Genomic DNA, 263,198 nt, shown 5'->3' with positions numbered 1-263,198 from the left:
TCACCCTCCACATCTTCTTGAGCTCTTCTCTGAGCACTTGGTACTTCTCAGGCTTCTTGTGCTCCTTCTTCCTGATGTCTCTATCACTCAGAATCGCTACATCTATCAATATGGCTGTCTTCTTCTATTTGTCTACCACCACTATGTCCGGTTGGTTATCCACTACCATTTTGTCCGTCTGTATCTGGAAGTCCCACAGGATCTTAGCTCAGCCATTCTCCACCACCCTTGGGGGCGTCTCCCATTTTGACCTCGGGACTTCCAAGCTATATTCGGCACACATGTTTCTGTACACTATGCCGGCCACTTGGTAATGGCGTTCAATGTATGCCCTGCCTGCTTGCATCTTGCACCCTGCTGTTATGTGCTGGATTGTGCATCAGTTCCTGATGAAGCCTCTTAGGGTCCTGTTGATCTTGTATAGGTGTAGGCATTCCAGGTTCCAGGTGTGGGGCATTGAGTCATAGGCCTTCTTGTAATCAATCCAGGCAGTGCACAGGTTGGTCAGCCTAGTCTTGCAGTCTTGGCTGACTGCTAGGTTTCGCGCCTCTGGTTTTCTTGACAATTCCTTTCTGTGCCCTGCTTACGTATTGACTAGGGGTGCAACGATACACAAAATTCATGGTTCGGTTCGGTTCGATACTTTGGTGTCACGGTTCGATATTTTTTCGATACAAAAAAAAATGTTCATGCCTTTTTAATTTGTCATTTATTAAAATTATAAATATATATTTTAACTCAAAAGTACAGTTTTTAAATTTAATGTTGCTGAAACAAAAGTAATTAAAAAAATAATCTGATTGAGGAATCACTCATCTTTGGAAAAGAGAGTTTATTACAGAGAAATGGCTCTTTCCAAAATAAAAGCTATACTATACGCTTCTTCTGGGCTATATTCTCAGCAGCATATTGTAGAGGGTCAGGGCTGTTCGGGGTTCTGTTTGTACAGTTATGTTTTGTTTATGTTGCCATAGTGACGGGTGACGCCCTCTCGCTGCGACGGTGTGTCCTTCCGGGGTCAGAGGGCGCCCTGTGTGTTGTTGTTGCTGTGCGGTTGCCGTGCTGAGCAGTTAGCTAGTGGCAGTGTTCTTCTGCAGATGTCAATAAACGGCTGTGCTCCCTGGCTAGCTCACGGGAAGCAAGACCAAACAACACCTCCGTCTCCTCGTTGTCTGAGCTCGCCACATTGGTGTCAGAAGTGGGATGATGGTGGCACCCCATGTTCTGACCCGAGTGACTTTTCCCCCCGCCGGTCGTGACCGGCCGGTGCGCCAAAAGAAGGCACCTGGACATTTGCAAAGTGAAAGCAAAAAACAAGCGCAAATTCAAATGCGATTTCAATATGTCACATATTGACAGTGGCTCACCGATGCCAATGACATAATTACCCAGCTAGATTTCCGAAAGAATGCAAAAGCATTGACATATATTTTTCCTTCCTATGATAGCCCGACGGGCAGGGCAGAGATAGATAGCCCGACTGGAAAAATCGCTAGCCCAGGACGTCGGGCTAGCGATTTCGCAAGCCCTGTGTTACAGGCATGGCCCTTTAAGGATGAAGCCTGATGGGAAATGTATTCGGGATGTGTGTAGCGGGACTGCCTGGTGTGCGTGTGAAGAGAGAGAGCGGAGAAGGGGAAAAAGTAACGGTTAGCTACAGAAGAGACGAAAAGAAATAAAAGGAATATAATAACTCCCTCGACAGCCAGAGTTGTGTCGGCGATGCTCGCTGTGAGTAAACTGTTTCAGCCCACTGTACGCGGTGTTCGTGCCTTAGAGAAGAAATAAAGTTCGGTGAAGCAGTTTCCTACGCCTCCTTCGATCTTTTTGCTAGCGGAGTTGACCTGTATAGTAAGCTGTTGCCGGCTACGAGTCAGTTACGGAACCTTCAAGTAACTGCCAGAGGTTTCCTTACTACGGTTCGGGGCCGCGGAGCTGGCGCGGTAACACCTGTATCTGATTGAGGAATCACTCATCTTTGGAAAAGAGAGTTTATTACAGAGAAATGGCTCTTTCCAAAATAAAAGCTATACTATACGCTTCTTCTGGGCTATATTCTCAGCAGCATATTGTAGCGGGTCAGGGCTGTTCGGGGTTCTGTTTGTACAGTTATGTTTTGTTTATGTTGCCATAGTGACGGGTGACGCCCTCTCGCTGCGACGGTGTGTCCTTCCGGGGTCAGAGGGCGCCCTGTGTGTTGTTGTTGCTGTGCGGTTGCCGCGCTGAGCAGTTAGCTAGTGGCAGTGTTCTTCTGCAGATGTCAATAAACGGCTGTGCTCCCTGGCTAGCTCACGGGAAGCAAGACCAAACGACACCTCAGTCTCCTCGTTGTCTGAGCTCGCCACATTGGTGTCAGAAGTGGGATGATGGTGGCACCCCATGTTCTGACCCGAGTGACTTTTCCCCCCGCCGGTCGTGACCGGCCGGTGCGCCAAAAGAAGGCACCTGGACATTTGCAGGACTTTGTGTGGGGCAATGGGGTCGTCGGGGACGACTGACCCCTTAGGTGGGGGGCTATGTAGCGGGTCAGGGCTGTTCGGGGTTCTGTTTGTACAGTTATGTTTTGTTTATGTTGCCATAGTGACGGGTGACGCCCTCTCGCTGCGACGGTGTGTCCTTCCGGGGTCAGAGGGCGCCCTGTGTGTTGTTGTTGTTGTTGCTGTGCGGTTGCAGCGCTGAGCAGTTAGCTAGCGGCAGTGTTCTTCTGCAGATGTCAATAAACGGCTGTGCTCCCTGGCTAGCTCACGGGAAGCAAGACCAAACAATACCTCTGTCTCCTCCTTGTCTGATCTCGCCACAATATTAAACATATCAGGTCCCCATAAGGAGAATCATGTGCTAACGGCTGTCTAAATGACTCGGGTAAAGTTTGTAGCATGCATGCTTGTTGTTTTTGTCTGCTTCCACTTGTCTTTGCACTAGGATGATGTCGGCATAAATGTGCAGTCATATTCGTTGTGTTCCCACTAGTGCTGTCAGCGTCAATCTCGTTGAAATGACGTTAATGCCACAACACAGCAAATCTCTGTTAACGAGCTACCCCTGCATGGGGCTAGACGGCCAACACGTTAACGAGCTAACTGCGCTAACACACTAGTTCCCACCCATGTAATTGAGCATTGCGTGGCACATCCAACATACTGTTTTACTTTAGTCCATGACGCGCTTACCTTCAGGGTCATACGTCACATGAAAACCAAAATAATTCCAAACGCCAGATCTGAATGAGGGTGGGGGAGGTTCAATTTGCCATGTTGCAAGGAGAGCTTAACTTCTGTCTCGCTAGCTTGCCCTGCGCTCTTCCTTCTGATGATGCTGTCTGTGTTGAACGCTCAGTGGATCTGCGCTCGACAGTGCAGCCTAGGCGGAGTAGTCGAACGCAGATCCACTGAGCGCTCAACACAGACAGCATCGTCAGAAGGAAAGTTGATAAAATAAATTACAAATTTTGTATTGTTCGATACATATGCGTACCGAACCGAAAGCACTGTATCAAACGGTTCAATATCGATACGAGTATCGTTGCACCCCTAGTATTGACCCATGTGCCTGTTCATTTTAGCCAACAGGAGCTTCCATGTAGTACTGAGGCAGGTTATTGGCCGGTATTTGGATGGGACCGGACCGTACTGGGGTCCTTGAGCATCAGGACTGTCCCGCCTTCAGTTAGCCATTCCGGGGTCTCTCGTCAATTAGCAGCTGGTTCATTTGTGCTACCATACGCTCATGGAGTGCAGTCAGCTTCTTCAGCCAGTAGGCGTGAACCACGTCGGCGCCTGGTGCTGTCCAACTCTTCATACTGGAGACCCTTTCTTGGATGTCTGCCACTGTGATGGCTACTGGACCCTGTTCAGGGTGGTTGCTGTGGTCTGCTCTCAGATCCACCAACCTGAGTATTGGGTTGTGTCCTTCTCCCATATGCTCTTTTAGTATTCTGTGGAGAACAGCTGGTTTATTCTCATGCCTTCAATCTCTCTGGTGTATCTCTTCAAGCGGCTGGCCAAAGCTGTGAGTCTTTCCAAGGCTGTACTTCTTAAGCACCTTCTTTGTCACACTTTTCTGCAGATCCAATAGCTACCATATTCCACTGATATGGAATATGAGAAGCTGCAGCAGCGAGGGAACTGGGTGAACATGAAAAAAGAAGGCAGTTGTGTTGAAGTTGTAGACCTTAGCTCTTTCAGCTCCTTCCCAATACACCTTCAGGCTCTCCAAAATGCAACACCCTTAAATCAGCAGTTGTAACACACGTGTAGTGTGTGTAAGTAAGATATCAGTCAACTGGACTAGCTCCATTTTTCATAGATCAAAAAAGTCCCGATCACTAGTGAAGCTGTTTCTTATCTTTTTCTGCTTAGTTATTCAGTTTGTCCTTATTTATAACCTGGCTGTTTATGCCTGTTTTGATACAACATGTCATAACATTATAAACCTAAAATGTTTTGCTTGATGGAAAACTCCTGACAACTCGAAAACATCAAGATATCTTGATTGATTATCCTGCACTGATTCCAAGGGTCGGGTCTATCTGCACAGCCATCTCAAAGGACACAACTCATAAAGTATTTAGCAATCTAATCATATCTCAAAACATCTCCAAAAGCGAACTTGCTGGTTGTTAGCATAAAATTATATAACCTGGGTGAAACACATGTAACACCAGGAACTCATTATTGGTTAAGAACCGTCTTCCGACAAAGTGAAGCATTAGTCCAACTATAAATTGTGGGGCAGCATATTTAAAATACACAGAAATCATCCCTGAAAGCTAGAAAACTATAAACCTGCAAATAATTTTCTTAGTTGTGTCTTTACACCCACGTGAGTTTTACTGTGAATCACTAATCACTCACAACCACTAGCACTTTATATAGCCTCTGTAGGAATTATATCTCACTTATCTTAACTGCACTACTGCATAGCTCTGTGTAAATAATCATTCTGTACATTCGATAATTTTTAACCCTACAACTGTTTACAACTTGCATAGTTCCCATTTCTGTATAGCTGTATATCTCAGATTTCTGTAAAGTTATTTATTTCATATTCTGTATAGTTTTTCATGTTTATATCCTGTTCATATCCTGTACATAGCTTGTACTCACTACAGCCTGTACATACTTATAGTTATAGAATATTCACAACATACTTCATACCGTGTACATTATAACATACCATAATAGACCCATTTCTGTAATATACTCACATATCTATATTATTGCTAATATATATTGTAATATATCTATATCACTAAAGCACTTCTGGATGGATGCAAACTGCATTTCGTTGCCCTGTACCTGTGCATGTGCAATGACAATAAAGTTGAATTCTATTCTATTCTATTCTGTTCTAATGTGATCCTTACGATGTGTCATTGTGTCCACAAACCCCTTCCATGACATAATGGAACAGAAACTGGTAAAATTTTAACTTCAGAATAGTTATTTGGTTTAAAATAAGCAGATTACACACAAAAAATTACCTAAAATCATGACATATGGATTTTATTCATTCAGTTGATTCACTAATATGCCAATCATTGTTATATAAAGGTATTTAATCTCTAACTTAGAAGTCCAAAAACTGATACTCATTTCATGGTCCTTTGATTTATGTGTCCCAATAGGTGACACAGCACAATTATAGCTGTAGAGATAGAGAAAGGGATGCGATCGATTGTCATTTGGATAAAGTGATAAGAAGGGGTTATAAAAGAGAATAAGAGCAGATGTGTAAAGGACAAACATAGCAGGGAGGACTCTTTTCTTTTCTGTTTGACAGGGTTTCCTCTCTGGCTCCCTTCTTTGCCTTTTAAAACTTTGCTCTCTCTGGAATCCCGGTCTTTTCCACACTCTTTATTGATATGCTGCACTTTTACAGCGAGTGAGAGTTTCGTTCTCTGAGTCTCAAAGGTAAATAAGGAAGAACTGCACAAATTCCCCAGTGTGGAAAACACTCTGACCACATCATGGCTCGAGCTGCGCTCCTGATTGTGGCTATCCTTGTTGGATTATGCATGACATATTCAGGTAAGTACTGAACAGGTTGGACTACTTTAATGTGCTCAGTTATGTAGCGAATTTTAAGGGCAAGAAGGCACAGCATGAGCTGAAATCAGAATGATCTTTTGACTGAGCGGTCACTGCTGGCTCATGCATGATTTACCTAATTTGACCAGTTTGACAGCATTGTTTCCTTTACAGAGTGCCTTGTATTTAAGCTGTGTTTTATACTAGAATTATCTCATGTTTGCTGATGTACACTTTATACACTGAGTATAAAACGTTAGATATAAATGTTCAGGAACTTTGGGTTGAAAATGCAAATGTAGTAAATTACACAGAAGTCTTGTTAAGTTGCAATTTTAAAATCTGAGAAGTATCTATGAGGGCACTCAGAGAGAGTATATTAGCTATCCCAGCAAAGCTAATGCTTTATCTTTCTGTTTTAAATAAAGTAGAACTCAAATAAATATAATGAGTTTTTTTGCCAATCAGTCATCTCTCCACCTGGCTTACATTTGGAGTGCGCAAAGTTGATTATTCACTAAAAATCTCAAAGAGTTTTACAAAATTAAAATAAGAAAAATGCAACTTTTTTTATTGTTACCTGCTAATATTTTTTAACCTAATTAACTCTTTTTAATTAAAGATTTTCAACTTTTATAAACGGCCTAACTTCTACTGATTAATTTCATGGGGTTGGTTTAATTTCAGTATTTTAGAAATTTAAACGTGTTAATTTTGACTTACGTCCCATCTAGATGGCGTTGAAGGTGGCGACCAGACAAAAGTAAAAACAGAAGAGGTACTTTTTGCCAGTTATCACACCTTTTTGTCTGCACATTCATATTTTATACTATCCTCTGTATATTGCTCTTGTAATGTACTAATGTACAGACTTTTTTATGTGATTCAGACGGAAATGTACATGTCCATACTTTGCTCACCATTACCACCGCACTTGTCTCCATCTTCTTCAGGTAATGCTCCCTGCAGGCATAATCAGTGACTGCACTGAGTTAAAATTCAATTTTATTTCTATAGCATCAAATCACAACAACAGTTGCCTGAAGGCGCTTAGTCACTACTTTCATCCTTCTACAATAAGTCTTCTTTAAAATATATTTTCTAGTGTTGCATTATGAGATTGCTGACATTTCCTTTCCTTGCTTTTCCAACACCAGTTCATGCTCTGACACCTACTGATATCGCCACTGTTTATACCTTGGGAATACCAGATTCAAACAGGTATATTGCAAAACAAAAAAAACAAAAAAAAAAGCACAAATCTATGTAAGTAATACTGAAGAATGAACACTGAATGGGTCAGCACGTACTGTGGCTTTAAAAGTAAACCTAACTGAACACAACCACCGTCTTATACAATGTGTATGTCTTCATTTTTAGGGATGAAGCCTCCAGAATTATCAGTAGACTAGCTGGTAAGTCTCATTTCCAGCCAGTTGTACTATTTTCAAATATCAAGAGATGAATGTATGAAATTAAAAATGTACAATGCAATCTAATATAAATAATCACATTGGTTATCAACTGTTAACCTTTGAAATTACTTTTACATGTAGTATTTGTAATCACCAAACTGTTTTCCCAAAATACTTTGTTACTTTATGACTGAACTTCGGTTTCATGGTTTCAAAGTTAATAATTTCCCAACTAATTATTATTATATCATTTAAATCTCCTATTATGTTATCAGGCCTAGAACTTGACCATTAATCTTGTTTTAGTTAACCACTATAAACCTGCTTTATCATTTCACCTTTCACTGCCAACTTCAAGTGGATTAAAGCTTTTTTTTAAAAAAATGCTTATCAAATCATTAAGGCCTTTGTGATTATGTATTATGTACTTTTACAGTTAATAGTTCAGTTCAAGGTCAGGGTTAATAAACATATAGTTTCCTTTATCTGTAAGGATAAGATAAGGGCCATAAACATTGATTAGTGACCCTGATTTCACATGAACATAAAAGAAAGCAAGCTTTCTTTTTATCAGCAGTTATCATCTATGTCATAATGTACATTGTCTGTACATTATTATTGTGTGTTAACGCCTACCAGAGTGTTCACTGTAATGTCTTTGTGGTTTGAATAGAGTTGCTGTCCATGTTTAACCCCACGGCGATTGCTCAACAATCAGCTCAGAGCTCATCGCAGTCCAGGTAAAACACATTATGCCCATTTTACAGATAAATACTGTTTAAGAAGACTGCTGCAGGGTTCTTTACATGAGAGTTTCTGTGTTTGCAGGAGTTTACTGGAAGAAGCCGAGGATCTTTCACTCTCCCTTTCACATCAGGTAGAATTAACCCCTGTCATATTAATTTATGCATTTTAAACATCTGAATGTTTCTGTGACCTTTACAGTGAATGAGCTTATCCACTATTAAAACAATGGCATATACATAAATACAAATGAAACAGATGACAGGATACTTTCACTAAAACCTCAATCTCAGCTTGATATCTCAACAAGGAGACATGGTGTGCTTGGGTACTCCCATAATCACTAACTAATTTAAATCCCCCAGTCACGGTTATTCAGGAATGTCTCTGGTGGTGAAATGCCACAGTTATTAATTAATTTTAAGTTTCATTTTTATAACCAATATCACACACAGAGGTTCAAAGAGCTTCACAGGCATAAAAACGTATTGATAAATGAGGCCACTTTAATTTAAGACATTTTAACGCATGAGTGAAAATCAGTCATACATAAAATCCTATGAAGCACAATGAGAGGAATGAACAAAAGCATCAAACAGAAACAGAAAGTCAACGTGAGATTGATGGAAACTGTTACGTTTTCTCTGGGTAGACGTGAACAATGACAGGTTAAGTTCATAAACTGCAAGCATTCGCCCAACTGAGGCGCACTGTGTTATCCAAGAAAATCAAATCTAACAAAGTGTGCATGAAAAAGAAATAACTTAGACACTCATACATTATACTGCATGTCCTTTCAGGTGGAAGAATGGAAGCTTGTGCTGCTGTTTGTGCCCGCAGATTTCATATGTGCCTGTTCGTCACATGTAAGATCTCTTGTTTAATTTCCGCTGAGGCTCTATTTTTGGTGCCGCATGTGACGAAAAGGAAAAAATACAAAATGTTGCCATTTCTTTGTTCTTCAGGTTGAAGACGATATTGAGGCTGCAGTGCAAGAAGTGGAAGCAGCTCTGCAGATACTGCAGAAACGGGTATGGTCCTTTTTTTTGGATTCAGTTTTTCCATGAACATATGGATTGGCAATCAAAAATAACACTCTGGGTGTATGCTTACAGCTGCATCGTACTTTAGTTCATGTGGTCACCTGGAGTGGATATCATCAGCAAGATAAGTGAGTGTTTCCCATAAAAATCTACCAAAAGCAACGTGTTAAAAACTCATGTAAAACATGTTTCAAGTCTGTTCTGTGTTATGCATGTACAGTTATAGGATTGTTTTTAATTTTGTAGCACGTGTGAGTGTAACGCCAAACGCCTATATAAAGCAACTCTCCTGAAAGCACTGCAGGTAAACTACTTGTAAATAAATTCATTTTCTGTGCATCCTTTGTTTTTTCTCTCTGACATATTTTCCTGCCTAACTCACTATTTTATTTGGGATGTGTTTTCAGGATACTCTGAGCCATGTCTTCAAAAATCCAAAGTGGAATAACAACGGTGCAGACTTCACTGTTATGTTGCATTCAGCCCCCGCTATCCTTGAGCCCCAATCAGACTCTGTAAGTAACATTGTTCCTATCAGCTACGTTGCATAATCTTTCCTTTATTAACAACTCATCAAATATTGCTGACTAATGTGTACCTTGCATATGTAATGTGCTTCCACACAGTCTAGCCTTGACCAGTTGACTATTCAACTCTGGACAAACCTGGTAAGTTCTTAAACCACACTTAGATGCAAAAAGGAAAATGTATAAAATGAAAATAGGCAGTGTGAAAGAGCAGCAGACTTCTAGAAATTCATTTTATTCTGACATTAAAATCATCCCTTCAATTTAAAGGCCAGAAATAACAAGTGTCAGATTAAACACAGATTAAAGTGTTAATATGCCTGACAAAAGATTTAATGATTTACTTCACGGGATTACCTACAGGATGATTCCTCTCAATGTTGTTCACTCTGAATGCACAGATGAGTGGATTGTACTTTGTAGGCTGCTGGATGCAAAATAGCTGCACATATAACCCCAAATCTTAACCACTCATTGACCTTTTCTTCTCCAGCTTCAGCCACTGACAAGTGAGCCCAAGGTTACAGACAGAAATGCCATAACTTTTCCTTGCCCTAACCAGGTGAGTCACTGCAGTCTATTGAAAAATGCCTTTGAAGTGTTAATGTGTTATGCTTTCATCTCAGAGAGTAGACTTTTTAAGTTATAAAATTCAATGTTAAACTGTTAAAACTGTGAATTTTCTGTTCTCATCCCAGGAGCATCCTTTCCTGCGTACACAGATTAATTCCCCTCCTGAAACAGTGGGGGAATTTTACAACAAAGAAGCAGTTCAAGTAAGAGTCAGATATGTAAAAAAAAAAAAAGAAGAAGAAGAAAGAAAAGAAAGAAAGTAAAGAAGATAATTTAAATCTGTAGATAAACTGACCTGAGTATATTTTTTTAGGAGATGGGTACCGAGATACCTTGCACAGACCGTAACCCGTCTAACACAGAACCCACATCAGGTGAGAAATTATTTTTAAATTCCACTACTACACTGAGGGAAATGTTTCTCAGTCCAGTCATGCTCAGTCACATTGTTCTTTCCACTGTACAGTTAATGAGCTCAGACCTGGAGACATCAAGGTGGTGGCAGCGCTTGGTGACTCTCTAACAGTGAGTGTTTCCCTTCTCCTACAGCCCAATTTCATCTAATGGGAGTCCAAACAGTAAAATCAATACTACTACTGCTACTACTACTGGTAATGATAATAATGATAATACTAATAATTTTCAAAAACATTAAAATTTAATAAACAAATAATTTCAAAGGTAGGAAAGGGTGAGCAGTCTGATTCTTAAGAAAAATAATTAACTCTGTCTCTCATATGCACTTAATTTACAGACCCACTAGATCTAAAAAGGCATAAAACCTTCATTAAAAAAATATTTTAGAAGTAAACAATCATAAAAGTATTTTATGATTTTATGTTTTTAACTTTTTTACTGTCATACTTTTACAATTTTTTGTAATCACGTTGGATTTTCTTGAAAAATTGCAGTTATTAATGACTTCTCTGCAATCTTTATACATTTGGGGTAGAATAGGATGCAAAGCAGGCCAGTTGTGGCCCAGGAGCCATATGTTTAACACCTATGGCATAGTACCTTGCAGGACCAACCAATTCATTCCTTTTGGTTTTATTAGCCCGGCTTTTTATTGTCTTGCATCTGATGTTTCCTGCAGGCGGCCAATGGCGTAGGTGCAAAATCAGATAACTTGTTGTTACTGCTTAATCAGTACAGAGGATTGTCATGGAGGTAAGACAAGTTAAAATACAAATTTGTTTACATTTTGGAAGAGTTACTTTATAAAACTAACTAAATTTCTGCAACTTTCAGCGTTGGTGGTGACCAAAACATAACCACTGTGACAACTCTGGCCAGTATGTCTCTATTTTGCACTCATGTTTTTGAAGTTGAAAAAATGGTAGTTGTATTTTACTTATTAAACTAAATTGTGGTTCTCATCACCATCACTAAAGGATATAGGCTTGAACAGGCCTATCTTTTATGCAATCTAATGACCTGAATCAACAAAATGAGTTTGGTTGCTAAAATGAAAGGGCACTTTTGTATACTTAAGAAATCTAAATGCTGTCACAATGACTAAATTACAATATAAGAGTATAACAATTAAATCATTATTTGAGGGTTGTTTTTTTTTAACTTCTAATCATTTTTTCAGACATCCTGAGGGCGTTTTCCCCCTCCCTGACTGGATTCTCTACAGGAATCAGTGGACAGAATGATGCTAAAGCCTTTCTCAATCAGGCTGTTCCAGGAGCAAAGAGCGAGTAAGTCACATTTGTACTTACTTTCAACCTTAGCAGGATTTGCAGCATGCTATACGAAAAAAACATAATCAGCAAGTTTTAAAGATAACATTTGTTGCTATTTCTAGTGACATGGCAGGACAGGCGCGCATCCTAGTGGACAAAATGAAAAGCGATTCGGTAAGTCAGCAATAACTGCAGGAGAAATATGCATACTGGGCACTTTATTAGGTACACCTTCCTAGTACAGGTTGGACCTCTTTTTCCCAACAGAGCTGTCTTATTTCTGTGTGGCATGAATTCAACAAGATGCTGGAAACACTCCTCAGAGATTTTGCTCCATATTGACAGCATCATGAGTTGTCTGGTTTACATCCATGATCCATGATCTCTTGCTCGACCACATCACAAAGATGGTTTATTGGATTGGAGCACAAGCCGACCCAAGAAAATGCCAAGACTGTCGATACCAGGCAGAATGGATCCATGTTTTCATAAAGCATTAGCATTCGTTTCCTGTTCTTAGCTGACAAGAGTGGCACTTTGTGAGATCTTTTGATGCTGCTGTAGCCCTTTTTTCTTCAAGGTTTGATTTGTTGTATATTCAGAGATGCTCTTCTGCAGACCTTGGCTGTAACGAGTGGCTATAGTTCCTTTTTCTATCATCTCAAAGCAGTCCGGCCATTATCCTCTGATCTCTGGCATCAACATGGCATATTTTCTCTTCATTGGACCATTCTCTGTTAACACTAGTAGTGGATGTGTGTAAAAATCTCTGTAGATCAGCAGCTTCTGAAATACTCATACCAGCCCAACTGGCACCAACAACTATACCACATTCAAAGCCACTTAAATCACCTTTCTTTCTCATTCTGACACTCAGTTAGATCACCTTGTCCACATGTTGATTTGTTGCCATGTGATTGGCAGATTACATATTTGTCTTAACAAGCAGTTGAACAGGTGTACCTAATAGAGTGGCCGGTGGGTGTACATTCAAACACAGTGTCATGTGTATTTTGTCACAGCTTTAAGTTAATAATGAACAAATTAAACACAGAACTTTACCTCTTATGTCCTCCAGCGTATCGATTTCAACAATGACTGGAAAGTTATCACCATGTTCATTGGTGGAAATGACATATGCGCCTACTGCAAGGACACTGTAAGCGCTCCACATGTTGTCTTTGTTGTTTTATATATTGTACTTACTTACTTTGCCATCATAATCAGGCGGTTTCATACCATTGAACTGCCATAAACTGCTGAATTAGAAGAAAAAAAGCTGTTAGAAATATAGTTTAAATTTCAAATGTCAATTTTTGGTCGAAATCAAATTTAGAGATATTTTTCATGTTGTTCATCCAAAATATTTTATTATTTTAATGACAACTTAAAATTATCCTCATTATCATAACAATCTTTCAGAGACAAAAGCCTCAAAAGTTGCTTGCTTTACTTGATTAACAGTCCAAAATAATCATTAAAGACAAGTAATCATAGTCAACTCCTGCATTAGTGAAGCTAGAAAAAATTATTCGGCATTCAAATTATAATCAAAATAGTTTAATTGTACGTTTCAGTGGAATAACTAATTCAATAATTTACCAGATATTTGTTTTTCACATTTATGCTTGGGATCTTTTGTAATAAGAGATTTTGTTTCCCCCCTACAGATCTATTACTCACCCAGGAACGTGGTCCGTCGGATCAGTGAAGGTCTAGACATACTCCACCGTGAAGTATGTTCTCATCTTCTTGCACCTTGCTGCCACAGCCATTCAGTATCCCTGAATGTTTTCAATGTTGAAATCTTTCCAGGTGCCTCGTGCCGTTGTCAATCTGGTAGAGCTGTTTAGCGTCAAACAGCTACGTGATCTGCACAGTGATTCGACTTTGGGGTGTCCAACTTGGCTTGCAAAGTAAGCAATATTTTCTTATGTTGGACAAACAGTTTGACCAAAAATCATAAACCACTAATTGACACTCTCTGCATTTATGTTCCAGTATGTTTTGCTCCTGTGTCCTGAGTCCTAAAGACGGATCAGCTGAACTCGAGATGCTTGAGACCTACAACACAGGCTACCAGGTGTGAAAGAGAAAGAAGTTAAAAAGAAGGATTTTCCATAATTTTCACATGTCAAGGTTCAGGGTTCCTTTATTTGTCATTATACAATTTTAAAAAATTGAAGAAAAAAACAAAATTTACTCCTCCACTGCTTACAATAATGGCTCTGGAGTAAAGTGATAAAATAAGAGATGAATACAGAAAGAAAATAAATAAACTAAATAATTACAATTCTCTCATGAACCTGCGCTTTCTTATGTGCATTACACATTTCTCAAGCTTACTAAACCTGACAGCAGCATTTTCAAAGGCATAAATAGACTGACTCTACAGTCAGTCTATTAAGGAATGAAAGTAGATTTCAATTATAATAACAGATTCTTTGTTTCTTTGGTTTAATAGCTGCATTGTATAGTAACTGAATAATTATGACTAAAAATGAAAGACACCTGTGTATTTTAAACAATTTCATGAGGTCATAATGAATTTATCTTGAGGTTTAAAAGCTTGCTACAACAAATAAGTGGACTTTTTAAAGGCTAAAGAGGGCGATATTATGATGTCGTTGTCCACTGAATATAACTGTCACTGCAAAGTCAAAACCTTTATTTGCTTTTTATTCTTGTGAGGTCATCTTATGACTGTCTGTCCTCTCAGGTTGGCATGCAACAGCTCGTTGACTCTGGGCGGTATGACACGCATGGTAACTTCACTGTGATACTGCAGCCCTTCCTTAGAGGGCTTTCTCTTCCAAAGTTACAGGTAATGTCTTACAAATGTGAAACACCACACTTTTACAATATTTTTGTTTTCATTTAGGAATTTGTTTAACTTGAAAAAAAAAAGTCTTCCTTTCTTTGGCTTCTTTATTAAAGGACGGCCGGCCCGATCGCTCTTACTTTGCCCCTGACTGTTTTCATCTCAGCCAGAAAGCTCACACACTCATGGCCCGTGGTCTGTGGAACAATATGGTAGGAGTTTCTACGGCCATTATGACATCAATATTTTGCTCCATGCGGGTTTTTTTGTTTTGTTTTGTTATTTAACTTCTCTGATACTAAGTAACCGACTTTCATGCTCTTTTAGCTTGAGCCACTGGGCAACAAGACTTCTACGCAAAACTTCACAGCTGGTGTTGATTTGATTTGTCCCTCTGAGGTAAAAATGAATCTAAATCTCAACATTCTGCATTATTATGTTATTACTTTTATGCTTTCATTAGCTTTTTTTTTTAAAATTTCCATTTTTCTTTCCAAATACAGACAGCCCCATTCATTAGGACGGCTGTTAATAGCGACTACACCTTTCCAGGCCCACCACCCACTCCTGCTCCAGTCCAGGTAGGTTATAATTTAGGTGTTTCATACCCCCCAAACACTTGTGGCAAACATTTATTATTTACATTATGCACAATGGAAAATGATTGAGTCTTAATTATGAAATATATCTTTATCATATTACAGAACTGGGGGAGTGACTTCTCCTGTTCAAACACGGCACCGTCCAACTCTGTGCCCACTTCAGGTGCTCATCCTGTGTTATAATTCAGTTCTGAAATACAGTGATTACATGTCAAATATACTCATGTTGACTTTTTTAATAGCTCACAAGGTGCGACCAGCAGACATCAAGGTAGTGGCTGCTCTAGGAGACTCTTTAACGGTAAGCTCAAGAGCGTGACTGGTATTTTGTCATAACTGAATAAATCCTCTAAATAACTCCCAAAATTTTCCGCTCACTGTTTTTCATCCAAATCCTTCATTTGCCTCTCACAGCCTTAGTCAACTATTTGGCAGCTATGCAGTTATCTTCCTGTGGTTTATGCGTCTTGTTTTTTCTTCTCTGTTTGTTCTCAGTTCTTGCAAATCTAATTTATATCAAATTTTCTAAATAAATCAAACGTACTTGCTTCTACAATAAAAACTGAATGCCAGAAAAAGCCATTAATACTGTAATATTTCATAAATCACGTCACTAATAGACAAAGTAACAGAGTTACTGTCTAAAGGATGGATTTTCTTTGTTTTCAAGTTCTTAAGAGCTGAAAATTACTCACTGGCACATTTTTTGGTCTCTGGGACCCATAGCGAGTAGATTAATCTGTAATAATTTATAATGGTAATAACAGTGTTACACATCACACCTTTTCTAGGTACCTATAAATCAGTTAATGTATAAACAGATAGAGTAATATAAACTTAATGAGAGAGAGGTTGAAACGGGGGAAGTCTGTTAATGATTCATCTGTAAAATCACCTTTTCCCAAATGTAGGCCGCCTTTGGTGCTAAATCACAAAGTCTGGTGGAGCTAAGTACTGAGTACAGAGGAGTGTCGTGGAGGTGAGAGACCAAAACAAGACTTTGCACATTATAAAGTATAAACGTTGCATTCTAAACACACATTCTTTGTTTGCCTATTTTTTTTATTAGCATTGGAGGTGATGATACTCTTGAGACTGTCACAACATTACCCAGTAAGTCAGAAACCTCCTGTGTTGAACTGTAGTGCACATAAGCACCACTAGATGGCAGAAATAGTCTGACAAAAAACTGTATTTTGTCTTTAACTGAGTAAACTCTGTACCCTAACTTTTTTTTTAATGTATACTTTAGATATCCTTAAGAAGTTTAATCCTGATGTCCAAGGAATGTCAAAGGGGATAGGAAAAAAGGAGGCTGGTTTCAATGTGGCCGTATCAGGCGCTAAAATATCGTGAGTTCTGACGTTGACGTGTTATCAGATATATAAACGGCTTTATTACTATGCTATCTTGGAAGCATTGCATGGGCTAATTATGTGCAATTCCATGCAGACAAATCCCTGCACAGGTCAGAAGCCTTATTGATGCCATGAAAGAGGACCCAGTGAGTTTAACATGCATTACCAAGTGATTTTTAATGTAGCCTTGTCTCAAGCCTTGCCACGTTTTCTGCGGGAAAACACATGTAATTAAATCTGTCTCTCTGAATCTGTCACCACCAATCAAACTAGGCCGTGGATTTTGAGAACGACTGGAAGCTTGTGACCCTCTTCATCGGAGGGAATGACCTGTGTCAATACTGCAACGATCGGGTGAGTTGCTTTAAGAAGTCGTCACAGGAAATGTGGTTTGAAGGGCATTTTTGAAGGGAAAAAATTATTTCCCTCTGCAAGTGTAGTGCTTAAACATCCAGTGGTGTTAAACGCCCTCTCGAGATATCATCACTCCCCAAATGGAACTAAGCACTGGAGCAGAATAATTAAGCCTTGTGAGCACCCCCCCCCACCCCCCGTTTATTGTTTTATTGTGTCAGACAGGGATGAGAGCAGACATGGTTTGTTTTCAATAAGCACATTCTGTCGCTTTAGCCCTGCAACACAGATCACCCCCTCCCTCCTCTACCCCTGCCTATGTCTGCGTTGAACAAGCACACAGAACACAGTGACAGGCCTTGTTCTCTAAGAGGCATAAACAACACAGAAGTCAACCGAGACTCTCTTCTTCCTGTCTCTGTCTTGCTCGCTCCCGCTTTTTCCTTTCTCATTTTAAACCCACCCCACACCCCCTCTCCCATTACACCCCTCAAGCTCCACTGTCAGGGTAGTCTCTCTTTTAATGTTTGTGCTTTGAAGCAGAATATCAAAGTGCAGCATCAATTTAAGATGAGCTCTGAGACTGTAGTGACAGCTTAGGGTTAGTTGTTGCTAGTGCGCTCTTACATGTTGCATGGCTCTCTCTTGGTGGATTCAAACTTGGCCACATTCCCCTCATATCTGCCTTAATTATGCTGCTGGCTACAACAAAAAGAAAAAAAAAACACTAATGGGGTGTGGTGGGGGGGGGCAAAAAGTCGTGGCTGAACTGAACTAAGTTCATGTGTTAATAAATAGCCTTATTGATTGCATCTCTCCAAACTACAGGCCATGCACTCACCTAAGAACTACAGCTATCATATGATGACAAGCTTGGACATACTGTACAATGAGGTGAGACTATTTTTATTGATGTAAAAAGAATAATATTATATAGTAAGCTCATAAGTGAAGATACCTTTAAGAGATTCTGAACCAAAAAAATATTTGGGTTCATCCAGTTTTTTAGCTCCACTCTTCTATGATTTTTTTTTTTTTTAATTGTAGGTTCCCAGGACGATTGTGAACGTGCTGGGGATCCTGGAAATTGAAGGTCTTCGCAAGATCAATAAGGACACCCTAGGGTGCAGTGTGGTGCAACAGTATGTTCATCAATCTAAGCAACTTTTCATGAATAAGACCATTGATTACAAGGCAGTCTAAATCACTTCTCGTCTATATCTAGGGAATCTGTCATAAGACATCAGGTCTAGGTGATAGATTGAGCAAGCGACTATATGCTGTAAGGCTAAATACAACAGCCGAGGTTCTCCGACCTGAGGCCCTTTCCTGTAGATCCCCTCCTCTTCAGTGCACTGTCTATTGAGAAAAACTAGAATATCAGATATAATTTGTATCGTATGACACAACTGCCTCATACCAGAATGAATAACAAATCAGTGATTTTTCCCTGTGTATCCCCAGGTTTGTCTGCCGATGCTTCTTGGACCCGGGAGAGAATTCACCAGAGCTGGCAGAAGCAAAACGAATCAATCGGGAATACCAGGTTAGCAGGCTGGAACCTTGATAGTAAAATGATTGATTCTGAACAAGTGTTGATGAATCAGGATTGTTACATTACCTTAATAACATCAGCCATCTGTTACTGCCAGACTGAAACCGAAAAATTGTTGGATGGAGGTCGCTATGACGACAAAGAGGATTTTGCTGTGGTTCTCCAGCCTTTTTTTAAAAGCACCATCTTACCTTTCAATGCTGTAAGTCTTCCGTGTGCGCATCACCCTCCACTACGCTCTACATGTATTTATATGTAAACATTTAGTTTGCGGACAGTAACACGTCTGTCAGTCCTCAGGATGCATTTTACCCACAAACAGGGATGATTGTGTGTTTTCCCTCGTGCAGGAAGGCCAACCTGATGTCACATACTTCTCCCAGGACTGTTTCCACTTCAGTGAACGGGGACATGCTGACATGGCTGTAGCTGTGTGGAATAACATGGTGAGTCTTTTAATGTGGGTAGTAAAGGGATAACTGTTTGCCTTTATAATTACAACATCTCCCTGCAATTTATGCTGAACAGATATGCATTTGTGGTTTTGTCTCTAGATGGAACCAGTGGGGGAAAAACAGACGTATAACGCCTTTTCAAATGGCAGAGACAGAATCAAGTGTCCCACTGAGGTAAGGAATCAGCTGCAGAAGCACTTCTTATTGCAGCTTTCTTACAGGTTTGTGGAATTGAACTTTGACATCCTATTTATATGTTCCAGGAACATCCTTACATCTTCACAAAGATAAACAGTGTGGCTCCTGCAGTCACAGCCACACCACCCATAACTGACACCACACCACAAGCCTCGGGCAATCCAAAGTGCCCTAACACTGTGCAAGCATGGCTCGCTGCTGTGCTGGCTGTTGTTGGCCTTCTGATTGGTTCAGCTGTCACCTGGCTCTTCTTCTCCTACAAAGCCAGGAAGAACAAGAAGAAGATGATGACTTCGGGGCAGATGAAGGGCACAGAATTTTAACTTTGTTATGTTTTTTCATGGGACTATTTAGGGGGTGGGGGGGGGGGGATAAAGAGCTACTCAAACATTGACAATGAGGCTGTTTTTCAAAACTGTACAATGTTATATATGATCCTGTTTGCTTTGATAAATTAATATTGTAACTTAAATACATATGTCTATGTATATATAAATATATGCAGTAAAATAAACACTGAATTAAGTTTCTGTGGTAATTTTGTGTATACTTGTAATGTGTTTTCATTTTGAGACAAATACTAGTGGGATTGTATGGTGTGGGTGGTGGGAAATGGAGGGTTAATTGGCAATAATTCATGAAACGGTGTACTGTAGTGTGACTGCTCAATCCTGACCCAGCTTAATACACTTGTTTGTGCAGAAAAAGCACTGCAAAACACAAACTACTAATGCTCCAGTTGGTTAGGTTGATTATTACCTCCAAAGGCCGAGCCTGCTGATAAAATATACACAGGAATGGTTTATGATCCCTTTAGAGTGATGAAATATGCCGACAGCTTCTGTTGATTATGTCACAAACTTGTGACAGGGTGAAAAGTACATTTACTCAAGCATTGAGAAACATTTTCTGCGGTTTCCCCCTTCATTCAGCACAAGCTGAAATACTATACTTTACGCCACTTACATACGTATTTATTTTGACACATTGCAGACATAATTACAAACCAGATCAGTTTACTATATGTAACCTGATGTAACCTTTACTTTGTTTGTTTTTTGAATCAGTAATAATGTAGCAGGTCTATACAGGGGTGGCTGCTTACACATCTACATTGGGTAGATGCGTCTCTAACAGCATCACCATCAACACAGGAGCACCTCAGGGATGTGTCCTCTCGCCACTGCTCTACTCCCTCTACACTTCAGACTGTGTGGCCACCCATGGCTCCAACACCATTGGGAAGTTTGCTGACGACACAGTGGTGTTGGGTGCCATCTCCAACAACGATGAGGCGGCCTACATGGATGAAGTGAAGAATCTGGCATCATGGTGCCAGGACAACCACCTCCAGCTGAACGTCTGCAAGACCAAGGAGCTGGTGGTGGACTTCAGAAGGGGTCAGCACAGAGACTACAAGCCCATTATCATCAATGGAGCTCCAGTGGAGAGGGTGCAGTCCTTCAAGCATCTTGAAGGACTGCACGTCTCCTCAGACTTGACATGGGCTGCCCACATTCAGGTCCAGACCAAAAAGGCTAGGCAGCGCCTGTATCACCTACGACAACTGAGGAAGTTCAGGGTCTCTCCAAAGATCCTCAGGATTTTCTATACAGGTGCTGTGGAGAGCATCCTCACACAGAACATGACATCGTGGTTTGGGAACAGCTGTGTGAAGGACCAAAAAGCTCTCCAGAGAGTGATCCGTACAGCAGAACACTGCTGCAGGATTGTTCTCCCCCCGCTTCAGGACACCTACACCAGGAGATGCCGGACTAGAGCAGCGCAGATACTGAAGGACCCGTCCCATCCTGGCAACAAACTGTTCCAACTTCTGCAATTTGGTAGAAGGTTCCGCATCATCCGGGCAAGGACAGAGAGACTCAAGAGGAGCTTCTATCCCCAAGCCATCCGGGCCCTAAATACGCACACCCGCCCTCTCACATCATCTATAATTGACTGAGACAGGACTCTCTTCCAGACACTCTAAACCAAGGCACAATGTACATTTCAAATTCCTTTAATTTTAAATATGTTTATATTGTCTATCCTGTAAAATAGTCAGATGTCTATTCATATTAATGTACAGAATTCACCTGCTTGCTGCTACTACTGCACATTCACCCAATGTATATACTATATATATATATAATGTTCTTCCTCTACCCCCCCCCCCCCCCCATTTTTGCACATGTCGAGGAGCGTGTCAGGCTACATTTCACTGTGTGTTATACTTGTATAACTATGCATGTGACAAATAAAGAACCTTGAACCTTGAACCTTGAACATGCTACTGTACCTTTCATACTTTTCGTACGTTTTTAGATTTCATCCCAATTCCTATTTAAACAATTGTAATTTTATTAATATTTTTGTATAGTCATAGTAGATGGTGGGTGTATATAAAGGAGGTAAAAATAAAAAATAAAGTGGATTATTCACTAATCTGCTCCCTGGTCAAGGTCTTTGGCAACCGGTTTGTGAGCAACAACCCCCCCTGGTGTCGGCTGGGGGAACTGAAGCGGCCAACACTGTACGTAAAACAGCAGTGTGAAGATGGCGGAGGGTGAATTGAACGTGGATAGCCTCATCTCTCGGCTGTTGGAAGGTGAACAATTTGAGTTATATTTACTGTGTGTTTTGTGGGGAACAGGTGAAGGGTTCGGTGTTTAAAAAATGGGGTTTAAATAATATCCGGTAACTGTCGCGGTTGCCTCGCAAAATGCAGGAAAGTGTTAGCTGGTAGGGCTAACGTCGGTCCATTTTAACCCTATGCCCGGCTAGCTTCGGCCAACGTTACCGTTAGCTGGTCGTGTTTATAAACACTGCAAGCGCTGAAAGCCTAGCGTGTGTTTGCGCAGCAATAATCTGCGGTTACGTTTGGCAGATAACGTATCGTGTCGTGGCCTTTACTTTAGCGTGTAATTAAACTTTCGGTCTGCTGTGTTTGCGGCATTTTTCGTTTTACCCCATTTGCCAAATTATGTGGGGCTGATGTCAAGAAGGAGGGGCGGGGACGTTTTCTTTCCTCCTCGTCCTGCGTGCATAGTATAAAGTCATTGTTACTGTTGTAGGTTGAATCGTTGTACTGTTACGCAGTAGTATTGCAGCTCCCTTTGGTTTAAACACGTTTGCCCCACATCCGCGGTGCTGACGGTTGTCATTATTTTATTTGCTGCCCCCACAAATTTTTGTGTATTAGTGACCTGGTTATTAGGTGTGCTCTATAAATAAGTGGAAAAGAATAATAATAATAATAAAACACAAATAGCTTTAATGAGTGTCGTTTATCACTAGATCCTGAATGAATCATAGCTGGTTAACTATTGGGTTGTTTTTTTAAATAAAGTTACCTTTTTTGGAGTGACTTGGTTTGGAGGTGTCTTTTTTAGTGGGTATGTTGGTGTGATTCAGGACACTCATGCTCACATATTACCTTTATATATCTTTTTTCGCACTAAAGGTACATCAGAATTAAGAAACACACATGTGATAAAAGAATATTAGTGAAATATGTGTTTCTTTGGGCTCATCCACAGGGATGTTTAAGTCACGCTGTGTTCACAATGACGTTGTTTGCTTTTATACTTTGGGGAATTTTGGTGATGTCTGAGGATGAGGATATTTGGGCCAAGCAGAAAGAAGGATGATGGCTGACCAGCTGCTTCATAGAAGACCGTGAGTTTTCTGTTCCCCTGAGATATCCTTTGAGTCATAGCAGACCACTACAGCGAATTCAGCTGTCCTTGGCATACTTTCCACTGCTATCTTTGACTCTGGTGGAGGATGCTAGGATAATTCTTGGTGGTAACTGCATCTCCCTGGGTTTCTTACCATTTCAGATTTAAAGAGTTGTTTTGAATACAGAAAGGTGACTTTGAGACAGCTGTGTGTGTGACTTTTGGCCAACCATTTATTCCTGCTCAAAAGTCCTCCACTGACGCACTTTTCCTTGGCACTCAGCTCCAACTGTGACTTGTTGATTACATTGCTCATATTTGTAATGCCAGTTGAACTTGGCATTTGACGTCTTTCGTAAGTGATTAGTTTGGTAATAATCTTTGCGGTCTACAAAAGTTTTTTATTTTATTATTATGTTATTGTCTCATAGATAAGTATTTGGTTACCCTTTCAGTTACTGATGTGAGCATCATAAATTGTTATAACTGAGTATTAATTAAGCAATAAATACATGACACATCTTCTTTAATCAAAGGTTTTGCCTCAGAGCTGATTAGAATACTAGAGTAATACAAAACACAAACTCTGTTTTCTCAGTGTTTACCACAGATTCCCAGTTATATATCAAGAGACTCATAATGGTCTTGTGTCAAGTTTCTGAAGAAAGCCCTTTGAAATGCCTTTATTCTGCATTCCAGCATAACAAAGTAGCTTACTGTTTGTTTTTCTGTGTGAGAAAAAGTGTCATTGAGACTGCTTATTCATTCTTATAAAACATGTGAACGCTCGCACAGTTTAGCAAGACAAACAAACAATGATTCTGTTTATGATTGTTGCAAAATCCTTGTCATTGCTTCAGTTTGGCCTTTGCCCCCTCAGTAGTATTAAGTACATAATCTCTTTTAAAAGTGCCAGCCTGCAGAGTGCAAGTGCGAACAGTAAAAGGTTCACTGTTAAAGCTGAGCAGGCTAAACATCCAAGCTTAACTTGCTCTGCTCTGATGAGGCTGGGCTGTTGAGTAAAGAGCCCTACTTCTGCGATTTCATGCTCCGCACGCTGAGAAGCAGATGGGAAATGTAGCAGTGCTGATTCAGTAGATGGAGGATAAGAAATATTAACGGAGGAGCCGTTGAACAGTTTTTGACACTGTGGATTTGGTTTATATTCCTGTGATTCACTCGCTTAAACTCAGATTTGGTTGGATTTCTTAGCTAATGAAACACTGAGAGTCAGGGAGTTTGACTCTCAGTGTAAGCAGAATGCGTATAAATGTTTATATATGTACAGAAACATCAGGCACTAAGCTTTAGGAATTCCACACAAACACATCAATTTGAACTGCTCCCTTATGGGGTCATTCTGTGGTCATTCTGTAATGGTATCCATTAAATACAACTGAAAAAGCTACATTGAAAAAGGGTATAGAAACTCATTCTCTGACTAACATGCATTCGCTTCACTAGGCTCAGCTACCCTTTATTGGGCTCTTTTGTGGGCGTCTAGCTTAAAGGCAATAACAAAATGGTTAGTTATTGCATAATTCCTCAGTTGTGGATTTGTTCATCACTTTTGTTTCCATGCAGAGAATATTTTCATGCCTTGCTTTGATTTGCTTTTTGTAATGTCAACCTAGGAGTTAAAAGCGAGTATTATGAGATCATTATTGAGTCTGTTATCCATTTATATTCATTTCAGCTTTTGTTCACAGTTACTACCATAACAAGTGGTTTTTCCTGCGTAAAGAAATGTTTGCCTCGCCTACAGGGTTTTTAGCCAGTGCCAAAGGAACATGACTAGCGCCAGAATGATAAGAACTGAGAATAAAAATAGCAGTTCAAACCCTCTTTGCATGAGCTGTATAGCAGTTCAGCAAATTACCATTTAACAAGCAGAACGTACACTTAAATACTTTGTATCTTGACTTTCATCAACTCTCATTTAACCATAGCTGCCTCCCTCAAACTCATTCTTATGCTCTCTTCCACTGTTGCAATTAAATAATTTTAACTACTTTTGTTAAATTAAGTTTCATTTTTATCAGATTGTCAGTAATAATAAGAAAATGCATAGATTTCTGTCAAATAGGACATTACAGTCCCATTGCCTTTACTTTACATAGACTAGTCACGCTTACTGTCGTGCGTAGTCATCTCCCAAAGGCTGATTCTAAGCCAGGGATGACTCTGATTACTGGTATGATTTTGCATAGCTATAATGCTGTGTGACTGATAATGTGCTCTTTATAGACCATCTTTAAGAAATATTCAGAAATATTACAAGTTTTCCAGACCTGAAATTGAAAATGTCAAATATATCAGGCACAGACTATTCCAAACAATATAAAACTTAACTTTTGTCTATTCCAGCCTCCAGATAAGATGGCAAGCAAGTAGTTCTTAAGTTATAATCTCACTTTTCATATCTTTGTCTGTTTCAGCTGCTGACTATAACCAGCGTTTGCATTTCTCACTCCCCTTTTTTATCGTTATAAGATAAATCTTCACCCAGAGCTGTGGCGGAACGCCAGAAAGTAGGCTTAAGCTACTGCAGCTACACAGCCAATAAACCCACACCAGTGCTCAGATGCAAGCTGCTCTCACAGAATAAGCAGCGTGTTTCTAAAGTATGGCTGAGACTAAGCAGCTATAGGCTACAGAATCATTACGCCCTCAGTTTATTGGCTTTTGTGATACTGCCATAAGTATTTTTCCCTTAGGTGAAGCATTATTCTGTCATGGCCTAATTTTGATGAAGTTTGTGTTGCTGGTGTTGTTTTGTTTTTTGGGAGTTTTTTTACACACTGATTGTTGATAACTCACTCACTCGACAATAGCACTGACTGTGTAGTTTGTCTCCTCCTTAGTGCGGGGATGTCGCCCGGGGAAGATAGTCCAGATGACAGAGGCGGAGGTGCGGGGTCTTTGCATCAAATCCAGGGAGATCTTCCTCAGCCAACCCATCCTGCTGGAGCTGGAAGCGCCCCTGAAGATCTGTGGTCAGTGTTTTCTGCCCTGACCTAACTCTCAATTAAATTGTTTACGAACACAGAAAATTAAAGGAACCTAAAAACATGGGCACCATTGATATTTTCTCTGTTTGTTTTCCCTTTGGTCCAATAATTGGTTTAACATGTACTCTATAGGTTTTGATTATTTTTCTGTGGCCTTTTGAAATGTCAAACAACAACATAATCTGAATTTTTAATGCTATAGTCTGGCTGCAAAGGGTTGGGTGCACTGATGGCAAACTCCCACTCTGCAAAGCACAGACCACAAACTCTGCATAGCCCACAGCAGCAATCTATTTCTTTGATGCAGCTCAGACTTATGTAACCAGACCGGGTAACACTGTCTTATCCTGGGTCATATAGTAAGTCACTGTTACTCTCTTGACTCAGCTGCTCCATGTATGTAACAGAGAATACACTCACACATATGCACAGATTACACACATACTATAGATAAATGAAAAACAAGCAGAGAAATACACTTTTACAAGTGAGCTTCTTCTTTCTGCGTTTGAAATAGCCATCACTGTTGCTGTGTCTAACTGGCTCTCTGCACACTCCCACATGCTTTATCTCATTCCTCCAGTGTATTGCAGCAACTTCAAACAACTCTGAACTGTCTATTACATGTGTCTGTCCTTGAAAGTAATACTGTATACCACCTAAACACTCAGCCTCAGATAGCGCTATTTATATTGTAAGTGAAGCAGTAAGGAATTTTAATTGAATGCTGACATTAGTGGTGTCTATATGTCTAACATCTCAGTGATCAGTACAGCTAGCTTTACAAAGGCCATGTCTGCCTTTCTCCATACAGGTCTAACTTTGATGAGTTCTAGATGGTGCTGTTTGTAATTGTAACTTTATATGTTTAGTTCTTGAACCTATAACCTCAGGCTAATTAGCTGCCTTTAACTCACAGCTGTGATGGCAGGCAAGCGCTGACTATAAAGACCAAACAGTGAATGTCTTCAATTATTTACTTAGGTCACATGGATCAGGTTCTGAACTTACTTGCACACGATCTCATCTGCTAATCGTAATTCTACTAGTGAATGTTTCCCAAGCTTGCAGCTTTGCCACTGTGTAAACTTAAACACAGACTTCTAATAACCATCATTATGAGGATGAGGATTTTTTTTTTTTTTTTTTTTTTTTTTGCTACAAAAAAATAATCTATGATTTAAAAAAAAAACAAAAATCCACCATCTTGTAATTAGAGTTGTCTGCAAAATAACCAAAGGGTTAGATTTGTTAATCAGTTGAATTAGTTGAAGAAAGACCACAAACATCAATGCTGTGTGCTCTGTGTATGAGCAGGCCTGAGATAAATCGTAAATGTGAAACAATTCTCCAAATCCTTGGTTTATATTATGAGCCTCAGTTTCAGAATTATTATACCCCTAGCAAATAAGATACCTTTTATTACTTCTTGACTACAAGGAGTGATTGAGAAGCAGCACAAACAGTTCACAAATTGAAGAGAATAATATGAAAGTATAATGATATGAACTATGAAACAGAAATTGCTTACGATAATTATCTCTCTTTTCCATACTTGCCCAAAGACATGCTATCCTTGTGTGTTTTTAATGAGAGTGATAGAGGATACTTGAGCCCCTGTTTAGTTTAGTTATAGAGTAAGTTTATTGTCCTTTTGCTGCAGCTAGAATAAACTCACACACTATCCATGGAAACATAAAGAGGACCTAAAGCTATTGGAACTGCAAAACATCACTAAGATTTTACAAATTCTGCCAAGGTGCAATATAAACTTCACTTTAATTTGGTGCAATTTTGCTCTTAACGAGACTGTGGTGTTTGTCCCCAGTAGGGAGCACATTAGGCGGGTGTGTGTTGATAGTTAGTTAGAACAGACCACAAGATTGCACCACAAATCAGTTTCAATTGTAGACTTTTTCCTTTAATTAAGACGTCTCTAGTTTTCTTGATTAAAGACCCTGGAGTAAGTTGATTGCAAGTCTGTCTGCGACGCTAAAATAGATTCTTTTCTTGCATTTACCATCATTATTGTTAAATCACAGAATTCGGCAAGGTCAGTCTTTAACCAGACAGCTGTTTATTTTGTTTTTGTTGAAGGAAAGTGGTAAAGGACAAACTTAAGGAAGAAGGGAAAAAAAACATGTGACAGGGACTCAGGCCTCAGCCAGTGGAGCAAGAGTGTTTCTAGAAGCAGGAGGAAACATTGCTGTATTAGGCTGCTGTAATATTTTAAAGATCACGAAAACTTGATCTGTGTACTGAACCTGTTTTATTTACATTTGTTGTTTTTCTTTAAATTTGACGTGTGCGTCATGATCCCCAAGGTGATATTCTTACCTGAACACACTATACTATCGTTCGAGACAATAACCCTGTTAGCTTAGTGTTTACAAATATACTCTGAGCGGTATTATTCAGTATTCCTAAAACACCTGTACTCTAATGCTTGTACCACAAATGGACAACATAGCCCATGCTGTTGTGCACTGTTGTTTTTCTAAAAATGTTTTATGAACTTTTATATTGCGTCCTCTTGGAAGATAAATCCTGCTAATTTGTGGTTCTGCATTGTGTTTTGTTTTGTTTTGTTTTTAGCTTTCCATTTTCTGCACTGGTTTTGAACCCATAATCTCTGTGCTTCTGCTGTCTGTTTGTTTTGACGGAACAGAAACAGGCCAAGTAAATAATTCACTCACTGACATCCTACAGTTTCTTGTAAGAGTGCAGGCAGAGGCTGCCCTTTTTAAAAAAAACAAACAAACCAAAAAAAATCCTGCAAATTCACATTCATATCAGTATGTTAGTCATACAGTAGCTCTTAGTGTGGAATTGATCATAACGAGTGTAAAATGAACCTGGCAGACCTTTGTGAGCAAAACAAATACTGGCTGTGACTTGTACTAATAGTAATTTAAAATATATTAAACTTGTACAGGTGAAATCTGGATATTCAGCATCATCAGTGGAGAAGGGAGAAATAAAAAGTTGCCATAGTATCACACCTCAGCTAAAGTTAACATAATAGTAAGCTATAGTTGACCTCCATCAGACATCCATCCATTTTTCTTCTTCTTATCCAGTCCAAGGTCATGAGCCTATCCCTGTCATAGGGCAAGAAAGAGGTAACACCCTAAACAGACACAACAGAGACAAACAGCCGTTCATGCCTATGGCCAATTTAGAATCAGCAGTTAACCTAGGATGCATGTGTTTGGGAACTTCAGAAAACTCAGTTATAAACCATGCAGGCACAGGGAGAACATGCAATTTCCATCCAGAAAGGCAGTGCTAACCACCATGTCACTATGCCACCGTCCACAACTCAAAATGGGAAAATAACAAACAAAAAAAATGCTGATCCCTCTCTTACCCCCCACCCCCACCCACCAACTCCTCATGTCTCTCTGATGAGCAGGTTAAACTCCAGATATCACTTTAAAAACAGCAATTAAAGTGGTAGTTTGGACTTTTAAGAAGCTTTGTTGATTTCATACTGACAGCTTGTGACCTGGATTTTGTGCATTAATGTCTGCATTAATATGTAATTCGCTCATGTTTCAATATTGTAATATTAATGTGAAGGATTATGAAGTTGTTACTACAGTGTAAATGCCTTAGATCTTGACCAGTGGGCTGCATGTCTGGAGCAAAACTTTAAATAAATAGATAAAGTAGGAGGCTGTGAAACACAAGCCAGCCAGCTAAGAACACCAAAAACAGAAAATAACATACAGCCAGACTTAAAGCTATTCCATAAATTATTTATTTGCATGGAAGAATGTGCCTTTGCATGCTGTCCTAAGTGTAGGCCTGTAGCCATATACAATTTTGGTGCCAGCCTTGGTTTGGGTTTTGGTGCATGGATGCCTGATAGGGGAAAAAATCATGCCAGCCAACCTCAATATGACTTCAATATAAAATTTACTTTTTCATTGGTCATTTTATTTTAAGGCCAGACAGCTGGACTGCTTAACAAGGGCTGTCATTTCATTGTAATTTGTGCCATGTTGTAATGAGTGTGGTGCATGAATTGGCTTTCCGTTTTGGTCATAATAAAGCCTGTTATTATTGCAACGCTTTTCTGGTAGGCCTCTCTGTAGTCATCTGTGTCTGGAGCACTTAGCCCAAATTAGAGGATCTCTTTAGCTGGTGCAAGAGGATATAAAAGGAAGCAGGTCTTGGCTAGGTGATGAAGTGAGTCTCCTCTGCAGAGACCCTGTGCTCTGGTGAGAGCGACTACCGCTCATCACCGCCTGTCTAAATGTCAAAGAGGAAGGAGATTGAGCGTTAATCCTCAGAGAGTGGTTAAAATTAAAGCAAGTTTGTGTAGATGTGTGTGTGTGTGGATTTTTGGATGGATGTCCTTTTGTAATTAATGTGGATTGCGAGCGTTCTTTGCCTCAGTAGCTTACTTTGCGTGCTCTGGTGACAGTTTTAATGGTTTTGTGTGTGTGTGTGTGTGTGTTGTTTGGCTCGCTCACGCAGTCCTAATATAGGCTCAGTCTTATGTCCCAACCAAACTACTGTCTTGCAGATCTTATCTTAAAATCCAAACGACTTCAGTGAGTTGTGCATGTAGGAGCCAGGAGGTAGAAAAACACAGCATTAAAAATATTTCTACACTTTTTTTCCCTCTAGGCAGAATTCTCCTCCTGCCTGTCTCTGTTTGACTACAACATCCTGCCTTTAAACTGTCAAATTAACACCCTTACTTGCCTGTCCCCTCATCTCTTTTACCTCTGTTTCAGGTGATATTCATGGGCAGTACACAGACCTATTGAGGCTGTTTGAATATGGTGGCTTCCCTCCAGAGGCAAATTACCTTTTCCTGGGTGATTATGTGGACAGAGGGAAACAATCCCTGGAAACCATTTGCCTTCTGCTTGCCTACAAGATCAAATACCCAGAGAACTTTTTCCTGCTCAGGGGCAACCATGAGTGTGCTTCCATCAACCGCATCTATGGGTTCTACGACGAGTGTAAGTACTAATAAACTGAGGCTTTACACAGGCGCAGTTCAGTTCTGAGAATATCTTTTGATTTCTTTCACCAGGCAAGCGCAGGTTCAACATCAAGTTGTGGAAGACTTTCACTGACTGCTTTAACTGTCTCCCCATTGCTGCTATTATTGATGAGAAAATCTTCTGCTGCCATGGAGGTGAGGGAGCTACCGTCGACACTCGCTGCCCTGAATCTGAACTGCAGCTTTTTATTAACCCGTGTTTGAAATAGCTCTATAGTGTCTTTAATCAAAAGCAATCTTTTTGCCTTTTTGTTCCAGGGCTGTCACCGGACTTGCAGTCAATGGAGCAAATCCGCAGGATCATGAGGCCCACAGACGTGCCCGACACAGGTACTGTGTGTACCTGCATGTTCTTAGATGTATGCTCGTACTTGACACTGAACATGTTCACTTCCTCTGGATTCCTCCGAGGAATTTAAGTTTATTTTTAAATGGAAAAAAACAGCCTCTCCCTTCCTGAGTGTATGACTGTTTCATCAGTAGATCATCTTTGTTACATCAGCCAAGGTTTTAGCAGATTTTTCCATTTGTCTGTTTATTCTCTCCTTTCCACTTTTTTCCCCGCTTTGTGTTCCTCGGGTCCATCTATCTTCTACCTGTGGGTATCCCAGGTCTGCTGTGTGACCTGTTGTGGTCAGATCCAGACAAGGATGTACAAGGTTGGGGAGAGAACGACCGCGGGGTCTCCTTCACCTTCGGAGCAGATGTGGTCAGTAAGTTCCTAAACCGGCATGACCTGGACCTCATCTGCAGAGCCCACCAGGTAATTGGGAGTGGAATTGGGTATGAGTCTGATTGTGAAGTGAAAGTTCCTGTAGGCACAAAGCTAGGATATTGATTAGCCTTTTTTTTTCTTTTTTTTCTGTGATTTAAAATTGTTTATCCATTTGCTTCAGTTATGTCCATCCTCAATTTTAATTAATGTTGTTGATGAGAGGACACAGAAAACAGAGCAGAAAACATCTATTAATAGAAGCTTTCTAATTTCCTGCTCCCATTCGTTCTCTGTATTCCTCCCATGTATTGTACATACAGGCACTCAGTTTATAATATTTTTTTCTTGTTTAAAATATTATTATGCAAACTATGACGAGGCACTTTATTCATTTACGGCCTGGAGATAGAATAGATGTCTCTTGCTTAACTTGATCTCCTACCAGTGGAGTGGAGTGCATGGAGAAAGGTAAACAGGAGCAACGCTTGTAGTATAAAGAGTCATCCACTTATGACACTCTTGTCTGTTGATTGTCACAAATAAGACTTTCTCAAAGTACTGATCATACAACTGAACAATCAGGAGACTGGTTCCTAAGTTACCCACGGTTATTTCAGCTCTGCATTTGGTTTTTCTTATTGATTTCAGATGTAGGTGGTTACATACACTCAACCTTGATAGCAAACTTGGATTGTGAAACTAGCTGAAGACCTGTTTCTTGGTATTGATTTTTTGTAGGCGCTGGAATAATGTCATCTTTCTTTTAACAGGTTGTGGAGGATGGATACGAGTTCTTTGCCAAACGCCAACTGGTCACACTTTTCTCTGCTCCAAACTACTGCGGGGAGTTTGATAATGCAGGCGGTATGATGAGTGTTGATGAATCCCTCATGTGCTCCTTCCAGGTAGTGTGAAAACCATTTGCCTTTTTCGTGTGTTTGTTTGTGTGTGTGTGTGGGTGTGTGTGTGTGTGTGTGTGTGAACTGACAGTGACACATTTCTCTGTGTTTGTGTTTTAAAGATCCTAAAGCCCTCGGAGAAGAAGGCCAAGTATCAGTACGGTGGTGTAAATTCTGGCCGGCCCGTCACCCCACCCCGCACCACCCAAGCCCCCAAGAAGAGGTGAACATACAACCGTGGCTCTCCCTCCTCCTTCTCACCTCATACAACCCCCGTCTGCCATCATGGCACCCCTCTGTAACTCCCCTGTATAGTGAAGATACAGGGCTTATCTAATTGCCCGAATCTTTTTTCTCCTCCTTCCCCACTCAACCAACCCCTCGTCAACTCCACTGACAGCTCTTTTCTTAATGTGTACGTGTACATAAATTTGCTGTGACCAATCTTTTTGTCTTTTTTTGCCTGTTTGTTGGTATTTTTGATATTATTAACAAATAATCTTTTTTGGTGGTTTTATTTCTAATGCTTTTTCTTTTGTTTTCTTTCTTCTCTGGTTTTCTGGGCTTCTGTGTTGTGTAAAGGAATGGCTACTCTGTTTAGAGCGGCAACATGACCAAGTCACCATAAATCTTTTTCAAAACAAAATGAAGGTTCAACGTTATTTTGCCTTGACCTCTGAAAAAGCCGAGAGAATCTTTTCCGTGTGTTTCAGTTCAGACTGCGGTTTCTGTGCAATGATAGTTCCCTAGACACAAATAACATTTCTTTTAATCCAGTTTAACATCTTAAACTCGTTACAGCATGTGCAGTGCACTTTGTGGTTGTTGTGCACAAGCCCATTTTATATATTTAACCAATGAGAAAGCGCAACTCCCAATGAGTAGCAGAGAATGTGAACAGACCGACTTGAATGAAATATAGAGGCTAAATCAGATGCTGCTGGCAGTGACACGCTCTACCCGAAAACAACGCCCTCTGGGCATCGATTTCTCCACTCTGTTATTGCCTCCCTGCGCCACAGCTCCACTCCCACACAAAAACATGCCGCTCTCCACAGAAAGCTGGCATTAACCTTTTCTTTGGTGTATTTAATATTTGTTCTGATTAGGATCATTTGCCTTCATTTTAAAAAAAAAGAAAAAAGATCTTGATCTATAGTGAAAGGTGAGCGAGAGAGACTTTTTGAATGTTTGAATGTCTGTGGTGGGTTAAGTTCTTGCAGAAGCATTTGTGACAGTGGTGGGTTTTAAATGGGAGCAGCTAATATAAGGAGATTGTGCTCTGCAAAGCTGGATCTTTGTATGGAGAGAATAAAGATAAGAAATGTTAAACCACTGGCTGCAATTTCACAGGATTCTAAATAAGCTCTTACATTGTTTAAAAAAAAAAAAAGCTTGACAAAATGCCCCACAGTATTACAAGTGTTTAGTTCAACGTGCATGTAGCACAGTGAAAACAAACACAAAGCTTTTTAGAAGCTTTGTGGGAAAATGCCAGCCGTCCAGGATAAACTGATAGAGTTGGGAGTGGGTGGCGGAGCAGGCAGTTTTAGCATCACTGTACGATTGTGTTGCCACCTGGTGTGTAAATACAGTACTACAGTTAAAAAAATGATATGATTTCAAATTAGACACTTCAGGATGGAGCTTCATCATATTAGCAGTCCACACATGGGGTGTCCTTTGCTACAAGAAGGTACTTAGACACTGGCCAGCAATAAGCTTGGTTGGTGAATCAGCTTTAGTGTGCTGCATATGAGGTGCAGTTGAAATTTTGTGAAAAACAGTTGCCTCTTTTCTTTCATTCTTTCTACTTTGTTTTGCTCTTTGTTGTATTTTTATGTTGTCTGTTCACATTGTTTACTTTCATTTCACTTAATTTATTTCCTAATAATGATAATAAGAATAAAATGAGGTGTTACCAAAATCTGTTTTGCAATTTGTACAAGTTTGTTTGAAAGTCTTTAAATTCAATAAAATGGATGGAACCTAAAGGCTGTTTTTAAATTATTGACTGTAATGTGTGGGCAGCTTTTACACACTGTACACTTATTTGTCACAATATATAGTTAACGTTTTATATTTTCCTGGCTTAAATAAGAGAAGGTCCACATTTGCGTGGTCATTTTGTCTCCTCCTCCATCACCCTATATCTAATATCCTCTGTCACACCAACCCTCTCATGCCCTCCTTTACTACATCCATGAATCTTGTCTGTGCCCTTCCTCTTTTACTCCTCCTGCCTGGCAGGTCAATATTCAACATCCTTTGTGCAGTATCTTTTTTTTTTTGTCAAGGGCACTGTTTCCAAACCATGCATCATAGCAGGCCTCACTACCCTCTTGTAAACCTTTCCTCTTACTCCTGCTGCTATCCTTCTGTCACCAATCACCCCTGGCACTCATCTCTACCCACTCCACCTTAGCTGCACTGTTTTTCACTTCTCTGGTCTAATATCTATTGCTTTGGACATTTGACCCCCAAGTATTTAAACTCGTCCACCTTCACTACCTCTGCTCTTTGTATCTATATTGTTACACCTGCCTCCTTGTCATTCACACACGTAGTCTGTTTTGCATCTACTGACTTTCCTTTCTCTTCTCCAGAGCATACCTCCACCTCTCTAGTCTCTCTTAGACCTACTCTCTCCTCTCACTACAGATCACAATGTTGTCTGCAAACATTAATATTTGTCCACTCCTGCCTGACCTCATCTTTCAGTCTATCCATCACTGCTGCAAACCAGAAAACCTCCAGAGCCAATCCCAGATGTCATCCCAACCCTGCTTTGAACTCAAAGGTCACGCCTTCCACATACCTCACCCCTGTCTCACTGTGCTCATACATCTTCTCCACCACCCTCAGATACTTCACTGCCACTCCCGAATTCCTATTGGCACCCTATCAAATGCTTTCTCTAGATCTACAAAAATACACAGTGCAACTCCTTCTGAGCTTCTCTGTATTTCTCCATCAGCACTGTCATAGTAAACATCACATCTGTGGTGCTCTTTCTCAGCATGAAGCCAGGCTGCTGCTCATTGATCACCACCTCTGCTTAACAAAGCTTCATCAACTCTTTCCCATGGCTTCATGATATAGCTTATCATCCCTCTGTAGTTACTACAGGTCTGAACATTGTGCTTCTTCTTGAAAGTCAGTGCTAACACACTTCTCCATCCCAAACAAAAAACAATCTGGAAAAAAAGTCCACGGCTCTCTCTCCAAGTCTCTCCAAGACATCTTCATACCTCCACAAGTATGTCATCTGAATCAACCATCATTCCTACTCTTCATCTTCTTCATAGCTGGCCTCGCTTCCCTTCACTCATCCTATGCACTAACTAACTTTCCTTAATTTGTCCTCCTCTCACTCTCATTTCCCTCGTTCAACAGCTCTTCAAAGTGCTCTATTCCTTTCATATTTTCAACACACCCTCTTCACTCATTCATACATTTCCATCTCCATCCTTTTGTATGCAGCAGAAGTGAACCAGTGTGGCAGTTTAAGCAGCTAAAAATGCCAAACAACTCTAAGCCCATTTCAGAGCCCTCTGGAAAAAAAAGGCCTGAACACAATGAGGTCAGTGACAGAGAAAACAGTGAGGGTCCAAGTGGAGATGAGATGAGAGCCAAGCAACAATGAGCCATAGTACCACTTTCAGAACAATAAAGAAATAGCAATGGGGTTTTTATTTATTTGTAAACATGTGCACAAAATAATCTTCTTTCATAACCTGTGGAAACACTGCTGGAGGCTATCATCATCACTGGATATATTCACTGTCCACAGACTTCACATAGGAGAAGGTCAGATAAGGAGGAGTCCTCTGTTTCTCCTTTGGTTGTGTCACTGGTTTTTCCATTCAAAATGTCACTACCCAGATAATTCTGGAATAACATTTGATTGAATAATCACTCCAAACTAATTGTTGTACATATTAAATGTTAAGATTATTCACTGAAACAAATCGGATCTTTGAAGTTAAACCACTGTTTCAAATTAGGTTTGTTGGTTTGAATAGTGATGTTGCATTCACAGAAATGCTTACACAACATTACAATATGATATATAATTAACAATGAATATGCAAGGAGTGGAGTCAGTGAAGGTAAATGAGTTTAAACCTGTCAACCATCTAAAGCAATGGACAGTACACATGAGGACTAAGGGAGTGCAGGCAGCGCAGTGTGGATGAAGACAAGACGATAGACCTGCTGTGATGTTTGGTTTGTAGACAGCAGCAATGACAAAAAACAGGAGATGGATTTGGATGAGTTAGAGTTGAAGATGCAAAGATTTTAATCGGGAGTCACCAGAATGGACAAGATTAGAAACAAGTATGTCAGAGGGACAGCTCGGGTTGAGTAGAGAGACAAAAAAAGGTTGAGATGGTTTAGACATGTGAAGAGGAGGGATAGTGGATATTGGAGTGGATAGGACATTAAAACTGGAGCAACCAGGCAGGAGGAAAAGAGAAAGACCTCAAACAAGGTGCACAGAAGGAAGTTATGTAGAGCAGCCCCTAAAGGCAGCAGTTGAAAGAAGAAGATCAAGAAGAAGAAGAACAAAAAAAGAAGAGGACATAATAATATAAAAAAAAAGACAATGCATGCAATTACATTTGCTAATGTTTGATCTATGTGTAGTTTACGTACTTGTGCTGCAGTACTGTTTCCTTTGCAAATAAATGCTGTAGAGTAAATATGAAATCATGAATCATCATTCATTCCTGTGGTATTAATTTTATTCTTTTCTGTAATGAACCCTCCACGGCGATGGGGGCGCTGTCACTCAGTGTCATTCAGTTAAACCGCCTCTATGGCTGTTGTTAGCTACAGAGGAGGCAGCTTCCTATACCGCATGGATGGGTAACAGTGCAGTAGCAGTCGCAGGTCAGTGTGTTTGTAGATCTGTGACGTTTTCCAGGACAGGCAATAAACCAGAAGTGCAGGTTGTGTCTCGTCCTCTGCATCCCAGCAGCGAAAATAATTTATGAGGACTGGGTCGAGCCATTGGACTGGGTGTGTTTCATGTGAGATATGAAAATGTTATAGTTTTAGTGCAAGAAGAAGCTAACTGTTAGGCTGTAGACGAATAAAACGGATGTCGTGTCAGCCCTGTGGTGCCTGTGTGATGTTGACAAGTCTGAAGTTCAGTGCAGGTAGAGTTCATGTGGCTAATGCTGCTAGCTTTTTAACTGTGTGGTGCTAAGCTGCAGTAATGGACGTACTGTAACCAGCTATTGTATTTATAGTGTAAATAAAACTTGGTATTTCCACTTTTTTATTTGCTTTATTAATTGATAGATGGGAAATTACTGTCTATTATTTAATGACTGGGCACTTCTGGGAAGATCAACAGACGTACTCACATCTCTTATATCATTCAATTTCTAGGCTGGGTAAACACTCTCCGGCTGAGCTTTACTGGCTCCCCATCCAACCACAGTCACTCACTGGTGTCTCAACAATGAACTATGGAAAGCCTCAAGCACTAACTGAAGAATGGCAAGATTTAAGCGCAAGCCTTGCATCACATTAATTGCTCTGGTGTTGCTTATACTCGCCATAACTGTGTTCTTAAGTGAGCTAATATCACGGGACTCTCCATTCAGCAGCCCAGCCGATATAAAGGGGTTTCCCAAACCAGAGAGCCGGGAAAACCGCAACAAAAAACCAGAGGAAATCAAAATGAGCAGCGCAGCTCAGTCAGACAAGGATGCAGAACTGGAAGCGACACTGAGGAAGTTCCCTCCTCCAAATTACTACCTCCATGCCTTCTACTACACGTGGTATGGAAACCCAAAGATTGATGGAAAATACATACACTGGGACCATCCACAGCTGCCACACTGGGACGTTAAGGTAGCTCAGGGATATCCACAAGGGAGACACAGCCCACCTGATGACATTGGAGCCAACTTTTACCCTGCTTTAGGGGTTTACAGTTCTAGAGACCCCTCTGTTATAGAGGCTCATATGCAGCAGCTGCGTACAGCAGCCATCGGTAAGACATCAAGTCACTTTTAATTATATACCACATTTAAAACAACGGGAGCTGAGCCAGAGTGCTTTCCAGGCAGGCAATGCAATGATGGCAAAATATGAATAAAAAGAAGTCATAAATAAAGTATAACAATAGAAATAACACTAGAAATAAAAGACCAGTAAGAAAAATTTAAACGCGTACTTGACTAAAAGCTAGTGAAAATATATACAGTGCTGTATAAAAAATATTGCTCCCTTCCTGATGTCTTAATTTTTTCACACTGTACACATTTCTTAGAAAACATCTTGATCCCCAAAACCTTCAGGAAAATATTCTGTGGACTGAACTTTTTGGAAGGTTTGAGTCCAGTTACATCTGGCATGAAACTAACACATTATTTTATTTTAAAAAATCATGCCAACAGTCAAACACGGCGGTGGTAGTGTGGTGGTCTTGGGCGGCTGGATGATTTGCTGTAATTGTCGAAACCATGAACTCTGCTCTCTACTATTAAATCCTAAAGCAAAATGCCCGGCCATCCTTTTTTTTCCCTGAAGCTCAAAGAACCTTGGGTTTTGCAGCTGGAAAATAATCTTAAACACATCAGCAAGTCCACCTCTGAATGAAACAAAAACAAAATGAAGGTTTTGAAGTGGTCTAGTCAAATCCTTAAACAGGCCGTCCATGCGGGAAAACCCTCTAATGTGTCTGAATTTAAAAAAAAAAAATGCAAAGAAGAGTGGGCCAAATTCCTCCACAGGGATGTGAAAGACTCATTCCTAGTTATTGCAAAAGCTTGATTGCAGTTATTGCTGCCAAGGTTGGCACAACCAGTTATTAGAATTAGGAGATAATGACATTTTTCACACAGGGCCAGTTAGGTTTGGATAGCTTTTTTTTTATTATTATTTCACCCTTTTAATAAATGAAATCATTTTTAAAAAAACTGATTTTTGCATTTATCCTGGTGTGGAAATGTATTTGAAGTCTGAAGCATATAAGGGAGCCAATACTTTTTCGCCACACTGTATGTCTTTATCTTTAGAAGTGGTTTATTGTCAGTTAGACATGTGCTTATGTGGGTTCACGGAAAATTCCAGCTGTTGTTGCCCTGGTGGCAGTAACAGCTGGAAAAGCCTGTTCGCCTTTGGCTTTTAGGCGAAAAGGTGGCGCTGAGATAAGCTGATGGAGGATGACCTCAGAGACCAGGAGGCCAAATAAATCAATGCAGTTAAGCTCAAACAGGAATGACATGTTGCCTATTCTTTGGATCATTCTGAATCTATGTAGTGAGCTACAGAAATTTATAGGTTAGTGTTTAGTTTTTCACACAAAATAAACATATTGTTCCCAACTATCAAACAAAAACTCTTCTAATTGAATTGTCGGCAGCTATGATAATAGTGACACACTGATACAAGGAAAGCCTAATAATATTGCTCCAGGCACACATTTAATACAGATTTATTACACATTTACATTAAATGAATCCAGTTATCTTTATGAATGTCCATCTGGGTGTTTTTCTTTTAGATTTCATATTGATACTGTAACTGTTTATTTTAAGGTGTCATTGCTGTTTCCTGGTATCCTCCCAATATGAAGGATGACAACGGGGACTCAACAGACGACATTGTGCCTTTGCTGTTTGAGGTGGCTCATAAATACCACATTAAGGTGTGTGTGTAGAGATTGCAGCAGTTGCTTGAATGAAACGTCATTATATTCCTAATGAAAGGATTTGTGATTGTGATCCCCTGTGTGTGTGTGTTATCTTTGTCATTATTTGTGTGTTATAGGTAGCTTTTCACATTGAGCCATACAAAGGAAGGGATGAAGTCAACATGTTCACTAATGTTAAATACATCATTGAGAAGTGAGTAGTGATTTCGTCCACAGAGTCATTCAGATGTTATCATTAATGTTATCTGCATATTTAGATTCATCTTTCTATTCCTTTGACATCTGGTTGTTTTTCCGATCCCGTCCTCCACAGATACGGAGAGCACCCGGCTTTTTTCAAGTACTTGACAAACACTGGAAAACTTCTTCCGCTCTTCTATGTGTATGACTCATATCTGTTGAACTCGGAGCAGTGGGCCAAGCTGCTAAAGCACACGGAGACCAACAGCATCAGGGATACCCCGTATGATGCCATCTTCATCGCGCTGCTGGTGGAGGAGAAAGACAAGAGAGATATCCTGACAGCAGGGTTCGACGGCGTTTACACCTACTTTGCCACTAATGGTTTTTCCTACGGTTCCACGCAGCGTAACTGGGCCTCTATAAAAGCTTTCTGTGAAGATAACAACCTGATGTTCATTCCAAGTGTAGGCCCGGGATATATCGACACGAGCATTCGACCCTGGAATTTCCAAAACACTCGAAACCGCATCAATGGCAAATACTACGAAACCTCGCTGAGTGCAGCACTGGAAGCCAGGCCTGATTTTATCTCTATAACATCCTTTAACGAGTGGCACGAGGGGACTCAGATTGAAATGGCAATTCCAAAAACAAGCCAGACGGTGTATCTGGACTATCTGCCCAACAAACCATCAATCTACCTGGAAATAACTCGCAAATGGGCGGCGATATTTGGTGGTGAGAGACGAAAGTGGCAGGAATGAAAATGACTAAAAGCCATAGCAGATGTTTATTCATGGGGGTATAAACAAAATGAAAACTAAATGGAGTTCTGCTTGCTGAATGCAGAGCAAAATGCAAATGAAGACCAACTTTATGAGAAAAGCCAAATGATTTGCAAAGCCGTAGGCAAGTGAACCACTTAATTATCCTAATTTTGGCTGCGCTGATGTATGTCGTTTTGTTGCACTTGAACGAATTATTGTGAATTTAACTGATGTCTTATTAACGCTTGTTTGCACACCCTTGTGCATTTTTGCTATTCCTGGATTTTCACCAGCCGAAACAGCATAGGCATGTTTTGCAGTTCTGTGATCTGTGACTATATTAGACCCGAACAGAAATAAAGTGCACTCTGGAACGAGGCAGAGACACGAGTAAACAAAGCAGTCTGGTGGAATAAAGCTGTTGCCTCATTCTGCTTTCAACTCGGCTTCAGCCCAAAATACAGTACAAGAAAATAAAAAAACCCTGCAACATACATTTTGACATTTCAAAGACATGTCAGTTTAAAATCTGAGATGAGTCATAATGATGCAAACAGCGGCGGGATGGAAGGATAGCAGTTCAGTTGTTGAAACAGATTTGTAGCTGAGGGCAAAATCAAGATTGGTTTTTATCTGTGCAGTAGATTGCCTTCTTATTTATGAGCTGTTGCCATGGTACAGTATAAGTCTAACAGATACTTCTCTTACTAGACGTGCTATCAGTGCATACAGCTGCGTGGCCACAGCTGTTTGGCTGCATCTGCACAAATCACACATTATGTTAAAACTGCCCCCGCAGCAAAGCCATCTCTCCACTGAAAACATACAGTGGTCTTTTTATTCTTGCCTCTTAATTTTCAGCCCAGTCCTTCTTCCAGATCACTTGAACTTGTGAGAATTTTTGTTGGTGGTGTTTCGGCTTCCGCAGCCATACAGCATGTTTACCCACAGGTTTATAAGCAAGCATGGCTGTGAAAGCCATTCAGCTTCAGCTTGGATTCCTGGAGCAGTTCACAGCAAGTTTTAAGGACTGCTATAGATCACTGTCTAATTGTACAACCCAGCATCTTCTCAGTTGTACGTCCTTGGCTGGCTGCGGAACATTTGCATCCAGAATTTGCTGACTTTTATTGGAATTTATTTTTGCCTCGATCCAGGCAATTTTCCCGACGCTCCCAAATCAGAATATTACTGCAACAGCTTTCATGCTTAAAAGTTGGCAAGTTATGTGTGTGTGTGTTTGCTTTATTTTTCAATTAAATGCTTTTTACTAGTTTTTCTTAAACGGTACCTTTGGTGATTGTGGCCAAAAAAGCCAAATGAGCTTCACCTGCACACAGCACTTGTTTTCCAATTGGCTCTGGCTCATCCAGGTGTTGCTTTGCCTACTGAAGTCAAACTCAAAGATCTCGTCTTCATGTCCTCTTGCCTTGCTGTTGTGCAAGGCTGCCTTTAATCCGACGCTGTGTAAGAAAAGTTTTTTGGAGTTTGACCCATGCAAAATCGTGTTGATGCACTTCTGAAATTTAGTCGTTAATTTTGAAATGAACCCTGTGATGATGACTCCAACTGTTTTGAATTACAACATTAAACCACTAGAGCAACCCCGTAAATGATTAATTGACTGGCTAAAAGAAATCACGGGGCATGCTCAAGGTTTAATGGGGCAAACTGCATCTGTGAGCCTCTGTATAGATAATTGAACCTACTTTTTTTGTAAGTTGTTTTTGCATGTGATTTAAGAATGCGAAAAATATTAAATAAACTCGCTGAAAATTAACAGAATTGTGTTTTTGGGCCTCTGAAGGTGGCTGTGGTGCATTATCCTCGCTAACTGGCAATCAGACTTCAGCTTTTACATCACTGAAAGATTAATTTGTACAGACCAATTGAGGTGAATCCTTTTGATCCCGTGCTTCCTCTCAGCAGAGATGACTGACCTGTTTATTCAAATGAGAACCTTAAACAGACGATTAAAGTGTAATATGGTACTAAAGCGGAATCGCAGCATCCCACTCAAACTAGCGCTCCGCCACAGCCTGCAGCTGCATCCACGGTAAACAGAGCAAGGTAGCGCATGGGCAGCCAGCAGGGAATTATTCCACATCGCATCACATCCCTGAGCATACATGGCGCCCTCGCACACCGAGATATGAATTTAGTGTGCAAGCGAACGAGGTAGTCGCGATTTCCCCCTCTTTCTTTCTTTCTTTCTTCCCCCCTTTTTTTCACTTGCAGCCATCATTCTCTGCGTCGGTGTGCAGCAGCGGAGAAGATTCAGCGCACATTGCTACAGTAGGTATCATCATTTTTTCGGGATCAAGACGATGGATGCGGGCTCTATTGCTGCAAACACGGCGTGCGGGCTCGATTTTTTATTCCAAACGCATCCACATCTTCCGTATGTTCCTATGTGTCTTTGAAAGTGAGGAGGAGGAAATGAGAAGAAAGCTTTATTTTGACTCACGCCTGTCGCGATGGTGAGTAAAATGCTTGGCTGAGTCTTTCTCCCCCCCATTCTTGCATCCTATGTATGATCTTCTACCTGATTTTAAAGGCAAATCATCTGTAGCTAATTGCAAACGCCAAAAAGAAAATGCGCAAAACAAATGTCACAAATATAGACCGCTTCTCGTTTTCCCCGGGGTGTTTGATTGTACACTGCATTCTTAAATGTTTAATGCACTAGACAGTTCACACACTGCAGGGGACATGGATGTTTTTCTCCCGTGAATGTGACTTGTATTTCAAACCTTGCCCTCATAGCTGCAAATATTATACCCACCGCGCGCTATTATCTAGGTTCTGTTAGTCAGCACTGGAAAATATTCCAGTGTATCTTTATTATTCCCATCAACTTCAATGCAGTGTCACGCCAAAAGACAACCATTTTAAAGAGTGGCTCCACTACAGCGTCACGTTTTGAAATGACCTTCAGTGCTCGGTGGCTGGAAATTAATTCTCACCTGAGATGGAGTGTCCGTTTTCAGCTAGTGCGGGGCTCCTTCCAGAAATTATGAGTTGCAATCTAAAGACAACAATTTTGGTGTACATGTGCAGCTTTAGCCTTTGCATACCCGTTACAAAACGCTGTTTGGGATTTGAGATTTCTGTGACTGATATTGCCACAGAAAATGTGTGACTGCGATTTTTCCCTCCCCTTACTGTTCTCCAGCCACTTCAAACGTGGCCTCGCTGCAGACTACTCACCCATGCGGTGCTCTTTCTGTGTCCCAAATACATCACAATGCATTTAACAAAATCACAGCTATGCTTTTTTTAAAATGTGAATGAGCTGCAGGAGTCTCCCCTTAGTCTCATTTTGGTGGTTTAGAGATAGAAAGACATATCTAAATAAATAAATAAAACATTGTGCACCTTCTTTAAATAATCACATTGGAGACACTGGAACTTCAAAGGCCTGACCCGATCACTGCAATACAGGTCAACCTCCATCCTATGGGGTGTTTTATATAATTGACACCAGCACATCATGGCATGCATGGGATGCATCCTCTGTTAACCACAGAGCTTATCACTGCAGCTCACAGGAGGCATGGTTGAGTGCTGTAAGAGGATTGTCCCTACATGAAAATGTATTGATACCATAAGCCTTTAAAACGAGTGGCACTCATTTGGCTCTTATCTCAATCCATCTCTGACTTGTGTGTCCGCTGGGTGCATATCTGTGTAACAAAGTCAAAGATTTGGATGAAGCATGGATGCATGTTACCCTTTCCTTTGATTTTACTGATTCAGATATGCTTCAGGGATGCATGGAAGAAAAATTGTCTCTCAAGCTTTGATTCTGCACTTGGCATGTCAGGCTTGTGTGGCCTCTGTGCCAAATGCAGGTGTGCTGAGCCCCAGAGAGCTCTTCTATTCTTCTCAGCCTTAAGATGGCAGCATTCTCTTACAACACACAGTGGATACCCAAAATAACAACCTACATCCATGCCTAACTGGAAACTTTTAGAAGATATCTAGGACTATCTAGGACTACCTGACTATTTGTGTGAGAACTTTTGTTTTGCCTTATACACTTGTTTGTAGAGATTAAGCTAATCTCTGCATGCAGGCTGGAAATACAAGCTTTCTCTGTGGCGCTATGAAGTAGCTCAGTGGGCACAGAACATAGGGAAACCCACAAAGTAATGGAGTTTGAAAGAACCACAATTGAATTAAGAAATGTACAATGCCTAGCTCAGTCATGGTGAGTGTGTGGATGCAGGTATTTGACAGTTAGCCAAGTGATGACAGATATGCTTCTTTTTTACAAAAAGCCATTGCTCTGGCACTTGTCATGTTAAAGATTATAGACTGACAAATACTATAGGCCTATTAAAAAGTTTTATATCAACTCTGCTAGTACTGTCAGCTACTCTTTCTACAGTCTTGATACTTCTAGGAGCATTTTTAAGAGAACAGAACAGACCAAGACAGAAAAGCAAACAGTGACATGCTAGGTAGCTTAACTGGACAGTCATATCCCAAACCTCCATATGGTTCCACATGTGAAAAAAGCTATTTTCAAACCGGAAGTGCAACATGGCGAAAAGTCAAGGACATTCAGTGACTATGGGTGAAATTATCACTGCATGAAGTTAGTGGAGCCTGGGGTAAACATTTTTCAAATCCCAGGCAACTGACTGAAGTGACTACTAATGAGAATGCAGGATATCACTAATTAACATATGATCTGGTGGTAAATATGGCAACCAGAATTTGAAACATCCGCAAGCCACCAGCTGCCAGCTTTAAAGCGACACGCAACAGGAGAATCAGTTCCAGTGTGTACACAGCTTAAGGATTACAAAGTTTCTATACTGGACACAGACGATAGTAAGATATCCAGTACAAAAGAGCATAACAGCCAAAACCCAAGTTACAACCAAAAGCAGCAACAAATAATCCTAACCAAACGTGATATGTTGTCGCAATATTAAGGTCCTACACCATAACAAGTTACTAACAAAGTGTTCTACAGTTTATAAGACAAAAGCCTTTGGGCACTGATTCAGTGACTCTAATGAAGGAGCCGATTACAAGTCAGGGACAAGCCAAGGAAGCTGGAGAACAGTCCTCCTACTCTCGCAACCAAAACCATCTAACTTAACCCTAGCCTTTAGGCAGTTAAAAGTAGGGGTTAAGTGAGTGGCAACTGGTTAAACCAGTGATCCCATCAAAACCACTGAGGTGTTCCCAAGCATATATCTCTACCCACATTAATGTAACAGGTGACTCAGTGGATTCCCTACACATAACCTAGTGTCTTAAACCTAGTAAGTGAGTTCAAGAACCACCACTGCACTAATGAACTCAAAGTTCATGAGCTAACAAGAATTGGCTAACGAAGCTCTCTCTGTCCAAGCTTAAAACCTGTGTGTATCCCCGAGAAAGATTTTTTTACACTACTGATAAAAAATAAACTTTCATAGGAGCCAACTAACAGGAAAGTCCAAAATAAATTCATATCACTACTAACTAGGAAAAAAGCCACTAAACTAATTTGTTATGCCAAGACTGATTATAGCATACCTGTGGTCAAGTATGGAGAGAGTAGGCAAAATGGGAGGGGTCATCAAAGTGCTTGCTTTTTGTCTCTTTTTCTGGCTTAATAGATTCTCTCTCATTTTCTCTTTTTGCTTGTATAAAGGAGGCATCATTAAGAAGACCAGTAAATTCAAGATCAAACACACTTCATTCAGTCATTAAGGATCGTTATTATTCAGCCTAAGAGCAAAGAAGCATCTTCTAGCTCCAACCTGCAATTTGTTTTCCTATGAGCACCGAATCACAGAGGAGGTTAATCCAAGCTTCGATCCGATGTAGGAGCTGTTCCCTCAAATTCCCACAACCTCTACTCTTGCTTGGATTTCAGCATTCAGTAAAATCCGCCAGGTTTGTATTGCAATATGTTGTAGGAGGCATCACAGTTTTATTTAGCAGTTTTATTTGAGCACCGATGCAAACTATTGCCTTACACACCACACAGTATATATTCATACCACTAAGTATTTAAAGGCACAGATTCTGTTCAGAGTCAATGATCCAGTAGACATTATTACATGTTGGTAGTATGTAAAGCCCGATAAGATGATCAGTCCTGATGTTGTGTCCTGCTGACTGTGTGGTATTTTTCTCTTTGGTTTGCCCTTTTTAGGACAGAGTATGCCATCTGCACCTTTTCACAGAATTCTGCGACCCCTTCTGCTTGGTACTTTTATACTGGGATGCTTTGTGACTCTGTTTTTGATGTATTTTAAACCATCTACAAGCTGGTTATCAGGTCCTGTAGAGTCAACAGTATCCACAGACCGGGTCAAGAACCTCTTCTCCACCAAGAGCGATAAAAACGTGACCACTCTGCTGATCTGGCTCTGGCCCTTCGGACAAACGTACGACCTGAGCGTCTGCAGCTCTCTCTTTAACATTGATGGCTGCTTCATCACAGCAGACAGGAACTTCTACAATAAGTCTGATGGAGTCGTCATCCATCACCGGGACATCAGCACTGACCTGTCCAATCTGCCGCCGCTGCAGCGACCGTCGTTCCAGAAGTGGATATGGATGAACTTTGAGTCGCCATCACATTCGTCCCAGCTGCCTGGGATAGAGAACCTGTTCAACCTGACTCTCAATTACCGTCAGGATGCTGACATTGAAGTGCCTTATGGGTCCATCGTAGCAGCAGAAGGGGAAGAGGATTTTGTACCACCCAGCAAAAACAAGCTGATTTGCTGGATTGTAAGCAACTGGAACCAGGATCACGTGCGGGTGAAATATTATAATGAACTCTACAAACACATTGAGGTTCATGCATATGGACAGGCCTTTGGGGAGTACATCTCTGACCAAGACTACTTCCCCACCATCGCCAGCTGCAAGTTCTATCTGGCGTTTGAGAACTCCATCCACAAAGATTACATTACAGAGAAACTGTACAACCCACTCTCAGTGGGGACAGTGCCAGTGGTTCTCGGCCCACCCAGGCAGAATTACGAGAACTTTATCCAGGGAGACTCCTTCATTCATGTTGACGACTTTAGCTCGCCCAAGGAATTGGCTGATTACCTGCTGCTCCTGGACAAAAATGAGGAAATGTACCTCAGGTACTTTGAGTGGCGGCGACACTTTAAAGTAAAGAAGGCCTATTTTTGGGCAGAGCACACATGCCTGGCTTGTGATTACTTGCGAAGGCACAAGGAATACAAGGCATTCAATAGCCTTGATAAGTGGTACTGGGGCGGTTAGAGATTTGAAGGGCTGTGTGTGAGGGGCTAAGCAGCCAAGTACACAGGTAAAAAATTTCTTCAAAAAGGGTTGTCTTTATTTTAACCCTCAAAAAGTTCAAAAAAGACTAAATTCAAAAACATAAGTAGCAAGCCCATAAAAGAGGTCAACTAAATGTAACTCTACAAAAAGTAATTTTCAGAAGCTTAAACAAACAAAGTGGACATAACTTAACTCACAAACCACCCTAATTACAAAGACACAAGAGAGTAGCTTTTATAGTGGTTTGGCCGTTTACACACAATAGGGGGAAAACAAAAACACACTCTAATATTAACTAAGCACAGAATAACCTAAGTAAACCTAAAACATCCCTGTTCCTGATGAGCACATGGTTGGTCCTTCTGAGCAGGCCTATTGGTCTCAGAGTCCTCAGCCATGCCTTTTGCCCCCCACACTCCATACCAGTTGGTGACGGTAATGCACCTTTCAGTTGTTTGCCAACCACCAATAAAAATTTAGAAGAAGAAGATCCCTTTTTCCCAGACAGGAAACAGCCACCGCCCAAACCCAGGTAACTCAAAAAGACAAAAACATAATTAATATAACAGAAAACATTTTTAGAAAAACCACACAACGCTATTATGTGCGCGCCTCATAAGATCAGTGTTAGGTTATATTAATGAAGAAAACTGCAAAACAAACTAATAAAGTGAACAAATGGACTGATTTACCCATGTGTGGCTGATGCCATCACACTGTGTGATTTTTGTTATGTTGTTGAAGGCAGTACTGCAAGATTTTTGTCCTTCAGTTAACACAAAGGTTCGTTGCTGTTCTGTCGTGAGCAGCTGAATGGTGTCTTTCTATTGGTTCAGAGGCCCAGTGACACATCTAGCTTGTTCTTTTTTTGTCCTTTGAATTTTAGTTAAGCCTTACTTTGCCTTTTGAGTTATTAATTTATAATTTTTTATTTATTTTTTATGATTTACAAGTGCACAGGTTTTTTTGTAATTATTTCTGACCATGTTTTACTTAACATAACCTCATCTGCTGCTATTTTTTTTAAATGATTTTGTCCTATTTTTTAGTGTGATTGCATGATTGTATAAACGTTTTGATAACATTCATGATGCAAGTTTTGTTTTTGTTTTTTATTATCCCCTGCTTATGAAGTGGCACAAGCTGACATTGGGGAAAGTGTTAGCTGGAGAAGAGGGGCTGACATAAAAGTGAAAATATTTATGTAATATTTATTCAAATGAGGCATTATATGATAAAAAACAATCTCATCTGTGCTAGTGATGAATTCACCTATGCATTGTTTACTAAACTCCAATGTGAAAATGGTTCAATAGGGTCATGTACATATTGTGTATTTTTGGAATTATGTAGCTGTAATTTTTTTCCCATATTTTTCTAAGTTTGCATTTGCACTGCTAATCAAACTGTTATTTTCACATACCTACACTAAGGCAGATGGTCAATGTATTTGTAGATTGGATTTGGCGATCTTTACCTTGGTATCCGACAGAAGATGTCACTGTTATGTGAGAGGGAGGTTGCTAATTAATATTGCTGTGAATTGTTCATTGTCTTTTGTAATTTTGTCACGGTGTTTTGGATTCCATGTGGATGATGATGATAGAACAGCACAGAGCCATTGTACTGCAATATGAAACTCCCACACACACCTCCTCACATTGCATCTTAATTTGGAAAGTCTGTCATTTTTGACTGACTGCGTTAAGCAGAAAGAGCACAAAATGAGCACGTAGTACAAGCATTTGCTTAAGCTCTTCACTTAGGTGCTGTACTCTCATCACACATTATAACTTAAGATGTGAAAGATGTGATCTTCATGGCTGCTGCAAGGTTACCCATATTTTTGTATGAATCATCATACCTCAGTGTTGTCTGGGAGCGAGTGTTTCCATGTGATTCTGATTCTTTTAGCACTGCACCACACCCTTGAGACCACACTACAAAAAGACAGCTCGGTATCTGCATATATCGCAGATATTGCATCTCATTCAGATGTTGTCGGAACGGCTAATTCACTGAACAATGCATTGCAACAGCACTCAGCAGCTATTAACAGAGATTTATGTTTTTTACAGAAAGTACTGTACAAATTCTTGTCAACATTTTATGCAAGATGAGCTTCTGTGTCAAAGTATAAAAACAGTGAGGTTAACATTTCTTCAATTTCAAAGGGACCATTGATGTAAAATAGGATGAAACCAATTATTTTTCTTATGGAGTATGGTTCCAAATGCCATAGTGGACTCTGTATATAAACACTGTAGTGAACTGAAGCAGGAATTGGATCAAACCAGCCCAAAACACAGATCATTCCTTTATGTCTAGCAGACAGTGGGAACTCCAGCAGCATTGTATATATTTTTCATGGTAAATCTCTTTATATCATGCAGTTGTTGTCTGGAAGTGACTGTGACTGCGCTGTACATTTGTAAGTAATGCCCGGTGCTTTGAGTGGCTGTGAATTAAGTTAAAGGGAGAGACACTTGAAAAAGAATTAAGAGCATCTGAAATGATGCTTTTAACGGTTTTGAGGTGGACATTTTCATCAAGGGAGGCACTTTTACATTTGAGGAGTGATTTTTTTTTTCTTCTTTGTTTGTATTTGGTGGCAATCCTGTTGGCATGACCTAATTGAAAAAGTTGTGCCAAAATGCAGCAGAAATACAGCACTTTTATTCATTTCGAGTAGTGTGACTCACTGTGCCAGTTGTCGTCTTAGATGAAGCTATTGTGAGTTTATAAACTGTCCTCCAAGACCTTGGCACGTCCCACAGGATAACTATGAAGCTGCCAGTCATGGTTTCATATTGTACAGTCCAATCTCATGTATGAAAACAAAGCTTTCTTGTCCAATGTGGTTGGTGACTTTAAGAAAAAAAAGTTTTCTTCATTTTATCTTTTTGGGCAGCATAAGTCTTCTTTATCTTCTCTGTTTTTTTTTTTGCACAAAAACAAAGAAAAGGAGCTGCGGCTTCTCTGTTGTCCAGTTTGAATCTGTGAGAGGTTCACTGATGCACCCAGAAGTGATTCTCTGGATGCTATATGACCGGGTATCCCAAAAAAAATTTGATTTTGATGCCAGTTCACTGAAATAATCTGTTAGTCAATCAATACTTTTTTTTGCCAAATCATTGTATTTTGCCAAATGTTGTGTTTTACTGTATATGTCTGATAGTGTCAAAATGAAAATAAAGATATGGACAAATGAGCAAACATTTGTAAAGTGTACTGTAGTATTTCTTTATTTTTGTTTTTTAAAGAGATGCCTGATGTGTATTACATGACATAGGCTGGATTATGCTGAAACTGTCTGGAAAAAACATGTATGATGCTTGCTTTTAAACATTTTAAACAAGTTTATATATAAGTGGATTTATATATAAACTTGGCTAGCCAACATAGCTTAGCATAATGGCTGAAAACAGGACAATTCTGAGCTGAGCTGTACAAAAAGCAGAACAGCCATTTTAACATGGGGTTAAACAAATGGCTGTTTAATAACCATACATTGGTTTCCCCTGTAACTATGCTATGCTAAGCTGAGCTAAACTAAACTAAGCTAAGCTAAGCTAAGCTAAACTAAGCTAAGCTAATGTAAGCTAAACAGCTGCTGACCGCAGGTTCAATTTCTTTGGACAGAAATCACATTGGTATCAGTTGCATAATTCTTTAATTGCAGGATAGCAAAAATATTTTATTTCCTATTACAGTAAAGGGGCAATAAAGGGGTTCCTTTAGATCAACTTCAATGCAGTGTCAAAGGCAACCATTTTAATGAGTGGCTCTACTATAGCATCACATTTTGAAATGACCTTCAGTAGCTGGAAAGTAATTCTTACCAGAGATGGAGTGAAATGGAAGACTATTCATGCATCGCTCTTTCTGTGTCCAAAATACATCACAATGCATTCAATATTTTAATTCTAAAATGTTAATGAGCTACATGTAGTCACAGTTTGGTGGTTTAGAGATAAAAAGGCAGATCAAAATAAAATGCAAAAAAAGTGCTCCCTCTTATGATAATCACAGTGGAGACACACATTATAACTTAACAGGCTTGATCTGATCACTGCAGCTAAACCTCCCACATATACATATATTATTTTGTAATCTACTAAAAGTTCCAGTTTTAGCCAAATAATGAAACAGCCAAAATATCAAAAAGGGTCACATTAAACCTTGTAGATTGAAAGACACAGTAGACTTATTAAAAAGTTTTTATCTTACCTCTACTAGTACTGTCAGTTATCCTTTCTGCACACTTGATATTTCTAGGAGCGTATGTCCACACTGGAAGCAATTTACTGCAATGTGGCAACCAGAACCCACAGAAAGTCAAGGATATTCAGTGACTATGAGTGAAATGATCACTGTGTGGGATCCGAGATAAAATTTTTTGACTACCAGTGAGAACACAGGATATCTCTGATTGACATACAAATACAGTTACTTAAAATGGTGAGCTGATCTTGACAACACCATGGTGGATCCTTGGCGGATCCTCGGCTGGTTCTTGACCAATGAGATCCCCTGCCTGTGATATGTATAAAGCCACCACAAGTGTTAATGCCCCTAAACAGCACTGAGGAAAACCAGTGCTAATATCTTATGTATACACCAGTAGAGGTAGTGACAATGGAAGCTCATTCATTTACATCTTTCTACACTGCTTATTAATCCATTCTATGTTAAAGGGTTCTATAATTCAAAACACTGATATAGGCTAATTGGCAGCATACAATTTAGAGGTTGTACACACTGAACAAGCGACATACAGCAGAAGACAAAAAGTGATGTCTAAAGAGTTTTTGGAAAGAAAAGCATCTGGACTTCTTTAAGTTGCTTGAAGACGTTTCACCTCTCATCCAAAAAGCTTCTTCAGTTCTAAGGTCAAATGGCGGACAGTCCCAGATTTAAGTCCTAGGGGAGTGTCCCCCAAGTCAGTCAAGAACCCCCTGTTGATCCTCTACCTAATCAGACGAGCCCAGGTGTGAAAACAGGTGTAGGCCACAATCAGCCTATGGCTGTATCCCAATTCAGGGTCTGCAGCCTTAAAGTACGCATTTCAAGGCCGATTATGTCACAGCGGCGCGCCGAAGGCTGTCCCAATTCAAAGCCTGCTCGAAATGCGGCCCTGAAATGTGTCCTACATTTCCCTGAATTTTAAGGCTGTGGCAGTGTAGACTTCGTGGCCCAACATATCCCAGAATGCATAGCACGGCGGTGGGTGTGGATAATTTTGCTGAAAAAAAACGGCGGATGAGGGGCGGCCAAAGAGTAAACTTTAAGTAAGTACTGAATATTATGTCACTTATTTATGTGCAAATGTTTAATAACGAAGAACATTAAACATTACTGTTGGCCACATGTCGGCAAAGTTATGTGACATTAGTGACATTTGTACTAACTTGATTTTAAAGCCTTTACTTTAAAATATACGCCGTTCAGTAGCTGACCTTAATCTTACAGAGAATGATCAAAGCTCATGTAGAAACAAACAAACAAATGAACAAAAGATTTTCTCCTTCATTTCTGTCAAACAAAGCTGTATGACACGTTTCCAGCTGTTAGTATCATGGTTGCTAGGCAACCTGGGCAGCGCAACGGAGGCTGGACCGTCCCATTTCACAAGCCTCGCACTTCCGGCCTTAGCGGTCTTTGAGTACGCGGCCCTTGAGGATCGTTGAGGCTGCGTACTTTAAGGCTGCAGACCCTGAATTGGGATACAGCCAAGGTTTCGGGTGAACCCGCAGTGAAACCTAGCCCCACCCTATCATGTGATTTCCTGAGGTCAAATGGCCCAGGATGTGAGTGGGCGTTAAGGGGCCTGGGAAAGGATCTCAAAACTGGCCTTAATGCCCACTATTTAACTTCACTGTCACATGTTTCTATACAAAAAGTGTAGTCAAAATTTAAACTTGAATTGTCAGTGACAGGTGTATTTTAGATGTGACACAAGGGCAAGTGAGAAAAAGAGCACTCAAACTGTGCACCAATAATGTATGTGTTTGTATCCTGTTCTAAATAAATATAAAAGAAATATGTGGGGGGTCTGTTCTAAAATTTTAATAAGATTTCAATTCATACAGCGTCAAAACACAACCACAAGGAGGTGCCTCAAGGGGCTTTTTATTGTGATGTAAAGATCCTCCAATATTACAGAGAAAACAAATAAACCGTTCCTCTGAAAATGTTTTAGAGAAAAGGGAAGTTTAAGGAGCAGTCCATGCAGGTGGGTTAAGTACGGAGCCCCGCAGGGGACATGGGGGAAAAAAAAATTAAGACGGACTTTTGCGAGATCTCGCAAAAGTTTTGTGAGATCTCGCAAAACTAGGGATCTCGCAAAAGTTTTAGCCGCATTCTTCGGACGCCGGCTCGAAGCCGATCGGGAGGTCGAGGCACGATGTGCCGGGAAAGCGGTGTTCCTCCCGGCTGTAGTAGGTCTCGAGCTAACGGGAAGAATGCAGCTAAAACTTTTGCAAGATCTCACAAAACTTTTGCGAGAGCCCGAGTTTGTTTTGCGAGATCTCACAAAACTTTTGCGAGATCCCGAGTTTGTTTTGCGAGATCCCGAGTTAGTTTTGCAAGATCTCGCAAAAGTCCGTCTTAATTTTTTTTCCTCCCATGTCCCCTGCAGGGCTCCGTAGTTAAGTGATGGCTTTTTAAGTAATGGTTTAATTACTGGCACCTTAATGGATGTAGCCTATTATTAGAGATAGGTGACATTTGGGATTAAAGCATTTGTAGTTATTGAAATTAACTCAGAAGAATTAATCAGAGTGCAAGAGTCCAAAAAATATTAATAGTGTTTAAAGCAGCTGTACGTAATGATGAGTCTGTGAGATGGTTACTAGTAATTTTTCTCTAATGGTTGAATTTTTATTTGTGAATAAATTCATAGAGCTCTGAATTTTTGTCAGTGCTGAAAAGAAAACTAGAGTTGTTTTTTTTTCTTTTTTTTAAAAAAAAAGGAGCAAAAAGCTCTTTTCCAGGCTGGAGGTCTTCTAAACTACTGAGATGCCAATTTGACTCCAGCTTATCTACTTTAAGGTGAACCTTTGAGAGTTAAACCAGGGAGTACAGTGACTTTCAAGAGTTTAGGTAGCTGCTCTGCACTGTGTTGGCACATGGCACTGAAGAAGATAAAAGTGGAGGAATTATATCCTTCAACTTAGTCACAGCACTTTCAGAACGACATCTACTGTAATGAAATTTATTTCTCACCTTAGTGTAATCTATTATTGTAAAATTTAGATGTTAATAAAAATGATCGGATAAAGACAAGCCAATTCATCTAATAACAGATTAAATGCAGAGTTGAGGCTGTCATTTTCAGCATCTAAATGGATATTAAAATCACACACTATAATTATTTTATCAGAACTAAGCACCAAATCAAATAAAACCTCTAAAGTCTAAAAATAAATCCGGGGTGAGGTGAGGCATTATAGTAGAGAGAACCAGAGCTTTGCACTTGCAACTAAAGGCAATCCTCTCATGCCAATTACACACTGGCTTTCCAAATATATTAAAAGTCCTAGCAGCATCAGTCACAGTCAACATGCTTGCTTTAGAGATTTGATGCAGTTGTCTGCCACTAATATTAGTATATCACCTCAGTGTGATACATTTTAATACTTATATGCTTTAAAAGGTATACTCCAAACACAACAACATATATTTGCTGCACAAAAAGTGCCCAATCTTTCAGTCACTAAATTAACACATTCTGACAGTTTAGACAGTTAACACATTGCATTTTAAAATGCAACAACTGGCTGAGGCCCTTCCCTGCTTTCCTAAGATTGACGATAAATAAATTAATAAATAAACACATTACTCATACAATTCATAAAAAGTATCACAAACAGTAGTTGTCTTGACACTAATTCTGACAGTTCAGAAATCATAAAAAGATCAGAAAAATCATGTATAATTAATCCAGTGGGGAAAAGTTAAAGTGTGATTGCAATTATTTTGAGTTTGAATCAACCATCAGCTATATTATTGAGGAATTACCTTTGAATGAAATGAATGAATGAAAAGTAGTGATGTGCGATACCACTGATTTCCTTTCCGATTCGATACCAAGTAAAATTCAGGGTGGTATCGACGATACTGATCCGATACCGATACTCTGTACAAAAACTTTTATTTATTGTATCTCAAATTATAGCATCATAATGATTACAGGACATCAGATTACTTGTTCTTATCACTTAATAATGCAGAGTTCATCATATAGAAATAAAAAACCTGAAGTTGTGCGCTATCTGAACACGTTGCCTGCTTGCAGCACTAAAGAACTCCGTGAGAGACGTCTGTCTCGCCCTAGCATCACCTGTCCTTCTCCTCCTCTTCAGTTCGCCTCAACATACGCTCGTCATATTCTGTGATATGATTTACTCTGAGGTGTTTGACAAGGTCAGTGGTGTTGCGGCAACACCTCACTTTTTTGCCACATGTATCGCAAACCACGTCTCAGCTGTTTGTGGAGGTAAAATACGTCTGCACATTACTCCAATTATGCTCAGCCATTGTTATGAGTGTCCACCAGGTTTGTATTGTGATAGTGCGTAAAAGGCTTCACATTTTTATTTATGATATTCATACCTCGAAGTGTTTAAAGCCATCGATTCTGTTCAGAGTCAGAGGTCCAGCAGATGTTATTACATGTTGGTAATATGTAAAACCTTAATATGATATGATGGTTAATCTTGATGTTGTGTCCTACTGTCCATGAGATTATGTTCTTTCTCTTTGGTTTGCTCTTTTTAGGACATAATATGGCATCTACAACTTTTTACAGAATCCTGCGACCCCTTCTGCTTGGTACTTTTATACTGGGATGCTTTGTGCCTTATGGGTCCATCGTAGCAGCAGAAGGGGAATAGGATTTTGTACCACCCAGCAAAAACAAGCTGATGTGCTGGATTGTAAGCAACTGGAACCAGCACCACATACGGGTGAAATATTATAATGAACTCTACAAACACATTGAGGTTCATGCATATGGACAGGCCTTTGGGGAGTACATCTCTGACCAAGACTACTTCCCCACCATCACCAGCTGCAAATTCTATCTGGCATTTGAGAACTCCATCCACAAAGATTATATTACAGAGAAACTTTACAACCCACTCAATTTGGGGACAGTGCCAGTGGTTTTTGGCCCACCCAGGAAGAACTATGAGAACTTTATCCAGGGAGACTCCTTCATTCATGTTAATGACTTCAGCTCGCCCAAGGAATTGGCTGATTACCTGCTGCTCCTGGACAAAAATGAGGAAATGTACCTCAGGTACTTTGAGCGGCGGCGACACTTTAAAGTAAAGAAGGCCTATTTTTAGGCAGAGCACACATGCCTGGCTTGTGATTACTTGCGAAGGCACAAAGAATACAAGGCATTTGATAACCTTGATAAGTGGTACTGGGGTAACTAGAGATTTGAAGGTCTACGTGGACCTTGTTATATTGTTGAAGGCAGAGCTAGTGTGTACTAGTGATGAATTCACCTATGCATTGTTTACAAAAGTCCAATCTGAAAGGGGTTTAACAGGGTCATGTACTTATTGAGTCTTTTTGAAATTATGTAGTTTTCATTTGCAATGCTAATCAAACTGTTATTTATCTTTACATACTTACACTAATGCGAAATCAGGAGTGACTTCACTCCCAAGTTAGTGTGTACGAAAAACAGCATTTGTTTTTGTCCATAGCAAGGTAGAGTCATTCAGGTATCACAGGCAATATAACATAATAAGTGCTTTTTGTGCTTAAAAAAGACATTCATGGCTTATTTAGTAAGTCGCAAATATACAATAGTGGCAGTACAGATTAAAAGTTTAAAATTTTACTACTGTGTACATTTAATGCAGCCATCATGGACCCTTAGTTTCGGTCTACATGGGCTGCTCTAACTATCTGAGAGGGAAATTCCACTTGAGGAGGTGTTCCAGATTCAAATTCCGACTGGGAACTCTAAAATTCGGATTTCCAACGTCTCCAGGCACGCACCATCAGACAGATGGTCATTATGCATTTGTAGATTTGAATTGGAGATCTTTACCCTGGTGGTATCCGACAGAAGGTGTCACTGTTATGTGAGAGGGAGGTTGCTAATTAATATTGCTGTGAATTGTTTATTGTCTCTTGTATTTTTGTCACAGTGTTTTGGATACCATGTGGATGATGATTGATAGCACAGCACAGAGCCATTGTACTGCAATATGAAACTCCCACACAAATTTGTCATTTCTGACTGACTGCATTAAGCAGAAAGAGCATTTAATGAGCACATAGTATATCGACTTGATTAGGCTATTTATTTGAGTGATGCACTCTCATCCCACTTTATGTCTTCAGATATATAGACTGATATTGTTTCATGGTTTCGGGCAGACTTTGACATATGGGTAAAGTAAGTATTAACTAAGATCTAATGAAATTGGCTCCCATGTGAAGAAAACAGTGAAAGATGTGATCTGTTTTCATGCTTGCTGCAAGGTTATCTATGTTGTTGTATAATCATCATACCACAGTGTTGTTTGGGAGTAAGTGTCTGCATATGGAAAATGTGATTCTCGATTATTTTATTTATTTATTTATTTTAAATATAGCGTTACACCTCATCCTTGATGTGTCCACTGATACAAAATAGAATAAAAAGAGTTATTTTCTTATGGAGTATGGTTCCAAATGTCATAGTGGACCCTGCATTCAAACAATGTAGTGAACTGAAACAGGAATTGGGTTTTTTTAATCTGTTTTTTGGGTGTCTTCTGTCTCCTTCATGTTCTCTCTCTTTGCTTTTTTTTTTTTTTTTTTTTTGCACAAAAACAAAGAAAAGGAGCTTTAGCTTGTCTATCCTCCTGTTTAAATTTGTTCGTGGATCGCTGCTGCACCGGAGAGTAATTCTCTAGATGATATATGACCTGGTTTCCCTAAAAAAAAAACGCTGTAGTTTTAGGGGTTAGGTGGGATGTTGTTTCTCCAGAAGGTACCATTTGAGGCCAGTTCACTGAAATAATCCGTTAGAAGTCAGTTAATTTTTTTTCGCCATCGTTGTATCTTGCCAGCTGCTGTGTTTTACTGTATATGTCTGACAGTGTCAAAAAGAAAATAAAGATTTGGACAAACTAATGATTTTTTCTTCTTTTTTCCAATGATGCCCGTTCATAATGTATTACATGACAAAGGATGGCTGGATTATGCTAAAACTATCTGGAAAAAACATAATGCTTGCTTTTACACATTTGGAAATTCACTTCTATATGAGCAAGGTACCTACACACTGCTCCCTGGGCGCTGGATTGGTGGCTGCCCACTGCTTCACTGAGTGAATGGGTTAAATGCAGAGGAATAATTTCCCTAAGGGATTAATAAAGTATACATTATTATTATTATCATTATTATTATTATTATTGTTATAAACCCGGCTAGCCAGCATAACTTAGCATAAAAATTGAAAACAAACAAACTCTTGTAGTGAAGCTGAGCTCTATAAAAGCAGCACAACCATTTTAAATGGGGTTAAACAAATACCTGTTTAATCCCCATACAGCTGTTTCCCCTGTAACTATGTTAAGCTAAGCTAGGCTAAACAGCTGCTGCCGTAGTGTCATAGCGTTTACACAGACATGACATTTGTATCAGTTGCATCTTGGCAGGAAAGCAAATAAGCTTATTTCCTAACTATTCCTTTAAATTTGTCTTATAAATATTATGTCAACATTCTCATTTTTCAAGTTAAAAATGAGAATTGGCTTGAAATATTTTGCAGGATGATACCTAATGTGCATTCTTGCATCTATATCAAATGTCATTTCCACACTCAATGCCCACACTGTTCTACATTGCCATGTAATGCAGGCGGCAGTATAAATAGCCATCCAAAAGCCTTGATAACTGATTGATGAGAGGGACGAGAGAGTGTTGTGGTGGTTACAAATCAATCTTCCGGCTGTTGTTAGTTACCCCATATCCTCACTGGTACTTTGGTATTTCCAGTCATCCAATACACCACGCAGAGATGACACAGTTTTGTCAAGTACCTCCACTCAACGCCACAGGTCAACATGGGTGTTGCTGAGATCAGTGGCAGAAATAATCCATCCATGTCAATTGGGGATTAATGTGAAAGTTCAGACGGTGGTGGGGAGATTGTCCATGCCACAGACAAGGGTCACTGTCCCTAACTGTAGATTTCACATTTGCTCTGTTGCACACAATACAGAACATTTCACAATGGTCATATCAGAGATGACTTGTACCGATGAACCTGGAGGTAATTATCACTCACTTTGCACTTTGCATTTCCTTTCATCTTCCTTCTAGCCTCTATCCTAGTTTTTTTTTTTTTAACAACCCCATTTCCAAAAAAGGAAGCTGCGTAAACTATAAATAAAAACAGAATATAGTGATTAGGAAATCTCACAAATCCACATTTTTCACTGTATAAAACACAGAAAACTGAAAATGTTTAATCTGAGAATTTCTCCATAAGATTCTCCCAGAATATTTTGATGATATTATGCAGTCTAGACGATAACTGTTATGTTAGATGCAGTTTTTTGTAGACTGGTGAACCTCTGCCCACTTTTGAAAAACTATGCCTCTCTAAGATACCCAATACCAACACCCAAAACCAACACTGATGTGTTGCCAATTAACCTAATTAGTTCCAAAATTTCCCACCAGCTATTTTTTTAAACATTTAAATTCCTACCACACTAATGAGTGTGTGGGTTGTTTTTTTTTTATAATTGTCTAAAAATCTGAAGCATGTTTACATTACACTTGTTTATTTATGCTTCACTGCTTGTCTTTCAGTAAGCATGAAGCTACCATTACAGGATGGTGTTGCCGAACACAGAAGAAAGAAGAGAAGCTTTCTAGAAGGCATGTTAGAATTTAAATACTTCCAAATGCCTACAAAAATTCTAACATTCAGCGCTACACTGTCATTCGAAGTGAAACGCTAACTTTACCTACAGCTGATCCAAATACCACAAAATAAGGCAAGTCACCAGAGAACATTTCAGTGGGTTGTAGCAAAGTCCTTCTTCTACAAAGTCTCCGGCTCTACATGCCTAAGAGGTGACAATTCTGTCTCCTCTTTAGTAATGTGATCAGATTTCTGGCTCTGTAGCACATCTTGTCACTTGCTCATACCATGACTCACTTTGGTGAGAACTAGAGTGGGGATTGAGGAGCAGAGTTGGTGAAGGCATAACCCTGGCATTCACGGAGGCCTCCCTGAAGGGGTGTAATGTTTTGTGAGATTGTAGACTTAGTAGATTGTATTTTCCTCCCCCCGGCGACCCCCCCAGTGTGGCTATCCTGTTCAGTTAGAAATATTGTGTTGAAAGCAGACTCTCCACATGGCAGAAAAGCACAGAGGCCTGCTCAAAGGGCAGCTTTCTGTGAGTCCACTTATTAACTACTGGGGCAGCTCCTCATCTCAATCTAATGGATCCCACTTATGCTGTCATCACCATGCCAACCAGCTGTCAGCTTTGGTGCAGTGAGGCTTTTGTGCTTCAGAGAGATGCAACTGTGTCGTGTTGATCTGTCTCAGTCTACAACAAGTCACCACCTCAAAGGAGCCACCAAAGTAAATGCTTCTCTTCTTCTCTGCGATCATTTGATTATTGTAAAGCCTGAATACATTAAGATAAGAGGACACCTGAGTCCAGGTCAAATAAAGGCCTATTTATTGGGGCTTGACAGGCCACATAAGAAATCTGTTGGCAGTTGCCCACTTGCTGACTTCAGAGGATTATGCGGGCAAAAAGGAATATGCAAGATCAGCAAGCTCTTTGCTTGGCAGAGTTGGCGCTGTCTGCTCTAGAAGTTAATAATCCAAGAGACAACAACCAGCACCTGCTTCCCATCAGATACAAATCAAAGCCGCGATAATAAAATCACAACCATGCCTGCACAGATTATCAGATAGAGCTGCAATAAACAATAATCTCCGCTTTAATATCCAATGAATAACACTGGCGGTTGACATGCAATTTATTTCTCATGGTTTTCGTATTATGGCAACACACTCAGGGAGAGGAGTAAGAGTTTTTGTTTGGTGGAGAATATAGGTCACCTCCTCCCTGCCTGCGTGTCACATGACGACAGACATACAGAGAAGCAATGCAACAAAGATTAGAAGCTTTCGCAAGGCAGTGGCCGCACTGGTCCTACAGTTGGGTTGCTTGGTTTGTTTACATTTTGTGTGGCTTTTTGATTTGCAGCCACTGCTATGAAGAGCAGCGGGAGACAAGGATTCAATACAGTGATAACTTAATCCAGAGCACCAGACAATTTGGTGTAATCCAGTGGATCTGCTTAGAATTAAGAAGAACCTGAAGGATGCTATGACTTGAAATCAGAAATATATATACATATTTAAATGTATTACAAATAACCTGCCTGAATTACTGACATGAAATTGTTATTTTGTGCTTAAAGCCTAAGATAACACATATAGCGTAGGTAAAAAAAAAATAGCATGGTGTTACATTATCCCTCAGAGGTTTGTAGATACCGCCTACATACACTGCAAAACCATGTACCAGCATCATCTGCTGATCCCAAAATGGATTTAGTACCAGAGTGTAATTCTAGATGAATTTCTTCACAAGGAGTGCTACTGGAGTTAATGTAGGGAGAAGACAAAGGGGAATAGAGTTCATCTACACAAAACTGCATTCCTGTCAGCCTCATCACTATCACTGACCTTCCTGTGTGTGTGTGTGTGTGTGTGTGTGTGTGTGTGTGAGGGATTAAACCAGTGGGTCGGGCTGGTGGTCTTCCCAGGCTATTTTTATGAAGATGTCTGCTCCCCTGATCCTTTGGAAAACTGATCGGAGCATATGTTCAATGATTCAAATGCAATTAGTCAACCGTCAATCAAAGACGTAGGTGAATTTAAATGTTTAAACGGGTAGGAAAGAACGAGAGGAGTAACAAGAGTATCGCTATTAGCAGGATGGTCACCATTTAAACTGTCATTACTGCTCCTCCTCTCTTATTTTGCTGGGGATGGATTGAAGGCCCACAAGCACGCAGCTTCACCCTTCTGAAGTGCTGCCAAGGTGCTCTCAATAGCCACTGAGAGGTCCTGGCAATATAGTTCAGTACCTGGCAGTCACAAAGCTGCTGGCACCTACTTCTCATAAGCCATCTGCAACTGCTTGTGTGTGTAGGAGGCACTGACAAAGGCCACAAGTGTGTCCAGACATGTTACAGTATCCAAATGACTAACCATCTCTGCTGTGGTACCACTGTCCAAGCTGATAATAGTGTGTTGAAAAGATTTAGCATTTTCAAGCTCAAATCTTCTCTTTTAATGTACTGTCTGTATACATATGGAACTGATTTGGAAGCCTTACATTATTTATATGGTGGTCAGTCATGTTTCCCAACAGTAATCTTCTTGTGCTAAAGTTGCAAATCTCTCTGCTTTTTTGCATTCGGGGGATGAGACAACAAAGAATAAATCAGTCCAAAGGCTTAGAGATCAGCACACCATCAACTCCCTTAAAAGGTGCAGAACGATGCAGTGAAGTATGTCCATTCTCCCCGGAGATCACTGCTAATAAGAGGGCCTGTATTTATAGAAGAGCCCCCCTAGTGGATACCCCATAATCCTGCCTGACCCCTTTTCATCCCTGCCCCATCCCTGTGCCTCTGCAGTCTCTGGCTTCAGTCTCATCCTCACCCTGAATCAACTGAGGTAGAGAACTCTTTAATACAACACTGTTGTTTTTTTTTCCCTTTAAATTATTTTTGAAAGAAGGGGAAATTGCTTGTCCTCTTTACTTGCTTGATGAGAAAGAGGATAAATTGCCTGGACTATTATTACTTTTCCCTATCTCTCCTGTTCTTCCTTATTGTTCATTTTTTTCTCCTTCTGCTCTCTTTGACCTGCAGCTAAGAAAAGCAAATAAGATGCCCACCAGCGAGCGTTTAGACTGCCATTACTGCAAAGACTCCCTGCTGGGGAAGAAGTACATAATGAAAGATGACACGCAGTACTGCACTAAGTGCTACGAGAACTTGTTCGCTAACAACTGCGAGGCATGCTCCTTACCAATCGGCTGTAACTGCAAGGTAAGGAAGCAACAGTGTAGACAGTGAGAATAGTGTAGTGCGAGATGAGAATGTGAGGTTAGTGGTTTGAGTCTGTAGATGAGAAATGTGGAAGGATTTCAGTTTTAGAGCTGTTAAATGAACCATTAGCCTTACAGAACATCAATAATAATCACATGCAAAATATTTGCAGGATCTCTCCTATAAGGATCGTCACTGGCACGAGCAGTGCTTCAAGTGTGGCAAGTGCAGCCGCTCTCTAGTGGAAAAGGCCTTTGCCGCCAAGGATGATTTGTTGCTCTGCATTGAGTGCCATGCACAGGATTACTCCTCCAAGTGTACCACCTGCAAGAAAACCATCATGCCAGGTACATGCAGTGATGATGGTACTGGATAATGTCACCTGAAAGCTAGATCATAATATAGTGTTAAATATATATTCAGAGGTTATGGCTAAAATTTAAGGATAAGGCAGCAATGAATTGGTGAAACCTCTTAAAGTATCGACTTTGAAGCTACAATGAACAAAAAGATATGCCTGGGAAAATCTAAATTCAACAAGTTTTTATTACACACATTTATTACACACATTTATTTCTTTTTATTACACACATTTATTTCTTATTGGGGAAAAAAAAAAGAGTTCAAAAGACTAGAATTTCTTCCTTTGCCTAAAATTCTTTCCAAGATTATTTCAGTTGCATCATCCCCTCCCTGCAGACAAAGCAGGCCAGCTTTGGGCCGCGGTGTGTTTCTGTCATAGAGGGACCATATGCTGACTAAGCTGCTCTCGTCCCGTGTGCCAGGTTCCCGCAAAATGGAATACAAGGGGAACAGCTGGCATGAGACCTGCTTCCTGTGTCACCGCTGCCAGCAGCCAATAGGAACCAAGTCCTTCATCCCTAAAGACACCGGTTACTTCTGTGTGGCCTGCTTCGAGAAGCAGTTTGCATACCAGTGCTCCGCTTGTAAGAAGGTAGGGTTACAGCTGAGTGGATTACGTGTATTGAGTGCTACAGTAAATCCCCCTGACTCTGGCATTTTTGTGTTAGTCACACTGCAGGGAGGAGAATAAAGAGAAGAAATGGGAATAGCACTGTATGTCTCTATTTGCTAAGAGCTCTATTTCTCTTGCTTGTGCTTCTTCTAGGCCATCACAACAGGTGGGGTGACCTACCAAGAGAAGCCCTGGCACCGCGAGTGTTTTCTGTGCATTGGATGCAGAAAGCAGCTGTCAGGCCAGCGCTTCACCACCAGAGAAAATTACCCCTACTGCCTGGAGTGCTTCAGCAACCTATACGCAAAGAAGTGTGTGGGCTGCACCAAGCCCATTACTAGTGAGTTTTCATTCTACTCACATTTAAGCTTTTAAGTTTGTGTTGTCGAGGGAGTGTTGGCAACACAAGGTGATGATTTTACATTGACATGAATGCATGGCTCTCTGATGCGTGCAGGTCTGGCAGGAGCCAAGTACATCTCCTTTGAGGAACGCCAGTGGCACAGTGAGTGTTTCACCTGTATGCAGTGCTCTGTGTCACTGGTGGGGCGTGGCTTCCTCACCCAGCGTGACAACATTTTGTGCACTGACTGCGGGAGGGACAAATGACCTTTACATGCCAGGATCACAGCTCTACCCAAATGACAACAACGCCTGCTGTCTGATAGAAATACTGTGGATCTACGAAAGTCTCGCACAAGAATGCCTTGCACATAAAAAGCCTTCAAGTGTCATTATTTTGGTGTGTTTGTTTTTTTTTTTAAAAAGAAGACATTATCTCTTGTATGTCACTCACACACACCCACACACAGATTTTAAAGTCAATCTGGCATGTATGTTTTTCTTGATGACAAAGCAATCATTAGCTGTCTGATGCAGTTTATTGTACATCTGTTGTGCCTAGATATAAACGTATCCACACTAAAGAAACAATAAATGATGCATGATTTTTGGATTTGCCTCAGGTGAAATATGTCTTGCCATATAAATCTTTTTTAGTACTGCTTTTGTTCATCTCATCATAACTTAATCTGCTCCGGGCCTTTTGTATATTTAACTCAAATTCCATAGTGAGGACAGAGGGCACAAAGTTCACTGTAACAGATATAGCTGCGGTGGTAGGTTTTTTCTGTTTTTATGACCACAGTGTCTTCTCTCAGTCATCCTTGGGGCAATCATCGCTATAAAACAATCCCCCTTGCTGTGTTTCTGTTGCCTCTTGACCTCATCACACCCATCTCACGGACATTGTAAACAAACTCAAACAAACCACGATCAGCAGATCGCTTCTGCCTGTCCATTATCCACTGACCAAAGTGACCGCTTCAGCCCTACGCGCATACCAAGAACACAAGAAGCCGTAAATGTGGCCACCTCAAAAATATCCATCTTCTTCACCATGAACTTGTAAAAGTTGGTTTTCTTGGTGAGGCTGTTGGATGAGTTGTGTAAGTGTCCTCACATGGCAGGATGAGCGGTAAAAAATGCTGACATAGATTTCCTGTCAGGATATAGTCACATGGGGGGAGTTGTAACTTTTTTACACTTCATAAACTTGTAGAGGAATTAGAGGAAGGTTGGACAACAGAAAGGTAGGAACATCTTACTGTGTTTAGCTTTGATTTAAGCATATATCAGTGAGTTTTGAAAGAACTCCTTTTTCTTCTGCTTGAACTGCATCCCATTATTCAACATTAATACTTTTTTGCAATGGCTTTTAGTGCCTTCAGACAAGCTCACATATATGAAAAACGAGCAGTCTCGAAAGAGGACAAATCCTGCATCCAGTGCCTTGAGTGCTATGACCAAAATGTTTACATAGGGACTAAAGATGCAACAGTCCAACACCTCATTCTGACAAGCAGCACAAATGGAGACAAGAGCCCTGGCCTGACCAAAATCAGAGAAGGTAGGGCAAGAAAACTAGGCTCAAGCAACTCTGTAAATCAACTGAGGGCAGTCCCACTTTTCAACCATCTGCTGGTCCTGTGGGACCGGAGCGTTACTGCCCTCAACATGTTTTCCTTAGAGCCTGTTCCTGCTCTGAAGAAGATCCAGCATGTGTCTTTGTTCGAGGTGTGCGACTCATTGCTCGCATCGGAGGGGACGTGTGTGCAGATGGTGACGTCTTCCAGCCGCAGGAAAGTGCTCCGGATCCATGTGGTGGGAGTGGACAGGTGGGAGGTTGTAAAGGAAGTCTCTGTGCTCCAAGACCCTGTGGCCTTGGCGGTGGATGGTGCAACTCTGTGTCTTGCCACCAGTGACAGGTACCTCCTCTGTGATATTCAGACTGGGAGCTGTGAGGAGCTCTTTCCTCATAATCACAGCAGGCAGCATGTTATCGTTACCTCACTGGGAGAAGGAGAATTCCTCTTGAATGGGCCAGAATTTTTAGGTAAGAGCTGCCAAAATATCCAACAGGCTTTACATTCATGTGCCATTATTCTTAGCTTCTAAAACAGCTCATTTCATATCACTCATAAGTCATTAATCCATCTAGCCAGAGGATATTTATTTTGCCAAGATATCATTTCTCCATTCTCATCCCTCAGGCATGTTTGTGATGAAGACAGGGATATGCCAGCGCCCTCCCCTGCAGTGGCCTCAGGAGGTGCTGGCAGCCGGGGCATGTTTCCCTTACGTCCTAAGCCTGCAGCCCGAACTGTTGTCTGTTTACAGCATGTTGGATCAGCAACGCAAACAGACTGTGAGTCTCACTGGAGCAAGGGGTCTACTTTCCACTTCAGGTAAATCCAGCGACATCAGTTTCTCATCTGATCCAGGTCAGATTAATCGCAAAGAGCCTGCTTTTGTTTTTAAAAGACGTAGTCATGTTTGTCTCAGTTTGCTCAAATATAGTCAGTCGTTCTTGCGCCTTCTGAGAGTTTCTAAAAACCAAAAGCAAATGTCCCCTCAGATGGTGTGTTAGTGTTCACAGAGAGAGACATTTTCAGCCTGAGCCTGGTGGCATTCGAAGAGCAGATCCAGGCACTTGTAAGGCACCAAAGGGTTGAGGAGGCCTTATTGCTGCTGGAAGGGGCTCAAAGCCGTCATCCACTTGACTCATACAAGGTGAAACAGAATTTATAGGCACACTGAAGGATGCAAACTCACATCACACTGATTTTAAAATATAGCTTTGGCGTTATCAGGTAGCCTCCAAATCTTTTACTTTTGCTGCCTGCTTGTGTGCTGCTGTAGCTCCGGCTGCTTTGTACAATCATATTGACTTTCAGATTCATGCATTACAAACCCAACTAGCAATGCATAATATGGTTTGAATTTACCATTGATCAGACTGTCAAAGCATAGACTTGTTACCTTACAGAGAGTATACGCAGGTATATTCGATATCGATGAATGCAACTGAAGGCAGCAGATGGCGTTTGACTTTTAGCGTAATCTGTGCCACGTCTCAGCTTACAGGTTAAAGATGAAGAGGCTAATTAACACAATCATGAATCATAGACATTTCCCATTTTTCTGCTACTTGTTTTTCTTGAAGTGTAACATTTTAGCCTCAAGAGAGTCACAGTGTCTTCTGCCTCAGTTATTTCAGTTCACATATTGGTGCGTTAAATATGCTCATACAATATGTGCCTGGTTTAAAAATAAGACTATTTTCCCCTCGCAGGAGCTACAGAAGGCCATCACTTGCCTGGCTGGATTTGCTCATTTTTACCAGGAGGGTTTTTCCCAAGCCAAAGATCTATTCATGTGAGACCAAACTCCCTCTCCCATAACAAAACACTCCAAAATACATGCTAAATAAATCTCAGAACACTGCTTTAAAGATGTGTACTTTCTGCTTCTTCCATATGTAAAAATGTATACTTATTACCCACTTGAACAGTAAAGGTGAGCTGGACCCGAGAGAAATCATCCGCCTGTACCCGGATATGTGTCTCAGCGAGGACTTTCAATCTCATCTTGATCAAATAAACAAGGGCAGAGATCTCCAGGTGCTCAAGAAGGAGGACAGAAACAAATTTCATCATTACCTGGCCTTCCTGGGAGATTTTCTCAGAGCAGTAAGGGGGACAGAGAGAGGCCTGAAGTGCAGTAAGGAAGTGGACAGCACCCTCCTGAGGCTGTATGTAGAAATGAACGATGATGAAAAACTCCAACAGCTTGTTGCTTTTCCCAGTAAGTGCAGTCTGGACCTCTGTGTCCCTGTTCTGGAGCAACACCACAGGTGAAAATGAATCATTATTAGTTATACAAATGATCTGAAATCACACCTATAAATATGAATATTTTGCTTAGGACACAACCATGCTTTTGATTTTAGATTATTTATTTCAGATAATTTACTTTTTGAGAATCATTTTGACTTCTTTTCTTTTTTTCTTTTACAGATTTTTTGCTTTAGGTTCCCTCTACGAAAGCCACGGGCTGCACACTGATGCAGTAAAGGTACACCCCCCCCATCCAAAAAAACATCACATATGTTCACACAAACTTGATGTATGAAAGCAGTGTATTTTAACTGGTTGTATTCTTCCAGACTTGGGTGAAGATTACAGATGGCTTGTGTAAAGATTCTTCCTGCTCAGATGTATATGGACACATCGTGGCGACTCTCAGTCAGCTCAGAGACAAAGACACCGTGTGGGCATTTGCAGATTGGACTTTACAAAGAAACCAAGAGGTGCCTTTTTCATTTTTCACGCTCACTACCAAACTGCAGAGGGCAGAGTTGTACAATACAACTATGTATTGCAGACATAGAAAAGTGACAAATTAAAGGAAAATCTGAATTGCTTTGTCTGATTGGTGGAATGGCTTCTTCCAGGGCGTTGATACCCTCATCTGCAGTAGAGTCACTCAATGGTTAAATACATATGAAACTGTCTGAATCACCTGCAGTGACCTTTAAGGTTTGGTAGTGCATTGAACCACTATCATCAAAACACCAAATGAGGGGTTATCTTTAGAAAGAATCATATTCCATCCCTCCATCAGAGTCTGAGAAATGCTAAATAAATAAATGGTAAAGTGCATTAAAGCTGCTAAAGTGATTCATGGTCCCACTCCCATGCTTTACTAAGAAACAGTGAGGTGTTTTTTTTCCTTTAATCTGTCTCTGGTCTACATAAACCATATACTGTATATGTGGACATCAACCAGTGATTTATGTACTCCTGTTTTGAAGCCTTGAGCTGATCATTTTGGCTGTCATCGTCTTGTTTTAATGAAACTGAAGTTGATGAGGGTGTGGCAGATATGATTGAAAAACCAAGGGCCACTTTGTGCTCATATGGCAGCAATTTGTCAAACATAAAGTCAGTGGCAGAGCCAGAGGTTTTTTTATGTTTAAATTCTTGTTTTAAATGCCGATAAATCCCATAAGATTATTGGAATATAAATGTATCTGCGACTGTATACGTCAACAGCTCTAAATGGCACCACCTTTTTTGTAGAAATTGCCTTATAAACCAATTTGTAGTGATTAAATACATTTTACTTTATTTGATAAAGACAGGTGTGCAGATTTTCATCAAGCGCCCACCAGATGGTCAATTTGAAACACAAGATGTCCTCACATTCTTGGAGACGTTTCCACTGGCATTGATTTTCTATCTTGAGTACTTAATCCATGATTTAAATAGCGAGGTGGGTACACCAACAGCTCCTTAATCTAATAACCTAAATTAAATGCGCAGACATGATTGATGTAATCTGCCCCCCAGGAAGAGAGCCATCACAACCGTCTGGCCCTGGCATATGTTACTCAGATGCTGCAAAAGGAAGATGAAAGAGTGAGGGTGACCAGAGGGAAGCTGCAGCAGCTGCTATGGGAGTCCAAATTTTATAACATCTCCACAGTGCATGGTGTGTGAATTAGTGTGCGTATTAAAATAAATCATTGTGGAATTAGCAGCAAGTTAAAGTAAACGTCATGATTTTTAACTCATTGCAGACAGAGTAAAGTCAACAACCCTACACCCAGAAAAGGCCATTCTCCTTGGTAGGTCTGGTGAACACTACCAAGCACTGCAGATGCTTGTACATGAGGAGAAAGACCTCCAGGCTGCAGAGGCCTACTGCTGCAGGGCAGCCCAGGACCAGGACTCACAATTCAGGGAGGTCCTCCTGCTCACTCTTCTCCAAATCTACCTGAGCTCCAAGGATCTCACAGGCGCAGCTGTGGATCTTCTTAACAGCCAACCTCAGGTTTTTGCACTGGAGAAGGTACTCCAGCTCCTTCCTGAGTCCTGGTCTGTTCAACTGGTCTCTCAGTTTTTAGTCGTATCCCTCAGGGAAACCTTCCACCAGAGGCAGATGGTGAGATTGCAACAGGCTTTGGCCCAGGCGGAGCTCCTGAGGCACAAGGTCACTTGGGTGAGTTTAATGATACAGTTCACATTTTTACTGCAGTGAACACTGAATTTCTCCTTTTTCTTTATGAGCCCTGTTGCACTTTTACTCTCTCGTCTGCAGATGCAGGTCTCAAAAACAAAGTTCAGAGTGGACAAGCAGCAGAAATGTAGAGTTTGCCAGGGAGAACTTACAGAACCACACTTTGTCCGTAACCTGCGAGGTGAGGTGGTGCACATAAGCTGCATGGGCTACTCTGCATTATAACAACAGACTTTTTTTTTTCTCACTGGACTTTTAAGAATCTCCTTCATTTTTTACATTTCTGCTTCCAACCTGATGATTGGTCTGATCATAGAGCCAGACTCTACCAGAATCAAAGTCAAGGACAACTTTGCTACTAAGATTTCAAAAAAAAAATGTTTAAACAAAGGGATTCAAACTGGAAAAGAACAAGCAATGCAGTTTTTGCAGGCAACCATTTTTAGACAGATTGTAGACAGCAAGAGCAATAAAGTCAGTTGAGAAAAACCCTCAGGGGTGTATATTCACTGATCAGACAGTGGTATTTTACATGGAAACCACCTGTGGTCACCCTGATGACCAGAAGGAATATGGCCGTCCTCCACTGCTGTATATATACATCCCTGCCATCATGGTTTCCACTGTGTATATTTGTGTACACAGAGCTGGAAATAGACAGTCAACAACCGAGAGGCTGCACGTGAGAGACTTTTTTTTATTCAGCACAAGCATTAATAAACGTTTATTACACCCTGAAATAGAAATCACAATTGCAGGTTTAAAACTGGAACGTAAACACTGTGGTCAAAGTTTTGAGTCACTTTAATTTAATAAACTAATTTTACGAGCAAGCAAATGACATGTCTGCACCATCTATAGAATATTTTTTTCCCCAGCATCATTCCTGTATCATTAGAGAGCTTCCAAAAACTATCACACAAACTCCAGTGCGTCCACATGTACAGCATGGAAATCATCTGAACACTTAAACATATATCATTAAAGTCATAAAGTATTTGTCTGTTTGTGCTGTAATTTTGTCATTAAGGCTAACCATAGCAATTTCTTTATTCTGATGCATTTTGAGATAAGCGCTCAGGAGACGCCTAAAGCAGCAGCACTAACTCGGGCATGTGGTTGGACTGCTTAAGGTTTCAGCTGGAGCTGAGTGACTAATTGTAGTACAGATAAATGGGGAGGGGGGGGGGGGATTTCGTTGTTCTCACTGCAGGTCTTAAAGTTCATTTGATGTTCCACAATGTTGGTCTTAAGAAGCGTTTTGGGAGCGTAGCTAGGATTAAAGGCTACACGAATAATACACTTGACTTAAACTTTAACTTGAAAAGTGTCACCCTGGATGGATATATTTAACTTCAGGCTCTTATAAAAATGACGTGACTCACAAGACCCCAAAAAACTGTATTTTTAACTTCTTGCTTTCATGTGGATGCAGGAAAATTGCCACATCTCCTCCTTCATATCGGCTCCTTATAATTTTAACAATCTACGCATTTAGTTTTATATCATAAGCAATCTTGGATGGACAGCTGAAAGATATGAGTGTCCCCCCTCCCTTGATTCTTACTTGTTCCTCTCAGCTTATATAGACAGACAGGGAGGGCTGCTTCCATGTCATTGGCTGATCTTTGGGTTGTGCTGATGACCAGTAACCACTGGGTGGACCTGGGCCCGTGATTACATCCACTTCTTTCCTTCTCACGGATATCCTCAGGGACCGTTAATGCTGTTTTGAGCACTTGTGGTGATGCTATACCTCAAAAAATGTTTTTCCCACTTTGATTGTGTTGACCAATAGCCATAAGTAACCACAAGGTAAAAATACACAGGTACAAGTATGAATACGTCTTCTTCCACATAAACTAAGGCTGCAGAAAGAACATTTTGTGCATTAAAATGAGTTAAATTATTGTAATATTTCCAATTTGGTGCAAGCCTGGATCATCCAGGATGGCACTGATGATTATTTTACATAAAAGAGGAATGGATTGGATGCAAACATCAGCAGTTATGGAGGAAAGAGTGGTAGGCATCCAGACGTTGGTCTCCCATTATAAATATCTATGTCACCACAAAGTCAGCACGAGAGAGGAAAACAGGAACATTTTCTGCTTTTGCTTTTCTAAATTTAAGGAGGAAAAGAACTGTCTGATGTCTGGATTTTTGCATGTAGCTGTGTACATTGTTTTGGACTTTTTCTCTCCAACACTGTTTTTAGCAAATTAAAAATATACTTGACATTGTTTTGTCCCCTTGCTATATGAGAATCCTATGTTAAGGTGACAAAAAACCCCTTTAAAAAATGTCTGTCCTCACACACAAAGTTTGAGGTCATGCAAAAAATGTAGCATATGACATAAACATTCATCAGAAATGTTGAAACTGACAGTAATTAAAGAGATCGTTCTTCATAAACCATTTAAGAATTTGCGCAGACATACACAGGCCCATTTTCAGAAGTCGTCACGCCGAAAACTGCTGATTAAAGACGCAATAAATTCTGCTAGCGGAGCGTCTGGTGCACCATTCTGTTTGAGTTTAATCATAGTCTCAATGTACCTCAAAAGAAGGGGAAACTGCCAAAGGTTTTCACACAACAATATCAACCACTCTGCACACCAACACAATTGTGCCATAATGGGTACCATTTAATGAAACTGCCAGTTAAGGACCTGTGAGGCATCTCTGTCTCGACCTAGAGACTGATTTACTTACCCTCTGTCTCATTTGTGCAGCGGGGCCTCCCACTTTGTTCTTTTTTGGTAGGAGCCAAACTTTGCTGCTGTGTAACCTTGTAGGAGTATGAAATCCATCGTTTCAGAATAAAGTACTTTTTGGGGGGCGTTTTGATTATCCACTAGGCTGATGCTCCAGACACTCAACTAGCCAAACACATGATCAGTTTTAAGCTCTGCTAACATGACTAGAAAAGAGTTTAGCCTTTTATCGTGCTGAACTGCATTGCAGTTTGGCATTGGAACATAGGAGCATTACTTCTGCATTTATCTCTGTATGCCGTGATAAATGCTGATCTATTTATTTGATAAGTTCTGTATTTGCTTCCTAAGACTAATAATTTCTTTGAGTGATCTCGGTAGAAACTTACATAAATGACAATAAAAAGATTAAGCTGTTGTCTTAATACTAAATTAGTTACTTGTCCGCCCCTCACCCCAAACCAGTCATGGCAGTTGGCTGCCCTACGCTGAGCCTGGTTCTGCTGGGGGTCTCTTACTTTTAAGGGGTTTTTCCTTCCTACTGTTGCCAAGTGCTTGCTCATAGGGGGGGTCTTCTGATTGCCGGGGATTTCTCTGTATTATTGTAGGGTTATACATTTACCTTACACTTTAAAGCGCCTTGAGGCAACTGAGCCCTTTGTCAGATTGGCCTCCTGTCTAGGGTGCACCCTGTCTCGCACCCTATGAACCAAAATCAGAATACTTTATTAATCCCTGAGGAAATTATGTGGCCACAGTTGCTCCAAGAAAGTAAGAACAGTAACTAAACTAAATTAAATAATACAACTAAATATATATGATTGAAATGGCAGCTGGGACAGGTTGATCCCTGAAGGATAAGTGGAATAAAATGGATGGATTGATGGAAACAACTGTTGTTGTAATATGTTGCTATATAATGAAAAGCTGAAATGAAGTGAATTGTTTATCCAGCTATCTATTTTCTTAATTACTTCAGTATTTAAGAAAATTAGTTGTTAATTACCTTAAAAGTTATGACGATATCTCTGTGTACTCCTCATTTTGGCAACACCTCTAAAAAAAAAAAAAAGACTCTGTGGAACATTATATATTTAAAGTTATGAAAATTGCAGCAGGTACCTCACTTAACAAAGCCTCTGGGGAAAATGAATATACTGTGTTTCTCTATGTATCATGCATCATATTTATAGCCAAAACCACAAATTACTGTATCATGTCCCTTATGACGTATTTTTCAGGCTTGGTGGTTGACAAGAGACAAGGAGAATCTCAATTTGCAACCTTTTTGGTAGCAATAATGGTAAGGTAGCAGAAAACCTAAACGATTGCACTTAAAGTCCCATTTTAACCAGCAATACTAATTCTGTAGATATAGCTGAACAAGCATGGGAATAAACAGCCAAAGAGGATGATCAAAGCATAACTTTTTTTAACTCCTAAGGCAACACTCTCATTTTCATTGCGTGCTACCTTGGGGTTTGGCAGAAAGCCACTGGGTTAAATGTGCAGGGGGGCCCACTGGAGACACTGAGAGCAGAGACAGTGACCACAAGCACCCACCCTGCCCTGCTGCTCCAAGGCATGGGTTATATGCATCATACTGTGTCATATAGAGAGTTTACAAGGCCCATGCTGTTTCTCTTTACCTCACTCAGCATTTAAGTATTTTTATAAGGGAGCTATGATATATCTCAATTTTGTTAATAACTTTCATAATAATCATGTTTGCTGCTAAACTCTGAGCTATTTGCCTCAAGATAATTAGTTTATCTAAGAACTAAATAAAAATATAAGCAACTGGTAAAGGGACTGCACCAATATTTTGCAGGGGTACAAAAATTGAGAGGGAACAGTGAGTTTATTATCATCATTATAATTATTATTTTAGGGGAAATGGGGAAGAACTGAATGTGTTTTATATATCAAACACCTGCATTCTGCATGCATACTTTTGAGTCCATAAGCAATTTAAGCTCACCCACTTTTATACTCCCACCATTAACTGAAGCAAACCACCATGTATAATGTAAACAAATATTTTGTTCTTTATACAACCAGGTGATACAGAGCAAATATGCAGTACTATGTCTTGAACCATTCCTCATTTCTTCTTATTTTGTTTCCAATGACCATTTTCAGATGAATGTTTTTATTTTATATTTTTTTTGTTTCTTTTGTTGTTGTTGTTTTCTTTTGTTTTTATTCCCATTTCTCTAGTTGAGTCTGAAAAATCCCAATGATAATATAGTTTGATAGACATAAAACAGTTTTTGCAGCAACAAGGTGATTCCAAAAGAGCTATTAGCCGAAAACTTATCTCAGCATTGAATGCAGTGTGACTTTAAAAAATCTCAAGACACTGAACAGTGTCTGAAAGTCATCTCTTAGAAATAGGCTTTTTCTTGACACGGGATGTGAGAGATACATCTGGCTTTTCAATTGATCCACCTACTGAAGCTTCATCAGAAATGGTCTGGAGAGTGGCTGTCAAGAAGCCATTTTTAACGAATGGAAAGAGGGTGAAAAGGCCGAGGTATTACAAATTTAATAAGAACTGGACTGAAAATCAGGGCGAAACAAGTCTTATGCAGTGACGAATTGAAATTTGACATTTTTGTTTCAAATTGTCATCGACATCTACGGATGAGGTCAGACACGTGCAATAGTGAGCATCACAGCCATCTGTAAAACACAGTGGAGACTCTGTCATGGTTTAGCACTGCATTCAGCCAGTTTCTTGACAGATAGATGGGAAAATTAATGCAGAAAAGGAGCATCAGGCTTTCTTCCACAATGTAATACCGTGTGGAAAGCGTCTGATTGGCAACAGCTTCTACAGACAACGCTCCCAAGCACACTGCCAATGCAGTACAAACATACTTGGACAGAAAACACACAGTGGAACATTATCAGTCAGGACTGGCCTCCCCAGGGCCTGGACCTCAATAATATGGAAGCACTGTGGGATTATCCTGACAGAAAACTGATAAGATCAAAAGAAGAGCTTGGAGATAAGTAATTCTCCAGAATTTCTTTAAGCTCTCGTTTTGGTCTCCACCAGCTGCTGAGGGGATGGTCTGGCTCTCATGGTGCAAACTGTCATTTCATGCATCAAAACTATTAATAATACTTTGAAGCCTTGCTTGTGGATATTGCTGCAAATAAAAAATAACATATAAACGAGTAAAACATTTAGTTAAACACTTCAGCAAATCAGTTTCATGGTCTGCTTTAAACTGCTTTGCCCCTATAACATAAATGTAAATCAACAAAGACAAGATAAAAACATAAAGATATCTTTCAATCCACCTTCCCACCCCACTTTCAAATAAACAGAAAGCCTTTTCAAACACTTCTTTCATTAACCTGAAGTCAGCCATAAATAGATAAATTCCGAAACAACTTAATTGGCATTAACTTAATGATGTGCACTTTGCGAGCCTAATGGCTCAATTTTGGATGAAGAATGAGAGTTGGGTTTGGAAAGTGTAAGCTGTTTGGCAGCTGCATGTGTTTACACTGCTCTTTTCTAATGAGAGAACTTCAGGTGGAGAGTTAAGTACTCAGCTCATGGGGTCAAACTGTGGCCTTCCACCTGGTTTGTGGAATTTAGAAGCTCGTGTCTCACATCCAGGTCTATCAACTTTCATGTGTGGCCAATTTGGCTCTCTGGGAACAGAGGCAAAAGGATCTGCTGAGTACTCTAAAAGCTGGCGAGAAACTGCAGTTTGGGCCAACTGCTTTATTGTTAAAAACTGATTCATATAAATAAACTTTATCACATATAAGCTGAACAAGCTGGAGGTGATCAATTTAGTCCCACAAAAATGGCCTTTTCTGTGTGAAAGAAACATAATTAAAGCTCCAACAAAAGAGGGGACGTGCGTACTGCACCAAATTAAAGATTTATCTGTGAGAGTGTGCCTTATGTGGTCTTTGACATTACTGATTACAGAGCACATGCTACATCAATTACTGTTACTGTACCCTGGGAACGCTGAAACGTAAGGCCATACATAATTAGACAGTTAGCACCAATCCTCCCCTACATATAAACACTCCCTTCACCACAACAGATAGGCCAAGCAGTTAAAATTGTCCCAACAGCCCCAATATCGTCTCTTGGAGTCTGAAACACTCTGCCTGTGCTATCAAGGACTGAACTTACTGTAACCCAAACAATAAAATCCCAAGGGGAGAATGAAATACAATACTCACCCCAAAAGACCTCATTTAATCGACTGAAAAGTCTCCACAGCGCTACAGCAGAAAAAAAATCCAGTGACCTATCATAAACTTATATTTAGCAATCAAAGCTCCAATCAGAGCACTGACAAATTAGGGGTATATTGTACTTAAGCATAGAATTACAATTCTATTTCTACAGATCGAACATCTCCGCAGGCATCGAGAGAAGGTTATTTCAAGGCTTTCATTAAGTCTTTCACGACCCAATTCTCTGCTGATGTGAAACAGCACAAAATCTCTGCAGTTTGTGGTCGCATGCACCAACACATACCCATACTTGAGAGTATTTCAAGAGTGACCAAGCATCACTTTGCATCTAAAAAAACGCAAAGAATTCTCAAAGAGTACAACATGTACTCAGACAAAAAAACAAAACAAAACGCACACGTAAAAAGTGTTTTTTTTAAATCATTAATTTGGGTTGTAGTGTCGAATTTTCCTTTTCAATTAGTTGTTAACTTGACGTTTTCTGCAAACAGTAGCTTGTATTGTGTTATCAAAGTCTGCTTATTGGTCTTGGAAAGCAATATGCTTTTTAAAATGTGGTATAAATCAGATAAATTTCAAATTTCACTTGAGCAGTTTTATTTCAGTCTAAAGCCAATGTGTTAAATAAAGATAGTTCAGCCTGATAATTAAAAGAAATATTACAGAAGTGCCAACTTTTCTACATAATAACTTCACCTTACACGATATGAAATTGAGATGGACCTTTTGGGATGTTTATTTGCCTAATTTTAAAACTCAGTAAAGACCAGGTAATTTTTTAAAAATGACGTACTGTACTGACAAGTAAAACCTTTCTTTTCGCCATGATTTTATCTATTACTTCACAAAATGCAAAAACTAACTGGAAAACTATTAATTTGAATACCAGAAATGTATTTATCCCTAATTTTTTTAGATTAGGGATTTGATTTTCTCAAAAAAGCAAACACGCTAAATTATCTTAACTGATGCCTTATTTCATTACTACATTTTTAGGTGAACTTTTTAAAAGGTTTGTAGATTTAGTTACTCGAGTATAGGACTACTTAATTACTTCCTTCAGCTTTTTCTGGTCTGGTCATTGATGTACTCTGTCAGTGATGGATTATTTGGTGAATGATGTATCCACTATAGCTTTCAGCATCTGCTCAAACTCCGTGGTTCCATGCTCCATGCCCTCCTGGGTTTTAAATGCACCTTAGAACACACATGCATCAACACTACAATGAGCGGGTGGAGGGAGGTTTGGAGTCTTCTCTCACCCCCGTTCTCTGCGGCCTGCTGGAGCGGGGGGCTAGGAGGAGGAGTTGGCCGTCCGACTGCGGTCTGGAGTGTGGGGCCTCCCTGCTGCTGCGGAGTCGGGGCGGTCTGCCTCTCCCCACCGCAGGGAAAAGGGTAACACCACCTGGGTCTGGGTGCAGTTCCCCCCTCCAGGGGCAAGGGTACCTAGACCCGGTTTGTAGAGTACGCTTGGGGAGTGTGATCGTGTATACAGCGTCTCTTTATGTCTGTCTCCACGTTGGTTGAGTGTGGAGTAAGTGCATATGAGAGCATGAGGGTGGGAATGGATGTTTGTGTCTGTGTGTGCCTGTATGTCTGTGTCTATATGTCAGGTTGGGTATCAGACGCCACCTCTCTGGGGACATCTCAGGCCCTCCAAGGTTTGGAGGTCTATCTCCCCCCACCACCACTTCCCCTGCCAGTGGCGGACTCCCTCAGACATCGGTGCGTTGGTGGTTCTTTGTGTCTGGGGATGAGCGTCCAGGTACACACCGGCTCACTCCTTGGCGGCCGCTTATCGGGGCCTGGAGCCTGGGGCTCGCTCGGGCCACTTCGGAGGTGGGGTGCCCCCGGCCTATCGGCCTGGGGCTCGGTCACTCAGGCACAGCTGGCTGCCGGCGGAGCTTACGGGCGCGTCACTGCAACCCCCCCTGGCTTCTGCTCCGCGGCTGCTGAGTGAGCCCTCATCTGGGACTCTCCTCAGCTCTTCCTGGGACAGTGGCGCAGCTGCCCCTCTGTTGGTCTTCCTTGGTCTCTTGTGTTCTGGGGGCCTCTGGATGTCTGGAGTTTTGATCTCCCCATACCTGCTTCATGCCCTGGAGGACGGGGCTGTGGCCCCCCCACACCCTCTAGCAGATCATTACATGAAGGAACCTTTTAAAAAAACAACCGCGTCCATGCTCACAGGTGTACACACGGGTGATCACACCCACAAACTACACCCTTTTTGGCTCCTACCTCAAAGCACACTGTGTTCTGTTGATCTTATGTGCTGCACAATAATGTTTAATATTTAGTATTTACTGTCATATTCCCATATATCATTGTGATGTTGTTTATTCTATTACTCTTGTTCTCTTCTGCTTGTTTTCTTTTTTCTTTCTCAACAGGTGATCCAGGTGATCGATAGATGCATTTTTTTTTTCTTCCCATTCTGTTGGTTTTTGTTTTTTGCCCTTCTCCCCCGTCCCTCTTCTCAGCTGTTTCTCTTTCCCTCTTTTTTTCTCCCCTTCTTTCCTCCAGTCAAGTCTGTCCCGTATTCAGCAAGTGAAAATAAAATAAACAATAAAAGGTGAATCAAATGGACCATTACGGCAAGGCTGGGATGGTCAATTTGGTAAAGTAAATCCGTTGGGCATCTTTCTTTGCCTTTAGACAATAATTCTGATGGCAAAAGAGCCAAACGGGATAGGCAAAAAAACCCAAAAAACTCCGTGGGTCCAGATGTAAATCAAAGAGTGGCCGTCATTGCGGGAAAAGCACAGTGAATCACAGCATCCTAAATAAAGCTCTCTAGCTTTCCTTTGTCTAAACACCAAAACCAACTTTCAGCTCTATAACATAACATTGTGTATGCTTAACATGTTGCTTAACGAAGCAACAAAACCATGGCAACAACCACTATTATATGTATGAGTAAACCAGAGCGGGCTTGTTGTTAAAGCCCATAAAATCTAGGGTAGTGCATTTGCACGCTGTGTTTATAACCTGTGGCAAAAACTGCTTTATATATTTTCAACCCTTTGTCTTGAAACTTTAGTGAATGTTAGATTAGACGAGAAAAAAGACAGACTGGTCTGTGTTGTATCGTCTCAGCTTCCTTCTTATGGCTTATGTTGAGTCGCCTAATCTTACATAGAGCACATGCACAGAGTGCCAACTCTGATTAATAATTGAATTATGAATTAAAGACACTGCTTACATTATTACAAAGTAATAGATACATCTTTTTTTAAATCTCAAATCATGAATAAAACCAGAAACCGCCAACTTTTAAAAAGAATACTTTGTGTGAATGATGAACAAACTGAGTTTTCTGTAGTGGCTGTGATTTGAAAAAGCTGAGCACACCTTCCAGCTAGGACCTGATTTGAAAATATTTTTGACAAATAGTCTGTGCACCTCTGTATGACTACACATAACAGTCTCTTTTCTTTATCCCCAGGTGATTACTGACATTTAGAGTCTATCGCTGCATTTCATCACAGGGCAGAAATCCCAAAATGTCTGTGGAAGCACATTTCAGCTCTCCCGCTCTCTCTGCACAAGCTGAAGGGAAAAGACAGATTTTCATAGTCTGCAGCTTAAGCTAAGCTCTCAGTTGGCGGCTGATGTCAAACTGGTGCAGACTGACAGACTGGAGCGACTGGGCAGCTTTTAATTCTCAAAAAAAACCTGCTTATAATGTAAGGTTCTGGCACATTTCCGACCTTTAATTTGGAAGAGGGTGTTTCACAGTCATGAAACACTAAAGAGATAATGGCTAGTGAAAGTACAGCTTAGAGTAAATGCGTGTGTAGAGGTGTGGAATATAATTAGTCTAATTTCAATGAAGCAAACCGCTTGTCTGTGAGGTTACAGAGGGGATCAAACTCAACAGAGGGGCTTCGCACTGTGATAAAGTGAAAGTGAAGGGCTTTGAAATAAGAACACAAACATGAAACTTATCTCATTTAGGCTTTTAATCTGTCATTTCAGCAAGGAAAAGAGCAAATGTATGCAATTTTTGTGTGACAAGGCGACAAAAGAGGCCAATCCAGTCATGAGAAATGCAATGTAATCACCGATAACAGACGTTTTCCAGTCACTCATAAATCACCCCTCACTTTTATGTCAAACATATAATGTATTTAGGCATACTGAAGTTCAAACTGAGCATCAGCACGGGGAGGAAAGGTGATTTAAGTGACTTTGAATGCTGGATGGTTGGTGGTGCTAGACAGGCTGGTTTTTAGCAACTAATCTACTGGGATTTGACCATGCAACCATCTTAAGGGTTTACAGAGAATGGTCCACAGAAAGGAAATTATCCAGTGAGCTGCAGTTCTCGGGAAAAATGTTGATGGGAGAGATGAAAGGAGGGCGGCCACACTGCTTCAAGCTGACAGGAAGGCAGTAACTCAAATAACGACTTGTTACAACCAAGGTATGCAGAAGAGCATCTCTGAATGCAAAACAAAAGCATAATGGAGTTTCAGTGGTGTGAGTGGGGGATATATTGTTGGCAAATGATGAGCATTTAAACACCATGGTCTACCTGAGCATTGTTGCTGACCATGCCCATCCCTTTGTGACCAGTGTGCCATCTTCTGATGGCTGCTGGAGCCTGCCACAAAGCTCAAATCATCTCAGAGTGGGTTCTTGAATTTAACAATGAGCTCAGTGTGTTTAAATGGCCTCCACAGTCACGAGTTCTCAATCCAATAGAGCACCTTTGGGATGTGGTAGAATGTTCTCATTATGGTTGAGTAGCTGACAAATCGGCAACAACAGTGTGTGATACTATCATCATGAACCGAATGGCCAGCAGGGATTGACCTCAGTTGTTAAAAAGAATTCTGATTGTATAGAAGTCTACAGGAAAGTGGTCCCAGCTGTTAGTTTTAAGACTCCTTCAATACAGCATCATACGTAAATTATTGTGCCACTGAGAGCAAACCAGACAATAAAGCAGGACAGGCTTTATGGTGTGGCTCCTCGATGACTGACAAATCACTACCAAATGAGCGTGCAGTGGTCTCAGGTTGTCAGTCAAATCCACCACCCACCACCTACTCATGGCATCGAGATGCAAAATAATCAAAACGGTGAAGGCCAAAATGCCAAATTAAAGGCTTCAAAACAACAAGCCCAACAAACAAATGATCTCATGATGCCTTTGTTCATCTTTTATGACGACATCACTCTTATCGACTTGTTTCCAGTTTCAACAAACGCTGTAAAAACTTGGAAAAAGCCGTTCACACTGTTGTTCTGCATCAGACAGAAAACGACATCTAATAACTCCTGAGCACAGGAAAGTATTGAGCAGAAATACTGTTAGTTTTTAGGAGTTAGCAGTAAGGCCAGAAATACTGCACTAAATAAAATGCTAATATTACACTGTATATTATGCAAAAATGCAAACGTTTACTAATCATTACTGGCATTAATTTATTTAGGATATGTTTAAAGTCTGTGCTTGAGCACAGCACAGATGCACGCTGCGACTAGCTTTCTTTGGTGATCCTGTGAAATTAAGTACAGTATATACCAATATACCCCAAATTATTAGAAAGTAATCTGTGTTTATATAAATGCACAAATTTACCTTATAAAAACCAGTCAGATGGCTGAAAATAAAATAAACATTCACTGCCTGAGTACTTACCACCTAAAAATGGCCAGTTTTGGCACACTGAGTGACATGCACGTGGCAGCACAATCTGCTAGTGAGGAGGTTTTCCATTTACGGGAAAACATGTCTGATCAAATGTTCTATCCCTTTATTAGAAAGCCACTTGAGAAAGCTGTTGCCATCTAAATGCGACTGCAAGAGTTTCCAGACAGAGTCCACCTGTCTGTCTGGAATAAGATGGGTTTCAAACAGCAGCGGCAGCAACAACCACAGTTTTACTCAACCACATGCTGTTGCAAACCAGAAAGTGACTAGACCAATGTAAACACTGTAGCAGAAAAAGCACAGCAGTATTAGGACTGTAATTCTCTCTTCCTTCACCACAGGACCTCAGACTTCCACATTTGGAGATTTTGTTTGAAATACAGAACCGTAAATAGCTGAGAAAAAGACAAATTGGAAAGTCTTTTAAGTCTTATGTGTCCCATTCAGCCGAGTTAGCAGTTCACCTTATGCCACTTGACTGTCCAGCTCCAACTCACTGCCATAGAGGAAGACATATATTTACAGGGTTTAAGAGAAAAGCCCATAACCTTGGAAAATAGTATTTACAGTAGATGCATTATCCAGAAAAAAAAAAATCAGTGCAGGAATTATAGAAGAGATTAACAGAGGCTCTTTGTCGGGAAAGAAGGTCAGAAACCCAAAATAGTCATCAGGCCTGTCCTAGAAAGATCCTGCAGCAAGCTGTCATTGCAGTTAAAGCTATACATGCTGCAATTGAGGGAGAGAGCTGGAAGTGACATTATAATTATTACGTTAACAGGAAAGGAAAGTCTTACATGTGGATCGGGCCGGTTAACAGGTCTCCAGTCGTGGTCACTTAAGACAGCTGCAGTGTGCCTAAATTACAGAGCACAATGACTCACACTCTTTCTGTGTTTAAGACCACTTGGCTCTGCTCGCGAGGGGACAAGCCCTCACATTGAACTCGACTCTCCAAAGCGAAACTGATGGTTCAACAAAATGACAAACTCCTTGTTCTGCTTTGCAATGCTGGATGTATTACTGGCTGTAGGAAAAATAAATCATCTAGACCCTCCAAGAAGATTATAAAATCCTGTTTCCTTAGCTTCAATCCGCTGGATGTCACAGAAGCTCGGCTACAAGTCCTCCCAGCAGGCACCTAAGGTTTAGTCACGCAAGTAAGAATTTTATGTACAAGCGCACAAAAAAATGTTATATGCCTCTAAGTTCTAAGCGTGCATATTCCTTGTACAGCATCTTGAACTCCAAGTTACCTGCAAAGCATTTGGTGTTTCAACAGCTCATTTCATGTAAATTTGGGTCTAATAGCTCCTTTAAAGATGTGCTAAACCATGTTTTTTGTCAGGAAAAAAAAGTTTAAATTGCTTGTAATTTCACAGCATCATGCAGAAATGCAGACACGGGCACTACATCATACAATTCTGACTAAATGTGGACATTTAGTCAGAATTGTCTATTTTAGGCTACAAGTTCTCTTACAGTTTCACTACAGATTTGTTTTGTCTAAATGTCAGGGACGGTCTCACATGACCTGTGGTTAGGCAAGTTTAATGCACTATATTTTCCTTTATAGTAGGCGATCAAACGATACACTGAAGAAGAAATACCTCGGACCCATGCTGTGTCAGACAGCTTTCCATTTCCACAGTCCCGGCCCATGTAAAGCTCATGACAAACTCACTCAACACAAATGTTTTTGGATCCACCTTTGGCCCGTCTCTTCGAAATATTCTGCAAATATAAAGTCTGGTCCCAAAAACCCCTTAAACAAACACAATGAGACGCCAACTGCCAGCTTGTGTGTTCTCCTCCTGACTTATTCTGGGATGTTCTTGTGTTTGTGGATTACCAACAACAAACTCCAAAACATCTGCAGCGAGCCATTCGTCTGAATAACTGTTTTTCAAATAGCCAGCCAACTGAATACTTTCACATTGGTTTTTTATGGCAACGCTTCAGATTTTTGGTCACATCTGAGTTCAGTTTACAAACCAGCTGCATATTTGTCGTTTTTATAATATTTTGCAGAGGTTAGTGTGTGTCTTTCATTACTGGTTTTTCTGATGTGTCAGTTTCCGTTTGGTGATTGGACTTTATTTTTTTCTTTTCCAATTACAAACAATAAAACTCAATAAAATAAACAAAGCACAATGACATAACTCGGATCCAATGCTGCACTGACTCAGAGCAACTGAGGGGGTGAAGCCGTTACAAAAGACTGTGTATAAAAAAACTGGAATAACCAGTTTAATAAGTTTGAGCCTACAGTACAAAACGATATAAAACTCATTTGCAAATCACTATCCAGTGTGCCCCTAGTCCTGGTCTCAAGCAAGGATAAATGGTGCTGCTGGCCAAGACGGTGATGGTGGAAACTATGCTACTGTTGGCCGAATACAGAGGAGGAGAAGAAGGGAAGGCATGTTGTAAGGCAGCATGAGGGAAGGAAAGGTAGGAGTATGTTAGTGAGAATAGAAACTTTAAATGTTGGGACGATAGAGCTGCCGGACAGAAGGAAAAGAGGAAGAACAGAGAACATTCAAGGATGTGGTGAAGGAACAGGAGAAGCTTGTGTGACAGAGGAGGATGCTGGGATAGGGTGAGATGGAAGCAGATGACCTGCTGTGGCGACCTCTAAAGGGAACAGTCGAATCCATCCATACATCACTCAGGTTCACCATGAGGCTGAAACCTATCCCTGCAGACACTGTGTCAGGTCAATACTTCATCACGAATCAACCAAACCAAATAACAAACTTAAACCTTATAAGGAGAAAACTCTGTGTGCACTATTATTTTTACTGCAACTATATTTTATAGAAAGTAGACAGCACACTATTGTTTGTTGGTGTTTTATAATGTGGACTCGTTCCCATTTAGACACAGTTAGGGTTACTGTTTCGGGCCCAGTCAAAGTATCAACCCACACAAGGTTCATCAGCCAGCAAAACAAACCTCAAAACCACAGCGATGGAGCCACGGCCCCGGCATTGTTCTGGACACGCTGTACATTAAACTCTAGCTAACTTCCTGTGGCCGTGTCTTTATATAAGGTTTGTGAATTGTGTGGGTGCTAACTCACAGGTTAGCCCCAACACTTATTTTGAGACAGACATGGCTCTTCCCAAATATAGTGTACAGAAACAACACTTGTCTTGTCTCTCCAGCGGTCATTATGGCGCAGTGCTAACAATCTGCTCCAGCAAGTGAGGTGACATTGTGTTGTGTAAACATGGTTCTTGGTTGTCACTCTGGATTTGAAGCACACAAAGTGTCATTCCCCCACCACACGTTCGACTCAGATGTGATTATGAACAGACAAGACAAATAAATAATAAATCCACCTCTGCTCCTCCTGCCTTTCACAAGCACTTTCCTACACACACACACTCTAACAGATTCTCTTGCATTCACTGATACAGACAGTGAAACCCTAAATTTTCACAGGCACGATGTAGCGGATTAGTCATTATCCTTAAATACAGGACTCTGCCACCTATGCTTAAGCGCTGAAAATCCCATTAAGGTCGTTTTATTTCGCTTTGATATCTTTAAATGATCCCACAGTAAACAGATAGTCTCAGCAGTCTGTCCTCTGTTTCACCGTTTGTTTGTTTCAATCCCTCAAAAAACAACCTCATGATAAAAACGATAACGAGCAAAGATCGCCTCCTCGCTTGAGGACACAACAAGCATGCGAAAAATATCTGTATGTTCTTATGACCTTTTTACCTTTGAAGTAAATTGGGTGCCCTGTAGCACCCCATAAACTGTCTGGCTGAGTACTTCTCATTCAATTAGTTTCTGGCTGCTGCACTTCTGAAGGCCTGATTTCCTCTGCAAAACTAAAGAAAGCTGCCCGAAAATGACAGCTGAGTCAGACCTTTCTATAAATAAACATACAGCATACTGAACTATGGAAACAGAAGCAATCAAATCAAGTAGCATTCGACTCGCTTCACTGGCAATAAGCAAGTCCTCATTTTCAGAAGTGCGTCTAGCACCAGCTTCAACAGCCAGAACGGCGATAACTTCACAAGCAGGCAGTGAGCACAAATTTCAAACTATTTCCAACTTATCGGCTTAATTACACAGCAAATGTAGTGTGTTTACGGGGGTAAAACACCCTAAAGTCAAAAGAATTTACGTTAGATTACCATGCGGTGTCTGGCTGAGGAAAGCTTTCATGTTAACACGCAGCTACATGCGTTTACACCTGGCATCTGTCAAAGAACACCCAACAGGCGCTTTCTCTTTCATCCCCCCAGTTTTTCTGCCTTTCTGGATTTCAAACTGGTGACCTCCCAGACACCAGCTCTCGTCTCTAAAGCTACCGCTGCCATTTTTCAGTTACTTTTACGCTTCCGGCACCATTTGGGTCCCTGTTTGTTTTCAGGACCCTATAATTTCCCCACCAATCACTCACATAGGCCCCTGTCAAGGCTGCCATTCATAAAGTTTAAAGTAGTTTTTAGTGGTCCCTTGAGTTTATTGAAACATTAAATTTGTATCCCAGCAGTGATGGTGTATCTTTAGCCTTTAACTCACGTGCTCGGCCCGGGCCCCCTTACATCAACCGCCAATTATGTGCCTCTGCTGGGTGTGGGTTGAGCCTCGGCCAGAATGTCGAAGAAACCAAAAACATCGATTCCTAGGCAGTGGAGCGCACAGAAACAGAAACAAAATGCGAAAAGCTTTCCCTCAAATACTGTTATCATTGCAGAGTACAGGCACAAACATCACCAGCATTGCCAGTAATGCTGTCCAGCTACTCTCTGGGGATTTTAGTGAAATCCACAGGCTGTTGTTAGATACGGATGAAGGCCTGAAGAACATGCAAGGCCTCAAAATGCCAGTTCATGTCCTCTGCAGAAGGGTCAGGCAAGAAACTTTGCCCTGTCATGGCTTCCCATGCTTGTTTTTATCCTTATTTCAGCCCATGTTTGTTTTGTGGGGCATATGAAGAATCTGCAAAGAGTTATGCTCCAAAATAAGAGTTTCTGATTGGACACTAGCAGCAATAAAAAAAAGTATATATGAATCCCTGTGTTATGCAATAAAAAAGCATTGACATATGACTCCATTAATAATCTGAAACTGCAAAGCTACTAACAAGAGTTGTGAGACAAATATAGTGAAATAAATACTGCAATAATTATTGGATAGTGAAGTACCAAAAAAGCAAATACTCAAGAAGTACCTCAAATGACTCCTTAAATGACTGCTGTCACTAAACTACATGAAAAACAGCCATAAAATCTGTGCGATCTTAAAACAAGGAGCGATTCAGCTTTCACTTGCTCCCAGTGACTTTGGGCGTGTGCATAATTAGCTGTTTTCTCTGTTTACTAAATTCAGTAAAAAAAATATTTGATGTCACATATCAAGGGTACAAAGTGACACAAAACTGAAAGCATGTGTGTGTTTTACAGTGGGGGGCTCACAAGGAATATAAGCACGAAGCGACGTCACTACCTCAAGTTTGAAGGCCGTTAACCTAATTCCTAATGGTTATTACAATGAGGCTTGCCAGCCACATCAAGCTGCTGCGGCGAAGTAATGAGAAGAGCAGATAGAGCTCTGCCATGTACTTTTCACAGCCTTCAATTCAGCTGCTGGAAGGCACAAGGACACTGCGTCCTTCTCGAATAAGTGCAGTGGCGTGTTAAGAAAAGCAAAAAAAATATATGCTGCAAGGTTATAAACAACATCAAAATTGCACTGTCAATTCAAGTCTTCCTCAAGCCAAAATGAGCTCTGGTTCCAAAGCGCAGCATGAGCCTTCCTGTCGCTTCACATGCAGATGCATGATGGGAGTTTTTTTTTCATGCATAAAGAGATGAATCATTGTTTTCAGAACAACAGACTAAAAACAGAGAGCCTCTTTCGCATTGGCTTTGCCTTGTTTGAAAAAACATAAACTGAAATGATCTGAACCTAAACATACAAAATCCTAACTCCACCCTCCTTTGCTCTGTTCTTTCATCTAAATCTGACTAAAGCCGGAAAGCCTCGGCCTCCTCCTAGGGCACAAGCATAAAGAGATTTTAAAATAATAGAGCATAACTTAAAAAAATACATAGAACAAAACTGGTGGCACACTGATGTGGCGTTGGTGTGGCATTCACCAGTAATTTCATCAAAATAGAAACCTTCTGCTGTATATTTGCAGGAGAAACCTGATTTTCCAAAGCCGATGAAGCAAGACTAAACATGCACATTCAAAAGGAAAACTTCCAGTAGTGATAACTGGCTTAAGTGCTCTGCTCCTTCCAACTGAGACACACTTCAAGTAAATGCAATGTGACTTCTCTCTATCATTTTACTGCCTCTGGTAGTCAGTCTACACCTTTGCCGCGAGCTATCACTCCCAACTCTTTCATGAGCAAAATTTCAAATATTTGAAAATGAAGATCGCAAATTATATTACGTTTTATTTGACAGCAAGAGTGAACTTAAACAATACTTGCCAAACGTGATTAAGTGATTAAGTGATATGAGCCGGGTGAAGGTAGCACTTTGGAAAATTGCAGATAATTTGGTCTAATTTACTAAAAAGGGGGTTCCAACAACCCATGTTGTAGAATCTTTAATTATATATGTGGTGGAAGATGCCAGTCACGGTCACATGTAGTATAGACGCCTTATGTAGAAACATTTTGAAGCCCTCAATCACGCAGTTCATCATCATTTCTGCAAATATACACATGTTGTCAGCAGTATGTATATACATTATAAGAACACAGGAAGAACATGTGCCATAACTGGCTGCGCCATTCACCAAGGAGATTTTGGGATGGGCCATGGACTACCCTACACATCGTTTATGGCTACTTGTGTGTTTGAGAACATGTGATTATTTGGGTGTATGCATTTCCTATGTGGCTGGGGTGAAACTGAGAAATTACAGTTGGAACATCTCAAAGTAAGCAACACAAGGTGGAGGGTGAGGGCGAGGGAGGATAATACTGGAGGACAGGAGTGAGGAAATACAACATTTTGACAGGAACTAGCTTTTATTGTAGGGATAGGACTGAAACCTCTGATGATGCACTGAGGCGGCCAAAAATAACAAGTGACCACAGGAGCATGGCCCCTTCTCTACAGCAGCGGTATCTCACTCCAGGGATAGGTGCTGTACCTCAGTAAAACCTGCCCTCTGGTGTTTAAACAGGAGTAGTGCACTCTAGTGTAGCAAACACTGCTACACTAGAGTGCATTTACAAGACTGCACAGAAACAAGCCCAAATGCCTTTCCCAGTGGCTCTTTATATAGATTTATTCGCTGTTTTGAGGGTGAAACACATACAAAAATATCCAAGTTAAGAAAAAGTGTTCATCTTTAAATAGAGGCTCAAATGAGAGCTACTTTGTCCTCTATTAGTCACATAACAAGCTGACCAAATAATAATACCCAGGAAATGTACTGAACTAAATATACGAATCTCTTAAATGACGCCTTCACATCAGTGAAAATTTTTTTAGTTCATTTCAGTCAAACTCCACTAAAGCTACTGTACCTTTCATGAAGGCAAGCTTTCCCCACCACTTCTCTTGTTTATGTTATCATGCAGGCATAGAGGTGTCCAGACAGACGGCACAGGTAAAGACAAGTTTCACCAGTCGGCTGGACAAGATGTAAATTTGGAGATGAGACATATAGTGCACTATACATCCTCAAAGCACGCTTTGTGAAGCTATACAGGTGCCGTTACAGACCTACAGTAGCTGTCTGTTTTGACTACCTTAAGATATTTTCATATTTAGAAAGAGGAATTTTAACATAAACATGTCCAGAGCAGATTTTAAATGCCTCCTGTAAAATGCCATGTGCATGTTAACAAGATGAAAATGAAAGGTGTCCTTGTTGCTCTCGTTGAGATTGTTTTTGTCCATTGCAAAAGTATACTTTTTTTTATTGTTTTATAGTTCAGGAGAAGACAGAAATAAGTGATAATCATGTGTCTGGATATTCAAGACATGGAGGAACCCTGATGTGACATGCCCGCTTTGGGCAGATCTGTCTGCTAATTACAGCCTAGCTGGAGGAGGGAGGTACTTGAGTGGTGGGGGCTTTTTTTTTTTTTTAAATGATGCGCAGGGTAGATATGGTATAAATACCCACATCATTGTACTGGAGGGCAGCATATCCTCAGTTGTGCTCCTACCCTAAGGATATACAGCAGCACCAGGAGCTCACTGGTGCTGAGTTTGGTTCTTCTCGTTGGATGCCGGTATGTGAAATTTCCTCTCTATCTCTAGGGGAGTGTTGTCAACATCTAGGCTTTGTGTGGGCCTTCAGTCATTCCTGTGACTGGTTAGAGAAAAATAGAGCAACTTCTGCTGACTTTTACCTTCATTTATAATACATGAGCCTGAAGTGTGGAAATAGAAAATTGTGCTTTCTGTTCTTATTTGTTGTCTAGTATTGTTTCTGTAAGAAAGATTAAAGCATGTTCTTGTACCAAAAAAGTTTTCAGGCTCTCTAAAATTCACACTAATACAAACACTAAAGCTTGATGGCACTTTTTATACCTTGAAAACAGATGTACTGACTTTCTTCTTCTTCTCCTCCTCCATTGCAGGTTTGAATTTGCAAGATGGACATACGTGTAGCGACCATCCTCCTCCTTGTGGTGGCCTCTGCAGCAGCCCACGGAAAGGGTTACGTAGTGAGGAAGGTGATGCCTGTGAAGAGCCATGGTAAGAATATGCATCATTTCGCCCTGTGTTCAATCAGTTTGTGAGCTTTACGAACAGCCTATCAACTTTATGGGAGATCTTCTTCCATAAAGTTGGTCTTATTTGAGCAACACTGTATGGCAGGATTTCCTTACCTTCAGTGAGGGGGATAGCTGTTTTGACCAATAGAGGTACCGTAAGCAGCCTGGCAGATGATAGGCACAGCTGCACTTTACTTTGAAAGCTGAACTCCACCTTGCTCTGGGCCAGTGTTGCTCTCTGATTGGCTACAACAGGTTGCATGCCTCTCCAATCACGCAGTGAGGCCGGAAATTGCAGGTTATTTGCACGAAGCAGAGCTTGCAGGTTTTTGTTTTCCTCTAAATCACCAGATTAAATCTCCCTCTGTAGTTTTTGTAGCATTTCCTGTATATTTGTATCCTTTTATTCACCCAAAGCGCTAGCTCCGTAGTGTAGTGGTTTAAACATTTCCCAAACAAGCAAAAGATCCCTGGAGGAGATAAAAAATCCCGTGAAGAAGGGAATCGAACAGGCGGAGCTTTTCTCTGTGGCGACCCCTTATGACTAAGTGAGCCGAGTTACTCACATTAGCAACAGTTTTATTACTTTATTTCATTCTATCTTGCGCACATGTTTCACAGGAAGGCACTTTAATTCTGTTTACAATCTGGCAGAGTTATTCGCTCTATTTGTTAATCAAACGATTTATTTAATTGTTAACATGAGTTACGTTTTGATTTTCTTTTCTTTTTATTATTTTGCCAAACACAAAAAGAGAGGTTGTGTGTTTCCCAAACGCAGTGCAAAATATGAAGTGTCGCTTTTGTGTCATCAGCTCATTGCTGTTTCTATTTGAGAAAGTAGCTGTTATGGGGTTATTTTTAGTTTCACACTGACAATTAAAGTCCAGTCACCCAGCAGTGTGGTTTGTTTGGGTGCGCCTGTTTAACACAAAAGTAGAAACATCTGTTTGGCTTGATCCAAACTAAATCAGAATAAGCCAAGGAGTGAGCCTTTTACACGCAAACCCATGTGACCACATTAAGGCAGCAAATAAAAAAGAGCTCCCTCTTATTTTGCTTGAGTAGCTCCTAAACAAATCATAAAGCTCTCATTAAAATCTGAAACCTGTACTTTGTATTAAAAATAGCCATTCAGCAGGTTACATGCAGCCATATTTCTTTACATTATGCTTTTTCTGTATTAAAATTAATTATTAGAATAATACTAAACATGCATCTGTTTATAAGGGGTTTCTTCAAAATAAAATATGCATGTAACATCTTATAATATCTGTACATCAATAGGTGAGCTGTATGTGGGCGTATCTCACAAGTTAGACCATTGCTTCATTAGAGTTAAACATGCCCCGCCTTCTGGATCAATTAGTCGATCATGTTTCAGCCATTTTAAAAAATGAAGAACATTATGTAGAGAGGTTTTCTTAAAAGCTAAAATTCAGCTCATATTTGATTGCTGAAAGTCATATTGCTTGTGAACGCTGCAAAACTGATGCACACTCAAACACACTAAGCACTGAGAGCTGGCCAGTACATCCATGACCCAGCACTTGTCCCTTGAATGGGATGCAGTCAGAGTTACTGAACATCCTAAACAGACCCTAATTAGAAATAAGTGGTTGAATTTTATGCACAGACTTAAGGTATCCTGAACATACACACAGATTTCTTTCACTTTGTTACTTTCTGTCTATTTTTGTTGTTTTTTTTGTTTTGTTTTTTTTGTTTGCTAATGGAACTAATGATGGTTTCTCTTTAACTCTTCACAGTGGTGTCAGTGGCAGGTGAGCCTGGTGCTCCAGGTGAGCCAGGCCCCGAGGGACCTTCTGGCCCTCCTGGCCCACCAGGTGAAAATGGTGTAGGCTATGCTGGACCTCAAGGACCTCCTGGACCCCCTGGATCTCCTGGCCGCTCCATTGCTGGTAAACCTGGATCTCCAGGTGGTCCTGGCAAACCTGGCAGGCCTGGAGACTCTGGTGAGAAGGGAGATACTGGAGCCACTGGCCCTCAAGGACCTAGGGGAGTTCCTGGATCACCAGGAAGCCCTGGACCTGCTGGCCTCTCTGCTACTGGCAAGCCTGGACCATCAGGTCTTCCTGGAGCAATGGGACCTAGAGGAGAGCCTGGTCTGAAAGGACATCCAGGTATCCCTGGACTGCCAGGTTCTAAGGGTGATAGAGGGGTGGGAGCACCTGGACCTCAGGGTGAGACAGGACCTGAAGGGCCTATGGGTCCACCTGGAGCTACAGGTTCATCTGGATTTGGAAAGCCAGGAAAACCAGGTTCCCCAGGTGAGCCAGGAAAATCAGGTAGCCCAGGTAGCGATGGTTCCCCTGGTCCCATGGGACCTCAGGGACCTAAAGGACACACCGGTGCCCCAGGTGTTGGTATTCCAGGTAAACCAGGTGAGAATGGTGCCCCCGGTCTGCCTGGTCCAAGTGGCCATAAAGGCAACCAGGGACCTGCTGGATCCACTGGTGCCCCTGGAGTGCCTGGATATGGAAAGCCAGGTGCAAATGGAGAGAAAGGAGAAAGGGGAGCTACAGGTAGCACTGGTGCTACAGGCCCAAAGGGTGAGCAAGGTCCAACTGGATATACTGGTGCTACTGGTGCAACTGGCCCAACTGGTCCTACTGGACCTCAGGGTGAAAGAGGTTTCACAGGTGCACCTGGTGCTGTTGGCCCTAAAGGTGACACAGGAGCAACTGGTCCTCAGGGATCTAAGGGAAACAAGGGAGATCAGGGAGCACAGGGTTTCCAAGGTAAGCAGGGTTACCCAGGACCAGCTGGTCCTGCTGGGGCCAGAGGGGAAACTGGACCCACAGGTGAAAAAGGAAATGGAGGTGCTCCAGGTACCCCAGGAGCCCCAGGTATCCCAGGCCCTGCTGGACCCAAAGGTCATCCTGGTCGCCCAGGTGAGCAAGGTCCCTCTGGATCAGATGGTGCACCAGGTTCAAGAGGACCTACTGGGCCTCAAGGTCCCGCTGGTGCTCCAGGCCTCAAGGGACACCCAGGTCTCCCTGGTGCTCCTGGCCCCGCTGGTTTGGCTGCTAAGGGTCTCAGTGGACCTGAGGGTCCTCCTGGTCAACCTGGTGAGCCCGGCTCTGATGGAGAACCTGGCCCAGCTGGCCCTCCTGGTCCCCCTGGCCCTCCAGGTGAGGTTGTATTTGAGAAGGGCAAGGACATGGGTGTGAGCGAGATTATGGTGAAGTCCCCCATGTCTGCTTTCACTGCAGCTCTGACCACCCCCTACCCTCCTGCTGGCAGCCCCATTAAATTTGACCACATAGTGTATAATGCTGAGAATCACTATGACCCTGAGTCAGGCATTTTCACTTGCCAGGTTCCTGGAGTGTACTTCTTCTCTTATAGCATCCATGTCAATGGAGCTCATGCTCTGGTGGCTCTGTACAAGAATGGCCAGCCTGTTATGTTCACTTATGATGAGTACAACAAGGGTTTCCTTGACCAGATGTCTGGTAGCGCTGTCCTCTTGCTTGATGAGCAGGATACAGTTTACGTCCAGATCCCTGATGATGAGGCCAATGGTGTCTTTGCTGCAGACAATGTCCACTGCTCTTTCTCTGGGTTCCTCATCGCTTCAACGTGATACGTTGATTCAGTAGTTTCCGAAAGCCAACCAACTAAATTTGCCATTTCTCAAACTAAACTCCCTGTTCGTTTTTCCTCAACCTAACAGACAGGCAGTTCACCATTTTTGAGAAATAGTTGCATCTCGACTTGAAAACTACAAGAAATAGGTGCTTAGAAGAAGGAAAACTAATTTATGAACACAGGTGATCAGGGGTGGGGTAAGCAATCCACAATGTTACCAGTGAGATTTTAATGGAGACAGCATGTGAAATTGAGATGTTAAACTGTGTTGTGTCCTGACTTTTTCTTTTCCATTCTGTTCCTTTTACTGACTTCAACTGGTGACTCTTAATTTAGTGTTTGTCTGCTTTTGTTTGTTTTTATACAACCTTGTTTTTTTTTTTTTTTCTTTCAGTTTTTTTGTTTGGGTTACCAATAGTCTTATTAAAAGTACCCTAATACTTTTTTCTGTGCAACCTGTTGTACTAAATGTGACTTGAATATATTGTGAAATGGTAATGGTCAAATTGACCGTTATGACGAAATAAGTCACCAAAATGCTGTCATGGAAACACAAACTGTTTTAACAGCAACATCGTTGTATCCCTGGACATACATTGTGTCATGTAAACCATAATGACCAAAATAAATGATGTCTTAATGAATGCTCTGTATCAGAAGTTTTTTTTATTTAGCAGCTCATTTAATTTGAAAACTAAAAAAGAACTCAGAGGCACATAAAACAACACAAAAACTGCTTAAGAAGACACACAGTCATATGAGTCAACTCACTTTGAGTATTTTGTGAACACTGGTCAAGTTCTGTAAAAAATAAAACCTAAACCAATTTAGTTTTCCTGCAGATTCATAAATTAAAACAAGAAATCAAGTTATAATTGTAATCTGTGACAGGTTCAACACAAGATTAAGTTATTGTAAAAATATACAAAAGTAATATAATATAAATATTATTAATACTAAAGTTACCTAAGATGAAACATCTTAAGTCAGCAACATCCATTCATCTACTTAATGGAAGCTTTTTCCAGCTGACTTCCACAGAAAGGCGGGGTGTACCGTGGACAGGTATGCCCACAGAGACGCAGGGAAAAGATGAACAATCCACAGCGAGGCTCTAATCACCCGGCAGGTTCAAACCAAGCACTGGACTACCATGCCATTATTTGTTAGTAACAAGACGTTTTAATTTTAAGCACTCATATGGGTTTTGTAAGCAAAATTTTGGCTGACAAATGTGAAGTGGAAGTATCAGGTACTATAAAATGGATCTTCCTACCAACGTTACTGTTGGACTTACTGTCCTCAGTGTAATGTAACTTATATAATTATATATAATGTACATGATGTATTTCTATTCATTTGTGGTCATTATGTTAAATGTATCACCATAAATTGGTATCCTGTGCACAGTATTAACTACATGCAGCACTGTGCAAAAGCCGCCCCTCATTTCTCTATATTTTGCTGAGAAAATGGGAAATAGGTGCAGCAGACATGTGCAAACATACATGGATATACAGTTTATAAGGGAAAAACAGAGTTTGAACATTTCTAACAAGCTTAAAAGTCTATATATGGTATGACCACCTTTATTCTTCAACACAGTCTTAACTCTTAGGCAATAATAGTAATTATTATTATGTAAGACCAACCATTGCTAATTTAGTCTACCCTTGAAGTTGAGATTCTCTCACAAATTTGCCATTGATCATATCAATTTAACCAGCTTGCAGTCAGTATATGTGTTTAAAAAGTGCTTAAAATTTACACATACTTCATTCACACGTACATGGTCCTAAACAGAGGCTAAAATAGATTAAATAAAAAATCTCTCTCCACATGATGGCTACCAGTTGCCTGCTTGGCAGCCAAAGTTTACAAAGGCTATTCCACCATGCAAGCCTCAATATGAGAGTGCTGAATATAGTTTGGGTGTGGAATGAGGGAGAGGGATGGTCCTTTGGCAGGGAGGCAGCTGTTTGATCTCGCTTGGGGGAAAGAGCGTGACAGTGGTTAGGTGAGGGGCCCAAGGGACAGAAAAGAGAGGAAGCTGGCTGAAGTAAACTGCTGGGGATTGCCATCTGAGGGTACTTCCATTTGGAGATGGCCTGTGGTTGTTGCAATGAGGTGGGACAGCGCAGATGGAGAGCTGCCTCTGGCTGACTCCACAAGCCGCACTCTAAAATTATCTGCTGAGACTACGAAGAATAATTTACTTTGATATATTTTTGTTAGTAGGCTCACCTTGTATGTCTATCTATACAGTTGTGCATCTGTTTGGAAAGAAAGAAGCAACGCAAAGAGGAACCAGATGTTCTTGAGTAGGATGCAGAGAGATGTGTGTATGGCAGCATGTGAGGAACACTGGGTGCTACAAGAAGCAGCACGTCTCTCAACAACCTGACCAAAATGGACAAGCAGTTTAAGAAGTAGAAATAGAAGTATTATGTGTAAAACACACCCTTTTTGCGGTGGCCAGAGCTACGGTGCCCAAGGTTAGAGTGGGTGCAAAGGAAATAGAGGGTTTGAAATGTGCACGGGTAGAGCTGTGTGCTGCCAAAAAAACACCCTGCAGGAGTGTTTTGCTTTCTCCTCCACTCTTAAAAACATTCTGGTGTTTATGGGGTTTCATGGAAGGAATCTCACACAGGCATCAATTCAGTCTATGCTGTTTGCGAAAGACACTAAACCTCCAGACGTTGTAAAAATGTTTGTTTCAAACACTATCATTTATGGTCCAAAACCAGAAACTCTGAGTTCGGATGCAACGCAACTGACCCTGAATCATGTGGCACAATTATGTTGTGTAGTTCCTTCATTGGTAAATCACTAAAAATACTATTGGGCAGCAATCATATCTCACTTTAGGTTCACTCCGGATTAAGTTTGTTTTAGGGAAAGAAATGTGCCTGTCTTAAACGCAACAAGGTCCTCAAAGGCCAACTTCACCAGCTAATTTATCATTACTGTTGCTCAAATTTAGTAAATGAGGTGAATATTTAAATAAGTGACCGTAGCATCTTCATTACAAGGACTGCAGTTTTCTTCTAACATCTTGGAGTATTACCTCCAAGACATTTGTCAAATTTAGTTTATGTTGATGTTGTGTAATGTATGTATGGTCGGAAGGGTAAGATGGCGCTGGCAAAAGGTCGGCAGCCTTAACCTAATTTCCTTCGGGTCAACCTTCAGGATCAATAAAGTTTTATTGAACTGAGTTGAATTGAAAATCCTTCCCCTCAAGGCTTCTAAAAGTAGGATAGGGGGCAGATCTAGACCCCTCTCCTGAGGAACTAGCTTACAGTTTGGATTTAGCAGACAAATACTCCCTTTACTATTAAGGTTAGACTCAAAGCTTTCTTTTTGATGAAAACTTAAAGTTAAGGATGGATGAGGTGACCCTGCACCATCCCTTAGCAATGCTGCAGTAGGCTCAGGACTTTTGTGAGATACACAAAGCGCTTCCCATGTGTTTATACACTGTTGCAATGTGTCATTACATTGTTGTCTTCACGCTTGCAGTCTGTGTTGTGTCCCGTCTCCCTATGTGCCCCGTTTCTCCTCAATCCCAACTGGTCACAGCAGATGGCTTCCACTTCCTGAGACTGTGCCAGAGGTCAAAATGGAGTTTTATATTCCCGCTGTCACAAAGTACTTCAGTTTTCTATTCGTGTATTGTCTTATCGAGCCTTGAGGCAACACTTAGAATCCTAAATACAACTCGTTGCATTAACAAACAAACAAACAAAAAAAAAAAAAAAAAAAAAAAAAAAAAGGCTTCTGTATGTGTGAAATCTTTCAGTGCACCACACGATGGTGCTGTGAAACAAAGAATCTGTATATCTGTGGCTACAGCAGCCGACCTCAGCTCTGAATACCAGTCTAAACTCTCCCACTCCCTCTCCAGATTTATGATGGGTATTATAAAAGGGCAGCAGTGGTGTTTTTATGCTTTCTAAACATAAATAAAGGAGCTCAAGAGTGCCAATCCACATTTTGTTGCTTTATTCTTCAGCAGTACTCACATATAATAAACTGAACACCTTAATACCAGTTTGCAGATATTGTTACATTTCATGTTGAATAAGGTGAGTTTCATATACAAAACAAAAAGAGAAAAAAAAAAAAAAACCCCAATGCTGTTTAAAGACAGTACCCCCAACCACAGGTTTATGTGCTTTCTTGTGTAGATTTTTTAGGTATTGTAGGCATTGTAGTCATCACAGCTTGATGCGAAACTTGCTTAAAACATCTCCCAATTTTATTCAATCTTACAAATGGTGAAAAAACAAGAAAACTTCATTTACAATGGGTAATCTGTTAAAAACTTCAGTCATTTAGGTACATCTCAGTCATAAAACCAGTAATATCAAAGTCTATACAACGTGCATTACTACAGAGTTTGGAAACAGTGGAATCTAATGGAAAGTGATGAGCACCTACTGTTTTAACAGTTGACTAAATCTAGTTCATTCAGGAATGGTTTGTGTTCACAGGAGCGTTGAGCTTCAAGAGTTGTAAACAACTGTGCACTGCAATGACAACATTTAAGACTTGGACTTTCCCTTTAAATACCACAATGTGTCAGATCTTGCAGACACAGCTTTAGCTGCTACATCCAATTGCCCAGCACCAAACACTTTTGATTAAATATGTGTCAAATTCAGCAACGTGTTGACAGTCACGGTTTCATGTAGAAAAAGAAAAAGAAGAAAAAAAAAATAGGGGAAAAAAAAAAAAAGTAAAAATTCCCACTCACATTTGCACTCTCACACTCACCCATATCACAAATGCAAGCACCAATAAGCAGTGAGGAAGCAGCACACTCTCCATTACACCTCCTGTCCATCACTGCCAGGGACATTGCAGTTATGGATGAGATGGTTGCAGAGTAGTAAACAAACACTAAAGCAAAAAAAAAGAAAAAAAAAAATCCCTGGTTTTAGACAAAGTCCTCGCATTCCTTCAGATGGGCTACATTGTCTCCTTCATTCTGTTGTCTGGTTCAGCAGGATTACTCGGCGGCAGCAGCCGTGGCTTCTGGACTGGCTGCTGTTTCTGGCTCAGTAGCTGAAGCTTCAGCTGGCTTTTCCTCTCCTGCGGCTTCCTCTGCCTTCCCCTCCTCGGCCTTTGGCTCCTCAGCTGCAGCTGCAGCTTCCTTGGCTTCCTCGCCGGCCTCATCTGGCTTGGCCTCTTCAGTAGGTGCCTCAGATGTCGCCTTCTCCCCTTCGGCTGGTTCTGCTGCTGCTCCCGCCGCCGCACCGTCCTCTGTCGCCTCTTCGGACTCTTTCTTGGTCTTCTTGAAAGAGAAGCCACTGAGCTTGAAGGACGGTTTCTTGAAAGAGAAACGCTTTTTCTTCTGCTTGCCATCCTCGCTAGTAGACGGAGTGCCTTCTTCAGGTTTGGCAGAAGCTTCTCCATTTGTGGCGGCAGGCTCCTTTTCTCCATTGGCTTCGGCACCCTCTACCTTTTCACCTTCTTCTTCTTTTGGTGCCTCCTCAGTAGGAGTGCTTCCATTGGCCTGCACTTCGGCTTTGTTGACTTCCTCTGTAGCAGGAGAGGTATCCCCGTTGGTCTTGGCATGGCCATTTTCCTGGAAGAAAACAGAATAAAAATGAAATTACTGAACATGCACTTATTTAAGTTCATTAGATCAAACACACTCATAAGTGTGTGCAGGGCTATCCCCTGCAAAGCCTGGTGTCCTGTGATATTTAATTATAATCACAGACTAGCAGTAACCAATAAGAAAAAGCTCCTTAAACTGCAACAACATCTGTTACCAGGAGAGTGACGACAGATCTGTGCCTTACAGCAGTAGGCTAGTTGCTTAGACGGTAGTACAACCGGGATCCACGAGGTGGCGTTCAGATTGAAGCCAGTGGAAACAACATAGGAATTCGCAACCCCCCCCCCAATCTCATCCCTTCCTTTAAATGCCCCGTGTAGTCCACCAATGTGCACCATTTTTAAATTTTCATGCACTTAGCTCATCCTATTCTTTTCTGCTTTTTATAGTTTGCGGATTCTGCGGCCCGTGTCTGCACAAAAAAAAAGGAAAGAAAACAAAAAAAAAACCGTGGCTCATTTCGTCAATCTGGCAACAAAGGCGTGGTACCGTTTTTTAAAATGGCCATGCCACATTGAGAGCGGCCACAAACCCCTGCTGCACACATTTCAACCAAATGAATAAGCACAGGCGCAATGTTTAGACACAGGAGCCGCAGAACAGCTGCGATTATTTTACAAACAATTAAAAAAAAAAAAAAAACGATTTTTAAATAATTCTGCGATCATCACTCACTGGAATAGTTGTGCAGCAACATTCAGGCATTTTTTTTGTAGGATGAATTAAAAAAATACATTTGTGTATCAATTTAAATGATTTCACTTAAAAGTTTTAATATATAGTTTAAATGCGTTGGAGAAAATAACCTGAAACTGTGCATTTGCCGGTGAAAAACGTGCAGGCCTACATGTGGCCACTTTCCCTGAAAGCCGGTGAGCGTGGAGATGCGCTACAGGGAACATTGAGCACACCATTGACGCAACACATTGCTAAATTGAGGCAAAATTCCGCGTGCGCAATTAAGATCTGAATCATTCTTTTCAGCAACAAAAACCCCACAAAACTACCTGTCCGTTCGTCTTTGCTGCAACGGCTGCACCTTCTGCTGGCTGTTCCACGGCGGCTTCCTCTTTTCCAGCGGTTTTGGAGATTTGTGCTCCCATGCTTTTGTTCCAACAAAGGGACCCAACCGATGAAATGAATGAACAAAGACCGCAAGCTTCCTCCCCAGAAAAATCAAGTCAAACGCCGACTCCCCCTTCTGCAACCGAAACCGAGGAATCAGCACGGAATCACGATGACCACAAAGGGACGTGCGAGCGCTTGCACAAGGAAAAAGTAGCTAAGGTGCGAAAGACGCGAATTTTTTCGATTTTTTCCCCGAACGGAGTTCCTTAATGGAGAAATTGGCCCCGCCGCAAATGAGATGCGGAGTACAACGCCCAAGTCCGCTGATGAATGGGCAATGGGGCTATGACGACAAAGCCATCCGGTCTCCACCAATCAAAAGTCCGAAATCCCAAAGAGTGGGGAGGTCATGGAGTGGCTGGGAGGGGGGGACACGGACAATAGGAGAGACACAACAACATGGCTTACAACTTGTTTTTTCTTTTCTTTTCTTTTCCCAGAAACTTGATGTTCCATGTTTTGGTTTATATTGAGCATAAGGTTTAGATTAGACATATCTGATGATTCTCCCCTGGAAAAGTGCAAAATATTTGCTTGCACATAAAGATGGCCACTGATTTGCACTGAAAAACGTCTGTTCTCTGTACCGGTAAATATTTTGTTTTGTCTAATTTCTAAGTGCATGATAACGGCGATTGTGTGCAACACAGCAATCATGTATATTTTTTACATATGTGTAATATTTTATAGAAAACTTACACTTTAACCTAATTTGGCTGCAACAAAGAGCCCTAAAAATGTTCATCACAGCTTGTAAATGAATGCAAGCCCTCCAAACAATAGTATGTTCTGAAGGCTGGGTTGACTAAGCATCACTCAGCTGGTCTCACCTTATGTCATCATGGCACCCTACTGACATACGCCCCACTCAGTAAACAGACATCCCCTGTTACTATAAGCCCATGTGCCCAAAACTTCTCTTATCCCTCTTCTTGCATAATAGTGTCTTGTCTGCTCCTTGCAGCGGGAGCATCCCAGTGACCCAGATATAATGAGAGTTTATGGCTCTCTGCTGCTGTCTGCTCCAGCAGCCTGCAGTGCTCTAACTCCACCAGCAGCCACAAGTCTCCTCTCTCTGCTAGAGCTGCATGACCCACATCTCCATGGTTACTGTTAGTCCAAAATGGCTGCAAGGAAGAGGCAGTGCATTTGCTGAATAGGGCTTTAGAGATGGTGACTCTGGGAGGTGGAGAAGCAGGGTGAGAGTGGAATGAAGACGGCCTGGCAAAGCACTCAGCAGTTTGTGGATTAGGGTGCCTTCTTTAAACCACCCTCAGCAGCCTAACTAGGCCACACTCATTGTTGTTATATTTTGATTAAATGCAAAGCTGTAGCATAATTATGATGAGCTGCCATAAATATGACAACATGGGGAGAAAGCATAAAGATGTTTGTTTAACTTTCATTCTTTTTAACAGGCCACATTTGTAAGTCAGCATCTACATTTATCAGTATCACAGTTTATTGTGATCATTTGTTTGCTTTTGTCAAATTCATAGAGTAGTTACACTATCCTAGTTAAATAAAAATAAATAGAAAATGTTGAGTTTTAGTATAAAAGCACTTATTTCTTTTTATTGTTAATAGCCATGCTAAAACCCAAGGGAGTACAGCTCACATACAGAACCATGAAGCATTTTAAGCTCATTTCCAGTAACAACTATTGCTATCCTGAGTTTTTTTTTTAATGAATATTTCTGGTCAGACACATATAACAGACAAAATGTGAGTTTCTTCATATCCTATTAAAGCTGAAGAGCTGAACCAATTAGCCAGCTGCCACAAAATATGGATGAAATTTGAAGTCTGTATAATTACGGCGAGCTGTTCTTTTGTTTTTTCTTTATTTTCTTAATTTTATTGTCTTTTATTTTTATTCATTTGGCAGTGGCCAGTTTGGTTTTTAGCTCCTGTCTTTATGTCAGAGTGTATATGAGCAAGTCATTATTTGTGACTACTGTGAATAAAAATGTTATCATTTTTATAGATAGCTGATAAATACTAACAGCTGAAAAACTAAATGAATGTTAAGTGAATGGAGGAAATTTATGAAATTTATTTATGCAAATGTCCAAATCATTTGTCATTAGTAAGAGTGACATGAGGGTGCTTATACATTGCTTACCTGGGCAAACGATGGTAACAGGATGAGGAGAAGGCAAGAAAATGGAGGCAGTTTTGTGCTCCTGCCAATGTTGTACTGGGAAATCCTGCGATCTGACTTTCATGTGGACGTTGCTTTGACATGTACCGCCCACCTTCTCTTCACAGCAGCAGCATTTCTTGATAGCAGTGCACCCACACAGTGGTTTGAAGGCTATGGAAAAGAGTTCAAGGTGTTGATTTGGCCTCCAAAATCCCCAGAAGTCCAGTCTGTAGTCAAGTTCACAGACCACAGGACAACTTCAGAGCTCTTGTGGATTCTGTACCTCAGCGGGTCAGGGCTTGAAAGCACAAGGGGACTTACACAGATGATTGATGGATGCACACTGAAACACTCTTACTTTAGTGCAGTACGCATGGAAACAAAAGTACTGTAACTTTATTGGACTTCCCTTCAAGTGCAATATTCAGTGTAACATTGTCACTGTGATCATTTTAAAACCTCTTATAGAGGTCATGGGATTGATTTAGACTATAGGTGTCAAACATAGGACCTGTTGGCCAGACCCGCCTTGGCAAAGGGCTGAACAGCACTTGTACTTAAAGAAAAGGGAGCATGGTGTATGTGTAGATAAAATTAGTTAGGGGAATCGTTTTTCTGTTATCATCCACTTGGATTGTACAGATTGGATTGTATTTGGACAAGGAACTAAAAGGAATTTCACACATCTTGATTAGATTGTATATAAGGGTAAAACTTACGGCAGAGGTAGCCTGAAGATAGCCTGAAGTTTCACAACCCAGTGGATGAATATCTGATTTCCCAAAAAGCTCATTCTGTTCATCTGGACATACAGTTGTTTGTATGTGTGTGTTTTGGATGAATAAGTGTTTTAATCTGTCTTTTGTATAGACCTAATTTCCATTTTTAGGTAGCGTAAAGAATGTTTTTTCACAGTAACGAAAAAAGCACTCTTGAATCTTTAATTTTTATATTTGTATGCTTCATTAACCTTTTCTGTTCTGAAATGTTTGACGCAGCTAAGCATGTGAAACTATACATTATCACTGTGTTTCTTTTGTCCTGTCTCTTCTTCTCAACCCCAATTGGTCATGACAGACGGCTGCTCCTCTCTGAGCCTGGTTCTGCTGGAGGTTTCTTTCTGTTAAAAGGGAGTTTTCCTTCCCACTCTCGCCAAGTGCTTCCTCATAGAGTGTTGGGACTGAATGGGTTAACAAGTCTGAAAATGAAGGAATGCAAAGTAAATGGAGGTTAGAGGTCAGCATTGGGATTCATTACTAAAGCATAAGTGGTCAATTCTGAATGACTACTGTCTTCATTGCATGTTTAATTTTCACAAAACATTCCCAATCAATGCTGAAATTTTGCTGGTGTGTCATTATCGCAACAGAAGAGAAACACATTTTTACGTGTGTACTGTATGCTCTCTGTCTGATATTCATCAAAATAATTTTTTAAAAAAAATCAACAATTATTTAAAATATTTTTAAGTCTTTCAAACAAAAAACTCATGCAAACTATATATAATTGTATTTATATAATATAATTGCACTGATCCCTTTAATTATTTCAACAAATAAAAACGCTACATATGTGTTGAATTTCATTTTGCATCATATCTGTGCATCTGTGTTTTACTCGCACTAAAAGGCGAAATAAGCCACTAAACAGAGCTCTACGTTACTTGAACAAAAACAGAGAATTTGCCAACCTTGCCCTGTTTTTCAGTCATACTCCAGAGAGGAGGAGGTGCCCGGCCACACATTGTAATCTCTCATTGGAGGAAAGCGGTGTCAGTCGAAGCTACTGGTCGGTGTGGATCCGCATCAAGCGTACGCAATAACATCTGCGTCAAGACAACCAGAGACAGACCCAACAATAAAACACCATATGCTGTCCAAAATAAAACCACCCTAGCAGGTTACTTTTCTAAATAAGTATTTTAGTGGCTTATTATTGTTTGAAAGTGATAAGAAGTAGTGGAACTACTAAATCTTGAAATACCTTGAATTAATTTTGGTTCCACAAACATGCCTTTTAACGTTGCTTTCGTGCAATATAGATTTTTACAAAAAGCTTTGCCAACCAGGAGATTTATTTTGATAGTACTTGGCGGAAGCTGCAGTTTTACTGTGGTGAACTTGACCCCTTGCGCCTTCGTCATCATCCGTACACACGGCGGCGACAGGAGCGCCTGTATCGGCAGGGACGGGTCTCCCACCGCTATTCTCTGTCTGTGCGGAGGAAAAACACTGACAGAGAAGAAAGACGACCGCGAATTTCCTCCACGAAGCTCCCTCTGGAAACTCCGATGGATTAATTTGATTTGTCTGCGGTGAGCACGCTTTTCTTTTTCTTCTGTTGAATTTCAATTGGTGCGCCAGCCTTGTCCCCTATTTTGCGCTGTGGAAAGCGAGTTGAATTCATCTCGAGAGGGAGAGAGGCAGAGAGAGCAGATGAGATAAATAACACATTTTGAGTGGCTGCAGTCACGCCAGTCTTTACTCCGAGTCTTCCTCGGAGGGCTGGCTTTGTGTGGTTTGCGTAAACATTGCCCTCGCTGAGGAAAAGACTGGGAGAGCGGTGATGGTGACTGTGGATGATGTTTTGCAGTGATTCTGGAGAGGGGGCTCTTGTGTTGCAGCAGGGATGGATGCGCTGCAGAACAGAGCTGACCACTGAGGCCATGCACACACACACACCTAATAAACGCCAGGCTGGCCTTCGGACAGCCTCTTAATTGTTTACCTCCACAGGAATTATCATATGCTTTGAGTTAATTGCATTGCCACGCTGCTAAACATCCAATTAAAGCTGTTCCAGTCGGGTTATCTCATGTGTCTGGAGGTGCAGCCATCCATCTTGTGAGCAAACACTGGGGATGATATGTGTGAGCTAACCTCACTGTTACCCATGTGCAATAAGTTAGTCAGCAGTTATTGTTTTGGTTGTTAAATTGTTCAGTCAGTTCCCTGAAGGCCTGAGTTCAGCCTGCCTATGAATGAGTGCACAATTGGTGTGCATGGTATGTATTCAATTTGAATGAAAGGAGTTGGATGTTGTGCTTCGTGGACCGTGCACTTTTCCCCCTTCAGGCTCTCTCTCCCTTATACAGTTCAACCTGCTGGCGCATAATCTGCCAAACCTGAAATAAGTTATAAAGAAATGCAGATGCTTTTCAAAATAAGGCTCAGTTGATAACTTTGGTTTAAGACCATTTTGCTGGTTTTTAAGATTTTTGGAAGGTGTTGGTTTGTTTTGACATCTACTGTGATGATTATCATTGTAAAATTAATCTGTCAAGCAGCAGAAAATAAATTAGCACTTAACTGTAAAATCATCATTAAGCCACATTTGAAGATATTTTTCTAGTTTCTAAAATGTGAGCATTTTCCATTATTCTAAATATTTAGGAAGACTTAGTTGTTTGGGGGTCTGGAAAAAAATCAGGTTTCATAGATGGAAATTGCAGTGGGTATATTTTATTGTATTCTGATGTTTTGGGAACTAAACTAATGAAAAGTGTAAAACAGCCACACATTTTTAGCATTTTTTTTAAAATTAATAATATAAATAAATCAAACAAGTTGCAATTTATTTCTTTTTTTTGGGGGGGGGGGGGTTGCATCTGCTAATTGGTGGCTTATCGTTGTAGATCTGCGTCCAGCACTTGTGCGCCATGTGGCTCGTGCCAGTGTTTTACACTTTCCATCAACTCAAGTGCGATTTTTAGTTCTGCCAGAAACCTTCCATCCTCCGTTCCTGTAAACCCACCTCATCATGATTTCCACTGGATTCTTGCATCGACCATTACCCTCCACTGGCACAAGATTTGGAAAGAATCATTTAAACCCTCAGTTCAGACTGTCAGGCAGAAGCAGCAAGAATCTGCTCTGGTATCTGGATAACACTTTTTTCCTGTTTGGAAAGTGTTCACCTAGTCTGCACTGGTCTCGCTGACTGAATAGACATACACAATGGGATCGGTGATTTAACAACATGACTCAAGAAGCTCAAGTATAGACACTGTGACACTAAAACACAGCTAGGCTTAAACCCACACGCACGTACTGTATGAATCTCAGCTGCGTGTTTTCTAACTAGGTCTGTTCATTCAGCACACGAAGAATGCTTTGAAAGCTTTAACAGTGTTTCATTGTGCTCATAATCTTGTAGCAGAGTGAAAAGTGGCCATTGTCTCGTTGTTGATACACTGAATGAACTCTGTTGTCTGACACAAGCAAATGTTGTAACTATTCAGAGAATGGCAGCCATAAGGAGGAGATTGTCAGCGTTGTACCAAATCCAGCAAACATAACAGTGGGTTTCACGTGCATTCAAATGTCACACAGCTTTTTTTTAAAAAGAAAAAAAAGATCCTCTGTTGGTTTGTTGGTCTCGTCTTTGTTCCATGATCAGAACGTTGAATTATGGAGTTGAATAAGGTCGCAGTGAGTGCGATGCCAGTGGGAGGCATGTGGGAAGTTTGACCTTGTTTTGTGCCTTGTCAGTGATCTGAGTGTAAAAGGACCCCCACACTTCAAATTAAACAGGATACCTTTTAAGAAGATGTGTTGAATTGCAAAATAGACTGAGGAAAGACTGTATTCTGGAGGGATTTGTAAGTTCGTAGAGGTTAAATTATCACAACATTGCCAGATGTAATGCTCAATTGACCATAATTTCCACAGTTTATTAGTCAAAGCCACGTTTCAATTTGTTTTTCTAAGCTGAAATAATATATTGTAAACTTGTTACCATTAGGTTCACATGTAGCAATTAGTCTGCAGACTTGTATGATTATATTATATTGTAGCATTAAGACTTTATTGATCTCCGGAGAGAGAGAGATTAATAAGGTTACAGCATTTTAAGAAAAATCTAAAAACATAAAAATTACTTAAAATGATGAAATGATTGAAGGACTTGTTGAAGTCAGTCAGTTGCATGTAATGTTACATACTTTCCCTGAGCTCAAAGTTATGCACAGATAGATACATATTTCATAATCTTGTAACACTTAGGAAATCGTCAGATGTTCCCTTTTTAGAAGCTGCAGATGTTACACTCATTCTTACGTAATTCTTAATGAAATAATTGTTCCTGTTTAGGGAATTTCAGTCTTTCTTTAGTCTTACGCATCCAATTATCTTTTTTTCTTGCTCGTAACACAAATCAGACTGCAGATATATTTGTTTTTCAGGCCTGACTGAGTCTCTCCTGGTAAATCCATCAGTTAGACTGTGCGACCCTGACATGTCTGTCCTTTTAATATAGTATATTGATTGCAGCTTTACTCCAAATGACCCACTATCTCATTATGGCCTCCAGCGCTATGACTGTTGTTATGGATGATTAACACTCGAGCTTGTGCAGCATCAAAATAAAGGCTTTCATTTGGGTAAATTAATTTCCAGTTGAGCCGAGCGGTTGTGACAGATAAAGTAAAGCTGACCCCGTTGCTGTGTGTTCGGTAACCATTCAAAAAAAAAAAAAACCTGCTTGTTCAGTGGTGCATTTGATAAAATAGTGTGAAAGCCGATAGTTACTAAAGATGGGACACAGTTTAGGTTTAGTAAGCAAAAACAGGTTGTGGATTTACCTGTGGTGGTAGGCGTGATGGAAGTCACTGCAGAGGGTGTCCTGCAGCGATATTCACAGATATTCCTAAAATTCCTCACATTTTTTGATGTTTCAGTTTACATATGTTCCATGAACACCTCATTTATGGTCAGTTTCTTTAAAAAAAAAAAAACTCAACATTTTAACACAGATTTTGTGAAAATTAAACCAAAAACACCAACAGCAGAAAACTGCGATTTATACATTGTCCACTTGAGGCTTGCTCCAAAAGGAGTTGGTTTCAGTCCAATTTACAGCTGATTGTAAATGGTATGTAGCAAATGAAACACAGAGTTTTAACACGTTTTTGGTGAAAAACTTGAGGCCTCTCACCTTTTCCTTCTCTTTGGCTTTTGAATTAACTCTTACAACACATTGCAATCTTGTCCCCGAAGGACCTTCCTGATCACGCCATTGTCACTCTCTCTACAGCAAGCTGCTCATTTGGGTCTGAAAATAGCGTGGTGATTGCTATTGCAGAGGCTGAGGTGGTCATGCAATACCCAGGCTGTGCCATGAAAGGGAACAAGCCCCGAGGCTTTGACGCCATCATCTGCTGGTTTGGTGTGGGGGGTTTGAGTAGACTTGCGTGTGTCTGTGTCCATCTCCACCATGATGAAATGCAGCGAGAGCACCAATCTAAAACTTCTGTTGTGATCTCATACGTAGTGTTGACTCGTGTGTAACCGGAGAGCAGAAATGTATCTATGATGAACGCTCGTGAAACTCTTATTAAATTACCGTGTAAATGTGAAAAGCTGCTGATTCACCGACTCATCTAAAGGATTCTTTATCTTGTAAATATGAGATTATTAATTGGAATCGCAACACAGACATGATTTAATGTTTACAAATACACACTGTGCAATAAAAAGACCACACAGGGAACATGTATGAATACTATATTAAGGCAAAATGTTATAGATTCTGTGCAGCTGAATGGTAAATGTATGCTAAAGCTACAGTAGTCCCTAGTCTTTTTAACTTGAAGAGCAAGATTTTCATAATCCCCACAGGCAGCACAACGACATGAGATTTCCCCTCATTTACTCTGATCCCTGCAGGAGTGGAGGCAGTGCTATTTCAATCACTTGAGTTGAAGAGAAAATCCACCAGAAATCAGACTTCACCTGCTCAGTTAATATATTCTGGTGCTATTGCAGTTCTCCGCCAATGATGTCAAACACGTTAGTCTTATTAACCCCACGTTTAGAGGTTTTTGTATCGACAGGGAAGGTGAGTAAAGAAATGCAGTAACTATGGGAAGTTAACATTCGTGGCCTTGATATTGTTTTTCTCTCTGTTGTGTATTCATAAGAATTTATTTTTATTTTCAATGCCTGACTACCTCAGGTCACCTCTGTCATTCGAGGGCATTGCCAGCCCACAGCTGAGAACTCAATCCCAGTCCTCACACGCGTGGACTTCGGGCACGTTCTTGTTAAATACAGTCATGTGATAGTTCTAAAACGAAGTACCCTCATGATTCAGTAGTTTGTAGAACAACCTTTAGAAGTTATAACTTGAAGCAGACGTTTTCTGTATGACTCACTTTCTTACATCATTGCGGTGGAACTTTTGCTCAATTTTCTTTTCAAAGATGGTTCAGTTCATTGAGGTTTTTAGACATTTGTTTATGCTCAGCTGCCTTAAGGTCCCACCACGGCATTTCAGTCCGACTGAGGTCTGGACTTCGACTGGGCCGTTACAACACTTTGACCCAAATGGCCAAGCTTTAGCTGTCAGACAGATGGCCTCACATTTAACTTTAGAATACTTTGATATGCAGAGAAGTTCATGGTCGAGTCAGTGACTGCAAGGTGCCCAGGTCCTCTGGCTGCAAAACAAGCCCAAATCACCCCCCCTCCCCCACCGTGCTTGACAGTTGGTGTTTGTGCTGGTACGCCTCGTATCTCCAAACATGGCTCTGTGTGTTATAGCCAAACATCTCTACTGTCCTTTAGACAGATGAGACCACTTCTGAGGCCACTTCTGTTCTAGACATTTTGTAGTTTGTTCAGATTCAACTTTGCAAACGTAAGCTGTGCTGTCATGTCCTTTTTAGAGAGAAGAGGCTTTTTCCTGGCAACCCTTCCAAACAAGCCATACTCATTCAGTCTTTTTCTAACTTTACAGTCATGAACTTTAATATTTAATAGCTAACTGAGGCCTGCAGAGTCTTTTGGGTTTTTTTTTGCAGTTTCTCCGACCATTGAAGAGTCTGACCTTGGGCTGAATTTACTGGGACGTCCACTGTGGCATTGCATTACCCACACACCTGAATGCTTCAGTTATATGGACAAAACGTTTTCACATAACTGTACATTCATAGCTTTCCTGGCCAAATAAATACTGTGATGTCCCAAGCCGAGTGACAGTACTGGATATGTGGTTTTCTTTGTTTTTTTTGTTTTTTTTAAATTATTTGAATTGGACTGAAATCACGACGTGTCCCAGTGTTCCTTTTTTCTTTCTCCATACAATTTTGAGCCCTGATGAATTCACACTCATCGCCACCCAGTGTTAACTTGGTTTGGAGGCCGTCTTTGGTTACTGTCAGCTGTCCCGATACTAATGAAATCACTGCAACATGTTGAAAAGACACGTTTTGAACTCAACTGTGGAAAATCAATTCATTCTGCTGTGTTTGTAGTACTGCTGCTTCTTCTCCTCAGTGAATTGTTAGAGCGGATCCCCTTTTTGTTTTATATCAGTTCTCAGATGTCGATTAAAAAGTCAGAAAATACCCATCACAACATCCTGAAGTCTTCATTTACTTGCTTTGTCCAGCAAAAAAAGATAAAACAAACAGCAAAACCAAGTGTGGAAGCACTGAAAAGTCCACGTATTCGCTTTGAATATTGCTTTGATTTGTTCAAGGTTGGCTAAGTTCTCTTTTGACTAATCTTATGCATTTGCTTATTAGAAATAGCGAGCCATTCATATATAGGATTTTTACATTTAAATATATCAGCTGTACTTTAGAGCAACGTGCTGTAAATACCAGAAGATTGGAGATATAAATATAGATGTCAAAACAGATTATTTTATATCTGAAGGATTATTGGAGACGCAACAGCAGCCGTGCTTCTTGTATTTCTGTCTGCGGTCTCTGCTTCGGTCAGAGCTTATACTGTAATGCTGCTGGGCTCGTTTCTTCTTCTGCGTATTTTATGGGGTTTTATTGGCAGTAATGAATCACAGTGATGTCGGTCTCTCTGCAGCAGTTACGTCCTTTTGTTACTTAAGCAAACTGGAGCTAAGCTGTATAGTGTGGCAATAATGAAATCCTGTATACACCGTTTTTGGTGTCAGAGTCCCTCTTGGTACTTTTTCCATACAGGCAACACAGCAAGGATTTTTCTTGTCGAATGAATGAATGAATGAATGAATGAATGAATACAATTTTATGCAGCAGAATTAGTTTTTCTAGCTGGTTAATCATCAGATGTAACGTGATCTTTCAGAGAAATCTGACCTCAGGCTTAGCTTCTTCTGGACCAAACTGCTCTCTCTGAAGTATAATAGATAAGCATTGATGGGTTTACAACAACTTACACTTGAAAACCACTTTTGGTGTTTTGCAACTTTGCAACAACAATAATCATTTCAAGATTTTGACACTGCACCATCATGTGACCTCTTCTCAAAGAGGGCATTATTTCCCGTTCATCTGATACGTTCATGCATTTTCTCCTCATCTACATATAGTGCTTGACTTGTTACATTCTGCAGCATTTTCTCCCACTGTGCAGCAAGTGACACATCTGTTTGCACTTTTTGCCTGTGCAGGCATTAAAGTTTCTTGCTAGTAAATGCAAAACAGGCCTGAAGGGTTTGATCTTATACTGTGTAGCTTTGCTTGTAAGCATTAAGCACCAGTCCTTCAAAAACAAGCCTGTGGTTCCTGCTTGTTTTCTGCTTGGAAAATAGTTTCCTTAGAAAGACGTGCTTATTTTCCAATATTAGCAACATTACCTAGTGTATAAAGGCAGATTGTGCTTTTTGGGGGGTTATACAGCTGGGGTAAAGAGCACTGGGATGATTTCCCTTGTCCTCGATCTGTTGCAGTGTTGACTTTTGTTCCGAACACCACCTCTCTCCATTCACCGACACTGTAAACAAGTATGTTTCCAATTAGCTGCCTCTGAAGTCAGCTGCCTGCTTATGCCATTGAAAGACAGCGCTGCTGCCGGGGCCCTCTTCTTAAACGTGCTGAACCGGTTTCGCGAGCTTCCAGGGCTTAAAGGGGGGGTTGGGGAGTGGGACACGGCGAGCCGAAATGTTCATTAACTTAACTGGGTCTGCAAAGACGGTAAGGCTCTTTTTAATTGACAAAGCAGAAAGCAGGCTGTGTCCCTCGTTTCAAAAACTGGTTTATCTTTGCTTTAGTGAGGACAAATGTTCCATCAGCGCGCGTGTGCGTGGCTCCTTGTAAAGCAAACAAAAATAAAGTAAATGCTCTCTTGTAAAGTCAGTGGCTCGGTGTAGACTCTTCTCCTCAGTGTGGTCATGCAATCAGATGGAAAAGTAAACTGTGATAAGTAGGGCCATTAAATTGTTTTACGGCCAGTTTAACTGGATATTCTCAGCATAAAGCATTAATGCGAGCGTACATATGCAGCGGTCATATTTACCGAGCACATACAGCTGTGGTGCATTGTGTTCCTCCATTTAATTAGTAATGCATCTTTTAAAGCGTTGTGTTTAATTTCAGCCTAATTGAAAGATTTTTCAGAAGACTCTGTGGAGCTCTCAAAGGAAGCTCTGAAATAATGGGAATATTGAATCATAATTTCCCCAGTGGAGACGGCTTTTGAGCTATTATTTTACCTAAGTGCTAATTCCATCTCGCTCTCTTTCTCTCTCCACCCACAGACAGTAGAGAATGGGCTGTGTCCAATGTAAGGATAAAGAAGCAGCAAAACTCACTGATGACCGGGAGACCAGCCTTTCGCACAACTCGGGCTACCGCTATGGGTCCGACCCCACTCCGCAGCACTACCCCAGCTTTGGGGTCACCACCATTCCCAACTACAACAACTTCCACAGCGCAGCCTCGCAGGGAGTCACTGTGTTCGGAGGAGTCCACACGTCCTCGCAGTCTGGGACCCTGCGGTCTCGGGGAGGCACAGGTAATATTAGACTGTGAATGCATGTGAGCTACTTTACATGTCTTAAAGATATTTGTCACCTTTGAAAGGGCTAATGTGCATAAAAACTGCAAATAAACGGAACATTTGCATAATTTGAAAATAATTTGAACCTGAAAAATACATGAATAGAAAATATCACATTTTAAAAATGATATGAATTTGGTTGCCCGGAATAAATTCACTGAGTACCCTGTTGGAAGATAAACTTACATGCTGTTAAGTAATGGGTCAAATTACAAATAGAGTAATTAAAGGAGAAATCAAATGTCTAATTTAAACTGTCTAAAAATGTCTCTGAAGGCTGCTAGCTACCTGGTAGGATGGATCCATTCTTTCATGTTGTTGTGTGCTCACAGAGCCAGGTGGCTTTATGAGTTACTGTTGTTTTCTCGTCAGCTCAAAGCAGTCTGGCTGTTCTCCTCTGACCTCTGGCATCATCAAGACATTTTCCCCCCTCGAGAACTGACACTCACTGTATATTTTCTCTTTTCCGGGCCATTCTCTGCAAACCCTAGAGATGGTTGTGTGGGGAAAATCCCATCAGGTCAGCTGTTTCTGAAACACTGTGACCAGCCCATCTGGCGCCAACCACCGTGTCGTATTCAAAGTCACTTAAAGTCAAAGTCACTTAAATGACCCTTCAGTTTGAACTTCAGCAGGTCATCTTGACCATGCGTACATGCCTAAATGCACAGAGTTACTGCCATGTGACTGGCTGATTAGAGATTTGCATTAACAAGTGTATGGCCTGTGAATATAGATGTTTAACAAAAAAAACAGCTTATGTTGGCTTGTCAGCTTTCTGTTCTCAGAATTACAGGCTCAACTTAAATAACGGGTGAAGTTCGTGGCTTGTGTGGCGTTTACTAAATGAATAAGTGAGCCTCCTCTTGTGTGTAGTAGAGCCTCAAAATGAATAGAAATGCCCTAAATTATGACCAGTCTCTGTGAAGAACAATGACAGAGAGCAGACTTTTTGCTGAAGAGCGCTTCAAATGGGGAGAAATGAGCTTTACGCTCTTTTGCTCGAAATTTGAAAGCTTCGTATCATCCGATTTATAAATCGCCACCATCCTTGCTTTGATGTCTGTGACGCACTTTGAACCCTTTTTGCGGTTGAATAAAACCAACATCTTTGAAATTGCCGTCACCAGCTCGCATGAACAAGAAACTACTCTAAGAGGGGGAATGTGAAATAAAATGCATGTCTAATTTGTACAGTGAAGACTTGAGGGGTAAGAAACTGAAACTATAACAGATGTAGAGCAGAAACTTGATCCGATCTGCAATGACCTCAACGGACAGTGTGCAGATTTGGTCGACATTAGGATTGCAGCTTGGAGGATTTAGATCAAATCAGAAAATGAACACTTACAGTTTTAGGCTTATTAACAGATACTGGCAGATTTTTGATTGGCTTCCCTCATCTAGACCATGATAGCACCAAGTAGTTTCTATATTTGCTCGTTAGGTCTGCAGTTTTAAGTTAGTTAAGTAGGTATCACAAGCCAGTTAATAACAAAAGTTGTTTTTGTGAAATCTTTTTTACCCCATCAACTTTGTTTATTATATTTTTTGCCTTTTTAGAGTCTAAGTGCTCCTTTCTTGTTAAACTGAGATCATACATCTGTAATTTAGGTATCAGGACATAAATCCAAATCAGTTAGTGGCAAAGTTTGCTTCTGTAAACTAAGCTTTGTGTCACACCTGTAGCAATTAGCTTTTTAATGTGAATGTTTTACTTTATTTGAAAAAATAAAATGTCCCACACAACTCCTTAAAAGTAAAACATCACCCTAAATCACAAACTGCGCTAAAACATCTCAAGAGTCTCCAAATTGTTGCTTTTTATTTAAAATTTCTATAAGCGAAAAACTCCCACAATTCTTCTTAAGTTAGCGCTGCTAGTGAGATGTTTGGAAAGATAAAAGAGTAGATTGTGTGTATTTGGACATGAAATGATCTGGAATATATTTTTTTAATTTGTTTTGTTTCTAAGGTGAAAATAATGCAGCAGATGGGGTGTAAAGAATAAACAAAGAAGGCAGTAATATTTATTGCCGTTACATAAGCCCCATGTGTTAGACAGATGAACGAACCCTATAGTAAAAATGGAATGAAAAACCCACCGCCATAATATTTCAGCCACATAACCGCCACATGCAACATTTTTGTTTTGCGGCAGGGGTGACTCTCTTTGTGGCCCTTTATGATTATGAAGCCAGGACCGAGGATGACCTCAGCTTCAGAAAAGGGGAGAGGTTCCAGATCCTCAACAGCACGTAAGTGTGAAAACATCTGCATGACAGCACCAAAAGGGTGGTGGTTGTGTTTTCCTTCTCTGGTCCGGCTGTAACAAATGTTACACCGGCACCAATCTGACAGACTTAACCGGGTCTGTGAGGTTCTTGGATTCTCCTCACTTTTTGTGTAACTACAGTGATTTTTGTTGCTTTATCGCATCTTTATAGGAGAATTAAACAGTCAGACATACTTGCGGGCTGTCAGTGGGCGTTTCCCATGGTAAATGCTGACTGACATCTGAGAGCCTCTGTTCTGTCTCCCTGTCATTTTGTGTTTTCTCTTTCGCTGAATCCAAACCAAGCATTTCCCCTAAATCCAACCAGTTATCTCAGCTACTCATGACAGTCAAACCTCAGTCCCTAACTCCAAACAGAATGGGAGGTCCTGCTGGAAACATACACTCACCAGCCACTTCATTAGGTACAGCTTCAGAACTGCCTTAATTCATTGTGACATAGATTCATCAAAGTGCTGCAGAGACTTTGGTCCATATTTACATGACAGCACGACACAGTTCTTGCAGATTTGTTGGCTGCACATCCATGATGTGAATTTCCCATTATACCACATCCCAAAGGTGCTATATTGGACTGAGATGTGGTGACCGTGGAGGCCATTTGAGTACAGTGAACTCGTGTTCAAGAGCCAGTTTGAGGTAATATGAGCTTTGTGACACCAGACATTATCCTGCTAAAAGCAGCATGTCAAATATGGCGCTTAAACAATGCGCATTTAGTATTTAGGAGCCTAAACACTAGCCCACCACTAACCTAAAGTAGATCCGCGTTGTTTACACCAGATGTCTGTCCCTTCTCTTCTGACCTCTGGCATCAACAAGGCATTTTCCCGTTCAAACCATTCTCTGTAAATCCTGGTTGTGCGGGAAACTGACACCAACAACCATGCCTCGTTCAGCGTCACTTAAATCCCCTTTCCTCCCCGTTCTGATGCTCAGTTTGAGCTTCAGCAGGTCGTCTAGACCACGTCTACATGCCTAAATGCACCGAGTTGCTGCAACGTGATTCGCTGATTAAATATGTGTGATAGAAAGCAGTTGAAAGGTGTATCTAATAAAGTGGCAATGAGTGTAATTCTTTTTTTTTAAACCAGGAAATGGTCTATAACAAAGGGGAACCAACAAGCTATTGCTAGAACATTTACATATTTATATATAAATAATATTAATATATATTTGCACAAGGTTGGAGGTGATTCCCACTGGATATTATTTGGGATATAAGAAGCGCATTTGTGGCGACAAATGAGCAGACTGTCCGAATGTTGTCCTGAAAATTATAAAGCACTCAAATCATAGTTGCGAATGAAGAGCTTCAGCTGTAGTCAAATTTATGAATTCAAAAATTGAGTTTATAATTTTAATTTCAGAATGGTTGAATCACATAAGGGTGGTCATGCACGGGGGTCTCTACATTACAACTGCTTTGTCTTAGATTTTCACTAAAACAACAGCATTCAGAGTATTAAGAACAGTGCGTTTATTTCCTTAAATGTAGTGCATCCACTCTGTTTACACGATGAGTAAATGGTGATCTAGCTCTCTGTTAAATCCACCCTCTCATTTTTCAGCGAGGGAGACTGGTGGGAGGCTCGTTCTCTCACTACAGGTGGAACTGGATACATTCCCAGCAATTACGTAGCTCCTGTGGACTCCATCCAAGCCGAGGAGTGAGTGAAACTTTTTCATTTGAGCACACGCTCTCACGCACAGCCTCCACGGGTCTCCGAGGCACGGCAGCTTCATCACCAGAGAGCATAAATATTTCAGAAGTCAGCTCATTGCCTTTGTTAGATGTGACATGGTTGCACGCACAGTACAAATAGAATATTTAGGAAAGCACTGAAAACAAATTTCCCACATCTTTTTTTCCATTTCTCCTCCTTCCTTCAGCTGGTATTTTGGTAAATTGGGTCGAAAGGACGCAGAGAGGCAACTGCTCTCCAACAGCAACGCCAGAGGCACTTTCCTGATCCGTGAGAGCGAAACAACTAAAGGTACTCAAAACGAGATGGTGACTGTTTGAACGCTTTTAAACTTTAGGAAAACTGACAGGTGTTTGTACATAAGTAAAGGAGCACATTAAAGTGAAAGTAAGTAGAAGCAAATTATTTATGGATAAACCTAGAATAAGCCGTCAGACTAAAGATTGAATAACTTAAAATAACATCACAACCAATCTGTTCTAGGAGCCTACTCTCTCTCCATCCAGGACTGGGATGACGTGAAGGGAGATCACGTTAAACACTATAAAATCCGCAAACTGGATAATGGAGGCTACTACATCACCACCAGAGCCCAGTTTGAGACACTCCAGCAGCTAGTGCAGCACTACTCGGGTGAGACTCAGTGTGTACAAAAACATCTTAATGGTATATTGTGTGTGGGATTTTTTTTTTTTTCTTCTTCTTTTACACTTCCACATTTCTCATGTGACCCCAAATTGCACGGTCATTTCAGCCAGGGCTGCAGGCCTGTGCTGCAGACTGATCGTGCCGTGCCACAAAGGCATGCCTCGTCTGACCGACCTGTCTGTCAAAACCAAAGACGTGTGGGAGATCCCGCGGGAGTCGCTGCAGCTTATTAAACGTCTCGGCAATGGCCAGTTTGGAGAAGTCTGGATGGGTGTGTATCTTATTCCTCAAATTCCAAAAATTCCATTTTGACTAGAACGCCATTTTTGAACTTGTTGTGATTTCTGAGTGGATTTAAGATTTTGGGGAGGGCTTGGGTTGTTGAACCCTGGGAAAAACAAAAGCAAGTTATTAGAATATTTCTAGCTTTATCTAATTCATCAGCATTAAAATAACATTTTGATTCATTTCTCCCATTAAAAAAAAATGTATCCATCTGTGCACGCTCTTAACCGCTTAACCAACTCAGGTTAACGGGGAAGCTTGGAGTCTGTCCCAGCTGTGACTGGGTGATAGGTGGTGTGCACTCTTGGTACAGAGAGAGACAGCCAATGCATGTATTTGGACTGTTGGAGCGCCTGAAGCAAACCCAGAAAATACATGCAAACCTCAGTTTTAATTACAACCTGTTATGTCATACTCTGATACACTTAATGCAACTTTCAGGGAGTATTTGTTTCTAGTTATGTGTTCTACAGATTAAGTTAAAAGAAGCATGGCCTGTTCGTTTTTTTCTTTTAATTAGACTGAATGTCACATTTTGGGGGTTTTCTTCTCAGGTACGTGGAATGGCACCACCAAGGTGGCAGTGAAGACTCTTAAGCCCGGCACGATGTCACCTGAGTCCTTCCTGGAGGAAGCTCAGATAATGAAGAAGCTCCGACACGATAAGCTGGTGCAGCTCTATGCTGTGGTGTCCGAGGAACCCATCTATATAGTCACAGAGTACATGAGCAAAGGTAGAGGCTGCTTTAACAGTGTCATCATTGCATACATGCATTCATGCATGTACCTAAATAATGTTGCATTTTATTATATATAATCTCGATCTATCTGCATAGGATGTAGAGTATGTCTCCCAGTTTGCTGTATAGCAAATGAAGTTTATTTCACCTTGTGACTGTTGGGCAGGATGCATTTGCGATTGGAAAAACAGATTTTCAGTTACCACAGCAATACCTAACAAACATCTCACTAAGATGTAACATTCTAGGCAGAAATCCCAGAACTGATGCAACATTAGCACAACGTGATGCTTGTAATGATGTGGCAGCCCAAGAAAACAAAAACCTGATATCCTGACTGTATTTTTTTTTTCTTATCTTTTCAGGGAGTTTGCTTGATTTCCTGAAGGACGGCGAAGGTCGAGGCCTCAAACTGCCAAATCTAGTGGACATGGCGGCTCAGGTGTGAAAATCTTGATGCTCAGAAAACATGTTCCCAGGGAAAGATGTTTCCTTTAAGAGCTTAACTGACTTTAATCATCTCCAACTGTTCCCAGTTTAGTCATTTAATCTCAGCACTGCTCATTTAAAGTCTTTTGTTTTGGTGATTTCCCAATTTTTCACACACTTTGCACAAATTCCACGTGATTCATGTTGTTTACTGAGAAAGTAAATGTATATAAAGCAAATCTGTGGGCTTTCAGTTTAGAGAGATGCTTCACTTTTGCTGTCCCACTTTTTTTTTAGGGTGATAACATTTGTGTAAATCTTGCTTAGCACAGATTTAATGACCTTGAAGCTATACATTGAGATGATGCTCAGTAGGAAAAAAAACCCCTCAATTTCCCAGGTGGCGGCGGGCATGGCTTATATCGAGAGGATGAACTACATCCACAGAGACCTAAGATCTGCCAACATCCTAGTCGGAGACAGCCTGGTGTGCAAGATTGCTGACTTTGGTCTGGCTAGACTCATCGAGGACAACGAATACACAGCAAGACAAGGTAGGCTTCACTCCAACGCATTTTCATGAATCCATCGCTAATGCCTTCCTGCTTGTTTAAACCACAAATGAATTAAAATGACGTTGCAACAACGCACAGTACAGAAACTGCAACATAGGTTCCAAACTTCCAAACTGAAAAAACTTCCAGTCCCTGTAAATGTAGACTTTATTGTATTTGTGCGTACTTTCAAAGATGAGCAGCAGATTTTGTGTCAGAATTGAGTAATAATTCAGTCACATTTGAAAATGCTGACATGGCACACACACCTGTGATCTATGTGCTGATGAACTAAGATGAGATCTATGGATCACCTGGTGTGAGTACACTCTTAAACTTTCTTTGTGTTTATGTTGCTTAGACGTTGTAATAAAGACAATATATGACTACAGACCGTGCTTGAGAAATGTCTGTTCAGTAGCAAAGTTGTCCAGTGGTGGTTTTCTACTAGATTTCTTATGTTTCAGTGAGTCAGGTCAATTATTGACTACTACTGGGAAAAAGATTAGAAGCTTGCACATGTTTTGTTTAACTCTGTTTCTGTAGGATTCATTAAGTTCCCTGTAAACTGCCATCAGAGGAAAAATGTTGGTGGCTTGGCAAAAGGGCTTATTCCATCCAGTTTCACACACGAACACACACACATTTGTGTTTCCGTAACTTCAGAGGACATTGCTTTAACCAAAATGAATTTCATGGATACAAAACTTAAACTTTCCTGATGTTGACCCCTGACCTCTTCACCTTAAAATGTTGTTACTGACAGACTCATGTCACAACATGAGCACTTGGAGCATGCTGCTTTTCTTTTTGAGCAAGAATTTGTCTTGATGGAACCACTGGAAAGCAGATGCACGTGTGGTTAGCGCAAAGACAACCAAAGATGTGTTTATACAGGGGTACGGTGCCAGACTTGAGACCTCCTAAAAGGGCACTTGTTTTACACGAAAATATGCCGCTGCGATTATTGTTTGAGGGATGACGAGGAAGCAGCCAAAACCTGATTCACTCCAGTGTTGTTTCCCCCCTGAGTCAGACGTGAACCACACCAGGAGGACTTCAAGCTCTGTTAGTCACTCTGTCAACATGTTCAGTCACTCATTTGGTAGAAATGAAATGTTTACTTGCTCGACTCGGGCCAAGTGCAAACTGACACGGAGATGGATAATGGAATGGTTCCGTTATTTCCCTGGTGGGATGTAATGATGTCCTTATGTGCCTGCACTAATCAAATCAGTGAAGGGAAAAAAATCAGTACAGTGAAGACTGACCTACTTTAGTCTAGGTTTTGGTGGAAGCCGCTGCTGTGTATCTTTGTGTATATCTGGAGGGATGCAGAAGCAAAATAATAAAAGTTTGAGAATGTTTGTGAAATTAATATCACCTGAATTTATTTTAGGTGCGAAGTTTCCCATAAAGTGGACCGCTCCTGAGGCTGCCCTCTACGGGAAATTCACCATCAAGTCAGACGTGTGGTCATTTGGTATCCTGCTGACAGAGCTGGTGACCAAGGGCAGAGTGCCCTATCCAGGTGAGAGTGCTGAGCTTGAGGGTTATGTAATCACCTCTCAAAACCAATCAAATGGCTGCATTCAGTTAATGCAGGCTGTGACACGAGACTTTGCATGATTTAAAAGGAAAAAAAAGCAGTAGTTAGTTGCATAATGCACATTGCATTTTGCATTATACATAGAAATGTTCCAAGCTAATGAATGTGAATTGTTCCAGTTTCACTGACATTATAATTCCATTTTAACCTTTATATAAGCTGTCTAGTGTCTATGCGATGATTGCTGCGATGTTTTCAGTTTCTAGTGTAAGGCTTAAGGCGACACCACTTCTATGCAAAGCACTATTTCTTCAGTTCAGATCAAAACGGAAGGCTCTTTCCCGCCTTGACTGTTCACATTTTTATGCTAATCGACTATTACCCCCATCTTAATGTCACATTGCAACCAATAGTAGGTGCAGGAAGTCATCTACTAATCTGTTCCACGATACTGAAACTCAAAAGCAAAGTCTAGAGTAATGCAACTTATGGAAACGGCACAGAAAGACTGCTTACAAACTTGGTGATTTGATGGCAGCACAGCCCTAAACTCTCACTCTATGTGCACCTTTGTTCAGGCATGAACAACCGTGAGGTGCTGGAGCAAGTGGAGCGAGGCTACCGGATGCCGTGCCCCCAGGACTGCCCCTCGTCCCTGCATGAGCTAATGCTACAGTGCTGGAAGAAAGACCCAGAGGAGAGGCCCACCTTTGAGTACTTGCAAGCCTTTTTGGAGGACTACTTCACTGCCACTGAGCCTCAGTATCAGCCAGGGGATAACCTCTGAGCGCCGCGGCCCTCGTCTCATGTCGTTTCACCAAAATTCCACCAGAGGGAGCCAGACACCACGCGTTCTTTCTCATTCTGCGGCTCTAATGGTTTTAAAAGCTGGCAGACTCGCTTTCCAACCTTCAGACGTCATACAAACAGGACAGAGGGGTGCAAACACAGCAACGTGACTATCAGAATTAGAAGTGACTGTCATGGATGAACGACATGAGTTCTGTTGCGTAACGTGTATGTAATGTAAATACAAATTGCTTGTTTACTTATTGTCTTTTTTCTGTTTTGTATTCCTTTTGATAATTTGGAAATGTGTGATTTTTTTTTTTTCTTCTTTTTTTTCCATTTTTAAATGCAAGGTTACATTTGTTATGGCTCGTAGAGAAGTGTGTGAGGCTCACAAGCTGGTTACAGATGTAGGAATAATAATTGTTGGGAATAGTTAGACACTGTGGACCAAAGTGTATCTGAAAATTAGTTTTTTCCTTTTTCTGGGAGTCCACTGACTTTTTTTCTTTTTTCTTTTTTTATAAGGTTAATGTAACAATACTTTTCTCCTCTTCTCAAGGACTTTAGATGTACTATAACACCTGTTCTTGCCTTTTCTTGTTTAGTAATATTCTTATAATGTAAGGGAATGCCTTCATGCTTTACACACACTAACTCAGTGCATCATGGACTCTTCCTCCCAAAACTGTATGCCATCTGCACTAATATTGTGCATTCATTGCATTCCAGCTTCTGCCAGTGATCTTTTTTTTTTAGGACTGGCTTAAAGTGACTTTTAAGTTGAGCTTTACGTAGTTCAAATGAGGACTGAACTCCTCTCTAACTGCAATCTTCGTTCAGCTGACTGCTTAGTATACTGACAGTATTTTTAAATGTATGTTGCAGATGGCAGCAGGCTGTGTAAGACTTCCACACTGTCTTTATGCTTCAACAGCCAAACAAACTGCCACTTACATGATATGAATGAAGGATGTGTACCTGTGTTTGTCCCTCCATAATGTGTATTTGAATATAACAGTTTGTGAGACCAAATACCTTTTAATTTCATTTTAAGAACATTTCAGCCAGTTAAGAGAAGCGAATAATTGATTATTTCCAGGCATTGAAATGGATAGCATTTCATCTTCCTTTACTATCAATCTCCTCTCACTCTTAGTGTGTAATCACATGACAATGTGCCATTTATGTGTATTTACGTTGCTCTCCACGGGTGTAAAAGTCAGCAGAAACTTTTGTATCACTCCGTTTGCCCTGAGTTTAGTAGGTATTCAAAACTTTTGGTCTCTATTTATTGTCTCTGTCTGTTCTGCGTGCACAGCTGTTTTTGAAATAAAGAATCCTGCCATTACGACGCACTATTTAACACTGTTTGTGAAGCTCGTCTGACTGCTCCCATTCTCAAGAAATTTCAGGTTCTCAGCAACAGGCATGGTGAATAAACAGACATGACTATTGAAAATGACAGAGTACAAATGAGCCTGTGGTTTTGTTTTTTTCCCTCAGGGTGAATTTCATGCAGATGACAAGGCTGAATATGCAAATCGTCGGATACATGTATGCCCTGAAGCCAGATATCAATCAGATGCATAACCTAAGCCTGTTTTATCCCACGCTTTTTTGTTTTTTTAAAGTTCTAATGTGGACTACTTATTTAAAAAAAAAAAAAAAACAGTTTCACAATTAAACAAAGAGTTTAAAAACAACTAAATTCCTTACTCATGCAGGCTTTCCTGTCCAATCTGGCACAGGCATACAAACTGCATTCTTGGCTCTGATTGGACGCGCAAAGATATTTGCATATAGTAGGTTCCAGTGCAAGTCTGTGCATCCACAGGAGTCCTGAAACCAGACTTTTAACAGGAGGGTGATGCATCTTTCTGGTACTTAACCATAGACGTGTTTATGAGCATGAACTTTCGTGTTGTTGTTTTTAATACCTGCAAGTAAATTAAGCTCGATCTATTGATTTTAACATACGGAAATGTTTGTTTTACACATCTAATTTGATGTGGTACAGGATGTGTCTCAAGCTGAGATAAAATGGAGAAATCTGGAAAGGAGCCAAAGCTAGAAAACAGCTTTCAACTTATGAACGCTGGAGTAAGAGAAAATGAAATAGATCGACCGAGATGCTGCATGAATGCAGATTATTTCTACCGAAGCCCAAACAGATGCAGAGAAATGAATCAAGAGTTTTGCGAGCAGAAACTTCATTTTATGCAGCATGTGGAGATGATCCAACCCAGAGTACCAGACGATGGAAGAGAAACATCTTCCAGGATGAATCTACATCATCAGTCTTCTGATGACTGCTTTTCTCAAGGAGCGATGCCGAATGGCACAAAAAGAGAGTGCGGCTGCTGGGAATGTGGAGCAAAGCGTTGTGGAACAACTGAGCCTGCAAATGGAAACACAGCGAGGTAACCATGTTACACTTTTAGGGAGTAAAATACCAGCACACATTTGATTAGTTAAAGCATTCATTTTCAGAGGGGAGGATGAATGCGACGCTCAACCTCAGAGTGATTTAGAAGAGGAACTCGAGGCTCCTTTGCCGCTGAAAGATGACAACGAGTGGCAACACTGTACTCCCTTTTTACTTCCCCACCACGACGTGCATAGCTGCGGTAAGGAAAGCAGTTCTGTGATCTGTTGTGATTCTTTTATTTGTGTAATTAGATAAAAGAAACCTTTGAAAGAGGCTGTGAATACTCTGTATGTTTGTAATACATATAGCTATGACACACCTGTAGGGTAACACTTCATAATGTGGCCTGCGACTAAGAGCACTGTTCCCCTGTAATGAAATGGAGTTTTAATGTATTTAATTTCAAATTACCAACATATACTTAAAGGTAAGTACACTAGAATAAGGGGCTAGCAAGTATGCTGTACTTCGGGGCATGTGGCTGTATTATGGAATGACTTAACCTTGCCTAACTTCTGAGAACTTTACAGGAAAGGTGTCAAACTTTATGCAGTAAGTAATTTTAAGTACAATGCAGGTAAAGTAAGGCAACTGAAAAATAGAAAAAACAGAAAAATGTAAAAGAAGTTTTAAATATTAGGATGAAACCTGTTGTAAATTTAAGGGTCAGCATAATAATTAGTATTTACTGTGTTTGAGGTAAAAAAGAAGAAAAAATGGTGCTGATTTACTCTTGATTTTGAAAAAACTGCTTTTACTGAAACACTTTCAACAGACACTCCCATAGAAATGTTTAAACTGTACACAAGGACCTTCGTCATATTATGAACTTAATACTCTGCAGGAGAATGGCTGTGTAATCTCAACCGATACCATCCTCAGTCACGTCACCTCTCTGCTCCTTTCCAGCACTGGACACCTTGGAATCAACCCCAAAATGGGTAAACACAGCTGACGATGTATTCAGAAAACAACATTTTTTACATGTATGGTATATTGATAAATTTGCAATGGCAAGATTATGTGAAAGATGTTGGTCTTCGTATATTTTTCTTTCTTGCTGCTTCAGGCTCCAGTTTCATGACCACTTTAAGAATAACATCATGGGAAGTGTCTCAGTTAACGTCCCTCAGTTCTCACTTCCCACTGTGGAGGATGTTTCACGGGTCAGCATGCTGAATGTGGGCTCAGCAGGAGGAGAGGAGTCCGCTTCACATCCACACGGGAAAAGGAAGAGCATCCGTTTGCCCGATGAGTGCCGTGAGTCACTTTTTTTTGGCACTTTATTGTCTCTGTAACAAGGAATGCACATTTAAGTGTTAACGGAACAGATTAATTAGTATCTTAGAGACATTTCGTCGCTAGCGCAGAAACTATCTACTTAGCAGGTAAACTGAAGTAATATTTATTTGTATTGTCTTTATAGATTCACATTTAAAATAAAAAGCAAGCTCAAAATATTGTAAGAAAGCTAGCTTTAGCCTATATTTTTGATAAATTTTTCAAATTTATAATATAGGAATGAGTTACTTAGAATAATGATGAAGATATTTTTGCTGACCACATTTTTTTATATACATTTTTTTTCGTTTATTTTTAGAAATCGGTGACCCAAACCCAGTGGTAGCTTAATTATTTTCTCAAAATGTAATTTGATACCAAAGGCAGTCAGGATAAAGGTACTTCACCTATCTGATCATTTTTATTTGCTGCTGTTTCTTCTTTTTTGAAACGTTTTAAGTCACAGTTTGGCTTTGAACACTTGCACTAAATGAAGCATCAACAGCCAAACCAGTATGTAACAGTATAGCAGAAAATACAAGTACGCTTATATTAAGCTGACACTGAGCATAAAGCTTTAAGATTCTGATTGTTTGGGTTTTATTATTTTGCCTCTTCTCAGGAAATGTTTTCATCACTTACTCTTCCGACGTGTCCTCAGAGATGGTCCCCTTTGTGGATTTCCTCACAAAGCAAGGTTTTCGACCGGCTGTAAGCTTCCACCCTGTGTACACTATCATTCTGTAATATCATTAAACACTTTGCTCACAGCACTAACCTAAATTTCACAGATTGACTTATATGACAGCTCCATTAGATGTATGGACGTCAACAAGTGGACAGACAGTTACCTTAAAGATGTAAGTAATTATGAGAACTGTGTGCGAAGTTATATTGTTATCATAAATTGCTGCAAGTATCTCTACAAGTCTACCTTTTTAATACTCCTTACTAGGCTACACTATTATTTGCACAGGTCTTGTAACATATGTTTTTCTATCTTATTTTTAAACTATGATTCTAGCTTGATAGTCAGTCTGCTTTCTGTTAGTGTTTATGTAGTTATGTGGTTGTGTGAGCTCAGAGAATCTCAGATTCCCCCTGGGATTAATAAAGTAGCCATCATCAAGATCAGCAAGTGTGTTACCCTCTATAATAGATAAAATAATATTTCATATTCCATGTTTTTGCTGTATCTGTGTTTATTTCAAGTTACTTTTGTATGAACACTGTCTTTTTATTCAGTGTCTGAAATTTCTGTCTGTTTTTTTTTTTTTTTTTAACAGCCGTTAACCCTTATTATTATCGCCATCAGTCCAAAGTACAAGGAGGATATTGAAGGACCTGCAGTTGACAGCCATGGTCTACACACCAGATATATCCACTCAATAGTGAGGATAAATCAGCAATGGAGGAAATACTCAAATACTGTATTTTAGCAGAGGAGTTAATTCTACACTGAATTAGAAAATGCTATTAAAATATTACAGTTGTGATACTGTGCAAAAGTCTTGAGCCACCCTTAAATTATTTAATTTAATTTCTTTAGAGGGCCTTGAGCAATAATTCTCCAGGCTTTCTGAATGGCTTTTTTCTTTGGACATTCAAGCATAAAAATGCATTTAACTTAAAGGATGAACCAGCGTTATGTCTACATACGACAGAGAGCTTAGCAAAGAAACAATTTAAAATTGTATCTTTAGACACTTTAAACACAAAAAATAATGTCATATTTCTTTGCATAAATAATATGCAATAATGCTGACAGGTAAACTTAGAGTATTTTATTGTATATTTAATTTTGCCAGATGCAGAATGAGTTCATCCAGCAGGGGAGCTTGAATTTTAGATTCATCCCGGTTCTCTTCCTTTGTGCAGCCCAGGTCAGAAAACATTTACCATATTTATCCCTTTGTATTAATCTCATCTTTATTATATATATATTTTTTTAAAAACTGTGGAAACTCTCGACAGAAACATGTCCCAAGCTGGCTCCAGAATACTCGCGTGTACCGCTGGCCGCAGGACACTGAGGATTTGTTACTGCGACTGCTGAGGGAGGAGAGATACGTGGCTCCTCCTGTACCTGTGGAGCTCAGCTTATTCATCAGGCCTGTTACCATGGGTGACGCAGCTACACTGTAAACAAACAGACTGGTGTTCGGGCATGTGTCTGGGTTTAATGTTTCTGCTTTAAAAGCTACATTTTGCAGTAAGTTTATTTTACAAATCCACAGTTTGATCCAGTTTAAGTTGAGATATAAGCTCATGTTCCAAGTTCTATTTTATGTTAAGTGCTGTTTTTCAGATTACTCAATAAAGTTTTTTCAATGTACTTAGACACATTTCTCTGGTACATTTACTATGTAAACATACGCAGAATATATTATATAATAACTCTGAATGGCATTCCTACCAATGGTGTGGCTTATTAGCACAGGTGTCACCTTTTGGAGGTATTGGCCTGTGGGAGACTTTCTTGGAACCACCCACATACTTGTAAATGTCCAGATTACCTTCTCTCTCTTTGCAGCATCCCCCCCTCCCCCTCCTTCTCATTATTCACTCCACAGCAGTGTTTGCTAATCACAGTGTTATACACAGCGCTTTTGTTGCTATTATTTTTAATATTTTCATGGTTGTTTATCATGAAAGCAATGTTCTTAGTTTAGCATCAGGATTAAGAGGGTGGCCTTTTTGTTGTTGTTGTTGTTTGGATTGGATTGCTCTTTTTACTGTGTGAAACTATCTAACTTTAATGAAATTATATTAAGACTGGCCAAACCGACCAATCTAAAATATATTTGAATAAAACAGAACAGACTTTATCCAGAACTTTGGGGTGCAAATCAGTCACCCACCATCACTTTAGCTGCTACTCAGGTTTTTCAGATGTCCAATGTCAGTGGGATTTTCATTGTGGTGGTTTTTTCTCAGATGGAAAACATACTTAAAGTCATATCAATCATTTTGTCAGTATTTTATACAAAATGTCAATGCTAGCAGAGACCACTGAATTTAAGTAACTACCGATGATTAATTTATTATGTTCATGTGAAAAAAAAACAATACTGGAAATAGGGATTTTAAATAAGAAATGAACTTTAAGCTCTGTTGCCTTGAAGACACAAACCATGGATCCCGCGTTGCAGGTATTAAAATAAATTAAAATAAAAACCTGAACAACTGGAAGAAGCAGTTATGGAAAAGATTTAGGCCACCGGGGGGGAAACAATTCTGACTTCTTTTTTCTTTCGATGGCCCTAATCCTTTTCCATAAGCAGTTGCAGTTTTGGCTCCTGTTAACTTTTGTCAAACCAGGATCAGGCTACATTTATCCATGATTCCTATTAATGACCTCTTGCAGAAAAACATGCACTTATGGACCTTTTTATGGACTTTTTTTTAATCAACTAGTACTAGTTCTGAAATTACTCAAAAGAAGCTGTTTTAACCTAACTTGGAGGTAGAAGGGGGGGATTTGAAGGTAGTTTTCATCTGAATTGCCATTAATCGTGGGCCTGTGATTTGTTTTTAGTGGACAGAGTGCTGCAGCAGCCAGTAGGGGTGCTCAATTCAGCCAGCTGATCTTGCACACCCTTGAACGTCCAAAAAAGGTCTGCCAGAGCGGCTGGTGAGCAGAGCTCCAGCTAAGAATAACCTATATTTTCTGGGGGGATAGAGTTACCTTGCAGCCTTCCTGCTCTCTGCACTGGCCTATACCCATGTGAGCCCCCAGAAACACTGGGTGAGATATTGTGCATTTCCCCTCACCCTGCCCAGCCCTGTGCTTAGCTTGGCTGATTCTTCCCCTGTGTCGCTTTACTTTGCCCCACTGTCCCCAGGCCCCCCTTTTTAATGCTGCCTCACAGGCAGCTCCAAATTCCCCAACATATGTAGGCTTTCAATTCATGCTTAATTTTCCATTTTCTACTTTTTAAAACCTTGGACAAGTTCCACCTGTGGATGTTATGAGTAAGAAGACAAGGTTGTGACGGTCCAAGTGACAATGGAATAATTTACTACCTGGGACGCTTTTTTTTTTCCTGAGAAAGTGGATTCAAACTGGATTTACTGGAGCCGTCACCAGTTAATTCTTCATGAGGAGGCTTTGTGTCCAATTTAAAGTATCCTACCTGAGATAGTCTACACGTCACAATGGCTGAAGGTAGGGTTGTTACACCTGGATCTTCAAGCACAACTGTTCAAATAAAACCTTTACTACAGCACAAAAATCCACAGTAATAAATTCTGCATAACAAATAAATGGCAGTATTTTGATAAGTTGTGTCCTCTGACGATGATGTGTTGAAAGTTGGTTGCTATAAATACAAGCTATCAAGTCACCAGAGTATTCGCATTGCTCTCCTGTGACAGACTGCAGCTGCAGCTGACCTCAGCCAGGGTGGTAGACCTCAAGCACGTCAAAAGGGAATATACATAAATAAATAAAAGTGTGAAAAAACACCTGCAAGTCCTGCATTCACAGTACTGTGTAAATGTAAGACACTCTTAGATCATGCTTAAATGTGCAAAAGTGGTGTTAGTGGAGGAAAAAAATCGTCTTCGTCTGATATATTAATGCAGAAGACTGCTGCTACTGATCCACCAGTGTCTATAAAGAGCATTTCCTTGTGACACTATAGACCTGCTTTTCACTTATATGTGCTACAGTTTCTTATTGCAGTCAGCAAGTTTAGACAAGTGTTCCCTATTCTGTATGCCTTTGTGCTACTCTTTGAATCGTTCGCGGTTATTTTAAAGGCATCAAAAGCACTGTAGAAAGCTGATAACAATAAATAACCTGTAAAGCTTTATAATGCGCTCCAGCACATAGTCTTTTCTTATGAAGTGTATAGTGCATATTGGCTACTCTGTAAACAAAGCCAATGCTCATAATTACTTAATGTTATTACTTCAGTTATCACCAGTTTTAAAAAGCACATTTTAAGATCTAATGTTTTTGGGTTTGGGGTTTTTTAACAGCGAGTGAACAATGTAATAACACGCTGGTTACTTAGAAAAATTGCACAGCTCTAAACGATGCTGTTGATTGAAGAGTTGAGTTTGAGTTTGAGAGGTTTTTTTCCCCGTGTCCTACATGCTGGAAGCAAGTCGTCATGCATCGAACATTTTCAGAGTTCATTCAACTTGGACCTTGTGTGAAGGTCTCCCTGACGCCTGACATTACAGTAAATCAGTACAGATAATCTTACACTCTGTGCACAGCATTTAATGATGATAACACTGTTACTAAATGCTGCCTTGGGCATTTTTCACTGTGCTAAGCCAGTCTAAAGTGTGTCAGTACATTTGGAAAATGTCACTGCTAAAATTGGAGTGCCCTATCACACCATGACTTTTCTGATGACGTACGTTTAACATTTCCGATTAATATAAATAATAAGGAAATAAAGAGACAGTATAGGGTCATGGTAAAGATGAAAAATTATATATATACAACTAATAATGCACTATCTGTGCACAAAATGTCTTCCTGTCAGGGTTTGTCTTCATTGTGTAGATGATAAGACTTGAAAGGTTTAAGAAAATGGGCTTTTATTTTGACGCCAGGGCAAAATCATTGTTACGATAGTGAAATTACTGAAAGAAGGGCGATAATATGACCGAAAAAGGCTTACACAACAATTGACAGATCTGATAAAACATACAGAGTTTGCACACTTTGTAACAGAGGAACAAAACACGGAGAAACACTTTCACTGTTGTTAGAAGGAGACATACAGAGATTTCACAGCTAAAAGTGTAATGTCAGCTCCCTCTGGTGGACAAACTATGCAAGTGTGCAAGTTCTTGCTACCAATCACTCATTATAGACAACAATAAATATGTGTACAAGCAGACATTTAATTGTTTTATCAGTTCTGATCCATATAGGTTTTGCACATGATCTGCAGTGGATATTTATAAAGAACTGAAACCCTTGTGGTTACTTTAGCAGTGCAAGAATATCAAACATTACAAGCACAAGAACAAAAGCAGAAAGAATTTGTCAGACTAACTTTTGTCTCTTTATGTCTTCCACATATAGTAGCCAAATCAGCCTCCCACGCTGCAGCCACTGGGTCCAGTGACGGAGCAGCAGCGCCACAGACGAGCTCTCTCAGATCCAAAGGTCTGGGGCTGCTCAACAAGGTGAAAATGTCTGTTGAGCTGCTGATTGCCCTTGCTGCTCTCCTGTCCTGGCTGGTTGTAGGTGTGGTGATGTTTGACTTTGTTGAGTACAAAGCAGTCCCCGGTAAGCCACAAAATCTAAAAGTGTATGTCCCCAAGTCTTTTAAGCCATCAGTTATGCAGAATCTGACCAACATGTTTGCTATCATCGTTAGACATCCAGCAGATCATAACGGACCCTGTCCAGGCCGTGAACGACGCCACTGATGAGTTATCCAGTCTGCTCAATAAGTTTCAAGGTAGTGGGGAATTTATCTTGGCACAGTTTTTATTTGTGTAAGCTCTCTAATGCATGACTTGCTGTACTTTTACAGAATGCGCACCGGATTTAAGTGACCCCATGTCAGCTGCCAGATACGCAGCCGAGGAAATATCAGAAGCAAAAGATGGGTTTGTTCGATATTTGTCAGATGAAGAAGGTATGACCACATCTCCTACCAACACAAGCAAAAAAACAAAAAAACAAAGACTGCTTAATAAGTACAGAATAATCTTCTGAAACCACAGGGAACTTCTACCTCAGCTACATTGACCCTGTGGTCATTGGTAGACAAGCTTTCCATTCAACGAATGACTTCATAGGTGGAGCACTGGGTTCCTTCAGGGACACACTGTGTGCTGTTGTGGATACATCACTGGAAACCATAGAAGATATTAAAAAAGGTATGTAATTTATACTTGAATCCTTTTTTCTGACTCAAGACTGTTTTTCTCTTGTTTCACACACAGTTAATGAATGAATAAATCTGTCTTATTTTTAAATACGTGAGCTAAACTTTAACTCCCTTGCTGGTTTGTAACTGCCTGGTTGAATCATTAATTAATTAATGCAGAATGTACTTACAAATGCACTTATTTTTCTATTTCTTTTCCATTCAGGAAAAACTGATCTTGGCTATATTGACCCTGTAATGATAGGCAGAGGTGTCTTTAATGCTACTAATGAGTTCATGTGTGGAGTGGCGAGCTACATCCAGGATGTGCTCTGTTCCATACTGGACACTACACTGAATGTAGTGAAAGGTATTTGCGCTCTCTCGTTTAACCCATAACCTCTTAAAAACGACATAAAAGAATATCTATCTAACACAATTTAGAGAGTTTGCTTTGCGTACCTTCTGTCCGTATTCATTTCCTGTTTGTGTTTCTCAGGAACCGTCGACATTAGCGCCATGGACCCTGTGGTAATAGGAAGAAATATATTCCACGTCACAAATGACACAGTGAGTGGAATATTTGGCTACATCCAGGACGTGCTCTGTGCCATCGTAGACATGATACTGGATGTATTTAAAGGTATTCAGTGCCTCCATATTGTCTCATTTGTGATGTTTGTGGCTTAATATTTACAGTACATCTTATATTCTGTATATACTGCTTATGCATTTTACAGACTTTATTAGGAATGTATTTTTAGATCAACAGTAACTATTTTTATCTTGTTATGGATGTTGTCCACTAAACAAGAACTTATATAACTTATCTAACTTTGACAATGCATGCTTTTATAAGGAAAATGTTGGCCTTAAACACATTTTTCTAATGTCTGTGTAACTGACAAGTACACGTATGCTTAATGAAGTACTTTACTGCACCTTTGACCTGAGTGTGTGTTGTCCTCAGGAACCACTGACATTAGCTTCATTGACCCCGTGGTTATTGGCAGAAATGCCTTCAGTGTTACTAATGACTTTGTGAGTGGACTATTTGGCTACATCCAGGGCGTGCTCTGCGCAGTCTTGGATGTCATACTGGACACGCTAAAAGGTACACAGTCTGCCAAGCCATCACCTGATACAATGCACACACTGCAGGTTTCCCAGACTTCACGAAGGATTGTTTTATTTTCTCTGTTGGTTAGATATCCAGCATACCTTGGGATTTAGCCCCGTGTCAGTTTTTAAGTCAGCAGCAGAAATCACCAAAGAGCAGACAAACCTGCTTGCGAGCTACATCTCCTCAACACTGATTGGTGAACAAGGTCTGTTTTAGCCTACGTCATTATCAGAAAATTGGTTACATCTTATCCTTACGGCAGCTAAGCTGATTTTCTAAATAAAGACAAAGCAGCTTTTATTCACTGTCTGGTGTTTTTCATTTTCAGGAATCATGCCTGAAGTGTCCATTGACCCAATGAAAGTTGTTGAAGATGCTGTGTCAGAGCTCACAGACAAGAAGGATTTGCTCTTAGCTTACATGTCAAGCATGATTGTTGGTGATCAGGGTATGGCTATTAGTATTAGATGTTCAGTACTATTAATTAGGAAATATTAAAAATCCATCTGCTAAATATTTTCTATGTTTCAGGGGAACCTGTCACCACCCCAGGTGTAAATGTAGTAACAGAAAAAGGTTTCTGCTTTAATCCACTCAGAAATATTCTGATAAACATTTATGATTGGCAGGTTTTCACAAAACGTCTTTGTTTCTTTTAGATGAAGCTGTACCTTCCCCATCTGATATCAATTTAGTAAGAAGGAAAGGTAATGACAGCATTTCTTCTGTTTTCCATTGCAGTAATACAGAAAAGGAAATATTACATTAAAAAAAAGAAGCTAAGTGTCTTTTTCCATGTGTTAATACAGGGAAATTTCTGCCTCCATTTGAAAAAGGTAAGAAAATATCTTCGTTAAAGACATTTAAAATGTGCTTTTAAACTTGCGCAATGTGTGTTGCAAGCAACTAGACTGCATAGATTATTTGATTTTTGTTTGTTTTGTTTGTTTCTTGCATGTTTGTACAGACTTGTGTTTTTCATGGGACATTATTCAATCTGTTTTCAAGTCTGCCTCATGGTATGCCTCACTGTTCAGTGTAACCCTGAAGATCTATGAAACTGCGTGCCACTGTGTTTGAAAAATACTCGATTTGTACTCATTACATTATAGCATGGACAAACATGCATCATATCTGTTCTTCATTCTGTTATTCTAATTGTCATTAAGCTGCTACATTGTTATGGATTGGTTTACTTCATTCCTCCCTTTCTTTGTCACACTGACCATTTGTTGTAATATTTTACAGAACTTCGCAGTGATATGTCTTGACTCAGTCATCATGTTTTTCTGTGTAACATTATGCATGACCATGTGTGTCCTTCAGACTTGCATTCCTTTGTTGCTCTTTCTCGCATTTTTTGTGCCACTGACTGGTTGCCTCCTGTTTTTGACCATTTACACTGTCGTCATATGTATATCCTTGGATTGTCCGGACTGGATTACATGTGTTTTTGTATACTTTTTACCTGCGCATGTAACTATTAAACACACCACATGTTGCAAAGATAGCATTCACAATACTTTTACACTGTATTTACCATTGTAGCCAGTTTTGATACATCATGTTCCTTTGGTCCTGTGGTTTTATATAAACTATTTGATCCAGCCAGCTCCTTCATTAAGATCATCACGGCACTGTAGCCTAATTTGATCAAGTACTCTGCTGTAATGAGTGGCTAAACATATAGCTCAGCTGCAGTTTACCAGCTACTTCAGGAAGTTACAAGGCATTTAAAAAACACTTTAAAAGAAGCTAAATAGAAAAGAAACGAGATATAAAATAATTCCTGCTTCAATTTATGAAGCAATTTTAAAAATCCACTAACTGCAATCTGTGGTGTATATCATGCTGTAATGTTGCTATGATTTTGCACCATTAAAATCACCCTATAAAGAAATGAAGATCACATAAGAGGGATGACAAGGTTCGTAATACAGTTACAGAGATCATGCGTGCTGCCAAAGATGAAGCTGCTCCTGCTGCAGAGATAAAAGAAGACTCCGAGATGGCACCCACTGAAGCAGATGTGACAGAGGAAGATGATGGTATTCACATGATTTTTGTTTCTTTCTTTTTTTTAAGTCACATTAATTAAGTTAAAAACAGACACTAAATTTATTGCTATCACATCACTAGCAAGACACACTGAAGAACCAGAACTGAGACCATCACTGAAGGAGGAAGAGGAAAAGCTTGATGATGACACCAAGGAGGAGGAAGAGGAAATTGGAGAGGGTGATGATGACGAAGTTCAAATAAAGGATAATGCAGAACAATTAATAAAAGAAAAAGAGAATAAAGAGGTGATAGAAGGAGGAGGTGATGGTAGAGGTGAAGACCAAGAAAAGAGAGACACAGAGACAGATGAATTTGCGATAATTGTAAATGATGAAGTGATACAGTTAGCAGAAGGGGTGGTAGAAGATGAAGAGGTGCAGGAGACCAAAACCAAAGACATTTTGGTAGAAGATGATGAGGAGAGCAAAACTGAAGAAACTATTGTGGATAAACATGAGAAAACAAAAACTGAAGACATTTTTGGCCAGGCCAGAACTGACGATGCTTCAGTAGAACATGAGGAGGTAGAAGAAGAAGCCAAAACTGAAGATGATTTGGCAAAACATGAGGAAGAGGAAGAAGAAGCCAAAACTGAAGATTATTTGGTAGAACATGAGGAGGAAGAAGAGGAAGCCAAAACTGAGGATTATTTAATAGAGCATGAGGAAGAAGAAGCCAAAACTGAAGATGATTTGGTAGAGCATGAGGAGGAAGAAGAAGAAGCCAAAACTGGAGATTATTTGGTAGAACATGAGGAAGAAGAAGCCAAAACTGAAGATGATTTGGTAGAGCATGAGAAGGAAGGAGAGGAAGCCAAAACTGAGGATTATTTAATAGAGCATGAGGAAGAAGAAGCCAAAACTGAAGATGATTTGGTAGAGCATGAGAAGGAAGAAGAGGAAGCCAAAACTGAAGATGATTTGGTAGAACATGAGGAGGAAGAAGAAGAAGCCAAAACTGGAGATTATTTAATAGAGCATGAGGAGGAAGAGGAAGCCAAAACTGGAGATTATTTAATAGAGCATGAGGAGGAAGAGGAAGCCAAAACTGAAGATGATTTGGTAGAACATGAGGAGGAAGAAGAGGAAGCCAAAACTGAGGATTATTTAATAGAGCATGAGGAGGAAGAGGAAGCCAAAACTGAAGATGATTTGGTAGAGCATGAGAAGGAAGAAGAGGAAGCCAAAACTGAGGATTATTTAATAGAGCATGAGGAGGAAGAGGAAGCCAAAACTGAAGATGATTTGGTAGAACATGAGGAGGAAGAAGAGGAAGCCAAAACTGAGGATTATTTAATAGAGCATGAGGAAGAAGAGGAAGCCAAAACTGAAGATGATTTGGTAGAACATGAGGAGGAAGAAGAGGCCAAAACTGGAGATTATTTGGTAGAACACGAGGAAGAGGCCAAAACTGAAGATTATTTGGTAGAACATGAGGAGGAAGAAGAGGAAGCCAAAACTGGAGATTATTTGGTAGAACACGAGGAAGAGGAAGAGGCCAAAACTGAAGATTATTTGGTAGAACATGAGGAGGAAGAAGAAGAAGCCAAAACTGAAGATTATTTGGTAGAACATGAGGAGGAAGAAGAAGAAGCCAAAACTGAAGATTATTTGGTAGAACATGAGGAAGAGGAAGAAGCCAAAACTGAAGATTATTTGGTAGAACATGAGGAGGAAGAAGAAGAAGCCAAAACTGAAGATTATTTAATAGAGCATGAGGAAGAGGAAGAAGCCAAAACTGAAGATTATTTGGTAGAACATGAGGAAGAGGAAGAAGCCAAAACTGAAGATTATTTGGTAGAACATGAGGAAGAGGAAGAAGCCAAAACTGAAGATTATTTGGTAGAACATGAGGAGGAAGAAGCCAAAACTGAAGATTATTTGGTAGAATATGAGGAAGAGGAAGAAGCCAAAACTGAAGATTATTTGGTAGAACATAGAGGAGGAAGAGGAAGAAGCCAAACTGGAAGATTATTTGGTAGAACATGAGGAAGAGGAAGAAGCCAAAACTGAAGATTATTTGGTAGAACATGAGGAGGAAGAAGAAGCCAAAACTGGAGATTATTTGGTAGAACATGAGGAAGAGGAAGAAGCCAAAACTGAAGATTATTTGGTAGAACTAATGAGGAGGAAGAGAGAAGCCAAAACTGGAGATTATTTGGTAGAACATGAGGAAGAGGAAGAAGCCAAAACTGAAGATTATTTGGTAGAACATGAGGAGGAAGAAGAAGCCAAAACTGGAGATTATTTAATAGAGCATGAGGAGGAAGAAGAAGCCAAAACTGAAGATGAGTGGTTAGGAACTTGAGGAGGAAGAAGAGCAGCCAAACTGGAGATTATTTAATAGAGCATGAGGAAGAAGAAGCCAAAACTGAAGATGATTTAATAGAGCATGAGGAGGAAGAAGAAGCCAAAACTGAAGATGATTTGGTAGAACATGAGGAAGAGGAAGAAGCCAAAACTGAAGATTATTTGGTAGAACATGAGGAAGAGGAAGAAGAATCCAAAACTGAAGATTATTTGGTAGAACATGAGGAAGAGGAATCCAAGACTCGTGATATTTTGGCAGGATATGAAGAGGAAGATAGTGAGCTTCCCAGTATTTTGGTAGAAGCTGAGAAGGAGGCAGAGGAAATTAAAACTGAATACATTTTTGAAGATCAAGAAGAGACTAAAATCAGAGACAGTGATGAGGAGGAGGAGGAGGAAGAGGAGGAGAAAAATGAAGATGTAGTAGAATATGAGGATAGTGGGGAGAAGGGGCCAGAAGAACCTATTGTAGTAGAACAGGAAGAGACCAACACTGAAGAGCCATCAATGACACACCTTAAAATACTGTTATCTGAGAAAATCAGTAATGACAGCACTGTACCTGAATCTGCTGATGGTGAGGAGGAAGAGAAAGAAACTTTTTTTCCTGTTTACGAGGAAGATAAATACTCCAACATCATTGATGATCATGATGAAAATAACAACAACAGCGAAAGCAGAAAGACTGAACCTAAACGAAAGAGGAAGGCCGATGTTACCCTTGAGAGATTTGGAGGACTCAAATTGTCTCACAAAGCGGAAGGCCACAACAAATATGAAAAAGGTACTAAACTCTTCCCCTCACATATTTGTCATCATGTTTTTCATTATGAGGCTATGAAAATACATGATGCATGTATTAAGTAATGTTGTGTTTTATGTGGAATGGCAGTGTTAATTTACATGCTCTTTGAATAGTTGGTAATGACAGGACTAAAGTTATTCGGACCTAACATGTAATCTGCTGAATGATTCATTTAACTTTTTTAAATTTTTAATGTTTAATATTTTATGTCACAGTTTTTCTTCTTTGGGCTAAAAATGTGTGAATGTTTTTTCTAACTTTTTGAAACATCAAGTATTGGAACAGTATTTTATGCCACGTATTTTTCTTTTTATAATTGTCTTAGAAAAGCACTATTAGTAGTATTACTAATGAAGATATGGTAATAATAGATATTTAAAAATACACCACAAACATACCCAATGTTACATACCATATATATTTTAAAAAAAATAAGTATTTGGCACAAATTTGTAATTTGTCTGCAATTATTTGAAAAAATACCCTGCCTGCAATTACATTTGTTCAACTTTATATTTAAGCTTGTAAGGCAAGGCAAGGCAAGTTTATTTGTATAGCACAATTCAACAACAAGGTGATTCAAAGTGCTTTACAGAGACATTAGAAACAAGAACAAATAAAAAGCATGATTTAAAATTGATTAAAACAAGCAAATAAACTAACTAACTAATTAACAAACAAACAAACAAACAACAGTATATAAAATCAAAACAGATAAAATCAGAACAGTAGATAAAATCAGTAGTTAAATGTAAGTTTTGAAATTTAAGCTTAAAGTGTGGATTTGGTGCTTTATTCAAATGCAGCTGAGAACAGGTGAGTCTTCAACCTGGATTTAAATAAACTGAGTGTTTCAGCTGATCTGAGGCTTTCTGGGAGTTTGTTCCAGATATAAGGAGCATAAAAGCTGAATGCAGCTTCTCCGTGTCTGGTTCTGACTCTGGGAACTGATAAAAGACCGGATCCAGATGACCTGAGGGATCTGGATGGTTCATACTGGGTCAGGAGGTCATTGATGTATTTTGGTCCTAAACCATTCAGAGCTTTATAGGCCAGCATCAGAACTTTAAAGTCTATCCTCTGACGGACAGGCAGCCAGTGTAAGGACCTCAGATATGTAACAGATATGTAACAGATATTTAAGCCAATATAAGTAACATAATGAAGTAAATGCAGAATAAACACAAAGAATGTATGCTTAAATTCAAAGAGATTTTTAATAGTCATTGTCAATCTAACACAGATTCTCTCCTGTGAAATACAACTAAAAAAAAATAAAAAAAAATCTTCAAAGTCATCAACAGTGAATCACATTAAAGAAGTCTTTCTAGTATCTGCTGATAGGAAATAATACTGAACCCAGGCCTAAAGGTTAAAGTGCTAGCACAATACCATAACAATAAATGCCTTAGCTTTAATAGCTTTAATAATAGTAATTTCTTATAGAATCTAACAATAGAAATGTAAATAACAAAATGTAACACTTTAATGCTGAATTTCAAAAGGGTGCACAAAAATCAATATTTAAAACACAAAAAGACAGCTGAAAACCCAGAGTGGTGAACATTATTCTCTCCAAAGCAGCAATTTGGCTTAGTCCTTTACACTCAGCCAGTTATTGAGGCAGACTATTTTGCTGACATCATCTGAGGACAAAGAAGCACTCCTCTTTTGAATGATGTGACCTGAGAGTGAGAATAATCTCTCACAAGGCACTGTGGTTGCAGGGGTTGACAGGTATTTGCATGCAATAGGTGCCAGCCTGGCATGTGCTCCTTCTCTCTTTAACCACCACTGTAGTGGACACTCCTCTATGTCTATTTTGGGCTCTGCTTTGTACCGATCCAGACAGCGATCTATAGAGTCTTCCTCTTCCTCTGAATCTGAATCTGAAGAACCCAGCAAGCAGATGGCGATCTTTCTCTTTTTTGGTGATGGTTCCTCTGTTGTCTGAGCAGATGGTTGGTGTGCATGTGTCTCTGCCATCACAAGGTCATGTAATGAAGCCCACACCTCTCTTCTTTCATCTTTGGAAACACACTTAAGGTCTTTAAACCTGGGATCAAGGGCAGTAGCGATCTTCAGCCATGTCAGATTGATGCTGTCCCTCCGCTGAACTAGGTCTGTGGTAAAAACCTTCTTAAACCTCAAAACGTAGACTGGGTCATCATCTGAGAGCTCCATAACCCTGAACAAATAACACAAGGCTGGCAACACCACGGAGCAGGAGACATACTGCTTCCCCCCCAGCAGTTCGGTCACATATCTGCAATAGAAAGAACAAAAGTTGTAAACAAGCCTGTATTTTTATATTAATCACAGAGAGACAAACTCACAGAGGTGGAGGGGGAGAACATACTTGAAGACGGAGCTAGAACACAGAACACAAAGGTAGACGCCCACACACACATGATAAACAAAATGATTTACCTGCAAGGTTCAAGTAGTTCCTCCAGCTTTTGCAGTATGTCAAACTCCTGGTCGGTCAACATAGTCACCATGCTGTTTTGCTGAGCCAGGATGGTGGTCAGCACAGATTTGTTTCTCTGGATCCGCTTGATCATCTCTAGGGTGGAGTTCCATCTTGTTGGAACGTCCCGAACAAGTGGTTCTGTTTTTTGTCCATGTGCAACTTGCTGTTCCTTTAATTCCTGAGCGTTCGCTGGACTCTGCTTAAAATGTCCAACAACCTTGCGACATTTGGCCAGAACCCTTTCAAATTCACTGTCGTTAAGAGAAACTGTGATCGTTCTTTGCAGAATGTGGGCCGTGCAGGGCATGTGTTCAAATGGAAGTAGTCTGGCGGCTGCAACCATGTTACGAGCACTGTCGGTGCCAAACGTGGTTAACTTGTCCTTAATTTTCCATTCATTTGCAACACTCAGAAAATGGTCAGCACACTGTCGCTCTTCAGTTTTACTCACTGTTAGTGCAAACGATTGTAGTGTCCAGTCGTTATCAATAAAATGCGCCGTGACGCCCAAGTAGTTATCGTTGTTCACCGAAGTCCAGCGATCTCCTGTGAGAGCGACATTCCTTACTTGCACAAGCTTGCTGGACCGCTGATCCCTCTGGTCCTCATACAAAGTGTGCAGTCTCGACACAATGGTTCCTCTCGAGGGAAGATTATAACGCACGTCTCCTGATGCAACGCGAATGACTTCTCTCAGTCCATCATCTTCTACTATGCTAACTGGTCGGCAGTTTTTAGCTATCCAAACAAGCAAAGAATTGGTTAGCTTTTCACTCACATGTTTTGTTATCCGTCCACGAGCACCATAATCCTGAGGCGTAGATTGGCAAGATCCCGTAGAGGTGGATTCTGGGTGTTTTGCTCTCAGGTGATAGCACAGAGACGAATTGCTTCTGTGGTACCTGAATTCAGCTTTGCAAATTGTGCACGTTACTTTCGTTTTGTCCAACAAGCCGTTAGGCAACTTCTTAAAGTAAAACTTCCCCCCCAAAAGCCCGTCCTTACCCATTGTTGCGTGTTTGCTTATAATAGCATGGTAACACTTCTTCTTCGTCTAATTATTTCCGGCAGGCAAAACGCCAGAATAGCACAATGCTGCCCCCTCCTTCAGAGCTGCCGATGAGTTAAAAGGTCTTGTATTACAGGGGGGAAACTGCGTTATTTTTTTTAACGCGTTAAACATTTCACATTAATCTCAAAAAATTAACTCGTTAATTTTGACAGCACTAATATGTACAGGTAATCTTCTGTATATGAGCATATGTCCTAGAGTGGGTTTCATTAAGATCCCATAGAAGTATTTTGTGTGCCCAATCAATTTTCAGGCAGACACACAGTGATAAAGTTGTACATTTCCAAAACACCAGGCTGATTACTTTTAACAGTATGACGACGATATTGTGGCGTGTTTGTAATCATAGTTTTTTTTTTAACACTGTGATGCTTCTAGTGCTTTTGCAAGCATGATTATTTGTCATGTTAACTATATTACAAGTCCAGAAATTAATTATTGTATGTTGAATATTTTTGAATATTTCTGTATGCTGTATTTCTGTATATCTGATATACTTTAGTTCTGAAAGAAGCAAAGGAAAGACATGCAATAGAAGAAGTTAAAGATGGCATTATTAAAGGTACATTTTTTTGAAACTGTGCATGTTTTTGATTTTTCTCAGCTTATTTTTTTCTAATATTAAATTGGAAATATTTGTGCCAATTTGCCACGGATAATCTTGTGAGGATGCATTGCTGCTTACAGATCTCAAAGCTGCAGCCCCTGTGATGGAGAAGAAAAAAGATAAGGAAGCCAAAGAGTTTGAAACAGTAGCGATAAAACCAAAAGAAGTAAAACTAAAGGAGAAGCCCGAAGTTGACACAAAACCTCTTAAACTGAAAGAAAAGAAGCCCAAAGGTAATAACGTTATATTTTGAAATTACAAAATACTGTTCAGAAGTATAAATAGACTTACAAAATATGAAAAATAAATACAAAATATATACAACCAGTACAAATGTATACCAGTAACTTCTCCACACAAAGGGTACATGATATCCTTTTATTCCCTACAGAATATATTAAACTGACACCTAAATTGTTGCTTTTAGAAGAAGAGCCAGTAAAGAAGCTGCTCAGAAAAGATGTAAAAGAACTGCCCAAAGAAAAGAAAAAAGATGTCAAACCTAAAGATGAGAGGGAAGTGAAAGAACCTCCCAAAGGAAAGGACGAGGCGAAAAAACCAATTCACGCAGAGGTCAAAGCAACAAAACCACCTAAGAAGGAAACAGATCTCAAGAAGATTTCCAAAGAAAGGAAGAGGGTAATGAAACCAGCGACAGAAGAGGAACAAGTCAAAAAACCTCCAAAAGAAGAAAAGGAAATCAAGAAAACACCTAAAAAAGAGAAAGAATTAATTAAAGCTACCAGAGAAGTTAAAGAGGAAAAGGAACCAATAAGACAAATAAAGGAACTCAAGAAATCACCCAAAGAAGAGAAAAAGATCAGAATACTAGAAAAAATAGAGACAGAAGTAACCCAACATCCTAAAGATAAGAAGAAACCACCTACAGTAAAGACAGAACTTAAGAAACTTCCTGAACAAGACAAAGACTTGAAGAAATCTCCCAAAGAAGAGAAGGAGAGAAAACGTCTTAAAGAAGAGGAAAAATCTCCCAAACAAGAGAAAAAAGTTAAGAAACCTGTCAAAGAAGAGAAGAAAGAGGAGAAACCTCTTAAAGAAGAGAAACCTGAGAAGGAACATCTCAGAAAAGAGAAGGACGAGAAGAAACCTCTCAAAAAAGAGAAGGAAGAGAAGAAACCTCTTAAAGAAGAAAAGGAAGAGAAGAAACCTCTCAAAAGGGAGAAGGAAGAGAAGAAACCTCTTAAGGAAGAGAAACCTGAGAAGAAACCTCTCAGAAAAGAGAAGGAAGAGAAGAAACCTCTTAAGGAAGAAAAGGAAGAGAAGAAACCTCTCAAAAAAGAGAAGAAAGAGGACAAACATCTCAAAAAGGAGGAGAAACCTCTCAAAGAAGAAAAGGAAGAGAAGAAAACTCCCAAAAAAGAAAAGGAAGAGAAGAAACCTCTTAAGGAAGAGAAACCTGAGAAGGAACATCTCAGAAAAGAGAAGGAAGAGAAGAAACCTCTTAAGGAAGAAAAGGAAGAGAAGAAACCTCTTAAGGAAGAGAAACCTGAGAAGGAACATCTCAGAAAAGAGAAGGAGGAGAAGAAACCTCTTAAAGAAGAAAAGGAAGAGAAGAAACCTCTCAAAAGGGAGAAGGAAGAGAAGAAACCTCTTAAAGAAGAGAAACCTGAGAAGGAACATCTCAGAAAAGAGAAAGAAGAGAAGAAACATCTTAAGGAAGAAAAGGAAGAGAAGAAACCTCTCAAAAAAGAGAAGGAAGGGAAGAAACCTCTTAAGGAAGAGAAACCTGAGAAGGAACATCTCAGAAAAGAGAAGGAAGAGAAGAAACCTCTTAAGGAAGAGAAACCTGAGAAGAAACCTCTCAGAAAAGAGAAGGAAGGGAAGAAACCTCTTAAGGAAGAGAAACCTGAGAAGGAAACCTCTCAGAAAAGAGAAGGAAGAGAAGAAACCTCTTAAGGAAGAAAAGGAAGAGACGAAACCTCTCAAAAAAGAGAAGAAAGAGGACAAACCTCTCAAAAAGGAAGAGAAGAAACCTCTCAAAAAAGAGAAGGAAGAGGAGAAACTTCTTAAGGAAGAAAAGGAAGAGAAGAAACCTCCCAAAAAAGAGAAGGAAGAGAAGAAACCTCTTAAGGAAGAGAAACCTGAGAAGGAACATCTCAGAAAAGAGAAGGAAGAGAAGAAACCTCTCAGAAAAGAGAAGGAAGAGAAGAAACCTCTTAAAGAAGAGAAACCTGAGAAGGAACATCTCGGAAAAGGGAAGGAAGAGAAGAAACCTCTTAAGGAAGAGAAACCTGAGAAGGAACATCTCAGAAAAGAGAAGGAAGAGAAGAAACCTCTTAAGGAAGAGAAACCCGAGAAGGAACATCTCAGAAAAGGAGAAGGAAGAGAAGAAACCTCTTAAGGAAGAGAAACCCGAGAAGAAACATCTCAGAAAAGGAGAAGGAAGAGAAGAAACCTCTTAAAGAAGAGAAACCTGAGAAGGAACATCTTAAAAAAGAGAAGAAAGAGAAGAAACATCTTAAGGAAGAAAAGGAAGAGAAGAAACCTCTCAGAAAAGAGAAGGAAGAGAAGAAACCTCTTAAGGAAGAAAAGGAAGAGAAGAAACCTCTTAAAGAAGAGAAACCTGAGAAGGAACATCTTAAAAAAGAGAAGGAAGAGAAGAAACCTCTTAAGGAAGAAAAGGAAGAGAAGAAACCTCTCAGAAAAGAGAAGGAAGAGAAGAAACCTCTTAAAGAAGAAAAGGAAGAGAAGAAACCTCTCAAAAGGGAGAAGGAAGAGAAGAAACCTCTCAAAGAAGAGAAACCTGAGAAGGAACATCTTAAAAAAGAGAAGGAAGAGAAGAAACCTCTTAAGGAAGAAAAGGAAGAGACGAAACCTCTCAGAAAAGAGAAGGACGAGGAGAAACCTCTTAAAGAAGAAAAGGAAGAGAAGAAACCTCTCAAAAGGGAGAAGGAAGAGAAGAAACCTCTTAAGGAAGAGAAACCTGAGAAGAAACCTCTCAGAAAAGAGAAGGAAGAGAAGAAACCTCTTAAGGAAGAAAAGGAAGAGAAGAAACCTCTCAGAAAAGAGAAAGAAGAGAAGAAACCTCTTAAAGAAGAGAAACCTGAGAAGGAACATCTCAGAAAAGAGAAGGAAGAGAAGAAACCTCTTAAGGAAGAAAAGGAAGAGAAGAAACCTCTCAGAAAAGAGAAAGAAGAGAAGAAACCTCTTAAAGAAGAGAAACCTGAGAAGGAACATCTACATAAGAAGAAGGAGAGAAGAAACTTAAGGAAGAGAAAGAAAACCTCAGAAAGAGAAGGAAGAGAAGAAACCTCTTAAAGAAGAAAAGGAAGAGAAGAAACCTCTCAGAAAAGAGAAGGAAGAGAAGAAACCTCTTAAGGAAGACAAACCTGAGATAGAACATCTTAAAAAAGAGAAGGAAGAGAAGAAACCTCCTAAGGAAGAAGAAAAGAAGAAACCTTTAATAAAACCCATTGAAGAAAAAGAAATTAGCCATCCTTCAAAAGAGAAGAAACTACCTGAGAAAGGAGTCACGAGACTGCCCAAAGACATTAAGAAACCATTCAAAGAGGACAAGGAACCTCCTAAAGAAGCGATAGAAATTGGGAAATCTCCTAAAGAAGAAAAAGTAGAGGTGCCTCCCAAAAAAGAGAAAGAAGTGACGAAACCCTCTAAGGCTAAAACACCACATATAGAGGAGAAAAAAGTCACCCACCCTCCAAAAGTAGAAAAAGAGGAAAAGGAACCACCTCTAAAAGAAGAAGAGACAAAAACTCTTAAAGAAGAGAGAGAAGTTAAGAAATCTAAGGAAGTACCTTCCGAAGATGAGAAGGAGAAGAAACAACCAAGAGAGGAGAAACATGTCAAAGAACAAAAGAAATCCCTTAAAGATGAGAAAGCAGAGAAAAAATTACACAAAGAAAAGGCAGTCTTAAAAACATCTAAGGAAGAGATGGTTGAGAAAGTAGAGAAGGAGGTGAAGACCACAGAACCAAAAGAAGTAACAAAACCTCCAAAGGAAAAGAAAGAAGTGAAAAAACCCTCAAAGGATGACAAAGAAGAAATAAAACCATCCATGGAGGAGAAAGAAATTAAACCTATAAGAGAACAAAAGGAAAAAGAAGTTAAGGAACAATCTAAAGATGAGGTTCCATCCAAGGAAGCAAGGGGAGAAATACTTCATCCAAGGAAAGAAAAGGAATCAAGAAAGCCTTTGAAAGAAACAAAAGATCAAGAAAAACCACCCAAAGATGCTGAGCAAGTAAAGAAGATTTCAGAAGAGCCAGAAAAGATCATCAAAGAGAAGAAACCAACAGCAGAAATTTCTAAAGAGGTGAAAGAGGACATAAAGAAAGAGAGACCTTCTAAAGAAAGGGCAGTACCAAAGGAGTCAGCAAAGGAAAAACAAGTAGTTAAAGAACCAACAAAACCTTCTAGAGAGGATGAAAAAGAACCAAAGAAGCCTATCAAAGAAGAAAGAGAACTGAAGAAGCTCCCCAAAGAACCTGTCGAAAAGAAACCTTCCAAAGAAAAGAAAGAGGAGATTCACAAAATAGAAAAAGTTAAAAAGCCTTCCAAAGAGGAGAAAGAAATCAAGACTCCCAAAGAAGACAAAGAACCTGTGAAAAAAAGAATCACAAAGACAGGTACATGTACAGTACAGAGGTTTTATTTTCATAATGTAAAGATCAACAACACTATTTCCTCTGATTGGCTGCCCCTCAGAAACAAAAGATTTGAACAGCGAGAAAGAGGATATTAAGGATATCATGTCTCTATCGAAGAAAAAGAAAAAACTCATTTGACTCATTACAATAAATATCTTTAAAACGTTGTTTGTTCTTTTGGATGAATGTTGTTGACCCGTAAGAAGAATAGTGATGTATAGTTTTCATAACAATATAATATTTAGATGCATTTATTTTGTGGGGAATATAATTAATCCGTTTTCTAAAAATGTTTGAAGCAGCTTTTCCTTTTTACTTTAGAGCCCAAAAAGCCTGTAAGAGGAATTAAAATTGTCAAGAAGGAGGTTGCATCTGTTCTTAAGAAGGAACATCTCAATGTTACAAAAGCAGGTGAGACTATGCTGGACTATTGGTTAATATATGTAAGGCATGAATCACCGCATTTTCTTGTTTTCTCTGCAATGTGTAAGTTAAAGCTATTCTGAGGGTTAAAGATATAATGCCTCATTGATTTTTCAAGTCATTCAAGAAATACATTTAAGCATGTTCTAATTCGTACTTTGTTTGCTGACACTGACAGTGTAATGCCTAATGAGAAAAGATTTTCATGTGGAATATAAAAAAATTAAAAGAAAATTTTAATGCATAAGCAACAATCTTTAGAAATCAATGTCTTATTTTCCACTAGAAGCAGCTCCCAAGGAGCCTAAGAAGGAGCCAGCGCTAAAAGTAAAGCCTACACCTGTAAAACCAGGTAAGGTAAATATGATGATGGAGTTGAAACACTGAAAATTAAACTCAAACAACGCGCCAAATCTAAACATATTCTCATATTAGAGCATAAAGGTAGCACTAGTAAATAAAAGAGGTAATGCTGCTAAGCTATTACAGTCTCTGCAGCACTTTACTGATCTTTTATTTGTCTGTTGCTCAGTTTAATAAATTATATGGAGCAGTATACTTAATTACTAGCAAATTACATATTCTTATCAATTCCTGTGTTATTTTCTGTTTTTAGATGCTGAGGTTACAAAAGAAAGAGTAAAACGAGCTCCTTCAGAGAAGGGTAAATATACTTACCTTTATGACAGTGTCAAGACTTAAAGGCAGAAGCGTCACAGGTCTATGGAATTAAGTGGACACTACTACTGACACCTGCTAACTCTTATGGAGAATGTTCCTGTGCATCCGTTTTATGAATATCACTAACGATTACGTTCCAGATGTTTTAAAATCTGAACTGTAAAAATAACCAATCAAAGCCAGAGTTATGGTAAGTTTATGCACTTGTGTTGTGTCACAGAAGCACCAAAGAAAAAGGCTAAAGCACATCCTGCAAAGAAAGGTAACGTTCACATATTACATTGATAATCTTCTGATCACCAAAAGACAAAATGATTGCATTATCCTGCTGTTAAAAAAATGTATTTTTCATATACAGAAGCTGTTGCTCCAAAAGAAAAGCCCAAACCAGCGATCTTGGCTAAAGGTACGTGTGGTGCATATTTTGATGCACAAAGAAACACCAACTTAACTATACAGGCTGCATGCAAATCTCACAAATAGTTGTTTTTTTCTTGACAGAACAACAAGGTACTGCTAGAAATGCCTCACTGGTGAAAGAGAGGGTTAAAATTGTGCCTATGAAGAAAGGTAATCTACTTTTATTTTATGTTACACTGATTTCAGATTTTTGCATCCCACTGTTCCTAATGATATTCTCCGTAACCTGATGTCTGTTCTTTGTTCATCAGTGGTCAAGATGCCAAAAGAGAAAGTCAGAGCTGTCTCTGCAAAGACAAGTACGTACAGTATATCATGTCAATGTCAAAGATCAAAATTTTAATAACATGAAAGAGGTCTGGATGTCATACTGAGCATCACGTTCTGTGTTTTTAACATCAGCTGAGGTTTCAAAACAGAAGCTCAAACCAGTTGTAACCAAGAAAGGTAAGAAACAGTTATCATTGAGTTTCAGTATTGTCCTGTCTTCCTCCCCTGAGCCTGGTCCTGCTGGATATTTCATCCTCTCAAAAGCAAGTTTTTCCTTCCCACTGTCGCCAAAGCACTTGCTAATAGGGGGTCATCGGATTGTTAGGGTTTGTTTTCTTTGTATTATTGTTGGGTCTTTACCTTACAGTATAAAGCACTCTGATCCAGCTGTTATTGTGATTTGGGGCTGTATTAATTAAACTGAACTGAATTATTGTGTAGCGCTGAACCTAAAATTTCTTTACTTAGAGCCAGCTCCAGTTAAGACAAAACCAGCCCCAGCTAAAGGTAAGCTGATGCTAACCTTTCCTTTAAATAGTTTTTTGAAAGTAATCAAGCTTTTGATTTTCACACTCTTTTCTTTGTCACAGAGGCAGAAGCACCACACAAAAATGTTACTCTAACAAAGGAGAGGGTGAAGGTGGTGCCACTGAAGAAAGGTGCATCTCTTTGTTTAAGCAGCTGTTCTTGTGTGATTACCACCATGCACTGTTATTATGTTGTTGTTGTTTTTATATATATATTTTTACAATTATTGAATACTTTCTGAATGTTTCCAAACATAACCTGGCAACTTTTTTCCTCTCTGTTAGTGCCTGTAACTCCGAAAGTAAGAGCCAAACCAGAACCAACCAAAAAAGGTAAAAATAGTGACTGAACATTTTACTAGTCAAATAGTATCTACCAATACTAATACTAATTCCAATACATAGATTTAGAACTTAACAATGTTTTTGAATGTGAAGTTTTTGTATTTCTGTGCACGTTTTTGTATTTTTTTATACAGCATCGTAGTTTGGAATAATCACCTGTGACTATAATAATAGAAACCAGATTATTGTCCTCTGCAGTAAACTGGACCTTATGTTTTCTGTTGCTATTGTTTAGAAGCTGAGGTTCTTAAGAAGAAGAAAGCTGAGCCAGTGACTCCCAAAAAAGGTATCCTTTTAGCTTTTCACCTCTTTCACAGGTCTTATTTTTCCTTTAATTATCTAACATGTATAACAGCAGTATTTCAGTGGTTTCTCACCTTTTTATAAATATAATTCAAGTTAATTGGAGCATTTATTATTCTAGCAGCTGTTACCAAGACAAAACCATCACCTGCTACAAAGAAGAAAGGTACACAGCAGAATCGTGTGTTGTTTTGCTGTAGAAACATCACACGCAGCACTGTGCTGATATTAATTCAGTCATGTTCAACCCACGTCACATCACGACTGATTCGCTGACATGTAGCTGCTGACGATATGCTTCGCTGACACATGATAATGACCCAACTAAAAATGCTCAAAGTATCATAATTTGCTTTTATTATGCTTAAATTATTATGTTACCGCTGAGTTTTGTCCTTTTCAAGTTGGTCATTTTCATGTTTCAGCATTCCTCAATACATGCTTGATTGACAAACTAAGTATGAATGCTGTGTCACAGTGTCTTATTTTCTGCAAGACTGAACCTAAAATGTCTTTACTTAGAGCCAGCTCCCATTAAGACAAAACCAGCCCCAGCTAAAGGTAAGAGCAGACTTAACTTTGTTAATCATAATTTTAAAATGTACTCAGGCTTTTGATTTTCATACTCATTTATCTTTGACAGAAGCACCACACAAAAATGTTACTCTAACAAAGGAGAAGGTGAAGGTGGTGCCACTGAAGAAAGGTGCATCTCTTTGTTTAAGCAGCTGTTCTTGTGTGTTTTTATACCAACTTTCTAAGTTCAGAATACTTTCTCAATGTTTCCAAACTCAAACATTTTTTCCCCTCTGTTAGTGCCTTTGACACTGAAAGAGAGAGTTAAACCAGAACCATCTAAAAAAGGTAGAAACAGTCATATATGAGAACATTTTGTATTCAATTTTAATTATTTATCTACAGTACTGTGCAAAAGTGTCAAGCCACCACTCATTTCTATATATTTTGCTTCCAAAGAACCAGACTATTATGGAACTTTTTAAAGTCCCGTGTCTTTTCCCCTCACCCGCAACCGGTCAAAGGGGATGACCACCCCTCCCCGAGCCTGGTTCTGCTGGAGGTTTCTTCCTGTTAAAAGGGGGTTTTTCCTTCCCACTGTCACCAAAGTGCTTGCTCATAGGGGGTCATCTGATTGTTGGGGTTTTCTCTGTATCATTGTAGGGTCTTTACCTTACAATATAAAGAGCCTTGACACAACTGTGGTTGTGATTTGGCGCTATATGAATAAATACATTGAAATGAATAAAAAGGCACCTTACTCAACTTAACTCCAGGGTTGACTCAATGTTACGGCTACACATATCAGACAACTTGGCAAATTATCTTTAGATCCTTTGCTTTCGAACAACCAGAACACCTGTATAGGTGCTGGAAACTTTATTAATGGTCTGGTGTAAAAACAAATCATTTGTTCTAATTTTTTTAGTTAAATCTACAAAAAAAAAGTTAAAAAAAATAAAAGCACAGTACTCTAGATTTTAACAGTCAGACTTTAAACAGCATTTTGTTGTCTTTAAAACAGTTTTTGGTTGTTGTTTTGGATGACTGATGTGGACCCGTAAGGAAAATTCATTAGCATTAGCTGTACTCACACAGAAGGAAACCTACATTGAGCCTAAAAGGGAAATGGACTTATAGGCTTTATTTGTTTTGTGGAGGATAAAAATGTTTGAAGCAGCTTTTCCTTTTTACTTCAGATGCCCAAAAAGCCTGTAAGAGGAATAAAAATTGTCAAGAAGGAGGTTGCATCTGTTCTTAAAAAGGAACAGCTCAATGTTACAAAAGCAGGTGAGACTATGCTGGAATACTGTTTAATGTAAGGCATGAGACACCACATTGTCTCGTTTTCTCTGCAATGTGTAAGTTAAAGCTATTCTGATGGTTGACGATATAGTGTCTCATTGATTTTTCATGTCATTCAAGAAATACATTTAAGCATGTGCTAATACACACTTTGTTTGCTGACAATGACAATGTAATGCCGAATGAGCCTAAAGACTTTCATGTGGGATATAAAAAAATCAAAATAAATTTTTAATTCATAAGCAACAATCTTTAGAAATCAATATCTTATTTTCCACCAGAAGCAGCTCCCAAGGAGCCTAAGAAGGAGACAACGCTAAAAGTAAAGCCTACACCTGTAAAACCAGGTAAGGTAAATATGATGATGGAGTTGAAATCAATGCCCAAAATCTAATAAAAGTCAATATAAAGAGCCTTGACGGATCTGTGGTTGTGATTTGGTGCTATACGAATAATTAAACTGAATTGAATAAAAAGGCGTTGTGGCTTCACATAACAGACAACTTGGCAAAACATCTCTAAATCCTTTGCTTTTGATCAACCAAGAGACCTGTAGAGGTGCTGGAAACTTTATTACTAGTCTGTTGTAAATCAAATCATATGCTCTACAAAAAGTGCCAAAAATAACACAGCACAGTACTCTAGATTTTAATAGTCAGACTTTTAATAACATGAAAGAGAATTTGAATTTTATACTGAACATGACGTTCTGTGTTTTTAACATCAGCTGAGGTTTCAAAACAGAAGCTCAAGCCAGTTCCAATCAAGAAAGGTAAGAAATAGTTATCATTGAGTTTCATTGTGTCTCTGTAACACTGAACTTAAATTTTCTTTACTTAGAACGAGTTACAGCAAAGCCAAAAATGTGCTCAAGCTTTTGATTTTCACACATTTTTGTGTGGTGCTTCTGCCTCTGTTACAGAGGCAGAAGCACCACACAAAAATGTTACTCTAACAAAGGAGAAGGTGAAGGCGGTGCCAATAACGATACTATCTACCGATATTAATACTAATTCTACTTTATACGGACGTCATGTCTATATTTTTCTGAATGTGAAGTTCTGTTGCTATTGTTTAGAAGCTGAGGTTCTTAAGAAGAAGAAAGCTGAGCCAGTGACTCCCAAAAAAGGTATCCTTTTACCTTTTCACCTCTTTCACAGGTCTTATTTTTCCTTTAATTATCTAACAGGTATAACAGCAGTATTTCAGTGGTTTCTCGCCTTTTTATAAATATAATTCAAGTTAATTGTAGCATTTATTATTCTAGCAGCTGTTACCAAGACAAAACCATCACCTGCTACAAAGAAGAAAGGTATACAGCAGAATCGTGTGTTGTTTTGCTGTAGAAACATCACACGCAGCACTGTGCTGATATTAATTCAGTCATGTTCAACCCACGTCACATCACGACTGATTCGCTGACATGTAGCTGCTGACGATATGCTTCGCTGACACATGATAATGACCCAACTAAAAATGCTCAAAGTATCATAATCTGCTTTTATTATGCTTAAATTATTATGTTACCGCTGAGTTTTGTCCTTTTCAAGTTGGTCATTTTCATGTTTCAGCATTCCTCAATACATGCTTGATTGACAAACTAAGTATGAATGCTGTGTCACAGTGTCTTATTTTCTGCAAGACTGAACCTAAAATGTCTTTACTTAGAGCCAGCTCCCATTAAGACAAAACCAGCCCCAGCTAAAGGTAAGAGCAGACTTAACTTTGTTAATCATAATTTTAAAATGTACTCAGGCTTTTGATTTTCATACTCATTTATCTTTGACAGAAGCACCACACAAAAATGTTACTCTAACAAAGGAGAAGGTGAAGGTGGTGCCACTGAAGAAAGGTGCATCTCTTTGTTTAAGCAGCTGTTCTTGTGTGTTTTTATACCAACTTTCTAAGTTCAGAATAGTTCAGCATTCCTCAATACATGCTTAATCAATAGATTGAGTTTATGCACTGTGTTGCTTTAGTTTTGCAATTAGCTATCAGTCATAACAGTCATCACTCTTCTCATATGACCTCTTTTCTTCCCTTTCTCTTTAGAAGCTGAGGCTAAGCCAGTTCCTGCTAAGAAAGGTGAATTGCTTACAATCCATGGTTATTATTTATTAAAGTGAATTATTATCAACACTTTCATGCTTTTTTTTTTATCAGAGCCAGAGGTTACAAAGGAAAAACTGAAACCAGCTCTTGAAAAGAAAGGTATATGTTCGATTTAAACTCTTTAAATAGTCATAAGATAGGCAATCTATACTTTTTTTTATTCATATTCTATTTCTGTTATAGATCATATACACTCTATACTGTTTAAGTAGTTCTTTAAAAAAAAGTTGAAAATGTTATTCTTCCCTGTTTTACAGCTCCTAAAGCAGAGGTCGAAGCAAAGAAGGAAAAGATTAAATCCCTTCTAAAGACAAAAGGTAGACTGCCATTGTCATCTGCATGTAGATGCTTTTTATTATGTAGTACCATTAGAAAACTATCACAAAATAATGATAATGGTGTAGATAAACACTGATTATCTTTACATATCATAGCTTTTTGTTTTATTACTCAGAGCCAAAAGTACCAGAGGTAAAAGCAAAACCAGCTGTAAAAAAAGGTAATTTATAAAACTCTTTGGTGTTATGGGCAACAAGTAGAATCATTGTTTTGTTCTTTAAAGACTGAGCAAAGACTTATCTAGGAATCCTCTATAGAAGAAATCTACCAGTGGATTTGATTTAATGTGCAAAAACAGATCGTTGGCTCTATCGCAGCCACATGGACCCCCAAATACTGCACAAAGTCAGAAGCAAACCAAAGAAAAGTAGTTTCTACTAAGGAAAAGGAATGTTTTGTATAGTTAAAATTACATAATACGCCTATTTCATATCTGAAAAGATGACAAAACAAACTAAAAATGTGTTCTGGCTGTTTGTAGAATGGACTAAATCAGTAATTTAAAAAAAATAATTGAAGCTTTCACACTGCAGAAAGTGGTTTGAGCTGCTATAAGTATTGTTTAAAAGTAAGCTAATTGTGGCTTCTGCAGTAAAATTCTTCAGGTTGATTGCTAAAGTCTGACCAAAGTTGTTCTTTTACAGAACTGGAAACACCTAAAGAAAAGGCCAGGCCTGCTGCAGTAAAGAAAGGTACAGTGCAAAGTTTTACACTTTATTTATGACACTGTGGGTACAGGGCTTTACGAGTATGTGTAATGTCAGGATACTGTCACAAATTTGAGATTTTCTGATGTCTTAAATACACTGAAATACTTCCAACTGTATGTTTTATCGATTGCATTTTTGTCCCTGATGGCACAGCCATGTTGAGGGAAAAGACCAAACCAGCCCACGTGAAGAAAGGTACATGTGGTGTTTCAGTGCAGGCAGCACTTCATACTTCATGTAACCATCAGTGGTAATCTGATTACAACATGAAGGCCCCTCTAAATGTAGATAAGTAACTTAGAGGGGAAACAGCTAGTTTGCTTATAAAAATTAAGTAACCGTTAAACACGCTGCTGCTGATAGTTGAGAAGATTTTCTTTGCTGGGTGTGAAATAGTCAACCAGACATCTAAGTAAAGAGCTTCAAATGGAAATCCTAAATTAGCAAAGATTATAGGCAACTGAATGGCCAGCAAGGAAATGATCTCAAAGTTAGTTAATCTGCCAACAATAAAATATTTATAGGTTGATGTAAAAAAAAAAAATGCTTCACAGTAATTTTTACACAAAGCATGCATGCAGGTAATTAGCACAAATCTGAGAATGTACTGCCACTTTCTAATAAGGCCTCATACATAAAGGATTTATAGGTTGTAACTACTAACTTAATCATGAATAAATATTTTCTAAATAATTTCTTTAAAAATGATTTATGAGCTATGCTTGGAGAACACAGAGACTGAGAAATCTGGCTGTTGATGTATTTCGTTATAATTCTGTTATGAAAGTTGACGAAACGTTATCAACTCTGTAGTTAAACTATAAAACCAAGCAGATTTTCATCTATATCACACGTGGCTCTTTTTTTTATTAATTGCGAATTTAAAAAGCCACGTTTTCACAACCTAGCGCTCCCAAGTTGTTGTTTTTTTTTTTAAATGTATGCTGTCACCAGACACTTTATTAGATACACTTTGCCAGTACCATATTAAGCTCCACTTAAGTGCAGCCCCAGACTCAGTAAGGTGCTGGAAACACTCCTCAAAGATTTTGGTTGACGTGTTAGCATAACAGTTGCTGCAGTTTTGTCAGCTGTACATCCATGATTTAAATCTCCCATTCCACTACATCCTGAAAGTTGTTTATTGGATTGAGATCTGGTGGTTATGGCGGCCGTTTGAGTACAGTGAACTCATTGTCAAGATCTGAGCTTTGTAACATGGCAAGTTGACCTGCTGGAAGTAGCCATAAGAAGATGGGCAGACGGTGGTCATAAAGAGATAGACATGGTCAGTAACAATACTTAGGTAGGCTGTGCCATTTAGGCAATGTCCAGTTGGTACTAAAGTGAAAATATCTCCAATACGATTACACAAGCAGCAGCCCATTCTTCTCCATTCTGGTCCTGGTTTGAACTCCAGAAGCTTATCTGCCTACATGTCTAAATTGCTGCCTTGTGATTGGATGATTAGATATTTGCTTTAATGAGCAGCTGGACGGATGTACCTAATGAAGTGAGAGTGTATATACCAAGCAGTAGCACATTATAAATCTTAAAGGTTACTTTATTAGAAAGTGGTTCTTCATTTAACATTTTTCTCTGAGCTTACTGGGCATCACTTTTCATTCTGCACATTTGCTTTTCATAAGCGTTTTTAAGTCATTCAGTTGCATTACATCTGCAAAAAAAGAACCCTCTACCCTTTACTGAAATTTTCAAATCACTTATTTTAAAGCTTCACCTTTTTCTTCCCTCCAGTAATTTTTATGCATAACTGTTGTGTATTTCATGCCTGTTTGTGTTTGTTTCACATTTGTGAAACAGAGCCTCGTGTTTTAAAAGAAAAGATAAAGCCCATTGCAACAAAGAAAGGTATGCAGTCAGCTTGGAGAAACTAACATAAATGTAGAACATGCAGTCACTATTACTGAGTTGAAACTGCTGTTTGATTAATTAGTGAACAGGGTGAAAATAATCCGCGACTATCTTAATATTCAGATGTTTCTCAAGCGAAATATTTTTACAAAAAATTCACAAACATTTTCCTTTTAAAAAAGAAACATCTTGTGTTTTCTTTTTTGAGAGAAAACACATTTAAATTATTCATGTAATAATAAATTGTTATGTCAAATACATTCAAATTAAACACTTGAGAAAAACTGTTTGACTTTTTTATGTCTTGCTGCCTTTTACAGAGGACAGGGTTCTCAAAGAGATACAAGAGCCTGCAAAGAAAGGTTTGTTTGTGACGCCCTTCATTTCTGAGTATTCAAAAAAAACTACATTATAGCTTTTTTTGACTGTATGCAAAACGTTTGCAGGAAAAACTGCTGAGAAGAAAGCTGATAAGGAGGAGAAAGTTAAAGGTATCACGTTGATCCTGTAATTTAGAGTCATATAACACTTTATTGATTTGTAGTTAACATTATGTTCACATTTTAACAGTGGAGCCGTCTCTATCGGACAGCTTTCTCATGGAAGGTACGTGCAGATTTTTAGAACAAAATGTTGCAGAGCGCGCAAATTTCAGGCACTTTTCTCTCCAAATGCTAAAGGAAAGGGAAGGAACATACTGTTCTTCACTGTTTTACCTCTTTACAGATGAGCTGCCCTACTTCCAGTGTTTCTTTGTGGATGAGGACGAGGCCCAGTTTCCGTTTTACGCCTTCTCGCCGCTGCAGATTTGACACGTCAGTCTGTGGTCTGACATTTACAATTTAGTCAAATTACCGATAAGGACGAGGTCACTTCACACCCTGTACTGTTGAAACACGGGTGATGTTGTTCGCCTTCAGCAGAAATCTCTGCACAGCAGAAGACGACAGGTTATGAGATGGACCGTTATTTTTCTCTTTCCAGAATTGGTTGAGCTCTCATACCAAATACATGCAGTCAGTGTCATTCCTTTTCTTTTCTTTTCTTTTCTTTTTTTAATATTTTTTTAAGTAATAACTTCTTTTGGATATTTTAAATAGAGCAATTTACTATTTCACTTCTATGGATTCAAATCCTTTAATATATTTACAGCTTACTTTATTTTCTCATAAAAGGTCCAGAAAATGGTGCAGTATTTTTAAAGTAGCTACAAAGTGTAGAGTAGTTTACACTGTGAGGTTAACAGGGTACAAAACTGCCACAGTTGCTACTCCAAGACAGACCTTCTTAGCCCACATTTACTTGAACAGTGGTTTGCGTTGTAATTGTACATCTCTGTGGCGTCTTTCTTGATCATGTTGCTCATCCCACCCTTTATAGCACTTGTTCATGATTCATTCTCAGTTTCCTATTGTTCTTCCCAAATGGGGACACAACAGATATCATATCATTACTGAATGACTTTTTTACCTTTTATTTTTGTTTTATGCATCAAAAGGAATGACCATGCACTGTATATGAGAGCTCCCAATCTTGCTACCTGAAACATTTAAAGTCTTATCAAACTGTACCATCTGGATATCTGCACCAGCTCCTCGTTATTATATTGGTGCTAGTAAAAGGCATTGCCTAAAATCTCAGAATGAGGATTGAGTTCAGTTTTTTTTTTTTTGTTCCTTTCAATCTATCAAAAACATCAGCAAATCAAGTGTCAGATTTATTCTGCAAATTCCTTGATTGACCAAAATCACACTGTAGCTGACTTTGGTCACTGCTATTGCACTGTGTGCACACAGTAGAAGCTAACGTACTGTAGAAACCTAATGAGCAGGTTCCTTTAAACAAGAATGCAATCAATATTGCCTAAATATGCTATGGCAACATTAAGATAATATTAATGACAACTGTATAATGATATCTCAGATTCATGCTGCTAAAATGCAGCATAATACAAACAGGATTTCTGTTATCTGAATATCCTTTACTTGATAATGTCTGATGAACACAAAAGCAATGTTGGCTGAGTCTAATGTCAAATTTTACATTGTTGATTGCACCGGCACACCGTGTGATCACATTATAAGTCGCTGCAGAAGGTGTCACATGTTTGGACAGGTGATCTCAGATGTAAAACATTTCTCAGTCTGCTTTTAGCAGCTACGTATGGCTACATTGTTGCATTTGCTCCATATGTTGCACAGAGAGCAGTTTTCTACATCCTGTGTCGCTAATCCTGAAGCTTATATATAAATCTGCTTATCTTTTAAAATGATACCAGTGCACACTTTGTCAGTCTAAGAATAATGAAAGCTCACACTCTGCAGCTCTCAGTGAGCTCAGAGTTTAATAGCGATTCATGAACTGATGAAGTTTTGGACACTTTTTACAAAACAATTTAGATTATTGTCATTATTATTATTTATGGTACCAAAAGATAAATAAACTTGTTTAAACTGTATATTAATGACTCACGTTTACCAGGCGAACATGTGCAATACTTAGATCAGCGATCAAAGCGCATTATGTTAGTCTAATAGTCTTTTAATGAAGTATGCATGATGTGTGTGCCTTTGTTTTATGCTCTTATATTTTTATGTGGTTCCCTAATAGCGTGAACACTTGAAGACAGGAATCAGTGAATTTGATGATGTGTGCCAGTGTCACTGTATGGTGTCGCTGACATCATACACACTGTGTTAAAATGCTCTTGATGTAAATAGTTAAATATACAGAAAAACTGATTGTTTTATCCCTGATTCATTATTCCTGAAGCGGCTCTTCATCTTCAGTAAAAACCACAACGTGTACCATTTGTCACTTAATCCCTTGTGAACAGAACAATTAGGCATTAAAACATAGCAATGCAAGTGTTTTGACTTTTCTTTAAACATACCAACATTTCTAACACAAAAATGGGCTGACGTCGTTTTTATACTGTATACTTTATGTTTAATGCATGAAGTTTTTTTTTAACTATCTAAATGTGAAAGTATTTCAGTATTTCACCTCAAATCGAGATAAGTATAAAGAAAGGTGTCTGTTGTGCAGTAGGGGTCATCTCAGGGAGCAATTTTATTTTTTCGTGTAAGAAACTAGGAGTCATTTCAGGATCGGGCAACTGTATCTGACATGTAGGAGAGAAAGGAAAGGTCCAGAAAAACAACCAAGCAGAGATCAAATTCACCGGGAGACTAAACGCACGAGCAATGAAAAGCATTAGCGAGACGGGACATCGTGGTGTTTCTTTTCATTGTTGTGCTGCTGATACTCACATGTACTTCCCTGTTAAACCCACTGATCCCGGCGTGATGAATTCCCTGCAGGACTGACCATGTGATTTCAGAGAGTTGATGGCAAAACATTGTCATCCGGCTAATCCCCAACCTAACCTCTAACCTGATTATAGACGTTTTTAGCATCAGCAGTAAAGAAAAAGTGTAGTTTTAAGCCATTTGCATAAAACAAGTGTTAATCTACTTGAACTTATTAATAAAAACTGACTTTTCACCTGAATTTCAATGATTATTAATATTAAATGTTGTGAAATTTGATTAAAACCCATTAATACAAGGCTAACCTTTATGTTATTAAGCCTCACAAATTATATTTATTACCTCAGGGTCTTGCCTGTGTTCTCAATGGTAGCTACACTCCTGATCAGTGTGTTTAAGTGAAAGATTGTAGCAGTTAGACAACTGAACCAAAGAGGATATACAGTAGATGGTCAGGTCTTTATACTCTATTTCCCTAATAAGGCCAGGGAGGGGTTACTACAGGTCAGCTTACACCACTGACACAGATTCCTCACAAAGAGGAAACTCCCGCTGCTCTCCCAGAGTACAGCAAACACTGCAGACAGAAGACGCTTAACTATTATCTGTCTTTGTTTCTGCTACACAGAATGCGATAAGCTCCCTTTTCTATGTGATTATGCCACTGTGAAATATTGAGAAAGTAACTCCCCGTGAGCTTGTCTTCTCACTGCATGCAGCCTAAATGCTTTTCAGTGTTGTATAACTGGAGCATAAAGACAGACTTTAAATGAATTCATCTGGCCACTGCTAAATGAGTTCCACTCCAGTTACCACAGCTTCTTTGTGTTACGGCCTATTCAAAGGTGGCCAGAAACTGAACAGCGTGTGTGTTGAGATGAGAAGAATGGCCACTTGTAGTCAGTGTTCAGTAGGCTGGACACAGCACAGAGCTGAAAAGGGGAGGCTTTAGCATCTTAAAATGTAGGAACTAAAACAGTGTTAAATAATATTTATATTAGAGATATAAAAACCCACAGCTGGACAAAGGTTTGCTGGCAAACTCTAACACTAGAGTGACTATTGCATCCAAACTGTCTACATCCTGCGTGGTGTCCTGTCTTATCATCACACCAGTGGCAGCATTTAGTCACGGTTGGTCCGCACAGCATCGAATGATGCTTCTACGTAATGACACCACAACTTTAACCGGATTATCTTGAGGCGAGTGACATCACCACCCCCACCCTCCCCCTAGCTTCTCGCCATCTCTGACCATCTGGGGGTTACTAAAGGGCATTCACACAGCAAGTTCAATGGTCAGACTGGCTGCTGGTGCTGCATGGTCGGCTCCAGCCTGCACCGTCACCCTGCAGCTGTCACCTGTAACAGACTCTGACGGGGACTGTTCCCACGATTGAAGCAGACATATATGAGCAGAAATGTGGAATTGCATTCAAAGGAAAAATGCCGTAAATAAAAGTGAGTAGTCTGTCCTGTTTCTGATGAACCTTTGAGACATTGAGAAAGTTTAGCCCAGAAGTTTATTTTCCCTTTTGTTGAGGCCTTCACAAAAGATCTTACAAAATATTTATCTCATGTTCAAACAAGTGCAAATCACAGCAAAATGTCAAAACACTTTTTTTACTTAAAAAATAATAATAATAATAAGGAAAACAACATTTCCTGATAGCTGGAATGATTTTCTATTTCAAGTAGATGTTGTAAAATTAAGCTTTCTCATACGTGCGGACAGCCTGGACTCCTTCAAAGGTTAACGTCTGGAGGCAGAAGAAAAAAGAAAATCTGTTTTAGACAGACTGGCAGTTAACATTAGCATCTGATTATTCAGCAAGTATTTCAGTCTGTTGCGGTCATATGTTATGAGTTGCTGCATATATGCAAAGACAAGGTGAGGCTGGTTTACAAATAAACCAGCCTCCCTGCAGAACAAGATGCTTTCAAAGGCCTCTTAAAAACTGATGTAATCCCAGCAGAACAGGCGGTCTTACCATCACCATCTTCCCATCCTTGATTTCTCTGACAAACTTGGTCTCTTTGCCATCCCACACATGCACATGCACAAATTTATCTCCATCCATGGAGAAGGTCGACTACGAGCAGAAAAAAAAGAACTTTTTTTTATTTTTTATTTAGGACCAGCAGAAGGAAATCATCAATGATCACACCCTCAAGTTTTACTCATCTTACTTTGACATGTCGGTCATCAGGCGTGGTCTCATCAAACTCCTCTCCCAGCTTGGCAGAGAGCTCAGTGTTCCTGAAGGTGCTCTGAGTTTTCACCACCACCTTGTCTCCATCCTGGCTGATCACTACAGTTGGTTTGGTGACATTACCCACTTGTCTCGTGGCAAAGCCAACGCCTGTCAAAAAAAAAGTTTAAAAGTTTAAATAAAGTAAAAGTTTAAAATAAAAGTTTAAATATTTAATAAATGTAAAAAAAATTTTTAAAAAAATCACGGTAACTGTACAACAGGCGTTTTTTTGCTCACCGAGTGCCTTCATGTAGTCATCAAAGTTCTGGCTGTCGACCAGTTTCCATGTAGCGCAGAAAGCCTCAACCATTTTTGCAGATGTTGTTGGTCCACTTCTGTGTCACACTGTCAGAGTGTCTCTAATTTCCGTGGATTAAATCCTGGAGCCGCAGAAACGGGCCCGCCCCTCTTATGAATACGATAACGGAGAGTGGTTACGTAAGCAGTGGCGCGAAATCCTGATTGGATCTTCCCGAACACTTGAAGACTGTGATTGGTCAAAATGGAACGCGCTCTTAATGTCTCGGTGTTAAAGGTGGGACGCTCAAAAAATCTTGGAAGGGCGGCAGGGTTGCCACAGCGGGTAGTTGAGCTAATATAGCGGATTTTTACATAAACTACAAAGAGATTTGAACCAGGGACTCTCAGATGTTGAAATATATATAAATATAATAATTTCCCATTTCAGCTGCTCCCTTTTGTCATAGCAGATCATCTACCTCCATCCCTATCCTCCTTTATCATACCAACCCTCTTTATAGTCTGCATCCTCTGTCCAGAATATGCACTATTTATGTAAATATGTCGTAAAATGTGAGAACATGTAGAAAAATGTTATTACATAAAGACAAACTGTAGATATTGCATGGACAGAAATAAAGAACCAGACCGGCATCAGCGGTTTTGTAGTAAACTGTGAATGAGTACTTTGGTTGTTGTTCATATCTGTCTTTTTGTGCCTAGCGGCTGAGGCTGCAGGTATTTAAATACCTCAACTTTTTAGATTTTGGTTTATAACTAAATTTAGTTTAAAAACAATTAGACATAATCTCCCACAGCCTGTGGTGATGATGACCCTGCAATAGCTACTTGTTGTAAAAGTCACAGGATCCTCAAAGCACTAGGGTTTATCCTTTGTTATCCCACTGGATAAATCCATAGGAACTATTCTGCAGGACACATACCTACAGTGTAAAGCATGGACTTAGCATCCAAATCGGAAAAAAGAAGCTAATGTCAATGTACCTTAAACCTGCCCTTCTATCTGAAGGCCACCAGATGGTGATAGATTTGCTTGTAAAAAGACTTTCGGTCCTATAGAAGTTTTTGGGAAACCAGCTTTCTGACTTAAGTGTGCCCCAGGGCAGCTGTGGCTACAATGTAGCTTGCGATCGCCAGTGTGTGAATGTGTGTGTGAACGGGTGGATGACTGAATGTAGTGTGAAGCGCTTTGGGGTCCTTAGGGACTAGAAAAGCGCTATACAAATGCAGGCCATTTACCATTTACTTAACGTCTGTAAACACTTTCCCGCTAATTTTATCAAGTCTGTCACTCATTTTGGGACATAATGGATAAAAACCAAAGTGTATTTAATAAATATTATTTATACCATGTTTCAAAAAATGGAGAATTATCTGGTTAATCCTAATTAATTAGTATGAAATCCTAATTATACTCAGTGGCCCTTTAATGTTTGCGCCAGATGTAAGATTTACTAAATATTTTTAGAAAAGGAATCCATAAGAATCAGTTTTAAACTAACAGATTACTGATGTAATAGTAGTTATTTGTCATTAACATGACATGACTGGTAATTATGATTGTATACCTTTATTGTTCATAAAATACTTTCTGCAAATACAGTCCGACATGAGTACAAACAGTTGTCCACTGTTACAATACAGTAGATCGGTCCTTATCAATGACACCAAAGATGTAATCATTAACACTAGTAAACGATACCACATTATACAAAAAGAAGTCCATCTATTGCTGAGTATATTGTAGAACAGTTTTATGTATCTGCTTCAAATAATTTATTTTAAAAAAAAGAACAAAAACATTTCTACTTGAAAAATCTTGGCACCGGTCAAGGCCAGATAAATGAACGAAGCAGCTTAGAAAATCTTTTGTATGAAAATTAAATCCCCATCATATTTCATTCAACAATGTAATTATTTGTCGCTTCTTTCGAATAACTTATCTAAAGAGTCATTTTTTAAATTCCCTGAAGTTCACAAATAGTGCATGCAACTAAAACAATTAATGTTCCACAAACACGCTTCATGGGTCTTTACTTCTACACACTCAAGAAGAACAGTTCAGCAGTATGTGTTTCTGCTCTATACAGCTAATCTGAATGTGAAATAAAAAGGTAAAAGGAAGATCATCCTACTTTAATCTTCACCTACAAAAGTCTGGATAATGTTTCAATTATTATTTATTTTCCCATTATACTTAATTAGATGCATCATGTCACACTCAGTGTTAAGGGCACAGAGTCAAAAATTTTACCAATGCATTATTGCCTAAATACTTAATGGTACTTTACAGTAATGGAGGAAATAAAAGGAAATAAAACTATGAAAACCAGAAAAAGAAATGACAGGGCAGAAGAGGTAGAGAGAGAGAGGCAGCGTGAGGTAGGGAGGACAGAGCAGCATTAAGGCTTCTCCACATTAAGGCCTGTCTCTCCTCTCCCTTATCAACCTAAAATCAATACAGCGGCTGATCCAGAGAAACATTTTTGCTCGTGCTGCACAGTGACAGGTTAGTTATAAAAAGTAGTCACTTTCTATACAACAGGTTCCCTATTAAAAGAACATTAGGACATATTAAAGGCAATTGCCTACTGCACTGGCTGGTCACTCAGAACAATTTATTGAAGAATACCAGAATATTGATCACTGGCATGTGGCTTGGGTATAAATTTTGACCTGTACTGGCTCATAATTAACAGGAGTTCCAGTAAGCACATGTGTCAGTTCATAACTGCCAGTCCTGAGTGGACAAAACACTCAACAATTTGCCTTTGAGAAACTAAGAGTGTCAGAATATAAAATATGATCCGCACACCAAAAAACAAACAAACCAGAAAGCAGACTGATTTATCATATTTTGAAAGTCTGTAGAGGGAGGAATCGAGACAAATATGGATAATCCATTCAAAACAGAAATGTTGCATAGGAACGATGCAAATCAAAGTCAGTTATAACAAAACAGCAAATCAAAGTGCCAAAAATAAATTCCTTCTCTTTGTCCGTCAGAAAGTTGAGAAGTAGGAAGCGGTTTAGGGTTTGATTTAAGAGACTTGTGGAGAAAGTCAGTATGCAAACAGTACTCGAAAAACAAATGGCACAAGACTGATGTCAGATGTCCGAATTGCAATGTGGCATCTCACAGTGTGTGCATGTAGTGTCACAGTTCATTGTGATCTATACAAATGGAAGAAGGACGCTATCTGAATTCCCCAACACTGATTGAGAGTGCCACCTCTGGTTTCCTGGATTTGGTCTGTCCAGCTTTCTTGAGTGATTCACCAGCGCCTGCAGCCTGCCCTCTGAAAGTAAGCAAGAGTCACAAATAACATAAAACATAACAAACACCAATGGACACAGTCTTTATGGATTGCATCATTGCTGTAAAATGACTGAGTGAAAACACTAATATTAATTTCTCATTAAATAAGAAGCATTTTCCCTGCTGTTACATGTATCCAAGGGCTCTCACCCTTTCCTGCGTTCCTCAGCCTCCTCTCTGAGCCTCTGCTGGCCCTGCTCGTCTTCCAGAGTGATAAAGTTCCTGTTGTTGTCAATCAAAAGATTCTGAAAAAAGTATGGAAAACAGACTGAGTGTCTCTGAAACCACAGCAGAACAGAGTTTATTAAACAGGCATTTACCTTGACGCCAATTGTGTCACCATCTTTGAGGTGGAACGGTGTTCCCAGGAGTGATTCTGTTTTTTTCTTCTTCTTCTTTTTGGAGACCTGTTGGGTCTAAGAGTTAAAGACAAACTACTTAGTGAAGGCCAAATCTAATTTCATGCACAAAATAGTGCATGCAAGAGAGTGCAAGTATATACAGTATCACCCCCAACCAGGTTCCTACTCAAGAACCTTCCCTCATCTAATCGTACCCAGTTGGAGATTTCCTCCCAGATGTGTTTGTCTGGCTGGTGTTTGGCCAACAGCAGAGAGTCTGGAGAGAGGCCATAGCGTGTAGCCAGACAAGTGCGTAAAGAGCGAGGCGAGGAATCGTGGGTCGCATTCCAAACCAGTTCCTCTGAAGGGTAGTAAGACCTCTCTCCTGGTATTCCCATTTTAACATAGAGCAGCACGTCTTTTGGCCTTGTGAATAGGAAACAGTTAAAGAAGGAAAGGGATTTAAAAATGTTACTAAAAATCAAAAATGTGCGCAATAGACACACTTCATAATGAAGTATTTAGATATTACATTGGGTTAGGTTTTATAAGAAAAGAGCTGTAACACAATACTTACCCAAGATCTTCCTCTTTCAGTAGTGTCTGCACACAAAGGTCTGCACCACTGGTCAGCTTCATCTTCCTGAAGAAGGAGAAACCAAAAGGATAATAAGAAGGAATCACTCAGTGACCTTCATCTGTCAATAACAAAAAACAATCCTCTGACCATTAATGTACGAATGAGAGCACAGCATTCAGACCTGAGTGTGGCTTGCGGTCCTCTGAGGATTCGGGCTAGCTTCCGTCCCTCCAGCTGCCAAACACGCATGAATCCAGTGGTGGGCACACACACTTCCTGAAGGGCAGGCAGCGTCAAAACCTAAAAGCAAAGTGAGCATGTATTTCATCTGAAAATAGCTAACTAACGGCTACAAGAGACAGTCAGCACATACACAACCAAAACAGTTCACCTGAGTTTTGAGGTCATCCAGAGTGGCCTCATCTGATATCTCTATCTGCCCCACACGTCTGAGCTCTGCAGCGTTTCCATTACATAAAGGAGGTAACTGATTGTGTGTTGTTCCTGCAGGCATCTGCCCATCAGCAGGCCCGTTCTCTGTGTGATTAAAATCTCTTTCCATGTTTTTTGGATGCCAGTACAGCCATATAGATATCTTTAGGAAACCCTGATGGAAAAAACAAGACATAAAAATGCTAAAGCACTACATAAAGCTATAACACATCATTAATCCACAATTACATTCAAAACACTGAAGTACCTTCGAAGGCAAATTTCCTTCTGTGACAACTAATGTCTCTCCATTGCTGATTTTCAGCTCTGACAGAGAAGCATCCTGAGAATCAAAGGCCATAAAGATTTATTAGTCATGTGCACTGGAACATATGTGGGTAACTTCTACTGAGTAGATGATATCAGAGTAATAATGAAACTATTTTACTGTCACTTAAACTAATTGCAACATTTAAACAGTGAATTAATTAAGAAATTGTCTTCTTCTTGGTGCTCTACCTATCTCTAGCATCTTTCTCTGTCACACCAACCCCCTGCATTTGGATTGTTGACCTCAAGTATTTAAAATATGTGCATATTCACTGTTAAACATGTCTCCCTTTCATTCACACGCATGTATTCTCTATCTTGCTTCTACTAACTTCCATTCCTCTTCTATCAAGTGCATGCCTCCACCTGACCAGTTCCCTACCCTCACTACAGATCACAATGTTATCTGCAAACATCACAGACCATGGAGACTTCCTGTCCACCATGATCACAAATAAGAATTAGAAGAAAAGGAAGAAAAAAAGAAGAGAAAAAGAGAAAAAAACAAACAAAAAAACAAACAAATAAGAATTAGTCAATTAACCCTCAAAAACAAACAAATAAAAAAAAAAAAAACTCGGGGGAAACTAGGAAAATGAAAATGAAATGCCACTTGTTGATCACAGACCTACATTCTTTAATTCGGTACTTGGAAACTATGTAAACAAAAACAAAAGGTAAGCAGTATTGTATTGTATTGACTTATTACAATAGTTCTCCACTTATTTACCTCATCCATAAGTGGCTCTCCGACCTCCTCACACCAATCAAGCCTCCTCAAGTGCCAACATGTGCCTAAAAACACATTTATAAATAATGAGATCATCTTTGTGAGAAGGAATGCCAAATTCACAAATGCTGAGGCTAAAGCAAATACAAACATACATTAGGAAAACCAGTAAAGTAAAAAAGTGTTTTACCATCAAGTCCAACTGCGTCCAGCATTGTTTTTAGACACTGCAAAGAAAATATTACACATTTTTATTCAGTGCAGAAAATTTTATGACCATGATGTGCAGTTTTATTTCCTTACCTCTTTAACAGTGCTAGTCTTCTCCACAATTATGTCCATCTCCATGCCAGCAGAGGGAGCTGCACCCACAGTAAAGTGCAAGAAAAGCTGCAAAGCAAAGTGTAAATTTCTAAACTTCAAACAAGCTTTTTAAATGTGCCATGATTTGTTTTTGTCGTTTTAAATTGCAGGTCTTGATTAAAGGTTCTGCAACTTTGTTCAGTGCAGCTGCAAGTAAAAGAGACGTCATTGAAGACTTCAAATAAAAGACACACCTGCGATGCCTTGGGGCTAGTACCCGGACAGAGAGTCAGTGTGGTCATGAGTCGCACCCCTGCATCCCGAACGCTCGACTCTTCACACACTGTCAGGCAAACGAGAATAGGACGACACAAGTGCGATTCATAAACGTGTTTTAAGATTTCAAAGGCACATGAAGAGAAGAAAATTAAAAGCAGGGGGGAGTACCGCTTCAACTTTTTAATAAGGGAAAACTGTAAAGGAAAGCAAATCTAAATATTTTGGCAAAATGAGGGGGATTTCCAACTCTAAGTGATCTGCACTATTAAAATTACCCTGAGGTAACAAATGACACAGTACCTGGAGGAAGGAGTTTCCCTGTGCAGTCAGACTGCCTCAAACAGTACTCTGCACCTGGTCAGTGAAGCAGGAAAAATGGCCAGCTTAGGAGCGTACATTTAAAAACCTTACACAAAAATACACTCTGTAGCTGCCTGAATAGAAACTTGGAGGAAAAAAAACATGTGTTACATTTTGTGTACTAAAAAAAAACAAACAAACAAAAAAACCAGCAGCTCTAACTCAGCTATATGTAATATATCCAACATTAATGCTAATAATTACACCTGTGCTTTTCCTCCTTTGAAAAAAATCCCAAAACTGCTATGTTGGTTACATAGCTGGTAAATTAAAGATATAAAAAGGTTAAAAAAAAAAACAAAAAAACACAACAACAACAACCACAACAACAACAACATAAAAACCTGTGTTAAGTTTCTAACTGTGTAACAAAAAGACTCGATTTGACTTCAAAGTGCCACTACATAGGATAATAACAGCATCAGGTGCAATGACTCCAGACATGCTCGCAAAAGTATGGGCCCAGTTTGAATATTGTATGGACATTTGCCATGAGTCTGGAGGGGGACATATTGAGCACTTGTAAACATAAGTTTTGTATCTAAAACTATATTCAGGCATGTATTTTACAGGTTCCTGCAAACTTCTAACTCCATTACTTTTAACAAAAATATGGCTATTTGAAATTTGAGCATTCTTTTTGATAAACCCTGTATTTTTAATATGAAGTATTGATGTGCTTGTGTAGTGCTGCAGTTTTCCATAAGTATGCATCTTGCCTGGGGTTTGATCCCCTAACTGCAGCTCCTCTATGGCCCTCAGTTTCACCTCAGACAGCAGCTGTGGGAAAGAAAAATCAAGTAATTTTAGATATCTCTTAAATAAAAAGATATAAAGGAAGTAGAGAGAGCCACAAACAAACTGCTGACCATATTTCCTGTGGCTGGAACCTTGATTTTCTTAAAATTCTCCTCTTCCTTGTTCCCTTCACCTCCTTTCGCAATAGGCCGGAACTCCACCTGGAGCCAGCGGCAGTCAGACGGTGTAGTCACAGTGACAACATCTCCATTTCGAGTGAAGATGCTAAAGACAGTTGGGAAGAAGGTTTTAAAACAAACACATAAAGAAAACCTCCATAATGCTTAGCACATGATAGGAAACTTACCTGCTGTCAAATGACTGTGGCTCCAGCACCAACAGTGCATCTCCATCTTTCAGTGACAGCTCCTTCAGTGTCCGCTGCATGTCGTCAGGGGGGAAAACTCTCCATCCACTTGACCCTCCACCTTCTCCTGCCTCCTCTTCCCTTTTTTTGCCTCCCTTATGTTCTTGGCACAGCAGGCTTTCCTTAGGTTCCCCGAGTGAGTCCCTCACCTCCCCAAGAGTCACACCACCAGCAAACCCTCTTGCCTCCCTCTTGAGCCCTGGACCACCATTTTCAAAACCTTTTCTGTTCTCCTCACTCTCCACATCTTCCTCCACCTCTTTATCCACATCATCACCTAAAAAGGGACGCACCACAGTCAGCAGGACAGGCTCCCACTCAGCCCCAGTCAAGACAGATGCACCACACACCTGAAAAGATCATAAAAACATTTTAGATGCCAGTTATCGACCAACAAAGCAGGTGATGAATCATGCCTCTCCTCACCTCTCTGCCATTCCACACAAACAACTCTGTGTTTGTGCAGATGCCTGCACTGTACAGGGAAACACTGTCATCTGTACAGAAAGAAAACAGTGTAGTTACAAAATAAATAAATCACTACCTTCTATCTATTTAAGCCTTTATTTAAGGTTCTAACCTGTGAGAGTATTGTAGAGGTGTAAACCTGCTGGAAGACTCTTGGCCACAGTCAGAGCCATATCTCCCTCCCAGAATTCCTGCATCTAAACAAACAATTTATTGTTATTGTCACCTTCAGGACTTCAACATAGAACAGCTGTTGATTTCAGAGGTACAATACCTGATAGATAGCTAATCGCAGGTCTCCCACAGTCTTTCTACGGTCAAAACTCAGAGCAGTGCTGCCGCTTGGTTTGTTCCTGACTGGTTGCAGAGCTCCATTTTCTAGCCTATAAGAGGGAGCCAGGTGCAGACGCAGCTCCAGTGTGTTATTAGTGGCTTCAAACTCTTCACTGCAACAAAAGCAAAGAAACTCCTATGAATAGCTTGCATAAGTAGCTCAGATTTCTCATTTTTTCTATTTGTTGTTTGGTTTAAATTTAAGATACAGCTGGACTGTCATGATTGTGAGTCAGATACTAAACAGCTTCAGGTGAACTGATGAGAGCATCATGTATAAATTTATTCATTTCTATACCGCATCAGCTGCAGTCTGATATTCTCCTCCTGAGCCATCTGGATGAGGTGAGAAGGAACTTTATATTGGGGATTGTTTAGAGCTGGAAAAGAAAGTATAAAACAATTAGCTAGTCTTTTTATTATGACTTTTATTACTACTTGTATCTAGTCATTTAGATTAAATCAACAATTAACTGATCCTTATATTAACAAGAACCCTCTGAACTCTAACTTCACCTCTCCCCTATTTCCTTCCCCTGTCGAACTAAGCGGATATAATCTTTCCATTACAAATGCAAAACATGGTATTCATTACCTTCACTGGGCCTGTGCAGCTGTGTTTTTCTGTAAAACAGCATGTAGGCGCTCTCTTTGCCCTGGAACTGCTTCTCTATGTCCGACTCCCTGATGGAGGTCACAGTTGAGTCATTGAGGTCAAACCAGTGGCTACCCTGCTGACAGACAGGAGGATGCTCCGTGAGAAAACAGGCATCAAAGTAATCACAAGATGTCTACCAGGAATCTGAAGAAAAACAAACTTGAGGCTTCAAAAGACTTGAGACTGGACTGTAATTTAAACCCTGCATTCCTGATACAAAGCTTGTTGCTTTAGTACCTCTGGTTCCGGTTCTGGCTTCTGGTTTAGTGCAAGCTGTGGCTCAGAAGCTCCCGAGACTGGAGCTGGTGAAGGATCAGAGTTTGAGGTAAGCTCTGCGGGGCTGGGGAGCTCAGTCGCTGGGCTTGGTGGGTTTGCCTTAAGCGCCACTCGAGTGCCATTGGACACCATCATGAAAACATCATTGTGCGACTGCAGGAACTAAATTATAAAAGACCAAGCATTGCAACAGGATTCAGGATTTGCATGCACACAAAATGACAAAAGCTTAGTTACATAGTCAAAACCTGAAACTAATGATACCTTGCAAATGGGTCCATACTGTTTTCTGAACTTTTTGTTCCATGATGAACCAATCTTATCCAAGAGTTTCTGGCCCAACTGGTCCAGCAGGACACTCTTTGATGACTCCTAGTGGACAGCAAAGACACAGCATTTTATTCATTATTCATCAGCATCTCAATGCTGGTCAAAACTCAAAAAATGAAAATGAGAATTACGATTTTTCATGCAGTACCTGGGCAATAATAGTGGTGACGATGGACAAAGGGTCATCTTCTTGAAGTTTTGGCTCCAACACTTCCTTAAACTCCACTTTAGCTTTCTTTTGAGTTTTAGGTTTGCAGTCTTCCTCCTGACAATGAGAAACTTTTATTAATTTGCTGATAATAGTACACAAAGAAAATCAATGTGTATCATATTCTAAAATATTATTCCAAGTACGGGCGGTTAGTATACTGTCAGTGGAAAAAGAAAGTACACCCTGATCTCCAGATCTTAAAATTAGGCAACCTGAGATGAATAATAACATGTGACATGTTATCGGTGTCATTATTAAGAGGGTAAGTAGCAGCAAGGTCCTCATAATCAAATGCACCTGATTAAATGATTACAGAAATGTAACCACCTCTATAAAAGCAGAAGTTTTGACAATTGGTGCCTAAACAATTTCCAGACAGACAATCTGAAGCCCATAATTCTACAGTGAGAAAGATTATTCTCGAGTGGAAAACATTCAAAACAGCTGCCTTCCCAGGAATGGACACCCCAGCAAACTTACCTCAGGGTCAGACCCTGCAAAGCTCAGAGAGAGAAACTGCAGAAAACCCAAGAGTTACATCTCAGACTCTAAAGACCTCAGTTAGTGTGTTAAATGCTTAAGCTCATCCCAGTAGAATTTTAAAAAAAGACTGAGCAAGTACAGCTTGTTTTGGAAGGGTTGCCAAGAAAAAGACGCTTGTTTCTAAAAAGAACAACACAGGTTAGGTTTGCAAAAATGCATTTGAACAAAAGAAAGAAATCAAAGTGTTGCAATGACCCTATCAAAATACAGACCTCAACCTGACTGAAATGTTGTGATAGGATTTCAAGAGAGCTGTGCCATAATGACTGCCAACATGAGTGGGCCAAAATTCCTCCACAATGATGTGAGAGACTGATAAAGTCAATTGCTTCTAAATGTTGTTCTACAAGCCACTGAATCATGGGGTGTACTTAGTATGCATTTTGGCTTACTTGCTGTTAAATAAATAATGACACATTAATAATATATCATGTGTTGCTGTTCATCTAAGGTTGTTACCGCAGACTTGTTAAGGACCAGATCATTTTGATCATGTTCTGATATGTAAAAACCTTTGAATTAACAGAGGGTGTACTTTCTTTTGGCTCATCTCTTTTTCTCACCGGTGGCTCCCATCGACCAAGTTTATCCACATCCTTGATGTAAACATGGTAGTGGCCACCATAGCAGCCACCCTTATGGATGATGACAGAGAAGAGCTCATAGGAGTAATCAGAGTCATCTCCATCAGCCTGTGGGAGGGGGGAAATATAACAGTAAAAGCCATTTTAATGCAGCAAAGTGTGTTTCATAAGCTAAATTTTAAATTTCCCAAGTACCTGTTCACAAAAGGGTCGTAGGTTGATGGTGAGGGGGAAGCTGTAACGTCCTGTTTCCTTGTATCGCTCACATTTAGCAAAGTCAAAGCTGAATCTCAGTAAAGACATAGTCATGAATGGAGGGAGTTTCCTTAGTTTAGCAGACTGGATAATAAGAATGGTGAGAAAGAACAAATTACATATTGTTAATGTAAATAAAGTGGAAGAAATCATTGCAATGTCGAGCATGGTAAAAAAGTACAAATGTTTACTGCATTGTATTCTTCACTGCTGTATTTACGCTGTCTGAAAATTGGCACTGACCTTGGCAGCGGTGACCAGTCTGTCACACTGTGCACAGCGGTATAGGTTATTGCCCTCAAACAGCTCTTCTGCCACAAACATGTTCCACAAAGCGTCTTCCAGACTAAGCAGACCACAAACACACACTGTCAGGTCCAGGAAGTCCTCCTGAAGAAGACAAACAAATTAGGTTCATTGATTATTGATCTCTTTGCATTTAAGACGCATTTTATTGCATCGTGTTCTGTAATGTCATGAGTTTGGGTTTGCACACACCTGTCTCTGGCTGACATTTCCACACTCCTTGCAGACGATACTGTTGACAATGGTTCCATGGTAGAGACGGTGAATAAATGTACTGCCACTGGTGCCCACAAGAGAGTGCTCCAATGCACTGAACAAAATCCTGTTCAGCTCCTGCACATCATGCTGATTTGTTCCCTTAAAAAAAAAAAAAAAAACAACAACGTGACAACAGAAAAAGAATCAATTTAGGAACAAACAAAAAAAAAATGTGCCACAGAACCAATACTACCCATAAATAAATAAATAAGATTCAATCCAGCCTTAGTAAAAACTCTTATCAGATTCAGTGTTTACACTTCTGCCCCCTGCCTTATATATTTATTACATTTACTTGTATTATTGTTGATGCTAATTAATTTTTTTCAATATAATGTGGCACAAGTAACCCTGGGTTTTTGTGAGATGATGCTGAGAAATGAAAAGAAAAACAATGGGATGCTTGCTCATTAAGTTTTAAGGCAATCTGTTTCATGTCGTTTTCAACACAACATAAATACTGTTGCTTGTCTCTGCAGCGTCCTCAGCTGTAATGCTACTCTGCTGCATGTGCTGCAGACAGTGACCAGTGCTGTAAACACTAATATCATAAGTTTCTGTGTAAAAACTATGGATGACATCATTTCTAAATTATTTCTGCACTATGGTTTGTAAATTGAAAAAATACCAAAACATCAGTGACAATAAAAGAATAATAATGTTAATTTATATGTCTGTTGGACCCTACAGGTACATTTAAATCTTTAAATCTTTATGACTTCAAAATATACAGTATATTTTAAACTGCACTAAAACTGTAGTAAGTAAAGACGATAGCAAGTCACTCTTTATTTTAAATCAGTAAATAACACACAGCAACTTTTTTGTTCCAACATTTTACCCGAATACGTGAATGATCTCTCCAGCACGTCATATTTCAAAGGTTTTAGAGCACTGCTTCAAGTTTAAACATATCACAGAATGTACAGTTTTCACTTGAACATGTGGTTTGCATGCCCTGTGGCAAGTTCTGTTTCTTTCTGTTCTTTCTTATTGTATTAATTTTGCTTGTAGGCAGCTGAACAGGTTCCAGACAAAATGTAATTCCAGGCGTGGGCTGATAAAAGTTAGTGTGTCTAAAATCTAGTTTCTGTTAACTGTCACACGTACACAGAATTAGATTGTTAGGTCCACAAAAGTGGAAAAACAAGAGGCAAAGTTGAATCTGAGGACAGCGAAGCTACAGCACAAACTGAGTAGTATTTTTATGGAGGCAAATGGTGGTGTTTATATTGTCCAATTATGAAATATTGATATAAGATTATCCTTACATTTGCAATTGATTCTGGAGTTTAACTTCAGTAAGTATTTCAGACTGATGTCAGACAGCTAGCTGCCCAGCAACTACAGACAGGGTTAGGGTTAAGTAAAATCTGCATTCAATTAAGATCCACAGCTTCCCTTCCAGTAAATATATACCACTTTATTAGGTACATGTTTTTAGTACCAGGTTGGACCTACTTTTGCCTTAAGAACTGCCTTAATTCTTCACGCCACTGATTCAATGAGTTGCTGGAAATATTCCTCCGACATTCTGGACCACATTGAGATGATGGCGACACATAGTTCCTGCAGATATGCTGGCTGTGCATCCATGATAAAAATCTCCTATTCCACCACATCCCAAAGGTGATCTATTTGATCTATAGATCTGGTGACTGTGGGGGTCATTTGAGTACAGTGCACTCACTACCATGTTCAAAAAAACAGTTTGAAATGATTTTAGCTTATTGACATGGCACGTAATCCTGCCAGAAGCAGCCATTAGACGATGGGTACACTGCTGTCATAAAGATATGGACATGATTATTAACAATACTCAGATAGGCTGTGGTGTTTAAACAACGCTCAGTTGGTACTAAGGAACCAAAAAGGATCAAAAGTGTGTCAAGTATCCCCCACACCACCAGAAGCCTGAACCATTGATACACGACACTAAAGGACAGTTATTACTTTTAACAGTACTTCGAGCTAACCCAAAGTGTGACATAAACAATTAGGTAGTAAATAAACAACGCTATAACAGATGTTTTTAGCTGATTAGAAGATCCTTTTGAGATCACATAACTACTTTTATTGTTTGCATGGGTGATGCCCGGAAACTTTCGTTATATTCTCAAACAGGCCTTTGGTTCCTTGTTAAGTTTCCCTGTTCCGTGTACTCGTGGTGGTTCCAGGTAGGATTTATGTAAACAAAGAGGTAACTATGTGCCATGAGCTACGTAAATTTGGATTGTGTAATTATGGACAGACACTACCTGACTAAACTAATAACCTACAAATAGTTATCATGTCTTTACTGACCGTACCAAGTAATAAGTATGAAAAACAGCCCACTTCCTGTAACTGTAGAGACACTGAAGAAGAATTTTGGATCAAAGAAAAAAAACTGTGCCAAAGCATTCTTTTGTCAGTTTATATGTTTTGATGACTCATTGTCCTGGTGCATCAACCAACATCTCCTGAGATCATGCACCGCCCTATCCTGACAGTCTCCTGTAAAAGGTATTGATCTACCATTGTTTCCTCAACTTACTGCAAGGCATCCGGGCCTTGAAGTAGCACAGCAGCCCCAAACAATGAGTCCCAGAAATGTGTTGGAAAAACACGTCTTGCCTCGACTGTGAGGAATCATTCAGTGTGTTCAATAAAGACATGAAAAGTACAAGCTTTGGTCTGTTATAGGTTTACTCTCTTACAACTGTGGTTGCCTGTTCTCTAGTAATTGACATTACTGGTGGGTAAATCCATCACTTAAATTAGACATGTAAATCAAGCCTTGCTTTCTCCTCCTCCATGAAGCAAATAAAGTGCACATACCTCACTGCTGTTCCAGCCAAAGCTGTCAGTAAGGCCGGCAGTGGAAGCACTCTGCTGGTCCACTAGCAACAGATGGGCAAAGAGCCTCTGAAGCTCCAATGGGATCACTCTGACCTGAGGAGAAGGAAAGCAAACCTCATTAACTTTTAAAAAAAAAAGACCCATGGAGACTGCACCTACATTAACCATGCATACACATACTTTTGCCTCTGGTTTGTCTTTGTCTTCCAGGGATCCTAATTCGTCTGGTACCAAACTGAACAGCTCCTCTGCAAACACACACCACAAAACAAATATGTTAAACAAACTATGTTAAATTGTCCCCTTATTATTATGAGCTGTACTGGAGGGAGGATCACTTGTCCTCACCTCTGAACTCGGGGGTGAAGAGCAGGGTCTGGAGCAGAGAGTTGAGATAGCAGGTCCCTCCCTGGTTTTTGATGCCGCACAGATTGCTTCTTCCTCGAGGTGGAGGTGGCTCATCTCCCATCTTTGAAACTCTTCCCTTGGAGGAAGTCGAAGAGAAGCCTTCCTCTTCCTCCTCCTCAAATAGATTCCCAAACATGCTGCGTTAGGGGGTTTGTTTGGTTATTACTCCGTTGTGTCTCGCTTATGCTGGGGTTCAGCCTTGCAGTAAATCGTGTGTTAGCACTCCGACGTGCCCTCTTGCTATCTCATCTTGGTTTTGCCGAGTTCTCTGTTGACAATGGCCGGACTGACTCTGAAGTAAGAAGACTTTACGGGACTAAACATTGCGGCTAGTACCGGATGAAATTTGCAGTCGTTTGGGTAGCTCAGCACGCTAGCAAAGCACCGACACCAACGAGCAGCTGACAGCTCAGCGAAAATTGAAAAGAAAAAAAAAAATCACACTGTCGGGAACTGTGTCACAGCGACTGGGAAAACAACGTCGCCTTAATGAAACTCTAACAGTTTTTATTATTTAACTTTTACTCAGTATCCCTACCAAAACAAGCCATTTCTTCTTCTGTTTGTCGTAAAGCAGAAAACAAACGAAACGTAAATAAAAATACCGTCGTTGAACAGTGAGCAGCCATGTTTCTTCCTGACCGAGAATGCAATGATGCATTATGGTTCTTGTAGTACCAAGCTTGGCTAATGCGCACACAACAGTGAAAGTAACTGAAGCTCTTTTCCATAATTAACCAGTTTAATTTCTGCGATTTTATGTAATTTTATGATACAGGTATGGATAAAGCCCACGTTTCATACCTACGTTTTGATTACAGCAAAATAATTTTGTGTAAAAACTACAATTCCGGCAAGTCTATGCTTTGAGGTTAAGAATGTATTATGTGATTTGTAGTCTTTTATAGACCAACATCTTGTGAGTGTCAGAGCTCAATGGGTAATTATTTGTCTAAGGAAAACTGTACCAAATAAATGATTAGCTACAAAAAAAACTGCAATAAATCATCATTCAAATATTAAACAACATTATCTGTTGGTATAAACAACTCTTATTCCATACATAAACACAATAATTAAAGTTTATTTAAATTTCAATAATTTACTATCACTTTTCATATACAATTCATGCAGTCAGAGGCAAAATATAACAACAAACAATACGATTCAAAACATTCTATTTAAGAAAACATATTACAGTTAGTAAACAAAATAATATTAAAACACAAGCTCTTACAGAGAGAGAGAGTATATAGAAATTTGTATTAGGTTTTGTCACAAGATACACACAAATAGATATTAAAAACAGACTTTCTTTGGTCCATGTGATTTTGTTTGTGTTAAAATGAGGTACATCAGTTGTTAACATATCACTGTGCGGAGGGTGACTGTATGCAGGGCTGATCACTGCAAAGGTACCCCAGCCAACACCCTGAGGGAATTTCTGAGCAGACAATAATTTAAAAAGTCAATAAAATTTCAATAATTAATGTAACCATTAAATGACCTTTTTAAATGACCTTTTGCAAATTATTTTCATACATGATAGATTGTGTACAATTACACAGATGCAGGACACAAAGCCACACTTTTTTGTTTGTTTGTCTAGTAGGTTTTCAGCATGAACACTTTGGAGAGCGGTGCCTTGGCACTGGAGTAGATTAAATATGATTCTCCTTTAGTGCTGAAAAATTCCCAGTCACTGCACCCGATCGTTGGCAGCCAATGAACAGGAACGAATCCTTCATATCCCTGCCACCTAAAAGCAAAACAGAAAAGATGAATCCCATTAGTGCAGTATTTCCATCTGCTCTCACAGTAAGATAATAAATCAATATTAGAATTGTGTGTGTGTGATGTTTGAGATGGTTTCAAGGCGGATACCAAAAGGCAATAAGGTGGACTTATTTCACATTGGGAGGGGTGCTGCTGACAAGTTGAATACCTGTAGAGAATGCTGTTGAGAGAGTAGGATTCTCCATTGAAGGAGTTAGCAACAACCAGAAAATATTCCTGCCCGAGGCTGAAGAACTCCCAATCCACTGCACTGGAAAGAAAGAGGAAGGTATGTGGAGATAATGAACAAATAAAATAACAGCAGACGCATCAAGAAAATGTTTCTGAGCGTGCGTACACCTGGTAAGTATTATCTGGTGATTGAACATCTATACCTGTAGGTGACAATGTCCTGGAAGCGGACAAACAGCTGTGCACTCATGTCCAGTTCATAGATAGTGGAGTTAATGGTGTACTGACTCGGTCCATTACCATGGAGTCTGTGTCCATTGGCAACAACCAAAAAAACTCTGCTGTCAATCTGGAACATTTCCCAGTCTGTGGCACAGAACGTCTAAAAGAAACAATCAATAAATCAAATACTTTAGCCTTCAAATGGGAAACTCGTGGCACACAGAAGTTAAGTAAGTTGCATATTGCTGCTGATGGGAAGAGTTCTGCTGGTATTATATTTTACAGTGCTAGATGAAACTGCTGATACATGCAGGATCCAGTTTCAGCCAAAACAGATGACCTCGCATTTGTGGCTACAATACTTTGGTATACAGAGGAGTTACTCAGACCTTCTGGCTGCAAAACAAGCCCAAATCATCCCTCCTCAACCACTGTGCTTGACAGCTGGTATGAGGCGTTTGTGCTGATAACCTGTGTCTGATTTTGTGCACTATGGTCAGATATCTGCACTTTGGTCTCATCTTTCCAACGGATATTCTTCAAGAGATCTTGTGGTTTGTTCAAATGCGACTTTGCAAACCTAATCCGTGCTGCCATGTTCTTTTTTAAGAGAAGAGTCTTTCCTAGCAACGTTTCCACTCAAGCCATACTTGTTCAGTCTTTTTCTAGTTGTGCTGTGTCTGAATCAGAAATGTAACTCTTGGGTTGTTTTTTTTTTAATTTCTCTGAACATTGCACAGTCCAATCTCGGGGTGAATTTGTTGGGACATTCTTTTGACATCCACTGGACAGCTTAAAATATGACTTGGACTTTTCATTTACTTTGTTCCAGGAAATATTATAAGCCATTAAAAATGGCTCACCCCATGATAGATTTATCCAAGCCAGAGTCACGAAGACATTACCTATGGCTCGCCATCCAAAACTGAAGATACTTAAGGAGGCGTGCTGATGCTTTTGGATTTACAACTCTCTATAATTAAAGCATATGCCAATAAACAAAAAAAAGCAAAGATATATGGTCCGCCTTTTTTCTGAAGACATGTCAAGCCTTTCATCAGTTTGTAGATAGATGGTTCATTAAATGTGAGCATTTTCAGAGTGAATGTGTCCTTCTTTTAATTCAACGTAAAGGAAAGATTTGGATAGGTGAGATCCAAATTGATAATATTAAATGTAGCCAATGGGCTAAAATTATTTTGAGATCCTGGGCATAAGCTAACAGACTCACTTTGCCTCTGTGAAATCAAAGAGCCAACATGACTAAAAGTATGTGATAAATATGTTTTCTGCCCCATTTTCTTTATTATTTCAGTTAATTAATTACCAGCAGCCCTGAGGTGTTCATGTACATCCTCACATCTCGCATGGGGCGTTCCCCTTAATTACACAATTCCTCCTGTTTTCTCTCGAGACTATTAATGTGTCAACACTCTCACATCAGATGTGGTTTGATTCAAATATACCATTCACTATCAGTTACACGTCAAAGCACCGTTATCGCTCAAGCAAATCATAGCAAACCACATACTCTATTTTTTAAGGTTGTTTTTCATAATCATCAGATACAGATCTCATCAGGAGAAACCAAAGCCCAAATGGTCAGAAGATGACTTCCTGCCATGGAGTGGAAACCATGCCGTCCTCAAACCCACTCAGAGTTTTGAGGGGTTTGTAGCGAAGCAGCAAACAGCTGATAGGAAAATATTTTTAGTCTATTTGAGCTACTTTCAGTGCGCCCCAGGGTGGCTGTGGCTACAATGTAGCTTGCCATCACCAGTGTGTGAATGTGTGTTTGAATGGGTGGATGACTGGTTGTGTAGAGCGCTTTGGGGTCCTTAGGGACTAGTAAAAGCGCTATACAAATGCAGGCCATTTACCATTTTACATTATTCTTATCACAAACCTTAATTTTCTGGAACACCTGGAAGTTTCCATTCACCCAAACGTAGATGACGGAGTCTAAAGAAGTGGTCACGCCATCAAAAGCATTGGCGACCACCAGGAAATAGTAAGGTCCGACAGTGAAGAACTCCCAGTCGTACGCCCCTGAAGTCTGGAGCATCTGGTGGACCTCAAAAGACTTTGATAATCTGTTCCACCTGTATATCACACTGTCTATAGTGTGATTCTTGTCACCTAAAAGCCAAACAAGCAAAAGATGCCATGCCAGACACTGTGGAAGTTAACAGGTAGTATAGGTATATATTTATATTACCTTGTCTATGATTAGCGACAGCAAGATATGTATGTCCATCTATATTAAATGCCTCCCAGTCTCGGGCACAGTGCGTCTGCAGAGTCTGGAACTGCACAAATCTTTTTCTCCTTTTGCTCCACTTGTAAATCACAGAAAAGTCCGCCTGTGAGTCTTTGTTAAATCGCCTGTCTCCCCCAGAATTAGACACCACCAGATATATCTACATTAAAAACAACAAAAGAGAAAGAGTATAGGTTTAAAGCTTTTAGTAGGATTAAAGTGTGATTTTTCCACTAACTTGTCACACCTTATTGCCCATGCTGAAATGCCTCCAAGCCAGGGCTCCGTTGGTGCTGATATTCTGATAGAGTTGGAAACCTGTTTTAGTCCAGAGATACACAGCAGAGCCAGATGCCGACCGATGAGCCATAGCAGCCATCAGACCCATACCAGGTACCTGGAACAGCTGGAGATTGGATTTTTTTTTCACAGCAGGTTTATGTACAGGAAATCCCAAATGAAAGTGAAACAAAAGTATCAGACAATAAAGTATCAGACAATAAGACCTAAGTAAGTTTCACAGCAAATGGTGGATAAATACCTCTATGTCGTGGGTCTCTGAGCTGGTGGTGAGCACCTGATGTTCCAGCACATAGTCCAGCCTTTTGCGATCTGTGTTAATGAAAATGAATGGTTTATGTGATTTTATTTCATAGAAACAAGAACAGAAACAGTGGTAGTTGGAGTCTCACCTTCTAACACAGTGATCCAAACTGTACCGTCACAGAGGTAGAGGCCCTTTTTGAGGGGATTAAACCACAGCTGGCCCTGTAGCTGCTCCGAGCATGACTTCTCCAAGCCCACAGACACTCTAGCTTCAGTTTCTGACATATTAAAAACCAGAAAGCAATCAAAGAGGCAAGCAAACATGCAATGTCTTATTTATACTGAGTAAAAATACATGCATATGCAAATTACCATAGGTATTCCCATGTCTATCATCTTCTGCTCCTGTGGCTGGCAGGTCTAAAAACAGTGGTGGTACTGACAGAGCTGCTAGCTGGGGGTCAGAAGAGGGGCAGATCTGATGGGTAGCATCTGAACCTGGCACCAAAACCAGCTGTCGCAGTAGACCCTGGATATGTGGTCACAGAAGAGGCAATCATTTCCGAGTTCATGGCATATCCTTTACAAATCTTATTATAGTCTGAAATAAAGAAAGGCATCTTACTGAAAACAAGCCCTTCCACAGCCCCCGACTACCAATGTGGAATCTGGATCCCTGAATGTTGAGGTCTGAAGGGAAAGGCCTGGAGGGAATGCTGTTTGCCATAAAAGATATATATAATTATTTCTAATAGGTGGAGTAAGTTGTTTTTCTTCTGTAAATGAACTAAATTCTCTATAATTAAAGTAGTTCACTCTGTTCTTCTCATTCTAGGACTCAGTGTGAGACATGAACTGTATTACATGTACAAGTGCTGTGTGGGTGTTGATATTCCTCCTTTCGGCGTGCCAGAGGGAGTTTCCACTAAAAAACCATCTATCACACACTGTCAGGCTACTGTGATATGGCTGCTGGGCATACGCAGATTTTGAGCAGGACCGTTTTATTGTGGTGAAGGATCTACTGCGCCTCAAGGCAAAATCGGAGGGAACAGAGTAAAGTGGGAAACAGACGTATCCACCCAGAGAACAGAGAAGAGAAAGAGGAGAGAGAAACTGAGCTTACATTTCCACTGGTGAGCTGCAATCCACTGTGAGCTTCACATGATGACTACCAATGGCTAAAACAAGAGTGTGCCACTGGCTGTCAGCCAGCTGGGTGCCTCGAAACACCCAGTGCTCTACAACCCCTCTGTGACCTTTATAAAGGAAGTGCAGACGCTTTCCCGAGAATTTAAGTCCAAGAATGAGGCGCCCATCACTTTTGACTCTCGTCTTCTGACTGTGTTGCTCTTCTCCGGTGATACTTGACTCTTTATTGCTTTTCAAGCTGCTGCCTCCATCGTTCTCCTCTTTGTTCTGATCCACTGGTCGTCCTTTCGGCCCCATCAGAGAAAAAACATATTCATTCCCCTGTTTGGAAAAACAAGAAAGAAGCTCAGACACACTGAATTTGGCAGCGGACGATGCTAACAAAGTGCATACGCTTTTTAATCAAGAATGGAGTTTTTTAGGTGATGGGTAATGAACTATGTTGCAATTTGAAACACTAAATTGCACTAGAAGAACAGACTTGCATGTAAGTTTAATTGCAAATAAATCAATAGGCAGTAAATATGAGCAATACCGACATCTGTGTCAAGTTTAGCAGCGTATGCATTCATCTTTCTGTCAGGGTTAATATGGCACTGTAACAGGAATTTCTGTCAAATCTATTCTGTGTTTTGGGTTTGCAGAGACACAGTCTTTCTATTTATGTAACACACAACATCTCCTCAAGCAAAGCAGGGTGGAGTGGTGGCATCTATTATTTTACTTAAGTAATCAACTGTTATTACTTGCAACATATTCCTATTTTTACACCCCTGCAGTCATTAGTACCGAGGCGTTTCAGTCAGATGCTCACCTTGGGTGCACCGTCGGAGACTTTTAATGTCAGAACGATGGAGAATTCCTTGGGGAAGAGGTCACAGTTCACCAGTATCTGGGAGGAGGGAAAGCTCAGTGCGGTATCAGGGCTTGAGAAATGAATCCCCCTCACCCCGCCGGCCTGCTTTATGTGCACCCCCGGCACAAGTTTGGATGGGTCCCTCTCAAGGACAAAAGATAGAAGATCCAGGGGAAGCGAACCTGAACAAAATATGCAAATAAAGACTATGGCAGTGACTTTTATGGCCAAACTTTAAACTTCCTCGTGTTGCGAAAGTAAAACTGCAGAATTCCTGGGATGATTAATGGGTTAGAAAAGAATAAAAGCTGAAAGTTTTTAAAGTGGATTTAAACAAAATCGCTCTCAGGCTGCAGTAGAAGTAATCTATTCACCGTGCTTCACACTTTCACTCAACTTCAGTACATTAGAATAATTTAATAACTTTAGGTTTTGCAATGAAAAGTGTGATTTGATGCTTTATTGTAAAAAAAAAAAAAAAAAGAAGAAGAAAGAAAAATACCTAAGAGCATATAAAGTTTGAGCTGAAATGATTAGTGCACCAGCAGGATTACTTACTCTATATACCTTAAGTGCTGAGTGTGGTAGAGCATCTTCAAACCATAGGTTTGTTTTAAAGGGACACGAGTCAAAAAGGTCAGGATCCACAGGAAACTAATAAATTCCTCAATGCCCCAGTACTACTGCCACCACCACACCCCGGAGTGTGAGAAACAGCCCTAGGTAGTGGTGGGGTTTTATGAGACTTCAGTGGGTTTGTTATCTAATTGTTTTTTTAAAAAAGATACTCTTTCCTAAGCAACGATAACAGAAAAATAATAATACTCCCACACTGATGAGACATCACGTAAACATGCGCTGTGTACGTCCTAATATTTCAATGTGTACGGGATTGTTGTGGAATCCCAACCACACCCAATGTCTGTACTTGTTTATGGATGTTAATTTAGGTTAAAGTGGCATGCACGTCCACACAGAGAAGCACTCCTACTGTACTGTAGGCAGATGCAGACAGCTGGAATTACCAAAAAGTATTTTAGCTAGAGGGGCTTCCTGGGTTTTAGATGAAACAGTAAGCCATTCGCTGTATAATAATTAACTAAACATTACATGTGCTGAACTCAGCTGAGACTGGAAGAGATAAAATAGAATAAAAATGGAATAATACCTGTACATTGCCTCCATGTTTCTGTGGCTGTCTCAGTTACTCTTAACCCCAGGAGAAGGAACGGCATAAATATCAGCGTTGACATTGCAGAAAATCGGTTTGTTTCAGTTTCCAGTTGGTAGGAATGTCTCCATACTGAAGGTATTTATTTGCCTATCCTAAATGACAACACACACCAGAAAGCTGTGTACTCTTCATATTGAGCCTGCGAAGAATTCCAGCTCCAAACAAAAAAATGTCTATGAAGAAACTCGGGTGAAAATCTTTAAAGTTACACTGGTAACCTAAGATTGATGTTAGGAGTAGGAAGTCCCAGAGCATCCGCGCTTGGAGAGATCCATTCATAAGTGTGGAAAAACCTGCACCTGCAGCTCCTTTTAAACTCCGGAGTCATGCAAATCACTAAGCACCCTGTCAGTCATCTGCACTCAACCACAAATCTGATGACACAGACCTGCCAGAGGGGTGAGCTGCACCACTTTGTGAATGTATATGTGTACGCTCACAGACAAGCAGACAGGCACAATATCTGAATGTGATCACATGAAAAATGATTGATTAAAGGGCTTTTTTATTGTTATTATTAAAAGGCAATCAAAAGAAAACAACAACACTTGCACGAGCTTTGGTCAAGCAGTGCATACAAGCCGAGCTTTTACTATATTAGTTGTGATCACACTTTAGTGTATGTTCAGGACATCTGGATGCTTCCTGAAAGCTCTGCAAGTATTGAAAAGGTAATTATGTTTCAAGATAGTAAAGCTAAATAGTATGCTGAACCAAATATATGTTTTGAATTAGCAAAATAGTATTAACATAAGCAAAGACTGTAATGGACAAAGTACTAAGAGCAGCTTGGTCAGATAGTTTTTGCAATTAATACATATTTGCATGTATGTCAACCTGGCTGGGCCAAGTCAGTCACAGTGGAGTACCTGAAAGTGTACAGTCTCCTACAGAGGATGTTCAGTGCCACTCAAACTCGACATTCATTGATTTTCTCAAGTCTGTTTAATCTTATTTTGATGGTCACCAGGTGCTCATGAGGAACAGCGGCATGTCAGCTTGTGTCAGATCTCTCAGAACCATCCGGCACATTTACAAGGCAAATGACACAGTCTTTCTTCTTCTACCCACATTAAGATTATGGACGCCACAAATATCAAGGATGCAAAATACATACCAGTATATTTTCCTTTATCCATTCATCAATCTCTCTTACTGCCAGGAACAGCAGTTACACCCCTGAACCTGTTTAGATGAAGAAAAGCAGATGCAGATTGTCCACCGGTGCCTGATTTTCCTTATTCCTGGTTTGACTCATCGGCCGCTATGATTAATCTTATCACTGTTCCGGTTATACTGAATGCAAGTATTCACACAGACTATCAGATGAGATGCCGCGTTCTAAATTTGGACCTGGGTAATAAAGATTATGGTGAAGTTTTAGATGATAATCAGTGTTTGTTCTTTTTTTAACTCATTTATCTAAATTTAGTCATCTTTTGTCTACTACAGGAAGAAGTGTGCTTGAGGACCACTTCAGAACCTCATTTTCTGAAACACACTTCAGCTAAGTTTACAGTTTTTCCCACTACTTTCATGTTTTTATGAAAGCAAAGCTTTAGCAAACCCAAGACATGGTATTGGTATGGACCAGTGGTGCCACCTAATGGTTACTTTTGCACATTAGAAAGCAGGTTTTCGGTGCTTTTGGATCCTTAGCTCCCATCTGTGTGCATCTGGGTACCCAAATTTCATCCCTCCCTTCCCTGGAGACAGAAAAGGGGCTTTAAGTTATGTTCTTTAAAACAAACAGATTAGCTGGTCAAACACAAAAACTTGACATCAAATCTGAGTACCAAACTATATTTATTGTATACAGTAGTAAAAGACCACAAATAATGTACAAATCAGTAGAGAAAACATAACATGACAAGACCTGGTCCCCGTTCTTCGTACTTTACAGTTTAGCTCAGCTGACCTTTGTCCAGCTCACTGGGTTCTTGAAATGCAAGCGGAAGGCTGCTTGTTGGCATCGTAAAGTGTGCTCTTACTTTGTGTGACGAAAGCTGGAATCATGATCGCTGACTGACTTGTGCAGTTGCATGTCGCACAAACACTCAACATTTCTCTGTGCAATACAATATTGACAGATGCTTACTGATGGCTGTGCAAGGAAATAAGGTTTCATTTCTCAGTACTGGCACCAACTCTTAACTATTCATATAAAAGATGAAAAACATTTACTGTAGTAGCTGAAAATGTTCAGACAGTTTTTAAAGCACGTATTAAAACCTACATTTCATTTTGTTGCAGTGTGTTTTTAACTTTGAAAGGTGCAACCTTTTCTAATAACTTGAATCCAACTAACTTCAAAAAAGCTGGGTTTTTCTTTTCAGGATTTGAGCTTAATGAACCGTGGCTGAACTGGGGGGAGGAAAGGGGAAAAAAAGAAATCCTAGCTCATTTCAGACTATTTACATTCAAAGATAATTTGGTTACCCACATACGAAGAACGGGGCCCTGTAGGTACAGAACACTTGTCTCCCAAACTCCAATGGCTGACCTCCTGATATGAAACGAACTGCATGCTTCACTCTCCAGAATGTAAAAATAGTGAAAGACGCTCATCACCACTTGAAAGACTGCCACTGTAACAACACACAAGCAGACAGCATCTCAGCAGCTGGCACAGCAGTGAAAAGTGTCGTTGGTGTCTTTTAGCAAAGACAGTTCAACTTTTGTTGGATACCCTTGCTCAAACTTGAACCTGCTCCTCTTCAAAGCACATCTAAAACTCAGTGTTCCCGTCGGCCTACTTGTGCTAGGGCAATACAGGGGATGAGACACCTGACCTAAAAAAAACAAAACATTCAGGAACCTTTCAGTTATTCCCACTCACAGTCCACCCTCTACAACAAGCAGACCTGCTTTTGAGATCATCACAAGGACCGGTCACTAGCCCACTTTGGAAAAAAACAGAACCAAAAAGAAAAATGTTATGTATTTTGCACCAAGAGACTCTTTACACAATCAAACGCCGACCAGCTTACACCGTGGATGCACTTCTGTGATATAGATGAATTCTTTCCCCTGAAACAAGCATTTCTGCATAAGCATATATCCATCTGTACCGCAGACACCCACAGTCACTCACTGAGTAGCCATCTAAGAGGAAGCAAACACTGATGCAATATAAATGCCTTTAAATGTGACAGTTTTCACCTTGAAGTTGGCTTTTTAAAGAGAAGCACGTCAAATATGAAGCAGACGTTCTGTTTTTGGAGTATTGGTCCAAGTCCCACAACATTTATCTAACACCCATTCTGATACTGCTGTACAGGAGGGGGAAAAAATGTCGACCATATGCCCCATGGGTGTTAATGTTTAAAATAACAGACGAAAAAACAAAAACTAACATTTACAAAAGAAAAGAAACATTGCAGAAGCACCTAAAATGGCAAAGAATTAAAATTCATTTAACAAAACAAAAACAAACAAAAAAAGGAGTCACCATTCAGACAACAAACACACAGAAAAGCAATGTGAAATGGGAAGCATGTGTGTATTATGTTCAGATAGTGCTTCCACTTCAAACCATTTTTATGCCCACTGACAGTGACCCCTGGACAAAACACTTGCAGAGCCTCGCATTCAACCCTGATGGATGAAAACAGTGACAAACTACTGGATACTAAGCTTTCACTGCACAGTGAACCAAAAGCAGTGACAAACCAGGAACAGCTGTGATGAGTTGTTGGTCCAATCACAGCCGGCGGTGCCAGAAGGAAATCGGTGTCCTGATTGGCCAGCAGAGAGACTGTTGACACACAAAAGTTCAGTCCTGACTGAGACAGCACATAAACAGCCAACGAGGCCCCCCGCCCACACCTGACGAAAACCATGACAGACATCTTTAAACTGAAAGAATAATAATAATAATAATAATAATAATAATAATAATATGAGGGGAGTGGTGGGGAAGGGATGGACAGTGAGATGGTTGAGGGCGTTGTCTGAGGGTGGCCGTCAATGAGGTGGGTAGGGCTTAGCAATGGCCGCCTGTCTGCTGCTGGAAAACATCTATGGTGTCTTCATCTTCCATTTCCAGCTGAGAAAAAGATGTTCCATATATTAATTATTTTACAGTATTGCAAACATATTCAATTTATTTAGGGGACAAGTGCGCTGTAATCTTAAAGAAACTGAATGTGTTTCAATAATGGTTACAAGTGCATAATAATCATACCTGTGCAGGCGTATCCGTCTCATTGATCGGCTGGCCATCAAACCTGAACCTGATCTGCCTTATTGAGAGACCCTGCAGATGAAGATGCCGCCTTTCCGTTAAAAGAACAGCAAAGTTAAGTGTGCAAGTAATCATGCTGCTTAAGAACTTACAGCAGCTTACCTGTCGTTCACAGTATGCCTTCATTAGTTTACTGAGAGGTGTGTGCCTTTTTATTTTAAACTGAACCACCGACCCATCCTGCCCTGCAACCTTGAGGTTGATGTGGTCATTCTCAGTCTTTACTCCTTCCTGTAGAAACACAATGGTTTAACACTTGATAAACAAATGGATTAGCAACCACAGTAATGCATAGTACGTATACGTTTTCTTTAAAGCGACAGCCACAATACTGTTAGCCTTGCTAGCTCAGACATACAGAAAGTAAACTAATAGGCATATAATCCCACAATTTTAACAGCCGTGTCACAAAACACAGATGTGACTTGTGTTGAATTACTGCCATACTATTCAATTGATGCTTTGATTAAAACAAAACGTACATTGGAGCTCAATAACACAGACATGCTACCATATGCGTTCACACAAGGCACTCACAGGCGCTAACGTTAGCATCATTAGCTCCGGGCTAGGCTCAGAACCACTGGCGAGTTTAGCTACCGGCTAACGCTGCTAGCAGTTTTGTTATGAAGTATTGTGGTACAACAAGCAGCACAACGAAAAAATTAAAACAAATAAAATAAAAACTACCAGAATACCATAGTCACATCAGTTTTTAAGGTGGTGCGTCACCTCCATTTGCGCTCTTCTGCCACTGCTGCAGTTGCGGCATTTGCGGCGTTGCGGACATAGCGTGGTCCCGTTTCGACAAAGAAAAAAATCCGCAAATAACAATCATGGTGTAATTGACATTCCTGCTCCCAACCTTTTAGACCCCAATTAGCGGGACAACATCCCTCCCAAACTCACCTACAGCGAGCTGTGTGAGCGCATATAGACGCACATATGAATGTGCGGGTACTCATTCATTTGCGAAACAAACACTGCGCCGATTTAGAGAAACGTGCAAACCAGGCCATTTTTAGATTGCACATATAAGCGACGGTTTCGCAGGAGCTCGCCTCAGCCATCATAACAAGCAAGCAGTTATATAAACCTCTATATATTACCTTTGGCTTTTCCTCTGACATCTCGGCAGGATTTCGCGTTGCAGTTTACAGAATAATCTGCTAGTTCGGCTTTATTTGTCTTTCTGCCGCCTTCTGTCCTCTCCTCTGCCCTGCTAACGGGTGCGCGCTTCAGACCGTTGCTGCAAATAAGCCATTGGCCCTTAAAACACCACGTGGTTGCCAAATCGCGGGAGCGCGCGTCTATGCAAAAAAACTCGATCACGCGAGGAATCTATATAAAAATCTCTTATTGTGCGCACAAATTAAACCAAATAACGAGCCACCTGTAAGTGGTAGCTATTGAAGTTCTGTAGTTTAATTTCCATTCATTTAAAATGTTTTGTTTCCATCTTAGTTTAGTTTAGACCAGACTTCAGAATTGGTTAAGCTCTTTAATGTTTAAATATCCTAGTGTATTATTATTGTCATTTTTAATAATACTTTGACTCTTTTAATTTAATTATATGTTTTAAGAAGTTCAGAAATACAGTAGTGGTCAGAAGTTCTTATACACTCATTATGGGCATGAAAGTCATGATAATTTGGGGCTTTTAATAATTTCTTTGAACTGTTCTTTTTCCAGTCAGGAATGATTAATTTACAATATGCATCAATCTGATGCACAGCTTTGAATTTATTTGGGATTTTCTTCAATCCACACAGGGTCAAAAGCAGAAATACAGACTCAAATATAGACATCAAATCACTTAATTCCCTTAATAAGTGCTATTCAATGTTCTACAATATCTATCAGTTTAACAAGGTGAAGGCCTGTTTACTTTTTGTTAGTGATCATGTTTGAATGCAACTGGTAGTTTCTTCTTTCCAAAAGGTGAGCAGACATCATATTAAACCCTATGGATTAAGAATGTAACTTGTGTTCATATGTGTGAAGGCAGCAAGTGAAGACTATTAGCAATATAGTGTATACACTTGAGCCTGTATGTGTACTTTTGACACTGCGTGGATTAGATAAAATCTAAAATAAATTCAAACTTGTTTTTTTGAAGTTATTAAAGATGTATGCTGTACAATCACTCCACCATGAAAAACGAACAGATTGCCATGCTATTACTCCCCAGGATGAGTAGACATAAACTTCTGACGACAATTCTATTACAATTAGGGTAGTCAGATTGTAGCAAACTACATAAAGAAAGGGGCAATGTGTGGGGCAATGTGGGAAGTACTGGTAACGTTGGTATAGCACATTTTTATATGTTTAACATTAAAAACATAAAAACTATGCAAGTCCCTCACTGGTTTGGCATTGGTTCCCAGCTTCCTGGCAAAGTAAATACAACACAGATAAATAGAAACTGAAGTTTATTTTATGGTCTAACCTTTAACTCTCATTTCATCTGATTTTCTCTGCTTATCTTGTTTGGCATCAGTACTGATGCATCCATAGTTCACATTTCTTTATGAGCTGTGCTGACTAATATGTGGGACATTGAGTCAACTAGTGCATGCCCATGCTACAGTGTAATTGTCCCTTTTGACAGCAAAATCATGGCCTTACTTTAACCCACTTACTTGGTATATATGTGTTACTAATAAGTCCTTTAGTTACAGGTAGTCTCACTGCGATGGAGATCTTTTTCAAGAGGGAAAGGAGTACCAAAAAAATCCCCTAAAACATACAAGAGCGCTCACAAAATCTAGTGTAATAAATCTAGTGTAGTATATTAATCTTTTTGTGTTTTTGCGTTTTGAAGTTATATAATGTTGTACTGAAAAAATAATGTTTTAAAGAGCTCAAACAAAGAAAGTGCTTATATCCCCCAATGACTAATATATCACTTTAAGGAGATGATCCAATGGAAACTAAAGCTTTTTCCTAATTTGTGTGACCCTGAACTTTAACCTATGGCCTTGAAGATATTCTAAAATATATACCAAACATAAATACCACATTACAGTGGTGTATTTGATTACTTTTACCCATATGACTGGAGCAGAATTGACTGAAATCTTTGGCTTCTATAAGCAGAAAAAGAGATTTTAAGTCAAAGTTAAGTTTAAGTTAAATTCGTGCAGTCTGTGACTTTGTGACTTTATGGTGTCATTGTGATGTCGAATTGAAAAAACAAGAGCATTCGGAGAGTGCAACTCACCCTGAAGGGCAAGGACTATACTTTGTTTTACTATACTAAAAAAAATAGATGTTTTATGATGTTTTTATTATAACATGCTGACATCAGCCTGCTTTTATTACAGTGCAGCAACCTCAGCCTGCTTTTATAAAGACATCCTAATGTCTGACCTTTGACCTATGCCCTTGAAGCATTGAATACTAAAATAGTCTGTTTTATTATCTTTACCTATATGATTGCAACACAACTGACTAAAATTTCTGGCTTCTATAAGCTAAAAAACCTTGAGATTTAAAAATATTTTCATTTTCAGTGCGTGATTTTGCAAAACTTTATGCTGTCACTGTAACACTGTAGGGCATGCTATTTGGGGGAGGGCCGGGGTGGGGTGGTAGGTTGTACAGCTCTCAATGGCCTTTTATATGATATATTACTCGATATTGTTTTTTTGAAAAACTTTTCTGGGTCAACGTTACCTTTGGGTGCTGGCAATGAAGGTCAAGGTCAAATGCTTAGCTAACCTAGGCTTGCATATTTTTGTAAAGACAACCCGTTAAAAAAATAAGGTAATATAAAGAGCAATATAAAGATTTTATTGATTTTGGCATGACCTTGACCTTGACCTGATTTTTTTGTAAATTAAATCAGCTCCGGCTGTTACTGGCATACCATCACACAAAATATGAAAATGATACCTTGAAAACTGTGGAGTCAAGATTGCTAACAAACAGACAAACAAACAAACAGAACCATGACACCACCAGGAGAAAAATCCAGACAGACACTTAACATGAAATCAAAAAATGCAGTTTCACAATTTTTGTTTTCTTTGTAGCTCATTTCATAGGCAGCAAGGTATTCAAATCCAGTTTCTCCAAGACCAGTGTGAATGGGAGGTGCAGCTAAAATGTCTTTCAGCCTTCTAAATAAATAAATCCCACTCCTTTATATAAGATACAACGGTGAGTAAGTGTGATACACAGAATCAAGAGGCTTCTGGGGAGACGGAGAAGCATACATATAAACACTGTCACCATAATCAGACGCAGACAAAACTCTGGATGTTCACTGTGTACAGTGATGGTAATTCAGAGTGCACCTGTCCCTCCTCAAAAGCAGACTCGTGAAAATTCCACACAGGTGCTGGAAAGCCGAGTCCATTTGTCTTTCGGGAAGCATTGAGCACTTGCAGTCTATAATGTTCACGGCGCCATGGTCTGTCGTTTTCTGACGGCCTTTCTCTGTCCACGCTGGTTTCTCGCAGTCTGCGCAAAGCTTGTGCGGACCGGTCATGGTCCAAGCGATGCAGCTTTTCCTCACTGGTTTCGCGCAGTCTCCGTGAAGCCTGAGCCAGTCGATTATTTTGCAGGCGATGCTCCCTCTCCGAACTGGTTTCTCTCAGTCTGCGCAAAGCTTGAGCGGACCGGGCATGGTCCAGTCGACGCTGCCTTTCCTCGCTGGTTTCTCGCTGCCTCCGTGAAGCTTGAGCCAGTCTGGCATTTTGCAGCCGAAGCCGTCTTTCCTCGCTGGTTTCTCGCTGTCTTCGTGAAGCATGAGCCAATCTGTCATTTTCTAAGCGATGCTGTCTCTCTTCGCTGGTTTCGTGCAATCTCCGTGAAGCTTGCCCCAGCCGCTTATTTTCCAGGCGATGCTCCCTCTCCAAGCTGGTTTCACGCCGTCTTCTGGAAGCCTTAGCCAGGCGGTCATTTTGCAGACGTTGCAGCCTTTCCAAACTGGTTTCCCGCTGTCTGCGCGAAGCTTGAGCCGACCGGGCATGGTACAATCGACGCTGCCTTTCTTCGCTGGTTTCGCGCTGTCTCCGCGAAGCCTGGGCCAGTCTGGCGTTTTCCAGGCGAAGTCGTCTTTTTTCGCTGCTCTCGCGCCGTCTCCGCGAAGCTTGGGCTACTCTGGCGTTTTCTAAACGACGCTGTCTCTCTTCGCTGGTTTCTCGCTGTCTTCGTGCAGCTTCTGCTAATCTGGCGTTTTCCAGTCTAGATTCTCTTTGATGCTGAGATTCAGTGGCCCTGATTTTCTTCTTCCGCATGGCATCCTTACTGCTGCGGCAAGAGCCTTTCCTTTTTCTAGGCATTGTGATGTGACCCTCTCAAGGCCCCTTGACACAAGGAGCGGCATGCGCTGCACTGACCGCTGGCTGGAGCGAATTTTTGCGCTGGCCGCTACTGCGCTCTGCCGGTACGTCATTTTTTGCGCCCGCTCTACGTTTACTAGATGCGTCTGCTGTTTGTCAATGGAAACCATGCGTCTCTCATCTACAAAGGAGAAGGCATTGGCGTTGAAGTAACCGTACTAGTGAAGAAGAATGTACTCAATGACCTTAACTGCACATGCCTGCAACAAATCTGTGTGTGTGTGTGTGTGTGATCGTCTGTGAACTTCTACTCAATCAGGAGTTTGATAACACACAGGCACGACTCAGGGCCCCAAAAGTTCTTATCTATATCAGATGTCATGAGGTCATCATATTGCCTAGCAACAGACTAACAGTGAACCCATTTTCCTTGGAAGAAAAATATAAAGAAAGCAGGAGTGGCTAGAGACTTTTACACAGTATTCATAACATAAATGTTAAAAATTGGTGGTTTTAGCTTGTTGGTATATCACCATCAAGTTTGACTGCATGTTGGTGGAGTTTGCAGACAAACAGATTTGGTATAAGATACATAAAATAATGGGGCAAGGGATACAAGTGCTTTGCAGATACCATTAAAAAGTGGAATACCTGGTCAGCCTAATTAAAGATCCAGACTTTGCCAGTACATCAGGTCCTCTGTGCCTCTTCGTTGTTTTTTATTTTACATTTTATTTCACTTGATTTAAGTAGTCGATAAGTTCATAGTTTTTCACATTTTGAAATATAGTTTTATTTTAGCATTTGTTTGTGTTTGTTTTGAGGTAGACCTCCTTCGTGCTCCAACAGGGCAATGACCTGGGGGGGTCATTGCCCTGGAGTGGGGGCTCCATGGCCTTCCTAGAGCTTCAACCTCGATCATACTGAAAATCGGGCAACAATGCTTAAGAGTGTCTTGAAACCAAGTTAAAGGAATTCTGCCATGAGTGTTAAAAAATCTATCCAGAAATATGCCAGAAGCTTGTTGATGGATACCAAAAGTGTCTGATTGACGTGCAACTTACCAAGGCAGATTTAAACAAATAGTGTGGGTCTATGTATACCATATGTATACGTGGTACAAAGTCGTAACTCGTGGTGAGCATACGTAATCTTCTGACTACAACTGAAGATCATTGATTTTTTTTTTCTTTTAAGGAATAACACATCTTTTAATCAAATGTTTGATTTATTGATAAACTGTACAAAACATACAGTATTTTATAAAGGTAGGTTAACATGAAAGCTCAATGGGAAATAAACATAAACAGTGTTACTATCAGAATTAGGGATCAGTCTGAAATCTTTTATTTATAAGTTCTTTCATTATGTTCATTTTGACCTCATATATTCAGAATATATTCTGCAAATGTGATTGGTTTAAAATTCGTTGTCAACAGTAGGAAACAGCAGCAGTAACACAGTAATTAGATTTCAGAATGGGGGGAAAAAAACATTTAAAACAAGATAAAATAAAGTAAAAAAAAAAAAAAAATCTCAGCAGCAAAAATGTGAAAATGTACAATTACAACAGAAGCTAAAGGAAAGAATATTCCAGCAGCCAGACTGGACTCCTTCCATTCAGTACCATTAGACTAAATACCCAAATAAATAGTAGATTAGCAGATTAGTATCTTGAGTCACAGGATAAATGACAAGTGTTTGGAAAAATACCAACACTACATATCTCTTCTAGCATTTGGTTACAGCCTCTTGGGTCATTTCAGTAAATGTAGGATTCTTTGAATGCTTCATTGACCAAATGACCCTGATCTATTTAAACTACTTTTCTTACATTTGATTTTTATATCAATTACAACAATTCTCCAATCATGTCACTTCAAGACAGCTCATGGATGTCCTCTGTCCGCAGTTAATAATCTCAGTTGACAAATCCATTTCAAGAAAATCTGGAGTATGGGTTTTGTCCACTTAGACCTGGAAAACATTAAACAATCAGTAAGAGTTGCCCTGATTTAAATAAATCGTTTGATATATTCACGCAAAATGGTAACTATGAAGTCAGTGCCAGATTACGGTGAACGTAGTTTAGCACGGACAGGAGTAAATGGCTAGCCTCGCACTGTATTGTATCATAGCTAAATAAAAACTTACCAGCTTCTCTTAAACTTTTATATTTAGCTTTATGGTATACACCCATCAGCCATAAAATTACAAGGACCTTAGCAGGAACATTTAGGTTGTAGGTTGGGCCTCCATGGATCAGACTCCAGGAGGTGCTCTTGCAGGATGAACTGGAACAAGTCTTGCGACTGTGTCTATCTTTTCTGCTCACTTAACCCTGATACTATGCGAGTGCCAGTGCAGAAGTAATTACTCATTGGTGTCTTTTGAAAATCATTCATATTATAGCAGGCCTGCAAAGTTAACATAGTGTTATGTGTTGCCCACTGGGGTGATTTCCACTCAAAGAAAACCTGGAGGACATAATCTGATGCTTTCTCTGAATTTCTTGCAGTAGCCAGTTCCATATCCACAAACATCTGAATTTCATTAGTAGAAAAGAGACATTTAAATAGTATAGCTCTGAACTCTCTGGACCTTATGGACACAGTCAGACAAGCTCTTTTTTTCCCCTCCCCAGCAGTTATGCTAAACTGGACAAAGTGCCTCATACTGGTAGCACAATACAGAATCAACTTTCTTAATCACGCGCTCTCATATCTACTAAATGACATTACAGGTGTAAAAAGAGCCACATTTTGTTTTGTAGAGTAAGTCATAATTTAGATGCTGTATAGGTAGCCGATTGCTGACACACACAGACTAACAAAGAGAAAAGCTCACCATATTTCTGCCTGATTTCCTGGTGTCTCTGCTTCATCTCCGCCCTCCTGTAAAGACAAAACATTCTTCCATAAGTCACAGGGCGACGACTAATGATTTTTCAGAATGTCAGACTCGTGGAAACAAACCAGTTTGGGCTGATAACAGTATGACGTCTGCATTTTTCCCCCCTCGTGTGTGTTGAAAGAAAGCGATGCTAATCATAGCTATCAATGCAAAAGGTAGCCGGTGTGTCGCACCTAGTGCAACTATTACAGAACCAATAAAAGCCCAAAATGTATAATTGTTGTTTAGAGGACATACATGTAAAGTATCAAGAAATAACTCCAATTTGTATGCGTTTATAGCAAATATTTAATGTTGGCTGAGACAGATGCTGTTATATAGGAAGAAACTTGGTCATAAAGACATGGTGCTGAACTGTAGTTTTGTTTTTTCTCATGATTTTTGAATTTTAATTATAGAAACTAGAGATTTAGGAAGCAATTTTGAGTCCACCAGCTCTTTAAATCCACTTTTTGTTAAGTTATAGCTATGGATGTATCAAATACAGAGACCAACCAGTCATAGGGGGTGAAACAGTATTACAAAACAAAACATAATATTGCCACCTTTCGTCCTGCTTGGTTCTCAGCTTATTGGCCTGCCGCTGCATCTTGGCCTCAGACCTGCTAGATCTGAAAAAACAAGACCAGTGTTAGATTTATGTAGTAGAAGGAAATCAAAGGAGCTTGCAAAGAAAAGCGTCTGGACTTCTTTAAGTTGCTTGAAGACGTTTCACCTCTCATCCGAGAAGCTTCTTCAGTTCTAAGGTCAAATGGTGGAGAGTCCCAGATATAAACCTAGTGGGAGTGACCCCCCACAGTCTTCAAGCAACTTAAAGAAGTCCAGACGCTTTTCTTTGCAAGCTCCTTTGACTACGATGACCTGGATGACTGAGAACCTTCACAGACATAGTAGAAGGAAAAGATTGCTGATTATTACTAACAAACTCATAAGAAAGCAACCATCGCAAGGTATGTTTAAAGAAAATTTAGTGGCATTCCTAGTGTGAATAAACGTGGGCAAGTGTTGTGAGTTTAAGATGGGGTTGAACTCAGCCTGCAAACGTAGAAAACTTCTTTTTTTTTTTAAATTACCACACTTTTCTGAACTGAATCAACTTTAGTTCAGCCTTAACTTAATAAAACAGCATCTGAAAGTCAAAAATGGTGCCAGATGTAGATGACCTATGAATCAGTCAACTGCCAATTGCTTGACAAGGGGGTCGAGTTAAAGAGTGACAACAGAGTCCAGCAAGAACAGGAGAAGAATGAGAAACAAGAAAATCAAAGAATAAAAATACACCATGAAAAGCACAGACAGGCTCCACAGTAGACACATTTCACTGATTTTAAACAGTTTCACTTCAGCTCTTTGTAGTTATAATTTCACTTTTCTCTGTGGCTGGCTCATGACCCAACAACAGCAGAAGCAAGAGTAGCCCACAGACTGGATGTGTCACATGTTCTTGACACAGCCCCAATCCACAATAAACACTCTGCAGGTAGACGGGCAGTACCTGACTGCCTGCAGACTGCCTTTGTGCTACTTCACGCTCACGCATAAGCGGAAACACTCCCATTTTCAGGATTGCTTACGTGTAACATAATCGTTTAATTGAAGGACTTGATGGGTAGTCAGTACGTATCTTAACCTGTTGCACACAACTAATAATATAATTGCTACAATGTATTCTGCCAGCATCACACTGGCTGGAATGAGAGGGTTTTGTCAACACTTACCCGATGTTCTCACACTTGCAGCAGCAGAACAGACAGACCAAAAAGGCAATGATAAGAATGCCACCAACCACTGACAAGGTGATTATCAAGATCTGGAAGTTCACTGCAGACAGAACCAGAGTGACAACGTCATTCAGAAATCACAAATCGCAGATTTATCTTCCAGATAGAAAATTCTTGTTCTTCCTCCTTCATTAGGTTGCGTTTAATTTCCTCTTCTCAAACCAAATCATTCTACAGATGTACTGAATAAAACTTTAATGTTTTTTTTTTTTGACTCGCTGATAAAAAAAATAACAAGGATCAAAGAAAATTTTAATGTTTAATATGCAAATGTGCTTCTGTAAAAAGTTCTGCATCAAGATTTTAAAGATGTAATAATAATAATAATAATAATGGATTGGATTTATATAGCGCTTTTCTAGGCACCCAAAGCGCTTTACAATGCCACTATTCATTCACTCTCACATTCATACACTGGTGGAGGCAGCTACAGGTGTAGCCACAGCTGCCCTGGGGCAGACTGACAGAGGCGAGGCTGCCATATTGCGCCATCGGCCCCTCTGGCCAACACCAGTAGGCAAGTAGGGTAAAGTGTCTTGCCCAAGGACACAACGACCAGAACAGAGAGCCCAGGGATCGAACCGGCGACCTTCCGGTTACAGATGCGATTCCCAACCCCCTGAGCCACAGTCGCCCTAATAGTACAAAAGCATGTGGACAAAATGAATGTTAACATCAATGGGTTCCTATTTTACTACCAAACTATTGGATAGCACGCTTTGTACAGGGAGAGGCTGTCACGGTGAAACAGGATAGGGCTTTCCCCCATCCCGCTATTGTCTAAAACGTATCTACATGCTGAAGCACCTATTCAAAACAAACAACCCCAGACGCAAAATCTACAAACATGGAGGGGTTTTTTGTTTTTCCACTTTAGTGATTTAGTGAAACTTTCATCAACAGCAAATCAGGATAAACTGTTCCAATCTTCATTCGTGAAAAAATAAGAATTATGAAGATGCAGGCTCTTTTAATCTCTATTTGTAAGTATTTATTTTTTTTAGGAAAAAATAGTTTTTTTTAAGAGAAAGAGCCTTTAAATATAACTATTTAGTTTTTATTTATCCTTGGCACGGTGCTGATTGGGAGCCTGTTGCAGTAGCTCCTGTTCCAATTTATTTATTTTGAAATTATTTCATAACCTACTAAAGTGGATTTTTCTTGCTCCTTGTAGTTTATGTGGAGGTGAAATAGCCTAACAAGCCTACTAGTGGTTTTTCGTATCACTACAATCTCAGCAAGTCGCAGAAAGGGGCTCCACTGCCCGGAGCGAGGCCTGTAAACCTGGGGGACCTATAAGGAAAATGATGGAGACAAAGCTGATACAGCCAGCATCATGGGGAATGTATGTGGCTGCCCAATAACATGGATTAGTTCAGTGAGCTGATTAAGAGCAGAGGGAACACAGTGAGTGTTGGAGTAGCAGCAAAACACTGTGCACACAGTGTGACTGTACCTGGCTTCAGGACTTTAGTAAGATGTGGTATGTGAAGGGATTGCACAATCCCAGACATTTTATTGTATCTGGAACACTGAAGTGCTAGCTGTGGGAATGAGTCCATGTTATGCGCAAAGGGAATTAATCGTTGCTGTTGCATTTTGATGCTGAGGTCAGCCAAATGACTGTGGCTATAGATCCTCTCTGCACCACTTATTTAACACCTCATCTAACATCTGTTTCAGCTCAGCTGCCACAAGGACAGACGCAGAAGTTCTTTGCTACCTCATACCACAATACATGCCTTCATTTTAGGTTTAACCTCCTAGTATAGTATCACATTTAGATTTTAATCCATAAAGCACTTGACTTTTTTGTATTTTTCATTTAACCTGAGCTCCTTCTTTGGAGTAATTTTTAATTTTCCAATTTTTTATCATGATTGGACTGATGCAACACAGTAATTTCTCAACTTCAGGGATATGCAAGTATTTTTGTCTTATACAAGAATATCGTTTATTAATTATCACTCTAACACACAGAGAAAAAAAAGAAAGAAGATCAGCAAATAAGCTTCAGTCGGACAGTGTACTGGACAGCATATTTAACATTTAGTTAATTGAATTAAAGTCGTTATCAATGTGATCAGCTTGTGTGTGTGTGTGTGTGTGTTTTCTTACTCCAGCAGAGTCCCCATCGTGCATCATTCAGAGGGCAGAGCGCATGGGGTGGGAGGATGGTTCTCACTGGATATGTTACACATGACTTTGTTGTGATGCACCACAAGCACTGTTTAAAAAAAAAAAAAAAAAAAAAAAAGTGCACAATGTCCCTATTAGTTAAACAGAAAAACAAAAAAGGAGGTATGCAGGCTAATTACAGGAAATTACCTTTTTTTAGGCTGTGTGTGATAGACACACACAGCCTAAAAAAGGAGCAGGGTGAGAATTCATAAGATCAGTTACTTCTCAAACCAGTCAAACAGGTCTGGGTTGGAGGAGGAGACATCTATTCTGACCATGCACACACACAGAAACTCTGTTAACCCAAAAAAAAAGAAATCAGCCAAGCAGAAATAAAACGCTCTCTCAGCGAACTTACCGTCACATTTTTCAGACATTCCTCACAGCTTGTCCCGTTTTTCAACTCACACACTGTAGGTCAAAGAAGTTAATACAATCGAGTTAAAGGACATAATGGGCAAGGTGGAAACATTTTGCCTCAAACGTCAAGGCAAACATGACTGCAAAACTTGTCGAGTTTAAATGAAAGCACCATGAGGAGCAGATTTAAAAAGGCCTGGCATGTGCCCACTCTGGTTTTTGTAACTACTGGTAATCCTCCTGGGACATTTTCCATGGAGACTAAGTACAGCAACTACACAGCCTGTGGAACCAGTCATGTTATTATCAGCAGACATACACAGAACAACAGCCGGGTTTGTGCTAGTGAAGCCATGCATCTGTAAAATGGAGAAACAATGTCTCATATTTGTGTGCCACAGTTTCTCTTAGTCTCTTTGCTCTGAAACAATCAAGCACCCCAGGGGCTGAAAAAGAGACTCCTTGTTCCTGTTGAGAGGTTTCAACAGTTTTCAGAGACAGGAATCTTACACAGACACAATTCTACCAACAAAGTTGTGTTTTTATTCCTTTTAAGCTTAAATGTGGCCGGTACGTAAGGTTATCTAATATATTTTATAATAAATAGTTCCAGTGTAGAAAATGCAAACAATGACATTTTAATTCTAGATGTTTGGGTGCTTTTCTCCTCAGTTCAAGGCTTATGAAACAATGCTTTATGAATATAATAGCCCTTAAAACTGTTGTGACTTTACTGAACAGCTAAAAGACTCACATTCGGGGTTTTGAGCAACCTGTGCGTAGCTATAAAGATAAAAACAACAATACTACTAAAAACAACAACAACAATAATAATAATAATAATAATAATAATAATAATAAATTAGAAAGCAGCTACATCTGATCAAAAACAAAAAAAAAAAAAAAAGATTTTCAGCTTAACTAATTCCTCAGCCCCCACATTCACTGATTCCTTTCCTACCGTTCTCAGGTGTGGACGAATCGGCGAAAACGCTCGCCAGACCGAAACCAAAGAGAAGAACAGCCAATAATATCCGTAAACCCATCATCCAAGAGCGTAGACTCAGATTCTCCTCCAATTTTTTATGTTTCAGAAGATTTTAGAAGACAGTGTAAGCGCAAAAGGAGGAAATGCCTCGGCTGCTCCGACAGAAGTCTGAAACCTGAGAAGTGAACTTGCTGGGAAGGAACCAAACGCAAAATCCTGACGCACGCTCTCTTTACGCACCCAAACAGACAAAAGAGGGAAAGGCGTTGGCAGAGCGCAGTGCATTTCGATATACGTCATTTAAACTATGCGCTGAATAAACAGCGGAGTTTACAAAAATAGCTGCTTTGACACACACAAAAAGTATATTTTTAAAAAGTCACAGTTAAAACATTAGCTTTTTTCCTGATGGATCATACCTTTTTACAGCTGTTTCGTTTAGTCCATTCATTCCCAAGCTCTGTGTTGGCCTCCCACAGTAGGAAAGTGACTATAACAAATGCTAACACATAACAGCTAATTGTTGTAGATGACTTCATGAGCTAGATGTTGTTGGGCAGCTTAGCTCCCCAGCTCCTCGGCTCTTCTAAAGCTTCCATATTTTGTTTCAACAAATTAGATGATAAACTTCATGAAACGAACAGGACATCCAAGGGCAAAGAGGTTTGGAGCCCTAGTGCCAGCACATGCACAGCTCCCTGAAAAACTTCAACTCTGTTCAAAAATAAGTGCACAAAGGTCACGGTAAATATAGGACCATTTTCAATAATTTATTAAAGCATAATTTTGTAAAGCCAGTTACAAATAAAAAAAAAAGAACACCACACATATCTCTCTCTTTCTCTCTTTTTTTTGTTGTTCTTTTTTGTTTAAACAAGCACAATGTTTTACTATGTAAAGGTGATAATAAGCGTAACACAAGATAAGAGTGGGCCCCACTTTGGCCGCCTGCGGCTGATAACAGGACCCTTTGTGATGAAGTTGCCCTTGAAGACAGATTTGTAATCAGAATTTCCATTAAGAAACATGCTGATCACATTTCAGCAACTACAGGGCAAGTTCTTCTTACTCAGTGTAATATCAGTGACAGACAGAACCACAGATGTAGAATAACCAGATCTCACAGCTCCAGGGTCCTCAGGATTTATGGCTTGTGAACTTCAATTTTTCAGTTTTTCACTCCTTTTTCTTTTTTCTTTTTTTTTTAGATTAAACTAAATTAACCAAAAGTTCAAAGTGGAACCTGTGAGTGAGTTCTGCTTATTCTAAATCTACAGGCAGGATCCCAGTGGGCTGTGTGTATGCTTTCAGGCCGTAGCTATGATTAAAGACACTGAGGTTATTAAAATTTGGAGAATTTTAGCAAATCTATACATTGTACACTTACAACTTTACATGTCGTAGAGACTGATTTCAATATTCTTAGACTTTAAATTGTTATATTTAAAGAAGCAATTCAGTTTTTTTTTCCATTAAATCTGTGGATAAATTTATTTTTGGTTACTGGGCAACACTTTAGAGGGTTTGGAGGGGTTTTGGATTCACAGCCTCAGTTTTTCTAAAATCATCGCTGCCACCCTGTAGAGTATGTGATGAACTAGAAAAACAACAACATATTTCACCTGAAGAACTTCACTTTAGTGTCTGGTGTGAAAAGCCAAACCAGATCTGTCTTTGGGGCAAATCCTGAAAATCTTATTGCCACAGAAACGAGTTTAGAAACTTCATCTAAACCAGATAAGACAAATAACTGGAGCATGTTGTCATGCTGGACGGTAACTTTCCATGCTATGCGAGCACTCCCAGTGGATATCTGCTTTGTGGGAACACTTTGTTTACAGTGCTCTCTGCAGGTGTTTGACATGAGTGCCATCTAGCTGCAATGCACAGCATCAGGTGACCTCACTTCGAGTCCAAAGAACACACGCACGCATGCACACACACACACACACACAAAGCAGTGATGAATTTCAGCATTCCAAGTGCACAATTAAACTTTTTCCAAGCCCGTGTCCTCACAGTGTCATATCTGCTTCTTGTACACTGATGCCGAAAAAAAAAAGAATAATCAAAAGCATATTTTCATTCTTCCTGAACAAACTTTGCAACACATACAGCACAATAGGAAATAAACAACCCCTCAACCCTCCCCTGATATTCCATGCTTTTCCCGTTAACTCACAATTACAACACCATTCTTCGCAAAAGTTACTCATGTAAATTCATCTCTTTTTTTCCAAGGAATACAGTAGTATCACTAGTATCACTTCACTAGTATCGCTTCTCTTTTCCCTTCTCGTATCCAACAGTTTACGCCATTAATACACTCACACACACAGCAGCAATGCAGACACAGCACTTTAGGTTGGCTAAGATAGGGGGAATACAATAATAACAGTATTATCAGTAATTGTTTAAATAAAAATCACATGTTCATAAATAGGCTGAAAACACAGACAAACAAGGTTGTGTGCATTTTTGCTTAAGTCTCCTGATCTCTGAAGAAAAAAATGAGAATAGCTTGAGCAGATGAGGATAGACAGGATTTCATGGCTCCAATTAATTCTTCAGAGTGAGTCCAACAAATAACAACAATGATAAATTCATCAAAATGCTGTTAGAAATATGACCACGATAGCAGCCAGACTCACTATAGTCTGTTTCCTTTTTTTTTTTTTTTTATCTTACTCTTACTTCTCTGTGAGTCACATTAATGGCACAGCCAGTGTACAGTATTGGCATCATATTCAGACATACAGTGGTCATTATTAACACCAATCACTTGCATGTATCTTACATGGCAGGTGTCACATTGCATTTAGTATGGCATTTATATACTGTACAGTGCAGCGGCCACCAAAAATGTAACAATAATTCTTATTATAATGTGTGATATACGATACAAAATGATACATGTTTGTTCAGTTTATGTGTGCACGTAGGCGAATATACACATTTATCCAGCTTGTGTGACATGTAGACATAAATAGGGGAAAGTTTGTTGGGGGGGTTTTCTGGCCATTGTTCTGGATATTGTTCTTGCAGAGCCAAGTGAGGCTCGTAGCCATGCACATACTTTGGAGAGCATCCAAAGTAAATCTTTCTTCTCTGGAATATTTATAGGATTTTTTTTTTTTAAATACTTAAAGCCGCTTCCTTTGGCTGAGTTTTCTTCTTGTGGCCACACAGTGGCGCTGACGAGTGAGCAGGTGAACACTATGTTGTTTGGTGACGAATCACCGAGTCCTTTTCCTCAGACGTGACAGAGCTGATATTATCGATAACAGACAGAGAAAGCAAGCAAGAACAAGAATTTAGCATTTTAACTTAACAGCGACCGCAAACAAAGAGTGAGGATATATAAAGAGAAAGAGAGAGACTCGGAAATTAGAGGAGAAGTGAGATAGAAACTAACAAAACTGAGAAAGTGTGGCTTTCTTCTGTCTGGCAGTGCAATGGAAGTTGGAGGAGCCACCTGGGGCTGACTGGGACTGGGTGGCTGCTTTGTGCTTGTTGTTTCTGAATTTGTCCAAAAACGGAGAGTTTGGTGTGTGCTTGAACATCTACATGCAGGACTACTGCTGAGGGTTATGTATTTGATGGGACAGCCCCCCAAAACAGTTTTTTTTTCATGCTATTTCATGTTACGTTATTAATAGATCTCCAGGCCAGTTGAGTGTGCATTTGGCTTCTGTGTCCACTTTTTCCCCATTTTTGTAATTGATGCTCATTCCCTGCTCATGATTCAACTTGGGAGGTTGAGCTGGTTGGTGCGACTGCCCTTTATAAAACACAACCAACCAATGCAAGGAGCCAAGGCGTCTGGTGTCACTAGATGGATGAACGAAGAGCTTTGACTGGCTGGGAGAGATCACCTGACCCAGGCACTGGCAACACTGGACACAGACATGATGCTGCAGCGTTTCTTCACCATCATGTTGATGTAGGCCCGCATAATCTTAGTGATCTCGCCGACCTAAAATGTGAAAAAGGAGATTAGTGCATCCTAGATAAGAGGTATCAAATCCTACGCTGAGAAAATACGCTAAGGGGGGGGGATGATTAGACAACGAATGATGAGCTCTCACCAGTGGAGTCTCAAAGTACATCTCCCTCTCATCCACGATGATCTTGTAGGTGCAGGGCTGTGACGCTCCGAAGAAGGTGATGTGTTCGTACTGGAAGGTCTCGAGCGGTTTGGGTTCTCCTCGTTTATACACAGACACGTTGTCAGCGCTCACACCCAGCCACAGATCATGAGGGAAACCTCCCTCTTTACACTAGCAAGAGAGGAGAGAAGGGAAAGGAAGCAGATCAAATTTATTTGTACAAAGCTCCAAAATTGATCTTCTGAGCGTTTTTCCTCACCTCCACATCAAATAGAGTGGAGCCATATCCTGGCCACTCCTTAATGATGCTCATGTATTTCAGCATGGCCTGATGCTGCGGCATGCCCTGCAGACGAGTCCACTTCTCGAGCACGCTGGTCCGTGTGGCAGACGTCTCCTCCTTCACCCACATCTCAAGCATTTGCTCATCCTCCATCTGAAACAATCAGCGAATCCTCCGAACTATCATGTGTATATTTATTTATTTATTCATTTATTATTTAGTATAGCAGGAGACGGATTTCAGTGAACTTAAGATGCAGAATTGTACAAATCACTTTTGCAAAGTAGAATTTTAAAATCAAGTAGCTATATTTTCTTTAACTTTAATGAAAAACTTCTTTTTCCTCCATCACTGACCTTCTGCTTCTTCAGTGAACCAGTCTTGAAACTTCTCCTAAGGGTGCCATCCAGGAAGCTCGGAGTCTTTCGTTTCTCTACGCAGGGCCCGACACCACCTTGTCCTACTGCCACGCCTTTTCCATCTACAGCTCCAACACCTCCAGCCCCTCCAGCTCCACCTGTCACCCCCACACCCGGTTTGGTGGAGTGCAAAATGCGGTTGCGCAGACGTCCAATTGGGTAGACGCTCCCCAGGCTCCACCCGGCTCGACCTGCCCCATCACCGTGGAGATACTGAAGACGTAAAGCGGCCAGGTGCTGCAGCGTTTCCTCCGAGGCCGGGAAGTGACCACTTATCAAAGATTCGTGCGCCTGGGAGAGAGAGTAAGACAGTCTGCATTTCTGATACTTATATTTCCTGACTGGATCACATCTTCAGCAGGAAGAGAAAATATCAGGCTCAATTGGAATTGCGTTCAAATACTGCTTTTGTAATCTTACTAAAAATGAATACACCTCAGCCACATTTAGTCATACATTCATGCCAGAGAACCAGCGAGTCAACAGCCACCACTACATCGTTCATGTAGGAAAGCCTCGTTTTACTTACAATCTTTAGGTCCTCCTTGATTTATCTGTGTATCGTTCCCCAGTTTGTTTAACCCAGACTTAGATTTTGATTGTTGTCAGGTGTCAACATTAATTAGTTTTGGTTTCTGGTTTTTACTCCTTTGAGATTATTATGGCTTTGTTCTTCATTCAAGGAGCTTTTAGATATAAAAACTAGGGGTGCAACAATACTCATATCGATATTGAACCGTTTGATACAGTGCTTTCGGTTCGGTACGCATATGTATCGAACAATACAAAATTTGTAATTTATTTTATCAACTTTCCTTCTGACGATGCTGTCTGTGTTGAGCGCTCAGTGAATCTGCGTTCGACTACTCCGCCTAGGCTGCACTGTCGAGCGCAGATCCACTGAGCGTTCAACACAGACAGCATCGTCAGAAGGAAGAGCGCAGGGCAAACTAGCGAGACAGAAGTTAAGCTCTCCTTGCAACATGGCAAATTGAACCTCCCTCACCCTCATTCAGATCTGGCGTTTGGAATTATTTTGGTTTTCATGTGACGTATGACCCTGAAGGTAAGGGTGTCATGGACTAAAGTAAAACAGTATGTTGGATGTGCCACGCAATGCTCAATTACATGGGTGGGAACTAGTGTGTTAGCGCAGTTAGCTCGTTAACGTGTTGGCCGTCTAGCCCCACACACTGGGCGATCAGGGGTAGCTCGTTAATGGAGATTTGCCGTGTTGTGGCGTTAACGTCATTTCAACGAGATTAACGCTGACAACACTAGTGGGAACACAATGAATATGACTGCACATTTATGCCGACATCATCCTAGTGCAAAGACAAGTGGAAGCAGACAAAAACAACAAGCACGCATGCTACAAACTTTACCCGAGTCATTTAGACAGCCGTTAGCACATGATTCTCCTTATGGGGACCTGATATGTTTAATATTGTGGCGAGCTCAGACAAAGTGGAGACAGAGGTGTCGTTTGGTCTTGCTTCCCGTGAGCTAGCCAGGGAGCACAGCACATTATTGACATCTGCAGAAGAACGCTGCTGCTAGCTAACTGCTCAGCGCAGCAACCGCACAGCAACAACAACACACAGGGCGCCCTCTGACCCCGGAAGGACACACCGTTGCAGCGAGAAGGCGTCACCCGTCACTATGGCAACATAAACAAAACATAACTGTACAAACAGAACCCCGAACAGCCCTGACCCGCTACATAGCCCCCACCTAAGGGGTCAGTCGTCCCCGACGACCCCATTACCCCACACAAAGTCCTGCAAATGTCCAGGTGCCTTCTTTTGGCACACCGGCCGGTCACGATCGGCGGGGGAAAAGTCACTCGGGTCAGAACATGGGGTGCCACCATCATCCCACTTCTGACACCAATGTGGCGAGCTCAGACAACGAGGAGACGGAGGTGTCGTTTGGTCTTGCTTCCCGTGAGCTAGCCAGGGAGCACAGCCGTTTATTGACATCTGCAGAAGAACGCTGCCGCTAGCTAACTGCTCAGCGCGGCAACCGCACAGCAACAACAACAACAGCACACAGGGCGCCCTCTGACCCCGGAAGGACACACCGTCGCAGCGAGAGGGCGTCACCCGTCACTATGGCAACATAAACAAAACATAACTGTACAAACAGAACCCCGAACAACCCCGACCCGCTACAATATGCTGCTGAGAATATAGCCCAGAAGAAGCGTATAGTATAGCTTTTATTTTGGAAAGAGCCATTTCTCTGTAATAAACTCTCTTTTCCAAAGATGAGTGATTCCTCAATCAGATACAGGTGTTACCGCGCCAGATCCGCGGCCCTGAACCGTAGTAAAGAAACCTCTGACAGTTACTTGAAGGTTCCGTAACTGACTCGTAGCCGGCAACAGCTTACTATACAGGTCAACTCCGCTAGCAAAAAGATCGAAGGAGGCGTAGGAAACTGCTTCACCGAACTTTATTTCTTCTCTAAGGCACGAACACCGCGTACAGTGGGCTGAAACAGTTTACTCACAGCGAGCATCGCCGACACAACTCTGGCTGTCAGGGGAGTTATTATATTCCTTTTATTTTTCTTTTCGTCTCTTCTGTAGCTAACCGTTACTTTTTCCCCTTCTCCGCTCTCTCTCTTCACACACACACCAGGCAGTCCCGCTACACACATCCCGAATACATTTCCCATCAGGCTTCATCCTTAAAGGGCCATGCCTGTAACACAGGGCTTGCAAAATCGCTAGCCCCGGGACTTTTCCAGTCGGGCTACCAAAATCTATCTCTGCCCTGCCCGTCGGGCTATTGTAGGAAGGAAAAATATATGTCAATGCTTTTGCATTCTTTCGGTAATGTAGCTGGGTAATTATGTCATTGGCATCGGTGAGCCACTGTCAATATGTGACATATTGAAATCGCGTTTGAATTTGCGCTTGTTTTTTGCTTTCACTTTGCAAATGTCCAGGTGCCTTCTTTTGGCACACCAGCCGGTCACGACTGGCGGGGGAAAAGTCACTCGGGTCAGAACATGGGGTGCCACCATCATCCCACTTCTGACACCAATGTGGCGAGCTCAGACAACGAGGAGACGGAGGTGTCGTTTGGTCTTGCTTCCCGTGAGCTAGCCAGGGAGCACAGCCGTTTATTGACATCTGCAGAAGAACACTGCCGCTAGCTAACTGCTCAGCGCGGCAACCGCACAGCAACAACAACACCACAGGGCGCCCTCTGACCCCGGAAGGACACACCGTCGCAGCGAGAGGGCGTCACCCGTCACTATGGCAACATAAACAAAACATAACTGTACAAACAGAACCCCGAACAGCCCTGACCCGCTACAATATGCTGCTGAGAATATAGCCCAGAAGAAGCGTATAGTATAGCTTTTATTTTGGAAAGAGCCATTTCTCTGTAATAAACTCTCTTTTCCAAAGATGAGTGATTCCTCAATCAGATATATTTATTTTTTTAATTACTTTTCTTTCAGCAACATTAAATTTAAAAACTGTACTTTTGAGTTAAAATATATATTTATAATTTTAATAAATGACAAATTAAAAAGGCATGAACATTTTTTTTGTATCGAAAAAATATCGAACCGTGACACCAAAGTATCGAACCGAACCGAACCGTGAATTTTGTGTATCGTTGCACCCCTAATAAAAACTACTTGATGTCACACAGTTTCTTACAGCTAAACCACAACAGAGGTCATATAATTTGGCACGATTACTAATTAAGAGGTTAAATAAGACATTTTAAGGGCTTTTTAATTCCTTTCATTCATGTTAAAAACATTGGGATAATCTTGGGACATTAATTTGAAATTTAACAAAGAAATGTTGGGGTCAAGAGCAGTTTCTTCCAGCTCAGAACTATCTTATTATCTTAGGAGGATGATGTTATTATCTTTTTCTTCACTGTACACTGGAGTTAGTCAATTATCTATCATCTATTAGTTATTCCAAAATTTACAGAAACATCCAGTATAAAGTGGCACTGTTTGTGTTTAAAGGCCTAAATGGTCTTGAACCTACATACATGACTGGGTCCCTGACGCAGGATTTTGAGTTTTCTTAGTTTCTTTTTGGATCAAGTACACTTTATGTTTTTTGTTTCATCTGAATCTTTAGTTATATCATGGTTTGGGTTTATGAGTAATGTCTGCCTACTGTAGAGTTGTTGCTTTAACTTAGATTTTTTATATCATGAGTCCAGTTTTTCTTTCTTCTGTTTAAGTTTTCTTGTTCGTGTTCTTGCTCACTATCTGGTTTCTGTTTTTGGTGATTCATATCATTTCATGCTTTCAGTTTATTCCTGCCTCACCTGTGTTCCCATGTTAAGTGGCCATCTCTGTGCCCTGCTTGTTACTCACTTCCTGTTTTACTCTGGTATTTAGTTCACTCCTGTGTTTGATGTTTGAAGTTTTATTTCCCATGTTTTGGTATCATTCATTTGTTTCACCTGTTCCTTATTTTCTCCAGCTGTGTTGCTGTGACCAGATTAATCCCCAGAAGAGTTATTGCAGTTTACTTTTTTCTAATTAGTTTTTATTCTTATTTCATTTTGACTTTTTGTTTTAAGTACAGTGTACTTTCAGTTAGTTTGCTGAGTGGGTTTTCTTGTTTCGGTTTAGTTTTTATTGTTTGAGAATGGTTAGGTTTATTAGTTTTAGTGTAAGTTTTGGTCTTTTTAATTATCATTGTATGGTGGACATATGTCAAAGGCAAGATTTAGGAAAATCAGTAAATATATTACAATAAAAACACAGAACTTTTTCATAGCAGTTGATTTAGAGTCTTGTTGATATCCAGAGTCTGAATAAACAGATACATCAGGCAACCTGTAATAACAATTTTGCTAAGCTAACAAATACTAAAATTAGCGATATTTCATCTATATTTTTATTTTACAGTGACACGGTGGTTAGCACTGTTGCGTCACAGCAAGAATTCCTGAGTTCAATTCTACCATCAGGCTGGGGTCTTTCTGTGTGGAGTCTGCATGTTTCCCGTGTTTGCGTGGGTTCTCTCCGGGTACTCCAGCTTCCTCCCACAGTCCAAAGACATGCAGTTAGTGGGGTTAGGTTAATTGGAAACACTAAATTACACATAGGAGTGAATGTGAGTCCGATTGGTTGTCTGTCTCTATGTGTTAGCCCCGCGACAGACTGGTGACCTGTCCAGGGTGTACCCTGCTTCTCGCCTTAAGACAGCTGGGATAGGCTCCAGTGCCCCCCGCGACCCCGAAAAGGATAAACAGAAGCGGATGGATGGATACAAAACTGTTTCAGATCGTTTTGGTTTTTTTAAAGTCTAGTTTTTATTTTTGTTTAGTTAGTTTTAGTTGTTAGATCACTTTTAGTTAACTGTAGTCACCAGTATATTTGAAGCCTCAGGTTGCCTTATTTTTCTGCCCTGTTGTGCTTTTTGTTCTCTGTTTGTTCTCTTTTGCCTCTTTATGTTTCCTCCTGCTTCGATTTATAGACATTGTTGTCCGTCACTTGCTGAACTTCTTCTTGTGGATTTGGGTCAACCTTGACACCAACCCGAGACACCCACACTGACTCAAGATTATTAAGGTTTATTTCTTAATAACTTTTGAGAAGCTTCTAGAAGCTGCTAATCTCTGGAACTCTGGAAGACAGGCTGCTGTTTTGTTATCATGTAGAAATATTGTGAATGTGTGTAGGATTAAACTTTATGAAAATTTCATTAATTTTATTCTAAAGCATTTTGGCTTTTAAAAGTGCTAAACAAATAAGATTTCCTTGTTTTCTTTCGGACATCCTTTAGAGTTTTTTACTCATGCCTGATCTACCTTCTGTTCTTCTTCAGCAATATTTTTTAAAGCTCACCTTTTTTGGTCTCACCTGCTTCTTCTTGTGTCAGCATTTAGGTGATCACTTTGAGCTAAACATAATAATTAGAATAAATCTCACCTGTTCAAACATGAAAGCAAACTCCACTCCCTCTTTGGGCATGCTCTCTACATCCAAGAAACAGTACAGTTTAAAGTAGAGTTTCCATTCTCCTTCCTCCTCCTCTTCTTCACTGCCTGCCAGTCTGAAAAATAAAGGAAAACATGCCATGCATTACTGCAAAGTGTACAACAAAGACACGGTTAAATGGACGGCAGTGTTTGTTCACAAAGACTCGGATACCTCTCGAACTTGGCCAGAACATCTGCCACAATCACTCTGCTCTCCAGAGCTCGGTCTGTGAAGCTGTTGTGCTCAAACAGAGAAAACAAATTCTTGCTTTCCTCCATGGCCAGACCTCTGATCAGCTTCTCTACAACCTGCAGTAACAACATTCAGACGGCGTTTAGTATTCCCATTGAAACTGATTTATTTCATCTTGAAAGGGTTTTTCAAATAATTCAAAGATCACTTGCAAATCACATGCACCCAGCCTCAGCTTTCTCCTTCTATTCAAGGTTAATTTTTGTTCTTTTATGTTTAAGATGAGCTAATGCGACTGCAAGTCTCCAGGTATAAGTGTGAGTGATGGATCATTACACTCAATACAAGTGTAAAATGAACACACTTCTAACTTTATCTTACAGGTGTGCATTTTAAATAATGCATTTCAAAGAGAAATATGTTTGTGTATCTATTGTGTTTATGCACCTCTCCAGCTGTGGTGTGTGAGTTGATGGAGATCTTGCAGGAACCTCCTCCATGGCAGTAGACAGTAGTGCTCATCTCCTGCCTCAGCAGCAGGGCGGCGATCTCCTCCTGAGAGGGAACAAACTCACGAGTTTTGGTCTTCTTCAGGGATTCTCCAATGAAGGTGGCATACCGCTCAATCTCCGCGCCTGGATAACGCTCACGTATCCTGAGTTACAAATGCACAAATATACACAACACATTTACACGCATGCATTTTATGGATGCTTTGTGAGGGAAATGCTATCCCTAATGCAGACGCTCACCTCTTGAGGTGGAAGCGGAGGTATCTGAGGATGGCTCGACTGGGTAGGAAGGTGCAGCTCATGCAGGTGAGCAGATGCCAGTGTGCACGATTGGCTGGACTGTTAGGCTGAGGCACATGATTGGTCTGCTTGATCACCTGGCAATAAACCTGTGGGGAAAAGATTTTTATCAGAGTGTAAACAGCTGGAAAACTGAAAGAATATTCTATGGGAAATAAAATATTCAAGTTTTATATATTTCTGAAAGTTAATATACATAAGTACCTCATCCCTGAGAGGGCGCAGGTCCTGACAGGTCTGCAGGATGCCCTGAATGATGGGCACCGTGTCTGCCAGTGTCTCCATCTCCTGTAGTGAGTTGAAAACTCGCACGGCCTCATCCTGCAGACTGGCGTAACCCTGCTGCCTTTGTACTGCACGGAGAAAAAAACACGTAGAACAGTAACATCAAGAAAGATTACATTAAAGGATGACTGTTGTGCCAATGTCAGCATTTTAAAGTGTTAAACATGTTGTCTGCATGTTCTCCCTGTGGCTGCCCGTGCAGGTTCCCTTCTGAAGCTCCTGTTTGTGGACACCAATTGTTATCACAGTCCAGAGAAATGCTTGTTAAATTTAATGACAACTCTAAACTAGCTCTGGCTGTGGATCTGTGAGCTTGTCCTTGTCTAGCTCTATGTTAGTCCTGTGATCCGCTGGCGACCCCTCCTGGGTATACCCAGTTTTTCACCCTATGACAGAACTTTTACTCCATTTTACACTTTTTTTGAGTGGGTTTTTTTGGCCTCTTTAATTTCCTATGAAACAGGAAGTTGGGAGCGTAAGAGGTTTCTCTATTTCACTCACAGCTGGTGACCTCTCCGTAAGGGAGGGGCAGTAGAGGCGCGTGCAGAGGATGCTGTGTGTATCTGAGGATGGGGTTCCTCCTGTACATCTGCTCCACTATTTCTGGGTTCACACTATTTTCCTGAGAAGACACAATGGTGTAAAAAAAAATCATCTTAAAGACACACATCTTCTGATGAATTTGAACTTACTCTGTCTATGTGAGCGTCTTACCTTGATGTCTCTGATGAGCTGCAGAGTTGGTGTTTCTATTGGGGTCTTGCTGTCTATGACTCCCTGTATAGCAGCTGTCCACCTCATGGCTTCATTCAGCATCTTAGTATAAAGACGATAGGAATGCTTCCTCCCGTACACGATGATGTTCCAGTAGCCTGTAAAAAAAACAGGGTGGGTTAAATCCAATAAAATTATTTCTACTAACATCGTGATTAAGTTTTATGAGAGTTGTGCAATAAATCCTTTAAATCTAATTCAATAAAACCAGGGTACTGGTACATTTATCAAGTCTATAATTGTAAACTGAGACACCGGCATATATCCCTAACCTCGTAAGTATAATCCCTGATTAAATGTGCCCTTCTTTCCCGTTCCTTTCATTTCTCTCTGCTCACCTGTCTCCCTGTGCACTCGTTCATCCGGCTGAATGACAGAACAGAGGGAGTTAAGGACCAGAGTTCCCATCTTGGAGGAGTTTTTCTCTGAGCTCTTGTAGTAATCCAGGGAGTTGTGGGTTAAAACAAACCAGCGCTTCTTCAGCTTAAGGGAGGTGCTCTTGGCATTTGTCTTCATCTCCTTTTGGAGCCACCCTGAAGATGGAGAGGAGAGGGGAGGAAGGCAACAAGAGGAAAAAGAATGTAGAAAATATTGTGATACCTAAACCTTTACGTTGAAGATAGATATACTGTTTTAAAAATGACAGTATGATGTTTTTAGCGAAAATTAAATACAGATAATGTGTATAGTTCTAACATCTATAAATGGCCCAATATTTTCTTGCTTAAAATATTCCCAAAAGTAAAAAAAAAAAAGTAATAAAATATAGAAAGCACAGAGTTGCATCTATAAGTTTGAAAATATCCAAAACCCTCACCTCTGACAAGGAACTCCTGTCCATCTATCCTGGCATCTCCTTTGGGTTTCTGCAGCAGACTGATCCAGTGATGCATCTCCTCTGGTGTGTCGCTGTTGCAGTGGATCACACGATTGGCCGTAATGATGACGAAAGAGTTTGGCCTGAAAACATGAACTATGAGGGTAAGTAGCAGCCAGGTGTTGCTAACAAAATGCACTTGACCAATTGATGATCAGCAAGCGTGACCACCTCTATATAATTAGAAATTCTGCCAGGTTTCTCATATGGACCATTCAGGTATTGACATGATGCCACAGAGGAAAAATATCAGCATTTATCTCAGAGATAGAACTGTTGCTGCCAGTCAGTCTGAGTAGGCAAACATTGATTTCCAAACAATTTGGAAACCATGGTGCTACAGTGGGAAAGATTACAAGTGGAAAACATTCAAGACCGATGCCAGTCTTCCCGCGAGCGACTTCATCTCAAGCTCAGATAAAGCAATGTGCACATAAACTGCAAAAATTAACACTCTACAGACCTCAGTTATCATGCTAAATGTTAAATTTCATGACAGCACAATTAGAAGAAGACTGAACAAGCCTCTTTCTTTCTAAAAAGAACATAGCAGCATGGCTTAGGTTTCCACAGTTACATCTGAACAAACAAGAACAAAGTCCTTTGGACAGATGAGACTAAAGTGGAGTGTTTGTAGATAATGCACAGTGGCACGCTCGGTGAAAACCAATCACAGCAAATCAGGAGAAACACCTCATAATAACTGTCAAGCATGGTTTTGGTGGGGTGATGATTTGGGGTTGTTTTGCAGCCACATGGTGCAAAACAAGCACCTGTGGCTGCATTGCATTTCTTTAGTGCTGATCTTGACACTAAAGTAAGTCTCAGGTCTTGTATAAAGTTGCTGGTCATTCTTTTCTACTAAGTTCTTCATTCATACTCCAACCAGAGAGAGAATTTCTTCTTCTTCTGCATATGAGGAGAACATCAGCTTCTTTTCTAGCTGATCAAACTTACCGATCAGGGTTGTCTGATGCACAAACGGAGTCAATCAATCCCACATCAAGAGTTCCCTGAATGAGAAAGGAGAGCATTGTTCAAACTGAACTATTTGTATTAATAAACCAATCCAACTCGTGACTGTTCACAACCTTATCTGTATCGTTTTCGATAAGAAAACCATTAAAACAATAATCACCTACAACCAATTACAAGCTATCGAACATGCACATTTTGTGTGAAGAATATTTTCAGATCAGAGGAATTTACTGATTCGTGTTTTTAAAAGACTGACCACAGCATTTTTGGGGTTGGCCTGTTCATGGGACATCTCCAGCAGCTGCTCGGGAGTGCACACTCGCACCTTACTGAGCACGTTGAACCACCCACTGCACAGACAAAGAGGATGCCATCATGTTAAAGCTATGAAATCAGACAGGGATAGGTGCTTGTTTTTATTATTAGCAGTCTATGGTCAAGTCTACGTCATACCTCGCATCCTCAGGCGACTCTGCGAACACTTGGTATGTCCTCTCATCTGTCACAATGTTCAGAGCGTTCTCCTTTTCATGGTTATCCACAATCTCCCTATGAAGTCATAAAAAGGACACTCGTTTGAGAAATTCAGGTTCTGTCTGGACCAGTGGACCAGAAATCAAGAGGAAATTTCCATTGATCCAGCGAGAAGCTGAAGAACATGCCCGAGCTGCATACAACACATTTTAAATCAGAAAATTTCCATTATGATCTGGTCTGCTTGAAACATGTTTCTGTATTTGCTTGTGATTTTCTGTTTGTTTTTTCTTAAGTTTTGCTAGCCACACAACTCTAGACAAATAGTGAAGAAGACTTTGTGTGATTTTCTGGTGGTGGGGTTTGTCAGAAATCTTACTTGGCTGCTCGGATGTCGATGGTTCCCTTGAGTTTCTCCTCACTGTCGTTGTCGTAGTACATTAGCTTGCTGTCCCTCAGAACAAACCAGCGCATCTTCCAATTCCTGCAGGGAAATAAGACACCATGAGCACTCTTCATAAGCTTAATTTTGCCCTCTCAACCTTTCTATTTAACAAGATCACAACTACATCTCTTTCCCCAAAAAGAAAACCACCAACTTTTACTCTGAACACATACTTTTCCTAAATCAATTACCAACTAATTGAAGAACCACTAAAAGCTTAATACATTGGCTTTAATGTATTGTAGTGAACTCCTGCAGGGGGTTTAATCCCTATAGTTACACAAATACTCAACAGCATTCAGAACTACAGACAAATTAACCCATTCATGCGGATTCAATAAATCTGTGACTTTTAAGCTATTTACATTTAAATAAATCAAGCTAACAAACACTGTGGTGTTACATGAAGCTGTCATACTGTATTATACTTCACCTTTTATAGAATTATGAGGAAATATGAAACATTCAGTTACATTTTAAGATCTTCTGCTTGGCAGTGTGGTAGGATCTCACAGACCCATCTTGTTGACATTTTCTGAACAGCTTTGTAAAAATCATCACATCATCAGATTGCACTGAGCTGTAATAGTGCTGAATTTTATTTGCAAAGCATGCAGGCTTCGCTCAGTAATAACTACAACAACCTCCGTGACAGAGTGGACAGTCCTCCTCCTTTCTTGTAGAGCCAGCCTGACTTCAGAGACTCTTGTTTGGACCGGAACCACATGAAGGTCTCGTCCTTTAACACGCACCAGCGCCTCCTCCATGGGATCATGAGACCAGCTGAGGGAGCACAATTGGGAGACATAATCAGTTAAAAAAAAGGTCTAGTGGATAGGATTTGGTGCACACACTGAAAGTGCGGAGCTATGATTATCTAGCTATTATTTAATAATGCAAGTGCTACAGAAATAGATCAGAAACACCAGCTCTACAAAGAAAAACATCTATACCCTTCATGTATAGGTAGCCGTGGAAATATGGTGGCCCATTTCCATTGAGCAAAGTCACCCTGCCATTTGTCACTTCTTCATCAGTGTCCATCATGCCATCATGTTCATCATCACTGTCCGCATACTGCAACATGACACAATAACGTTAGTGACCTGCTTATGCTTTTAATAATAATTACTTTTATTCCATAATGAGATAGCACGCTAACAGTTTATTACAATGAGTTAAAATGCACTGTATACTCTAGCTGCTCATACATATCTGCGTGCACGCTTGTGAGGATGCGTGTAAGTGTGTGTCCTCACAGAGTCAGAGCTGCCTCTGTAGGACTCGATGCTGGCGTTGGTGCAGGTCGACTTCCTGGGGTGTTCCTCGTCCGCCACAGCCGCGCTCCCTCGGTTGCTTCCCGACACGGAGCTGTCGTCTCCGGCGGTGACTGACCCCTCTTCCTCTTCTTGGTCGTAATCTGATTCTGTGTCGGCCGGCATGCTGTAGATCGGCTCCTCGCCATCTACGAGGCTCTCCACCATGCTCACTTTCCTTTCTGGCTCTTTCTTCTCCTCCTCTCCTGGTGGAGGCTGTGGTGGAGGCACAGTGGTGCCATCTCCGGGTGGAGGGAGGGGAGGAGGAGGAGGAATTCCACCCGCAAGCATGCCATCTGAGGGAAGGGGGGGCGGAGGAGATGGTGCAGGGGGCACTGTTCCCTCTGCAAAGGCAGGTGGTGGAGGAGGGAGTTGGGCAAATATTTCCTGATCCACAGGAGCATCTGTCTCAGCAGGGGGAGGGAAGTCAGGCAAGGGGATACACTCCTCCTCAGCATGAAAGCCTTCGTCTACATCCTCTTCTTTGGATGCTCCTCTGGTGGTGCTGGCACCTTTTGGAGCTTTCACCTCTGCAGCGGGCTTAGCCCCGACTGCTCCCAGTGAGGGATCAATGCCTCCAAAGTTCAGGAGGTCGATGAGCTCCGTGGCCTTGCGCGATGCCTCCTTTTTCATCCGCTTGAGCTCAGCGTCCCGGCGCAGCTGCAGCTCCTGCTTGGACGACTCACAGAGCTGCGACACTTCATCCTCCCTCTTCTTCTGCAAGCGCTCAATCTCTCTCTCGAGCTGCAGGATCTCCTCCATTTGGCGAGTTTCATCCTAAAGAGCAGACGAGAGGGTTAAAACACTCCCATTAATGCCAGTGAAGATGCTTCTGACGGCTTTACCTTTGTATCTGCTCCCTCCGCTTCCTCCGTCTCCCCTTCGCCCAGCGTTTTCTCCTTCTCCTCTTCCTCCTTCGTCTTTTGCTCTTCCTCCTTCTTCTTCTTCTCCCCTCTCAGTTTTCGAACGTGAGCACGCGCCACCTGACCTCGTCGGTGTTTCTGCAGCACCACCGCTGCCTTGCGCTGCTTCACAAACCGTTTGCGTTGGATGTGCCTTCGTAAGTGTTTCTGGAGGGTGACGACGCTGGCACGTGCACGTTTGAAGTGCTTCCTGTGGATCGAATAACACAAAATTCAAAGCAACAAACATAACTGGTCCCAAAAACATGACTTCATGTCACAAGATTCTTACTTAGCAGAAAAAGTGAGTAGGTGGGCTCGGATTATCATGGCGGCTTGGCGGCGGACTTCATCTCTGTCTTTCTCTAAACGCTGCTCCAAAGACTCCTTCATGAACACCTGCAAAACAAAGAGGTGACAACAGTTTATAGCCAGCCTGTTAAACAACCTTGATATGAGACACTGTACAAAACTTTGCCATTTTAGATCTCCAAAAGGTAAAAAAAAAAACCCTCACCTTAGTCTTGCCTAACTGCCACTCCTTCTTGGTCTTATCATATTTGGTCAGAAGGTCTGTGGTTCTCTTCTTATCATCTCCTGCTGCCGGCACCTTTTCTTTCAGAATGATCTTATAACTGCCATAAAAATGTAACATTAAAGAAAAGAATTGATACTTTTAAAAAACAAATCACAGATACAGAAAAATATGTAAGAATGTAGATTTAGAGATCTTTACCGAGAGAAGAAATCTTTGAATGTTCTGCGAACTGGGAAGCCAGCACGACGGATCTTCACGGTCTCCAACATCCCAGAATACCTCAGCTGATTCAGCACGACCTCCGGGTCAAACACATTTGGAGTCTGAAAGGATGATACAAAGGATTTAACACGTAACCTTGATATAGTACAGAATAATACTGTCAGATAGTGATATTAACGTGAATATGTGAGTAGATAAAGACATTGGATAGAAAAAAACAGACCTTTTCCATGTTGGGCTTAATGCAGCGAATGAAGAAAGGATTGGAAACACTCAGAGTGGCCATAAGAGCGTGAAGAGAGTCCTAAAGAGATTAAGAAAACAATAAATGCCGATACATCGCCATAACAATCATAACTACCATTCCAAAAAACCCCAAAAACATTTTCTTTAATGCATTTTAATTATTCTCTCAGTTCAAGACCCTTGGTTAACAGTTAGCAGCAACATCATATCACTCACCCTGAACTGGGAGCTCACTGTAGGTTTACGCCGGGCTGTTCCCATCTTCTCCTCATTGTTCCTGCTGCCGACCTTTTCAAACAAGTCGTAGATGAAGTCCAGTCTATGAATCGACAGAAATACAAAGGATGAAACACACGCATCTGCTAACTCATGTCAGAAAACGTATTACAGGGTACATCGGGATAACAACAAGGAAACTGGCAGAGCTGGAAAAAATAAACAAAAAATCCTGTGTGTAATTCGCATCATTGCTAGATGAGATTCAGGTGAGTTTTCACACCACAGTGTGTTTGGATGGTCAGTTTCAAAGCTCATTAGAAGCTTTTAGAAACACTTTTTTCATATTTTCAGAAACTAATATCCATTATTTTGGTTATTGTTTGGACTTCAGCCCAATAATTCATATCAGCTTAAAACAAGGCAAACAAAACATGGATTTACCTTTAAAATCCTTCTTTCTTTGAATGACTGGTTAATTAGACCTCTGAGTCCTAATTAACCATCATATCTGCAGATATTACCTGCTGTCCTTGAGCATGTTCAGGATGTCATCTCTGAATGTGTCTCTGTTCTTCTCCAGGATTCCTCTGACATCATAGAGGACCTGTCGGAAACAGATATTATAAACTACACTGACTTTACAACACAATGATGGCGTGCAGCAGGTCCGTTCTGAATAAAACTCACCTCTCCAGCATAATGTTTGATACCAAACTGATGATCAGCAAGTCTGGGCTTGACATAGTAAGGGTTTGTCTGCAAAAACAGAAGCATGGCATTTAACATAAGCTCAGCATTTAGTGAATTACGCATAGAGGTCATTAGGAGATGTGTAAATAACTCACAGAGTGTCGGCTGTGCAACTTCTCCAGCAGAGTGAAGTCTGTTCCTTTGGGGAATCGGCTCTCTTCATTCACTAGTGCCAACAAGCCCAGTTTCTAGGACAGAGAAGGAGGGGGGAGGGGTAAAGTGGTGTTATTGCATCAGTATTATGAAATCAGCACCACTTTCTAAGACATCGGCCCCACAAATTATTAGATTTCCAAAAACAGATCTGAAGGAGGCACCCAAGCTGGTCTTTAGTAATGGTGAAGTACTGCAGTTTTTATTTCAATTCTCTTCAACGGACTGAGAAAAGATCATGCACTCAAAAACTAACATCTTCATTACATTTATGCTATGAGTTATAGCAAATGTATTTTTTACCTTCTCTATGAGGTCAAGACACTCGGCATTGTCCATCCAATCAATTGCTTCCCACTGAACACCTTCCCTGTGGAGAGTACAACAAAATATTTATGCAAGGAAAAAGAAAAAGGTCATATTTAAATTTACTCTTCCATTCTCTTTTCCTTAGACACTTTAAAGTCCGCTTCACAATCCGAATGTCTTTAGGTTCCATATTCACGTCCGTACCGGTTGTACTCCAGCTGCTCCAGAGAGAAGATGTGCTTGTTGAAGTACTCCTGAAGCTTCTCGTTGGCATAATTGATGTTAAACTGTTCAAACCGGTTGACCTACAGGCACAGAAGCAGGGATTGACTTACAGATGTGTCATGGTTCTGTGTCGTGAAACAAGCTCAACTTTGTCTGGATCATCTGGATCAGTGAATCTAAAAATGGCGATCCTGCATAACGGCAATCACAAAGCTGGTTATCGTGTGGCTCAGCTAACTCTGGGTTCATGAATCCAGCTAGTAGCACGTTTCCAAAGTATTCCAGTTTTGCCAGAAAAAAGAGAAAATGCTTATTCAAGTTCTTCTTTATTTTAAGTGTCCTAATTCTGGCTCTTTGCTGTATCATTATGAACAAGTAATGCATTTGCTAATCTGTTAGAAGTTAACCAAGCAGAAAGGAACCCTATACCCTCTTCTGTGGTTTCCTCTGCCTTGAAAACTCCACTATTAGACTGCCATTTAGTCTCATTTAACCGCTGTTTAATATGTTTGTTTATAAGGTTTTTTTGTGTCCACTAATCAGATGGCAGATGCGGTCCTGCTTTGGTCCTATCGAGCTTTCCTGCTTCTGCAGCTTTCCCTAATTTGGCTTTCCTTCTGTCCTCTCCTTGGCTTGGCTCAGATCATCTCAGTGCTCTCCTGCAGTCAGTACTCAACCTGCCAGCTCCATATTATTTCCCTTCTGCCTCTCTGCCTTTTTATCCCCCTGGTCTAAAGAGACTCAAAAAATACTTTTGTAAATTCTTAAGTTTTGTTAATAAATTATTCTCTGTTACACCTGGCCTCTAATTTCTGTTTTTTGTATAGCTCTTTCTTTTATAGAAAAGAAAAAACTTATTAGTAAGCTTTTTCATTTGTCTTTGTCAGAATCCTGTACGAATGATAACTCAGTGTTTCAGTGAAGTGATTAGTCAGTAGTAAGAAACTCATTAATCTTGCTTAGTAACAGGATGAGTAGCAGCTGGCAGCTTAGGAAGCGGAGGAGAAAATTCATGACCTCAAAATCAAAAATTTGCCAAACAGAGGGAAGGTCAAAGCCCTCACCTCAAAGTTCTCAAAGCCAAAGATGTCAAGGATGCCGATGGATTTGAAGTTTTCCTTCCCCTTAATCTTCTGATTAATCTTGAGGATGATCCAGGAGAAACACTGGGAGTATAACGCCATGGCGACAGAGTCCCGGGAATCAATAGCCTGCAGCAATGAGGGGGAAACCCAAGGGAGGGTTGAAATGAGTAATGGGACTATGTCAGGAAGAGGCAGAAATCAAACATGAAGGGGTAAATTAAAGTGTGTTTATATGCATGTGTGTATAGGGACCTGCTCAATAGTAAGTGGGGAACAGATTTCCTCTCCTCTGAGGATTATGGAGCGCTGAGTCATGACTTCAGACAGCTGGAAGGCATCCAGCCCCAACAGCTCACTGGCATTGGTAACCACTGGAAACATGGACAAAGACATGTTAAACATCTGGAACGTTTTCTGTGTCTACCTCGATTTTTATATCATCTAACTCATTTTCTATGAGCACTTCTCTGACCTTGCTTGGTGGTGATCTGAGCTCCTCCTGCAGTCATGAACTCAATGTTGCCAAGTTGTAAGACTCCCGACAGCAGCTTAAACATGTCTCTGATCTCCTCCTCCGTGAACTCCAAGACCTTTAGCGCCTCCTGTGCAAAGACGAGCACGGGGAAAGAGATTGTGAGCACTTTTTTCAGCTCAGAGCCAAAGGTTCATTGATAACATTCACATCCCAGAAAAAGGTTTGATAAATGAAGGGGAAAAGATCTTTATTTCTCTGAGGCTAACCTGCTCTGCTCTTAAGACAACAATATGTCAGTGTTCAACAAAAAAGATTAACAGTTTTATGGCTGTGAGGACATCAAACTTTACAATCTAAGGCCACCAATCCTGCCTCCTATCATCCTGTTAGCTTTGGAATCTCTCTGCTACTTTTGTAACTGAATAAAAAAAACAATAGATAACAATAGAGAACTGTTCTTACAGACCTCAGTACATCTACTTGAAGAACTGAAGACAAAATCAATACTGACCATAACACTGTTAAACAGCTCTTTGTCATTTAGACTCTTGTCCTTAAGACATCCTGATTGGCTGAGGTAGTGGTAAGATTCAGCGGGATCCTCCAGGAAGTAGAGGCCTGCAAGAGCAAATGTATAATGTGAGCAAACGATATGTATTCAGAGGTAAAAGTTAAAGATTAATAATGTTTGTCCATCAATATTTATTCTTCTCTATTATAACTGAAATCAAACTATTTTTACAATAACTTCTCACATGAAGCCAAAAGTGTAAAATTGATCATTGAAAAATAATAAAAATAATAAAAGCTCGCTGTCGATATTTACGCTCGCACAGCTTCTTACTTTTTTGCTCTTTACTAGCTCCTGCCAGCAGAGCGTAGAAGATGTGGTAGTTTCGCTCTCCGGGGTTTTGTCGTACCACGCGGTTCTACAGAAAAATCAGGGTAGCAAAGTTTCCATGAACATTTTATTGTGATTGACAATGTAAGACTGACACGTGACTCCTAATAAATTTGATACGAGGAGGCCGAGACATCCTTACCTTTTCAAGTAAATCTGACAGGAAGTGAGTCAAAGAAATTCATCATTCATATAATTCACCTTCTAAGAATCAGAAACATACATTTCTACCACAACTTTTTATGCGTGTATGCAAAAACAAGCACCCGTTCAATCATACACAGGTGTAAATGTCATGCAGTATTGTGCTTTAAAGCAAGGATACAATCTATGACACAGCCTCCTTGGATGTTGCCGCTCTCAGAGAAGTGAAGTTGGATGAACTTCCCAAAGCGACTGGAGTTGTTGTTGTAAACAGTCTTAGCATTACCAAAAGCTTCCATGATGGGACTGAAAAGCGGGAAAAATTATTTTTACAGTATTTTTTTTTTACCATATGTTTTCCAGAAAAAACTTCAACAAATTCTACATTTTAAGGAGAACATAATATCCATATGAGCTCAAACCATGCACACTTAGCACTTGCACATTACAGTTGTAATCCTGACACTTGGATTTAAATGATATGAAATTTCAGTTACACAAAACATTATTCTTTGAGAACTTAACACCCTGTTAGAGATGTAAATAAATGGCTTTAAAGTCTCAAGTAAAATGAGCTGGTAAAATCCCAAAGAAAAGGCAAAGGCCATAAGCAGGCCTTGAATGGCTGCCATCTTTACCATGTAAACTGTTAATCTGATATATAAAATATGTAAAACACACACTCCTAATCCCGTCCTTTTACTACTTACACAAGTAGTCATTACAGAAACTTAAAGTCTTCATCATATTTTCTGGCGTTAGTGATTATTTCTTCACCACAGCCTAGCAGGTAGCACGCTCCATGGAAAAGATGCTAACCCACTGACTTGTTTCTTGGCATTTCCTGAAGCTTGTGATGTTTACTTCACTGATTCGCATACCTGCTCTGTACGATGGCTTGCTCCACACGCGTGCTTTTCTCTGAGGGAGGAGTTCCGGCTGAGTTCTGGCTCATCACTGACAGAAACTGCAACAGCAGTTTGGTGCTTTCAGTCTTCCCTGCTCCTGATTCCCCACTGGAGTACACATACACACAAAGACACACATAGCCCAATTAAATCCTACACACAATGACCTTCACTGACATTCCCGTATCTTGAACCTCTCCGGTTATCTAATTGGTGTTGCAGGTTGATAGACCTCAGAGATATTCAGCCTATCGTAATCAGGCTGAGCACAAGTGAAAGCATGATGGGATGGTGGACACTAGAACCAGATCAGGCCACTTAATCATGCAAACCAATAACCCTACTTTAATTTGGAAGAGGAAATTCTATTTATTTTCAAAACAAAGGGAGACACGGTCATAATCACAATCTATTTGTTCTCTAGCTTGGTCTTGAATATTGCTCTGTCTCGCATTTCCAATCAACCACTGACATCAATATGTCTGGGATGCAAACCACTTCCACTTCCTTAAGCCTTTACCTTGATTTTTCATTAGGTCTAATAGCTGTCAGTGTTTCACTATCTATGCACAGGCTTCAACTACAAACAGGCATAGGAACAGCAGGATTTTCTGGGAATAAGCATACTAGAAATAGTAGACTAGAAAGACAAGATTTAGGAAACAAAGTCATGTTTTGATAGCTTAGTAGAGAAAGATAGAGGGATAGATGGGTAAAGAATTCCCTGAATGTCCTCCATCATTACCTGATGAGGATGCACTGGCTGTCGTGGCGTTTCCAGATGCAGCGGTAGCATTCATTGGCTACAGCAAAAATGTGTGGAGGGAGTTCCCCCAGATGGTGCTTGGAGTACAAGTCCACCCTCTCTAGGTCATACAGACCAGGGATCTGCTTGTATGGGTTGACAGCTGCCAGGATGCTGCCGATGTTAGTCTGAAAACAGCGAAGGAGAGACATTTCAGGTTCAGTGTCTGTCTCATCTTTCCTTTCTTTTTATTATTTGATTATATTTGGTCCACGTTTATCCACTTTCTATATTCATATGACCTTGTTGGCACATTTAGTGGACTATCCACACATAAAATAGTGCTAAAGGACACAGATACACATGAGTGCATGAGTGCGCAGTAATACAGAAAGCAGACTCACACAAGAGAAATTCTTTTGATCAGCTTAAGGTAAATCCGTATATGGACAATATTTCATCATCTAGATTAGGCAGTCTAGATAATCTAGCTGTCTGGTAATCTTCCAGGTTTCCAGACTTTTGAAAATTTCTGTGTATCAGCATAAAAGTGATCAAAATGTAAAGACTGCAATGCATACTGATCCCACAGTTTGGAGGAGAGGGCATTCATGTGTAAGGATGCCTGGGTTAGTGATCAAAAATAAACTTTTATGCGTTTTATTTCCTATCTGCATTGTAAAACGCGCATGTATTCAAACCACAAGGCCATCAAATCAAGTGATGTTGCAGATTTTAAACTGCACTATCGCACCATAAAGTCATTCATATGGTTATTTTTTGCAATGAGAATGATATATGCTGTGAAATGGTGAGCACGGATATGATGCTTCTACAGTTAGTTGGCTTAAATATCAACATATGAAACAAAGCAGATAAATTTGTTTCATAAAGAAGAAAAAATAGAATAAATCCTGCCAATGGCGTGAGACGATTTAGGTTCCTCTTGCTGCAGAATCACTAAATGACCACCAGATTTAATAAAACATGAACGTTTTAGACAGTTTCAATAAGAAGCCATTTTCAGTCCTCCTAAAGAGCTAAAGTTGGCCTGTCCTAACCACTGACAATTTCATTTCATAGCACTCACTTCTCTCTCCGTCTTTTTCACTTACAGACGGGGAGGCCTGATGAGTGGATTTGTGTCTCTTTCTAAAAGCCTCACTCGTGTAAGCAAAGGAGAAGGAGGTGTGTGATAATATAAACACACATAATGGCCCTGCACAGACATAGACATAGACACTAGGGGTGCAACGATATTCGTATCGATATTGAACCGTTCGATACAGTGCTTTCGGTTCGGTACGCATATGTATCGAACAATACAACATTTGTAATTTATTTTATCAATTTTCCTTCTGACGATGCTGTCTGTGTTGAGCGCTCAGTGAATCTGTGTTCGACTACTCCGCCTAGGCTGCACTGTCAAGCGCAGATCCACTGAGCGCTCAACACAGACAGCATAGTCAGAAGGAAGAGAGCAGGGCAAGCTAGCGAGACAGAAGTTAAGCTCTACTTGCAACAGGCATATTGAACCTCATTCAGATCTGGCGTTTGGAATTATTTTGGTTTTCATGTGAAGTATGACCCTGAAGGTAAGCGAGTCATGGACTAAAGTAAAACAGTATGTTGGATGTGCCATGCAATGCTCAATTACATTGGTGTGAACTAGTGTGTTAGCACAGTTAGCTCGTTAACGTGTTTGCCGTCTAGCCCCATGCACGGAGTGATCGCTCGTTAACGGAGATTTGCCGTGTTGTGGCGTTAAGGTCATTTCAACGAGATTAACCTGAAAGCACTAGTGGGAACACAACAAATATGACTGCACATTTACGCCGACATCATCCTAGTGCAAAGACAAGTGGAAGCAGACAAAAAAAGCAAGCATGCTACTAACTTTAGCCGAGTCATTTAGACAGCTGTTAGCACATGATTCTCCTTATGCTGCTGAGAATATAGCCCAGAAGAAGCGGATAGTATAGCTTTTATTTTGGAAAGAGCCATTTCTCTGTAATAAACTCTCTTTTCCAAAGATGAGTGATTCCTCAATCAGATACAGGGCTTGCAATATCGCTAGCCCGACGTCCCGGAGCTAGCGATTTTTTCAGTCGGGCTACCAAAATCTATCTCTTCCCTGCCCGTCGGGCTATTGTAGGAAAAATATATGTCAATGCTTTTGCATTCTTTCAGAAATGTAGCTGGGTAATTATGTCATTGGCATCGGTGAGCCACTGTCAATATGTGACATATTGAAGTCGCGTTTGAATTTGCGCTTGTTTTTTTGCTTTCACTTTGCAATCGTGCGAACTGTGTATAGAGAGCGACAGCACTGATCTGTGAGTGATGATAATTTGTGCACCAATTCCTCTGACATCGTCTTATTAATCGTTAGCTTACTATGCAAACATGACAAGTGAAATCTCCCGCAGCAAGCTTAAACATGTGAGAGGTTGATCGCGCAGAGAATCGCTGAGCTTATGTGAGTGAGCGTGTAAAAGCATTTCAGTTCTGCTGAGCCAAATAAGACAGGTCAGGGTGAAGAAGTGACAGCCAAAGAAAAGCTTACCACAAAACGGAGAAGTTATGACAAATCAGACTATAAGGCAAAAAGAAAGTGCAGCTTTATGGTTTCATGGACAAAAGAATTTCTGTGGCTGCAATATGATGAGCTAAATAACCAGGGCTGCACATAAGCGGTCCGCAGGTGCGCATTCGCTGTCAAAATAAAAAACATGCACAAGGGTTAGGGTTAAATTTAAAAACTGTACTTTTGAGTTAAAATATATATTTATAATTTTAATAAATGACAAATTAAAAATGCATGAACATTTTTTTGTATCGAAAAAATATCGAACCGTGACACCAAAGTATCGAACCGAACCGAACCGTGAATTTTGTGTATCGTTGCACCCCTAATAGACACACATGGCTCGCTGAATGCACTCACATAGATGCAATCCTTCTGGTAGCGTTGGTAAAGGTTGTGCATGATAGCGGCTTCGTGCAGCTCCGCCAGTGCTGACATGTCCTCCACCCCATCGATGCTTGACTGGTGCATAGCGTACACTCGCTCCCTGGTGACCTCGGCCTGCTGCAAGTAAAACACCTGTATACAAGGAGACGTAAAGATCATCACCCAGTTTTTAACTTCATACTTTGGCATGAAATAATACAATAATATTCACAAGTGTTGTGAAATAGCAATCTAACAGCAATGCAAAGCAGCATATGTGCTGATTGTGCAACACTGACAGTCACTTGGAGACAACAAATGTGGATAAATCGAGACTCGTGAGACCAGGTAACGTTTTTCCAATCTTCTGTTGTCCAGTTGTGGTGAATCTGTGTGAATTTCAGCCTCAGTTTCCCATTCTTAGTTGACAGGAGTGGCAACCAGTGTGGTCTTCTGCCTCGACGTCTTACAGTTTGACATGTTATGAGTCCAGAGCTGCTTTTTTGCCTAGGTTATTTGTGCTATTCAGCTGTTATTAAGGGAATTCCTTTTAGCAGTTCTTTTTGTTGCTATTGCTGTTTTTGTAAGTTTCTTAAGTCTAAAGGTTTCTAGGCCAGTTTAATTATATTTGACCTTTTTTTGTTATTGTTGTTTTTGAGCTAACATAACCTGTCACTGGTGTAAAATAGGTTCATATTCACTGTAATGAAATTAGAGTAAATGTAGTTCCCAAAACTAGAAATATTCCTTTAAAGGCTTTTGTTTGTAATTTAAAAGGAAATATTCTAATAAATAACACAGACCAAAACTGACTAACTGGCTAATCAATGTTTCTGACACAAACAAATACATGAATACAGATTGTTACAGAGATGTATTACATTTATAAGCTGGAAGTGATGCCTTTACAGGATAATAAAGACATACAGTATAGGGGTATAGAGGAAGCAAATGTGCTAAAAAAAAAAAAAAAGTCTCTCCATTTTTAGCATTAACAGGCTAATTGTGATGCAACATGATGAAAATCCACATGGTGAGAATACAGAGCCTCACGGCTCCCTTCAGACCCCCCATCTCATCTATGTCATCCATTGCCATGGCAACTAGAGAATTAGGGGACAAAACGGGTGGAGAAGCCGGCTGTGGGAGGGGAGGAGAAAGAAGCGAGAGAGGAACACCGTGAGGACAGAAGCAGAGAAGATGAGAGAGGGCAATGGATCTGATCTGGAAGGACATGACAAGTGAATGCAGCTCAGTGTGTATTCAGGTCAGGCACATGGATGCTGCTGCCACAATCCCCATCCGTCTTCCTCACACACGGTGCACAGACGCACACAGGCTGTCATTCTACTTCAGCGTAAAGGTCGCTCATTCACTCCAGCGAAATCAGCCCGGCCAAGAATAGAAACCACGGCCTTTACGATACGGGGTCGTTAATATGTCATCTCAGTCTCACAGCCAGCCTCCACCCTGAGTGAGCTTGCTGCTGTAACAGATGTGGTGGAAGTCTGTTGAAAGCGGCAGAAGGGTGAGCTGTAGGCGTTCCGACATCCTGTTCTTAAATAAATCTATTTCACTCCAGTGACGCTGCCTTGCACTGCACAGAGCTGTTGCGTGCCGACGACTCTCTCAGGGCAAAAGAAATCATCCCATGCCAACTGTTTGTTGCATGTGGCTGACAAAAGAAACCTGTGCGCAATATGCTGCCGTGTTTCCACTTTTCTCTCTCTGAAATGCCAAAACATCAGTTAAAGTATCGCAATGCTAATGAAGTCGGTAACATTTCTGCACTCACTGAGCTGTAAATGAAATGACCCAATTGTACCTCACCCTCCATTATAGAAGGCATGACTCATGTATGATGACACGAGCAGCTAACAGCTCTGCATCTTTACTGTGACCCCATCCATTTAAAAGGCCCTGTGTTCTAAATTGGATCAATTTAATGTTACGTGCTGTAGAATGCTTTATGCATGGAAAAGACTGCCTGAGTGTTGACCCTCTTGCTGCATGAAGCTGATGAAGAGGATTGTGACCAGATAACGTAGTATAACTTACTAATATTTTATAATTTAAGAACTCAGCGTCATTTACTTTCTTGCTGAGAGTTACATGAGAAGATGGAAAACATCTATGATATATTTATCTGAATGTCTGAGTTATTAGTCTTCACTTCACTGCTTTGATTTTGGGACCCACTGCTCTAACTTCTTCCCTATTCACACTTTGCACTGCTAAAGAATCTCTAAAGCTTCATTTTATGCTACCTGCTCACGACCAAACAGACCAAAAAAGGTAGCAACCAGCTGCTAATCATAGTGGAGCATTTAAGAGCTAAAAAGCCAGACATTTAAAAGCTCATCGGAGACCAGGGATGAATATTGAACTTAAATCCTCCCTGTGAATGAATGATGATGTTGATCCATATCTGACCGTATCTGTTTTCTCTTGGTTTAATTAATGCTACGTCCTGCTATTTTCAACCTTTGAAGCTGATCTATGTGTGAGTGTGTTAGTGTATGTGGTTGTGCTATCATCACTGCCTGATGTGTGAGTTAGACACACGCTTGTCTACGAAATGAGATGGACCATCGTGCTTGTTTGTGATGATGTGGACAGCTGTGCACATCCATATTGCAGATATTACAGGCAGACCTTTTTTTAAAAATAGAAAGATGAAAATACTCTTGAAAGATCTCCACTCCATAAAGCTTTTCTTTCCACTTTTTTCTGTTACTTTCTCATCCTATTAAATCATGATCTCCCACTGTTTTTTTTCTGGAGTTCTCCATGTCTTCATGTCTTAAACATCACTTCTGTCTCTCTCATCTCTCTTTCTCTTTGTATGTCACCCGTCTTTTATCCCTCCCCCATCATTTCTCGTGTCTCTGTTCCTTCGATCTCGCCTCTCTTATCGTTCCACTCTTCATTAATTTACCTCCTTCTCTTCTATCTGCCCCACACGGCATTTTTCCTTTCCTTTTTCCTCTCCTCTGTATTGCTATTCTCGTCGTCAATACTGTTTTCCTTCAGCTTGTTTTTTATACTTCAAATCTTTCCAGTATACTTTGCTATCTATCTGTGTCTGTGTATCCCTCACAGTGAATCACTTAATGCCTAAATGGCTCAATCTGAGACCCCTGTCTGTAATTGAAGGCACACCGAGAGCCTTTTCAATCAGAAAGTCAAGCACGCCTGTGCAATCCAGAGTAAATTACAGTGGAAGGGAAGATAAGACTTCACACACACACAACACTAAGAAAAAAAATACACCAGGTCAACAGAGAAGAAACACAAATGGATGCCTGCATGTTGTATTTACATAGCTATATTTGCATAACTTATCTTCATAACTCTGACCAACAGGAATATCCAGCAGTAGTCTTGAAATGTATTAAAATAATCTTTGATTTTGCTCTTCTGGATTTTGAATATTTCTATAAATTCTAACAACTTCCTCATACAAGTCTAACCTTCCATTATAACAGGTTAGCAGGATAGCACTAAAAAACATAGACATGCATTCAAACTGTAACACCTGTGACATCACTCCTGCTCTTTTATTTATTTTTCAGCAGCTGCTGTGACATTATTTTAACATTTCACTGTGCGTCATTGAGATTATGGAGTGCCAGGACTGCCATAATGCATTAATTAAATACACCATTAAATAATTAATTAAATGTGGCAATAATTAATTAAAATTGGAATTAATTAATTAAATAAATAGTTATGACACATGTAATTAATTAATTATTGACACATTTAATTAATTATTTATGTATTTCACATTTTAATTAATTATTGACACATTTAATTAATTATTGACACATTTAATTAATTAATTATTGACACATTTAATTAATTATTTATGTATTTCACATTTTAATTAATTATTGACACATTTAAATAATTATTGACACATTTAATTAATTATTTAATGATATATTTATTTATTTCGTTTTGGCAGTCATGGCGCCTGGCTCTCATCATGAAATAATTTTATCTGTCAGCCTCACCCATCAAACTCAGGGGGCGGGGTTAACGCTGATCGAGTCAAAACCATTGCTTTGGCCTGGTGGCCATTGTTTCTAGCACACAACAACCGGCATGTGGAAGCTAACAGAACTGAACTTTGAAAAACCCTGTTTGTGTGTCACCAAATACTGTTTTAATATTTTTTTAGCCGAGAAGGTAGTGGTTTAATCTTCATGTGTCTGGTCGGTTTGTCAAGATACAGCCTCTTTGCAAAAGTGCTTCGATGATTTCGGAGATGTCTGCCCTGTCTCACGGCAAAGCGTGGGATAGACCCGCTCGCCTCGCAAGCAATCCCACCGACAAAGCGCAGGCCCCGGTACACAGCTGTAGTAACCCCCGCTGACTTCTTTTACTGAGGTTATATTTATCGGTGTTTTATTTCCTGATGTTCTTATGTGTCCTACGTGTTTCAGTCGCCAATTCTGAATTATAACTAACATTAAAAACATGTTTAAGGAGGAGAGAGAGCAAATAAATCTGTTTAACATCTGATCTTTGGGTTTTTGTTCAGTAATCAGCGTGACCTGTGTATAAACGCATAAAAGAGATAACGTTGGTGTTTCTGTCATGTAGTAACTGCTGGCTTTAACTGTACAAAGGTTGTTCGACACTATGAAACACATACAGACTTCATGATGTTCGGCTAATATTTTTATAGTGAATATTAATCATGAGGGTAAACGGCCCTGTACACCACGGAGCGAGGTCAGCATATCCACGATATCCTCAGCTCCATGAGTTAACACAAAGTTTCCCAGCTGACTATCTAACTGCCAACTATTCCAGAGACGTGAAAATATACAGCATAAAGAAAAGTGTAAGAGACTCAGCAGCAGATTAGAATAACAGTTATACATTTAATAAATCACCAAATGAATCCAAGAAACGAGCAAACCTGTTCCGACAATTTGAGTTTGTATTCCCTCAGCTGCAGACTCGCTGCTGTTTAAATGTTTGAAAAGGAAGATTAGATATAAAAAACGTCAAACATAGACTCAGTCTGCCTTCACATTTGATATGAGGCCAGCACGTATAGTGGCTGTGTCCTGTTTTAAGATCATACATGTAAAATTGTTGTCTGACCTCCGTCGATCCAGCCGCTCAGTCCGTGGTTACCATGGTTACTGCATAAGCAGCTATAATGTTAACAGCTGGCACTGAGGAAATCTACCGGCAGCATGGGTGTTTATGTTTTTCATTGCAAAAGAACTGTCTGAATGGTTAACTGAAGTTAACTTGGATAAATTATAGTTAAGGAGTTTCACAGATAACGCCTACGTGAGCAACTGTTCACCTGAAATCAGCAGGCTATTACTGAAATACACGTGCTATATCATAAACTATGATATAAATAGGGAGGTCCTATTAACATGTTTAGTTTTAAAGGACACCTTCCTGCCTTTAGTCTCCTTCATGAGCAGTATTAGTTTTCTTCTAACATCCAGAAGTCTGCACCATGTGTTTCATAGTTTGTAACGAGCCTTTGACAGGTAAACATAACATGACCGAAAAAGCAAAAAAAAAAAAAAAAAAAAAAAAAAAGAGAGAGAGAGTGTTGACATAAGAAGAGAAAATGCTCTCAATTATGGAGACAGGCAAATGGTTCATTTATGTTTGATGTGTGTTTATTCCTCCCTAAATATCGTCGGTGAAGTTTGCCATGCACGTCAGATTTTCCTGCGCATTTTTATACCTCTGCCAACAGAGAGAAAAAAAATCACATTCTAACAGACAGCTGGTGCTTAGAATACAGTTGAATAACTATTAAAAAACAGATGATATTTAGATGATAGTTCAGTCTAACACATGTGCCAGTGAACCATTAAACGTCTGTGAAACTATGCAGTTATGAAACGTAACTTTAACCTCAGCCAAACCGATTTGCTCAGTTGTAAATAAAACAGCGAAGTAAACGTGACCCGACAGACAGAACCTGAGTGAATGAAGTCCAGCGTTTAACCACTGAGAGCTAAAACTCAGCTGAGGTTTCAAAGCTGTGTGCCGGTGATTGGACATCAGCCGCTGATGAAGCTGCTTCGCCTATAAAGTGCTCTGTAAGGAAACAAGCTCCAGCAGCTCTGCGCTCGGGGAAAACACTATATTTACTTATCTTGTGCAGAAAAATGCGCTGACATTGCTTTATATCGAGTACCGGCTGCCCGGTTAAACTGTGACTATCACCAGGTAACGTAGGCGTGTTTCTTGAATTAGCAGCAGGTGTTAAACAGCTGACAGATGAGGAGGAGGATGCATGCAGGTAAACTGAGGGTCTGTTGAGCTGATCGCTGGTTTCGTGAGAAAAATGTCAGCTCGTTCTTTATGTTACAGAAGCACAGAGACACAAGACCAGGCGGAAAGAGACGATCGTTCGGTGAAAATGAGAATCTGCGAATGCAACATGTGGAACACGGAGAGTGGAATATGTAAACAAACCGGTTAACGTAACCCCCTGGGTGCACTCTGCATGCTAATTGTTAGCACAGCTAGTGAAATCTCTGAAAACATCTGAGCACTTTTGCAAACATGTTCTATGTTGACAACCTGACCAGACATACTTCGCGACATTCGCGGCTAAAACACTGTTAAAAGTGTAGCTGGTGACAGAAAAACGGGGTATTTTAAAACTACACCACCACCATTGCTGCCTGTGATTTGATCTGCATTCTGGGATACCTGGCTGCCCCAAGTCTACACAAGCAATCGATTATCTAGGATCGACCTGTTTTGACTTACTTTGCACGGCAACCAATCAAATGTTAGAGAAGCTGCATGGGCAGCGTTAACCCCGCCCCCTGAGTTTGATGGGTGAGGCTGACAGATAAAATTATTTCATGATGAGAGCCAGGCGCCATGACTGCCAAAATGAAATAAATAAATATATCATTAAATAATTAATTAAATGTGTCAATAATTAATTAAATGTGTCAATAATTAATTAAAATGTGAAATACATAAATAATTAATTAAATGTGTCAATAATGAATTAATTACATGTGTCATAACTATTTATTTAATTAATTAATTCCAATTTTAATTAATTATTGCCACATTTAATTAATTATTTAATGGTGTATTTAATTAATGCATTATGGCAGTCCTGCTGACCTATTCTCTACACTGGCTGAGTTTTATCTGTAAATGTGCAGAATTACGTCAAACTGAAGTGAAGGAGTTCACTGATTGTACTGTTTACCCTAAGGACACTTATATCCATATAATATTGGGAAAAGAAGCTCTACAATAGGAAAATCAGTGAGTTAAACTCATGCACCTAATCTCCTTTTAGGTTTTTTTTTTTATTTGAGCATACTCTCTTCCACAAACTGCAACTTGTATATAAATGGTAACCTATTTTTTATATTTGTTCAGACTGGTTGTTTTATATCTATTTTAAATTTGTATGGAGCTGAAAGAATAAACTGCCTACAGGGTTGAAAGAATATTCAAACAAGCCACAATCACGTCCTCATAACATACAAGAGAAAATGGCAAACAAATGGCAAACTACCATTAAAGGGGGGAGGGGATTGCTAAAATGTATATTTGAAGAATTTCTTAACACAATAACTAAACAAATAAATTCCTGGGATACTTTTCTGCAACATATAACTGGTTATGAAGCCAAAAAAAACCCCAGCATTTAAAGCAGATATTCACAAGTAATTCAGGGAGATGAGATGCTTCAAATTTGGAAAGTGTGTCAGTAACTGAAGTAACCTGCAGCTGAAGTGAGAGAGGGGGAAAAGAATTTTGCAGATGTCTCTGTTTTCTTTCATTGCCCTCCAGTAGGTTTTAACACACATTCTCTACATGGAGCCTATCTGCACATTAACCCACAAAGAAAAAGGTACGAACACACTCAAACTGTGCTGTGATGCAGATGCAGATGTACGCACGATAAATCTGACTACCCAGAGAGTCTAAAATGGGATAGTTCATATTCAATAATTCATCATCCAGAACAGGAGCAGAAGAACAGCGAGACGAAAATACAGAGACAGGCTGAAGTAGAAGTAGAGGATGGTTAACTAACTCTTATCTGTCTTCACTAAGACAGGAATGGGAGATCATACTCGGCGAGAAGGTGGTCAGAAAATCCCACCACAAAATTTGAAAAATTGTTTTAGTGCATCTCTGAGTACTCTCTGACTTCACAACACCTAACATTCAGGCCTACACTCTGCTGAAGACGCCAGACTTAAAATTGTGATTCACAAAGATAGTTATCTGATAAAACTACTTTCCTAAAGTGGCTGAGTAGTATTGTTTTTAGAAAACTTGCACCAAATTCATTGCAAAGAAAGCCTATGGGGATGATCTCAAACTGAAAATATATTTATTTTATGTTAATGGAAAGTTAAATGACAAAACGGGTTAGTATGATTCACTTTTTCAGAACACTTCTTCCCTTTTATCATTTTCTTTGCCATGTAAAGACATTTTTAAGCTCACACACATATACATGCAGTGCTTAGAGTCTTTCTGTAAAGCTCTCTGATGTCTGAAGCTGCTTTGCATGATTGAGGAGGAGAGCCGGAGGAGACGAGCCTCTTCATCTGACTTCACATATTAGCTGCAACCACAGCGAGGAGATAAAGATGGAGAGACAGAGAGGAAGAGAGCTGTGAGCACAGTGACCTACATATTCTGTAGACCTCTATTCGCCAGTGCAGATTTAGTATCACATAGTTCCATACAGCACCTGCAGGTCTCCTCACTGACCTTGGATCTGAAGTGTCAGATCTAAATGAGTGCAGTTGGGATGAGGAGGTCTTTAGTGTAATCTGATCACTGAAATCAAAGTACACTGTGGGCAACGGCAGCCAGCAGTGCTTGGCAGTGCTCGTTTGCTAAAAACTATCAAGCCTGCAGAATATGAAGAAGGATTTTTAAAACATTTATCAGCATTCCTGACTACAGACAACATTGATTTGCTTGGGTATGAGTCAAGACAGTATTGGGTGTAATGCATTACATTATAATGACTGGTTTTGCTTTCACACTACTGTAAACATTTTGCATTTTTAAGGAACACGTTACTGGACTTAATTCAGTAACTGCATTACGTTGTTACTTGCTTTACAAAGGTTCTTCAGTTATCTGCACAGCAGGTGGATAACAAGCTTTTTTCTTTCTGTGCTATAGTCAGCTTTATTGTAGGAAAGCAGCTATATCAGGAACAGCCACATTATGCTGCTAGCAGAACTTCAGTTCTTTGCAAGCCCCTGCAAAGACAGCATGTTAACACAAAACTAAACAGGAACACAGAGTGATGATGAAGCTGAGTGAAAGCCGACCACAGCCCAGCAGCCAGAAGTTCAACAGGTAACAAAAGCAGAGATAATCAGTCAGGCTTGGAGCCTTCGTTTCTTCCTGCTCATGCTGCTAAAGTGGAATCACAGTGGAAGTCTCAATGTGCTGGTTTTCAGCGTTGTTTTGTGATGTCGGTTTTGTGTTCATACATAAAAACTAAAAGAAAGATCACATAAGTGAGATTTGTAACAAGGATTTGTGTCGGTGTATAGGACTGTAGGGTAAGGTTTAACGTTAAATGTTTTTCAGGTTATTTTATGTACCGTAGTAATGAGAAAATAAGGTAATGAGAAATGTAATTTTCTCCTGCAAGTAATTAAATAATGTACTGCATTACTTTTTAAGGAAAAATAGGATTTGAGTTTGAAGAGGAAACACTAAAAATGTGTGAAGCATGTGATTGTAATTTGTGAACCACCCTCACAAACTAGGGAAACTACGGAGCAGCGGTGCTAACATTAGCATCAGTATGCTAACATGGCTTCAATAATAATTTGCCTTGATCGCCATCTGAACAGTTTTGCAACTGGCATCAAACATAAAACAGAGCCAACACCCATGGAGACGATTATTTTACTAGGTGACTATTATAAAATCCAAATAAACTTGATGAATAAATTTGCCCTGTCTTAAAACATTACTTTATTCCACAGAGCCAGAATTAGCACTGAACATGTGTTCTAATCAACTGGACTGACTAAAACTGGACTAAAAATCCTCCTTTAAAAATTAGCACTCACACTACTCTATAGGGGGTCTCCGCCCTGCATTAATAAAGAACACTGCAGTGCCTGGAAAGGTGTGAATAGATGAAATGCAAGTGAGTAAGACAGATACTTTAGCAAAATGTGTGTGCGTTCATCCGTATTTTTGTGTGAAATTATGTTAATCTCATTATGTTATACAGAGCAAGTGTGTAACTACGGGGATCCTCAGAGGGTTAGAAATGTGAATCTGAGTAGAGGAAGTGGGTCAGGAGATCACAACTACACTAGCTTTCTTCCGTGGCGAATCGGCCCAAACATTTCTGAACTTTTCATTAGGCACATTTGACCGAGTACGAGGGAGGAGTAGTTGTGCGTAGTAGTGCATGTGTGCGTGTGTGTTTCTAAGTATGCAATTGTTGTGTGTGTGGACAAGGAGTGCTGCATCCCTGCAGCATGTTCTGTGCTCGCGTGAGCTCTCGCTGCAGCTTTCACGCTAGCTACTGAAATCCAGGTCACACAGCACACACAGTCCATAAATCATCGCAAACGTAACCTGAGTGTGCGTGCATGTGTGTGTGTGCTATATAAGTGTATGGCAAAGGTGCCCGGTGGAGGCAGAAAATGTAACATCCCCACTAAAGAATATATAGGTAGGAGCCCTTTAATCATATCAAACACAAACTAACAGGATGCCAATGGGAGCTCTTTGAAATCAATTGCAACTAGTTAAAGTGCTCTATTTGCTGTATGTTTTATCTACCCATTTTTTAAATTACCAAGTTTCCCCAAAGGTTCATTCATTTTTTACCTTATGTAGCCTAACGTTATCAAGTTCTCTACCAAGAAAACTATTCAGACTGGAGGAGCCAGGGATCGAACCACCAACCTTGCAATGAGTAGATGATGTGCTCTACTGCCTAAGCTACAGCCATCTCGCCCTTCATTCTGTTTTCTTTCAAGATGATCCGAGACTCCTTCAATAATTTTGAGGCAAAGGTTCAGGGGAGGCCAAACCATGACTAATATTGCTTCAAGATACGATCTGTGCCAAGTTTTTTGCCCCTTTTGGAACCACATTGTTGGAGTTAAAACACTATTTTATGTGTTTTAAACTGTGTTGTCTTTGGTCTACATAGATTCAACTAAAGAAATAAGAACAAATGATTTGTTTTGTGACAGGCTGCTAATAACAAAGTGCTCAAATATACCGTTTAAAACTGGAGAACTATTGCTCTGGACCACTCTACAAATTTACAACAGTCTGGCTCTTTGAAATTGGAATAAACGGTTATTTGGACCAATAATAGTGCTTTACCAATCCAGATTCACTCACATAAACATTGATACAGCACCTTAAATGTCTCAAATTCACGCTGTCGCCAATTTAGAATCACCTGACCTGCATGTCTTTAGACTGTGGGAGGAAGCTCACACAGCCACAGGAAGAATGTGTAAACTCTTCGAGCTGTGATGAAAGTGCTATCTCCTGCTGCCGGTGTTTCTAATCACCACAGTTACATGAGGAGTCGGTTTATTGAGATGAACAGCTGAAGGCGCTGTTCCATTAAGTAACTGCAGAAAAATAACACACAACAAGATGATGTAATTAAAGACTGCAAAAGTGTGAACAAACAATAATAACCCTCAAGGTTGTTTCATGTATTCCTCTGAGAAAGTGAGAAAGGTTGTGGTTTTCTCAAATCAATATAATGCCAATACGTGGAGAGAAGGCTTCAGTGAGTGCTCGCATTAAACACTTCATGTCGACCTACATCAGAGTTATTTGAGCCCTTTGAGTTTACTGCATTAGGAGATTTTTATAGCTATTATGTCTTCAGCTTAGTGTACGGCTGTAGTTTGTTTTCGTGGGGTTTCTAGCTTTCATAACAGTTGAAAAGACCTAGTGTTGCTATAGTTTTTACACCAAAGAGCATTGAGAAGTGCCACTGACCATATACAGCAGGGGGCCCCAACTCCAGGCCTCGAGGGTGAGATCTAAAAACTGCAGGACGCCGGCCCTCGAAGCCTGGAGTTGGGGACCCCTGATATACAGGAACATAAGTAGTGGGCCACACCCTTTAATCTTTATATTCAGAGATCCTCCATGATCAACTCTAAGCTGTGTTATTGCAGAATGGAAGCATTAAGGAACCACAGGCAGACCACATAAAGTTTACAGGTCACTGAGGTGCGCAGTGCATAAAGTCCATCAACTGTCTGTTGACTTCCAAACCTCCTCAGGCATTAATATCAGCACAAAAACTGTGCTCCATAAGCTTCATGGCATCAGTTTCCATGGCTTAGCTGCTCCTGTAGGTGTAATGTGTAGGTGGTCCAATATTTTTATACATATAGTGTAAAGATAAACCCTAACTCATCTGTAGGCTTCTTTATACTGTAGGCTCACATGTGGAGGGGGGTTGTGTTCCATGCCACTAACTAAACTAACAAGTGTTTCATTGTTAAAGGGTAACTTGATGGCATGTATAACATAGCAAAAAAATCATAAACCTGCAAACTGCTGCAATTTTCTTTACTTTCAAAACAAGGTTAGGATTCACTGTGCTCTGCAGTCATTCAAATCAAACATTTATTTCTGAGCAGGAGAACACGGTGCAGAGCTGTGGGAATGAATGAATAGGGACCGTGGGACTGTTTTCATGGGTCAGATCCTGTTGTTGTGGGGTATAACCCCACCATCCTGCTGATTCTCCATCAAATATTCATCACCTCCTGCAGAGCCAACATTTAAACACCATCATCTAGCAGAGAAGGGGGGCAGAGAGATGGATGGGGCTTTAGAGAGGTTAAGGACATTCATAATCCAGAGCAAAGAGAATGCCTGCTCCTATAACTGGTCCTCTATTTTGGGAAATCCCTGTCTGTCTCTCCTGGGCCACTGAACAGAAACACTGAAGTAGTTGGATCAGAAGTGGAACAACTTCAAAAGCATGAATTCATTGTACATCTTTACTGTACATCTACTGTGTTCTTGTAGGGCTGGAAAAGGAGGATTAAGACTCTTGATTTTGGAAGGAATAAACAATTCTATTATTACCTCCATCTTTAAATGGAGAGCAATTGGAGAGCGTGTGTGTGTGTGTGTGTGTGTGTGTGTGTGTGTGTGTGTGTGTAAACATATTAAATCCAAACAGCAATGTGTGCTTGTCCTTGATCTAACACAGATTAGATGAGCGCAGACACACACAAACACACACATTTATAATGGGATTTAAACATTCAATTCCATTATTTTGGCAGTGTGCGTGGCATCAAAAGGTTGAGGTTGTTTTTTTTGTTTTGTTTTTTTAGATCAGCCGCAGGCAACCCCATCCTTACATCTGACCGTTTTCATCTACACTCCCATAATGCCTTCTATCTATTCTGGCTCTCCTCTGATAGCAGAATGTGTGTCAGCGATCCAGAGATGAATTTTGAATATGTATGAGGAGGAGAAGGCGGAGGAAGAGGAGGAGGAAGAAACTGGGGCAGGGAAAGTGGAACATCATGACCAGGAGTTTGCATTGATCAGCACAGGAGAGGATGTACCTACACGGCTGCTTCACCTTCACGTCAATGATGAGCGGTGTAATGCATGGTTGTATATGGAGGGTCCTAATGAGACTTTTGCTCACTCATCACAGTGTTGAAGGCAAAAGAGATCAGAAAGACGGTCGTGCAAAGTGTGCGTTTCATACCTCCCCATAATCTGTTGTGACCACAAGGGTTCCATCTCCACAGGAGTTGACGGTGGCTGGGAGCAGCTGCTCCTTCTCCCTGACCCAAACGCGGGCACCCTGTAACAAGCACACAAATCACAGATGTTAAGCAGCCAATAACTGCAACCCTAAACAGGTGAGATTTTAAATAATTCATCTTTTTAGCTACTTTGGTCAGCTCCCTTATTCACAAGGGGTCACCACAGCTGCATGATTGATTTGGCAGATTTTTCCAGCAGATGCCTTTCTTGATGCAACCTCAAAAGGATTTATATCTCCTCTTGCATCTTGCAATCAAACTGGAAATCTTTCACTTGTTAGGAAAATATGTAACCGCTAAATCTTGTTGCCAGGCTAAAATTCATCTAGATAAACTGTATTGATGTAAGCTGTGGATAATTATTTATGCTTTGAGTGACTTCAAAGCATAGTTTGGCTTTGCTCAGATATAAAGTATGTACATTTTGTTTTAAAGCTAGTTTTTCAAGCTAGAATTAGTATCCCATCCAATTAGTATCCACACCTAATTTCTAACATGGTGAAGCAGGAGCGCTTGCAGTTGGTGTCTTTATCTTTTTGTGCAAGGAGTTTATTCATGTTCAGAGGAAGTGTGCTATTCCTAAATATTTCTAAACAGACAAAGCCCTCCTTCACACAGTCACTGACCTCTGACCTGAAACCCATAAACAGAAGGACAGTGCAACAGAGGACAGATGAGTCAATGGAGCGACTGAAGCGCTGGAAAAACAGGAGGCACACCATACGTCCACTTGTACAGTTTTGCTTAAACTGAATCGCTTGTGAGTTTACCCAAGCACTGCCTCTAAAACAGGTCCAAGAAGTGGTGTCAAATGTAATCAAAACAATACTTGAATAAAAAACGTTGCTTATTTTATTAACGACTATAACTCCAACCACGGGGCGCCTGCTGGAGGCTGGTGTCGTGTTACTACAGTATAAAATATATCCTCAGACAAGAAGCTATTAATGAAAAACACTTTACATCAATAAATACTTAAAATGTGCTTACAGCTGAATACGACTACTATTCTCTGCACTCTGTTAACTGTTTGAATTCAAAACAGAGGAAGTTAAAATAAAAGGTTACACTGTCAACAGAGAAAACACACAGTACTGTAGTTTGTTAACGACAAAATCTCACTAGAGAGCTGAATTTTGTGCACTGAAATTAATTTAAACTATTTCTTTCTACATTGTGCTCTCACATGTGGAATGTGTGACAGGTTTTTTTCACTTTTTCTGACAAATTAGTCATAATGATGGTGATGTTTGTGGGTGTTTGAATCACATTCACTGCACTCTTGTTGATGAGTCCACCTTTTAAGTGATGGTGTTATCCATAATGTATGAATTTTCTTGTAGTTAGAGCAAAGTTTCGTGGCATAAGTGCTCCAGTCTAAATCCTAAGCAGAGGCGTGAGTCCTAAAAGGCTCGGTGGACCAGCAGATGTGTGCATATGAATGACGTGAGCAGCAGAAGACAAATGGAAAAGAATTGTTTTAGCAACAGATGGTGCCACAGCCCCAAGCATCCCCTGACAACCTTTATCACTTTCTGTTTCCTCTTCCCTCTCTCCCACTCTCTCTTTTTGGGTTCTTTCAATCCCTCAGTGCCACACATACACACACGGATAATAACAGAAACCCAGTCATGCCTCAGGCTATGAAGCTAACCAGGCAGAAACCAGTCACACACCAATACAGTGTGTTACTTATGCACACAAATGGGTTGCTTAAGGTGAGGCTTAGAGGATAAAATGTCTGAATCCATCTGAAAACAGACTTTAAGGCTGTTGGCTTTTGCAAAACATAAACCCATCTATAGTTGATCTTCTGCACTAGTCTGCAAAAAGGTTTCCTTCACTGTTCTTTGCACAGCAACTCTCTCTATATATAGCGGCCTTGTTGCTCCTCTTTATCCTCTCTGTCTTTTTTCCTGTCAGATTCCACCGCACTGAGACATTATTATGACCTGATGACCTACTCACAGTTCACTGGTACTCCACCACATGTTTTAGCTAATAAATTGGCCTTTGAGACGACTTAATCTTCAAATACTGGTGCTGTAGCGTCTGCCCTGAAGCACAGTCATTGTGTAGGTGAGTTTATATGTCATACAGACATAAACTCACCTTATGTGAACCAGAAAGCGATGAATGTTTCTGCTTTCTGACTCTCTCTCTCTGTCTCCTCTTTAAGCAAATTGGTCTCCAGTCCCAGATCGATATGCAATCTCATGGGCAGACTAAGGGGAGACAGAGGGTTATAAATGACCTGCCAGCACCAAAGCCTCTACTCAGACTCATCCTCTCCTCCTCCTGTTTGTGTCCTCCTCCCCTCCTCCCATCTATTACTGCCCCAGGAAGACAGAAATAGCCATGCATGACAACAAACACCAAACCTTTCTGTGGCCTAATATCTACGGCTGTAACATCGCCTTTAACACTATGCTTCGCATTGTTTCTCTGCTCCATGAAATTCAAACCAAACCACTGTCAAACAGGCCCCAGGCTCCGCCCCATTACCTTTTAGTCAAGCTCCATTAAGCGTCTATTGTCACTTTACCCTCAGAGATGACCTCTGACCTCAAGTCTTACATCCGACTCTATAACCAACAGGAAACGCTAAAACAATAGCGAGACATCTTTCCCGTAGAATGCTGTGACAGAAATACAGCAGCATAATTTCAAGTACAGCTAGGATATGTATGATGATGATGATGATGATGATGATGATGATGATGATGATGGCTAATGCATGAGTGTGTTTTTTTCTTCTGTGAGCCCCAAATCTTCTTTTTTTTTTTTTATTCACAACTGATTGATTGAACTCAACACTTTTTCAAATTGTGAATTATTCTTATCAGAATTCTGGCCTTAATCCTCTTCTGAGAAAAGTCACAATTTAGAGATTAAAGTCAGACATTTAGGTATAAATTTAGACATATCCAATGAGCGCTCAGCTATACGTATGTTTGATAGAGGCCCTTTTGTCTGTTCAGGCAATTACATGGACCCCTGTGCCATATAATTAAGGCTCTTCCCATGGAGATAGTCTCTGATGAAGGATCTCTCCTTCTGAGAGGAGCTCTCTCCAAAGCAAATGCTGAGTGCAAACATATGACCAACATCTGCAGGAATGGAATCACTGAATAAACCTTAAATGTTTTTCACTGGTCATGACATAAAGCTATGCTCTGTGGTTAACACGAGCTGAGATATGTGATCAACTTAAAAAGAAGCTGTTGACTGTCATGGCTGCATTGAGAAGAAAGATAAGAGACGAAGAAATAAACCCCTCTGGTTCATATGAATCCAATGTAGCAACAAAGGGTCAACTGTAGACAACGTGTTTCATGACTCCACCCTTTAAAGATTGTTTTTGTGCATTTCTGGACTTCTTCTATCATTAGTGCTGCTTTCTTGGTTTTGGTTTTATATCATTTTTTGTGGTCAGAACAGGACTTAGAGGGAGTGATCTAAAAATAGCTGCAGAGCTGGGAGACGTTCTGAGGGACACAGGAAGGGGATTTTAAATCATGCATGATTTTGGCTTGTAAAAGCACCATAAAATTCTTTATGTAAGCATACTCAAGAGCTGTGCATGTTTTACATACACTAATGAGCCCGCGCTAACCTTCTCAACAGACACTTTTGGTCCTGATGCCCTGCCTATCAGGTCTGTGAAGTTGTGCTGTTTTAAGCTAAATGCACATGCACAATGGCACATGTTGGTATTAGCAATTTAATGTTTAGCTAATTTAAAATACAAAGTTTAAGTGCGACTTGTAATAATATTGGACTGGTCCATCTTCAGAGGAAACTGAATATCAGGACACTGAAAAATGTTCCATTGCTTCTTGTAGATGTTCAAACTGGACACACTGACAGTCAGACTTTGACTTTGACCAACAGCTACAAAACTTAAAAAATGGCAATCAGAAAAAGGTGAGATAAAAAGTCAAACTACACATAAATAAATGACAGCTTAAAGAATGAGAGGAGTCACTGTGGGGCAAAGTCACGTCTGACAAACTCGGTGTAAACTAAAAGGACAACAGAGGAGAGGAGACAGACAGAGAGGGCAGACAAATGGGGAAAATGAGGACAATGAAGACGAGGGCAGGAAAACAGCAAAGCATGTAACAAAAGGTTACAAGTACAGGAGGTTGAAGAAGACACAAAATGACAGAAACGAGACACGAATTAATAAATGATGCCAAGAGCAGATGACTGCTCAGCAGCAGATAAAAGGAAAACTAAAGGCCAGCGTGGGTTTTTGTTTTTTTGGGTTTTTTTGTGTATCTGTGTTTGCAAAAACTGTCAATCCCTTTCTAATCACAAGCATCAGGTAGTAATTTTTATTAGGCTCCAGGATGAAGGGACCACTTATGGCCTGGTCCTCTGTGATTTTGTTAAATAATGTGACAAATCTTCAGTTAACTGTAGTTTAAGTTATTAACAGTTAATTAATTAACCCTGTATCACTATATATAATTAGTTAGTTAGTTATAGTTCCACCATAACGTTATGAAAATGCCATGAGAGTGAACTGTCAATATGAGGCAGAGAGCACAAATCAAAGAGCAGCAGAAAATCCTAGAAAGTAGGATTATCACAAATATGTAGTAAATTTGTATGTGAACTGGAGAGACACCTTCTTTTGCCTTTTTCCTCGCAAAAAGCATTCTGATCTGTCGTCTTAGCGTAGCGCTGCCTGTGTTGGAGACCTAAACTGTGTCAGTAATATTCCATTAAAGGTGATAATACAATCAGGACAGTGAGGCTTTTAGCAGATTATGGCTGCTGGAAGGAGAGCAACAGCATGTGTTTATCCGTGCGGTCTGTGCATGTTGGTGTGTCTGTGTGTATGCTTATGTGCATGTGGGCTAGTGGGTGTCACTGGCCTGTACATCTGCCGTTAAAAGGGATTGCAGTGCAGATTCAACACTGCAGGTATAAATAAACATCTGAGCGTAAATGGAAACATGATCACAGCAAAAAACATTAAGAGCATATTAATTTATCCATAGTCATATACCATGAGTGTCTTTTAATTTAGGTTTTATAAAATGAAAGGTCATTTTTTGGAAATGTTGCAAGGGCATCATTATTATAATTATAATTTTTTTTTTATCCTTTTTATTATTTGTAGGAAACAAAGCTTAAAACTAACACTGATCCTTTTTAAATTGAAATTGGAAGGTTCAATGAGAAAGTTTGGGATATCGGTTGTCGCCAAAAACTCTTTTTAGGGGAGTTTTCAAGACACAAACATAATCAATATCTCCAAAGGTGTTTTGGAAGAGAGCTAAAGAAATATGGGTGTCATCTGCATAGATATTATGAGTCTCCAGGTGCTTTTAAAAGATTTCACTTTGAGAAAGCATGTTCAAATGAAATAAGGGTCCAAGAATCGATCCTTGGAGGAAACCATATAGCATAAGGTAACAAATTGTTACATGAGTGGTCAAACTTTACCCCATGTGACCACTCATGTGGGGTGGTCACATATAGTTACTCTTGCAAAGAATTGAAGAATTCCCTCCTCTTTATCTAGAAGCTTGTATGTTCAAATGTAGTCTCTGATCACAAAGTTGTGTCTTGATTCTTTCTTTTTGCTTTTTAATGAAAATCTTGAAAAATCCATATTTTCTATGCAGTTGAGAACAGAATATGTCAGCGGTCTACATTCTGTAGTCTCTGCCATCTTTTGTTACCAGTGCTCTTTAGCAATTGTTGGATACCTATGTTGGCACCTTGAGGATAATGAGCAATGAAACCATTAGAGGCAGGTCAATGTATCACAAGACTGATAACTTTTACAATATTAGCTAATATAAGTGTATTAGCTCTATTAGTGTTGGCATTTGTAACAGCTAACAAATGAAAATACAAACAATAAATAAGACAGGTGAGAAACACCCTTCAATGTTGTTAAGAGGATTAACATTGCATAGTCTGTCCACTTGCCTGATGCCAACATGCATTTGGAACGGCACAAAGACAACAACTGACAAACATAACTGATCTGAGCAGAGCATAAATAACTCAAAGAATTACCACACATAACAAAGGTTACAGAAATCTGTTTAGGTTTTGTGCAGCTGAAAGAAAAACATAGTGGCCAAAATACCAGAATATCAGATTTTTAAATCACCAAATATCAGTATCAGCATTGGTCTTAAAAATCTTAGATCGCTTGGGCATTAGAAACCATTTTAACTATGACAGATCTGTGTATAACAACATCAGTCCTGGTTACTAACATCACCTCCACCAATGGAAAACATTTCATCATTCAGTGTTTTCCCATTATATGTATGTACCAGGATGCCTGTGTTTTTAATGTAGTGTATATGTATGTATCTTTATAGAACTACTTTTTTCTGGGGGATCTTGGATGATCGGAACACATGGGTGGCTGCTAATCTCAAACAATCTTACAGGGAAAAAAGAAAGAAACCAACATTCCCATAGTTGCCTGGGATTTTTTAAAGTATGGTTTAGAAATTACCTCTACGTGATTCCTTTTCAAAACTTTTTACAATTAACAAAGTGCCTGATTTCTATCCCCCTGTGTCCATCCAACTAGGATGGCAAAGGCACTTATGCAGAAAGGTCTTTACTTCATGGATTTAACCTGCAGTCCATATAACTACTGGACAGCAGAAATGCAAAGAGTTTTAAGAACATAAGTGCCCTTTATTTCCTGCTTGGCTGCATAGCTGTTATTTTAGGAATATCTGAAGCCTTGGACAGCTTAATTCCAAAACAAACATGATTTTCCGAAGGTAAACTGGATCAAGGTCTGCTGTTAAATTACAAACCAGGAGCAAGTGTGTGTGTGTATGTACAGTATAAAAATCCTCTTTGAGCTCTGTGCTAATTATCACATTCTCTCACATCTTGGATTAAACTACAGTCACACCCCCACTAACACCCTGGCAACAGGACTCCACGGCAACAGTGTGGAAACAGGATACCATGGAAACAGCCTTTCTCCTCTAGGCACTGGTGGATGCTGGGAGTTGATGTTCAGGTGAAGGGGGTTGCGATCTAATTTGAATGTTTTCAGCACAGTTTGTATGTTTGTTAAGCAATAACTAAGTCAAATTTTAGAAAACTTGATGAAGGACTAGGCTGTTACCAAAGAACACAGTGAATGTTAATACTGTTCTCACAGTTTTGTTTAATTTTTTTTAACTGTTTTTAACTCGTCTTAAATATCCTTCCTCTGTGCTAAAGCTTGTGTTTTATTGTTATTTTTATTGTTGTTTGTCTGTCAATCTGCCACCATGATTACACAAAAACTACCAAATTTCAGCAATGAAGAAGCTTAGCAGGGTTGAAAGAAGACCTCTTGGTGCAGATCTCTATCAAGGAATAATTTGCTTTCAGTGCAGAATTTTTGCAACTTGTCATCAGGAGTATGCAAAATCTAAATGAGCAATTTTCATGACATTTCTAGAGGTGAACCATGGTCAGAGGAATGAACCCTGCATATCTAGATCCCTATAGTAAAAAATTGCAAGACACTGCCAATGGCCTGTGGGGATTTTTAATGCTAGGGCTGACAAAAAAAAAATTTAACGATTGAAGTCATGCCTAATGTTTTTTTTTTTCTTCTTCATTCCTCTGCTCATTAGGGGTCACCACAACAGATGATCTTCCTTCATCTTATCCTCTCCCTTGCATCTTCTTCTGACACATCAACGATCTGCATGTCCTCCTTCACTATATCCATAAACCTTGTATGTAATCTTCCTTTTTCTTTCCTCCTGCCTCAATGCCATTACCAGTCACAGTCCCTACATTTAAAACTCTTCTCTATAGCCACCATACTACCTTCCCTTCTCTGTCGCTGCCTCTAAACGTGCCTACCCCCACTCCTCTTCCTTTGTTTTCACTCAACAACAGCATAAGAAATCTCATTCTCAATGATCCGCATGTTTGATTTGGCAAAGATCTAACACCAAATGTCCAGTACAGAGAGTACACTGGCTCCATGGTTTACTCCATGGCTGTTTTAATAATGATTAATGGTTGTGGAAATGGTTCAGATTTTTTGCCAATTTAATTACAACTTAATATGTATGATATCTGATATCTGAGTTTATCGTAATAGCATTAGAATGTTTTTTGACATTGGACAAACCAGACAAATTCATTTGGTTTAGAAATCGAACCGCTCTGTTGGTTTAGGACCATTAGTCCAATCAATCAAATTGGGCACAGTCTAGTCCAGAAGCCCATAAATATAATTAAAGACTTTTAAATCAGGAAAGACAAAATACAATAGAAATTATGTAATATGCTATGTTTCATTTATTGTTACCCAGAAAATTGTGACATTTGATAGTTATATACTACCATAGCATCATGGGAAATGTAATTAAATTCATATCTTGTAACATAGCTTTATTTTAGATGAGGCAGAGCTGTTTCACCTACACATGCTGGGGGAAAAAAACAAAAAACAAAAAAAAGAAGTGATTTAAAGGAGAAAAAAAGATAAAGTGGAAACAGAGAGGGGAGAATAGAGAAAGACAGAGCTGCCAGAAGGGGGAGGGAGGCTGACTGAGCAGCTCTTAAAGCGGTTGGTTGAGCGAGATGGAGAAGCACCAAGAGAGTGGCCGCAGGGAGAGAGAGAGCATCAGAGGGAAGGGAAAAGAGGAGAGAGAGAGAGAGAGAGAGAGAGAGAGGGAAGCAAAACTGATGCAGCTCCAAAGCAGAACAAATGTGTTTGGAGCTGCTGAATATAGGTCACACATCTCCAGTGACTGTTCCCTTACCTCCACTGAACCAGATTCCTGCAGTATGCACTTCATACCAAATCCGGCATAATTTGTACCACAATGGATTGGCATGGGCTCTGCTTAATTTACCCTAAGGTTTTTTCCATGAACACCCATTGCACGAAAGAAAAAGGACCGATTTTTCTTTTTCTGCAATTAGAAGACACTTTATGCTGTTCAAGCTGCATAAAAATGCTTCCATGAATGTTTCACTGCATATGTGCAAATTGCCATGGAGAATGCACACTGAATATTACATTTTTATAATCACCCTCATAGTGTGAGAAACCTTTTATTGCTCCTCAGCTACTCTCGGTACAGGATACAGCGACCACTCAACAAATTGAAAGGTAGTAAATAAAGATTTACTGTTTATTCAGTTACACGGACAAGCAAGCGAGACAGAAACAGAAGGGTCTTTAGTGAATATCAAACTGGATAAAAACAAATGGCACCAAAGCTGTTCCTTGTCTATTCGCACATGCCTATCTCACAGTTATTGGTTCATTTCAGCTTTACACCCATTCAAATCTATTACACGTGCACTGGCACGAACGCAAACTATCACCCCTGAAAACAAATGTCACCCAACTCACTCATAAGCACATTTACATACTCAAATTTAGATACTCAAGTGTTGACAACAAAGTACTCAGCAGTCATCATGAAGCAGCTCCAGGGAAAATTATTTTTGAAGCATTATTTAAAAGCATTTTAATCACAGTGGTTACCGGGGCATAAAACTGTATGTATAGAATCTATTAAAGACAAAGCTGATTGTGCTCCAAAACTTCCAGCTTCTGTAAAGCCCAGTCAGGTTTACATATAAACAACAGAACTGAAGCTAAGACATTTTTAAAAGTTTTTAAAATTTTAACCCAGTTTAGGAAATAACTTGTTTGAAACTAGCTAAGAGTATCTAAGAACTTAAGAAGCACTTTTTAAATTTAAAAAACACTCAAAATGCCAGATGGAATCTGCACCAGGAGTAACAATTTGTTTTTTTTTTAGCCACCATAACAAGGAAGTGATTGGGTTCTTTTCATATTAAGAGTGCATAAAGTCACCATAACTGCCATAATTGACTACTAACCAGGCCAGTATGATTATGCGGGGATTATACAGTAGTCTAATACCACCTGATATTTCATGCTTGGCTGGATGGCCATCACATTTTCTGCCTGGGTTGAGAGAGACAGAGACAGAGCGGTCAGTTGTTCACTCTTTTTTTTTTTTCAGCGATCCAAATGGAGGAATGCAGGGGTACAGGATGGAGCAATGAAAGCAGAAGAGGAAAGAAACTAAGTGGATGCTGGACAGACACCTCCCAGAAGGATTGATTACTCAGCACCCGACTACTGCATGAAGTCATGTTTCTGGGTAGCAGCTTATGCATGTCTGCAGGGCCTCGTAACTCAATAAGTCACTCCATTTTCAGATCTAATGCAGCCTTTCATAGTCTGTGCAGTGTGGGGCTGCTTTATGGTGGTCTGTGAATCAATGCTATGATCAATATATTACAGACAAACTGATGGGAAATGAAGCGGGAGTGTTGGTTTTTGTGTTTTGGTGTAGTTGTGTGGTAATCTGTGGGCTTATGGTGGTTATGTCATGCAGTTTGAGAAGAAGTATGATCAGCAGGGATTCTCATAGCTCTGGTGCCCAAACATATACCCTCACAACCACTAGCACATGGATACACACACACTAATAAATTGCATGACATCACTGCCAATGTGAGAGGCATTTAAACCCATATCAGATTAACTTAAGATGGGGGGAGGATAAGTAGCTTGGAGAGGATGGATACTGGCATCGGAGTCAGTGGACGAGACTGTTTGGGTGCCTGAGCCACTAAATGGGGGGTCTGAGGAACAAGACACAAATGAAGACAGGGACTGGTAGGAAGCTTGTATCTCCTGATTAGGGTGTGAACATGTACGTCGAAGGACCTATAAGGAAAGAAAATAAAGCAACAGACAATGACAGCCTAAAATGCTTACAACTCTGGATCAGATTAGAGGAAAATGAGACTGGTTTTGTCATCTTAGTGTTAGTGGGAGAGTGGGAGATTAATTAATAACCAATGTTTTACTTAATTTTCAATTACAAGGGCAGTTAATTTATCTCCCTCCTGCTTCACCTATTCGGTCTCACATACACACAAACACACACACAGACATATCCCTTGCACTGCTCCTCCTCCCTCCTCTTTTACCTTCCTCTACCGGCCCAAACCCTGCCATGGATCCGATCTCTATCCCATTCACAGCGCAATTTTAAAAAAAAAACACACACACACACACACACAGAGTGGGTCTGTTCGCGGCAGCATGCCGTGGTAGGGCTGTTGCTGAAGGCCAACACGGTTTACCCTCCCTTAACAGATTGGCTTTAATCCGGCAGTCATCCTTATGGATGCAAAAGCCCATGTCAGCTCCCGTTTGGCCAATTTTTCTGCGGCTCTGCTCTGAATTAATTCACCAAGCCGGTAGTCAGGCCCTGATCCTCTGCAGTGATAATGAAACAAACGGTGTTTTTCCCCCAGATACATGAAGACTATAACATATAGTGGGACCAGGCCTTCCTCTGGGTTTGGGGGGGCGGACGGTGAGGATGCTTCTGCTCGACGGAAGCAAAGCGGCACCTGCCATAATTGATGTGAATCAAAATGAAACCGTATCTTGCAGTATAGACATGCAGCGGTGTAAATCCAGGCATCATCACGCCATTAATGTCATTCATGTTTATCTCCGTAACCGTGACACAGATTCTCAGTGGCCTTACCTCTGCAAAAAACGCCTCCATCCTGCCTACTCCTCCCTGACGACTCGCGCCCGGCCCGGCAGAGCGCAGACACCGGCTCCGGTCTCGGGTGCGCAAATCTCACCAACTGAAGAGTGAGCCTGTTTGTCGAGATGAGGGAAAGGTAGCAGTGCCTCTGTGTTGGTGTTTCCCATTCAACGAGCGTTTATTCTATAACCTCGGAAATAGCCCAATTTCTCAAACACACCTCAGCTGCGTCCACGCTCTATGCGCAAAGAAAACCACACATGAGAAAATTCCACGGAGGCTGAGAGGAAAAAAATGAAAAATGTCCACGCCAGGGATCCGTCGGAGGAACGCTAATTGAAGCGCCCCGGTTTTCCAGGTCTGCCTGGTTTGTGTATCAGCGTGTGTATGTGTGTAGATATTTGTGTGTGTATGTGTGCACGTGTGAGGATGTGAGTATCCTGCGTGGGGTTGCGAGAGGACCAGTCCGGGGGTAGGATGAGCTTGACGCTGTCCACTCGCACACACCGATGGGGCGGTGCAGACACAGCCCCCTCCGATATAAAGCACACATTATAAGCTCACACGTACAGATGTGCAAGCAAACCTTAACCAGCGCTTTTGCGGTCACAGACAGTCCACCTAGAGGTGAGATGACGCTTCTGTGGTTGTTGACAGATGAAAGAACCTCTGTCCCTCTTGGTCTAATTACAGATGATCATCCCGAACCAGATTATCCGGCTTCATCCCATCACGTCAGTGTTCATAAAGCAATGAGTCCCGGAAAAAAAGAAAGAAAGAAAAGAGTATTTTTGTTTTTATAAATGAAATAAGATGATAAATGCTGGTGAAGCAGGTTGCCTTGTTTGGAGAGATTAGGTCTCTTATTTAAAAATTTGTTCTGTCAAAATGCTCGAGAATGAAAAACTCAAAGCCAATGTAGACGGTTTCTTTTTGTTATAGAACTACTTTATTTAAAAAAAAAGTAATGTGTTAATGTATTGTAATGTATAGTTTTTTGATGTCTGATCTTTTTCAAAATGCATGTGCTGCAAAAAAAATCATGAACAAAATTATTTGAATTTTATTGCCTTGTAATTTCATTTACCAGTGAATCACAAGATGTTGCTATTGATGTAGCTCCCAGAGTATTAGTGAGCATTTGAGTAATAAAGACATCAGATAGATTGTATAAAACCTGTTACCACAGCTGTTACCTTCTGTGCAAAAATTTGCTTGTGTATCAAGAGTATAAAGTTATTATAACCATTAAGGCCATGAATACAGACAAGCTGACATGGAAGTTTATAAAGCTGAATAAATTATATCTAAATTAGCAATGAGGCAAGTGCTGTCAAGAGCATTCATGCTTTTCCAAAACCAGTGCACAAAGAGAAAGTGGGGCCAGAGGGATTGGTGATGGTGGTGGGGGGCATTGCTATATAATCTTTCTTTCTTTCAAAAAAAAAATGTTGCTTGGTGTATAGGAATAGGCTTGGTTACAGAATCAGTCAGAGCCCCTGCCCCCAGGCTGAAAAATGATATCTCATGGCACACACTCACACACACACACGACCATAACAGTGAGGGCGAAACATCCCAAAATCAGAAAGAAAAACCAATGAAGTCTCCAAAGACCACAGTTTGGTATAAATAGACAGACAGCTGGTTTATGTGATGTGGACCGTGTGAGGTTTTTATTCTTCTTTTCACAGCACCAGGCTGCAGGGGCCAGGTGCAGCTTTTAGGAGCCCAGCAGGCTGAGGCCTCTCTTGGGTAAAGCACAAGCTCAGCCTGTTCCCCACGGAGCCCTGGAGGTATAGGGGTGGAGAGGCTCCTGTGTGCATGCTTGGAAGTATTA

General features: G+C 40.1%; 22 protein-coding genes across 30 annotated transcripts; 14 read left to right on the top strand and 8 right to left on the bottom strand.

The window, feature by feature from the left end:
* Nucleotides 1-5,332: 5,332 nt before the first annotated feature.
* plb1 (phospholipase B1) lies at nt 5,333-19,713 on the top strand. Its single transcript, XM_040042932.1, has 43 exons — nt 5,333-6,029; nt 6,764-6,807; nt 6,919-6,982; nt 7,187-7,250; nt 7,410-7,444; nt 8,118-8,184; nt 8,273-8,321; nt 8,989-9,054; nt 9,154-9,219; nt 9,304-9,359; nt 9,478-9,535; nt 9,639-9,746; nt 9,858-9,899; nt 10,252-10,320; nt 10,457-10,534; nt 10,645-10,705; nt 10,798-10,856; nt 11,428-11,501; nt 11,583-11,626; nt 11,929-12,037; nt 12,145-12,196; nt 13,101-13,181; nt 13,693-13,758; nt 13,838-13,938; nt 14,024-14,105; nt 14,742-14,846; nt 14,960-15,055; nt 15,171-15,242; nt 15,347-15,424; nt 15,548-15,608; nt 15,688-15,746; nt 16,357-16,424; nt 16,515-16,558; nt 16,698-16,797; nt 16,898-16,949; nt 17,077-17,157; nt 17,986-18,051; nt 18,205-18,299; nt 18,622-18,703; nt 18,810-18,914; nt 19,063-19,158; nt 19,267-19,341; nt 19,431-19,713. The coding sequence occupies exons 1-43, from the start codon at nt 5,969-5,971 to the stop codon at nt 19,686-19,688; spliced, it is 3,249 nt and encodes a 1,082-aa protein (XP_039898866.1). The 5' UTR covers nt 5,333-5,968; the 3' UTR covers nt 19,689-19,713.
* A 2,130-nt stretch (nt 19,714-21,843) lies between these two features.
* LOC120739881 (serine/threonine-protein phosphatase PP1-beta catalytic subunit-like) lies at nt 21,844-34,461 on the top strand. Its single transcript, XM_040041833.1, has 8 exons — nt 21,844-21,973; nt 25,910-26,041; nt 30,805-31,035; nt 31,110-31,214; nt 31,338-31,409; nt 31,691-31,842; nt 32,565-32,699; nt 32,816-34,461. The coding sequence occupies exons 1-8, from the start codon at nt 21,922-21,924 to the stop codon at nt 32,918-32,920; spliced, it is 984 nt and encodes a 327-aa protein (XP_039897767.1). The 5' UTR covers nt 21,844-21,921; the 3' UTR covers nt 32,921-34,461.
* A 3,084-nt stretch (nt 34,462-37,545) lies between these two features.
* manea (mannosidase, endo-alpha) lies at nt 37,546-43,098 on the top strand. Of its 4 annotated transcripts, none has more exons than XM_040041831.1 (5): nt 37,546-37,589; nt 38,094-38,703; nt 40,253-40,362; nt 40,485-40,561; nt 40,682-43,098. In XM_040041831.1, the coding sequence occupies exons 2-5, from the start codon at nt 38,202-38,204 to the stop codon at nt 41,313-41,315; spliced, it is 1,323 nt and encodes a 440-aa protein (XP_039897765.1). In that variant the 5' UTR covers nt 37,546-37,589; nt 38,094-38,201; the 3' UTR covers nt 41,316-43,098. The 4 variants fall into 4 exon arrangements, with proteins under 4 accessions (XP_039897765.1, XP_039897763.1, XP_039897764.1 ...); XM_040041829.1 differs by lacking the exon at nt 37,546-37,589 and adding an exon at nt 37,617-37,718; XM_040041830.1 differs by lacking the exon at nt 37,546-37,589 and adding an exon at nt 37,622-37,729.
* A 117-nt stretch (nt 43,099-43,215) lies between these two features.
* On the top strand, nt 43,216-51,467 carry LOC120739880 (4-galactosyl-N-acetylglucosaminide 3-alpha-L-fucosyltransferase 9-like). The gene is made up of 3 exons (XM_040041832.1): nt 43,216-43,798; nt 46,975-47,219; nt 47,482-51,467. Exon 3 carries the CDS (start codon nt 47,490-47,492, stop codon nt 48,570-48,572), a length of 1,083 nt encoding a protein of 360 aa, XP_039897766.1. The 5' UTR covers nt 43,216-43,798; nt 46,975-47,219; nt 47,482-47,489; the 3' UTR covers nt 48,573-51,467.
* Nucleotides 51,468-57,364: 5,897 nt separating this feature from the next.
* On the top strand, nt 57,365-58,523 carry LOC120739549 (4-galactosyl-N-acetylglucosaminide 3-alpha-L-fucosyltransferase 9-like). The gene has a single exon (XM_040041334.1). It carries the CDS (start codon nt 57,521-57,523, stop codon nt 57,944-57,946), a length of 426 nt encoding a protein of 141 aa, XP_039897268.1. The 5' UTR covers nt 57,365-57,520; the 3' UTR covers nt 57,947-58,523.
* Nucleotides 58,524-63,991: 5,468 nt separating this feature from the next.
* fhl5 (four and a half LIM domains 5) lies at nt 63,992-66,397 on the top strand. 2 transcript variants are annotated; one of them, XM_040042589.1, is made up of 6 exons: nt 63,992-64,332; nt 64,535-64,709; nt 64,882-65,056; nt 65,495-65,664; nt 65,839-66,025; nt 66,143-66,397. In XM_040042589.1, exons 2-6 carry the CDS (start codon nt 64,548-64,550, stop codon nt 66,292-66,294), a joined length of 846 nt encoding a protein of 281 aa, XP_039898523.1. In that variant the 5' UTR covers nt 63,992-64,332; nt 64,535-64,547; the 3' UTR covers nt 66,295-66,397. The 2 variants fall into 2 exon arrangements, with proteins under 2 accessions (XP_039898523.1, XP_039898522.1); XM_040042588.1 differs by having other exon boundaries at nt 63,994-64,332; nt 64,530-64,709.
* Nucleotides 66,398-67,086: 689 nt separating this feature from the next.
* si:ch211-266g18.9 (transforming growth factor-beta receptor-associated protein 1) lies at nt 67,087-73,047 on the top strand. Its single transcript, XM_040042587.1, has 11 exons — nt 67,087-68,080; nt 68,238-68,432; nt 68,603-68,757; nt 69,320-69,402; nt 69,539-69,880; nt 70,044-70,101; nt 70,193-70,336; nt 71,167-71,301; nt 71,379-71,520; nt 71,609-72,030; nt 72,130-73,047. The coding sequence occupies exons 1-11, from the start codon at nt 67,396-67,398 to the stop codon at nt 72,271-72,273; spliced, it is 2,505 nt and encodes an 834-aa protein (XP_039898521.1). The 5' UTR covers nt 67,087-67,395; the 3' UTR covers nt 72,274-73,047.
* A 19,728-nt stretch (nt 73,048-92,775) lies between these two features.
* On the top strand, nt 92,776-97,651 carry col10a1a (collagen, type X, alpha 1a). Its single transcript, XM_040042233.1, has 3 exons — nt 92,776-92,903; nt 93,255-93,372; nt 95,162-97,651. The coding sequence occupies exons 2-3, from the start codon at nt 93,270-93,272 to the stop codon at nt 97,000-97,002; spliced, it is 1,944 nt and encodes a 647-aa protein (XP_039898167.1). The 5' UTR covers nt 92,776-92,903; nt 93,255-93,269; the 3' UTR covers nt 97,003-97,651.
* A 3,426-nt stretch (nt 97,652-101,077) lies between these two features.
* On the bottom strand, nt 101,078-104,038 carry marcksb (myristoylated alanine-rich protein kinase C substrate b). Its single transcript, XM_040042590.1, has 2 exons — nt 103,644-104,038; nt 101,078-102,600 (listed from the first exon to the last, which is right to left on the bottom strand). The coding sequence occupies exons 1-2, from the start codon at nt 103,737-103,739 to the stop codon at nt 102,022-102,024; spliced, it is 675 nt and encodes a 224-aa protein (XP_039898524.1). The 5' UTR covers nt 103,740-104,038; the 3' UTR covers nt 101,078-102,021.
* Nucleotides 104,039-108,043: 4,005 nt separating this feature from the next.
* fyna (FYN proto-oncogene, Src family tyrosine kinase a) lies at nt 108,044-127,140 on the top strand. 2 transcript variants are annotated; one of them, XM_040042402.1, is made up of 12 exons: nt 108,044-108,224; nt 116,390-116,646; nt 118,853-118,949; nt 120,559-120,657; nt 120,881-120,984; nt 121,177-121,326; nt 121,448-121,612; nt 122,181-122,360; nt 122,732-122,808; nt 123,196-123,349; nt 124,749-124,824; nt 127,068-127,140. In XM_040042402.1, the coding sequence occupies exons 2-12, from the start codon at nt 116,400-116,402 to the stop codon at nt 127,123-127,125; spliced, it is 1,407 nt and encodes a 468-aa protein (XP_039898336.1). In that variant the 5' UTR covers nt 108,044-108,224; nt 116,390-116,399; the 3' UTR covers nt 127,126-127,140. The 2 variants fall into 2 exon arrangements, with proteins under 2 accessions (XP_039898336.1, XP_039898335.1); XM_040042401.1 differs by lacking the exon at nt 127,068-127,140 and adding an exon at nt 125,477-127,053 and having other exon boundaries at nt 124,749-124,880.
* A 125-nt stretch (nt 127,141-127,265) lies between these two features.
* LOC120740213 lies at nt 127,266-131,734 on the top strand. Its single transcript, XM_040042403.1, has 10 exons — nt 127,266-127,570; nt 127,708-128,110; nt 128,181-128,317; nt 128,963-129,059; nt 129,188-129,378; nt 130,022-130,110; nt 130,191-130,259; nt 130,686-130,790; nt 131,208-131,282; nt 131,374-131,734. The coding sequence occupies exons 2-10, from the start codon at nt 127,731-127,733 to the stop codon at nt 131,542-131,544; spliced, it is 1,314 nt and encodes a 437-aa protein (XP_039898337.1). The 5' UTR covers nt 127,266-127,570; nt 127,708-127,730; the 3' UTR covers nt 131,545-131,734.
* A 1,123-nt stretch (nt 131,735-132,857) lies between these two features.
* On the top strand, nt 132,858-141,419 carry LOC120739775 (trichohyalin-like). Its single transcript, XM_040041663.1, has 15 exons — nt 132,858-133,567; nt 135,452-135,658; nt 135,750-135,833; nt 135,909-136,013; nt 136,102-136,257; nt 136,474-136,617; nt 136,747-136,890; nt 137,218-137,361; nt 137,456-137,575; nt 137,699-137,818; nt 137,902-137,946; nt 138,030-138,077; nt 138,180-138,206; nt 139,311-139,418; nt 139,510-141,419. Exons 1-15 carry the CDS (start codon nt 133,558-133,560, stop codon nt 141,417-141,419), a joined length of 3,372 nt encoding a protein of 1,123 aa, XP_039897597.1. The 5' UTR covers nt 132,858-133,557.
* Nucleotides 141,420-141,598: 179 nt separating this feature from the next.
* Nucleotides 141,599-148,658, top strand: LOC120739774 (trichohyalin-like). Its single transcript, XM_040041661.1, has 5 exons — nt 141,599-141,636; nt 141,743-142,524; nt 146,593-146,652; nt 146,778-146,930; nt 147,089-148,658. Exons 1-5 carry the CDS (start codon nt 141,599-141,601, stop codon nt 148,612-148,614), a joined length of 2,559 nt encoding a protein of 852 aa, XP_039897595.1. The 3' UTR covers nt 148,615-148,658.
* LOC120740211 (E3 SUMO-protein ligase ZBED1-like) lies at nt 143,708-146,097 on the bottom strand. The gene is made up of 2 exons (XM_040042400.1): nt 144,976-146,097; nt 143,708-144,811 (listed from the first exon to the last, which is right to left on the bottom strand). Exons 1-2 carry the CDS (start codon nt 146,025-146,027, stop codon nt 144,139-144,141), a joined length of 1,725 nt encoding a protein of 574 aa, XP_039898334.1. The 5' UTR covers nt 146,028-146,097; the 3' UTR covers nt 143,708-144,138.
* Nucleotides 148,659-149,001: 343 nt separating the features above from the next.
* On the top strand, nt 149,002-149,889 carry LOC120739773 (nucleolar protein 58-like; the record flags this gene model as incomplete). The annotated part of the gene is made up of 1 exon (XM_040041660.1): nt 149,002-149,889. A coding segment is annotated over one exon (888 nt), but the record flags the coding sequence as incomplete, so codon positions are not given.
* Nucleotides 149,890-151,258: 1,369 nt separating this feature from the next.
* Nucleotides 151,259-164,018, top strand: LOC120740214 (proteoglycan 4-like). The gene is made up of 24 exons (XM_040042404.1): nt 151,259-151,304; nt 151,647-151,736; nt 152,035-152,100; nt 152,365-152,412; nt 152,650-152,691; nt 152,788-152,835; nt 152,931-152,999; nt 153,101-153,148; nt 153,252-153,296; nt 153,588-153,626; nt 153,710-153,778; nt 153,932-153,979; nt 154,227-154,277; nt 154,416-154,460; nt 158,168-158,200; nt 158,279-158,326; nt 158,485-158,544; nt 158,682-158,726; nt 159,211-159,258; nt 161,101-161,148; nt 161,472-161,513; nt 161,598-161,642; nt 161,722-161,757; nt 161,878-164,018. Exons 7-24 carry the CDS (start codon nt 152,990-152,992, stop codon nt 161,961-161,963), a joined length of 846 nt encoding a protein of 281 aa, XP_039898338.1. The 5' UTR covers nt 151,259-151,304; nt 151,647-151,736; nt 152,035-152,100; nt 152,365-152,412; nt 152,650-152,691; nt 152,788-152,835; nt 152,931-152,989; the 3' UTR covers nt 161,964-164,018.
* Nucleotides 164,019-165,927: 1,909 nt separating this feature from the next.
* Nucleotides 165,928-167,051, bottom strand: LOC120740217 (fatty acid-binding protein, brain-like). The gene is made up of 4 exons (XM_040042406.1): nt 166,916-167,051; nt 166,614-166,786; nt 166,415-166,516; nt 165,928-166,183 (listed from the first exon to the last, which is right to left on the bottom strand). The coding sequence occupies exons 1-4, from the start codon at nt 166,986-166,988 to the stop codon at nt 166,133-166,135; spliced, it is 399 nt and encodes a 132-aa protein (XP_039898340.1). The 5' UTR covers nt 166,989-167,051; the 3' UTR covers nt 165,928-166,132.
* A 1,442-nt stretch (nt 167,052-168,493) lies between these two features.
* Nucleotides 168,494-182,896, bottom strand: usp40 (ubiquitin specific peptidase 40). Of its 2 annotated transcripts, none has more exons than XM_040042395.1 (31): nt 182,190-182,896; nt 182,022-182,089; nt 181,821-181,934; nt 178,935-179,099; nt 178,680-178,826; nt 178,377-178,520; nt 178,161-178,289; nt 176,992-177,108; nt 176,778-176,885; nt 176,475-176,675; nt 176,175-176,313; nt 175,878-175,959; nt 175,521-175,692; nt 175,359-175,443; nt 175,205-175,275; nt 174,719-175,128; nt 174,483-174,636; nt 174,333-174,393; nt 173,554-173,607; nt 173,229-173,317; nt 172,975-173,061; nt 172,862-172,898; nt 172,672-172,736; nt 171,880-171,954; nt 171,571-171,786; nt 171,361-171,479; nt 171,177-171,242; nt 170,815-171,025; nt 170,579-170,674; nt 170,409-170,503; nt 168,494-170,238 (listed from the first exon to the last, which is right to left on the bottom strand). In XM_040042395.1, exons 1-31 carry the CDS (start codon nt 182,383-182,385, stop codon nt 170,136-170,138), a joined length of 3,876 nt encoding a protein of 1,291 aa, XP_039898329.1. In that variant the 5' UTR covers nt 182,386-182,896; the 3' UTR covers nt 168,494-170,135. The 2 variants fall into 2 exon arrangements, with proteins under 2 accessions (XP_039898329.1, XP_039898330.1); XM_040042396.1 differs by having other exon boundaries at nt 176,175-176,310.
* A 687-nt stretch (nt 182,897-183,583) lies between these two features.
* On the bottom strand, nt 183,584-192,146 carry tspeara (thrombospondin-type laminin G domain and EAR repeats a). The gene is made up of 13 exons (XM_040042399.1): nt 190,422-192,146; nt 189,212-189,435; nt 188,372-188,718; nt 187,871-187,961; nt 187,618-187,774; nt 187,392-187,523; nt 187,241-187,311; nt 186,947-187,105; nt 186,658-186,859; nt 186,346-186,578; nt 184,421-184,599; nt 184,195-184,296; nt 183,584-184,008 (listed from the first exon to the last, which is right to left on the bottom strand). Exons 1-13 carry the CDS (start codon nt 190,504-190,506, stop codon nt 183,855-183,857), a joined length of 2,136 nt encoding a protein of 711 aa, XP_039898333.1. The 5' UTR covers nt 190,507-192,146; the 3' UTR covers nt 183,584-183,854.
* Nucleotides 192,147-192,274: 128 nt separating this feature from the next.
* sumo3a (small ubiquitin like modifier 3a) lies at nt 192,275-195,975 on the bottom strand. 2 transcript variants are annotated; one of them, XM_040042409.1, is made up of 4 exons: nt 195,843-195,974; nt 194,836-194,964; nt 194,674-194,745; nt 192,275-194,535 (listed from the first exon to the last, which is right to left on the bottom strand). In XM_040042409.1, exons 1-4 carry the CDS (start codon nt 195,861-195,863, stop codon nt 194,473-194,475), a joined length of 285 nt encoding a protein of 94 aa, XP_039898343.1. In that variant the 5' UTR covers nt 195,864-195,974; the 3' UTR covers nt 192,275-194,472. The 2 variants fall into 2 exon arrangements, with proteins under 2 accessions (XP_039898343.1, XP_039898341.1); XM_040042407.1 differs by having other exon boundaries at nt 194,674-194,964; nt 195,843-195,975.
* Nucleotides 195,976-201,236: 5,261 nt separating this feature from the next.
* Nucleotides 201,237-208,489, bottom strand: pttg1ipa (PTTG1 interacting protein a). Its single transcript, XM_040042405.1, has 7 exons — nt 208,224-208,489; nt 207,261-207,313; nt 206,840-206,948; nt 204,659-204,761; nt 203,486-203,551; nt 202,875-202,921; nt 201,237-202,004 (listed from the first exon to the last, which is right to left on the bottom strand). The coding sequence occupies exons 1-7, from the start codon at nt 208,309-208,311 to the stop codon at nt 201,967-201,969; spliced, it is 504 nt and encodes a 167-aa protein (XP_039898339.1). The 5' UTR covers nt 208,312-208,489; the 3' UTR covers nt 201,237-201,966.
* Nucleotides 208,490-209,111: 622 nt separating this feature from the next.
* Nucleotides 209,112-262,177, bottom strand: myo10l1 (myosin X, like 1). Of its 2 annotated transcripts, none has more exons than XM_040042393.1 (43): nt 261,353-262,177; nt 249,728-249,826; nt 235,966-236,124; nt 233,019-233,206; nt 232,247-232,381; nt 231,547-231,671; nt 231,364-231,377; nt 231,165-231,249; nt 230,832-230,938; nt 230,318-230,447; nt 230,098-230,216; nt 229,825-229,971; nt 228,740-228,840; nt 228,530-228,596; nt 228,169-228,261; nt 228,011-228,079; nt 227,845-227,927; nt 227,321-227,423; nt 227,082-227,162; nt 226,835-226,959; nt 226,616-226,733; nt 226,391-226,497; nt 226,042-226,309; nt 225,140-225,973; nt 224,834-224,957; nt 224,522-224,663; nt 223,815-223,919; nt 223,415-223,510; nt 223,218-223,311; nt 222,941-222,996; nt 221,924-222,066; nt 221,445-221,639; nt 221,047-221,204; nt 220,834-220,954; nt 220,252-220,400; nt 219,988-220,136; nt 219,683-219,890; nt 219,215-219,351; nt 218,993-219,116; nt 212,999-213,352; nt 212,619-212,795; nt 212,339-212,530; nt 209,112-212,226 (listed from the first exon to the last, which is right to left on the bottom strand). In XM_040042393.1, the coding sequence occupies exons 1-43, from the start codon at nt 261,371-261,373 to the stop codon at nt 212,122-212,124; spliced, it is 6,207 nt and encodes a 2,068-aa protein (XP_039898327.1). In that variant the 5' UTR covers nt 261,374-262,177; the 3' UTR covers nt 209,112-212,121. The 2 variants fall into 2 exon arrangements, with proteins under 2 accessions (XP_039898327.1, XP_039898328.1); XM_040042394.1 differs by having other exon boundaries at nt 224,525-224,663.
* Between the last annotated feature and the right edge of the window lie 1,021 nt (nt 262,178-263,198).

This window comes from Simochromis diagramma, unplaced genomic scaffold, assembly GCF_900408965.1.
Source record: "Simochromis diagramma unplaced genomic scaffold, fSimDia1.1 OVJJ01000304.1, whole genome shotgun sequence".
Taxonomy (NCBI): domain Eukaryota; kingdom Metazoa; phylum Chordata; class Actinopteri; order Cichliformes; family Cichlidae; genus Simochromis; species Simochromis diagramma.
Note: the sequence above shows the minus strand (reverse complement) of the source record. Positions and strands in the feature narration are given on the sequence as shown.

What these genes read in the sequence shown, in the direction of transcription:
- fyna (XM_040042401.1), top strand. Translation starts at nt 116,400, where the DNA reads ATGGGCTGTGTCCAATGTAAGGATAAAGAAGCAGCAAAACTCACTGAT. An exon ending in TTCCAGATCCTCAACAGCAC is followed by an intron (nt 118,950 to 120,558) that starts GTAAGTGTGAAA and finishes CTCATTTTTCAG; the next exon opens with CGAGGGAGACTGGTGGGAGG. An exon ending in CACAGAGTACATGAGCAAAG is followed by an intron (nt 122,361 to 122,731) that starts GTAGAGGCTGCT and finishes TTATCTTTTCAG; the next exon opens with GGAGTTTGCTTGATTTCCTG.
- LOC120739774 (XM_040041661.1), top strand. Translation starts at nt 141,599, where the DNA reads ATGAGGAAGAGGAAGAAGCCAAAACTGAAGATTATTTG. An exon ending in CCAAAACTGAAGATTATTTG is followed by an intron (nt 141,637 to 141,742) that starts GTAGAACATGAG and finishes GAACTTGAGGAG; the next exon opens with GAAGAAGAGCAGCCAAACTG. An exon ending in TAAAGATGGCATTATTAAAG is followed by an intron (nt 146,653 to 146,777) that starts GTACATTTTTTT and finishes TGCTGCTTACAG; the next exon opens with ATCTCAAAGCTGCAGCCCCT.
- LOC120740214 (XM_040042404.1), top strand. An exon ending in GGTGGTGCCACTGAAGAAAG is followed by an intron (nt 153,779 to 153,931) that starts GTGCATCTCTTT and finishes CCTCTCTGTTAG; the next exon opens with TGCCTGTAACTCCGAAAGTA. An exon ending in ACCTGCTACAAAGAAGAAAG is followed by an intron (nt 154,461 to 158,167) that starts GTACACAGCAGA and finishes CTTTCTCTTTAG; the next exon opens with AAGCTGAGGCTAAGCCAGTT.
- sumo3a (XM_040042407.1), bottom strand. Translation starts at nt 195,863, where the DNA reads ATGTCAGAGGAAAAGCCAAAG. An exon ending in TGTCAGAGGAAAAGCCAAAG is followed by an intron (nt 194,965 to 195,842) that starts GTAATATATAGA and finishes GTGTTTCTACAG; the next exon opens with GAAGGAGTAAAGACTGAGAA. An exon ending in AGACGGATACGCCTGCACAG is followed by an intron (nt 194,536 to 194,673) that starts GTATGATTATTA and finishes TCTTTTTCTCAG; the next exon opens with CTGGAAATGGAAGATGAAGA.
- LOC120740217 (XM_040042406.1), bottom strand. Translation starts at nt 166,988, where the DNA reads ATGGTTGAGGCTTTCTGCGCTACATGGAAACTGGTCGACAGCCAGAAC. An exon ending in TGACTACATGAAGGCACTCG is followed by an intron (nt 166,787 to 166,915) that starts GTGAGCAAAAAA and finishes TTTTTTTGACAG; the next exon opens with GCGTTGGCTTTGCCACGAGA. An exon ending in AGGATGGGAAGATGGTGATG is followed by an intron (nt 166,184 to 166,414) that starts GTAAGACCGCCT and finishes TTCTGCCTCCAG; the next exon opens with ACGTTAACCTTTGAAGGAGT.
- manea (XM_040041831.1), top strand. Translation starts at nt 38,202, where the DNA reads ATGGCAAGATTTAAGCGCAAGCCTTGCATCACATTAATTGCTCTGGTG. An exon ending in CTCATAAATACCACATTAAG is followed by an intron (nt 40,363 to 40,484) that starts GTGTGTGTGTAG and finishes TGTGTGTTATAG; the next exon opens with GTAGCTTTTCACATTGAGCC. An exon ending in GTTAAATACATCATTGAGAA is followed by an intron (nt 40,562 to 40,681) that starts GTGAGTAGTGAT and finishes CGTCCTCCACAG; the next exon opens with ATACGGAGAGCACCCGGCTT.
- myo10l1 (XM_040042393.1), bottom strand. Translation starts at nt 261,373, where the DNA reads ATGGAGGCGTTTTTTGCAGAG. An exon ending in TTAAGCCCAACATGGAAAAG is followed by an intron (nt 226,960 to 227,081) that starts GTCTGTTTTTTT and finishes TCATCCTTTCAG; the next exon opens with ACTCCAAATGTGTTTGACCC. An exon ending in CTACTCACTTTTTCTGCTAA is followed by an intron (nt 226,310 to 226,390) that starts GTAAGAATCTTG and finishes TTCGATCCACAG; the next exon opens with GAAGCACTTCAAACGTGCAC.
- LOC120740213 (XM_040042403.1), top strand. Translation starts at nt 127,731, where the DNA reads ATGGAGAAATCTGGAAAGGAGCCAAAGCTAGAAAACAGCTTTCAACTT. An exon ending in TGGAATCAACCCCAAAATGG is followed by an intron (nt 129,060 to 129,187) that starts GTAAACACAGCT and finishes TTGCTGCTTCAG; the next exon opens with GCTCCAGTTTCATGACCACT. An exon ending in CAGACAGTTACCTTAAAGAT is followed by an intron (nt 130,260 to 130,685) that starts GTAAGTAATTAT and finishes TTTTTTTAACAG; the next exon opens with CCGTTAACCCTTATTATTAT.
- marcksb (XM_040042590.1), bottom strand. Translation starts at nt 103,739, where the DNA reads ATGGGAGCACAAATCTCCAAAACCGCTGGAAAAGAGGAAGCCGCCGTG. An exon ending in CAGCAAAGACGAACGGACAG is followed by an intron (nt 102,601 to 103,643) that starts GTAGTTTTGTGG and finishes GTTTTCTTCCAG; the next exon opens with GAAAATGGCCATGCCAAGAC.
- LOC120740211 (XM_040042400.1), bottom strand. Translation starts at nt 146,027, where the DNA reads ATGGGTAAGGACGGGCTTTTGGGGGGGAAGTTTTACTTTAAGAAGTTG. An exon ending in GAACTACTTGAACCTTGCAG is followed by an intron (nt 144,812 to 144,975) that starts GTAAATCATTTT and finishes TTTCTATTGCAG; the next exon opens with ATATGTGACCGAACTGCTGG.
- LOC120739880 (XM_040041832.1), top strand. Translation starts at nt 47,490, where the DNA reads ATGCCATCTGCACCTTTTCACAGAATTCTGCGACCCCTTCTGCTTGGT.
- col10a1a (XM_040042233.1), top strand. Translation starts at nt 93,270, where the DNA reads ATGGACATACGTGTAGCGACCATCCTCCTCCTTGTGGTGGCCTCTGCA. An exon ending in GATGCCTGTGAAGAGCCATG is followed by an intron (nt 93,373 to 95,161) that starts GTAAGAATATGC and finishes AACTCTTCACAG; the next exon opens with TGGTGTCAGTGGCAGGTGAG.
- tspeara (XM_040042399.1), bottom strand. Translation starts at nt 190,506, where the DNA reads ATGTCAACGCTGATATTTATGCCGTTCCTTCTCCTGGGGTTAAGAGTA. An exon ending in AACATGGAGGCAATGTACAG is followed by an intron (nt 189,436 to 190,421) that starts GTATTATTCCAT and finishes TATTTTGTTCAG; the next exon opens with GTTCGCTTCCCCTGGATCTT. An exon ending in TGCAGCTCACCAGTGGAAAT is followed by an intron (nt 187,962 to 188,371) that starts GTAAGCTCAGTT and finishes TATGGCAAACAG; the next exon opens with CATTCCCTCCAGGCCTTTCC.
- plb1 (XM_040042932.1), top strand. Translation starts at nt 5,969, where the DNA reads ATGGCTCGAGCTGCGCTCCTGATTGTGGCTATCCTTGTTGGATTATGC. An exon ending in AATTATCAGTAGACTAGCTG is followed by an intron (nt 7,445 to 8,117) that starts GTAAGTCTCATT and finishes TGGTTTGAATAG; the next exon opens with AGTTGCTGTCCATGTTTAAC. An exon ending in TTCAACTCTGGACAAACCTG is followed by an intron (nt 9,900 to 10,251) that starts GTAAGTTCTTAA and finishes TTTCTTCTCCAG; the next exon opens with CTTCAGCCACTGACAAGTGA.
- LOC120739775 (XM_040041663.1), top strand. An exon ending in TCTGCTCAATAAGTTTCAAG is followed by an intron (nt 135,834 to 135,908) that starts GTAGTGGGGAAT and finishes GTACTTTTACAG; the next exon opens with AATGCGCACCGGATTTAAGT. An exon ending in GATACTGGATGTATTTAAAG is followed by an intron (nt 136,891 to 137,217) that starts GTATTCAGTGCC and finishes TGTTGTCCTCAG; the next exon opens with GAACCACTGACATTAGCTTC.
- LOC120739881 (XM_040041833.1), top strand. Translation starts at nt 21,922, where the DNA reads ATGGCGGAGGGTGAATTGAACGTGGATAGCCTCATCTCTCGGCTGTTG. An exon ending in AGCGCCCCTGAAGATCTGTG is followed by an intron (nt 26,042 to 30,804) that starts GTCAGTGTTTTC and finishes CCTCTGTTTCAG; the next exon opens with GTGATATTCATGGGCAGTAC. An exon ending in CTATGGGTTCTACGACGAGT is followed by an intron (nt 31,036 to 31,109) that starts GTAAGTACTAAT and finishes TTCTTTCACCAG; the next exon opens with GCAAGCGCAGGTTCAACATC.
- usp40 (XM_040042395.1), bottom strand. Translation starts at nt 182,385, where the DNA reads ATGTTTGGGAATCTATTTGAGGAGGAGGAAGAGGAAGGCTTCTCTTCG. An exon ending in TTGGTCGATGGGAGCCACCG is followed by an intron (nt 177,109 to 178,160) that starts GTGAGAAAAAGA and finishes TCTCATTGTCAG; the next exon opens with GAGGAAGACTGCAAACCTAA. An exon ending in GGACCGCAAGCCACACTCAG is followed by an intron (nt 171,243 to 171,360) that starts GTCTGAATGCTG and finishes CTCCTTCTTCAG; the next exon opens with GAAGATGAAGCTGACCAGTG.
- fhl5 (XM_040042589.1), top strand. Translation starts at nt 64,548, where the DNA reads ATGCCCACCAGCGAGCGTTTAGACTGCCATTACTGCAAAGACTCCCTG. An exon ending in AGTGCTCCGCTTGTAAGAAG is followed by an intron (nt 65,665 to 65,838) that starts GTAGGGTTACAG and finishes TGCTTCTTCTAG; the next exon opens with GCCATCACAACAGGTGGGGT. An exon ending in CTGCACCAAGCCCATTACTA is followed by an intron (nt 66,026 to 66,142) that starts GTGAGTTTTCAT and finishes TGATGCGTGCAG; the next exon opens with GTCTGGCAGGAGCCAAGTAC.
- LOC120739549 (XM_040041334.1), top strand. Translation starts at nt 57,521, where the DNA reads ATGTGCTGGATTGTAAGCAACTGGAACCAGCACCACATACGGGTGAAA.
- si:ch211-266g18.9 (XM_040042587.1), top strand. Translation starts at nt 67,396, where the DNA reads ATGGCTTTTAGTGCCTTCAGACAAGCTCACATATATGAAAAACGAGCA. An exon ending in CTTTACAAAGAAACCAAGAG is followed by an intron (nt 70,337 to 71,166) that starts GTGCCTTTTTCA and finishes TATTTGATAAAG; the next exon opens with ACAGGTGTGCAGATTTTCAT. An exon ending in TAACATCTCCACAGTGCATG is followed by an intron (nt 71,521 to 71,608) that starts GTGTGTGAATTA and finishes AACTCATTGCAG; the next exon opens with ACAGAGTAAAGTCAACAACC.
- pttg1ipa (XM_040042405.1), bottom strand. Translation starts at nt 208,311, where the DNA reads ATGATGGGTTTACGGATATTATTGGCTGTTCTTCTCTTTGGTTTCGGT. An exon ending in AATGTCTGAAAAATGTGACG is followed by an intron (nt 206,949 to 207,260) that starts GTAAGTTCGCTG and finishes TTTTTTAAACAG; the next exon opens with TGCTTGTGGTGCATCACAAC. An exon ending in TGCAAGTGTGAGAACATCGG is followed by an intron (nt 203,552 to 204,658) that starts GTAAGTGTTGAC and finishes TTGTTTTTTCAG; the next exon opens with ATCTAGCAGGTCTGAGGCCA.